Source organism: Myotis daubentonii, chromosome 3, assembly GCF_963259705.1.
Source record: "Myotis daubentonii chromosome 3, mMyoDau2.1, whole genome shotgun sequence".
NCBI classification, from domain to species: Eukaryota; Metazoa; Chordata; class Mammalia; order Chiroptera; family Vespertilionidae; genus Myotis; species Myotis daubentonii.
The window spans coordinates 134,947,313-135,235,670 of record NC_081842.1 but is presented as its reverse complement, the minus strand read 5'-3'; the positions used below and the strand labels follow the sequence as shown (position 1 = coordinate 135,235,670).

Here is a 288,358-nt window from a genome sequence, read left to right as displayed (position 1 = left end):
GCAGGACCCAGCCTGCTCATATACCACACACCACAGGAGAAGGGCTTGGAACGCTGCCCAACTCTAGCATCACCTGCAAGAAGTATAATAAAAACATGTGTTCAGTGCTTTTACAGTTTATAAAACATTTCCAAAAATAGCCATCCATTTAACAAATGTTTATTGAGCACCTGCAATGCACCAGTCACTCTTCTAGGAACTGGAGTGAAGCATGTCAATAAATACCACGTCACTAAATAAATAGTGCTACATAATAGCCATGGGCCCTTACAAAGCAAAAAGAGCACTATTATCCTCGGTTTAAAGTGGAAAACCGAGGCAGAGAGAAGTTCGTGGCTTAGTATAAGCTAATAAGCGACTGCAAACGAGGGCGTAGGTCTTCCGGCCCATGGACAGGTGCTCTTTCTTTTAAGGTGTTTTTCGATCCTGCCCAGGTGTCCTATCACCTCTCATTCCGAAGAGCTCAGGCTCCTAAGCTGAGCACACTACGGCTGGAAACCACAGGATCAAGACAGGGGAGAAAGTTATGAGGTTCTACAGAAGGGGTGAGAGGGGGATAGGAAAACCAGGCCGGGGCAGAATAAACAATTATTCCACTATCCAGCCTTGACATTTCCACTAGCCCCAAACAGGAAGCTTACCCTGCTGCTTGTTTGTGCATGCCCACATCTCACCGACGCTCACAGGACAGGGACTTTTGAACTGATTGATATTCTTGGCACAGAAGAACAATGCCATTGCAACTCGTAGGCAAATCTTGTCTAGTTTTCCACCCAGGCAAGCGTTTTTCAAATGGCCAAGAAGTGATTGCATCTGAGCAATGTGCCTCCTTGTGATCTCTCTCTGACCCTGGGCCGCCGGAGGCCACTCAGCTGCTGCCTGCCCACCAGGTGGCTTGGGTCAGGAAGGCTCCATTCAGAAATACTTCACCTCTACCTTCCATTTCAATCCTGGGCTAGGATTTAAAGAGTAGAGGGTGCAATGGAAATAAGAAAAAGGTAAGAGTATTGTCAAGAGGCAAGGACCTCAGGACAGGGAGGAGGAGGGAAAACAGTTGCTCTTCCCTACACGCAATTGGAGGTCTTTGTGTTTCTTTAAGGGTCTTCCTCTGCTTTGAGGAGGTAAAATATGGGTCACATAAATACAGCGTTGTTATGGCAATTACTCACTGGTGACACGTAGGGAAGATTCTGTTACCTGAAACAGGCTAGTAAATAGGAACATGACGTTTTGAAACTACTTCTGCTGCAGGACCAGAGGCTCACATTTCCCTTCTCTTCACTCATCACAGGTCCCCACCCACATCCTGTTCCCCTTCAACACATTCGGTCTAAATCTCCAAATAATATCCCCAGTCAGTCACAGCAGGTCATGGCCATAGACTCCTTAGCCAGGTTTCCCCCCGGGTTCCAAAAGGGAAGGGAAAATCTATCTGCACTTCCAGGACATCAGGGTGGAAGTCTGCATCATCGCAGGGTGCTTCTCTAAATCTGGAATTCCAAATTTAGCAAGTGATGTAGCCCAGGCTGAGAGAATTTCTTCCTTCCTATGAATTTCCATTTATCACCAGAAACGGAACCTGGAAAAGTTCTGGGAGTCACCCTTTCCCTGCAGGTTTTTAGTTATTTTGCAAACTCAACCTTGGGGATTTCCAAACTCTAGAGTTCAATGGGACCTTCTCTTTTTATTAAAGTGAAACATGTGTGCTGAGCCTGGATGGACCAAGAGTCTCAGAGGTAAAAGGGAAAAGTCATTGAATGTGAAACAGGAAAGCTCCTCTGGTTCAATCTCCAATGTCTTCCGTGACTATGACTGAGTCTCAAACTCCCGACTCCTTCTCACCTGTAAAATAAAGGCGATATCAAGTCCTGTGTAACCACATCACAGACATGTTTTAAAGTTAAAATAAAAATGATATCTGATAGGTCTCTAAGGAGAGAAGTTAAAGGGCATTTAAATAGGATCTTATTCATTATTATTATTGCCATCTCTTAAATTCTTAAACGTATCCAGGCATAGAAATTCTTAAAAAGACATTTTGAAACTTCTTTTTTACATTACTAATTATTGGTGAGATATTTCTTGTATGTTAATCTAAACTCTAGTCATTGTAAACTTTTGTAACATTTTGATGCTGTTGGTTTTTCTGTTCCTGGTGGAATAGAGAGCGCAGAAAGGTGCTTAATTAAAAGACCACATTGTTGTAAATTCCATCCATGTGATGCCAATGAGTCTTTTTTAGCAAGAGAGAAAAAGGGAGACAGCGAGAAGAAGGGGGAGAAAGAGAGAGAGAAACATTGATTTGTTGTTCCACTCATTTATACATTCATTGATTGCTTCTTGTATGTGCCCTAATCAGAGATCGAACTCAAACAACGCTCTAACCGACTGAGCTACCCAGCCAGGGCTCAATGAGTCTTAATTTAATATTAGCATACCCTATTATAGCGATTCTCAAAGGTGGCCTGTTGCCCCCTGGGTTCCCTGAGATTTTTTTATTGGTCCATGAAATCAAAACTATTTTAATAACACTACTAAGATGTTATTTGCCTTTTTCATTGTGTTGACATTTACACTAATTGTGCAAAAGCGAAAGTGGTAAGATAGCTGCTGCCTTAGGACCAAAGGAGACAAGAGCTCTAGCCTGTACCAGTAGCCTCTGTGTTCGTTACCACCATATACTTGCAGAAAAAAGGGGGCAAACAGTTTTATGTCCTCTGTTGGGGAGAAAAACCTTCTACTCCACCCAAGTTCTCCTGGCTGATTTAAGAATTAAATTGACACAAGACAGATTAACAGGAGAAAATTAAGTTTAATTTTGTGCATATGGAGAATCTACATAAAGATGAGAGATTTCAAAGACAGGCAAAATGAGGTATATGTGTCATTTTGGACTCAGAATAACAAAGTAGGGAAGGGTCTGGCATTTCAAAGGGAAGGGAGGCAATTTGCAAGAAGAATAAAAAGAATAAGTGTTTGGTAAATCAGTGTTTGCTGGGCCATACAGAAACAATGTGTCACAGAGAGGAATTTTCACAAATAGGCTTTGCTAGGTTCCTCCCTGTCTACCTCACCTAGCTTATACTATACTGCAATTATCTATGAAGATAGCTCCCTTCCTGGAGCAGATCCTCTGTCTAAATTTTTTTAGGCAGTTACCGGGGAGGTCAAAGGTTCTTCCTGAGCCCTTTGTTGCTGAGAAATAATCAGCCTAAAATAATCCTCGTGCCAAAGAGACACATCTTGGGGTGGCGAATTTTGTTTTGCCTTGTTATCTGAGAAAAGTATGCTTCACCTCAAGTAAGACAGGAAAAATGACTGACTTTAGTTAATCTTGACCATTGACTAGATGTCTTTTCAATATTTTGTGTGATAAAATAGAAAGTATGCACAAAGCACTTCAACACTCTACATCAATATATATACAATTGTTTGAGTTGCAAGCAGAAATAACTTATTTTCTCATGGAGTAACATTTTTCTTTGAAAGACAACTGACAGCAAACTATTGTTAATTACACATGGCTATTTAACAGACATTTCTTGAGATTGAGTAAAGAGAGCTTGCCACTTGAAGAAAAACAACAGACATTATTTGCTGCCAAAGATAAAATTTGAGCCTTCAAGGAAAATTTAAAATTTGAAATCTCTCATCTTTATGCAAGAAAAACTTGCATCTGTTAATGTAAACCTGACAGCTTCCAATGCTTAAAGACTTTTCTAATGAGATGAATGATATTAACAACTGTAAATTTTTAAATATTGTATAGCCAACACTTGGAAGATCAAGTATTCACTCAATGAATCAGTATTTTCCGAATGACCAATGTATTATACAGCAAAATCATGCTTGAGCAAAAGATCCATTAGGCCTTGGCCGGTGTGACTCAGTTGGTGGAATATTCTCCCATGCACTGAAAGATTGCCAATTTGATTCCTTGTTAAGGGCACATACCCTGGTTGCAGGTTCAATCCCTGGTATGGCTGAGTACAGGAGGCAACCAATTGCTGTGTCACTCTCACATTGATGTTTCTCTCTCTCTCCCTTTCCTTTCTTCTCTCTTTAAAATAAATAAAAATAATATATTTTTTAAAAGATCCATTAGTAAAATATAATTAATTTCATTAAAATTAGTTAATATTGCTAAGGTATACTGAGTTTGTCATTGTTATTTTAAACAGATAAATGTTTTTCCATTTTAACTTCATAAAAATTAGCTATTCTATATTAATGTCTTCTTTCTCACTGTCATTTTATTTTATTTTATTGATTGATTTTAGAGAGAGAAGAAGGAAGAGAGAAAGAGAGAGAGAGAAACATCAATTCACCATTCCACCTATTTATACATTTATTGGTTGGTTGTTGAATGTGACCTGACCAGGGATTGAACCTACAACCCTGGCCTATTGGGATGATACTCCAACCAACTGAGCTACTCTGCCAGACTTTCTCATTGTCATTTTAAACAAATAAATAAATATTTTAAATATTCTTTTTAAAATTTTCTGTGTTAAATAGAATCCACAAAAATAAAAGCTTCTTGGGACCCTCAATAGCTTTTAAGGTATAAAGGGATTCTGAGATCAAAGCTTTCATAATCACTGTCTAAATATTTTATATACTTTAGTGAAATAATCCTAACATCATAAAAGAGAAATTAACACAAGTAATACTTTCTTAATCCAGAGAGAAAAGAAGATAATATTCATATAGATAGTCATATTCAACAAAAGCCTCTCGAAGGAAATAATAATGCATATTTTCAAGCCAGAATGTTGCATTTTAGCTTGAAATGCAACATTTGAATCATTCATCTAACAGATATATTGAGTTCCTATTAATTGCCAGCACTCAGGATAGAAAGATAAATGAAATATGTCTGTCTTCAAGAAGCTCATAGTCTATAAAACCAGCAAAAAAGGGCATTCTTCTCTCACTCATTTTACTTACTTATGTATTCATTCGTCAGATGTTGAGTGTCTACCCTGAGCCAGGTACCAGTGTAGATACTGGACTGACAGAAACAGGCTGTATCTCACCCTTTTCAGAGCTCATGGCCTCTCAACAAAGCCAGGAATAATCACAGAAATGAGTGCTTCACTACATTATGACAACTGCTGTGGAAGAGAGATACAGAACACTCTGAAAGATACCCTAGGAACTGAACCTGGTCTGGGAGGGCAAAAACAGCCTTCCCAAGGAGGTGGCTTTTAATATTATTAGTAAATAAAGGCCATTCCAACCAGAAGAAATAATATATTCTGGCTACAAAGAGAGCTAAAGAAACTGAAAGTCTTTGTGGCGAAAGCAAGGACAGCCAGAGGAAGATAGAGACAGAACAGGCTAGCAGGGTAAGCAGGAATCCAAGGTCAGCTAGCTAGTCAGTAACAAGGTTAAAATTCAAATCTGGATCTGACTCATTACAGTGTTTAACTAGTACCTCACTAATTCCACTTAAAAAAGTAAATGATAGTTTAGTGTTTACAATGTGCCACACACCATGGATACACATTACAACACTTTTATTTGCATGTGTCTCTCCCAACAACCCTATGAGGAAGGTGCATATACGGGTAAATCCCCATTTTATAGATGAAATGACTGAGGCACAGAGAGATAAAATAACATGCTGAAAGCTACACAATGAAGAAGTAGCAGAGGCAAAAGTGGTACCAAGGCAATTTGGCCTCAGAGTTCACACTCTTAACCACTTACTACACCATCTCCTAATCCACACAATTGCTTGATGGTTGACCCGATAATCACAGTCAGGGTCTGGGTTAAGTCAAAGCTCCTCAGCACTCTATTTCATTCCCATTTCCACTGGAAATGAGCCTGGTGAGGACTGTTGTTAAATCACACATCTATTGAGTGACACCTTCTATATCCCTAATGATTGCACACCTCCAGAAAGCCCTTGGTATAGGCTGGATGAGGGATTCCAGGCTCTTCCTGTGTCTCACCTGATGTTTCAGGCACAGCTTTGCAGCAAAAGAGAAATATGCTGTTGAGGAAAATATTTCAAAGTTGAATCTTTCCCTTCCTCATTCCAGATAAATTCTATTCACGCATAGCCTATTACCTAATGGGGTTGTGGTTTGACTTCCTTCTCTCAAGCCTTACATGGGAAAACAGTGAAGATGGGGGCAGCCCACACAGTGCACTCTTTATTGTTTCAGAAAAAAATTACCACCAACACACCCTTGCTTTCTTTGTTTTATTAAGTTAAAATTTGTATCAGGCATATATGTAAATTTGCAGAAGTTTTGCAAAAGTTGCTTAATATAAAGCTTTTGCTAGGGACTATAAGAGACTGGAAACAGTGATTGAGTCTTTAGAAAAGTGTTACTCATGTGAGTGCCTCCTATTAAAATGAGTAAGAGGGGGGGAAAACGGGTTTTAATTGTAAACTACATTTAGTTTCTGAAGAAAGAAAACAGGTGAGCAATTATATTGATGTACCACTTACCACAGAGCAGTGGGAAATCTCATCAGGGAAAAAAATGCAGGGCTGTGATTTTTTGCAAATAATTTTTATAACATAAGTGCTAGCCTGCAGGAACCTTACTGTGCCGACGCCTCCCTTTCTTCCTCCTGAGCCATCTTTCCCAGCATGATTTCTAAAGACACCTGCTTACAAATATGTATCTTCAATTTTCCATAGTGAAAATGTATTCCTAGAGCAGTTAGAATCATATGAGAACAATGGAAAACCCAAATCAAAGTGGCTTTAAACTTGGTGAACCTTTTTATGATCATTCAAGTGGACATGGCTGATCCAGGACTGCAGTGATGGCTTCACCATTATTCTCAGCACACAACAGGAGCCAACACCAGCCATCACATCTGCACTCGAGACAGCAGGATACAAACAAAGGAGTCAGGATTAGGCCACGTTATCTCCTTTGGTGACACTTCCTGGACACTGTACATACCACTGCCATCCATAGCCCTTAGTTTCTTTCGCTGAAGAAGAAAGCGGAGAATAGATGTTAGAGGACAATTATGTCTCCCTTTGACCATCCAAGTATCTCTGTGCAAAGTTACATTTTATGTTTAAAACACATTCAACTTCTTACCCCCAGAGGAAACAAAAATCCCAAAGTTTCATCAGATTCACCGAAATTCAGGTTTTCAAATAATACTTAGCAATCTTCATCAGGTCTAAGTGTGACTGCTCATGCTCTGGGCCTAAAGAAATCTAAGTTACCTGATATAACACATCCAAAAGTGCAATAAGAACAAGACAAGTAGCAAAACAAAATGGTGACTTATCCCTAAAAATGATCAGATCCCTCTGGGCAAAAAAAGGGAAATATGTCCAGTCTTCTGGTAGGCCCCATTCTGCTTACTGGGAAGGACCCCCTTTTCCCTTCATCTGTGGGCTCTGGCTTTCCTCCTTGGGACATGTTTCTTATTCATGATATTTGGAAGTATATACCCTTCTTTTTAAAAAATATATTTTTATTTATTTCAGAGAGAGAAAAGGAAGGGTGAAAGAGATAGAACCATCAATGATGAGAGAGAATCATCGATCAGCTGCCTCCCACATGCCCCTCACTGGAGACCAACCCTGCAACCCAGGCATGTGCCCCAACCTGGAATCAAACCATGATCTCCCAGTTCATAGGTCGATGCTCAACCACTGAGCCATGCCAGCCGGGTGTGTATGTGCCCTTCTTGAAGATTCACAACTTTCATAGTGTTTCTGTTGGTGCTGGCTGGGAGAGTGGCATCACCTTACTGTTGAATAGTCAAAGGCTTTTATAGGCCAGGTTGTGACTCTTCGTCAGTACAAAACTTAGTGGGCTCTGGCCTATTAAAATTAAATCAATTCTGCTTATAAGCAACCACATAGATGTTGTCTGGACATAGTTTTATGTGTGATATCTTTGTTTTATTTAACCTCATAACCTCTACATCCCACCAAATACTCTCTCTCAAAGTAGGCTCCTTTTATTATTCGCTCCACCTATTTTCAACAGAGTTTCTACCTCACAGTTCAAGATGTCTTCTCTAGCATGAGCCATCAGATTTGGGTTAAAACCAGCAGGAAGGAGAAAAAGGCTGGATAATAGCTGCCCCCACTCCTAGTAACACACCCTCGGAGCTGTATACCTGCCTTCTGTATTTATCCATCAGCCCAGGCTTAGTCACCTGGCCACATCTCGCTGCCAGGGCGTGCCAAGAACACGTCGTTTTCTTCTAGGTGGCTTTATTATTGAGGAAGAGGGGAGCACGAACATTCTGGAATAACCAGCAGCCTTATTATACTTATATGTAAAGGTGCTGTAGGGATTGTAATGTATATCACAGAAGAGGTACAAGCATGATCCATGCGACGCTGTGAAAGGGAGCTGCCTACCTCACTTAACTCTTCTGGGCCCAGAATGTTAACAATCTTAATGTTGATTGTGGTTCTTCAGCCAACACAGTGAGGCTTACCATGTGCTCGGGAATGGGTATGAGAAGGATATTGTCATGCATCTGTCTGTACTGAAGAAGTTTCTGAAAGATGGAATTTTATGTAAACTACATGGAAGATCAATTGGGAATGATTAAACTCACCCAATTGATATATGCAGTTTTCAAGCAATTGACCTCTGCACTGTATATATTAATCTAGGAATGATAAGAGTATGTGGTTCTAATGTAGCTTTTAATTCATGTTCCCTGGGGAATTGGGAAACCTTTAGTCGGGTGTAACTCTTGCTTGGATTGTGTTCTTTCATTTCCCTCTTTGGTTTCACTTCTGTGGTCATCATGGTGATTTCCTTGTGTCAAGGCTTGCAAACCGATTGCAATGGAAGATTCTCAATCTCTCTTCCTACAAGAGATAAATGTCTGTGCTCTAAGCACGGTTAATATCAACCACGGTTTACATCAGCCACGGTTCCTAGGAGGTTTGTTTTCCTCCACGAAGACATTTGGCAATCTGAGGGTTATGTCGGTTAAGTCTGGAAAAGGTTCTCTGTGTACATGTTCTCAGCTCGCTGATGAATGCTTTAGACCAACTTCCTGTAGCTCTGAAGGTCACTGAGTCTAGGACACTTTCTGTCCTATGGGGTAGGATATTCCTTCACCTATGGAGCTACAGTCACTTGGTGGGAGTGGACAGGACAGGCAGGGATCTCCATTTGCTCTACGTGGGCCACATGACAGAGGCCTTGAGGAGTGACCCCACTGAGCTCTATAGACTGGTTTTATCCCCTGAAAAACAAATTACAAAGAAATAGGAACATGGGTTTAATTTGTTTTCTGTAGAGTTTTGGCTTCTTTTAAGGTTGATTTGCATTTATTTGCCCTTGAGCACATGAGAAATGCTCATTCTCAGGAAATGCAGTTAGTGATGTGAAGTCACTTTCTGGAGTAGAGATGATTCTCTGCATCAAGGGTAAAAGTGTATGAAGAATTCTGCAAATAGACTTCTTGTCCCCAGAATAAAGATGCCTGTGTATCATCATCATAGAGTAAGGACAGGCCCAAAGCACCAGGCCATCCCAGGGTCCCAGCTTGAAAACCTCAGTCACATGGAGATGGGGTGTGTAACAGGACAGCTGCAATGGATAAAAGCTACAGAAACTGTCAAGAAGAAAGACCACATCCCACCAGATTTATGGCTTAAACCAGGCAGACCAGCTCAATCCAACACAGCGAATAATTTCACCTACAGTAACCCCTAGCCTCATTATGCACTATTGTAATACATTAGCATACTAAACCACACCTCATGCTATCATGATCAGAAACAGGAAGCCCATATATGGAGACAAAATGGCCTATGTTGCTCCTTTGAGAAATCTCCACCACTTTCCCGGAAGGCCCTGAATATCCCTCCCCCTCATTGAATACCCACTCCACACCTCCCCATTAAATGAATAAAGGAAGCAAATTCCACTAAATGGAGGCTGCTCTGCCTGTGGAGTAGCCCATTCTCTCTTGTCTCACTGCTTCACTAATAAACTCACTTTCACTTTAAACTCTATACTGGTTCATGTTTGAATTATTTCCTAAGTGACGTCAAAAACTCACAGTGGGTCACAGACCCTCAAATCCCCAGACCCTTCAGATCCCTGGAACCCCCAGTCCCTGGGGCCTTGAACTCCTGCATCAATGTAACAGATGAGAAAAGACACTAAGGATGCCACTCCCTCATTCTGGATGAAAGTCAGAATCTGCTGTTGATTGGATGTCACACACAAATTCTGAAACACATCAGCATGCTTTTTAATGCAAGCATTGGTGCATTTATCAAAATTGTTTATAGCACATTTTAATCTTCTCTTCTACCTAGGTTATCACTTTCTCAGGACTGACACCTATCTGAAAACCACTTTATAGTCCATGACAACAAAAGACTTCATTTTGAGATAAATCAGGATAATGCTACTCAATCTTAGTTCCAGTTAAGAAATGCTGGGATAATGAGTTAGGAACATATTTGGATGTGACTTAAACTCATTCAAGATAGGTATCTATATCTATCTATCTATACTTATAGATAGATAGATATAGATATAGATATAGATATAGATATAGATATAGATATAGATATAGATATAGATATAGATATAGATATAGATGATATAGATATAGATATAAAACCCTAATATGCAAATAGACCAAACAGAACAACTGAACAATGAACAACCGGTCGCTATGATGTGTGCTGACCACCAGGGGGTGCGTGCACAGAACATGGGGGGCATTGGCAGCAGGTGGCGGAGCTCGGAACATGGCAGGCATTGGCTGCGGCTGAATGGTGGAACAGGTGAGCGGGGGCACCAGACCAAGGCAGGGCACCGGTCACTGTCATTGGGGCAAGCCTCTGTTGGTTACTGAAAATTCTTTGATCTTGCACGCCAGTGCTGGCCCCACTCACACCCACTGCCAGCGCTCAACACCAGTCCCGATCACTCAGCACTGTCAGTGGGTGTGAGCAGCAGCTGCTGGCCCCGATCACCCCTGAGGGCTTTTCCACCTCTCCCTGCTCCTGAGGGGCAATTGGGGCAGCAGCTGCTGCTTGCACCCGCCTCTGCTTGCACCCACTGATAGTGCTGGCCCCACTTGCACCTGCTGATGGTGCAGAGCAATTGTGGCCAGCACCAGCAATGGGTACAGGCAAGGCTGGTGCCGTCAGCACATGGAAGCGGTGGTGGCAGGAACAGGACTGGCAGACAGGGGCTGGAGGCCGCAGCGGGAGAGGTTGGGCGGGGGCATGGAGGATGGGTCAAGACCCATCCCTGTGCCCATCACAGCCTCATGGCCCACAGTTCCTTTCAAGGTGCACAAATTTGTGCACTGGGCCCTTAGTGTATATATGTAAAAGCCTAAGCAATCGTTATGACCTAAGGACCGGAACTACCATAACGACTGGTTGAACAGTCACTATGATGCACACTGACCATCAGGGGGCAGACGCTCAATGCAGGAGCTGCTCCCTGGTGGTCAGTGCGCTCCCACAGCCAACCTCCCACAGCCACTCCTCCCAGCCTGCTGGTCCCAATCACCCCAATCGGAACTTCCCATGGCCCCTACCTCTCTGGCCAGCCACCCCAATTGGCCCCATCAGGACTGGGCAAGACGCCCCAATCAGCCCTGATTGAGACTGGGCAAGATGCTCTGATCAGCCCCAATTGCCAGCCAGGCCTCAGGACCCTACTCCTGTGTGATTCCGTGCACTGGGCCTCTAGTTATATAATAAAGCATTTAGACTTTTATTAGTTGCATTTTTAAAGATTTAATCCTCCATATTAAATATTTTAGGAAAAATACACACATATAACATCCAACTTTTAGATACAGAATTGACTTGTATTATTAAATGTTTACCATCAAAAATACTCATTAACTAAAGGCATTCTAAGATTACATTCAAATTTATTCTGTTATTGGCTGGAAGAATCTACAGAGTGAGAAAATATTTTCTTTTCCCTTGCCACCAAGGTGTAAGTTCTATTCCCATGCAATCAAACAGGAATCTTTATCTCTCATTAAGTGTGAAATTAAAAAAAAATTCAGTTATCTCAAAGATAGAATACATTCATAAGATTGATATACCATTATTTTTATGAAATCCTGTTTTGTAGAAAAATAACATAGAGAAACAATTTTCACAAGTCTGCTTATAAAGCCATTATTAAGGATAGCTCTGTTATGATAGATGCTTGGTGTCCTGCAGAAACCACAACAGCTGCAGCAAAAACCTGTGTTATAACAATATTACAGAATTGTGCTGTTCAATGTGGTACCATGCCACATGTGGTGACTTAGATTGAAATTTAAGTTAATTAAGATTAAGAAAAATTAAACATTTAGTTGATCGGTCTTACTAGTCACATTTCAAATACTCAGTAATCACGTGTGACTACTAATTACCACATTTCAGAGCATAAATAACATTTTCAGCATTTTAGAAAGTTCTATTGGACAGTTCTGTTCTAGAGCCTGCTCTAGTGTAGATCATCTGTTAAAAGATGGCTCAACAAATAGAGTTCCAGAGAAAGGCATTGAAAGTGGGAGCGCAGGAAGGAAATGGATGGGAGAGGCTTTGAAACCAATAGGCACAGGCTTGGTGACACACACTAGCCATCCAAGGGCAGAAAATCTAGACTTAGCACTGCTTCCTCTTTCTATAGTACTCTAAAACACTTTTTATATTTCTTTTTGGTGGATACAGAGGGGCTAGCAGTCATGAACTATGTGAATGTATATCCTTTGGGAAAACAGAGAAGTATATATTCCCTCATCATTGTCATTAGGAAATGTCATTGAACATCACTGTGTGGGAGTCATTGTGCTACCAAAATTAGCAGTAGATTCGGTTGAAAATAGGAAGGAAGTGGGGGGCAGGACAGACTTTCTAAGGAAATGGAGAAAGCTGAAGTTCCCAACTCATATATTCCATGTGGTTGCATTGTACACTACTGTGGAACCATCTACGTTTTAGTGAAGTCCAACCCTCTAGTCTACAAATGAAAAACTGAGATGCAGAAACAAAAGAGTGACTTGCTCAAGGATACTTACAATGTCCTTGGAACAGACCAGGCAAGGTCTCCTTTGTATTTCACCCACATTACTACTACCTACTTACCTAAAATGCCGGTCAAACAGATACTCAAACCCTCCCTTTAAAACAGATTATGTGATAAAAAAAATTAGTGTTGGTTTTGTTTTGTTTGTTTTTTGTCTTTTTTAAGATAAAACATGATGGCTCAGGAAAGCATTACAATTGTACGGGTGAATATTTGTCAAATATCTCTTCCTGGTTTTGCTTCTTCATGAAACAATGTAGGGTCTGGTTACCTGCTCAGAGCTTTTTGGCCCACTCTCAAAGTGACTTCCTCACCTCTGGCCATCTCAGAAGGTGGATGGGCGCCAGGGAGGTCCCCACCTCTGAGTACAGACTTTCCTGTCCAGGGCAACCTTGAAGAATAGGTTACTTCCAACACCCTGAGTGAACATCTGGTAAGATTCTAGCTGCTTTCAATTTGGTTTAGAGCCCAGAGCCACAGTCACTTAGGAGAGCTTGAAGTGGCCCCTGGTCTTGGTCTTGGCCTTGGTCTTGGTCTTGGTCTTAGGGATCAGCAGAACAGTAGTTAAGAGCAGAATTTTTGCTTCAGGACTTGACTTCCAATCCAAGCTCTCCACTCACAAGTGGTCAGACTACTGGGTGATCTCAGCCTCAATTTCCTAGCTTACAAATTTGAATTAATAAGACCCATTTCCCTGTGGTTTTAAATGGATTAATTTGGTTACCACATGTGAAGAGCATTGTGTCAAAAATATGGGACTCACTCCATGAAAGGTGATGCCATTGTTAACTGATCTGGGAACCCCAAGAAGTAGCAAAAAGACACTTTTGGGTTCTTGCTTCCTATCAGCCACTCAGGAGTCAGTTTCTACATCCTGGCTTCTCTGCCACCAGCTGAGGGAGCATTTCCAGCTTTCCCTCTCACATTTTGTCATTTTCATAAATGCATCAGACCACAAGGTGGTGCTTTATTCTTAAGTTTGATATCAGCAGGCTTTTCCAACCATAAAAAGTGAATAGCAAAGGGCATTCGACATCATTATCAAGTGCCAACTTTCTAACCTTAATACAAATACCCAGGTGGGCTTCTGCTCTCTGTAACTAATGACCAAGGAGCACGTGCCATATGGAGCATTCACTCCTCTTTGTTCTGCTCTCCAACTGGGAGAAAGATGGGGAGATCCCCAGCAAAACAGAAACCTTTATTTGGTTTCTTTTTCTATAGCATTATGTATATTTCTGTGAAACACACACACACTGTGATTTTCTCCAGTTTCTGTGTTACTCAGTCTCCTGGAAGCAATGGTTCACAGAGTGCAGTGATGAGGAAGAGAAGGAGGGTGTTGTGACAACTGCCCTCAATTGGTAAAAATCCACTTCCCCCTCAAGGTGCAGTGACGGAAGCCTGGGGCCATGAGTGAAGATCATGGGGCTCTGAGTGTAAAGCCAGTGCCCACTCCTCTTAATTTTTAGGTTGCCAACATGCATGGCCACAGGGTTTCATTGAGTTGGCATCACATCAAAAAAAGCAGTCTTGCCTATTGACTTAACTACCTGAGGTAGTAGAGCAGCTCAGTTAACTACCTGAGATAGTAGAGCAACTCAGACTGTCTAAAGGACTTTGCAACCAATTTGCAGCCATTTTTGAAAAGCAATTTACAGTTCTGAGTTCTAGTCCTGGCTCAGTCAGCTGGCTGTGTGATTTTAGACAATTCCATGAATTTTGTTCTCCTATATGAGGATGGGGAAAGAAAACAGGTAGACCAGATGTATGTGAGGCCCTATCTAATGCCATTTTTCTAAGTTGGTTTCACTCATCCCTCAGAAGAGATCTGTATCAGCTATGACTTGGGTCATTGTGCAGGCTAGGAGAGTGTTAGAGGGAACCAGATAAAACAAAGCAAAGACATAAAAGGCCAAAGAAAGGCAGGAAAAGGACAGAACTAGGAGACTGAGAGGATACTGAGAAAAGTGGGGAGAGCTCCAGAGACAAGAACTTGGATCCTGTAAATGTGAGCTAAGACATGAAGGCAAAGTGAGAAGTTTTTTATGTACATGTGGGAATTGGCTTTCGAAAAGGGGGGTGGGGGAGGAAAAAAGGATAAAGGGTTTTCTTTGGAACAAGACAAAGGATTAGCTCTAGGATTCTTTCCTAGCTGATCCTCCCATAACATCTTTCTAAAGGCTTCTATAGACTTCCCTTCACCAAGTTCTTTGACCTTTTAATCCTTCTGAAAGTGACCTGCCCCCTCTTTCTACTAATGAGAACAGACAGATACAAGAAAGTTTGCCAGCAGTCATTCCAAGAACATTCTGTTGATTTTCTTATTGCTCTTAAGCCTGCACCAAACAACCTTTCATTATAAAATAACTAAAAGGCCAATACAAGAGTCACAACAGCTACATTCAATACACTACCACTGGTTCATATCTTACAGCATTTCCTTAAGTCTATTAATATTTTGAGTGAAAGAATCAATTAGCATCAATTAGGATCAACTTCATTTTAATAGAATGGATTTCATTTTAATTAAGAAATTCATATTTTTTTTCTTCTACAGGAACACTTGGCAGAAGGCAGAGGGGATGACAGATGAACTTGACAGCTCCAGGCTGCTTGACTCACAGAAAGCACAAGGCGAGTTACCGCATTCCACAAGTTACTGAATTTGGAGGAGCACTGCATTCGTCCCTGATCTGACAACTTCTTCAAATTTTATGAGTACTATGGTCATGCTGTCTGGCGATCAAATGATCCTTATTTATTTGATTCTGAACATGTTATTGTTTGCTGAAAAAAAAACTAAACTCAATTACTAAAAATATGAACTGGCTTCCCATATGGTAATCTAGACAACTATGTGTATTGTTGGAAACAATGATCATGTTACTAGAAGTTTATATATTTATAATAATAATTTACATAATTATAATATATATTAGATGTTGCATTTCAAAAGGTTTTATAAAAATTTGGAGAACTGCTACCTCTTGGGGAAAAAATGTCAACATTTTATCTTTTTTTAAATCTAATCCAAACACGACTGAGTGTTTAATGATTTTAAGTCTACGGATTTTTTTTTTATAAAACTTGGTATCATCCTAATTCATTGCTGAATACATCAGACTTATACAAGAAATAAAAGTGTGCCAAAAAGAAGGCATTACTATTGGTGTGTATTTTGAGTAATATCTTTGAGTAAAAACTAAAGGAATAAATCAGATAAGAATATCATTCCAAGAAAACAAGGTCAGGGTTACAGTACCTTTAAATTTCACCCATTTCCTTCCTGTTTAATAACTTAAATTCATAGCTTTGGCCGACAGCTTTACAGATAACCATTTGTTTTCTTTTGCAATAACTGTCTAATAGCCACTGAAATATTTTCATTGTGCTTCTGTTCAAAAGTTGACCCTTGAAGAATCTAGAAGTCAAGTTATAGTTTAGTTCTAGTGGAAGAAAAAGTCATTTCTTTCTAGTTGAACTAGAGCAGCCAATGTGGATGGGAACACATACACAAGAGTAGATGTTTGAGTAGATTTCACTACATGATTATTCCATCCAGTTTTCTGATTTGATTCACTCCTTTAAATCAATGATGCTATCTATTCCTGCTGAGTATGGATTTGACTTTTGATTCATCGAATTGGAGTTTTGGTGGATCATTGGTCTTTAAAGTGAAAATGTCAAGAAGAGAACATGGCTCACAGGAGCCACTGCACCCTCTGCAGGCCAGCACACTGGTGCTCAGTTACCCAGCCCACAGGAGTCGGTGCTGCTGTGGAGGCGGAGGGCCAGGGTTTGATGACTGAAAGCTCACAACAGCTTCTGAGCTGTTTAATTCCATCATGACTTGTTGTCTGGCTATAAATCTATTTTTATTAAGATATAATTACACGTACATGGTGGCAAAGCTTGCATATGATGGCAAGCTAGTTTTTACAGTAGGAGAGCTGCAGACGGATTGCTGGAAATGAGAGGAATTATATTCCTCAACCTTAGTCAGTTAGCTACTGTTCTGGCACTGTGCCTCTGACAAACCATTTTCTCCTGGGTGCCCCCAAAATGCCAAGTTCTTTCCTCTCACCCTTTTTTTCTACTGCAACAGGCCCCCATCACTTCATAGGAACAAATACTGGCAAGTCCACCTTATTTGTAACCTCAAAATCAATACTCACAGCACTTTCACGGTGATTCATGAACATGTAGACAGTAGGGGAAAATAAGAGTTCCCAGCTGAACAAGACCATGCTCTGCTTTCTTGTTTCAGTCCTCATACTTAAATAGTGCCCTTTTTGCTATTTAGTGCCATATTCTTTTCATTGGTGTGCTTTTGAAGATAATTTCATGTTTAAAATTGCCCCCAAGCATAGTGATGAAGTGCAAGAAGGCTGTAATGTGCCTTATGGGGAAAATGTGTGTGTTTCATTTATTGTGTTCAGGCATGACTTATAGTGTTGTTGGCCATAAGTTCAATGTTAAAGAAGCAACATTATATATTACATAAAGAGTCTTTCAACAGAAACACACATAAAGGTTAGGTATTGAATGACTGATGAAAATATGACCAGAGGCTCACAGGAACCTAACCCTTTGTTCTTCTAAAAGCAATGGCTCAGTATTCTCTAATTCAATGTACACAGTGACTTTATAGAACATCACTACCCCTAATGAGAACCACTGTAGCTACCACTGGTAGATTTTCTGTTTTCCAAAATGCATATTCTAATTTTTTCAAAAGAAAAGAAACTGAAAAGGAGAAAGTTTGGGGAAGAGAAATTTTTATAAAGAGAGAAAATAAATTCTAGGATGGAAAGTAAAAGGATCTGGGACTTGATGAGTTCACAGAGGAGACATGTTTAGAGCCTTTCTAACCCCCATTCCAATAAAGGATCAAAGAAGGGAGAAAAGGTCTTACACTGCCGCAGGGGAGGTTGGATGGGAACACCTGGAACAGTTTACTGATCAGGGTGATACAACTTTGGGACATGGAGTTCCCCCTCTAGAGATCTTTAAAAAAAGAAAAAGGAACTGACGTTATTTATAAAATTGCTAAAAAAAAAAAAAAATCTTTCAACAGAAACGCTCATAACACACATAGTGTGGAACGTTTCCCCAGGATGGAATTAACCAATCTGAAAAACCCCATGTATGGATCAGAGTTGGGCCACTGGCCATATTCTGACCAATATTTTCCAGACTGCATCTCCTGGAAATTGAGGTCTGCTTTTACGTGTGTGTGTGTGTGTGTGTGTGTGTGTGTGTGTGTGTGTGTGTGTTGTTTGGTGGAAGAGGGGAGATGAGAAAGTACAGTGTGAGTTTGTGTGTGTTTGAAATCAGGGATTTGTCTTTTTTATATTCATGTTCCAATTTTATGAAAGAACATTAAGCATTTTGCATTTTTCTGTGGTACAAGTATGTGGGATTTAGAATCACATGGTGTTTGAACTCTAAATCTCAGCTTTTTTCAGAGCTGTGACCCCAGAGTTAAGTACAAGACACTCACTACACACTCAGTATATTATAAATATCACCAATATAAATATCACCCTGGCAACAGTTCTATAAGGCTCTGCATTTGCTCACTTATGACAATACAGGATTTGGAGTACCTCCGTCCACTATTTTCACTTGTCCCTGAATAGACAGAAATGAGTGATACCGGTGTGGAAAAAATCTTGGAAAGTGTAGGCATTTGTTTTTAGAATATCTGAGCCCTTCTCTTCCTCCTCCTCGGTAGGTGGGGACCATCCCCACCCCACCTCACCCTCCTGCTGCAGAAATACTGGACAGTCACCATTTCTGCTTTGCCTGAAGCTCATTCATACCATCGAGTCAGCTCCCCCTGGTAGCTGCAATCTAGCCTTTTTTTCAATGTCTAGTATGAAAGCTTGGGTGTTTTATAAAAGAAATTTCAGGTAATTGTGGAAAATTAGGGGGAACTAAGATACAAGGCCCACCATTGAGTGTGAACTTTATGTCTACATGTATTTGTTATCTTTATATGACAAAGCTTATACAAGTTACATATAGTCTTTTGCATGACTTGAATACTACAAATAATTTAAAAAACTATAAAAATTAGGTCTCCTGGAGTCCTGAAGGCACACTTGGTTTAGCTACTTCAAGGTAAAGCTGATTTGGATGCTTGGGAGTCCTGAGATGAAGGTACTGTAGAGTAGCAGCGTTAGTTCCTTACCACCATGCTTCACCTTCCCTCTTCCCTAAGTCTCAGACACTCAGGGCTCCAGGCTCAGGGACTCTGTGCCATCTGTCCTGTTCTGTGTGCATATCTTTGTGTGTGAATTTCACCTTCATTCCTGTAGCTTGGCATGTGTGTTATACCCTCAGATAGGCTGCTGGCAGCACCCTCGGTGGGCAAACTTTTTGACTTGAGGGCCACAATGGGTTCTTAAACTGGACCGGAGGGCTGGAACAAAAGCATGGATGGAGTGTTTGTGTGAACTAATATAAATTCAAAGTAAACATCATTACATAAAAGGGTACGGTCTTTTTTTTTTTAGTTTTATTCATTTCAAATGGGCCGGATCCGGCCCACGGGCCGTAGTTTGCCCACAGCTGCACTAGAGTCCAGATCCCTGAGGAGCATGAACTCATAGGGACATGTAGTGTATGTGTGTGTGTATGTGTGTGTGTGCACAAGAAGATGGGTGTGGTGGGAAGACATGAGTAAATGTGGGGTTCTCAGCTTTGGGTCACCAAGAAGAACGTTCCAGGACTAGGGAATCTCAATTATTGGTGGCATAAAATGAGGTTGTAATGATCTGTACACTCCTGAGCGCTCTTAGAGTCAATAATGATTTTGGACATTGGTGCCAATTATAGACATCAAAGAAGTGATAGAAAGAAAAGGGAGATTACATTATTTATTTGCATCAATGATCTACTTGTCAAATATGTCAACTGTGTGTCAGATGAAATGTACTATAAGTTATATTGGATTAAAACAGTCAAATCTATACCTACTAATGTAACTTATAGATCAATAAACAGAACAGAATTAAACACAGAGAAACATGACAGAGCATGTTGATTTCAGCTAGCACCAACCTCTGAGTGGGAACATTTGGTCACAGTGAAGAAACATAGACCTCTGTTTGTCTTGCTTCCTGGGGAGATGATCTTCGTGGAGGGCGTTTCTGAGGTATGTGGTTTCTCCTCTTTCCCGTCTATCCCCTCAGTCCCCACTGCTTCCTCTCTAATATTTATGATGCTGAGAGTCAGTGAGCCAGGAACAACTTCACACAAAGGACAACGTTGGCGAGTATAAGTGGAAATATCCGATAGAGGAAGGGCTCAGGGAACAAGCCCAGCTACATGGAGGGAGGGCAATGAGAGCAGGAGATACACTTATGTGCTATTTTTAGTAGTTAAGGGGGGAAATCACAGTAGACTAGACAGCCTACTATAATGAAAGAAGGCTGCAACCAAAAGAAAACAAATGTTTACATGTATGAGACATTTATAATTATGCACATAAGCAAATACATAAAAGGAAATACCTAATTAGTGTAAATATAATACTAATTTTAGTCCTTTATGAAATTCCTCAAAATGTATGCTTAAATACCCTATAGCACAATCCATTTATTTACAGAATGCTGATTCTGTGCTAGGCATTGTGCTAGGCACTGGAAATAGTGATCAGCCAAGCTAGACACAGGTTCATGCCCTCACAGATCCAACAGTTCAGCAGGCTTGCCAGTGTCTAATCTAAAAATTGCCAGGAGAGAGCTGGAGGCTGCGTATTTAACAGAGAGTTCCATGGAACTAAAAGTGTCTCAGAGTATGACTTGCCATCTGGGAGGGACAAAAAAGGATCAGGAAAATCTCCCTAGGGAAAAGTACGTTTCTTAAGAAGCAAAATTGCTGTGGTCAGGATTATTATCCGGTGTCATAGAAGAGTTCACATTCCTCAGTGTTTCTAATTTGGTTATCATGGCAATCAGTCTGCCAGGTGAACAAGCCAGTTGCAAACTCATTGTAAATGTTGGCTTCTGGCTTCTTAGACATCACTAGATAATGATGTCTAGATAAAGATATGACTTTAGTACATTATTTTTTCTAATCACTTCATATGCAATGTCTGTTATTTTAATCATCTACTTATTTATTCACTCAATAAATAACTTCAGCTCTAGACATATACTAGATCCTATATGTTCAAAGCATAGGGGCTAATTGGAGATAACAGGTAACAAGAAAATGTATCAGTGAATATATAATTATAAGTTGAGGTGAGAACATATTATTCTATGAGTCAGTGTTCTTAATTACGGACAACAGGATCCTCTTCAGACAATTTAAACAGAGAAGGATGTATTAAGAGATACAGGTAGCTCCACATTTTAAATAGGCCTAAAGAAACAGATTCTAGCCCTAGCCAGTTTGGCTCAGGAGATAGAGCATTGCCCTGCAAACTGGAAGGTCCCAGGTTTGATTTTGGTCAAGGGCATGTGCCCGGGTTGTAGGTTTGGTCCCCACTGGGGGGCATGCAAAAGGTAGCCAATCAGTGGTTCTCTCTCATCATTGATGTTTCTCTCTCTCTCTCTCTCTCTCTCTCTCTCTCTCTCTCTCTCTCTCTCTCTTCTTCCTCTCTGAAATCAATAAAAATACATATTTTAAAAAAAAAAAAAGAAGAAGAAGAAGAAGAAGAAACAGACTCTAGGCAAATATTCCGGGCTCAATGTCCCAAAACATATTGTAGAACTAGATTCATATGTCCTCTGCCAGGACCATAGCCTGCAAAATGAACTCCTCTATCGACCTCTCTCTACTCACTCAACAGCATGTAAAAACCACCTCCCACATATATGTCTAGTAAGCAGAAGCCAAACCACTTCTAGAACGCAGCTTCATGGGAGCCTGCGAAAGGCAATTTTAACCTAAGTTCCTGACTTCTGGAAAAAGCCCAGAATGCATGTCAAGGAAGCCCACCCAGCCAGCCATAGTCACCAAGGAAAAAAGAAGAGAAATCTCAGAGGGGATAGCATGAGATACCTACTTTAAATCGGATAATAGAGAAGGCTTTTTGAGAAAGCTGCCTCTAAGGTTGAGTGTTGAGGAAAGAGTAGGATTTAGGCAGTGTGTGCAAAGGCCCTGAGGTAGGAATTTGAGAGTGATGGCAAACCAGAAAGTAAAGAAGGAGCCCTTAGAATGGGGCACATAACGCCAGGCCTGAGAGTACTTGGAGAGGTGGAGGGGTGGATTGTGCAGGGGTTGGTGGACCAAGGAGAGGACTTTGTACTTTACTCTACACAAAAGAGGAAGCCCTGAGAGACCTATAAAAGGTGAGTTTTAATTATGCATTTCATAACAAATGTGTTGTAATTTATTGTTAATGCTCTCTGCTATAAGAAGCAAAATATCTGACTAAAAGGAGCTTAGGTAAGTTCATATTTTCACCTAACACGAAGCCTAAAGAGGCAATTGCGAGACTAGTCCAGTTGCTTGGTGGTGTCCAGGATCTGGGTCAGCATCTTCAGGATCTTTGGGGCTGTTCCCACAGTCACAAGGCAGTGGCTGCAGGGCCGAGCATCATATGCATCTTCCATAGAAGGAAGGAACAAGAGAAATTAGGAAAATAAAGAAATTTTTCTGAAAGCCTCAAGTTTCAGTGGCCAGGATTGGGTGTCATTGCTCTGCTGAGCTGCAAAATTCACCAAGAAAATGATTATCTGACGTTTTCAGATGCTACAGCAGCAGGCAACCTCTGCCAAAAAAAAAGGGGGAAGAAAAGAGTAGTCTTTGATGGGGAGCTATAGCAAATGCCAGTTATATTTTATTACAAGAGTAATACTCCACACATTCTCGTGTCAACCACAGAGAACGAGCATTTCAGATTGGAGCTGATTAAGAGCAAGCGTGATGTTAGCCTAGACTTGCCTGGCTAGAGAACACAGGAAACTCCCTGAGGCATAGAATGGGATGGTTAATATAAATCCTCACTTGCATAAGTCAATCATTTTCCCTGTGTAATTGTGCTACTTATAAACTTTGTTCGTAATGTTGCTACGAGCATAGTCATAGTGCAATGCATATCCATGGCACAGTGCTTGTAATACACTCTGCCTGGGCATTAGACACAGGACTGGGCAAAGCTACACTTAAATGCAACCCTGTGTCTAGCTGGGGGCTTACATATAACTTCCCTTAGTCTTCCTGGGTTACTGTTGTACCATTTGCACAAATTTGTGTGTGCCAGACGTCCTTTCCCCTCTCTGACAGGGTGAGAGTGTGAGAAGATTCTACCTGGACGATTATACTCTCTGCAGTAAGTGTTAATGAAGATGGATCTTTTTTCTCTTTTTCAGGCTCAGAAAGCATTTTGGCCTCTTCATTGAGCTCCATTCTTTTACCGTCCCAGAACAGTTCCAAATTTTCCTTTCCTTCCTGGGTAGGGGACTAAGTCATACTTTCCAGGAGTTGTTTGCCTAAGACAGAGGCAGGCAGACTCATCCCTGGATATTTTCTGTTTCTCTCCTGCTCATTGGAAATATGCTAATGACTTGCTAGGCTCCAGGCAAAGACAAATGGAGTGCTGTACTCTTGCCCAATAGGATGGAGAGGTGACTAGTCATCAGCTTCTTTTGTTCTCACCACAGACTTGCCTAATGTATTCCCAACTCCCTCTACTAAATCCCCACTCCTGCTGCTCTCCATCTGGGAGAGCAAGACTTACAGCTGTCGCTGTGTCTGACAGTGTAGTTCTGTGACTCCAACTGCAGAAGGGGCTTATTGTTAAGTGGAACACTAGACTCCACTCCAGAGACTTGTTTGTGAAATGTCTAGCAGAACGTGTAGAGCAAAGGAAGGAGACAGAGGGGTAGATGAGCAGAGAGGCGAATTTCTTTAAAACCCTTCAACTAAATTAAAGAGAAATTGCAGAGTCGCATAAGCATAATGTGCCTTAATGTTGAAAAGTAAGTGTTAATTCTCCTGCTCTCTCCCCTGGGGCTGTGATGCAGTTTAGAGCTTCAGTGTTAAAAATCCAACTGAATGCCCTACTCCCTCTGTGATTCCAAAGGCTGGTGTGAATAATGGAATAGGGGTAGGAGGAAGGAAAGAGAAACTACAAGTGAGGTGAGGAGAAAAAAGGAAAATGAATATGGGATGCGAGGGGAAAAAATAACAGGATATGACTATAAGTGTAAGTGATGGGATGAAATTTCTGGGAGGAAAGGATTAGTTCAGATTGAAAAACCCCCTTGTATCCTGCACTTAAGTGTCTGCTAAATACTAGCCACTCTGCTAAGCACTGAACACGGAATATACAGTGATGATCCAGAAAGTGAATGTCCCTGCTCTCATGACTATGCATTCTAGTGAGGGAGACTGAGAATATGCAAGTAAATAAGTATGTGATGGAATATCAGGAACTAACAAGTATTGTGAAGGAAAATAACACACGGTAAAGAGATGGAGAGTGATGAGAGGGTGGAAGGAGACAAAGATCTAAGGAGGTGATATTTGAGAATAAAAAGGAAATGAGAGAGCAAGGGACTGAAGTAACTGGGGAAAGAGAGGAGCAGGCTTGGAAGAACACAGAGAGAAAATGCCCAGAGGCAGAAACACGCTGAGTAGACGCAATGTGTTGGTGGAGCAGCCAGGCAGGCAGGGCAGAGGAGGAAGCAGGAGCAAGGCCTGGGCAGACAAGTCCTGCTCTAAGTGTGATGTGGAGCCACTTGGAATTTCCACCAGGAGAAGATGTGATTTGACTTTTATTTTAAAAAGATTGTCGTGACTCTAAAGAATGACCAAAATTAAAGTGTTAGTGAGGATGTGGAGGAACTAGAATGTTGATATCTTAGGTGGGAGTGTGAATTGGTAAAGCCATAATGGAAAACCAACTTGCAGTATCTACTAAAGTTGGTCACACATATACCTTTGACCAAGCAGTTCCACTCTTATGTAGATATCTAAAAAAACAACAACAAAACAAAACAAAAAAAAAAACCCACACAGCTTATGTTCACCAAAAAACACCCACAAGAACATTCATGGCATATTGATTAATAATAGCCCCAAACTGGAAACAACCCAAATGTTCAACAACTGTAGAATCCTATACTAATAAAAGAGAAAAATGGTAATTGGCGTACGACCAATACCTTTTTCATTGGCTAATCAGTGAGATATGCAAATTAACTGCCAACTAAGATGGCAGTTAACCGCCAAAAAAGATGGCGGCTAATTTGCATATTGCAGGCAGGATGGTACAGCGCCATCAGAGAGCGGGTTGGGGGTGTGAGTGCCAGCAGTCGCCCGAGACCTGATCCCACCGGTAGACCCGGACGTGGGCCGGCGAGGCGGCTGCAGCGTCCGCCCGCACTCACGCCGCCAACCCACGAGAGCGGGTTGGCGGCGTGAGTGCCAGTGGTCGCCCAGGACCCGATCCGGCCGGCAAACCGGGACCCGAGCCGGCGGGGTGGCTGTGGCGTCTGCCTGCACTCACGCCCTCAACCCGGGAGAGCGGGTTGGGGGCGTGAGTGCCGGTGGTCGCCCGGGACCCGATCACGCGGGCCGGCAGGGCGACTCGCCCCCAACCAGCTCTCCTGCCCAGCAGGGGACCCTCATTTCCCCCCATCACTGGTTCTGCCCCCAGCCCAGGCCTGATGCCTCTGTCAGAGGCATCAGGCCTGGGCTGGGGTCAACGCCTGAGGGCTCCCAGTATGTGAGAGGGGGCAGGCTGGGCTGAGGGACACTCCCCCCACACACACACCCAGTGCACGAATTTTGTGCACCAGGCCCCTAGTTGATAAATGAATGGCAATCTATTCATACAATATATGAAAAATGAAAAATAGCAAGGTACAGCTACATACAACAGAGTGAATTATTCTCACAGACCTAATGTGCAGGGGAGAGAGGCCAGATGTGGAAGCGTACATTCATATGAAGTTTAAAGAGCAAAACTAATCTATTATGATGGACTTCACAAAAGTTGTTATATTTGGGGGTTATTGACTGGGGGTTAATGAGCAAGGCTTTTGGGGTGCTGGAAATGGTCTATATGTTCATACGTGGGGAAATATACACATGTCAGAATTAAAATTTGAACACCTTACTAAATGTAAGTTTTGCCTCAATAAATGTTTTTAAAGGGGAAAGAAAACAATAAAACAGTAGTCTGATGTTCTGTAAACATACTTTGGGATCAAGAGTGGAGGCAGAGAAACATTTAGGAGGCTACTGTTGAGATTATGATGGCTTGGACTAGGATGGTAGTGGGAAAGGTTCTGAAAATGGTTCCGATTTAGGAGATGTTTTTAAATTTGGGATAATAAGATATGCTAAAAAATTTGTTATGAGATGTGAGAGAAAAAGAGGACTCAAGGATGACACCTAGTTTGTAGCTTGGGAAACTGAGTGGAGGGTAGTGCTATTTGTGGATGAGGATAAGACTAGGGAAGGGGGCTTGGGACAAGCATAATCCAGAATTCTGTTTTGTATGGGTACGCTTAGAGGTGCCTGATGGGTATCCCTGTGGAACTGTGGAGTAAATAGTGGGACATATCTGTGCCACTTAAAGGGGATGGTAGGTATACTCTTTGGGAGTTACGAGCATCTCGATGCAATTCTAAGCCACGGGACAAATGAGGTCTTCTCAGAGGCTGACTACACACAGGGAAGAAGCAAGATCTGAACCCTGTGGTGCTTAAACCTTTAGAGGGCAGGAGGAAAAGAGGATCCAGAGATGGAGAAGAGGATCCAGGGAGGGCCTGAACAACCAGGAGAATATCTAAAAAGCCAAGTGAAGAAAGTCAAGTAGAGCTACATATTCTAGACTGAACTTGCAGACCGACACCAAAATCTACATCTTAGACCTGAATCAGCAACTGAGCTCCTGCCTCTGCCAACATTAAGAGACTGCTGATTGCATTGTTGCTGGAAGCTTGATAAGCACTGAGAGCGGACCAGTAGATTTGGTAACACAGAGATTATCGGTGGCTTGGCAATTGTGGTTTCACTGAGTGGGTCAAAAGAGGATGAAAAAGTGGTGATAATCAGTTTTAGATAACTCTTGAGGAGTTTGCTATAAAGAAAAGCAGATAACTGAGGACATGAAAAACAGGAACATGAGAAATTTCCTTTTTATTTTGACAGAAAGTATTATGTCATGTCTGTGTGCTAATGAGAAAGATCTAGCAGAGAGGGGAGGAGGTGTAGGAGGAGTGGGGAACATTAGAGTAGAAAAACCTTTGGTTAGGTCAGAGAGAAGGGACATAGTGCCTCAGAAGACAGGTTGGCTTTAGATAGGACCAAGGTCAGGTCTCCTGTTTGGGCAGGTGGGCAGGCAGAGTGTACGGATACAGGAGCAGGAAGGCTGACACACTGGGAGGTGGGAAGATGCAAAAAGTTCTCCTCTGATGGTTTTATATTGTGAAAGGAAAAATAGAAAATTCATTGTTTGAGAGTGAAGAGTCAGAAGTGTAAGAAGGAGGGAAAGAGTAGTCTGAGAGAGGGAACTGACTAGGGAAATACAGTGGACGGCCGGGTAGAATTGAAGGTGCTCAAAAGTTGCATAGTTGCACAGGTGAAGTGGGTCCTTCAGCAGAGTTGAGCTGTCTGCTAGGTTCAGCTCAGAGGGGAGAGCAAAATAATAAGGATTCGATTAAGCCAAAGATGGGGTTTTGCTAGTGAGATTAAAGGAAAGGAAAAAGGGCAGGTTGTCCATACTATATGGAAGGGACTAATTATTTATGGGTCAGGAAATATGAGCTGGGTAAGAAAAGAAAGGACACAATCTGTTTAATGGGATGTAAAAGGTGCTTCAGGTGTTCTCTTGAATATAGTTTACAATGAATGTTTACTGAAATGAAATGAACTTCCCTAAATAAATAAATAAATTATTGATAATCCACTTTATTCCATGCCTAGAATTATCTTTCTTTTTTAATGTAAAATATCAATGGTATTTTGGGTATTACTCTGTTGGACACACACACAACTATCTTGTACAGTCCATTGTGTCCTTAGAAAATAACTCATAAGTAATTTTACTTCCACAAAGGGAACAGTTACATATGTACATGATTTTATGGCTGACTATCACCTGCATGGTCATGTCTACAATTTTGTGTCAAATGAAAGCAACTTGAACCAAAAAGGATGAGTGTGATAAGTGACTCCTGGATCATTTGTGCTGACTACAGCATCCAGACTTACAAAAGTGGGGGGAGGGGACATAGAACCACAAGACATTGTGGGGTGGGGAGGGGAGACCTCTTGTAAAACTACACTATAAAAGGCACTTTATAGTAAAAGAAAATGTGCAGAGGGAGATGAATATAATTTTTATTAAAAGTTATGAACAAGTGGTGATCAAACTTTAAAATCTGAATATTCTTTCATTGGGTAGTTTTGAGCCTGAAGAAGTGTTCCTTTCCTGGAGCTCTAGTCACTAGTCCAAGCCTGGAGACACACATTCTCACCTACCATGAAACCCAGCACCTAACACAGGGAAGCACAGGTTGATGTGCTTGTGAAGTCCTGGGGAAGGACTCCTTTCAAGATGTGAAAAGCTTCTTTGCTGACCACCAGCAGCGTCTCAGTCCTATTGCTCCAGGCAGCATACTACTTGTTGAGTTTGATCTACCTGTGATCACAGAAAGCACAATTCTAAACACCAGGGATGAATGAGGGGGGAGGAGTAGATATGCAAAAAGGCTGAGAGGTTTCTAGTTCCTTGAAAAACGTAAAAGCTTTCCAAATTGATCTCTGTAGTCTTCAGTTACATTATCTATAAGATGAAAGAATCAACTGATCTGTAAGCTTTAAAAAATATTAAATTCCACCTGGCCAGCATTGCTCAGTGGTTAAGCATCAACCTATGAACCAGGAGGTCATGGTTCAATTTCCGATCAGAGCACATGCCCAGGTTTCGGGCTCAATCCCCAGTGTGGGGCGTGCAGGAGGCAGCCGATCAATGATTCTCTCTCATCATTGATGTTTCTATCTCTCTCCCTCTTCTTTCCTCTCTGAAATAAATACGGTATACGCTTTAAAATATATTAAATTAAAAAAATCTAACTGAAGACACCATTATTGAATAATGCAAAAAATTACTATATAGTGTATGTGGCTACACAAACATACAAATATAACTTCATGATATAGGGTAGCATATGACTGCTAAATTAATTATATACTTATAAGTACCTGAGAATTTATGAGTCATGCTATTTGAATAAATAGAAATTTTAAGTAACAATTTTTTGGTAGAATTTATACTAGCTTTAAAGATATAGTATTCAAAAGAGAATGGTACTGGCATAGAAACAGACACATAGATCAGCAATTTTCCATCTTTTTCATTTCATGGCACACATAAACTGATTACTAAAATTCTGCAGCACACCAAAAAATATAGGTCTAATTTTGATTCATTCACGCTGAAAGGCTATTGTTTTGTTGGCTGTTGTCATTTTTTGACAATCTAAGGGAAAAGAGGTCAGTGTTTCTGACTAAATAGTCAGGAATTCCATGTTTTAAAAAATTTTGTTTCACACTGGTTGAAAATCGCTGACAGATCAATAGTGTAGAATAGAGAGCCCAAAAATAACTCACACATATATGGCCATTTAATATATGGCAAAGGAAGCAAGAATATACAATGTGGAAAATACAGTCTTTTCCAAAAATGGTGTTGGAAAACTTGACAGATACATGCCAAACATGAAAGTGGACCACTTTCTTACACCATATAAAAAAAATAAACTGAAATGGATTAAGGGGTTGACTATAAGACCAGAAACCATAAAAGTCATAGAAAAAAAAAAACAGGCAGTGAACACTTTGACATCAGTCTTAGAAATATATTTTTGGGTATGTCTCCCCAGGCAAGGGCAACAAAGCAAAAATAAACAAACGGAATTATATCACACTAAAAGGCTTTTTCACAGTGAAGAAAATCATCAACAGAATGAAAAGACAACTTGCTGAATCTGAGAATGTATTTACAAATGATATATCCTACAAGGAGTTAATATCCAAAATATATATAGATTATACAACTCAACATAAAAAGCACACAAACAATCCAATTAAAAAATGAGCAAAGGAGACATTTCCAAAGGAGACACACAGATGGCCAACAGACACCTGAAAGGGTGCTGGACATCACTAATCATCAGGGAAATGAAAATCAAAACCACAAATGTCACCTCACACATGTTGGAAAAGACAACAAATAACAACTTTTGGCAAAGAATGTGTAGAAAAGGGAGTTCTCATGCACTGTTGGTGGGAAACAGTATAGTGGTTTCTCAAACATTTAAAACTAGAACTACCATGTGATTCAGCAATTTCACTTCTAGGTATCTGAAGAAAACCAAAATACTGATTCGAGAAGATACGTATACCCCTATATTCATTGCAGCATTATTTACAACTAGGGGCCTAATGCACAATAATTTGTGCAAGAGTAGGCCTTCCTTCCCCCGGCTGCCAGCACCGGCTTCCCTTTGGCATTCGGGACCCGGGCTTCCCTCCTCCAGCTGCTGGCAGGCACCTGGGACCTGGGCTGGCTTCCCTCCAGCCCCCGCTTCATCAGGAAGGTCATCCGGAATGAAGTTGGAAGACATCTGGTCTAATTAGCATATTACCCTTTTATTATTATAGATAGTCAAGATATGGAAACAATGTAAGTGGCCACTAATAATGAATAAATAAGATGTGATATATAGACACAACAGAATATTATTCAGCCATAAAAAAGAATGCATTCTTTTTTTAAAATATATTTTATTAATTTTTTTTAAGAGAGGAAGGGAGAGGGAGAGGGATAGAGAGTTAGAAACATCAATGAAAGAGAAACATCAATTCAACTGCCTCCTGCACACTCCCTCCTGGGGATGTGCCCACAACCAAGGCACATGCCCTTGACCGGAATGGAACCTGGGACACTTCAGTCCGCAGGCCAACGCTCTACCCACTGAGCCAACCCAGTTAGGGCAAGAATGTATTCTTGCCATTTCAAAAACACGATGGAACTAAAGGGTATTATGATAAGTAAAAGAAGTCAGTCAGAGAAGGGCAATTATGATATAGCTTCACTTATGTGTGGAGACTAGAGAACAAAACAAATCAACAAACAAACAAGACAAAACAGAAACAAATTCATAGATGGGGAGAAGAAATCAATGATTGTCAAAGGAAAGAGGGTGGGAGGAAGGGTGAAAAAGATGAAGGAGAATAAGAGGTAGAAATTTCCAGTCATAAAATAAATGTCATGAGCATGTAATGTACAACATAGGGAATATAATAAAAAAATATTATAATCACTTATCATGGTGTCAGATGGATACTAGACTTATAATGATCACTTTTTTTAGGTATGTAAATGTCAAATCACTATGCTGTACACCTGAAACTAATATATTATTATATGTTAACTATATTTTAATTTGAAATTTAGTTGAGAAGATTTTCGGATAAATATGGTGAAATGACATAGGATTACAGAAATCACTTTCTCTGATACCTCTTAAATAAAAACACAGTTTTTTAAAAGGCAAAAAATTCTTCAGCATCAACCAAACAAGGAAAGAGCATAGTATTATGCCAGGAACATTAAAAAATTATGGTCAGAAAGAGAAGCAGAGGGTTCTGAAGTGCCATGGTTCTTAAGCACACCTCCATCCTCAGAAGAAGGAAAGAAGAGAATTATAATACTCTACAATTTTGAGAAAAGTGGATTAAGGGGGATAAAGTCTTGAGAAAAATCAAGGTGGGGGGGACTAGAGTTCAAATATTTCAAAAATAGGAAGCCAATCCATCTCATCTAAAACTGAAACACATAGTTAAAAATACAGTCACAGTTATAAAGTATCCAATCTCTTAATGACATTCATAAATTTATTTCTGGAGTTTAGAAAAATTTTTGTTGGTGAAGAAATGCTTAATGCAGGTCAGCAATTTTTTTTATTTTAATACAGTGGGGCCTTGACTTACGAATTTAATTCATTCCGTGACGGAGCTCGTAACTCAAATTACTCATATGTCAAATCTTAAAGTGAACGAGTGAGACACGTGATGCTGGGCTGATGTTGTGGCGTTCACTGTGACGTTCGCTGCGCCAACTAGTGGAGGGGTATCTGAAGCTGGCTCATAACCCGAATTTTAGCTCGCAACTCAAAGCAAAAAATTGGCCGAGAGATGGCTCATATCTCGAAAAACTCGTTAGTCGGGACACTCGTAAGTCAAGGCCCCACTGTATCAGTTTATTTTTCTTCTGCTAAGTTTAAATAAAATTGTGATTTTAACAAAGAAGTATGCATCTATAGGATTATTTTAATTTGAAATAATTACTTATATGCTAGTTACTTTTTTTTTTTTTTTTTTTTTTTTTTTTTTTGCTAATCCTCACTCGAGGATATTTTTCCATTGATTTTTGAAGAGAGTGAAAGGGAGAGGGAGAAACAGAGAGAAGCATCGATGTGAGAGATGGGTTGCCTCCTGTACGCACCCTGACCAGGGTCAGGGAACCTGCAACCGAGGTATGTGCCCTTGACCAGAATTGAACCCAGGACCCTTCAATCCATGAGCTAATGCTCTATCCATTGAGCCAAACCAGCTAGGGCTATGCTGGCTACTTTTCTACAGGTCTACCTATCCATCCAACTATCCATAACAAGTATCAGTCAGCAAGCTGCATTCCACATTTGATTTAATCTGCACAGTATTTTCAAGCCCTTGTGAGAAAATACTTCAAAATGAGGAAGCTTCAAGTACAAACACACATGCCTCACATCTTCTAATGAATCAGAAGGTCTGACAGCACTGGGGCCACATTCCCACTTCCAACAATCTGGTCCCCCTGAGGGACACGTTCCCACTGCCTGGCATGCCGCTCCAGTCGCCCACCGCTTCCACCACTCCCCTCTTGTCCCAGCAATGAGGAGAGCTTTGCTCCTATTCATCATTTTACTCTCACTTTGACTTTTCTTAAAGTGGAGAAATAGTTCTTAACATCCATGTGGAAAACCCAAAGGAAGACAGCGGCTGAGTGAGTTTTCTTAAACCCAGCCCATCTCAGTTATCAGGGCTCCATTTGACCCAGAAGGCATTTCAGTCTGCAACAGTGGCTTAGAGAGAGATGTAGAATGATGTTCTCCAAGTGCCAATACTGAGTTTTTGTCCCTTGGGAGGTGTGATTATATTTGAATTGTTACTTTATTTTGTACTTTTCGGCATTCCTTGACTTTTCTTTATGATAAAAATACATCCTTTTTATCTTTAAAAAAGGCATTATATTTGAATATATAGATAACTACATGAATATACATATATCATACATAATTACATGTTTATATACATATAAATGCGTCAAAGTGGTGAAGAAAAATGATGCAAAGTATTCTTGTAAGAAAGAAGAGTGCAGACCCTTGGAGATAGCCTAAGTGCTTTCCCCTGAGTGAAGCAGATGGATTTTATTATAATCTTCAGACACCAGGGAATCCTCTCTCCTATACATAAGGTAAATGGAGCTTGTATATGACGCATTTATTTATCAGGTATTAAGACTCTTCAGGATTTCTAAACAGCAGCAGAAAAATAATATTTTTAATACCACAAAAAGAAAACATTAAAAAAAGGTCAATTCCAGGGGAAACCACCTAGAATTCAAATTAGGGAGATATTTTTTCTTTCTTTCTTTCTTTCTTTCTTTCTTTCTTTCTTTCTTTCTTTCTTTTTTAGAATTTTAGGGTTTTTTATCAAAATTTTATTATTTTTAAAAATCTTTATTGTTGAGAATATTACAGATGTCCCCTTTATTCCTCCCATTGCTCCCCTCCACCCAGTTCCCACCCCACCCCAGGCCTTCACCACCCGACTGTCTGTGTCCATAGGTAAGATCTTTGGTTAATTTCTTCCAGCTCCCTCCCTTCCTGCTTCCCTCTGAGATTCATCAGTCTGTTCCTTGCTTCCATGCCTCTGATTCTGTTTTATTCACCAGTTTATTTTGTTCATTAGATTTCTTATTCACTTATTTTGATTTTTAGATTTGATTCTTGATAGATAAGTATTTGTTACCATTTTATTATTCATACTAGTGGCCCAGTGCACAAAATGTGTGGACATTAAAAGGGAATTAATTAGAGGAAATATTGTAATATTGCTATTTGCCCTTTCTCTATAATAGAAGTATCAGAGATGAAAGAAAATTAGTAAAATGTATATGAAAATCTCCCTCCTGTCAGAGTCTGGGGCACACAGGGGGACCCAGAGTTAAGTCCCTGCCTACCCATGTGCACCTCGAAATCACATGAGACCCAGACTTGGCTGATCCCACCCCCATTAAGCCCCACAAGGTGGGGGGCACCGCCTCAGGTCTTGTCAAGCCCCACAAGGCAGGGGGTGCAGCCTCAGGTCCCCCACCCCTGTGCGAGGTTAGGAGGACTATTTGCATATTAACTCTTTATTATAAAGGATTTTTTAAATCTCTTTTCCTTCTTTGTCTTTTCCTTCTTTGTCTTCTCCCTCTCCCTCTCCTCCTCCTCCTCCTCCTCCTCCTCCTCCTCCTCCTCCTCCTCCTCCACCACCACCTCTTCCTCCTCCTCCTCCTCCTCCTCCTCCTCCTCCTCCTCCTCCTCCTCCTCCTCCTCCTCCTCCTCCTCCTCCTCTTCTTCTTCTTCTTCTTCTTCTTCTTCTTCTTCTTCTTCTTCTTCTTCTTCTTCTTCTTCCTTCTTTATAAGATTATTTCCAGCTGCCTCTGTCTCTCAGCCGCAACCCCTGCTGGTTTTCATAACCCATAGTTACAGAGCCTTCTCTTCCCAGCTCTGGAACCCTGGGCTGAAAGTCTGGTGTGGGGCTGGGACCCCTTGCTCCTCCCAGGAGGCCTCTTCAGAGATGTCCTCCCTCCTGATTAAAAAAGTGGCCCGCGTGGGTGTCAGACCAGCCCGTTCTGGGCCTCCACCCCTCCTACCAGCCTCAGTGTGCTCTCTTCTTTACTTCTCTAGTTGTAGGACTTCCATTCATCCAGGTTTCAGATGCTTCTGAATGATGGTTGTTCTGTGTTTTAGTTATAATTTTGATGTGGTTGTGGAAGGCAGTGAGTACAGGTGTTCACCTATGCCACCACCTTTGCATTTGAATCTCTTTCCTTTTTTTTCTCAAGAAAGGCTGACAAGGAACTTAATCTGGTTATATAATGAGGTTTTAGTTAAATTTTATTTGATTAATCTTCCTGATAATTGTGTTTAACTTACAAACTCATATTGAAAGGGGGCTTCCATTCAGCCCCCTGGGGATGGAATTGAATTTGGGGAATCAACTAGTATTGTAAGAAATATTAATCATGCTCTGTTAACCATGATTGTTTTATTCTGATCAAAGAAGGCACATTCTACGCTGGCTGGAGCTGACCTGGAGATGCAGCCCTTCCTCCCCATTTGGAGCTGCCTGTTATCATGGAAAAATTAACACAAAGATTTGCTGCAGAAACCAGAATCCTCAGCCCTTTGACGATCCTCCAGCCCTTTTTGCATACCTGCAGGCCTTTGCAAACCTCCAGCCTGCTTACCTGTTAATTTTGGCACTTCCTTTGGTTATTTCCCCTTGTAACCCTGTCCTTGCATATCACTAAGCCCTTTTGCATATCTGTAAACTGTCCTTTTGCCTATTTTTCCTTTGTGCTTTTGCTATATAAACAGCTGGCTTATGGTGAGCTGCAGGGCAGATTTCTGTGGACTACCTACTGCTCTCCCATACTGCTGGCAATATTGGAATAAACGCTCATATATGATTCAACCCTCTCTCTGTTTCATTTGGCTGAAGTAGTGACAGCACGGACACATTTTTTGTCCAGTTACAATATTATTTCTCCTTTTAAATTATTCAATTCCATCCCCAGGGATTGTAACCAATATCCTGTAGCAGAAGATGAGAACACCCATTAGGAGAGGTAGCACTTTTCACACCTGTTGTGCTTTAAAATTATATGTGTTTCTTCTTTAAAAAATCTAACAGTGCTCTTAATGTTTTCTGCATTATAATTGACCTTAGCAACTGTAAACTACTCTAACTAGGCTAAAATAGGTAATAAATAAGAATCACAAAGCAGGAAAAAAACACACAACAGAAATTGAAATTTAGTGTTTCAAAGATACACCAGCTAATCAAATGGCATTTCCTATTTTGGTAGGTATGGTAAGAAAGGTAAGGATTGTTTGGACTATGGCATAATTTTATACTTTTTAATTCAGTCTTCATGTTTCTTCTCTGCATGTTCTCCTTTGCAGACTATGTTACCCCTTCTCTCCCTGGTTCCCAGGCTGGACTTCTTCCCACAGAGTGAGTGCTCAGTCATTGGTGTCTGGTAGACCCCAGGCCCCATTTATCATAATTTCCTCTTGAGAAGATAAATCTTTCTGTGTCTTAGATCAAGGTTTTCTTATAAAGTTTCCCTTTATCACTGATACGGAATTTTTGGACTAGAACCCTGATTCTTTGTCCCCTGGAATCAAAGAATGAATCCACAGACAGAAAGTGGTACAGCAAAGGTAGAGATTTATTGAAGAGCAAGTACAGACTCCCACATGGGGAGAGGGAAAGCGTCCCATAGAATGGACTCCCAAGTAGGGAGGGGAAAAGGTCCCACTGAGTTCCTGTTTTCATGGTTGATAAAGGCTGCAGTTCCTGTGTCCTGATATCCCCTCTGATTGGTCAATATTCCCCTTCAACTTGGTTACTATAGTGATTCCTGAGACCCTCCTCCCTCATAGTCCTTCTATTCCTCTGGGCTTTCTTCTTTTCCATCTGAATGAAGGCTTCCCTTCTCTTTATTTTGTAAATATAGACCTTTCTTGGCTACTTCCAGTTCCCTTGTCTTATGGAGATATACCTGTTGCTGCTCCCTTGTCTTATGGAGATGTAACTGCACCTGGCTTCCTTGTGTTATGGAAATGTACCTTCTCCCAGTCTGTAGCCCTGTGTTTTTCCATGGACCCCAATTCTAAAAAATCCCAAAGCCTGCCTATATTCCCATAAAATTTCTGCTTCATCACCAACTCTTCAACTTTGAATAAATACCTTAGCCTCTCTATTTCTTACACTCCCACAATATGCAATAAAGAGAAAAATGCCAATGTCTTTTTAACACAGGAATATTTCCATTGTATGCAAGAGGCAGTTATATGTCATATAGTGTGTGATATATTAAATACTAGGGGCCCGGTGCACGAAATTCGTGCACTGGGTGTGTGTGGGGGAGGAGTGTCCCTCAGCCCAGCCTGCCCCCTCACACATACTGGGAGCCCTCAGGCGTTGACCCCCATCACCCTCCAATTGCAGGATTGGCCCCTTGCCCAGGCCTGACGCCTCTGACAGAGGTGTCAGGCTTGGACAGGGGACACCCATCTCCCCCTGATCACTGGCTCTGGCCCCCGCCCAGGCCTGAGGCCTCAGCCAGAGGCGTAGACCCCCATCACCCTCCGATCGCCTGATCGGCCCCTTGTCCAGGCCTGACGCCTCCGCCAGGGGTGTCAGGCTTGGACAGGGGACTGCCATCTCCCCCTGATCAATGGCTCTGGCCCCCGCCCAGGCCTGAGGCCTCTGGCCCAGGAATCATGCCTGGGCAGGGGACCCCCATCTCCCTCTGATCGCTTGCTCCACCCCCCGCCCAAGCCTGACACCTCTGACCCAGGCTTCAGGCCTGGGCAAGGGGACCATCATATCCCCCCAATCCCCGGCTCCGCCCCCCGACCAGGCCTGAGGCCTCGGCCAGAGGAGTTGACCCTCATCACCCTCCGATCACCAATCACTGGATCGGGCCCTTGACCAGGCCTGAGGCCTCCGTCAGAGGTGTCAGGCCTGGGCAGGGGACCCCCAGCTCCCCGCGGTTGCAGGCTCCGCCCCTGCTCAGGCCTAACACCTCTGGCCTAGGCGTCTGGCCCAGGCAGCAGGGACCCGCAGCTGCAGCGGCCCCGCAATCGTGGGCTTTGCTTTAGGCCCAGGCAAGGGACCCCTAGCTCCTGGGACTGCCAGCTTCGACTGTGCCCAGCTCCCATCGCTGGCTCCACCCCTACTTCCTGCTATCACTGGCCAGGTCGGAAAAGGCACCTGATTCTCCGATCATGGCTGGAGGGCAGGGCAAAGGCGGCCCCAGGGCCGCCTTTGCCCTGCCCCCCAGCTCTTAGCTCCCCCCTGGGTTTCCAATCACTGTCAGAGGCAGGGGGCTTCTTCCTGCTTTCCCTTTCGCCTCCCTGCATTGTGCCTACATATGCAAATTAACCGCCAATCTTAGTTGGCAGTTAATTTGCATATAGCCCTGATTAGCCAATGAAAAGGGTATCGTTGTACGCCAATTACCATTTTTCTCTTTTATTAGATAGGATACTAGAGGCCTGGTGCACAAAAATTTGTGCACTCGGGGGACGGGGGGGGTCCCTCAGCCCAGCCTGTGCCCTCTCGCAGTCTGGGACCCCTCGGGAGATAACAACCTGCTGTCTTAGGCCTGATCCCGGGTGGGAGAGGGCAGGCCCAATCCCTAGGTGCAGCCCCTGGTCAGGCTCAGAGCAGGGCCTATTGGGGAGTTGGGGCACCCCCCCCCATCATGCACAGAGCAGGGCACATTGGGCGATTGCGATGCCACCCTCAGTCACGCTCAGGGTAGGGCCGATTGGGGGGTTGGGGCACCGCCCCCTGTCACACTCAAGGCAGGGTGGATGAGGAGGTTGCGGCGCCACCCCCTGTCACGCACAGAGCAGGGCCCATCAGGGGGGTTGGGGCTCCGTACCCTGTCATGCATAGAGCAAGGCCAATCGGGGTTGGGGCACTGCCCCCTGTCACGCACAGAGCAGGGTCAATCAGGGGGTTGGGGAGCTCCCCCGTGTCATGCACAGAGCAGGGCCGATCAGGGGGTTGAGGAGCTCCCCCTGTCACTCACAGAGTAGGGCTGATAGGGGAGTTGGGGCACCGCCCCCTGTCACACTGAGGGCAGGGCAGATCAGGGGGTTGGGGTGCCACCCACTATCACCCACAGAGCAGGGCTGATCAGGGGGTTGGGGTGCCGCCACTGTCAAACTCAGGGCAGGGCCGATGGGGAGGTTATGGCTCTACCCCGTCACACACAGAGCAGGGCCCGTGGGGGGGCGGGGGGGGGGGGGGGGCGCCGCACCCTGTCACACACAGAGCTGCAGGGCAATCAGGGGGTTGGGGAGCTCCCCCCTATCAGGCACAGAGCAGGGCTGATCAGGGGGTTGGGGCGCCTTCCCCTGTCACGAACAGAGCAGGGCGGATAGGGAGGTTGTGGCCCCGCCCCCTGTCACACACAGAGCCGCAGGGTGATCAGGGGGTTTGGGCACTGCCTCCTGTCACGCTGATCCTGGTGCCGGGAGGCCTCTTGGCTCCACTGATCCCGGTGATGGGAGGCATATTACCCTTTCACTATATAGGATAGAGGCCTGGTGCATGGGTGGGGCTGGCTGGTTTGCCCTGAAGGGTGTCCTGGATCAGGGTGGGGGTCCCCACTGGGGTGCCTGGCCAGTCTGGGTGAGGGGCTGAGGGCTGTTTTCAGTCCGACTGAAGCTCCCAACTGCTCCTTTTTTTCTTTTTCTTTTTTATTCTGGGCCAGCTTTAGTTCTGGCTCCAGCTCTGAGGCCTCTGCTGCTGAAAGAAGGTATCTGGTTTTTTTCAGTTCTATAATTGAAACAATGTATAACTCCAGCTCTGAAATCCCTGGCTCCCTGAAAGCAGGTTTCTGGGGTTTTGTTTAGCTTCTATATTTGTTACAATGTTTCTTAAACTGCAAGCTCAGGGGCCGGCAAGGCAGGCGGGGAACGTTGGAGTCCTCCATCACTGAAGCAAGCAAGCCTCATGTTAGTTTCAAGCTGCCTGGCTGCCGGCCGCCATCTTGGCTGGCAGTTAATTTGCATATCTCGCTGATTAGCCAGTGGGAAGGGTAGCGGTCGTACACCAATTACCATGTTTCTCTTTTATTAGATAGGATATGCATATCTAATAAATCATTACATGTAACGTACTCAGTATCTGGCACATATTGCTAATGCATGCTAACTGTTAATATTATTTATACATCTATTCCACAAATATCCATTGAGGGTCTACTACATACTGAGCACTGCTCTAGTGCTGGGTATATACCAGTGAATAAAATAGATAAACTCTCTTCCTTCCTGGAGCTTACATTCTAATGGAAAAGTCAGCCAATTAAATAAGTACATTATATTGGATAAGCACTATAGAAAAAACTGGAGCAATAAAGAAGAGTAAAGAGTATTGAGGGAGGGTAGGAGGTAGTTGATTTGTAATTTTGAATGAGGTGTCCAGAAAAGGCCTTGCTGAGAAGGTAAGATTAGAACAAATCTTATGATGTGAAGGAAGGAAGAGAAGGAGCAAGAAAGGTATCTCGGAAAGTATGCTCAGTGGGAATAGCAGTGCAAGGAACAGTGAGGAAGCCAAGGTAGCAAAAGCAAAGGGAACCTGGGAGCAAAAAGAAGGGTTTCATTCTGTGAATAAAAGGACTATGTTAACCCAACACCCACAAGATTAGATTGCTAGGGCTGCCATAACAAAGACCCACAGACTGGATGGTTTATACAACAGAAATGTATTTCCTCACTGTCCTGGAGGCTAGAGATGAAGGTACTAGCAGGGTTGGTTTCATCTTGGCTTGCAGATGACCGTGTTCTCCGGGGTCCTCAATGGTCTCTTCCCTGTACATGTCTGTGACCTAATCTCTTCTTATAAAGACACCAGTCCCACTGGATTGGGGCCCCCCCCAAACATCTACCCAATTTAAACTTAATCACCTTTGTATTTATTTATTTTTAAATATTTGTATTGGTTTTTAGAGAGACAATGGGAGAGGGACAGAGGGAAACAGGGAAACATCAATCGCTTGCCTCCTGCACACCTCCTACTGGGGATACAGCCAACAACCAGGGCCTGTGTCCTGTCCGGGAATCAAATTGGCAACCCTTTGGTGCATGGGACAATGTCCAACTAATTGAATCACACCAGCCAGAGCTTAATCACCTTTTTAAAGGCCTTATCTCCAAACTAGAGGCCCGGTGCATGAAATTCATGCATGGGTGGGGTCTCTTGGGGTGGCCTGCCAAGATCAGGCCCTAGCTCACACCCCCAGTCTCACAGACCCTCAGCCCCACCTGGCGCCCTGCCTTGGCCTGGCGCTGCCTGTTCGCCCCACCCCCTGCTGCCGCTGCTGGTCGCCATCTGCAGGACGATCAATCTGGGCCCCTGATGCCACGGGCCTTGGCCTGGTGCCTCGTGCTCACCAGCCCCGCCCCCTGATGCTGCTGGTCACCGTCTGAAGGGCAATCAATTGGGGATAGGCCCCCCATCCAGCTCCCTCAGCGCCTGGGAGCTGGGCGGCAGCGGCACAATCTATCGGGGCCCCTGCTTGCACCCGCCTTGGCCTGGTGCCACCTGCTCACCTGCTCAACCATCTCACCGTGGTCCGGCTCTCATCAGAGTCCACTGGGGCCAGCAGTGCCTCCACTGCTGCCTGCTGCCTGCTGCCAGCACCATGTCGCCAATGCCCACCATGTTCCACACTGCCCCCTGGTGGTCAGTGCATGTCATAGTGAGCAGTTGAACTTCCAATCGATCAAACTCCCGGTCAAAGAGACAATTTGCATATTAGGCTTTTCTTATATAGGATATAATCACATTATGAGGTGCTGGGGGTTTAGACTTCAATATATGAATGTGGAGAAGGGGACGCAATTTGCATAACACTCCACAACACCCACAGTAATTTCCTTCATGGTCATACATACTGTGGTGGAATGCCTTACAAGGGCAAGGTTTTCTTTCTACTTCCAAGTCTGGTTGTGGGATTCTAGTGTCAGATGATCCCATTGCCTCACTTTGCATTTATGAAATTGCTTGCAAGTTAGGATATATTTTCTGACTGCTCTCACCAAGTTTAGGAATGTTCCCAAGGTTCACAGTAGGAAAAGTTGAGGATCATGAGTTGGCTATGTGAAATAAAGCCATGTATAACCTCTGTAGAAAGGTAGGAAGGCACAGAGACAACTGCTGAGAGAAGAGAAAGAATGTAGTTGTAAGGGAAAACAGCTACTTGATAGGTTCCTATTTTTTAAGGCTGGTACTAAAAAAAAGTTCTAATTTAACAGCCATAAATTCAGCACATGAGCAAAGTGCTTGATAAGCATTTCTCTTCAGAATGTGTGACAAAAGTCAGCCGTCTCAAATTCCATGCCTTCCACTCTCTCCTGCTTTGTGGAGCCCGGGGAGTGCCCATTGATCAGGAGCTCTGGCTGAAGGATTGCTTTTCACCCTGTTAACGGAGCCCAGAGCTCATGCTCCCGAACAAGCATGGTCTAAACCACACCATTTTTTGGAGATCTTCCCTGCAGTTTGGGGCGAGCCTTTGGCCCTACAAGTTCTGCTCTTACCCACCACTCCTGGGTTCACAAATCCCTCGTTTGTCTTTTTCCTTTCTCTGCACTGATTCCTTCATTAGAAAAATCCTCACGCCTACCTTCTCTCCACACATTCAGTGCGTCAAAGCAAGTACAACTAAAATAAATTTAAAAATTGCTAAGTTTGTAAACCATTTCTTTGGGATTTTCCCCAAAATTTATTATATTCTAACCATGTGATTTAAAGGTGCACACAAGATCCTCTGGTTTCTGGTGTTTTGCCACTTACCAGCTGTGTGTGACCTTGAGCAGGTTACCTAAGCTCTTTGTGCCTTGGTTAGCTCATCTGAAAAATGGGAACAGATGTGCCTACTTCTTAGGGTGATTTAGGAGGATTCAAAGAGTAAATATGCATAATCCAAATTAATGACTGGTCCTGGCAAGTAGTATAGAAATGTTAGTTGTGACATTTTATTATCTTTTTCTGGGAAATTGTCAAAAAGCAGAAGGATATTGGTTGGGTACTGCAAAGCACACATCTGAGTTAATGGAATGTATAAGTCGAAGAATTGGCAAAATTAACTACTACTGCTAATCATTATGGGCTTTCCTTATTTTATAATTAACAAATGCTTCTTTTTTTAAAAAATATATTTTATTGATTTTTTTTTTTTTTTTACAGAGAGGAAGGGAGAGGGATAGAGAGTTAGAAACATCGATGAGAAAGAAACATCGATCAGCTGCCTCCTGCACACTCCCTACTGGGGATGTGCCTGCAACTAAGGTACATGCCCTTAACCAGACTCGAACCTGGAACCCTTGAATCCGCAGGCCGGCGCTCTATCCACTGAGCCAAACAGGTTAAGGCAACAAATGCTTCTTAAGAGGAAAATATATTTTTTATTATTATTATTTTGGGGGGAATAGCCTCAGAAGGTATTTCTAAAAATGGTAATCAGTTAATAATAGCTTGTAGTGAATAATAACTACACTAGCAACCATTTGAAGAGTGAGGCACTCAGTGCCAGGCACTTTACATACACTATCTCATTTAATTTTCAGAAAAATTTCAACAGAAATATTATCATCCTTATTTTACAGTTGAAGAAACAGAAGCCCAGAGAGACTCAATAACCTGACCAATAACTAGTGGGTGACAGAGCTGATTTCAAATCAAGGTCTGTAGCCTTCCACATCCATGATCCTTAAATTTAGATTCTTGATTGCAAAGTAATGAAATTACTAGACAATGGCTCTGACCTTCAGTTGGCTGACCCAGTCAGCTTCAGAGGCTGTTTCACAATAGTTACAGGACAATGTTTCAACTATTTCTAGAAGAGTGTGCAAACTGTAGGAATGCAGTGGGAATCCTTAGTTCATTATTAACATAAAAAATTTTAAGTACCCCAGCCGGCCTAGCTCAGTGGTTGAAGGTCATCCTATGAACAGGAAGTCATAGTTCTATTACCGTTCAGGGCACATGTCCGGGTTGCGGGCTTGATCCACAGTAGGGGGCATGTAGGAGGCAGCCGATCAATGATTTTCATCGTTGATGTTTCTATCTGTTTCTCTCCCTCTCACTTCCTCTCTGAAACCAATAAATATATATTTTTAAAAATATTTAAGTGATCTATGGGAAGAGATCAAGATTGAGGGAAAATATTAAATGTAATCATAAAAATGTTATTTATTAAGCACTCATATGCCACTGCTCAGTACAAATGTTTAAAAAATAAAGACACAGTCCCTGCAAGGTCTTTTTAACAGAGAGCTTAATGTGGTAAACCATCCTCCGCTGGCACATTACCTGTCACTGTGCATGCTGCAGGAATCATTTGAAGGAAGTAAGCTCTGAGACTGAAAGGAAACCACACAATGGGCAATTAAAACAAGTTCCCACCAGACTACCCAGGTGCCAGCAATCTTGACTCATCAGGGTTGATCTGTCTTACTTAAAAAGTCAGCAGAATAAGAAGAGATTGTTTTAAATGCTTCTGATACTTTGATGTGACATTTTTCCATGGAATCCAATTTCCTCACTTTTACTTGATCAATGTTGGCAACCCACTAGGTCTATTAACAGGAGGTGCTGACAGGTTAATTACAGGAGGAAATTAACGCACATCGGAGGCCTAGGTGATCACTCCTACTTGCAGTCACCTTGCTTTGTAGATGATTGGCTACATCATCTCCACCTCTCGGGCAGTCCTTGGAACACAATGAAGTCGTATAGACTCTGGATTCTTAGCTAGGACTATGCCTTTGCTAGAAACTTGGCAAGGACCCATGTGAGTGTATAAAACATTAATGATAACTTAAACACGGCATATTAGTTTCCTAGGGCTGCCATAACAAAGTACCACACGTTGAGTGCTTTAAACCACAGAAATGTATTATCTCACAGCTCTGGAGGCTCCACGTCTGAGATCAAGGCTCAGCCAGGGCCTTGCCCCCTCTAAAGGCCTGAGGGCAGAATCTGGGGCAGGCCTCTCTCCTAGCTCTGGTATTCCTTGGCTTGGGCCTTGCAACTCCAACCTGTACATGGCGTTCTCCCTTTCATATGCTCTATATCCAAATTTCCCTCATTCTAAGGATACCCTGATGACCTTCTTTAACTTGACTACATTTGTAAAGACCGAATCTCCAAATACAGAGATACATTCTGAGGTGCTGGGGGTTAGGACTTCAAGACAGGAATTTGGATTGGGGATTCAACCCACAACACAGTGTTACTATCCCATTAATGACGTTTCTGGAGTTGCTGAGGAAAAGGGGCAGGTACCATGTTGTGTGGTAAAAGCTGGGCTTCAGGGTCACGCAAAGCTGGATATAAATCCTGAGCTCGTTATCTGAGTTGTGGCCTGTGTCACCCTTATAATAATAAACTGCCACTTGGAAGTTACTTATATTAATTGCTGAAAAGTGGGTAATATCTACCTTGCAATTATTTTTAAAGTGATTTTTTAAAAATGTATTTGTTTTATATATTTAATAAATGTGAGGTTTACAAATATTTATATGACCTTATAGCAGCTCTAGGAGGTAGATACAGTGGTCACCTAGAGGGTATGCAAAAGCCAAGTGATGTATCCTCAGTCATACGACTAGCAAGAAGCAGAGGCACATTAGAAACTAGCCTCCTGGCCCAGGAGCTAAGGACTTCACCAGCAGCGCCAGTTCTGCCTCCCACAAATGGCCCACTGGGCCTTCACATTCCATGTTATAGATCATTAACTTTGATTGAAATAGTTTACTGGCTTTGCCTCTGACACAGAAGGAAAGCCCAGGTCCTGACTATGGCCTGCAAGGCTCTGGGAGATCTCAACCTACGGGCTTTGTGACCTCATCTCCTGTGATCGCCCTCATTCCTTCTGCTCCACCTAAACTGCAGTTCCTCAACACTCGGGCATTCTGACTCAGGGCTTTTGCCTTCACCGTTCCCTGTTTTGACTGTATGCTTTTCCCATTATATTTTCCACAGAATTTGCTCCATTCCTTTGCTCAAAAGGCACCCATCTCTCCACCTGGCCACCTTCTATGCACCATATGCTGTTTTGTTTTTCTTCATGTCACTCATTAGCACCCACTGTAATAATGTTATTGTTTGTTTGCTTATTGTTTCTCTCCCTTCATGAGCATAGATAATCTTTGGTTGTTTACTCATTGTTTACCCAGTTCTTAGTGGAAGTCAGATGTTCAATAAGTATTTGTGAATGGATAAATGAATCAATGAATTAGGTGACACTACAAGGCCTGATCATATTTTATAAATAATAATTGCAATTCTTAATTTAGAAACACAAATCTTTTGAACATGGTAGAAAATTGGGTTGCGAATCAAATGATTTTGGTCAGGGGATTTTTTTTAACATCTAGGACAGCGGTTCTCAACCTGTGGGTTGCTACCCCTTTGGGGGTCAAACAACCCTTTCACAGGGGTCGCCTAAATACATCCTGCATATCAGATATTTACATGATGATTCATAACAGTAGCAAAATTACAGTTATGAAGTAGCAACAAAAATAATTTTATGGTTGGGGGTCACCACAACATGAGGAACTGTATTAAAGGGTCGCAGCATTAGGAAGGTTGAGAACCACTGATGTAGGAGGATGCATGTTGCTGAAACTCACCATGTTTCAGGCTCTCCACATTGTACCTGGGCACAGCTCCTGGGATGTAAGAATGAATGCTCAGTCCCTGAGGGTTGAGGAAAAAGGATCATGATAAGAAGAGAAAGGAAAGAACAGAGGGGAGAGGGGTGATGGGGGACAGCAAAGGAGAAAGACAGGGAAGGGAAGAAATTTGAACGCCCACCTGTGCTGAGCAGTATGCTTGCTATGGTGCTGGTGATGGCAATGAAAGACCAGGGTGGGCCAGTGTGGCGCTGTCCCATGGTAGATGGTGCAGCGTGGCAAAGCCACTCTGCCTCTGTTGGCCTGGTTGTCTGCAGGGAAGAGGACTCTGAATGCCTCCGTTCTTTGTTTCTCCTTTGTGAGAAGAAAGGATTTTCTCAGAATCCCCGAACAACACTTCTCTAAGCCTCCGCAGTACCAAGATTCACAGTGAAACTTTTAGACATGCAGTCACCTCCGGGGACCTTTTCTGTCCTCAGTGACAGGGCAAGTTGCTCAGCCTTGTGTCAATGCACTTTCTTATTGGCTTGCAAAAGTCTAGATAACTTACTTTCTGAAAGGCTTTTCTGTCTCCAGCTGTTCTCAGCAAAGGAAACAATAGCTTACTAGTGACTCTGTGTGCCTGTGTCACCCCGATAGTAATAAACTGTCACTTGGAAATGGTAGCAGAGGCAAACTCACTCCATGGAAGGGCTTTTAGGTTGGCAACTCCAAATGTTATACAGAAAAGCAAGCCTGGCCCAGGTCATAGCGTCTGTGACTAATGAAAACTACCAGCCACCACTCTCCACTGGACTGAAACAAGAGCCGGTGTGTAGGGGTGACTGTGCCGCAGTGATCCTTCCTCAGCCGGACCCCAGCACTCTCCTGAGGAATGTCCCTATTGGCCTCATTAGTCGCCACATTCCGTACTGATCTTCCTAGGAAAAGGGGTGTGAAGCGATGCTGCTATATAAGGTTATTTCCGGCTGCCAAAGTGGTGCTCCATGTGTCAGACCATTCTGCCCCCAAGTCAAGGGCAAGAGGGAGAGACCTCTTGGATGAGATCCTTTGGGTGTGTGACCACAAAATGCAGAAATGTGCTACCGGTAATGATGTCTGACATCAATGTGTATTGGACACTCAAAAATGTATGCCCTTTTTTGGAATCTAGAAAGACAACTCTTTGGGGTCACAGTTCACAGATGCACATTCTGTACTGACATTAACTGTAGAGATGTGAAAGGGCGCCCCATGATTACTTCATTTTCAGGAAATGGAAAGAGGAGTTCTGATTTCCAGGTTAATTTTTTAAAATATATTTTTATTTGATTTCAGAGAAGAAGGGGGTGGGAGAGAGAGATGGAAACATCAATGATGAGAGAGAATCATTGATGGGCTCTGCCTCCTGCATGCCCCCCACTGGGGATTGAGCCCGAAACTCTGGCATGTGCCCCTGATTGAAATCAAACCCGGGACCCTTCAGTCCACAGGCCCACGCTCTATTCACTGAGCCAAACCAGCCAGGGCTCCAGGTAATTTTTAGTAACTAACTTTTCTGACATTTAACTCAAGGTTCACACTGTGGAGGATGGATCAAGGAAGGACACAGAGATCCAACATCCATTGTACCTTTCTTGGGGTATATTTTTAAATTTAACATTACAATAAATTTATCAGCAACACATTCTGCTGAGATGAAAGGTTTGAAGGAAAGAGAGAAGATGCAGGAAAGGGAGAGTGATCCAGAAATGCCCTAATTAAATTATGGGGAATAATAATACCAATAAAATGTCAATAACTTTGTGTTACTGAAAACAGAGCATGAAAATAAAAAAATGTTTTTTAAATCATGAAATAGAAAATAATCTTTCAAAGTAATAATAATAATAAACTCTCTATGATAGAAAATAAAAATTGTCCCCTGTAGTATTTAAAGTAGTTTGAATTTATTTTTACTCCTAGGCAATACTAGAAATTACTGGTTTAGATCAGAGTGTTTTTCCAAATCACTGAATTACAGAAAAATAATTTCTTAGGTTTGTAAAGGGAACTATTTCTGGTAGAACACGTTTAGATTTCTTCCCCTTTCCTTTTATCTTCCAAGTCAGCAAAAGCTTATGTTAGTATTATTCTCATGAGGCCCCCGTACATAGGCATAAAACTAACCTATAATAAGTTTACCAAAAGCATCTTAGAAAGGAGCAATTAGGAAAAACTTCTTTAAAAGGTAATTTCTCTTACTGAATATACATGAGTTGTTTTTTACTTCCACAAACTAAAGTTTCTTCCAGTTACCATAATGTGGGTCTGCCCCTTCCAATCAGTTGAAGGCCTTACCAAAAGGCTGGCCTCTGAAGAACAGCAGGCTGCCTCCAACCCAAACTTCAACTCCTCCGTGGCTGCTGGCCAACCCTGCAGATTTTGGGACTTGCCAACCTCCACAATTACACAATTGCATGGGCACACACACACACACACACACACACACACATGTGTGTGTGCACATGCAAGCAGACACACACATATTAATGGTTCTATTTCTCTGGAGAACCTTGACTAATGTAGCCTCCAATAGTCTACCCTCAACTCAGTCATTAAAATGATCCTTAAAATCTGTCAGACCTTGTTTCTCCTCTGTTCGCCTCCCAGTGGATCCCATCTCAGTCAGAGAAAAGGTCATGTTTCTTACAAGGACCTACAACTCTGCACGATCTCTGTACCTGTCCAGTGCAATCTGCCCTCCCCATGCCCCATTCCGCTGTAGCCACACTCCTGACGGTTCCCCAAGGCTCAAATTATCTGCACTCACTCTCCCCCTGTCTAGAACATTCTCCCCACCCCCGATCTCTGCATGACTCTCTCCTTCATCTCCTTTAAATTTTTGTCAGCTCCTGAGGATTCCTCCTTAATCACTATTTAAATCATGCACACAAACTCTCACTACTACACCCTGACCTCCTTAAGCAGCCTTATTTTTCTGTGTAGCACTTGCCCCTTCTCATATACTTCTTGCTGGCTTTCTCTTGTTACCACAGGAATTTAAGCTGCATGAGGGCAGGAATCTTTTATTCCTAGACTAGAGGCCCAAAGCACAAAATTCATGCAAGGGGCTCAACCCTTGCAGCCCCTCGCAGCCCCTCGCAGCCCCTCGTAGCCTCAGCTGACCCTCAAAGCCCCGGCTTCGTCCGGACAACTTCGTCCAGACAACTTCGTCCAGACAGTTGTCCAGACGGTTGTCTGGAATGTCGTTTGGGTGGTAATTCTACTGTTTGGTTAATTAGTATATTAGCTCTTTATTATATAGGTTTTCTAAAGGCCCTTAGTAAATGTTTGTGAAAATGAATGAATGCCTTCTGCCCTCTCAGAAAAATTTCTCTAGCACTTACCTGCTCTCTTTTGTATTTTTGAACTTTCTCCTTTGGTTATTTCCTCTCAACACTAAAATAACCCAAAAAGGTCCTTCAAGAGCCTCCATATTAACGAAACAAAACAGTAAAGACCAACCATGACTTTCCGTCTGCTCCATTCTGTCCTCGGCTCTACACCACTCCCTGAGTCACCTCATCAAACCCAGAGTTTCGGCCGTGATGACAGGTGGATGACATCCACTTGTATCCTGACCTCCAGCCCAGCCCACTCTCCTGGAGTGGCAGGTCCTCTGGGACAACTGCCTAATACACATTCCCCCACCTGTGTTTCACAAACATCTCAACACCCAACACTGAGCCATTTCATTCCCCAAACTTACCCTTCTCATGTGTCCCTCTGTATGTGTTATTCATATATATATATATATATTATTGCTTTTTTACAGAGAGGAAGGGAGGGGGATAAAGAGTTAGAAACATCAATGAAAAAGAAACATCGATCAGCTGCCTCCTGCACACCTCCTACTGGGGTTGTGCCCGCAACCAAGGTACATGGCCTTGACCAGAATCAAACCTGGGACCTTTCAGTCTGCAGGCCGACTCTATCCACTGAGCCAAACCGGTTAGGGCATGTATGTATTATTCTTGTCCACCCAACTTGCCCAAGCCAGAAACTCAGGTTCCCTTATACTTCCTCCCCGTTCCTCACCCCCAATTACACATTTTCATGAAGTTATTTCCATTGACTTCGTGAATCACTCTAAAATCCATCTTCTCTTCGGGGGCCTGGTTCAAAACCTCACCACTTTCTGTTTATATTACTACCTAACCCCTCAATGGTCTTTCCTTCTTCTTGTCTTTTACCTGCTGTCTTAATTCTCCGTGGCTGCCAGAAGTAGTCCCTCAGAAAAGCAAATGAGATCCTATCATAGTCCAGCTTAAAACCCTTCCTTGCTTCCCCACAGCATTAAGAAGGAAAGTCTAAAATCTTAAGTAATCCAAAGCCCACCTACCTTTCTCACATTTGCCCCTCAGCCCTCCTGACCTATTCTTTCCCTGTGTCAAACTGAATACAGTTCCCAAAATGTCACCTCACCAGGCCTCTTGCCCTTATTCATGCTGACACTTCCTTCTGGAAACCCATCTCCTTTTTATTTACGCAGCTGCTTTGTGCTCATTCTTTTTTTTTTTTAAATATATTTTATTGATTTTTTACAGAGAGGAAGGGAGAGAGATGAGAGTTAGAAACATCGATGAGAGAGAAACATTGATCAGCTGCCTCCTGCACATCTCCCACTGGGGATGTGCCCGCAACCCAGGTACATGCCCTCGACCGGAATCGAACCTGGGACCTTTCAGTCCACAGACCGACGCTCTATCCACTGAGCCAAACTGGTTTCAGCATTGTGCTCATTCTTAAGGCTCACTTGCACACCACCTTCAGCAGTCTGGTTTAGATACTCTTTCTTTGAGCTTACAGCATCACATCTGTACTTCTAGTAGCATCTCCCATCTATTCAATTTACTTTAATTCCATCTTTCTAAACTTACCAATTTTTGAGGGCAAGGAATTTGTCTTCATGCATTTTTTATTCCTCATTCTTAGCTCAGTTCCTGGCATAGAATAGCTGTTCAAAGGATCTTATTTAAATGAAATGACCAATTTTCTTGTCAGTCCCTAGCTAAATAAATCTAATTAAATGAAATAAATGGACTGTGACACTCAGACAGCTTGTGATTAACTAAAAGAGTGAGGCTACGTTCACCAGGGGCCTAGGAATAGGATTCTACCATTGATCGAATGAAGGTTTCTCCTGGATCTCCACTAGCGCATGTGTCGGAAATGGAAAGGGTGATTGAGGTGGCTAGTGATGATGGTGGTGCGGGAAGAGAAAGGAACGATTTGCAGCTGAAAGTTGTGTCAATGTGACAGCAACTAACCTCAAAATCGCTGTAATGTCAGTTCCCATTATCAGGAAGAATAACAGGGCAGTGGAGATATTCTAACGTGGTCGCATAGAGAGAATAGGACTTTGCAGCTGGAGAGGAGAACTTGAACGCTTACCAAGGAGAACGCTTGTCCACATCCAAAAATCTTTTCTGGAGTAATGATAGGAATGAGGAGACTCCGATTCTCTTGATTCTTTCTTGAGAAGTGCACAAACTTTCTGAGAAGTGCACATGAAGATGCAAGGATTAAACATTGAAGCACAATGCACCTTTCACAGAAACTCCATTCAGGGCACTTTTTGTTGTTCTAACTCTAGAATCTAGAGGTAGTAGAAATTTAAAAAAAAAAAGAAAGAAAGAAAAAGAAAGAAAAAAAAGGATACGTGTAAATGGGAATGTATAGGCTAACTGTCCAAATATAGGAATTTATATAAAACTAGAGACCCGGTGCACAAAAATTTGTGCACTCGGGGGGGGGGGGGTCCCTCATCCCAGCCTGTTCCCTCTCGCAGTCTGGGACCCCTCGGGAGATAACGACCTGCTGGCTTAGGCCTGCTCCCGGGTGGCAGAGGGCAGGCCCAATTCCTAGGTGTAGCCGCTGGTCGGGCTCAGAGCAGGGCCAATTGGGGAGTTGGGGCACTGCCCCCTGTCATGCACAGAGCAGGGCCAATCAGGGGGTTGGTGCACTGCTCCCTGTCACTCACAGAGCAGGGCCGATCAGGGCGTTGGGGCTCCGCCACTCTCACACTCAGGGCAGGGCCGATGGGGGAGGTTATGGCTCTACCCTGTCACACACAGAGCAGGGCCTGTGTGTGGGGGGGGGGGGGGTGGTTTGGGGCGCCGCACCCTGTCACACACAGAGCAGGGCCGATCAAGGGGTTGGGCGCTGCACCCTGTCACACACAGAGCCGCAGGTTGATCAGGGGGTTTGGGTGCTGCCCCGTTATGCTGATCCCAGTGCCGGGAGGCCTCGAGGCTCCACTGATCCCAGTGCTGGGAGGCATATTACCCTTTTACTATATAGGGTAGAGGCCTGGTACACGGGTGGGTGCTGGCTGGTTTGCCCTGAAGGGTGTCCTGGATCAGGGTGGGGGTCCCCACTGGGGTGACTGTCCAGCCTGGGTGAGGGGATGATGGCTGTTTGCAGCTGGTCACACCCCCTTCAGGGTGGGGGTCCCCACTGGGGTGCCTGGCCAGCCTGGGTGAGGGGATGATGGCTGTTTGCAGCTGGTCACACACCCTTCAGGGTGGGGGTCCCCACTGGGGTGCCTGGCCAGCCTGGGTGAGGGGCTGAGGGCTGTTTTCAGGCTAGGGGTGACTGAAGTTCCCAACCGCTCCTTTTTTTCTTTTTCTTTTTTTTATTCTGGGCCAGCTTTAGCTTTGAGGCTTGGCTCCAGCTCTTAGGCCTCCACTGCTGAAAGTAGGTTTCTGGCCTTTGCTTACAATGTTGCTATCCTGCTGGCTGAAGCCCGGAAGACTAAGGCAGGTTTCTGGGGTTTTGTTTAGCTTCTATATTTGTTACATAGTTGCTTAGAGTTGCAGCTCAGAGGCCTGCAGTGGCAGGCGGGGAACGTTGGAGTCCTCCGTCACTGAAGCAAGCAAGCCTCATGTTAGTTTCAAGTTGCCTGGCTGCCGGCCGCCATCTTGGCTGGCAGTTAATTTGCATATTTCCCTGATTAGCCAATGGGAAGGGTAGCGGTCATACACCAATTACCATGTTTCTCTTTTATTAGATAGGATTGTGTGATCAGCTGAAAATGAGAATGTGATAAGCCTCATAAAAATGAGCTTTATGCCATGTGGCTTTCTTTTAGTTTCATATCAGTTCATTAATTCACACTACTTGTGGCCAGTGGTTCTACATACTACTAATTGACCAGATTGTCACAATCCAGCCTTAGTTCCAAGGCTTGTAAAAGCAATTTTATCACATGACCTGCTGAAATCTGATTACACTTTCTTTATGGCAATAGATTATGATGTTCTGTGAAGGTGAATGGGTGGCTATTTGGATAGGCCTCTGAACCACTGTTTCACACTGAATAACTAGAAAATTCTATTAGGAACTTCTTTATATATTCAGATTTGGGATATTTCCCTGCTTTTAAAAAACAAAGGTGTATAAACTTATTATCTATGGTATCAACCAATTTAGCACCCTGATTAAAGAGGGAATTAGGAGAGCCCTAGCTGGTCTGGTTCAGTGGATAGAGAGTCAGCCTGCAGACTGAAAGGTCCCAGGTTTGATTCCGATCAAGGGCACATGCCCAGCTCAATCTCCAGTAGGGGACATGCACAAGGCAGCCAATCAATGATTTTCTCTCATCATTAAAATTTCTATCTCTCTTTCCCTCTCCTTTCTTCTCTGAAATCAATAAAAATATTTTTTTTTTTAAAAAAAAAGGAAATTAGGAGCGTTTAGCACTATCATTCTTATTGTGAATATGCCAGTTCAAAGTAGTCATTTCCCTTCCCAAGGACAACTAGTAGAGTGAAAATAATGACTTTGGAGTTAGTAGGTGTGTTTTGTGTGACAAATTTTCTGCTTACCAGTCAGATGAGCCATAGGCAAATTATTTAACTTCTTTGGGTCTCAGGTTTCTTATCTCCCAGATGTATATAACACCAATTAATGGCTTTGTAGATTGAACTAGATGTACAATTCTAGAGGAATCCTGGCACATCATGAATTTTTTTTAGTAAGCCACTCTAAATATTTTTTCCACTATTGACCTCTTGTTTGTATAATCTAGACAATCCAGCATTCTCATTACCTTCATTTTGAGGATCTGAATATGTTTTCCATTTTAATTATCTGTCAATTCTATGTTCTCTGTTCATTTATTTTGCATGTATTTACTGAGTACTTACTATATACCAGTCAATGTTGCAGTGAATAAAAGAGATCAAGTCCATGCTCTCATAGAACTGATAATCTGGTAATTGGATGAATTCAAATTTGGAACAAGTCAATTGCCAAAGACTACTGATGATTTCATTACCCAGAAATAAAATTTTTCTGCAGTTAGAGACAAACACTTATTTTTAACACCTGGATGTTCTCAAGTGTCTCCTTTTTTATCGAGTTCATTTTTCTCTTGAGATTTTGTCTCTGGTTTCCAGATTGAAGATCATTCTTTTTTAGAAGAAGGAAGCAAAATAGGGGTTGCATAATTCTATCTTCACTCTCTCATCTAAATATATAAAAGGCTAATATGCTAAGTGTCCCTCTGACTGTCCGCCATGATGAGCACTGACCACCAGGGGCGAGACACTCAACACAGGAGCTGCTGTGATGTGCAATGGCCAGCACCACAGACCTGGCACCAACAAACCAACTCTTGGCTTCCTCCAAGTGGGACACAGGCCCCGCCACCACCCCAGAGTGACAGCCCATCAAATTGCAGCCAACTCTGCCAAGATCCCATGGTGCAAAATGTAGCCCACAGCCCAGCCCAGACCAGACCAGAAACGGCGGCTGTAGGTACTGGGTAATGGCGTTACATAGCAACACCCAGCTTCCTCTTCCTACCGACTAGCATCCTTGGAGTTTCTTCAGCCCAGGAACCTGACTTGCTTTATAGCCAGGTGCAAACATTTTACACTTTAACCAAATGTTTGTGAAGCATTTTTCACGTACCTCATCTCATTTGATCCTTACAGAAGTCCTGGAGTAGGTAGATAGGAGACTTGGTAGAATTCTATTTTCTTTTCATTAGCTGGAAAATGGAGATTTAGTACGTTTAGAAACTTCACCCGACTGAAAAGAAGTAAGAAATGGTGGACCTTGAAAATGACTTCAGGTTTTCTCACTGAGCAGAATATAGTCAAACACTGCTGCAGTTTAATATTTAACCCTTTGTTCTCCCTGCATGATCTATAATACTAATGTGTTTCATGTTGATATTTACTGCTATGTTGCTGACAATTACCTGAAAGAGAAGTTAGGGTGTTTCACTGGGCTGGAAAAAGTTTAGCTAAATCAGAAAGCAGGTCTAATTAAGCAAGTTTAATTATATGTATATATATATTGACTCGTGCATGCACGATACATATAAAGCTCTCACTGGTGCCAATCGCATGTGTGTGTTTTGATATATCATTGTCGATTGTGAATTTGGTTGACACTTTTATTATAAAGAGAGGGCGAATAGCGATATTAAAATATTTCTTCTAATTAATTTTCTTTCAGTGTGCATGAATCCGTGCACCGGCCCACTAGCATAATAATATTTTCCCAGCGTTTCTAGGCAGTATCTGTCCTTTTTGTTCTTCTTGATTTTCTGGACATAGTTTTCAAAGCCCCTTTGGCTTGTTCTAGCTCATTCTATGTAAGAGTCCTGAGAGTAGCTGGTTATGTTCTTCTATGTTTGTCTTTTGTAGTAAGTCCTTTAAAATCTGAACTTATGAACAAATATCTAAGCTCACCAGAGCCCTCCTTGCTGGCCATATTGGTTGCTGAATGCCACACTCTTTACTTAATTTAATTGCATGGTGCATTCAGTCTCTCTTTCTCTCTTGAGTCCTATACCCATTTAGGTCTCTGGCCAAAGCACTGAAATTTTGTAAAAGCTTTTCTAAAAGCTGAAATCATAATGACTCTCTAGACCTGGACTGGTCAACTTGCCATATATGCAATTATAAATATTCTAGAGGTCATATTTTAAAAGTAAAGTAAAATAAAACAGGTAAAATTAATTTTAATAGTATGTTTTATTTAACCTAATATATCTGAAATATTAGCATTTGAAAATGTAATCAATAAAAATTATTAATGAAATGTTTACATTATTTTTGCACTAAGTCCTCATAAGCAGGTGTGTATTTTGTACTTTCAGAGCATCTCATTCAGACTAGATCCCTTTCAAGCATTCAATGGGCCCCTGAACTACTGACTACCATATTGCCCAGCACAGCTGTGGACCCATCATGCAGAACTTATTCATGTATTCATTATTTTCTTTTAATATTAAGTAATTCCTTTACTTAATGCATTTGGTTTGTAAAAACTTTGACAAAGGATAAAAGTAACTTAAACTGAGCCAATTAGAGGTAATTTTTACTATATTATGAGCTCAAGTCTTGTGATTTTTGCTTCCTCTTTCTCATAATTTACATATTAATGTATCTGACAATATTATTTGAAATAATTAACAGCCTTGTAGGGGGTCAGTAATCATTTTTGCCTCTGTTTTCTTTATCTCCACTCTCCATTGCTTTTCATCTTTAGTGTTTTAGCTTGTCATAAAAAAAATAGTAGCTTAATCTAGCTGTAAAAGATATCAGGTAAACAAACAAATTGGAAAATGTTTGATCTCATTAATAAGCAAATAAATGCAAAATAAAAGAACATTTGGGAGCTATTTTGCCCATTAAAGTAGTGATTTACTTTTAAATGATAACACCCAGTGAGAATAAAACCTTGTAAACTGTTTCTCACACATTATTAGTGATATTGACACATCCTTTGAGGTAAACCCTTTGACAATGTGAGTCAATGATGTTAAAAATATTCACTCCATTTGATCCTCTAATCATCCTACAGGGAATACCAATCATAATGCTCAGAATTATTCATGAAAGCAAAAAGTGAAAACAACCTCAATGTCCAAAATGGGAAATGAGATAGATTACACTATGTTCATTAGGCAGCATCTTAAATATGTATTAAAATGATGATTATGTAAATCTTTCAAGAATAAAAATATAAGAAGGACATGTTAAGAATGAAATTATATATGTATATAATTCTATGAAACATGCAAATCAAAGAAAGATACTAGAAAGTAATATACAAAAATGAAACAGTTGTTCTAGTTCAGTAGTGGGGCATAAATGATCTTTTTATTGCTTCATGGTCCATGTTTTCAGAAAAAAAATGCAACTTATTTAAATAAAATAGTGCATTTTAAAAGTCATTAGTATGGTGTTAAAGTGTTGCAGAAGCATATTCAGTCATTTTCCAGTTGCTCAAGAAAGGACCAGAATCCAGAGCCTCATGAGCTCTGAGACCTGAGCTCACCTCTGTCATGATTCTTGGCCTCAGCTTTCTTCTCTTTACAAGCAGCAACAGAATTAAATGACATTGTAGATTTTTCAGATCTACTAGTAAAATTCTATGATTTTCCAAAAGCATGGACCAAAATGACCTCTGCTGTGTGTTTATAATGAGAATCAAATGAGATAATGCTTATGAAAGCAATCTACACTAATAAAAGAGAAAAATGGTAATTGGCATACGGCGCTACCCTTTTCATTGGCTAATCAGGGCTATATGCAAATTAACTGCCAACTAAGATGGCAGTTAACTGCCAACAAAGATGGCGGCTAATTTGCATATGTAGGCACAATGCAGGGAGGCGAAAGGGAAAGCAGGAAGAAGCCCCCTGCCACTGACAGTGATCGGAAACCCAGGGGGGGAGCTAAGAGGTGCCCTGCCCCCCAGCCATGATCGGAGAATCAGGTGCCTTTGCCGCCCTGGCCAGTGATAGCAGGAAGTAGGGGTGGAGCCAGCGATGGGAGCTGGGCACAGTCGAAGCTGGCAGTCCCGGGAGCTAGGGGTCCCTTGCCTGGGCCTAAAGCGGAGCCCACGATAGCGGGGCCGCTGCAGCTGCAGGTCCCCGCTGCCCGGGCCGGACGCCTAGGCCAGAGGCGTTAGGCCTGGGCAGGGGCAGAGCCTGCAACCGCGGGGAGCTGGGGGTCCCCTGCCCAGGCCTAATACTTCGGCCAGAGGTGTTAGGCCTGGGCAGGGGCAGAGCGGGAGATTGCGGCGCTGCTGCCGCTGCGGGTCCCCGCTGCCCTGGCCGGACACCTCGGCCAGAGGCGTTAGGCCTGGGCAGGGGCAGAGCCTGCAACCACGGGGAGCTGGGGATCCCCGGCCCAGGCCTGACACCTCTGCTGGAGGCCTCAGGCCTGGTCAAGGGACCGATCCGGTGATTGGTGATCGGAGGGTGATGAGGGTCAACTCCTCTGGCCGAGGCATCAGGCCTGGGCCAGAGGCATCAGGCCTGGGTGGGGGGTGGAGCCGGGGATTGGAGAGATATGATGGTCCCCTTGCCCAGGCCTGAAGCCTGGGTCAGAGGCGTCAGGCTTGGGCGGGGGGTGGAGCAAGCGATCAGAGGGAGATGGGGGTCCCCTGCCCAGGCATGATTCCTGGGCCAGAGGCCTCAGGCCTGGGCGGGGGTCAGAGCCAGCGATCAGGGGGAGATGGGGGTCCCCTGTACAAGCCTGACACCACTGGCGGAGGCGTCAGGCCTGGGCAAGGGGCCAATCAGGCAATCGGAGGGTGATGGGGGTCTACGCCTCTGGCCGAGGCATTAGGCCTGGGCAAGGGGCAGAGCCAGCAATCGGAGGGGTTTGGGGGTCCCCTGCCCAGGCCTGATGCCTGGGCCAGAGACATCAGGCCTGGGCTGGGGGATGAACCAGTGATGGGGGGAAATGAGGCGTCAGGCCTGGGCAAGGGGCCGATCCTGTGATTGGAGGGTGATGGGGGTCAACGCCTGAGGGCTCCCAGTATGTGAGAGTGGGCAGGCTGGGCTGAGGGACACTCCCCCCACACACACACCCAGTGCACGAATTTCGTGCACCAGGCCCCTAGTTTAAACTATAAAAAGCATTATACCATTTTACATTGGTACTAATCATTCAAATTTAGCTCTCTAACTATACTGTGTGTTGGACTTTGGCAAAAATAATCAAATATTGAGTGTCAATTTAGGTACATATTTTATTGTTTCCTTTTTCGATTGGATGACAATAAAAGGTGTTTCAACAAATTGATGGAGATGAATTAAAGTGCCCTCCTATACAAGTGTGGTTACTTCACAACCTGCATACATCAGCAGGCCTCTTACTCCACTGCCATAGGAAACCACATTTCTATACCAATGTACCAATTAGTAAGACATTTATTCTAACTGGTTGTACAACTTTGGTTTTTCATAAATAATTTGTTCAAGAAATGTATGTATTCCAACCAAGTTGGAATGTGTCAGCCCCTATCATAGGTTTTGACCAGAAAATAAAATAGAAATGGTGCCTCATGGAGTTTATAGTCCTGAGGAGGGGTATAGGAAGGCACCGAGCAAGCCAACCAACAGATTAAAAAGTCATATATGTAGTATATATGCTACTCTGTGGTAAGTGTGAACAGCAAAAAATTATTTGCCACAAAAACACGATTCAGAGTGGATGGTTTAGGATGGGATCTCTCTGAGCAAGTGACCACCAGAGCCAAGAGAATGAGAAAGAAAGGCAGGCAGCCACATAGAGTTGGGGAAAGGGGTTGCAGGGAGAGCCCAGGCAGTCTGAAGGAGGATAACTGACTTAGTTCAAGGAGTTGAAAGTAGTTTAGTATAAGCTGGAAACTTCAGTGTGAGGAGGACAAAGAAACAAGATGTGATTAAAGAAATGGGAAAAGCCAGGAGGTCTGGACCTCTGGAAAGAAGTCTGACTGGTACTCTGGGTGTGATGTAAGCCATTGAAACTCTGTGCACTTTCTATGGCTCTAGTTACACATATGTCTACTACTTGATGTGTCTCTCAGGCCACTAAATTTTTAAAAGATATTTTTTCTGTGTGTTTAAATATAGATTTTCTGAATTAAATTTACTGTTACTTCCTTCTGTATTTTCCAATCTGCAGTTCATCCCATTTAGTGAAATTTTCATTTCTGATTTTTTTTTAGTTCCAGATTTTCCATGTATTTAATTTTTATGATTTTGATTTCTCTGCTGAAATCCATCATTTCTTCACCTAAAATATCTGTTTTCTTTTTATGTCTCAAACATATTTATAATACTCTTTGAAAGGTTTTATTTCATAATTCTATCTTCTGGGTCATCTCAGGTCTGTTTCTATTGACTTTTTTGCCTTCTGATTATGGCACACATTTTCCTGCTTCTTCGAATCCCTAGTAACTCTTTATTATATGTTGGTTATTACAGTTTCTATTTTGTTTGGAGTCTGGATTTTGTTGCCTCCCAAATAATATTGAGTCTGGCAGGCAATTAATTTACTGGTGGATCAGATTGACTTTAGGCTGCTTAGAATGGCTTAAGAGCTCTCTGCCATGTGAAGACACAGTGAGAAGGTGGCCATCTACAAGCCAGGAAGAGAGCCCTCACCAGGAACTGAATTGGCCATACCTTGATCTTGGACTTCCAGCCTCCAGAACTGTGAGAAATAAATGTCTGTGATTTAGGTCACACACACACACACACACACACACACACACACACACACACACAAAGAAAGAAAGAATGGCTTAAGAGTGACACTTACTCTTTGGTCAATACAGACCTATTTTTTTTTAGCAAGTCAACAATTTTAGTAAATTTATATAATTGTATCATTATCACCACAATTTAGTTTAAGAACATTTTCATTATCCCCAGAAATTCTTGTGCCATTTGTATGAATTCTAGCTTCTACCTTCATTCTTAGGCAGATACTGACCTGCTTTCTAACTACAATTTTGCCTTTTTTAGGTATTGAATATAAATTAAATAGTCTTTTGCATCTGGCTTTCATTTAGCATATTTTAGCTTAATATATTTTATAGCATGTATCAGCAGTTCATTCTTTTTAATTGCTGAATATAGTTTCATTGTATGCATATACCTATTTTATTTATCCAATCACCAATCAATGGACATTTAGATTGTTTACTGTTTTCTGGCTATTATTAATAGCTAGAGGCCCAGTGCATGAAATTCATGCATGGGTAGGGTCCCTAGGCCTGGCCAGCAATCAGGGCCAATTGGGGCCTTCCTTCCCCTGGCTGTTGGCCTGGGCCTTCCTTTGTTCCATGCCACCCCTGGTGATTAGCGCATGTCATAGTAAGAGGTCAAACTCCCAGTTGGTCAACCTCCTGGTTGGTCGAACTCCCGAGGGGACAATTTGCATATTAGCCTTTTATTATATAGGACACTGCTATAAACATTCACATACAAGTCTTTGTGTAGATCTATTTTTATTTTTCTTGGGTAGATTTGTAGAAGTGGATTTGTGAGGTTGAATGGTAAATTTATATTTAACACTTTCAGAAACTACAGAAATGCTATCCAAAGTAACTGTGCCATTCTCATTTTCACCAGAATACATGAACTTTCCTGTTTCTCCACATCCTTGCCAACACTTGGTAATGTCAGACTTCTCATTATAGCCATTCTAGTGGATATGTAGTGGGGTGCCTTTATTATTTACTACATCTGATAACTAAGAATGTTGAGCAAGTTCTTGTGTGTTTATTAGCCATTCATACATCTTTTTTTTTAAATGAAATATATATTCAGATATTTTGTTAACTTTTTAATTCAGTGGATAGTGCTACTTCTAAGGTGTGGCTTTTCTATGATTTCAACAGAATGCCTGGGGTACTCAGTGATATGACTGGTCAGAACTCCAGTGCCACCCTGCACTGTGTAACCTCCAGTATCCCAGTGCTCACGCTTTGGTAGCTCTTCTTGGCTGGTAATCATGGAGTTTCACATTGAACATACCCAGGTTGGTACTAGCAAAAGACTCAAAGGAACCTATATGCAGATCTCTAGAGCTACTTCCCTTGGTAACTGTTTCCTCTCTGGATACTCTTCTCCAAGAATTACAGTTGCCTCAGTGGCCTTGAACTTTGATATCCATCTCCACCACCTAGCAAGGCCACTGTTCTCAACATTATTTGGGAATGTAAGCTGTATCTAAATTCACATATTTTCCTTTTCTTAAAAATGGCAGACCTGTGTGGTATATGGTCCAATGTCTGAAAACAGTTACTTCAAATATTTTGTTCAGTTTTATATTTGACTAGAGGCCCTGTGCACAAAAATTTGTGCACTCGGGGAGGGGGCGGTCCCCTCAGCCCGGCCTGTGCCCTCTCGCAGTCTGGGACCCCTCACTGGATGACCACTGCTGGCTTAGGCCTGCTCCCCGGGGACTGGCCCTAAGATGGCAATCAGACATCCCTCTGGCAGCCCAGCAGCCCTCGGGGGGATGTCCACTTACCAGCAGGGAGCAGGCCTAAACTGCAGTCAGACATCCTTAGTGCTGCTGAGGAGGCAGGAGAGGCTACCACCACCACCGCTGTACTGGCAGCTAGCAGCCTGGCTTGTGGCTGAGCAGAGCTCCTCCCATGTGAGAGAGCCCTGACCACCAGAGGGCAGCTCCTGCATTGAGCGTCTACCCCCTGGTGGTCAGTGTGTGTCATAGTGACCAGTCATTCCCAGTCCTTCTGCTGTTAGGGTCAGTTTGCATATTACCGTTACTATATAGGATAGAGGCCTGGTGCATGGGTGGGGGCCGGCTGGTTTGCCCTGAAGGGTGTCCCGGATCAGGGTGGGGGTCCCGCTTGGGTGCCTGGCCAGCCTGGATGAGGGGATGATGGCTGTTTGCAGCTGGTCACACCCCGTTTAGGGTTGGGGTCCCCATTGGGGTGCCTGGCCAGTCTGGGTGAGGGGCTGAGGGCCGTTTTCATGCTGGCAGGCGACTGAAGCTCCAAACCTCTCCTTTTTTTCTTTTATTTTTTATTCTGGGATTTATTTACCTTCTATGGCTGTCACTGGAACTGAGAGCTGGCTTTAGCTCTGAGGCTTGGCTCCAGCTCTGAGACCTCGGCTGCTGAAAGCAGGTATCTGGGTTTGTTTGGCTTCTATAATTGAAACACTGTTGCAACTCCAGCTCTGAGGCCCGGCTGGCTGAAAGCAAGTTTCTGGGGTTTTTTTAGCTTCTATAATTGCAACATTGTTTCTTAGACTGCAGCTCAGAGGCCAACAGCGGCAGGCGGGGAACCTTGGCTTCCTCCATTACTGGAGCAAGCAAGCCTCCTGTGCACTTCAGTTGCCTGGCTACCAGCCGCCATCTTGGTTGGCAGTTAATTTGCATATCCCTAATTAGCCAATGGGGAGCGTGTTGGAGGTATGGTTAATTACCATGTTTGTCTATTATTAGATAGGATTACTTTGGGTAGTTAAATCTAATACCTATTACTTAATTATGTCCAAAATTTTATTAAATTTTAAAAATTGCCATTGCTTTTTATTTTAAATAAATAATGCTTTCTTCTGGGAAGAGTTTTAATTTTTCAATAAAATAATAATGCATATCACTTTCCAGCTGAACCTTTGCTCTATGGGACAATTAAATAATCATTTACAAAAGTCTTGATTTAATTAATGAAATTTAAACTTATGATATGAAGTGACTTTATTCTAACTGCTTCATAGAGACTGAAAATGCATGCCAAATAAAATGCATGATCTCACAAAATTTGTGTGAGATCAGATTGATGCAAAAAAGGGCTGCAGTTCAAATTTAAGGAGCTATTAAAAGGGAAAATGGAAGAAGCCATCAATAGCCTCATTATTCTAATCACAATGAAATTCAAAATGTAAATATAGTCTGCCAAAGTGGAATTGTTTGTGAATGCCACAATTATAGATGGCAATGAATGCAAATCAAAACATATTTAGTGCCCCTGGCTGCTGTGGCTCAATTGGTTGAGCGTTGCCCATGCAATGAAAGGTCCAAGATTCAATTCCCATCAATTCTCCATCAGGGCACATGCTCAGGTTTCAGGTTCAATCCCCAATCAGGGTGCATAAGGGAGGCAATTGATTGATGTTTCTTTCTCTCTTTCTCTCTCTCCCTCTCCCTTTCTCTCTAAAATCAATAAAACATACTTTTTTAAAAAACATACTTTGAGTGCAACTCTGGAATAGTGGAATGAAAAGAAGTTTGTTTAAGGCCATATTTAGACTGATGATACTATAAATATAAGTTGTGTTAAGAAAAAAAATTGTATATTTATGCTAAATGTTATTTCAGGGATTAGTATCTAAATATTGTAGGTAACATTCTAGAAAATTCTACGTCAGCCCACAAAGTGGAAACAAAAATGTGCATTCTCAATACAAAGGATCTTTGCTGAAAACACTCTGCCTATAGTCTCTGGAAGCCAAAAAAGAAAGGCAATCTCATTATCACTGATAAGCATTCCCAGTGAAAGTTAACCTGACAGGATTCTCACAGCCCCCTTTTAAATTCTGACAAATAGCTCACAGTTCTCCCAAAGATTATGTATCTATCTATTAATATTAATAAGGGTGATTAGGTCTAGAATCCCTGCCACTATACTTTCTTAAAGTAATGTTGAGTATAATAATCTAACATTTTTTACATTTTATTTTGTTAGCAATTTATATTTCAAACTTTTTTCACTGCACATGGGAAAATATAAGCATAGATTCTATCCCTTTTATTTGTATCTCTAATCTCAAGGAATATACAAAATTATCAAGATATAATTAATTTTGATTCATGTCCACATGTAGGAAGTATGTGCTGCAATATAATTTTGAGTAGTGATGGCTAGATAGTATCCAAAATGGATTTAAAAAACTGTCTAATAATTAAATGATCATATCATATAAATGTGAAAAATGATGAAAGGCAGCAAAAAGATTAGGAATCTGGAAATCTGCATTCTAGTCCAAGCAGGACAAGATCAAATGGAATGATTAAAGCTTAGTTATCTCAGTTATCCTTCTCATCTAAAAAGTGGAGGCTTTATCGGCAAGATCACTGTAGAGCACATCTCCAGGAGCTCCATAGTGCAGCCTGCTGCTCAGACATCTGCATGGAATAGCTAATAACACAAGACGGTGCTGAGGCCAGAATTTGCTCCACAGAAGAGGCTTACCCTTTGAATCTCTCTCTCTCTCTCTCTCTCTCTCTCTCTCTCTCTCTCTCTCTCTCTCTCTCCGCCCCCCCCCTGCCCCCACCCTACCCCCTCTCTTTCTCTGGCTCTCTCTCAATTCGCCCTGCATGTTTAAAGTACCTGATTAATACTACAGAAAACATTAAGACCAGGAAAAACAACAGCTTTGTTTTACCATGTTTATGAATTCATTTGTTCTCAGGGTTTCCTGTTTTTCAAATGATTTAAACCAGAATTGGTATGCTCCTGTTTCTTTTGTTTTCCTTTGTCTTAAAATTTTCCTGGAATTTTCAAAAAAAAAAAAACATCTCTCTTAGCTGTTCTACTTGAAAATAAATTTTCTTTTTAATAAAATGTCTCCTCTTAAATGTCCTGTGACATAGTCTCCCTCACAGGTAACATTACATTGCAGTTTGGTCTCTGGTACTGTTTTTGCATCTTCACTTTTAAAAAGTAGGTCTCCTGTGTGAAGATGCCATGCTCATTAGTAATCACAAGGGAATTCCTATGTTAACAATGACACTTTCAACGCGTACAGTAGTGTATTTAATTAGGTGACTCTAATATAGCTCTTCATTGGATCTTTCTCGCAAGGCTCTTTTGGGGCAGGCATGGTAGGCATTACCCTTTAAGGAGGAAGAAATGAAAGATAGTGAGTCACAAAGAAGGTAGGTGGTAGACTTGGAGGGAGAACCCACATTCTCTGTGGCCCCTGGTCTGAGACTCAATCCACTGCCCCGACTTGTCCCTTTAAAGAAACAGGCGTTTCATTTCCTTCAGCCCTGAATTAAAGTGAAAACTGCATTGGGCACATCTGTGAAATTCCTGTTTTCATTTGGCTGTCCCTTGATTGGAACTTTTGCTACTAGTTGGAAGAACAGCAGACCTCTGAGTTGCCAATAATCTGCTCGCTTGATGATCTGCACACAGATTGCTCTTATCATTTTGCTTCACACCCCTGAGGCATGAGGAAGCAGTTTCTGAGTGTGGTGGTTCACATACCCGTGTGTGTTTTCTTTGTTCTAGTTTTTTGTTTTTTTTAAATGAAATGGAAATTTTAAAGAACAAAATGAGGGGGTGAGGGGATGGTACTGACATTTTATGTATGAATTGTTCTCTCCGACTTCTCTACATGACAGGTTCTAAAACAGATTTCTAAATATCTGACTTAATCAGCATCTTAAATTGCCTTCTCTCTTGGGTGATAATTTTGTTCCCTATTATTAATACATAAAGCAGTGGAGCTTTGGGCCCTGGGTATAGGCAGTCTAATCCCCAGATTTTAGGAGCTGTAAATAAATGACAGCATGATTGAATTTGGGTATCTGGGGAGTCAAGTCTTGGGAGAAGAACATGAGGTAACTCATAGTTTCTATATCTAGCTTTGATCATAATCCCAGTCTTTGGCAGATGAAAGAGTAGTTTCTTTTGTGTGTACCTCAGAATCTATTATAATTTTATTTAAAGAGGGAAAAAAAGGAATTTAAGGTGAGTCATCAAGCTAGTAGCTTCCATATTTTAAGATAAAAGAAGAACCAAATCTGTGCTTGGACAAACATAAGCTTTGCACTCTTGCGTTAGCACAGTGGCACCCAGGATGACATCCACGTTTTCACGAATAGAAGTTAGTGAGGGACTCATGCTTCAGCTTTTGGGTGTATTTCCGTTGGCTTGAGAATCTACTGGAAGTCCCCAAACACTTTTCTTTCAGATTATCTCAGTTCTTCTCTGGAAAAAACAGATTAGGTAAAGTTCACGGCCAAACTAAACAGATGAACAATAGAAATTATAAAGCAGTCTGCAGGTTCAGAGAACCAGCTCTTACCTGACCTGACATACCTTTGTTGGCCGCTGCATGTGACCAGGCGGCCATCATCGCTATCCAATGATACATACCCTAATGAAGCACCTTTTGTTTATGCCCATACTTGATATATCCTCTCAAGCTTAATAACGTTAAACAGCATTTACAATAAAACAACCCTTTGCTGCAAATAAAAATATATGTTCATGTATTTAAATATTAATCTTTTGTGTAAATTTCCATCATCACAGTGTAAGATCTGAGGTAATCCAGAAGCACAAGAATGTGTGTCTGCTTCCAGTACAGCCCTCAGCCCCGTATGGCCTAACACTGTTTCATATCCACAAGTGGAAATTGTGGTGACTGGAAATTTACGATGTTTATGAAATACAGGAAACACTGAACTTCTTTCTCATTTTTCATACCAAAACATCTACTTATAATGATTTGTTAAGAAATTTAGGAGACAATAGCAATTTTGGAGAAGCTGACAATTAAAGCAAATCTGTAGGTGATTATTAAATACCTACCATAAACAGATACATTTTTCCTTTAAAAATATTGAAGGCTTCTAATTATAGTTTATAAGAATAAAGGACTCTCTCTTCTCAGTAGATATTCAAGTTTGTGAATTACTACAAATGGATATGCCAAGAAAACAACTGAATTTATTTTAATTTTAAATGCATATATTCAGCTTACTCAATGATGGCCTGGACGCCAGAAGAGAATATGGGTGGAGAACAAGGGAGATAAAAATATGTAGTTGAAATGGGCGCAAATTTTCTGGGACTTTGAGCAAATATTTATCCATTCTAAGCCTTCGTTGCCTTAACTGAAAAGAAGCGCTGACTCCATAGTGCTAATAAAAGAATTAAGTGGTGAAAAAGAAAAACATGTAAAATACATAGCAGATTACCTGGCACAGAATAAGTGTTTATTTATTTTAATAACTACTATTTTATTATTTTGTAAGTTATTTCACATATACTTTTTAATATTTTGAATGTTGATGTAAAGCTTATGAAATTCTGTTAAATTTCATAGAAATTATTTCTAGTTTATTTATTTTTTAAATATATTTTTATTGAATTCAGAGAGGAAGGGAGAGAGAGAGAGAATCATCAGTGATGAGAGAGAATCATTGATCGGCTGCCTCCTGCATGATCTGGAGGATTGAGCCTACAACCAGGCAAATGCCCTGACCGGGAATTGAACTGTGACCTACTGTTTACAGGTCGACACTCAACTACTGAGCCATGCCAGCTGGGCTATTTCTAGTCTTTTTAAAGAAAATTCATGGTATAGCTATTTAACCTCCCATTTTGTTTTCTATCTTAGTTTTTATTTTATTGTGTGAATGTAACATGAATATATTTTCTATTTGGAAGCATTGAAACATTGGTTATATGTGACTGCTGTTTGGGGGCAAGCTTAACATCCAGTATAGATTTCTATTTAATGTTGGCTTTGTTCACTTGAGTTACAAGAATACATTTCCTTTTATTTTTTTATGCATTAAAACATTGGTTGTTAGCAATACTGTTGGGGAAACACATCACCCTCAAAGAACATTGTAAGAGTAACAGTAAAAGCAGCAATAATAAGGGCAGTTTTGCCTTCTGCCCTTCCATCCTCACTTCTCCTGAGGCTCAGGAGAGAACTGTTACCTAACGGGTGGGTGACAGCCATTGCTTCATATTTTTAAGTAAGGTGGAGCCAACCTAATGAAAGGTTATGAAATTGAGGAACCAGTCCCTTCACTCTCCTTTCTGCTCTGAACAATATGACATTATGCAGAACTAAGCTCCCCTGCAGTGGACTTTCCCAGGGCTTAAACTGGTGTAGAGAGGGGACAGGCAGGGGAGGTAAAAGTGATGGGAGGTGGGGGACTAAGACTTCATCAAGCCCATTTGGTTGTGAACCTAAACCATCTGACATTTTTGCCCCCATCTATATATTAGTTTGTTCTCAAATTGGGTAGAAAAAGGCGTATTATTGCTTGGCCCCTTAAAACCCAATCACTCCCTGAATACCTTTCCCACAATCCTTAGCTCCTCTTCAGTGATGTCCAGTGATATGCATTGTATTTATTATTCCATGTCTTTCTTATGCTTTGATGTAAAGATAGATGACTCCAAAAATCTACACTCTATTTGTTTACATCTATTTATATTTTAATATAGATTGTACCTATTTTTAATCATTTGAGTTTTTAAATTTATGAACTATTCTAAAAGATTGTTTATTTATTTATTTATTTATAAACCTTTTGATTCCCCTTCATCCATTTCTCCCTACCTCTGATGACCACAAATCTCTGTATGAGGTTTTTTGTTTGTTTTACTTCATTTTGTTTTGAATTCCACATATGAGAAAGATTACATGGTATTTGTCTTTTTCTATCTGACTTATTTTACTTAGCATAATGTCCTCAAGGTCCACTCATGCAAATAGTAAAATTTTATTCCTTTTTATGGCTGAATAATACATATATCACAATTTCTTTATTCATATATTGATGTGCACTTAGGTTTTTTCCCATGTTCTGGCTATTGTAAATGTGCTACAATAAACATGGGGGTATATATATCTTTTCAAGTTAATATTTTTGTTTTCTTCAGATAATGCCCAGAAGTTAAATTGCAGGATCATATGGTAATTCTATTTTTAATTTTTTGAGGAACCTCTGTAATGCTTTCCATAGTGGCTTCACCAATTTGCATTTCCAGCAACAGTGCTCAAGGGTTCCCCTTTTTTCCACATTCTTGCCAACACTGGTTAATTCTTGTCCTTTTGATAATAGCTATTATAACAGGGGTGAGGTACTATTTTGTTTTGATTTGCATTTCCCTGATAATTATGTTCAGCATCTTTTCATGTAACTGTTGGCCATCTATCTGCCTTCTGTGCAAAAATATCTATTCAGATCTTCTGCCCAATTTTTAATCAAACTGTTTATATTCTTGCAACTGAATTATATCGGCTCTTTATATGTTTTGAATATTAACCCTTTACGAGATACATGATTTTCAAGTATTTTCTCCCATTCAATAGGATGCCTTTTTATTTTGTTGCTTTATTTCACAGTGCAGAAGTTTATAGGCTTGATGTACTCCCATTTATTTATTTTTACTTTTATTGCTTTGACTTTGGGTGTCAGATAAAAGAACCATAGCCAAGACCTGTGTCAAAAAGCTTTGTGCCCATTTTCTTCCAGGACTTTTATTGTTTCAGGTCTACATTCAAGTCTTTAATCCATTTTGAGTTATTTTTTGTGTATGGTATAAGATAGGAATCCAGGTTCATTCTCTTGTATGTGGCTGGCCAGGTTTATCAACACCATTTATTAAAAAGACTATCCTTGACAGAGAAACCAAGATGGCGGCATAAGTAAACACCGGAAATTGCTGCCTCACACAACCACTTCAAAAATACAACTAAAAGACAAAACAAACATCATCCAGAACCACAGGAAGGCTGGCTGAGTGGAAATTCTACAACTAGAAGGAAAGAGCAAAGCACTCTGAGACTCAGAGGAGATGCGGAAGTAAAGTGCAGACGTACGGAGGCACACATGGAAAGGGCTGGCAACTGAGGACACGGTTGTCTTTTTCTATCAGGAAGGAGTCTCAAGCTCCTGACTGCTCTGAACTCCAGTTCTGGGCGAGTCTCTAGGGACCCAGACTCATACGGGGAGGAACTGGACTGTCTGGCATTGGTCGGAACTTGAGGGCGGCTTTCTCTCAGAGGTGCTTGCAGCGATTACTGGGACACTGAGACACGGAGCCTCTTAGGGCAGGGCTGAGGATCAGCCATAGCTGTTTGCTCCACCCTGTTGATCCCCTGAGACTCCGCCCCACCCAAGCTGTGCACAGAGGCTTTTGCATATGAAAGGCCTGGCACTTTGCAATCTGAAAATTACCTAACAAACTGCAGCTGGGACAGAGAGACCCAGAACTTCCAAAAGAAGGCCTAAGGCCCCACAGCAGCCTGCATTGCTTCACAGCTGGGCCTCATCTGGGCACCTCCAAACCCCAAACAAAGAAGAGGAATCTTCAGATCTCTCCATAGCTCCTGCTGGATAGCCTCAGGCAGAGGCTAAATTAGCACCTCCTTAGAGATACAAGAGCCAGTGTACCCAGTGGTCAGAGTGGGACCATCCAGATTACAACTCCTCAGATCCAAAAGGGACACACTCAGGGGGCAGACTCAGTGAGCACCAAAGCCCCACTGAAGCAAGTCTTGCCCCATAAGAGTGTCTCCAGCACAGAAGTTCTCCCACTGCAGACACAGCTGATTCTCACAGTCAATTGGCCTGGAGGTCAATTCCTCCCAGTGATACCTACAACAATCAAGGCTTAACTACAAGACTGTGCACAAAGCCCACAGAGGGGTGCACCAAGAGTGTCCACCTCAGGTAATTGGGGGAGACTGAGCCACTGGGCCCTATAGGACACCTAGCAAAGAAAGCCACTCTATCAACACAGGGAAGCATAAAAAATGCAGAGACAAAGAAACAGGTCACAAATGACAGAAATGGAGGAAAGCAAATGACAGGATATAGAGTTCAAAACCACACTTTTAAGGATTTTCAAGAATTTTCTAGAAACCACCGATAAATTTAGTGAGACCCTCAAGAAATCTAGTGAGACCCTCGAGGTTATGAAAAAGGACCAACTAGAAATTAAGCATACACTGACTGAAATAAAGAATATTATACAGAGTTCCAACAGCAGACTAGAGGATCGCAAGAATCAAGTCAACAATTTGAAATACGAAGAAGCAAAAAACACCCAAACGGAAAAACAAAAAGAAAAAAGAATCCAAAAATATGAAGATAGTGTAAGGAGCCTCTGGGACAACTTCAAGCGTACCAACATCCGAATTATGGGGGTGCCAGAAGAAGAGAGAGAACAAGATATTAAAAACCTATTTGAAGAAATAATGACAGAAATATTCCCCTACCTGGTGAAAGAAATAGACTTACAAGTCCAGGAAGTGCATAGAACCCCAAACAAAAGGAATCCAAAGAGGACCACACCAAGACACATCATAATTAAAATGCCAAGAGCAAAAGACAAAGAGAGAATCTTAAAAGCAGCAAGAGAAAGAAACTCAGTTACCTACAAGGGAGTACCCATACGACTGTCAGCTGATTTCTCAACAGAAACTATGCAGGCCAGAAGGGAGTGGCAAGAAATATTCAAAGTGATGAATGCCAAGAACCTACAACCAAGATTACTTACCCAGCAAAGCTATCATTCAGAATTGAAGGTCAGATAAAGAGCTTCACAGATAAGAAAAAGCTAAAGGAGTTCATCACCACCAAACCAGTACTATATGAAGTACTGAAAGGTATCCTTTGAGAAGAGGAAGGAGAAAAAGGTAAAGATACAAATTATGAGCAACAAATATACATCTATCAACAAGTGAATAAATAATCTGATGAACAGAATAAACTGATGAACATAATAGAATCAGGGGCATAGAAAGGGAGTGGACTGACTATTCTCAGGGGGTGGGGAAGGGGTGTGGGGGTGTGGGAAGAGACTGGACAAAAATCGTACACCTGCCAAAACCGGTTTGGCTCAGTGGATAGAGCGTCAGCCTGCGGACTGGAAGGCCCAGGGTTCGATTCCTGTCAGGAGCGTGTGCCTTGGTTGCGGACACATCCCCAGTGGGAGATGTGCAGGAGGCGGCTGATCGATGTTTCTCTCTCATCGATGTTTCTAACTCTCTATCTCTCTCCCTTCCTCTCTGTGGAAAATCAATAGAATATATTTAAAAAAAAATCGTACACCTATGGATGAGGACAGTGGCGGGGGGGGGGGGGTAAGGGCAGTGGATGGGGGGGAACCAGGTGGGGGGGGAAACAGGTGGAGGGGAGCTATGGCGGGGAAAAAGAGGAACAAGTGTAATAATCTGAACAATAAAGATTTAATTTAAAAAAAAGACTATCCTTTCTCCTTTGTATGTTCCTGGCTTCTTTGTTATAAATTAATTGACCACATATGCATGTTTATTTCAGGGCTCTCTACTCTGTTCCATTGATCTATGTTTTTATGCCTGTATCACACTATTTTGATGACAATAGCTTCATGTCTCCTTGGCACGTGTTCTTCTATGGCTGATATAGAGAAGTGAGGCATAGGCCACATTTTTAGTTCTAATGAATATTGCTAAATTGTCTTTAAAATATCTCCATCAACTCAGATTTTGTGAGCTGGGTCTGAAAATTCTACATCTTCCACAGCCTTATCCATACCAGACATGATTAGTAAAAAACCACATCTCATTTTATTTTCATTTTTGTTTTTTAAATTTATATCATATATTAATTTCATATAGCCAGGGTCAGTGTTTTGGGCCTTTAGGAGTCTGAGTTCTTAGTTTCCTTTGCAACCAAGGAAAGCCTCTTACTGCTATTTAACATTTTAAGTATATGTATCTTAGATCAAACTCCTTTATGCTGTGAATCATAGTTTTATGCAAAATAGAGCTCATTATAATGCCATAAATGTTAGCAGAATTCCCCTCAGATTATCTAGGAAGCAGCACTTAATTCCAGACTAATAAAATATATTAAGGCATATTCTTATTTATAAATCATTATTTTTCTTATTTTTTAATATATTTTTTATCTTTATTGTTAAGAGTATTACAGATTCCCCCCCCCCCTTTTCCCCTGATGGCTCACTTCCACCCCAGTCCTTCACCACCCTATTGTCTGTGTCCATGGGCAATGCATATATACATATAAATTCTTTGATTACTTTCTTCCCACCAAAATAAATTGACGCATAAAATAGAACCAGTGGCATGGAAACATGGGACAGATTGATGAATTCATTTCCATTTTTAGATTTCTATTCAGAGTTTACATTTTAAAATATATTTTTGGTTATTTTTACTATGAATTTCTTTTACCTTTTGAACATTTTTCTACTGGGTCTTTTGACTTTTTATTACTGACTTATAAAATATTTTAAATTTTTTTTTGGATGAGAATCTTGTTAGTTATATAAGACAAATCCATCTTCCCTATCTAAGTTGTATCTTTTAAAATATATTTTTATTGATTTCAGAAAGGAAAGGAGAAGGGGAGAGAGAGAGAGAGAGAGAGAGAGAGAGAGAGAGAGAGAGAGAGAGAGACATCAATGATGAGAGAGAATCATTGATTGGCTGCCTCCTGCATGCCCCACACTGGGGATTGAGCCCATAATCAAGGCATGTACCCTGACCAGGATTGAACGTGGGACCCTTCTCTCTGCAGGCTGATGCTCTATCCACTGAGCCAAACCAGGTAGGGTTAAGTTGTATTTTTTAACATGTTAATGTTTCTGTGTTGAACCAAAGTTTTGCATTTTGATGAACTTGAATGTATAAGTCTTCATGACTTTTGTTTGTTTGTTTCTTGCCTAAGAGCCCTTTCCTACCTCAGTGTCATATAGTATCATATTTTTCCTAGATTTATAACTTCCCTTTTTCAGTTATACTTTGAAATATTATCTAAAGCATTTCATACTAAAGTTACAAAAACATAAACCCAACAAATCCTTTCAAAGAACAATTAGGTTATTTTAAATACTTACCATTACAAGCATAGCTTTTATGTATCTAATTCTGTCAAGTATGTCAAATACTGACCTGGGAGTCATACAAATTAAAAACAAAAACAACCCTAAGCATAAAAATTCTCCTTATCATTAAGCTAGCTTATTAGAAGTTTAGAATGACAGTTTCAGAGCATGAAGGGATATTTGATTTATAGCCATTTTCTTCTGGTTTCTTTATTTCCCCAAAATAATGCCAATAAGTATAACTGTAGTAGTAATAATAATAAAAGTAACTGTGACCGAATGCTTATTACAGCAAGGTAAGCCCTCTACTAAACACACTGCATTGATTCCTTACACTGACTTCTGAGGTTGATATTGCTGTGTTAGCTTAGGTAGCTAGGTATTAATAAAGGAAGGGAGCAAAGGGAATCAGACATTATTAAGCAGAATAAAGTAGGGAGCATAAGCCCGTTTGCTTCACTGGGAAGCTACAGCTGCACACACTCCCCAGGAACCACTGGTCATTCCCTGCAGATTGCTGGGGGAGAGATGGAACAATAAAGGGGATATCTCTCTCTGGGTGCATGCTCAGGAGAAGCCAAGATGGCATGGGTGGAGGTGCTTCTCCTATGAGGCATGTGCGGTAGGAACCAAGATGGCAACCATAGAGGCCTGTCTGTCTAGCCTGGAAAAAGGATCAGATTGGAGATGGGACACAGAATCCCAGAAGATCTAGGAAGTGGATTGGTTAGGGGGAGGATCCAGCACAAGCCTGTGAGAGCTTGAGAAGTTGATTGGTTAGTTAAAGAAGCGCCTGGTCCTTCCCAAGCCTGAGATAATATCACCCGAGCGTAACAAAGCTCTCTTGCTCCTGGGGTACCCTGTTGGTGCGCTCATTTTCTCTCCATGGCAGCATGTGACCCCAGCAGCCACCTGGGGCCCGAGGCAGACAGCGTGACCTTGGGTACTGCATCAGCAGCCAGAGCACAGCTGGGAAGAGACCAGCTAGCTGGATGGGGACAACGACTACACTGGCCTAAGCTTTAACATGGACTGAGCCTGTGGTGCAAAATAGCTGGACACTGGCCACGTTTCTGGGCTTGATAAAGACAAGATTGGATTTTTTCTATGGCTGGACAGAGGAAGATGAGACACTGGGAACCCAGGGGCAGTCCTTTGATTTTGCTTCTACAGTGAATTTCACCATGAAACCTCAACCTCCTACATCTGAGTCTCCTGAAATGCTTATCTTGAGACTCTGTGGAAGGACCCCATTTCCACCAGCAGTGATTATACTCATTTTATAGATCCAGAAATTGAGTACATGGAAGTTCAATGCCCTTCCCAAGTTTAGAAAGCTTGTAGGAAGAGAAAAGTTGTAATCTTAGACTGTCTCCAGAGCCTAATTGGTGGCCATGTTGTGGTTTTCTTAAAGGATGTACAGATAAACCTCAGTTCTTGAACATCTCCCATCTTGACCAATTTGGTTCTCAACTAAGTTGTTCTGGGTTGGGAGGTCGGGGGGAGGGGGCGGGGGGGGGGAGGGCGTGGAGAATACCTTGGTTGTCAAACAAAGCTTCGGTTCTCCACCTGACAATCCTTTCATGCTGATACCTATATGATCAGTCACGTGTCTCTCAGGTGACAAACAAAGGAGATAATGCATGAGTATGAGTCAGTTTACCACTAAGCCTCATGTTAATATCTCAGGACATTAGGAAATTGTACTGTGAATTTCTTCTTTCTTTCTTTTTTTTTTTTTGCTTTTATTGCTGTTTATTATTATTAAATACATACAGTAAGTCACCAAGGGTCCTAAGAAGGCTAGTGATAGAGATAGCAGTAAAATGAAAAGGAAAGTTGTGAGAACAACAATAGAGCTTTAAAAAGAAATAACTGCAAAGTATGACAGAGGTGTTCACATGTCTGATCTAGTTACCGAGTATGACATGGCTAAATTGATGATTAGCACAATTTTAAAACATAAAGAGGCCACCAAGAGTGCTGATGTTGCCAAGAGTGTGAAGTGCTCATAAAACAATGATCACAGGCCCTGACCAGTTTAGCTCAGTGGATAGAGAGTCAGCCTGTGGACTCAAGGGTCCCACGTTCTATTCCGGTCAAGGGCATGTACCTTGGTTGTGGGCACATCCCCAGTGTGGGGCGTGCAGGAGGCAGCTGATCGATGTTTCTCTCTCATCGATGTTTCTAACTCTCTATCCCTCTCACTTCCTTTCTGTAAAAAATCAATAAAAATATATATATATATAAACAATGATCACAGGTTTAATTGAGAAAGGTTAAAACATGGAATCATTTGGGGGTGTGGAACAAATGAATGCAATTTACATTGTTTCTAATGGAGAAAAATGATTCCATTTTAAAACAAATCACTTCTCAAATAGCCTTCTGGAACAAATTAAGTTCAAGAACTGAGGTTCTACTGTATTTCCCTTCTTTATATATCATTTTCCTCGCTCATTAAGTGAGGAGACTGGAGGCATTATCTAGAGTTGCTTCTGACATCAAAAATCTTATGGTTCTTAAAAACACACACATGACTTTAAAAATAAAATTATCTAGATTTGAACCACATAGCTCTCTGATTAATCAAATGTTTCCAATCCCTGCTTAACAATCTGCTTCAAATATCCTCCTGCCCCAATTGAGAGTAACCTTGAAGTTGCCAGGTGATGAAAAGCAACCCCAATTTCAGCATAGCTAGAAATGCTGACAGGCACCAGCCGAATTCTGCTGACATGGGTTCCCCACGCTCCAAAAGGCTTAATCATTAATGCATGCTGATGCCCTGGGCAGGCCCAGCACCCACGGAGGGCCCACTGTGAAGAAAACTCTCTGTGCCCATTCCTGCAAGACTCCACCAAGAGTAAGGGCAACCACAGGACAGCCCGGGAAAGGTGTACCTTCCCTTTATCATCTGCAAATATCACACACACTTTTTTCACCAGCTGACAGCCTATCTTCTTTTGGAGAAAGGACAGGAATACTTTTTTCAAACTATTAGAAGAGTTTCTGTAAGTTGCTAGAGGAGACCTGCTTGGTTTATTCATTTTACTGCCACCTTTTCCTGTTTTCCTGCAAAGCAAAACAACAGAAAACATTTTAAACATAGCCCAGCTTTTAAAAAGGGTGCAAATGGTTTTCAACATAGTCTCAGATGAAGATCTGACCAATATCTTGTATCATAAGTATGTGTTGGATGACTTATTATTTGTCCTATTACAAAACCTTTAAAAAAATCATTGAAAAGTTCTAATAATGCTAATATTTATTCAGATATTACAATGCACCAGAAATTGTTAAATGCACATACTACACTGTCTGCTTTAATCTTCCCCCAAACCCTCTAGGTTGGATACTTACCTTTGACTGAGGCAAGGAAACAAAAAATTTGACAATTAGCTGATAAATTGTTGACCTGGGTTTGAATTTAGGCAATCTGACCTTAAGACACCTGTTTCCATATGCAATATGCTGTTTCCCTATGTAACACTTAAAAATAAGCACCCAAAATGTTGATGCTTTGACAAACAGATAAACTATAGAACACCAGCACTACCTATACTAATAATATTGTTGCAATGTGTAGATCATGAAGCTTGATATATTCTTTACAAATTCATTTTCTCTTGTCTATACCCCATTGAGTCATAAATTTGTGATATGATTGAAACAGTAGGAATAAGCCTTGTGCAGAGTTTAAACTAAAGGTTCAATCACACTCCAGCCAACAGGTCTATTGTCCCTTAAATCTGGACTGAATTAATGAAACGTGCAGGTTTTACAAATCACTTATTTACAAATTATTCCCATTCCATTATAAATCATTTACAAATAAATCTAGCCTGTACTCTACATGCTGCAGACTTATTTAAATAGCAGCAGTAAAAACAACAGTAAGAAGCTGTATCTCTAAGAAAGTCTGTCGTGAAACATTTTGTCTATTCCAGCTGAAATTCTAAGGAATATGACTCTACCTATAGCAACTATTTTAAATGTTTTGTCGCCTGAATCTGTTTTGTCTTCTAAATCTCCCCTTTTTTGAAGGATTTAGAAAAATGACAACAAAGAGTTCACAGGAATTTGTTTAGTTACAAAAAAGAAAAACAAACAAAACATTTTCCAGGGTAGGCCCCTGGGGTCCCCCTGTCAGCTCAGATCTTTATCTCCATTTAAAGGGCCTTCAGCAGAGCATTAACCTGCAGGCATGCAGGGTTGCTTAAGCATCAAAGAGCATTGAGGGACTATGTACTATATATTTTGCAACTATTTCCAACAGAGGCTGAGACAAAGAAAAATATCTCTTATTAAGGATTTAATTTGATGGCAATTAACAAAAAGAAGCTATTAGTGATTTGGTTCTAAAATTAATTTTAAAAAAAAGTTTTAAAAATTAGTTTTTCTCCTCACAGATTGGGTTCTGAAATTCAGCTTCTTATAATCAACATTATAAATTCAAAAGGTTGGAGCCCGTTGTAGACTATGAAAGATGCAAGTTAAACTACCAGAATAGTTAATATACTTTTAATGAAACTGGATCTTTGGAGATCAATAATCATTATGCCTGTACATGGTTAGTTATATATAAGCAGACTCTGAATGAAATTGTAAACTACTTCTAGGTATTGACTTTTAAAGAACTGAGTGTCAAAGTAATAAAACAGCTCAATGTATAATGTATAAAGGTGTTCCAAAGTAATAAATTCAAAAATATCAAAGGAGACAACTGCTGAATCCAAACCAGTCTTAACATTTGACCCTTTGGGACAAAAATAAGCCTTGTGATTAGCAAAGAAAACTAAGCATGCCTGGCTAATTGACTGATCCCAAAGCTGGCTTTTCTTCCCATGGCTGACTTCCAGGAATGCAAAGTCCTGCTGTCTTTCACCTAACATGGTTTCTTTAGACCCCATTTGGCAACATTCATAGATAAATAACTACATATATCATCTTTCAAGCCACTAAAAATGAATAAATGAAAGATGTCTCAAGCAAAACCAACAACATAACAAATGTCTATTAGTCTTCGTATCTTTTTAAAACCCACAAATATATGGACATCATGAAAGGTATCTAATTATTTACCTCTTTATTCCAGACACCAAAAGTAAGAATTAGAAGAAAATAAAGAGCTGTAAAAAAGAGGGATTTCTTACCCTTTGGGACAGCATGGATGGACCTGGAAAATATTATGTTAAGTGAAATAAGCCAAACTGAGAAAGACAAATATCACATGATCTCATTTATTTGTGGAATCTAGCAAACAAAATGAATTGATCAACCAAATAAGATCCGAGGCAGGGAGGCATGGAACAGACAGACATACCTCGATGTGGGGTTGGGGGACAAGAAGAGATAAACCAAAGAACTTATATGCTTAGCCCATGGAAATGGGCAATAGGGTAGTGAAGACATGGGGGTAGGTGGGTAGGGGGTGGGAGGAGGCGGGGAAAGGGGAAGGGAATGGGAGATATCTGTAATACTATCAACAATCAAAAATATATTTAAAAAAAGAAAAAAGTTAAGTTCTATATAGTTATCTCTATTGGCTTATTTTGACATGGGATCATTTGCTAAATAGGTCAATGATTTCTTTTCTCTCTTACTGCTTTCATAAAAGAATTTATAAATTTCTTAATTTCCTATATTTGCTTTCTTTACATTATATTTAAATGTGCGCAGTAAAAAAAATAGTATGATTTCATGTGCCCTCTTATAGTAGAAATATGTTTAAATAATTTTATTTTCTATCAAAAATAATGAAAAATTGCTCTATTTGTTTTTGGAAATATTTCCAAAAGGATCAAATCCAGAGACTTTAGAGCAGCAGTTCTCAACCTGAGGGTCGCGACCCCTTTGGGGGTCGAACGACCCTTTCACAGGGGTCACCTAAGACCATCGGAAAACACATATATAATTACATGTTGTTTTTGTGATTAACCACTATGCTTTAATTATGTTCAATTTGTAACAATGAAATTGGGGGTCACCACAACATGAGGAACTGTATTAAAGGGTCGCAGCATTAGGAAGGTTGAGAACCATTGCTTTAGAGTATTATGGGATCTGTGCTCAAAGACTAGTCTATATCCGAAGCAACGCTCAGCTTTCACTCTTTCAATCTACCTTTTACCAACAGAGGATGTGTAACAAAGACATTTTTCTAAATAATGATTAATAATTGAAGCATAATATACTTTGGAAATTTACATTTTATGCTTGATTAGGATTGTCACTTTAGATTGCCATTTTATTTCCTGGTATTTAAATTAAATATTTCCTCACTGAATCTTCCCATGGCTCCTATTAGATCAATTATGAGGAAGGTTGTAGAAAAAAAGTTATAAAACCTATTATCTATTACAAATATGAATGGCACTGGACATAGTCAATTCAGTAAGAATTTAAATGGGATATTTTATGAATACTAAGTAGACTTTCACCTAGAAATGAATATATCACAATCCAGTTACCATACAGCATTATTAAAAAGCAGCTTGGTACATTAGGAAAAAAACAGACCTCGCTAGTTTTAAATCCCAGCCTCACTATTTAATTGGCTTTGTAAACCTGAGAGTTTTTCAACCAGAAAATGGGGATAACATCATGTAGCATTTGTTATAATTGTTAAAATTAGATATACTACATTATATATCATGTGACTTGTTCATAAAATACTCTGTTTTTGTATCAATGGGCATGACCTGCCTATAATCTCAAAACTTAAATCTATGTAAATACCTTGTTAGTTTAAGTAAGAAAATTTACCTAGCTTCAAAAACATAGCATATCCTTTTAATTTTCACACTTGATTTGAGGCTTCATTACAGTTACCTAAGTCAGTTATATCTTTTCAGAATTTGATATATGACTTGGATGGTAGGAAAATAAAATTGAAAACTAACCTAGATCCTTAACATTCACTTTTCCATCATTGCCCCAACATGTGGTCCCCACCTCAACCAAAATCGGTGCCTCAGAGGAATAATTCTTCAGTGTAACCCTCAGGCATTATGGAATGAGATAGCCCTAAATTCTGAGGGAACAAAAGCAAACTAGTAATAAAACTTTTGTTATTTGTCATAGGCACTTAAAAAAAAAATCCTCACTTGAGGATGTTTGTTTTTTTAACTTATTTTAGAGAGGGAAGAAGAGAGAGAAACATCTGATTGATCGCCTTCCCCTTCCCTCTCCCCTCCCCCCTCTCCCCCCTCTCCCCCCCAACCCCAACATGTAACCCCACTCCAGCGGGGGATTGAACTGGAAACCCAGGTATGAGCTCTGACCAGGACTCAAACCCGCAACTCTTTGGAGTAGGGAAGATGTCCAACTGACTGAGCCATGTGACCAGGGCTGGTCTAGGCACTTTTTATTTGATAAATGACCCAAACTGCAAATAAGCCAAATAATTCTTGCCTTTGAGAGAAACATCTCCTTGGTCCTTCTCTGGATATCGGCACGCGTGTGGGTCACCGATGGAGCCTGGGGCTGGCGGCTGCCTCTGCTGCCCCAGAGAGACCTAGACCTGGGCCAGGGAGAGAAAGCACTGCTCTTCAGAGTCAAGTAGAGGGGAGAGCAGGTAAGCATTCCCCCTCTGGCTGATCCCGATATCTTAAAGGATTGGTGTGAAAAATACTAGAACCTTCCCTCTTGCAGTCTCCCTTGCAGATAAATAGGTTTCTCCACATTTATGTCTATTATGCAAATATGAGTTTTAGTTTGTGAACCTTGAATTTCCATTAGCTCCTTGCTGAGAGGTTAATCCTGCTTTTATACAAAAATTAATAGAGACTTTTTCTTTTCTTAATCCCCAAACTCTCTGCACTACTGGAAAGATAATTTACTTACTATTCTTTATTATGATTATTCTTTCTTACCTCTGCTGCTGTGACTCCCCTGAAGTGCTTTTCGCTGTCTTCATGAATCATCCTAGCCTGCCTCCCAGTCCCCTCATGAGGACCATTCTCCAGGAGTGGCCTCCAGGGCCTGATGGCCTAGAAATGTCTTCATTTGTCTCTATTTTGTTCAAGCTTAGAGTCCATTTATGAAGGATATTCCCATGATGCTCTGTTTGTGAGGGAATAGAGCGAGGCTATCTTTTAACTGGGTCTAAATAATCTATTTCTAAAATCCCCAAGATGACAAGATAATGCTTTGGGGAGAGGAGGGGGGTGAGGATGGCAAATATTGAACTGAATGTAAATGAAACTGTTATATTTCTAATAGGTTAATTTTTCAACACAGGTGCCAGAACATCTTGTTACCCTGCTAAATTTTGTCTTATATCTGGCTCCTCTTTCTAGTTGGTCACATTTTTCTGGACACTGATCCTCACCTATTTGGATCAACAACAAATGTCTCTTGTAATTTTGTTGAGTCCAATTAAAAAGATACTGTGGCCAGCTTGGTAATGGATCATTTGTGTTAGCCTTCTATGTTCCTAGCATCATTTTCCTCTCCTCCTCATACACATTAAGTTATTAGCACATTAAAAAAATGACTCTCCTTTTTCTGCATGACTATGACCCACTGGGTAAACTTTCACATGAAGAGCCCACACAGTTCTAATCAGCTTTCAATCTAGCTCTTGTTCGCCATAGTAGTATCATGGCTTTCTCAGGTGCTTGCTAAATCCCCCAAATATTGTTTATTCCCTTCACTGCAGTATTTCTTCATGCTTCCTGCACCTTCCTTGTGTTTAATGCTGTTGCACCACACACTCCTGGGTTCAGATACCAGCGGCTGCATCAGCATGAGGAGGGTCCAAATGGCTGACATGCAACCTCCTTGTCAGTAAAATGGGAGAATACCTGCCTAGAGGGTTAGGTGAGATTACAAATATCAGTTAATAGTGATAAATATTGGTCCCCCTCCCACATTCCTTGTGTCATCCCTTCTGTCTGTCACCCTCAAGACCAAGCTAAATGCCACAAGCTCCATAAAGCGTTCCCTGATCAACTCAGCCAGGGGAGCTCCCTTATTTGCACTATTACCACTCTTGGTTGAACTACTTTTATGTCACTTAACATACTTTGCATCTTGTTGTAGTTACTCTTTTTTGTCTAGACGATAATCTATACATATGAAACCCTAATATGCAAATAGACTGAACGGGGGAACAACCAAACAACTGAACAACCAGTCACTATGACGTGCGCTGACCACCGGGGGGTGCACGCGGAACATGGCGGGCGTCAGCAGCGGCGGGATGGTGGAGCAGGTGAGCAGGGGTGCCAGACCAAGGCAGGGTATCAGTCGCTGTCATCGGGGTGAGCCTCTGGTGGTTACTGAAATTGTTTTGCTCCTGCGCACCGTGGTCCCACCTGGCACTCACACCTGCTGCTGGCGCTGGCCCCAATCGCCCCTCAGGGCTTCTCCACCTAACCCTACTCCTGAGGGGTGATCAGGGACGGGAGCCGCCTCTCACACCTGCTGCCAGTGATGGTCCCGCTTGCACCTGCCAAGGTTCCCCGCCTGCCGCTGCCGGTCTCTGAGCTTGAACTCTAAGAAACAATGTTGCAAATATAGAAGCTAAACAATCCCCATGCTTTCAGCCAGCCAGCCGAGCTGGAGTTGCAACAGAGTTTCAATTATAGAAGCCAAACACACCAGATCCCTGCTTTCAGCAGCCGAGGTCTCAGAGCTAGAGCCAAGCCTCAGAGCTAAGGACAGCTCTCAGTTCCAGTGACAGCCATAGAAGGTAAATAAATCCCAGAATAAAAAAAAAGAAAGAAAAAAAGGAGGGGTTGGGAGCTTCAGTCACCCGCCAGCCAGAAAACGGCCCTCAGCCCCTCACCCAGACTGGCCAGGCACCCCAGTGGGGACCCCCACCCTGAAGGGGGTGTGGCCAGCTGCAAACAGCCATCATCCCCTCATCCAGGCTGGCTAGGCACCCAAGTGGGACCCCCACCCTGATCCAGGACACCCTTCAGGGCAAACCAGCCGGCCCCCTCCCATGCACCAGGCCTCTATCCTATATAGTAAAAGGGTAATATGCCTCCCAGCACCGGGATCAGTGGAACAGCAAGGCCTCCTAGCACCGGGATCAGCTGAGCAGCAAGGCCTCACTGCCCCTGGAACAGTGTGACAGGAGGCAGCGCCCAAACCCCCTGATCGCCCTGCGGCTCTGTGTGTGACAGGTGCGGGGCCACAACATCCCTATCCGCCCTGCTCTGTTCGTGACAGCGGAAGGTGCCCCAACCCCCTGATCGGCCCTGCTCTGTGCCTGATAGGGGGAGCTCCCCAACCCCCTGATCGGCCCTGCTCTGTTTGTGACAGGATGCGGTGCCCCTACCCCCCATGGGCCCTGCTCTGTGACGGGGTAGAGCCACAACCTCCCCATCGGCCCTGCCTTAAGTGTGACAGGGGGGAGTGTCCCAAACCCCTGATTGGCCCTGCTCTGTGGGTGATAGGGGTGGTGCCCACCCCCCTGATCCACCTTGCTCTGTGTGTGACAGGGGGCGGTGCCCCAACTCCCCTATCGGCCCTGCTCTGTGCGTGACTGGGGGTGGCGCCGCAACCTCCCGATTCGCCCTGCTCTGTGCATGACAGGGGGTGGCGCCCCAACTCCCCAATCGGCCCTGCTCTGAGCCCGACCAGGGGCTGCACCTAGGGATTGGGCCTGCCCTCTGCCACCAGGGAGCGGGCCTAAGCCAGCAGGTCGTTATCCCCTGAGGGGTCCCAGACTGTGAGAGGGCACAAGTGTGGCTGAGGGACACCCACCCCCCCGCCAGTGCACACATTTTTGTGCACCGGGCCTCTAGTATGTGTGTGTGTGTGTGTGTGTGTGTGTGTATTTGTGTGGGTGTGTGTGTGTGTGTGTATATATATATATATATATATATATATATATATATATATATATAATTAGAAAATTCTCAGTGCTAAAGTATTACTTTGTTTGTTGTTGTTAATCCTCACCCGAGGATATTTTCCCATTAATTTTTAGAGAGATAGAGTGGAAGGGAGAGGAAGAGACAGAGAGAAACATCAATGTGAGAGACACATCAATTGGTTGCCTCCTGCATGCACCTTGACCAGGGTACATGCCCTTGACCAGAATCGAACCCAGGACCCTTCAGTCTGCAGGCTGACACTCTATTCACTGAGCCAAACTGGGTAGGGTGAGCATTATTTTTGAATTAGAAGTCACATAGACTTAAAATAGGACTATGGAATAAGAATATGCTTATTATACGCCTTTAAAATTTTAGACCATAAAGGCATGACACCAAGTTAAAACATTCATTTTGAAAAACTTGACAGAGAATAGACCTGCTTCTACAACTGCATTGATAAAGCTATGCAATTTCTATAATAGGAGTTTCCAGAATTATCTTCAAAATCTATCTTGGAATACAAAATGCAGTATTATTTTTGAAATTTTTGTTGCATAATCTGTGGGAAAGTGTAAGTGTAAAGTATGTATGGAGAGCATGGCAGATCCATCAGAGCCTGCTGGTGCTGGAGCACATCCTAGAGATTATAATTAATGGTCTCCAAACTCCTTAGATTACTTCCCCCATGCTCTTCTTTTCCCTATCTTTAAAAAGATATATTTTTTAAATTATTTTTTTCAATTACAGTTTACAGTCAATATTATTTTGAATTAGTTTCATATGTAGAGTGATTAGACATCATATACTTTATAAAGTTGTTCCCCTTTATATTTCCAGTACTCACCTGGCACCATACAGTTATTATAATATTACTGGCTATATCCCCTAAACGTATTTTATATCCCAGTGACTATTTTATAACTAATCTGTACTTCTCAATCCTTTCTCCTTTTCACCCAGTCCCCCAAGCCCCTCCCCTCTGGCAACCATCAGTCTGTCCTCTGTCTACAAGTCTGTTCACTTCGTTGGTTTATTTATTATACTCTTTAGATTCCACATATAAGTGAAATCATATGGTATTTTTCTTCCTTATTTCACTTAGCATAATACCATCTCAGTCAATGCATGCTGTCACAAATGGTAAGATTTCTTTCTTTTTTATGGCCAAGTAATATTCCATTATACACACACCCACACACACCCACACACCCCACCCCTTTTTTAACCACTCGTCTATTAATGGGCTTTGGTTGCTTTCATATCTTTGCTATTGCAAATAATGTTGCAATGAATATAGGGGTGCATACATATATTCTTTCAAATTAGTATTTTGGATTTCCTTGAATATATACTCAGGAGTGGAATCACTGGGCCCATGCTCTCTTGTTTCACCTTCATATCCCTGAAATTTTCCTGAAGCAGACTTTTAAAAATATGAATACATTGTTTTAATGATGTGCTAAGTATTCAAATTCCAACATTAAAATATTTTCTGACAAATATAGCATCTGTAATGCTTAGTAAATAATGCAAATCACTGCAGTGGTAATTGTAGGTTCCCTGCCCAATTTTTCTGAATGAGTAAGGATAGGTAAGCCTCCCAAGACAGGAAGAAATCATGTCTAAAGATAGTCACTAAGTAATTTAAAAGTTTTGTAACTTATTTTACATTTACCAGAAATCATCAACATTGAGGGACTTTGCCCACTTCAGACTATATGCTATAAATACTTTAAGTGCTCTTAAATACCAAACCTTCTAGTAAGTGAATAGCTACAGAATCACTCATCAGAAATAAGAAAATAGGCCTCTCAGCTGCCTGGATTGCGGTGAGTTTCACATGGTGGTAATACCACTGACGTCCCTGTTTTCAAATAGGGTGGAGGAAAGTGTGGAAAGAATGTAACTTAGGGCTATTTTCTGAATGCAGATGGCTGGTCACTCACCAGATGATGATAAAGAAAGAACAGCTAAAGCAATATAAAGTCAGTAAACAATATTTTACTGAAACATTTCATAACACAGAAAATCAGTCTGAAGTGTAAAGTTACTGTCTTACATAAGAAGGACAGACCCATTTCAAAGACTAATATGAATACAATAAATATGGAGTTTACATACTAATTTTACAGACACTCTGCCCCACAGCCATAAAAATTTATACTTAACAGTGCAACATATAATTTAATCTGTTGATTTATTTGACAGGTTTTCCTTACTAAACACAAATAACTACCTGGTTTCATATATATAATATATTTTTATATATATAGATATTCAACAATCTGTACAGTTTCTAAACTTAAAACTCCTAAAAGGCACAATTGTCTATACAACATGTACAAAAATGGCTGGAGCTGACACAAAACAACAATTATTGGTCAAAGTTCATGATTGCACAAAGATTAGTTATAAGTTTATGTCAGAAAAATGTGCTTTAGGGGAAGGAGGGCTTTCAAGAAAAACTTTAAGTGTTATATAAAAAAAACAAAAACCCCAAAGCAGCAGCCACTAGGTTGCTATCACAAGCCGGTCCTCGTCATCGTCACTACTCACGTCGCTGAACTGGGCAGTGGCCTGCCTGCGGGGCGGGGCCGCGGGTCTGGGCACCGGCCTGTCTGGAGCGGGAGTGTGCTGGCCTGCCCGCTCCGGGAAACCCTCAGGATGTGCCTTCAGCAGAGGCTCTGCCGTGGCGGCTGGTCTGCCCTGAACGGGAGGGAGTTCACGCATGGGCTTCACCTGACTGGCCGAGGCCGCCTTCCCTGTGTCCGTTTTACTAGCGCCATCAAGCCTTGTGCGGTCTCTTGCAGGGGCAGGTGGATCGAGCACGTTTTTTGCATTTTCCTGCTGGACTTGAGGTGACCCCTGAGGAGATGCGGTCCTGCTGCCCTGGTTCCCACTGGCTATAGAAGTTGGCTTGGGGTGCGCCTCGCGTGCCCTGTTTTGGGAAGCTGGTGTTTCGGGGGCTCCCTGTGCATCCACGGTTACTTGACTAACAGAGGGAATTAAAGTAGGCAATGCTATGTTCAAGATCTGGAGGCCGGGGATGTGTGCCTGAGGGGCGGCACTGCCCTGGGACGAAGGGTTTGCGGTCAAAACCTGCAGTCCGACAGCATTGAGAGCCAGCCCTGGTGGGTGTGCCTGCGGGGCTATGTTGGCATTGGCGAGGCCTAAGATGTTGACGGTTTCCATGCTCAGTGACGGAAGTGACTGCAAGCCCGGGGTGCTGAGATTCTGAAGGCCTGGCACACGGATTTGGCCAATGGGAATACATGGCACGACACTGCTTAATTCAGCCACTCCAGCGGGATTTGTAGTGCCAGAAACTTCTGTGATCGGATCCCCAGGAGTGCCCACAGTTCTGCGAATTACATTGACGGCAGGAATTGTAAGTTGCATTGGCCCAGCTTGAATGGGTACAAAGGTAGAGTACGTGAGGCCAGCAGGTACCACATGGATTCCCCCGACCGGAACCATATTATAAGGTGTCCTTGACTGCTGCTGGGAATGCAGAGGAAGGTGGCTAAACAAATGAGTCTGGGGAGAAGGCAGGCCTGGAGTCGGTGGGACAGTTATTTGCTGCTTCTGCTCTTGAGTGCCAGGCTGAGGTGAGGCCCCTGGAGGACTTGCGGCGGCCGCCTGGAGGCTGAGCTCTGCTGCAGGAGGAAGGCTCACGGAAGGTGTGCTCTAAAAGACAAGAGAGAAGAGCGCTTCAGGGCGGCGTTTTCTTAGGCCCTCAGCGAAAATGCTACTCTTCCTAATGAGGTGAGGGAATGCACATTTGTATTTTATAAAATGAGTTTGCTAAAAATTCTATTTTGTTAAAAACATAAATTTCCAATAGAAAAAAAAAAGATTGCCCTTTTAATCTCTTATTTTCTAGGACAAATGACAGCAGCACATTTTTGTAAAGTACTTTGCATTTTTCACATTTCCTTGGTATCACCTCTTTTATACTGAAACTGATTCTGCGATGTGGCCATAATTATATTCAGCTTTTGTTGTTTTTATTGCTGGCGCCTCCAGCTCCACCCTATTTTAGAGATGAGGAGTCATTGAGAAATTGGGATATTAATTGACAATAAGTATAAACTCAGGTAAGAATTAATTGGAGAATCATTCATTTATAAAATAAAGAGTTGCCATTGATAAAAAGTTCTGTTGGTGGTTTATCCATTCACAAGTCTATGAAGTGTCTACTGAAAAGCAGGTTTCCAGGCACTGGCAGGCTGCGAGGGACTCTGGGACAGAGAAGCTTAGAGCACCAGTAACCCATATGAAAGTATGAATGTTAGGAGGAGGAATCTTGCCTATCTTCTCATCCATCCAAGTTATCACTTGAATATCAGCTTTCTTTTTTTTTTTTAATATATTTTATTGATTTTTTACAGAGAGGAAGGGAGAGGGATAGAGAGCCAGAAACATCAATGAGAGAAAAATATCGATCAGCTGCCTCCTGCACACCTACTGGGGATGTGCCCGCAACCAAGGTACATGCCCTTGACCGGAATTGAACCTGGGACCCTTCAGTCCACAGGCCGATGCTCTATCCACTGAGCCAAACCGGTTAGGGCAATATCAACTTTCTTGATATCTATATTACAGAGCTGCATTAACCTACATAATAATTTACTCTAAATATTTAATATTTAAATGTTAATTTCATTTCATTTCAAATTTAGGGTAATCTACAGAAATGCATGCTTTCAAAGTCTTTATTTTTCTCCAGTGTTACCTAGTAAACCACATGAAGAAATAAATCCTAGTGCAACTGTCAGTATACGTTAGAGGACAGAGACCTTTCAATGGCAGGAGAATGCCTTCCTCTAAGAATTAGATGTCCCGTGCAGCCGCCAGGCTAAAAGCAAGGAACCGTCACAGCGCCCAGGGTGACTTTCCTGAGGCCTGTGTCTGGTCCTGCGCTGGTTCTTGGGCAGGAAGCTTTCCCAAGCGACCACAGTAAGTTGATCATTCAAGCAAAATGAACTTCTTGTACGTCTGTTTGTGTCACATTAACTTTGCCATAGAAACTGGTAGCTGTTTTGCCAACAGGGACAAAGTATAAAACATTTGGATAATCTAGTGCAAATCCATCAGATCGATGCCATTGGAAAAACAACTCAGAACAGCCACAGATAAATACGTCCAAGATTCACATTCTCAATAGGCACATACACGTTTTTATTTCAAGATGTTAAAAAAAAGCAAATAAAAATAAATGAGTATATTTTAAAAGATCCATTTGGTTCTTTCACAGATTTATAATGCACTATGTGAACTCTGACTAAAACACCTAACCAGAATCAGAAGGAAATAAATATCCTTTGCCCTTAAATAAAACAAATTAACAAAGAGGCTTAAACACACTGAATTAGCCATAAGTGAGTAATTTGAGAACATTATTTTCTTAAGCTATTAGGCTCCCCACATTAAATGGGTTAAACAAAAGGAAAACAACAAACCATTTACCTGTATTAAATCAGCAGCCTTTCCGCCCACAGAACTTCTCAGAATTTTGTCTGATTCCGGGTAGTCCACAGACATCTGATGACATGGAGAGCTGGGTGCAGCTTCAGGTGACCCAGAAGTGTCTGCGGGAGTAGGTGTCCTATCCTCCTCGCTCGCATGCTGCCTGGTCCTCAGGGGGGGCTCTGCCTGCCTGCTGTGGTCTGACTGCACTGTGCTAAGTACGGTCATCTTAGTGGGCAATGCTCTGGGCAGAATGTCCATTGGGTCCATGTGGACCCCAGAAAAGCAATCGGTGATCCTGATGTCCTCATCAGCACCCATGGAGTCCTGAAGGCTACTTCTAGATGGAAGATGCTGCGGGCTGGCTGTGGCAGAGGGAGCTGCTGAAAGAACGGATTCTGCCTGGCTGTCTTCATCATCATCTTCATTTTCATTATCATCCTCATCTGGACCATCAGACTCCTCAAGATCGTACCCAGACCGCTCGTAACCGAATCTTTGCCTATCATCTAATAAAAACAACCAAGAGGGTATGTTACAGAATGTTTTGCAACTGGACAAATGCAATCTTTTATTTTTTTTTCATAAGCTTGGCAATACTGTGAGGAATATAAAAGACAAGGACTCTACCCACAAAAAGCCTGCAATTTAGTCGAGGAGAATGACATGGGGCAAAATGAATGAGTCAATCAGTGCAGCAGGAATCAGAGAAGTGAGGCACTAATAGTGGCATGGCCAGGGCAGGCTTTGTTGCAGATGCAGAAGATGAAATGAGCTTCGAAAAAGCGGACAGGCAGAGGGTCATATATAAAAAACATCACAATAAAGATCTCAAATATATTTATAAAATCTCCCCCCCCCCGAAAAGACTGAACTATATTAAAAAATTTAACAGATTTCAATACAATTTTTTCCTGAGCTCTTTATATATAGTCCTTTGTATTTTCCTTTTATTGAACAAATTAAAAATAAACTAAATAAAAACAAAATGGCATTTCATATTTATAAGCAGAGTAATTTTCCTTAATACTTGAATAGTATTTTTGACATGTTTGTATGATCTCTGATTAGTAATAGTCTCTCATATTTAAGTCTCCTTTTACTTTCTTTTACTTAGGTGCTAAATTTTCCTATCTTTTTTGTTGTATGATGATTTAATCCACCCCTCCCAGGAAGGGGAATCTTAACTAAAATTCATTCACAACAGCTTCAGAAGGTCATGTGAGACTGTGTCCGATGAGGAATTTTCAAGATGGTCCAACAAAGTCTCAAAATTTTCATTAGCTCATAAACTTTATCTAGTCAACATCTTGCAAAGTTAGAGGCTCTTTCCCATAGAAAATAAATTTTAAAAGTTAAATAGGAAAAGAATACAAAACACCTATAGGCATTTCTTCCTCATTGAGCTGAATTGAGAAGATACCAGACCATGTGCAGTTTAGCTGAGATACATTGTGCACTTATATGTACATTTTTAAAAAGAAGAAAATGTAAATAAAGAAATACGCAATCGGTATATCTCCTGGCTTTCCCAAATGGTCTGTATATTAATATATTTTACCACTTTTTTCTATATTACAAAGTTCTTTGAGAAAAGTTTCAAAAGCTCAGCACCAACATTTGCAGGTAATAATTTCTAAGGGGAACAGACTGCAGCTTTTATGTGTTTATCCCAAGCACATGTTATTTTATAATTAAAATGATCAAAGATAAAATATATGCATATAGGTTCCTTTAACATGTGATTTCATAAGCTTTTTGTTTTAAGGGTTCTACTATTTTGTTGTAAAGTAATAAATAAATAATACTAATTTATTGGTCCTAGCGGGTGCCAATGCTGGGAATGGAATGGGTGATTTCTGGGTAAATGTCCTGATCTCTGCTTCAATAATACCTCCCCTATACTGTCTGATATTTGGAATTCTAAAATTAGAGTCATTCCCAATTTGTTTTAAATTTGCCACAGTAGTGCCAAATCAGATATATTTTTAGAGAGGCCTTTTCTTTTAAAGGGGAAAGTAGAAAATAAAAACAGAAGAAGCTGGATGACTGGGAGGACAGGGAACCAAGAGGGGGCTGATTTCATTACAGACAAACCTGCTGCAAAGTAGGGAGTTACTTTACCTTCATAACTATTACTTTTTTCTTTTTTAAAAAGTGGGCCTAACTTTAAATTTATGACTTTTCCAAAATTCATCATAAAGCTCAGGTCCCAGCTAATCAAATAGCTCAAACTCTAAGCAGAGACAGTGTCTGTAGGAAGACTGAAGACACAAGCTTCTTTCATCGGGGGTACATACAACAGGATACTGGGCAATGGAAGTCTGCTAAGTAGCTGAAAGATTGATCAGAGTCAAGTGTGGGCTGGCAGGATTCTGTACATACTCTGGGGCTACACTCTCTTGCAGCTCAATGCCATGAACCCCACCAAAGTGTTCACAGAAAAGAGCACCAAGTGTCCACTGTGGTCCAGAGCTAGGAGAAAAGGAGCAGCAGCCATATAGGAGGGCAAAGAATTCCATCTGAATCCATCTCCTCTCTCTCCTCTAGAGGAGAAAAACCTTTCCCTGTATTGGGAAAGGCAATACGCATGGTTGCCCTTAGAAACTCACTGTTGTGAAGAAGGGAAATGAATAGGAGAGAAGATACAACTCTACTCCTTAAGGAGGAATAGATTATCAGCTGAAGGGGGATAGGAAGGAGAACGAGAGGGCCACAGCCCAGAAATTTAAGAACACAGTACCTGTAGAAGACTGAGGCTAGATAAACACAGTGATGGCACACAATCTCCTCATCACCCCTTAATGCCAAGCTAAAAAACTTTATGTGACTAGTGACCACAAAATATTGCTAGGAGAGAGGCAGCAGAACAACAATGTACAGAGCAACCATCTGTGAGGCACGATACAAAGAAAAGACCTAAAATTAGAATTGAATAGGCATTGGTCTTGCAGTCCATCTTCCAATACAAACACGAAGTATCTCTACAGGAATTTGATGCCTTTGGTGCACTAAGGGTAGCCACATCAAACAAGAAATCTCTCAAACCCAGTCCAACTAGAAAAATTCCCATACTAGGCCTAGCAGAAGGAGTGGCATGCCCATTACCAGGCAAAAATACTATTTACATTAGTCTGTGCTACCTTGTACAAGATGTCAAACTTTCAACAAAAATTACTAGGCACACAAAAGGCAAGGAAAAAACATTACTTAAAAGAGGAGAAGCAGTCAGAACCAGTCAATATCACACAGATGTTACAATTGACAGATAATTTAAAATAATTCTAATTAATATGTTAAAAACTTTAATGGGAAAGGTGGACAACATACAATATCAAAGGGGAACTTCAGATGAGAGATGGAAACTACAAAAAAGAACGAATGAAATGCTACATATGAAAAACAAAGTAACAAAAAAGTCTCAAACCCAGAATTCTATCCCCATTGAAAATAATTTTCAAAGATGAAAGCAATTCGGATTTTCTTAGAAAAACAAAAGGAGGGGTTTCACTACCAGTAGACCATAATCAATGTTAAAGAAATTTCTTTAGGCAGAAAGAATATGGTAGCAAATGGAAACTTGGATCTACACTAAAAAATAAAGAACATCAAAAATAGAAAAAATTAAGGTAAAATAAATTTTTATAAATTTAAATTGCTCTTAATATAACTGAATGTTTACAGCAAAGCAGTAACAATGTACTATATGTTTACAGCATCACATGCAGACGTAAAAGACAACAATAGCACAAAAGATGGAAAGAATCTGTGAATATACTGTTATAAAGTCTTTACACTACATGTAAAACAATGTAATATTACTTAAAGGTAGACAACTAAAATTTTTAAAAGGTACAAATAACAAGTCAATAAAGAAGATAAAATAGAATTATAAAAATGCTCAATTAAGGTATAAAAAGAAAACAAATAAAAAATAGCTGGCAAGATGGTAAGTTCTAATCCAACTGTATGAACATTAAAAGGAATGGTCTAACACATGAATTAAAACAGAGAGCTTGCAGACTGGATAGAAAAGTTAAGTTCCAGATATATACTATGTACAAAAACTCCATTTTAAATATCTGAACTAATAAAAGGATAATATGCTAATTAGGGCGGATGTCTTCCGGACGTCCATTCTGACAAAGCCACAGTGACTATGAGGCCCGGGGCTCATGGCAGCTGTGGGCTCAGACCGGCTGGGAGGCCTGGGGCTCAGGGCAGCCATAGGCTCAGGCAGCTGCAAGGTCTGGAGGCTGCGAGGCCTGGGGCTTAGGCCTCACAGCTGTTGTGGCCAGCAATTGTAGCAGCAGTGGGGTGATAGGGGCGGTGCCTTCCCCTGATCATCCCAGTGGCCTCCCACAGAGGGAGCGGGCCTAAGCTGTCAGTAGGACATCCCCTGAGGGCTCCGAGACTGTGAGAGGGGGCAGGCCGGATTGAGGGACCCCCTCCCCCCCAGTGCACGAATTTTTGAGCACCTGGCCTCTAGTACATATATAAATAGATTAAAAGTAAAGTTTGGAAAAAGATACACTTTAAATCAGCGGTTGCCAACCTTTCAGACGTCACGGACCACCGGTTGGCGAAAATCATTAACTAAATTGGGAGACAAAGAAACAATCCCCAGAGGAAAGAAAAGAGGAATTGCCAAGAAAGGAAATAAGTGAAACTGAGGCATGCAATGTGTCAGAAAAAGAATTCAGAGTAACAGTCATATAGTTTATAAACTAGATGAATGAGAAAATCACCAACCTAGGTGATTGTTGCTCTCTTTCTAATTCCTGAGCAAAAATCAGGAAGATATCAAAAGTGATATAGCTACAATAAAAAATGCGATGGAAGGTTTAAACAGTGGACTAGAAGAAGCGGAGGACTGAATTAGTGAGTTAGAAGATAAGGTAGAGGAATAAGCCCCATCTGAACAACAAATGGAAAGAAAAATTAAAAGCAGGAGGAGACCCTATGGGAGCTTTGGGACATGAAATGAAGTAACATATGTATAATAAGGGTGCCAGAGGACAAGAAGAACAGCAAGGATTAGAAAACCTATTTGAAGAAATAAAGACAGAAAACTTCCCTGATATGGGGAAGAAAAAGTCACACAAGTACAGAGAATCCCAAGCAAGATGAACCCAAAAAGACCCACACCAAGACATGTGGTAATTACAATAGCAAATGCTAACAACAAAGAGAGAATCTTAAAGGCTGCAAGGGAGAGACAGAGAGTTACCTCAAAGGATCTCCAATCAGATTATCAAATGATTTCTCAACAGAAACAAATCAGGCCAGAAGGGAATGGAATGAAGTATACAAAGTGATGCAAAGCAAAGGACTGAGTCCAAGAATACTCTATCCAGAAAGACTATCAATCAAAATTGAAGGGGAAATCAGGTGCTTTGCAGACAAGAAAAGGCTAAAAGAGTTTATCACTACCAAGCCAGCAATGCAAGATATGCTAGAGTGAATGTTGTAAAAAGAAGAAATAGAAAGGGAAGAAGGAACACGGGCATAAAGAATAGAAATGGCTATAAACAAGTACCTATCAATAACAACTTTAAATGTAAATGGAATAAATGCTCCAATCAAAAGACATCAAGTGGCTGAATGGATAAAAAAAGAATGACCCATATATATGCTCTCTACAAGAGACCCACTTCAGAACAAGGGACTCACACAGACTGAAAGTGAAGGAATGGAAAAATATATTTCAGGTATCTGACAAAAATAGAAGTGAAGACCATAACAAGAGACAAAATGAAGACCATAACAAGAGACAAGGAAGGCCACTTCACAATTCTAAAGGGGTCGATACAACAAGAGGATATAACTCAGATAAACATATATGCACCCAAATACATAAAAAACTTCAGGAAGATATCAGGGGAGAGACTGATATAGTAGGAGACTTTATACCCCATTGACAACACTGGATAAATCCTCTAGACAAAAAAGATCAGCAAAGAAACAGCAATCCTAAATGACTCACTAGCTCACATGGACTTAATTGACATCTTCAGAACATTCCACACCAAAGCAACATAATATACATCCTTCTCAAGCACCCATGGGACATGTTCAAAGATAGACCCCATAAGAGTGCACAGGCAAAGTCTCTCCGAATTCATGAAGATTGAAATCACATCAAGCATCTTTTCAGATCACAATGGCATAATATTAGAAATAAACTACAATAAAAACAATCACAAAAATTTAAACACTTGGAGACTGAATACCATGCTATTAAACAATGGGTGGGTTACCAAAGGGATCAAAGAAGAAAAACAAACAAACATCCTGGGAACAAATGACAATGAAAACACAACAATCCAAAATCTATGGGACACAGTGAAAGGAGTCCTGAGAGGGAAGTTCATAGCATTACAGGCCTACCTGAAAAAACAAGAAAAACTGGTAATAAACCATCTAACTATGGAAGCTAAAAAATTAGAAAGAGAGCAACAAGAAAATCCAAGAGTGAGCAGAAGAAAGGAAATAATAATGATCAGAGTGGAAATAAATGACATAGAGACGAAAAAACAAACAAACCAAAAAACAAAACAATACAAAAGATCAATGAAACCAAGAGCTGGTTCTTTGAAAGGATAAACAAGATTGATGAACCTCTAGCCAGGCTCACCAAGAAGCAAACAGAGAGGACCCAAATAAACAAAATCAGAAACAAAAGAGGCAAAATAACAACAGACCCCACAGAAATATGAAGAATCTTTAAAAAAATACTATGAGCACCTCTATTCCAACAAACTGGTCAACCTAGAAGAAATGGACATGTTCCTAGAAAAATACGACCTTCCAAAACTCAACCAGGAGGAATAAAAAATTTGAATAGGCCAATATCTATGGAGGAAATTGAAGCAGTAATAAAAAAAACTTCCAACAAACAAAATCCCTGGACCAGACGGCTTCACAGCGGAGTTTTATCAAACATTCACAGAAGAAATAAAACTTATCTTCCTCAGACTACTCCGAAAAATTCAAGAGGAAGGCACACTTCCAAGCTCTTTCTATGAAGCCAGCATTACCCTAATCCTAAAACCAGATAAAAACAATACACAGAAAGAGAATTACAGGCCAATATCCCTCATGAACATAGATGCCAAAATTCTCAACAAAATTCTAGCAAATTGAATCCAGCATTACATTAGAAAGATCATACACCATGACCAAGTGGGATTTATTCTGGGGATGCAAGGATGGTACAATATCCACAAATCAATAAACGTGATACACCACATAAACAAATTGAGAGATAAAAACCATACAATCATATCAATTGATGCAGAAAAAGCATTTGACAATATCCAACACCCTTTCTTGATAAAAACTCTCAGCAAGGTGGGAATAGAAGGATCATACCTCAACATAATATAAGCCTTATATGACAAACCTACAGCCAACATCATACTCAATGGGCAAAAACTAAAACCATTTCCCCTAAGACCGTGGTCGGCAAACTGCAGCTTGCGAGCCACATGCGGCTCTTTGGCCCCTTGAGTGTGGCTCTTCCACAAAATACCACGTGCGGGTACGCATGTACAGTGTGATTGAAACTTTGTGGCCCATGCACAGAAGTCGGTATTTTGTGCAAGAGCCGGTATTTTGTGGAAGAACCACACTCAAGGGGCCAAAGAGCTGCATGTGGCTCGCGAGCCGTGGTTTGCCAAGCTGTAGTTTGCCGACCACTGCCCTAAGAACAGGAACAAGACAGGGATGCCCACTCTCACCACTCCTATTTGACATAGTACTGGAAGTACGAGCCATGGTGTTAAGACAAGAAGAAGAAATAAAAGGCATCCAAATTGGAAAGGAAGACGTAAAATTGTCCTTATTCGCAGATGACATGATATTGTACATAGAAAACCCTAAAGACTCCATCAAAAAACTACTAGGCTTAATAAATTTGGCAATGTAGCAGGACATAAAATTAATACCCAGAAGTCTATGGCTTTTGTATACACCAATAATGAACTCACAGAAAGAGAAACTAAAAAAGCAATCACATTTACCATTGCAACAAAAAAATTAAGATACCTAGGAATAAAGGAGGTAAAGGACCTGTACTCAGAAAATTACAGGACATTGAAAAAAGAAATAGAGGAAGACATAAACAAATGGAAGAATATACCATGTTCATGGATTGGTAGAATCAACATCATCAAAATGTCCATACTACCCAAAGCAATCTATAAATTCAATTCAATCCCCATTAAAATACCAACGGCATACTTCAAAGACCTAGAACAATCTCTCAAAAAATTCATCTGGAATAAAAAAAGACCCCGAATAGCTGCAGCGATCCTGAAAAAGAACAAAGTAGGTGGGATCTCAATACCAGATATCAAGCTGTATTACAAAGCCACTGTTCTCAAAACTGCCTGGTACTGGCACAAAAACAGACATATAGATCAATGGAATAGAATAGAGAATCCAGAAATCGACCCCAACCAATATGCTCAATTAATATTTGACAAAGGAGGCAAGAACATACAATGGAGTCAAGACAGTCTCTTCAATAAATGGTGTTGGGAAAATTGGACAGATACAAGCAAAAAAATGAAACTAGACCACCAACTTACACCATACACAAAAATAAACTCAAAATGGATAAAGGACTTAAACGTAAGATGGGAAACTATAAAAATCTTAGATGAATCCATAGGCAGCAAAATCTCAGACATATGCCAAAGCAGTATATTCACCAATACAGCTCCTACGGCAATGGAAACTAAGGAGAAAATAAACAAATGGGACTACATCAAAATAAAAAGCTTCTGCACAGCATAAGAAACCATCAACAAAGCAACAAGAAAGCCCACTGCATGGGAGAACATATTTACCAATGTTATCTCCGATAAGGCTTTAATCTCCAACATTTACAGGGAACTCATACAACTTAACAAAAGGAAGATAAACAATCCAATCAAAAAATGGGCAAAGGACCTAAATAGACACTTTTCAAAAGAGGACATACAGAAAGCCAAGAGACATATGAAAACATGCTCAAAGTCACTAATCATCTGAGAGATGCAAATCAAAACAACAATACGGTACCATCTCACACCTGTCAGAATGGCTATCATCAACAAATCAACAAACGACAAGTGCTGGAGAGGATGTGGAGAAAAAGGAACTGTCGTGCACTGCGGGTGGGAATGCAGACTGGTGCAGTCATTATGGAAAACACTAAGGCGTTTCCTCAAATAATTAAAAATGGAACTCCCATTTGACCCAGTAATACCACCTCTAGGAATATATCCCAAGAAAACAGAAACACCAATCAGGAAGGATATATGCACCCCTATGTTAATAGCAGCACAATTCACCATAGCTAAGATCTGGAAACAGCCTAAGTGCCCATCAGCAGATGAATGGATTAAAAAACTGGTAGAGCTATACAATGGAATACTATGCTGCTGTAAAAAAGAGGGAATTCTTACCACTTGCAACAGCATGAATGGAACTGGGGAGCATTATGCTAAGCAAAATAAGCCAGTCAGAGAAAGATAAATATCACATGATCTCACTCATTTGTGGAATATAAAGAACATCATAAACTGATAAACAAAAATAGATACAGAGATAAAGAAGCATCGAACAGACTGTCAAATTTCAGCGGGAAGGCAGGGGAGTGTTGGGGAGGGGTAAGAAATCAACCAAAGGACTTGTATGCATGCATATAAGCCTAACCAATGGCTACAGACACTGGTGTGGTGAGGGCATGTGCTGGAGGGTTGAGTGGGGGGGTGGGGGGGGAGGTGACCGGGGGAGGTCAATGGGTAAAAAAGAGACATATGTACTACTATTTGTAATATTTTAAACAATAAAAAAATAAAAAGTAAATAAATAAATAAATAAAAGTATAGTCAATAAGCTAGCTTATAAATATGCATGAGTTAGGTACAGACATTAAAAGCTTCATATAATCATCTGATTATGAATAGCAGAATATATGAAATGCAGCCTCTGGATGCATGTGGCTCTCTGACTGTTCTTATAGATAGTTTTACTGGAACAGCCAGGCTCCTTAGTTTACATGTAGTCTATGGCGGGTTTTGCACCACAACCACAGAGTTTTATGGTTACATCAGAGACTGTATGGCCTCAAAAGCCTATACTAAAATAGTTGCAATTAGGTCCTCTACAGTGAAAGTTTGCCAACATCTATACTCTATTTCATGATTAAACTTTACAACCACCCTGTGATGGAGCTGAAATCAAACTTACACAAGGAAGTGAAGGAATTTATATAGGACTAGAAGACATGGAAGCCAGATTTAAAACCAGGTTTTTATACATTTATGAATCCCATCATTAATCCAATTAGATAAGCTGACTTCAGCATTATATTACAACTGTTCTTTCTTGGCTTATACAACAGACTGTAAAACTGCAAGAGGATAAGCTGGTTTAGCCCATGCATCCCCCAGGCACTTGGGGACAGAAGGAACCCACACACTTGCTTAACACATTCATAAATACATGGCCCTTTAAAGTTCTATTTAATTTACAACCTCCAAATACATTCCCCCTCATTATCAATAAATTCTTCCAAAATGCAGTACAATTTTACATAAGTTTAATTCCTTTATTTTTTGTGTGAATTAAATTCATGAGGAAAAAGAGGTATGCAATGCAGCAATACTGTTTCAAAAGCAAATGTTTTGATAAATTTATGTCAAACATCTTCCTACAGATGTATTTCAAAAGTATCTTTTGAAGGTCAGTTGGATGAACTGCACCCTGCCCTCCCAGCACTGCCAGACAGTGACACCTGCTGGAAGAGTCTGATCCAGAGGCAGCACAGGAAGCCTTTCAGGACAGGCTGCACAGGGTCCTCAACACCGCTCCCAGCCCCAGCCTCAGCCCCAGCCCCTATTGCCGCCCCCAGCCACAGCCACAGCCCCTCCCTCCAGCCTCAGCCCCAGCCCCAGCCCCAGCCCCGGCATTCTTTGTTGTAGTTTGCTTGTTTTTGTTTTTCTCATCTGTCTAGAAATATTACTTTGAAATCCAGACAAACCAAAAGCAACCTGAGGAAAATAACTTTTTAAAAGCATGTAACTGCTGCAGTAATGCTTTTTTTTGTTTTTGTTTTTAAAGATGAAAACATCATTAAGAACAATGGGCCAGAGTTTAATATTTTTCACTTTAGGAAGTAAACCATAAGACTATCACATATGTGCCACTCATTAATGATATACTACTTTATTTTAGCTCTAACTCCTAAGCCCTATCTATTCTTGTTTCATATTATGCCTGAAAATTTTTCTTAAAAAGGAATAAGTTTTCCATAAAAATCCATTCTACATAAAAATACACACTAGAGCTTTTATTTAGATGTTTTATAAACATCACTTAGATTATTTTTAAGGGCCAGTGTGACGGAGGCTTTAAATCCTGTGATCTAAGATCATCATTTTACACACGTCATCAAGAATAATGTTTCTTGCCGAAACCGGTTTGGCTCAGTGGATAGAGCGTCGGCCTGCGGACTGAAAGGTCCCAGGTTCGATTCCGGTCAAGGGCATGTACCTGGGTTGTGGGCACATCCCCAGTGGGGGATGTGCAGGAAGTGGCTGATCGATGTTTCTTTCTCATCGATGTTTCTGACTATCTCTCTCCCTTCCTCTCTGTGAAAAAGTCAATAAAATATATTAAAAAAAAAAGAATAATGTTTCTAGTTATTCTGCCGTATTGAATGGCTCCCTCAATTTGACAGTTGAAGGCACATTATTAACATTCCTCATATTGAAGTCAGCATTCTGTTGACAAAAACATTCTCTGGATCAAGGCACAAAAAGTAAATAGCTGGCAGTATGATTTTTGACACAAAAAGTGAAAAGGAAAAAGTTTTCCTAATTTCCCCAAGAACACAAGAAAAAATTCCCCAGGCTATATAATTTTTCATGGCAAGAATACAGGGCATGTGCAGCTGGGCTGGAAGGATTTCATAAGCACATACTATAATTACAGCTTGAGTTGCCAGTTTTAAACTAAATGGAAACTTCTTTTAAATGCCAAAATGTACAGACTTTAATGGCTGGCTTAGAAAAATTTCTAATTCCTTCCACTAAATTCAAAATAAACATTTCCTAATATCTCTAAATTTAATTCATTTAAAAATTAGAACAGGAACTCATCTGCTAAAGGAAAAAGTAGATAGCCACACAGCCCGCTGTTGCCAAGGGTAATGAAGCAGTAAAAAGACCAAGGGTCTTCTGAGTCTTTTGGCCCTTCATCACACCACCTGCACATTGACCTCTAATAAGCACTCTTTATCACCAGGGAACTTGCACATTATGCTGATGAATGACATCCTGGGTACTGTGTGGTTGGTACAGTGGAGAATGAGTTTAGGATCCTTAAAAAAGGGAAAGACTGAAGACAATGCCAGGAAAAGAAGTATTGAAGTTAAATAGAAATAAATCTGGAGTAAACCTTTGGTGAAAATAAAACAAGGCAGATATAAAGTCATAACTAAATACAAACGCAGAATAAAAAGACTTAAGACTTTGCCCACAAAGCCATAAGCTGACCAAGACATTACCAAATGGTAATGATGTTTACAAAATAAACATTATGATGGGATCCTGTGTAGCAATACTCTCTGGCCTTTGGTGAGCATTTAATGAATTTTGTTGAATGACTGAAAGCTCACAGATGAATTTCTTGGTGATGATTATGTGTGTGCTACAAAAAATATCAATTAAGTGACCAAGCCCCCAAATTTATCCTAAAGCCTAAAAACACTATCCCTTAGGTTTCTGGGTGCTGTTCTGCAAAGTCTGGCAGGGACTAGATTAAGAATCCTGTCTCCCAGATAACACCAAACTGGTGGTGTTTTCTTTGAAAAGATTTACCCCATTCCCCAGATGTCTGAGATAATCAAAATTTAAATACATGTAGCAAGTTCTTGTAGATCTGTTAGTTGAATGGATGTGTGACTATCACACAAATGTGTCAAATACACCAGTTCATCAGAAGGCGCTGCAGGACTCCACTGCTGCTGAAACTACCACCTCATTTTAAATGTGGAATGTGAAGTGTGGCTAGCAAAGCTACCTAGGAATTTTTTTTGATATATTTTACTGATATTTTTTTTTTCTTACAGAGAGGAAGGGAGAGGGATAGAGTTAGAAACATCGATGAGAGAGAAACATCGATCAGCCGCCTCCTGCACACACCCCACTGGGGATGTGCCCGCAATCAAGGTACGTGCCCTTGACCGGAATCGAACCCAGGACCCTTCAGTCTGCAGGCCGAGGCTTTATCCACTGAGCCAATCCGGTCAGGGCTACCTAGGAATTTTATTCAGTGTTCAGCGAAGACAATATCACAAGTTTTCATGCAATTCAAGATTTGATGTTTTACAGTACTGGTTTCCTAAAAGACACGTGGCTCCTGAATTTGGCTACTTATTTTTCTTTAGTGATTCTTTATTATTTAATTGGCATCTGTAACCTACTGGCATAATTAAAGGACAAATTTCAACTGTCTGAAAATAACTGGGTGATAAAAGATATTCTGTCCATAGTTTTTCGTAATTATTTTAGACTCTCACTTCTCAGGTGGCTAGACCACATCCCTTGTGAAATTAAGTGCAGTTGTGGAGGCATAACAAAGGCATCCAAAAAGCTGCTAATCACTACCTTTTGGGATGCAGGATGGAAAGTAAACTGTGATAACTGCTGAGGCACCTTAGCATGTCCCTGAATTTTGACTGTAGACATGCACCAAATGGAATCTTAGTGTGATTTCCAGGAGTGTACTGTGAGGAGGGCTTAAGGTCAGGTTTGTGTAATCTAACACAAAATATGAAAAATGACATCATGATTCCAGGTTGCCACAAAAGCATTTGAGAAAACTGTTCACCATAACAGCAAGTTATGTGTCAAAAGATTCTACATTGCCCAATGCAAATTCATCACTTATTTTCGCTTACTGGGCTAAGAGAATGGAGAATGTGTTGTCAGAGAGGAACTTCAGTATGGAAGAGAATCCCATGTGGCAGCTGAAGTCTCAGAGGAGACGCTGCCATGCGCCTGACTGTGGGTGGTGAGTGTGCCTCGTGAGCAGGGAGGCGGAAACTCCCATGGGCAAGGAGCGCGCAGGGAGGAGAACCAGCGTACAAGGTCACCTGAAAATGACCAGTCTCTGAACTCCAGAGCTTTGTCCTCCTAGCAGACACATATTTCAAAACTTAAAATTATAAACTTAAAACTATAAACTTAAAACGGTAAACTTAAAAATATTTTCTTCCTTCTAATTTTTTTAAAGGCCAGCTACTTCATCCACTACTATAGCTACTTATAAAAAAATGTGTATTTTTTCTTGGAAAATGAAATTGATAATAAAATTGAACACTTCATAACATGCTGCTAATCCTTTAATGTCTTTATGGAGTTGATAAGGGCAATGTTTTAAGACATATGGAAATACTTAAGTAGAAACAAATCAAGTCCTTATCTTTCATGATAGTCTATGAAAACTCTATACCACAGTGATGCCGGGCCAGAGTAAAAATTAATTCCAGGGGGAATAATGCTCCCTAATTTAATAAATGAAGAGTGAGGATCCTGAATTAGTCATCATACATTTATACTCATATATACAGACTAATGTCATGAGGGAAAAGACACACCAGACTTTCCACCCAAATCTGTAAACTCCATTTAGGGGAGAGTGAGGAATGGACTTTGTTTATAAAAACACCCTTCCAGACAAAGATTTTTTTCTCTACGGTATTATTTATTTTTGTTGGTGGTGAATATAGCTTAATGAAATCATGCTTCTTTTAGTCATTATTGTCTAAATTCCCACCACAAAATAAAACAGAAGTGGGAGGGAAAAATGCGAAAGTCATAGCAATGAAAATTCCAGGGTCACAGATTATCATTTATTTCTTTGTTTCAAAAAACATTTGAGAAAATAATCTGGGTTAAAAATCAGAAACATATGGGCCTAAAAGGAAATGGCTTTAAATAATATACACGAAAAACTCAGGCTTTCTTAAAAAAAAAAAAAAAAAAAAAAGGAACACTATATATCACTGAATGTTTACAAGAATACAAATACTAGAAAAATCATACCTAAGAGATAATGGTTTTCAAGTGTCCAAACATCAAGAAATTGATATAAACTGCCACAGCAGAGACTGGTTATATCTAGGGAGATGTGAGTATAGTTGAAACCTAGAATGATTGCATCCCATGCATAGGATGACCTATTCACCAACCACTATCCCAGGGTGTGCCCTGTCCAACTTTCTCATCCTGTGCCATTTACACTTTTAATGTCCTATTCTTGTCCAACCTCTGGACATTTGCTCAAACAAGTCCAGAATGCCTGCCTTCCTTTATCCTACACCCTCATTGATATCTTTTGAAATCAAACAATGTATGAATAAATAACTTCCTTCCCTTTCCTCTGGGACACACTTAGTCACCCTTCTGCAACCAACTAGGCTGTCACGGTTCCCTCTCTGATCCCAGGCTTGGGAGGTGAACCCTGTCAAGTCAGAGCAAGCTCCAACCTCACGGCCAGGGCGAGGAGCTCTTGGGGCATGGCCACACCTATTAAGCAATGCTGGGGTGCTAAATAGATAAAGGAAGGAATCTGAAAGGGAATAAACTTTTCTTTTCTGGAACTACGGAAAAAAAAAAAGAAACAAATTTTATCAATCTGGAGAGATCATTACTGAGGATGCCAAAACGGAGTAGTCAGATAACTTAAATTATCTTTTAGTCTTCTAAGCCAATGACCACAAAAATAAGAAATTACCAAACAACTGCCTGCACAACTTTAACAATAACTATATTGACTTTGGCCCTATCATGTAAACACTATTTGTAAGTGAAGGCATTAAATATTGTATTATAGCTACCATTTGATTTTAGTAAAGGAAGTTAATGGATAACTAATATATCAAATTCTAAAAGTAATCTTGAATTATTTCCTGACAGACTGTAGGTCATTTGTTCCCAGTCATCCATTTAATCAGTAATTATTTACTGTTATCACTACTTGCTAGGCACAATCCTAAGGTGCTGGAGACAGAGCAGTAAACACAATGACATCCCTGTCCTCCCCTCTGGTAGCACTCAGTGCTCTAAGAAAAAATAAAGCAGGACAGGGAGCATAAGTAATGCTGGCTGTAAGAGACTGAGGTTTTTTTGTGTTTTTTTTTAATAGGTTCAGAAAGGCCTCACTAGTAGGAGACATCTGAAGGAGATAATGGGTAAGTCTTGCAATATCTAGTAGAGGACATTCCAAAGGGAGACAGGGGCCTGCTGGGTGTGTTCAGTAAAGAACAAGATCGGTGTGGTTGCAGTTGGGTGAGCAAGGGAGGCAGGAGTGAGAGAAGAGTTCCAGAGATGGTAGTGAGAAAGGGTGAGTGGGCGAGAGCTCAGAGGGTACAGTAGATCATTGCTCTGATGCAGACTGGGAACTGCTGGAGGGTTTTAAGCAAAGTAATGAGGTAGTTTTTTACAAATCACTTTGGTTGCTGTATTGAAAACAATCTGTAAAGGGGCAAAGGTTGAACCACAGGGGTTACTATGAGCAATTTAGTAGAGGTGATAGTTTTGACCAGGGTTGAGTGGCAAAGGTAGTTAAAAGTGGTTGAATTCTGAATACATTTTGAAGAGCAGAAAGGTAACCTGGTGGATTAGAAGCAACATGAGGGCATCAAGATTTTTGGCCTAGCAACTGGAAGGATGGGAGAGGTCTGTAGGAAAAGCATGCTTCTTAGAAGTCAGAGGAAATCAGAAGTGGTCATGTCAAACTTGAAATGCCTATTAGACTTTCAAGTGGAGATGGTGTGTAAGCAGATGGATATGTAAATTTGGAGTAAATATGGGAATCATCAGCTTATAGGTGGTATTTAAAATCAGAAGACTGGGTGAGATTACTTAGAGCAGTGGTTCTCAACCTTCCTAATGCCGCGACCCTTTAATACAGTTCCTCATGTTGTGGTGACCCCCAACCATAAAATTATTTTCATTGCTACTTCATAACTGTAATGTTGCTACTGTTATGAATCGTCATGTAAATATCTGATATGCAGGATGTATTTTCATTGTTACAAATTGAACATAATTAAAGCATAGTGATTAATCACAAAAACAATATGTATGTAATTATATATGTGTTTTCTGATGGTCTTAGGTGACCCCTGTGAAAGGGTCGTTTGACCCCCAAAAAGGTCGCGAACCACACGTTGAGAACCGCTGACTTAGAGAGTATAGATAGAAAGGAGAGTGGAGACCACAGCCAGGGGGCAGTACATTTAGAGGCTGGGGAGATGAGAAGTCAGCCTTGGAGACTGAGAAGGAATAGCTAGTGTTAGACTAGAAAACAGTACAACCTTCAGGCTTTCCCCTCTACCCACATGAACATTTGAAGAATTGCTAAGCAAAATCCCATCTCTGAATATCATAATTTACTGGAATGAAACTTTTTAAAGAGTAAGACCCAACCTTAGGATAATAATCAAGAAAACACAAAGATAGCAAACTATCAATCATCAAATTGGTTAAAATTTAAAATTCTTATAATAGATAGTTTAGGATGTGCAGAAATGAAAAGTTTCCTCTGGAGAACAGTTTACAATTATAAAGCAAAATTAATTTTTAGGTGTCTACATACAAGCTGAAACTGTTTATGCAAATTTACAAACAAAACCATATATTTATATACACACACATATATATATATGCACATATGTGTATATATACATACATGTATATGTACATTAAAGGAATTGAAAGAAAACCCTTAAATGCAGTTAGTGTTTGCCTCTGAGGGGGAGAGTGCCTGGAACTGACGGGTAAGGAAAAATACATATAATGTATAATGCCTTACTTAGCTTGTTTTTACAAACATACATTATTTATGAAAAAGATTTGAAAAAAATGTGAGAAAATATTTACAGGGTGGGGCAAAGTAGGTTTATAGTTGTTCATATAGAAAATAACACAATAATTAATAAATAATAATACAAGAATAAACTGTTTCACGTACTCACAACTGTAAACCTACTTTTGCCCACCCTGTACAATCATCCACTCTGGTGTGAGGACATGAGTGCATGTAATAAAACTCTTTGTAATCTTTCTGTATTTAAAATAACTCAAAATATTTTTTAAAGCACAAAAGAGAATAAAAGGAAAACAAGAATATTTGTTTAAAACAACAAATGTGTATTACATCTATACCTACATCCCTAGCCTATAATAAAGCAAAAGTAGAATAATATATTTTGTTGGCATATTAATAAACTATTACTAGGCCTCTATTATTTCATAGCATTTGGCAAAATTGACCCATATGCTATAATCTACTATTCAATAAAACCCGTGAAATAACTTTGAATATACTGGCAATAAATAGAGTAATTAAAAAAAAATAAACTGAGAGAGAAACATGTAAAACCACCTACACATGTTAATTGGGTATTTTTAAATCCTAACTTTGCCATCCTCAATATGTAACAAAGCATCAAATTGTACATAAATCCTAAAAAGCTCCATATTGTCCTAAATTTGTTATGATTATCCTTTTCTTCTTTTAAGAATACATCAGTTTATTCTCCAAAAAAGGGTTAAAGACAGTCCTTTCCAGTGCTTCCATAGTACATCATTTCAACTGTACCACTTAAGATGTGAGTCCCCTTTCTAGCATATTTAGAAATAAATTCAGACTGATTCATTCAGTGTGTTACTGGTTGTCAAGTGGAATCAGATGCATTTGGTTTGTTACCTGTATTTTCAATGATGTCCTCACCATTTTTTTCTTTGGAAAATTTATCTATATCAAACTAATGTTCATTAAATAAAACAAGCAAGCAGGTAAATGTTTAGGACATTTTTCAAAAAAGCAGTAGGACAACTTTTTTCTTTTGTTAATTGCTTGGGTTTAAAAATGTCATAGGAAAGGATAATTCTATTCTCTGATTGGTCAGAACAGATAATCAGGTTTACTTTGCTTCAAAGTTGATTAAAGATAAATACTTTCATTTGTTGAATTAACACTGTTAAGAAAACAATTGGTTAAGTTTTCCAAAATAGAAAACACTTTGGGGAGCAAGCAAAATGTTCTATTCCACAAATATTTGTGGAGCAGCTACTAGGAGCCAGGCACTCTGCTAATGGCTGTGGGTGAAGCAAAGATTATTCTGTCATCGATTCTGCTCATGTATGCTCAACAGTTTCAGGGGGGAGGTAAGGTAGGCATGTCAAGCATCACAAAATAAGGCAGAAAAGGGTTCAGTACTTTCAGGAGAAAAACTAAAATATTTTAGGAGTTCAGAGAAGGGAAAAATTGCTTTCCCCAAAAGTAGTGTGGGAAGGGAAAATCAGAGAAGGCTTCGTGACAGCAGTGGTATGAGCAGATCTTGAAGGAAAGGAAGATTTCGACCAATGCAGACTGGAGCCAGGTTTGTGTGGGGAGTGAGGAGCAGGGTGCAGGGAGGGCTGTATAGTAGAGAGCTGAATCAATGTCAGGTAAGCAGGAAATCCAAGCATTAGGGTAGGTAAAAGACAGAAAGGAGAAAGAAGGGTAGAGGCTATAAAGTCAAGTGGTTCATACTTTATCTGGTAGGCAAATAAAAACTAATAAAAACTTGAGGCAGAGGAGTAGTATGATCAGACACATGCTTCAGGAAGATTAATTGGACATCAGTGGGGAAGATGGAGAAGAAGGAAGACAAATTAGAGATGAGCAAACTGAGGATTCTATCGCATAATATAATGAAAATAGAAACTAAGCAGTATCAATGGGAATGGGAAGAAGAATATGGATGCAAAAAAATAGTACATTATAAATAGCATTTATGAAAAATATGGAATAAAGCCTTACCTGATTCTTCTGTATCTTGTTCATCTATTAAACCTACTGAGACGCCTAAATCCACACATTTCTTGCTATGTGTCTTGGACTTCATATGTTTTGTCAGATTTCCTTAAGGGAAAAGAATGTTTACTAAGCTTACATAGTATTATTTTGCTATTGCATTTGTCAACACTGGCAAATTCCATTCCTATTTCAAGTGAAAGTACCGGTTGTGGTCATACAATTCCAATGACTAAAGTTTGGAAAAAGAAAATATTGGTGTCTATATGTTGTAGGATCCTTGTTATTTATTAGTAATAGTTTCTCTTTTTCAAATCTGACTTTTCTACTTTGAATAATGTCTTCTTTGGGTTAATTTTCCAATTGCTTCTGCCTGGGACCTAAATGGTTTCATACCCCTAATTCTGGCCGGGTTTTGTTTTGTTTTGGCATAGGTATAGGGTTTTGCTTTTCAGCAGGTAGCTTTCCCCCCACTTGGGTCCACAGTCAATGCACAGGGAAGCCAGGCTTATTTCAGAGACCTTGAACGCCACTTCAGCACCAGCATTAAAACTCCAATGCTATAGGCATTTATCTGGCTTTGATGGCTTTTGTTTGTTTGTTTGTTTTAAAGCATCTGTTAAACATGCTATCTTGGAATTTCTTTTTTATTTTTGGTACCTAGGAATGAGCCTTTTTAAATTTTGAGCTTGACTATTAGAAACTATATTTGGTTGTTATTACATTAAAAACAGTAATTCTGAGTGTTTGGAACCTAAGAAAAGAACTCCCTGCATTAAGTTCACTTCACCGTATTGACTACATGTCTCACAGTAATATCTCTAAAGGTGTTTCCTCGGGCAGCTGGTGTATGGACCTCTGTAAGTATTACCAGGGTAAGTGGGCACCACTGGGCATCTTGCCCGAGGCATTCATTAGTGCAGGGGGGAAGAGCTCAGATTCCTCTGGGGATACCAAGCAGAAGACTACACACACACACAAAACTGTCATAATGGGAAAACCATCTCCTTTGAGAAAATAAAACTTACATACTGAGTTTGGTAAGCAGGGCAAATTAGCATTTGAGAAGAAATTTTAGAAAACCTAAAAATGTCTCAATCATCCGTCTAGGGGTTGGGCTTGCAATAGTTGAAGGACCTGCAAAATTGCTATATTTATAGAGCCTTGATTCCACTAAGAATGCACTAAGTCAGTGATGGCGAACCTTTTGAGCTTGGCGTGTCAGCATTTTGAAAAACCCTAACTTAACTCTGGTGCCGTGTCACATATAGAAATTTTTTGATATTTGCAACCACAGTAAAACAAAGACATATTTTTGATATTTATTTTATATATTTAAGTGCCATTTAACAAAAAAAAAAATCAACCAAAAAAATGAGTTGGTGTGTCACCTCTGACACGCGTGTCATAGGTTCACCATTACTGCACTAAGCCCATGGCACTGGTCACATTTGTTCAAGCCAATTGTTGCATTAGATAGTATGCACCACATCCCATAGCTTAGTGCATCAAGGTTCAAGTAAGAGGGTGCCCAGGCTAGATAATGTCTAGGATTCATCAAACTCTGCCTAGCTCTATGATTCCAGAGATAACATGGCTTAAATAGGCTGGCCACATCTGACATTTACATTAAATACATTTAAAAATAAAAGATAAAGCAAATATGACAAAATATCAATAATTATTTTTAAACAATGGGCATATCAATGTTTATCATACAAATCTCTACTTTTTTGTATGCTTTAGAATTTTCATATTAAAAAGTTATAAAAAAATGGTTTGGCCAGGTTAATTGGCTGAAATTTCCACTTACAGTCAAAATACTTTCTAGTACAATAAAAATATTACCCAGATACAATGTCCAGTAATAATTTCCTTTCAAATGCTTTTATTCTTTAAATAGATAACGAAAGAAGGTTATTTCCTTTCTAAAAAGTTAATGTATAATTGTAACCAGGCATATTTGGGAATATAAGTATATTACCCAGATACAATGTCCAGTAATAATTTCCTTTCAAATGCTTTTATTCTTTAAATAGATAACCAAAGAAGGTTATTTCCTTTCTAGAAAGTTAATGTATAATTGTAACTAGGCATATTTGGGAATATAAGTTTTTAATAAGCAAATTTTCTCATAGCTTGAGCTATTACTATTAATCAATTTCTTAAATAATTTAAAATAACAAAACAATTTGCATTTAAATATGCATATTAAAATGCAAATATCCCCTAGCAATGCTATAAACTTTGTGCATTAATTTAATAGATAAAATTATCAACAGATTTAATAAACATTCATCTAAATCCTCTGGAAAGCATGAGAGATTAAGTTTTTGGGTTCTTATAGCTACAAATAGAGTCTAGCTTTCTATCATATACATGGAACTAGCTCCTACAGAGATGCAAGCTCACTGAATAGTTCCTGTTGACTGACCTTTAAAGCAGAATAGTAAAAGCAAATAGATTATTTTGAGAATGTACTCATAAATAAACTAAGAGCACAAATGATGGAGGACAGATTTCTAAGTGTTACCACCAGAAGCATCAATTTCTAACACTGCAGATCATTCCCTTGGTAGTATTTTGTTCTCTTTGCATATACATGTATAGCTCATGTCATTTCATCACTATTACTTTTGCTCAATAACCAGACACGTTCAAAAAGTAGAGTTGAACTGGCTAAGAAATAAAAGTAAATGAGAGTAGGACAAAATCTACAGCTTAATATAAAATAAGTGTATTATTATTTAGCTCCCTTTAAAGGTACTATGGAATCTCTTTTACATGTATTTGTAAAATCTAGACTGCTACCAGGGAAACTGATTGTCATGGCAAGAATAAGGAAATATTGAATTTCTAATATTTTCTTTACCAGTCACAATAGCTAGGGTAGCTTTCTTCAAATAAATATTTAGCACATAATCCATATGAATTATCTGACAAAACAAAAACTTTAATGCGAATTCAGATATGCAGCATATTAGAGAAATGCAAGACATGAACACTGCTAACATACAATGACCACTTTTCAGGGGTCATTATGCTCTGTCTACCATTAAACATTTATCTAAAACTAGAGGCCCGGTGCACAAAAATTTGTGCACTCGGGGGGGGGGGGAGGGGGGGTTCCTCAGCCCGGCCTGTGCCCTATCGCAGTCTGGGAACCCTCGGGAGATAACGACCTGCTGGCTTAGGCCTGTTCCCAGGTGGCAGAGGGCCAGCCCAATCGCTAGGTGCAGCCCCTGGTCGGGCTCAGAGCAGGGTTGACTGGGGAGTTGGGGCGCCGCCCCGTCACACTCAAGGCAGGGTCGATGGGGAGGTTGCGGCGCCACCCCGTCACGCACAGAGCAGGGCCCAACAGGGGGTTGGGGCGCTGCCCCCTGTCACTCACAGAGCAGGGCCCATCAGGGGGGTTGGGGCTCCATACCCTGTCACACACAGAGCAGGGCCCATGGGGGAGGGGGGGTTGGGGTGCCGCACCCTGTCACACACAGAGCCGCAGGGCAATCAGGGGGTTGGGGAGCTCCCCCCTATCAGGCACAGCGCAGGGCTGATCAGGGGGTTGGGGCGCCTTCCCCTGTCACGAACAGAGCAGGGCGAATAGGGAGGCTGTAGCCCCACCCCGTCACACACAGAGCCACAGGACGATCAGGGGGTTTGGGCGCTGCCCCCTGTCACACTGATCCCGGTGCTGGGAGGCATATTACCCTTTTACTACATAGGATAGAGGCCTGGTGCACAGGTGGGGGCCGGCTGGTTTGCCCTGAACGGTGTCCTGGATCAGGGTGGGGGTCCCCACTGGGGTGCCTGGACAGTCTGGGTGAGGGGCTGAGGGCTGTTTTTAGGCTGGCAGGTGACTGAAGCTCCCAACTGCTCCTTTTTTTCTTTTTTTCTTTTTTATTCTGGGCCAGCTTTAGCTCTGGCTCCAGCTCTGAGGCCTCTGCTGCTGAAAGCAGGTCTCTGGTTTGTCTGGGTTCTATAATCGAAACAATGTATAACTCCAGGTCTGAGATCCCGGCTGGATGAAAGCAGGTTTCTGGGGTTTTGTTTAGCTTCTATATTTGTAACAATGTTTCAAACTGCAAGCTCAGAGGCCGGCAAGGCAGGCGGGGAACGTTGGAGTCCTCCGTCACTGAAGCAAGCAAGCCTCATGTTAGTTTCAAGCTGCCTGGCTGCCATCTTGGCTGGCAGTTAATTTGCATATCACCCTGATTAGCCAATGGGAAGGGTAGCGGATGTATGGCTAATTACCATGTTTCTCTTTTATTAGATAGGATTGCACATGATGTTGGTCTTGAGTTATTTCACTAAGATTAATACTTGGTGATTCATAATATTCTTCTTTGCCAAGAAATCTATATAGTCTCATTTGCTTTCCCACAGCTAAGTTTTCCTTCCTTTCTTGGTGTTATTTTATGAACATTTTTTAACATACTAATTCCTTCCCCTCCTATTGAGAAATACCCATTTCATATTATACTTTGCTTCTCTTTATTGGTAACAACATTCTGTACTTGGTAATTTTTTTATTAGTTATATTGTCCCATTACAAGTGTTCCGATATCATAATAGAAATTAATGGATGTTTCTTAATCATAGAATTAAAACAAGTGAAAAAAAGCAATACATTGGGTTAAAGGTCAAAGCACTTTATCCTATTAAAACCTTCACAGAGGACCAGAAAAATCATCCCAAAACCCACCCTCCACTTCCAGAAGTACCTACATCACAACCAAAGGATTACAGAATTACTGTTTTCCCCAACTCCTCGTGATTTCTTGAAACATTTTAGAAATATTTAAGGCTATCTGAAGAATGCTTATTTTATTTTATCATTCTTATTTTAGATACTATTGGCATTTAAGAACTACTTTGAAGCTACTTAGATGTTACATATTATAAATCTCTTTAAATGCCAATAGATACTAGTCAAGCAATGTAATAAATTTTGCTAAAGAGGTAATCAATCTTTAAGACAAAAGCTGCAAAGACAACCAATAAAAAAGCAAAGCAAATGCTAACTCCAAAAAGATAAAAATGGACTCTGTAAAATTATCAATTAAATAAATTTTACAGATACAATCCTTTCAGACAGATAATTTTATAATTGCATTGTTTTAGAAAGATTCTTACTTTTTAAAGGGTGTTACATGAAATTACAATTTTAAGTAACAAATTTTCACATAATGATTTATGAACAAGGGGCCTAATGGAGAAAGTAAACATTTTAGTATAGTATATTCATTATATGCACCAGAAAATTTGTAGAAGGTAAAATTACCTTATCTATAATAAAGACTTAGAATTTAAGTAAATTACAAGGTGGGGCAAAAGTAGATTTACAGTTGTTCTAATGGAAAATAATACAATAAGTAATAAATAATACACGAATAAACTCTGTTTTGTGTACTCACAAATTATAAACCTACTTTTGTCCCACCCTGTATAAAGAATACGGAAAGAGTACTAAATTAATTTTAATGACTAGTTATGAGTTTTATAAACATTGAAGAGTACAAAAGTTAGAAAATTTTTGAAGCTGAAATTCAACAGAATTTGGGTTAAAAAAATCATGTAAAAGAAACGGCTGCATGCCTAAAATCAGATAATAAAACATGAATGTAATCATAAGTTTAATGCAGTTATTATTTGAAATGTTTCCAATCTCTTAACACCTAAGTAATCAAGAAAATTGTAATCATGAAAATTTATTTTTCTTCTTCAGCCCCAAATTAAGAATTTTTGAAAATGCCTTAGTCATCATACTATTCAACTGTAATTTGGGGAGTAAAATAAAAAAAGGCAGTTGCTCCTTTGAAAATATTATTTTTATTATGTATATATATTCTAAAAGCATGTAATTAAAATTTTCCCCCCAAGAGGTCCAGAAACATAAAGATAAAAGGCTACAATGTTGATAGGATATAATTAATATTAGTCCCATTTAAGCTACTACATCATTGGTCAAAGAATATATAAAGTTGGTTCTTAGTGCAACTAGCTCAATGCATATAGAAAAGAACCATGAAGGAATGTTATCTCATACCTTTTGTCTTAAAGGAGAAGTTACAGTAAGTGCAGTGGTAGGGGCGGACATCTGTATGGGTTCGTATGTGTTTCTTTAACATGCTAGGTTTTTTACAACGTATTCCACATTCTTCACAAATGTACTTTCCTCTTCCCCTGCCTCGGACATATACATACTCTTCATTTGATTTATATCTAATTTAAAGAAAGACAAAAAAATAGGGAAATTGGATAATATATCTGAGAAAATATTGATAATTAAAATTCAACCTAAAAAGTAAAACAAGGCACAATTTTTAGACTCAAGCAATATAAATTTTATGCATGTACAGTAACAGAATATTCCAGCTTTTCACATCAACACTCAATATTCTAATAGCTAATTCTAACTAAAAAACCTTATTCATCAACATTAGACTTAAATTTAAAAATATTTCCTCTTTTAAGTCACTGGGTTTAAGTGTTCTTTTAAACTTTTAAATTCAATCACAACAACTATAAATACTGAAATTTTTCTAAGTGTCACAATAACTACAATTGACTTTTACCTTTTGGGTTTCTCAGAACCAAATACACAGAAACATCAAATAGGCAATGAGTTCATCTCTCTTAAGAGCAGGTTTTCCAAGTCATTGTTTATTATAAATCAATGTGAACCTCAAGGTTCACTCTGAAAACTCCTAGGATCTACAATGTTTCCTAAATAGTTCTTACTTCCTTGAACAAAATGGAATTATTTAACATAATACTAAATATATATTTTGCCATGAAGATTCTATTAATAAGCTGAGATACCTTACAATATTTATATAAAATTGGCACTGATAATTCTCTATTTACATGAAAGCAAATGTACATTTAAAAAGTAAGTTTAAATGTACATTTAAGAAGTAAAATTTGTACTTGCCCTCCATCAAATATTTTAATTCTTCTTGGTTCACTTTTGATTAAGGAATTTTCTTTATCTTGCTCACTGTTAATTTCAGAGGCATCTTTATTGCTGAATTCAACTACTGTGGACTTTTGATTACCTAATGCTCTCTGGAAGGAAAAAAAAAGAGAAACTAATTTAATAAAACTGAAAACACAAACATGCTAATGTTTCACTTGGAAAATAAACAGTGTACACAGTTAACTTCAGGAAATGCATTCCAAGGAAGTAAGAGGTTAAAGGTTATCTGCTTTATCTCCTCCCTTATCTTTAATATATCTGTGGTAAATCACAGCAAACCAGTAAGTCTTATGCTATTTTTAATTCCTACCACAGCCCACTGACACCCCAAAATGCAGGCTTTACAACCACCCACTCTGGCACAACATGAGTTTAACAGGAACTTTTTTTTAATAGACTAAATATTTCTTCTTATATCTAACTAACCACTCATACTGCAATTTAAGTGTATTTCTCAGAGTTTATTGTTTGGAGATGGCAAAGAGCTAGTCGCCCCTTTTGATATAATAATGTCTTATACTACCAAGAAATATGACTAAATCCCCTTCAAATTCAATGAACTGCTAAGTTAAAGCAGTTAAGCCCCACTTCCCAATATTTTATTCTTCTCCTTCTTAATTTAAACCATAATCGTGTTTCCTCTATCTTCTCCAAAATTCCTGAGTAGTGAGAACTATGAGACACAGAAATGGGTTAGTTTTTGGCCTGATAATAATGAAATCTCTAGAGAAAGCTAATGAACTCAAAATTACACTGTGCACTCTTCTATAGAAACATTATGGTAACACCACCTTAATTATAACTCTATACAACCACACCATTCACAAGTTTTCTCAGTCCTCACCCCATTCCACTCCCACATGTCTGTGAGGCAGGCAGCACAAGGAGATTATATAGTCACTGTCCAAGGTCAAGTGTTAACAGCAAAGGCTTAAACTCCAACCTCTTGGCCAATTCCAAGCACAACGTTCTAATGAAGGGCCCCTTTGTTACAAACCTGCTTTAAAAATTACATCACCATGTGGACAGCTATCTATCGTACCAAGATGACTCAACAGTAAGTGGCCATGGACAGAGGGCCTCTGCGGCCTTAGAAAGAGGACCCTGGAAAGCCCCTGCTCTTACAAAACCAGAAATAAAGTAAAGCTGCTGGACTGTTTCTCAAAATGGCAGTATGAAGAGGTAATGCCATGCACCTGACAGGTAAAAACCAACCATCTCCTTTTCTTTTCCTGGTAAACATGTTTCCCCACCACTTGCAATATACACACCTTGCCTTGACTTTATTTACACCTTTAACAGGCATCCTAATTCCCACTTATCTTTTGCTCACTTTCTTACCATCAAAATCTGGTTACTATTAATTTACCAGTTACCAATGAGCTAAATGCTAAAGTGCTTACCATTTCCTTTTTCTTTATACCCTTGACCACCCAATGGCATTATTTGTTGGTGACACCTTGTTTCTCCTAGTAATCCTTTTACTTTAGCATTTATCTGTTCTTTTCCATTTTGAATTATAAGCACATTATTAACATTTGGGTTGTGAATTAACAGTCAACCCAAGGGCTAATCCTCCATAGCCACTTTCCCATATGACTCAAGTCTCCAGTGGTACTAGAATTGCTCAGTCCAAACACCGTGTTAGTCTTCACATTTATTTGACCTCTTGGCTTGAACAGCTTTCCTTGAAATACCGTCTTCCTTGATCTGTGTGATACCACTTTTCTCATAACTCTCCTCCTCCCTCTATTAACAATCTCTTTCAGTTTCTTATGTGGACTTTCTTCATCCATTCAAACCCTTTACATAGTAGTGATTCTCTAATCCATTCTAGGCCCTTTCACTTTACATGTCCCCTGAGCAATCTCATTAATTACACCGACACAATGAAAAATCTCCACACCTTCTACCTGAGCTCTCTCCTAGTTCTAAATCTGAATATATGCATTTCCAGAGGCATTTCCACCAAGGCATTTGGTAATGAAGAAAAGCCACTGTTCAAAGGCACTTCAGGAATATACATGAAGCTCTGTTTAAAGTCTCATGATCAGGTCTCCTCTTCCAAGATTCCTATTTAGTACATCTAGAATGAGTCTGAGCATTTAAAAATTAAATTCTGAATGGTTTGGATGGACACTCCTTCACTGAGAAAGTATCAATAGCTCTCCACCACCATGCATACATTCTCTGGTTTTTACCTACACTTCCAACTTCGAAGTATGTCACTGTTTCAAACTTACAACACCTTCTAACCATGACAGACTCCTCAAAGTTCTTTAAATGAACCAAGTTCCTTCTCACTTCCATGTCATTCATCAGACTCTCAAAATTTCTCATTCTTATTTGCCTAAAACTAACTAAATAAATAAAAACCCCTATTTTTTTTTTTAAAGACTCAGCTAAAGTCAGCACTTTTGGAATACTCCTCAACCTAGTGGTAGTGTCAGAGACTTCCTTCCTTTAAAGTGCATACTTCTATTATAATACTGAATTATGGTATTTTCCTATTGATGAGCATATTTCCCTAATTTATGAACCTGTATTATATGCTTGTGAACCTACAGAGGTCAAGGACTTAAAGTATAATTCTGAATGTTCAGAGTCCAACACAATACTCTATCTACCCATTTATCTACCTATTTATCTACTTATCCATCTATCCTTAATCACTAAAATTATTTTTCCTATTTTATAAAGCCAACAACTTTAATAAGACTGATTCCAACTTACTCTATAAATCGCGAACAAATCAAGTAATTATCAAGTGTATGAGTTAGTTATGTTGGGAATCCTCTCTAGCACTAAGATGATTCTGAGAACTGCAGAATGGCTGTCTGCTTATATTTCAAAACTAGAGGCCCGGTGCACGAAAGTCATGCACTGGGGGGAAGATATGTGTCCCTCAGCCCAGACTACACCCTCTCCAATCTGGGACCCCTCAGGGGATGTACCGGCAGTCAGACATCCCTCTCACAATCCAGGACTGCTGGCTCCCAACTGCTCACCTAATCGCCCATAACTGCTTCTACCTGCCAGCCTGATCATCCCCTAACCACTCCCCTGCCAGCCTGATTGCCCCAACTGCCCTCCCCTGACGGCCCGGTTGCCCCCAACTGCCCTTCCCTGCAGGCCTGGTCGCCCCCAACTGCCCTCCCCTGCCGGCCTGGTCACCCCTAATTGCCCTCTCCTGCTGGCCTGATTGCCTACAACTGCCCTCCCCTGCCAGCTGTCTTGTGGCGGCCATCTTGTGGCCAAATGGGGGTAGCCATCTTGTGTGAGGGTATGATGGTCAATTTGCTTATTACCTCTTTATTATATAGGATGATATATAACAATTTTCAATTACTCACACCTCTGTTCCCCTGCATTAGTAAGGGTAAAGCATAAACATAATCTCATCTTACTTAACAATAAAAATAAAACCTTCATGTAGGAGGAAGATGACAGTAAGACCATGATTACTGTACCATTAAGACTTAACTATTCATCTGAGAAAAAAAAGTGCTCAGGGCAAGTTATAATTTTCAAAATGTCTCAAAGTAGAAAGGACTCCAGCTAACCCTTATCAGTGTAACTCCTAGAGCATATTCATCATCCTTTCTTTCAAATAACTACACACTCATAAAGCTCAATGTGTCATTCACAACTTCGAATTAAAGAATTTAAAGGCATCAAGACATGTTAAAACTCATTTGCACAAACTATTTTTAAAGATAAATAACCTTTCGAGTACCTTGCTTAAGTTGCTTTTCCACTTGCTTGAATAGACCAATAAGTCTGATTTGGAACGGGTGGTTATTGCTTGACAATACAGTGATTTTCCAATCTTCTGTTTTGAATTAAGGAGGGAAAGAGCAACTTTTGTAGGCAAACCAAGTGGATTTGGATTACTGTCGCTTACTGTCCAGTCAGCATAGGCTGAAGTTTTCTGGTCAGTCTGAGGCAGATGCAATGTTTTCTGTCTCCGCAGATAACACCATGTAAAGCTGGTTGTAGTCTTCAGGCTGGGAAAAGACAGCTGCTGCATGTCTCCGGCTCCCAATCCTGAAAGAGTGGTGGTTGTAGGTTGATTTTGTTCTTGGATGTTCAATTTGTCACCTTGACTTTTAACCTCTGAAGACTTCCTTTCTTGGTTATTGTCTACACGCTCCAAAGGAGAAATGTGGGTATTTTCTGAAGAAACAGGTGAATTTCTAGCTTTAAGAGCTAATGATGTGGATGACTTGATGTTTTCAAATTCTTGAAAATCTTTTATAGGTTCTATATCTACAGACTTAGAGTGCCCTGATGACAAATTATCTTCTGGTAAAACATCTGTCAAATTAATAGCCTCACTACTAACTTCAGGTTGAGAAGAAGTACCCTGTTCCAATGTCACACCATCAAGGGGCTCTGTAGTACAAACCTGCCTTACTAACACAGGTTTCTTCTGCTTATTAACTTCATTAGCTCTTGTACTTAAAGGTTCAAATGGTCTAATATCTGTTGCACAAACAGCTCCATATTCATCTTTAGCTCGCTTTTGGTGCTTTTCCATGGCAATGTCTAGACTATTTGCTGGGGAAAGCATCCTTTTACTAGAAGATGAAGGTTCTTGTTGGGGGGAAAGTCTACCAATAGACATTTTCTGAGTTCCAGGCAAGGATTCTGATATAAAAGAATTTTGGCCCATCTCTGAAAAAACATTTTCACAAACAAGTTCTTCCTCTGGGTTTGGTAAAGCATTCTGGTTAACTTTTTGCAATTTTGGCTTGGAATTTTGTTCTTCACTGATTGGCACCACACTACTATTAGCCTGGCAAACAGGCTGACTAGACAGATCCTGGGTCACAAGGATTTGTGGCAGAGGTGTGACTGTGGCAAAGCAGTACCCTGGAACACTACTCTGCAGATGCACAGGCAGCGCAAATGATGTCGGCACCTCCTGCACCTGACTACCGAGCGGCCCCGGCTTCAGTGGTGGTGGAAGATATGAAGCAGCCATGGCGTCTACTCGTTCAGTTGATAATGCTAATGAATTCATTCGATGATCAGCCCCCACTGGAGTTGAAAGAACTTGCTTTGGCACAGAATGGACAGGATTAGAAGAGCAAGACAGGCTTGAAGTGAAAGCCTGACATTGCAGTTGGTACTTGGGAGCAAAGCAATCTTCACTTTTGGAAGATACACACACACTGGGACTTGCATCTGGTTTGACACTCTGTGCAGACACTTGCAGAGACATATGTGTGTTTTGGTGGCTAAGGGGTGCATGAATTTGATTTAACAAATTAAGACCAAAAAGTTGTTGAACAGGAAAGATGCTAGTAGAGTTAGAATCTGAAGATTCTGTTTGCAGATCCTTAACTTGAGTCTGGGAGTGCATAGTATTTGTGGGAAACTCAGCTAAGGATGTATTAGTGAGCTGAGGCCCCTGAAGTGGCACTGCATTCACACCAGGAATAGCAATAGTTTGGAAAGATGATGGGTTCCCAGGAGACAGGTGACTTTCTGGAGCAATGTTTAAAGATATCTGCCGTATCAGTGGGCCCCTCCTTCTTTCTAAAAGGGGCACGTGTCCGCTCACCCCTGTGCCAGAAGGGGACGCCAGAGGCTGCAAGTCAACAAGTGGCATTGCCTGAGGTGGAGTTATGCTTCCACAGTCGAATGACTTACTTCTGAAGTCAGAGACCTCCATGGACATTGGCATGCAACTAATCTGTTCTGAGGCAGCTCGCCTCATTTCCCGGTGAGCCCCAGGAATGCTCAGTGTATGAGAGCCAGCTGGGATCATGAGGAACTCTGTTTTATTGAGGAAAGCGAACTGGGGGGAGGCCTCGGTTTTAGAAACGTCCTCTACATCTAACGAAGCTGAGAAACTTGAGGTGTGAGATAAACTGCTCTCCTTACTCAGACTCCTGGAGAGAGTGGAATCAAAGCTGGACTCGGTCGAGGAATGCTCTATCTCAGCCAGACGGAGCCTCTTCTTTTTGGGTGGCAGTTTCTCTGTCGGCAGCTTTGACAACGTTTCACTACGCTGTGGCCAACTGAACTTCTCTGATTTCTCCTGATCGGGACCTTGGGTTCCAAGGTCCCGATCTGGCTCTTCTGTGACCAGAATTTCTGGGACTTGGATGCTGTGCTGCCGAACAAGTCTTGAGGGCTGTCCTAACACATGCCGTTCACTAGAAATCTTTCTTGAACCTTCCTGAAATTCTGCTCGAAGAACATCTAATAGTGCAGGCTGTTGAGGATGAGACGTGTTCCGTGAAGGGTGACCTTCCTCTTGGGAAATTCCTATCACTTTCAGGGACCCAACCTTCACTATTCCACTGAGTTCCTGGAAAGAAGCTGGAGACTCAGGCTTGTCAAGCGAACTGGGTCTGCTCAGTGAGTTGGTGTGCTGGATGACTGAGATCCCAGCCCCGTGTCTCTTCAACTCTGCCTTGTCCTGGGTCACTGAGCCCGCCTGTTGTTCCGTGATGGGAGACAGCTTCGGATCCATGATCTGGTCCGGGCCCCTGCCAATGAGCTGTGTTTGGGGGCTTTGCAACTGAGTATTTCGATGCTGCTGCTCACTTGTTAAGACAACAGTATGCTTAGGCAAACTGGAAGCAGAGCCCAGAGTACTGTGAAACTGAAGGCCTTCAGAGCTTTTTGGAGAAACTCCACTTTCATTTTGCTGAACTTCATCATCATCTCCAACACTTTTCATTTTCCTCCTTTTCCTGATCTGGGGCGTCTGTTCCCAGGCCCCTGTGGAACCAGCCACTCTGTAGTGCAGAATCTGGGGTTGTGTGCTGCTGGGCACAGGGCTGTGTTCAGGTTCTCTCACAGCTACCTTTGTTTTTGGTCCGTGTAATTCTGAACAGTAAAATTTCTTATGATTTTCAAAATTTTCCAGTTTTCTATACCTGTTTCTACAAGTTTCACACTCAAACATTGTCCCTCGCCCTTGATGAGACTTCTTTTTCTCTACATGTGGGCCGGGAGCCAAGGACTTGTTCCTTGCTGCCCCATTTTCGTTCGTGGCACTGCATCCCTGATAGCTCTCCTCCAAGGACTGCCCAGTACCCAGCACCTGGTTTTCACTTGCTGAAGAGTCTTCTACTGCTGCCTGTCTGACAAGGGTTCGGGGATGTCCACTCTGGGGCACAGAAGTGTTAGGTCCTGATACAAAGACATCATCACAGAGAGCGCCAATCTTGTCATCAAATGACTGACTTCCTCTCAGTGGGTGAGGGGGAGGTATTATGTTTGTAGGTACTGCTGAATAACCTGTGGTAGGCATAGAATTACTTCTCGTAATAGGTAAACAGTCAAGGGAAGGTACAGACAGAAGAAACACTTGCTTTGATTTCTCAGTAGGGGTGAAAGGAGACTTTGGTATATCAGAGCTTGAGCTTGTTCTCCGTCCCATTGGTTTTAAATCAAACTGGAAAGAATCCTTAAATATGTATGATTTGGGGGAATCGATACTTCCTCGTCGTGAAAGAGAGGTTCTCCGTGGCTTCACACTATCCAGCTGCTTATCATCTACCAAGGCTTCATTGTCTGAGATAAGCTTTGATATCCGTTCTTCAAGTGTTTTTGTTGCCAAAGGTGGGCGCATCTGACCTGGTAAAATCAGTGCTTTTTCACTTGTTGGCCCTGTAGAAGGTGCTGGTGGGCTGGCACGAGGTGCAGAGAGCCCATTATTCTTACTTGAGTCTTGTTCTGTAGAAGGTAATGTTCTGGTGAAGGGGGTTGGTGGACTCGCTGTCTGATCAGCACTTTCAGACCGTGAAAAGTAACCAGAATCTGTACTTCCTAAACTTCGAGGACTCAGAAGTTTGCCTTGTTGCTCTTGGGAGTAATCAGTAGCCTGCTGCCTTTGTAGTTGGGCATGTACTGTTCCTACATGGGATTCCTGCTTTGCTGCTGACTGATCCATGTCCCCTTTCTGACGGGACTTTTCATCAGTCTCCAGGGAGGACGTCCAGGCTGAATGTGACCGTACACTAGTAACCTGAGGGTCCTTCTGTTTCTGTGCACTAGAAAGTTCAGGCTTACAATCTGTAAACTTCGGGCTGTCAACTCTCAAAGGGGTCACATTGACAGGGTGGACCACGACTTTTGGTAACTCTGTCACAGCTTGTGATTCTGAGGCTCTGTCGTGCAGTAAAACGTCACCTACCACATGATCTAGATTGCTTGGAATGGAACTTGATTTTGGTAAAACTTCAGAATTTGATATCATTTTCATTAACTGCCCAGGCTGCAGGTCCACAGAGCCTGGCTCGTTCTGTCTTTCATCAGCAGCGCTCTCATCATCACTGTCCCCGCTATCTTCTACATCTGAATGGATACTAAGTGCTTTGGAGGACTCGTGTGAAGAGAACAAACCACCAGCATCTGGTTGCAAGACAAGACCCAGTTTAATAGTGTGTGCATGGGATTTTTTGTGCTTGTATAGATTACTTTTAGTCTTAAATGAAAATCCACAGGTCACACAGGGATAAGGCCGCTCTCCAGTGTGGGAGCGGATGTGCTTTAGAAGCACACTCGGCTTTGCACAAGCTCTATTGCAATATTCGCAGATATATTTTCCTTGCTTTTTTGGCTTCTGATCTTTCAGAAGTAGATTGCACATTTGCTCTACGCTGTGATTCACAACAGAGGCGACAGGAGTTGAATTATACACTGGTGTTGGGGGTGACTGTGTAGAGTGGGCTGGACTTATTGACTTGGGCAAAGCAGAATCCATGTGCTGGTTTTGAGGAGTAACCTGAGTTCTACTGGAAGGTGAAGTTAGACCTACAGATGATGTCACTGCTATATGATACATCTGTTCAAGTCTGGGGTTCTCTTGACTGTGCAGGTTCGTCAGTGGTCTTGTGAAACCTGCACACGCTGGAAGCTGTTGATTTTGTTGGTTAGATTTAGAAACAAAGTGTTCATGTGAATTATATGAATGAGAAACTGACTGAACCAATGCTTGCTCATTCTTCTGAGCAGCAGACACATGCACTGTGTATGAGGTACAAGAAGACTGTGATTCAGAAACAAATTCTTGTGAAGTCTGATGTGGGGCATCTATTGAGCTGTTTTGTAATTGAGAGGGGAGTTGTACAGTTTTATTTGGTCTTAGTTTTTCTATCTGAACTGCACTAGATGAGCTCTTTTGTGACAAGGTGCTCAGTTCTGGCTCCATTGCTTTCAGTAAGACATCGAATGCGGTGTTTGCATATGAGGAGGAAGTAGGACTACAATTAGAGGAGATACATTCACTATGGTCAGTCCTGGTTTTACTTGACAAAGAACTAGAGTCACATTTTCCATGGAGGAAATTTGACTTGGGGTCAGAGCCTTCCGAGCTCCACCTACGCAGTTCAGATGGATGCTGCAGAAACAAGGGCTTCTTTGGGGAGATGCGGTCTTCCGACTTGGCGGCCTCGCCAATCATGCCAGGTGTTTCTCCATTTTGTTTAGTAAACTGCTTTCCATTTTTTACAGGACTGTGATTGTGTTTTTTGTGAGACTCTGAAGTACTCTGAAGAACAGCGAGAGGTGACTCTTCTGTATTTTGTTTATGTTTTGCCTGAAGAGGATTTCTCAGGGGAGATTTTGGTATTTTTTTCAGGTGATTCTCAGCTACAATCTTTTTTCGTTTCACGCCTTTAAGTGATTCAGAAGTTCCTTTAGTACCAGCCTCCAGGATGCCTGTCAAAATAAATAAATAAATAAATAAATAATTGGAAAATGGTACATAAACCAACTATAATTTTTTTTAAATTAAGGTTACTATCAAAAGGGTGTTATGACAACTGAACAAGGTAGTTTAAGGAAAGCCTATTTTGTATAAAACTTCATTCTAACATTCTTACGAATGTTGCCAATCAAAACCCATTAAACCAATCGCACAAAGACCTTAGTATTTCTAGAATGCTGTACCACTCTCTTGACCTCCCCCTCCCCCACCAAGACCTTGGAACCAGATCTTTTTGAAACTAAATTATGCTCCCCCTTTACCTTCAGTGCAGAGAACTCTGTCTACACAGAGTGAGCTGGCCCACAAATTAGAACAATCAACTTTTTAATGCAACGTATTTGACCATCTTATCATAGTTAGTTTCTTGTGCGGCGTTGGTGGTATAGTGGTGAGCATAGCTGCCTTCCATAGTTAGTTTCTTTTAAAGCAAACTTCTCAGCAAATTGTAAAATAACATTATTATTCAAACTATGCAATACTGATATTCTTATAAGAAAGAGGACTACTAATACATAATAATTTTTAGAGCAAGCATACCAAATTATATCTCAAGATAATCATGAGATATTACCTAAGAAAACCATGAAATATTGCTTTATTAGCAATTATATCAAGAACAGAAATATAGGAAAGTAAAATAAGCCATTTATTTGTGGCTCTTCAACAACAAATTAAAAAGTCATAGTGTTGTAATGTCCCTCAGTTTAAAAAAAGTCACCAATTTAACTGAACAAAATATTCAATGGCTATGTTTCTTTGTCATTAATGACAGGTAGGTAGGAGACACATAGATAGAGCTTAGTGCAGAAAAGGTAAAACCGCCTCCATTTTTGGCTGTGCTGGAAATAAATCATTATTTAAACTGTACCAACAACCCATAATTTCTGCCAACTATTATATTTTTGAGCAATAATTACTTGCCATAATTTAGTTTGTTTCCATTTGTTGACTCCTTAGGCACATAAGCAAAAATTATTCAAGTTCATATTACTTATTTGTAGAACAGCCAAATACTCTAATTTCTCATTATTTTCAAATAGCAGTTGCAATGTACATAATTGAAATTCATATTAAACCAAAATTTATACACCATAATAACCACTTTGCATTTACTAAAGATACAATTTACATAAAATAAAAAATATTTTGGTCATCTTGTGATAATTTATATGCTATCATGCATTTGTTTAATGAAAAAAATACCACTAATCTGATTTTAAATCATAATCTGATATGCACACCATAATCAGAAGAGCAAGAGAAAAAAAAAGGTGGCAGGGGTGGGGTGTCATAACTAAAATGTTTTGAGCTAAAGAATAGAAAATAGTATCAGTATTGTTGCCATCTCTACAAAATGATGTTGATCAAATTTTTTTCAATCCACTCATTTATGAAATGCTGTTTTTCCAATCATTTTCCCTGTTCCAGATGAATGTAGCAAAGTCATCATGTACTTCAGACCGCTCATTAACTAGATCAGGCAAATGGGCAAAAGGAAAAATGATGACCATCCAGGGTGAGTAGTTTTGCCCCTCACTTCCAGAAAGCTTGGAGTGCGTGATAATGAAAATGAAAGCCACCAGGCTGTTAAAATAAATATAAAAACAGGGAAGAGAAACCACTTGGTCAGGAGCAGCAGCTCCCAGCTTGGGTGACTGTCCCACTGGGAACACCAGTGCCCATGCCACCCCCCATCCAGACCCCTGGTTGGGGTACATATGTTTACTTGTTATGTTTTACATACTTTCAAAAATGATCTTTTATTTTTAGATAAACTTATCTATAAAAAAATTTAACAATCTGTTATACTAAAAAAAGCAAAAATTCAACCCATAATGCATAATACCTAGAAATATCACATTAAGTTTTAAAGAAATTGTACTAGTACACGTTTTAAACAAAAAGAGTAAATTACATCTTTGTACTTAAATGTAAATTAAGCTGAAGTGAAAATAAAGGAAATACTAAACTGAAGATCCATATTTCCTTAGAGATACTATTTCCTAAAGTTTCCTCTGGAGTTAAGAATTTGAAAAACCCTATCTTAAATAGATTTTTCATTTGACATGTATCAGTTTTACATGAAGACTGATCATCTTTCTTTTGTCAAAGTTTATGACATTTACATTCTATTTGTCTATTTATTCTTAGTTCTCTGTTTGAATTTTAACATTTACCTGGCGTTAATACACTATTTCTGTCATTCAAAATTTTGTACACACACTCCTGTGCCTTCAGGCAATGATGCTCATGAGAAGCCTGGTGCTGGCCTGACGGATAGTGTCCCCTCTTTGAGGTGATTTGCCTTTTTTTCTGTATAGCTATAAATTTTTTTTAAGTCTTTATAAATACAACTAGGAGCCAGCTCAGAGTTAGTCAATGTACAACTTTTAATTTTTTCCTCCTAGAACACATAATCTTCTAAGATTAATTTCGTATATATCAGAAAACTTTTCTTTTATTATATCTTCAAAAATATTTTCTGGTCAACTTTTTTTTCAGAATGAGCTTCCTTACTTTATGAACATCAATTATCTTTATGCTGTACCCCCATTATGATGATTTATATTGCTTGCATCTATTTCTTTTTTGCTTTTGCTTCTAGAATTATCTAAAGCTTTTCCCTTATGACAATTCAATTTCCAGGCCATTAAGTTCCTTACTGTTTCAAATTTATTTTAGTTTTGGACTGATGTTGCTTCATTCTCATTTTGTTCCCTTAGTTCCATATTTCCTAATTCATCTCATTTTATTGCTTCACATTATGTTTGAGTTCTTGCTTTAATAAATTTATGATATTTTTAAGTTCTATGCTTAAAAATGTGTTTCTGAGGTAATGTTTTCTTTAAGGCTGAGCTTTTTGTTTCTCTTTTCATGTTCCCTCTGCTTTCAATTGCCCAAGATAATGGGAAATGGTAAGGGGGGTGGCATTCAACTGAGAGTATGTTCCTAACAGTCTTTTTCTGAGTTTTATTTATTCCTTCTTGTAAGATTTTTTTGGAACTCTTTTAGCAGGATTCACACTCCTTGAACAAGGGACAAAGCCTTTGGGTGGGGATGACCTGGGATGTAAGATTGGTCTGTAAATTCCTGTTGTTACAAGGCAAAAGGATGATGGAGGGAATGAATGATAGATATAAAAACAGGGAGGGTGCCAGGCACATAGATGAACAACACGCTATCATTCTAGAGGTTGACTTGAAGGAAGCTGTGTGCCTCACTAATGATTGTCAGACTTCTTTCTTAATTCTCCAGATTTGGGACCGGAGCGTACGAAGTGGGTAGCTAAACCATCTGATAAGAGCAGTGTCCTCTTGGGAACTAATGCCCTAGACCAGTGGTCGGCAAACTGCGGCTCGCGAGCCACATACGCCTCTTTGGCCCCTTGAGTGTGGCTCTTCCACAAAATACCGACTTCTGCGCATGGGCCACGAAGTTTCAATCGCACTGTACATGCGTGCCCGCACGTGGTATTTTGTGGAAGAGCCACTCTCAAGGGGCCAAAGAGCCGCATGTGGCTCACGGGCGCAGTTTGCCGACCCCTGCCCTAGACCAGGGGCGGGCAACCTTTTTGTGAGTGCGTGCCAAAACCAGCAAAATCTCTGACTCAAAATTCTTCTGTGTGCCAACCCTAATTTTTGGAGAACATGTTACGCCTTCTTGATATCTCTTAAGGTGCATGTATGTGAAGAACCTTGGAGAAATAATAAAATTCATTCGAGTGACAAAAACACAGTATATAATAATGAAAAATATATTTATTTTTTAATGTATACATGTACACTGATAGTCCGACAGAAAACTTTGACTTCGTTTGATATTATCAGTGGGACTTTTGCTGCTGAATCACTGATGACAGAGATTTTACATCAGGGTTATATTTCGTGACCTTCAGAGATATGCACAAGCTACTACTTTCATCCATCAGGCTACTCCTATTATGAGACTTAACAAAATTCATCACTGAGAACAAAGATTCACAAGCGTATGTGGATGAAAACATGGAGAGTAACACTATTGCAAAGTTTTTGAAACAGAAAAAATTTTCTGGAATGGCATTCCAAGTCCTCAATAGTTCGTTTTCGACATTTCTCTTTGGTACTCCTGTCTCTAATCACTTTTTTTCAATGTTTTCCAAATCAACTCTAAGGTCAATAAATTTCTGCTTCCAAACTGAGCTACTCTGAAATTCAATCAACTGCATTTCAAAGTCAGCCATGTCTATGGTCTTTAAGATAACTTGTTATGTAAAATTATTTATTTATCTAAGATGCACCAACACTGAATTTATCTGAAAAATAAAAAAGTCAATATTAAGAAAAAAAGTGTAAATGGAAGATTATAAGAGAGCGTTTCGCGTGCCAGCAAAAGTTACTGGCGTGCCATGTTTGGCACGCATGCCAGGGGTTTCCCACCCCTGTCCTAGACTATGAGGTGGCTGACCCTCATAGGTCTTCAAAGAATGATATACCTGGAGTACTTTTTTAAACTCACCTTAATCTTGATTAATTTCAAATCTATTAGAGAATGACTGATGTTATTTTCTCCTGCCCACTTCCTTATCTACAGAAAACAGCACAATCATCAAACATTGTAGCTATCTCTACTACGTCTAGCATAGAGTTACCATAGGCCATAGAGTTTAGAGTATGTATAGACCAGAATGCCTCAAAGCAGAAATACAGTTATATAGTTGGGGCAGAGGAAGGTGGGAGGGAAACAGCTATTTACCATGATCACTTGAGTTTTTCAATAATTTTCAAAACACCTTGTTGTTATGATAAACTAAAATAAAAATAAATTAGAGTAAGCAGAGAGAAAGACAAACAATACAAGTGACAGAAGACAACCCAAGAAGGTGCCTCTTTAATATGCTCACTCCCTTGTCAACCAGTACACACACAGGCCCAACTTCTGCCTTATAAAATGAAAACTGCTTTATATCTGTCACCTTATGATTCCACAAGTGCTTAAGAAAGAAAAAGAAAAACAGTACTGCCCTGGCCGGGTGGCTCAGATTATTGGAGTGTCATTCTGTACACCAAAAGGTTGTGGGTTCGATTTCCAGATAGGGCACGTACCTAGGTTGTGGGTTTGATCCCCAGTCAGGGCATATATGAACCAATCAATGTTGCTCTCTCTCTACCCCCCTCTCCCTCTCCCTCTCCCTCTCCCTCTCCCTCTTTTTTCCCCCACCCCTTGCTCTCTCTCTCTCAAATCAATAAAAACATACCCTCGGGTAAGGATTTAGAAAAACAACAATACTAGGGTTGGACATGCTTGGTGGACATAACCCTCTGTGTAAAATTAGAAACACAACCCTCTTTCCTTATGCAGCAAGAACATACAGTCAGATTGGAAAGCAGGTGGGAAAGGCTCAAAAAAAGGAATCAACAACTGCTGAAAAGTATATTCTGGTCAATGTGCTACTGGAAATGGCTGACAAACAGGCAGAAACTCTGAGACATCAAACTGTCAGAAATTCAAATAAGATTTCACTTAACACACACAAATCACTCTCAGAAGAGGAACCGAAGCTGGCAGTGTTGTCACTGTCAGAATCTTCTGACTCATTGGACTTCGTAAAAAAAACAAAACAAGAGTTCTCCACAGGTTGGCAGTAGATGACAGCTTGGAAGAATCTGAGAGGCCACTTGACTGGAGCAAGGTGTATGGTCAGGATACTCTGAGCTAAAGTTCCTCTGTGTCCAAAGCACTGGCACTTCATTTTCTCAGGCACAAGCCTAATCATTATTAGGGCCCCTATATTTTTTAGAGAAGAACCCCAAGGAGTTTAGAAAAGCACCCCCGGTTGGTTCCCAAATTACTTCTACAGAATAACAGATGAAAAAAAACAAGCAATCTTCCTGCCTCAGGAGAGTATCTGAGTTGCCAGTTAAGTGTGACAAAGAATATTATCAAGGTTGGTAGTAGGCAGGTAAACTACAACCTAATACTGTGTTTAAAATCCTGCCTTGATTGAAGGTGAGTCTCTTTTTTAGCTTTACTCAGAGACATATCAGTGCGAAGACTTTAGATCTCTTTTGGGTCATTGGGACATAAGGACGACATGTTTTCTAACAATTGAGAGCATGTTGGGTCAGAGAGTCAAGAGGTCAGAGAGGGACCATTTAGAAAGCCTTTTCAGTAGCTAGTGTTAAACTACCTGAGTTCAGTGTTGGCTGATTCAAAGCAAGGAAACCTAAAGAGGTTTTGCCAAAGACTTTCCCATCTTTATCAGGAGATCAGAGCTAGTTTGGGAGAGAGGGGAAAAATAAATTCACTTCCCATTCCACCAAATCTCAAGCTCAGTGTACATGTGTAGAATTATAAATTGTAGCTTCAAGTCCAGGACTACAAATTTTCAATAGGGAAATGATTAGGCTAATTATGACAGAGCCACTTAGCATAACATTATACAACCATTTAAAATAATTATGGAAAGTACATAGCAATATGAAAATTATAACTTATTAAATACACTTGCATTTTCTTTTCTTTCATAGAGAGAAGTATGGGCTCCAGGCACAGATCTGAGAGTACACAGTGATAGCTATTCTTGTAAAAGTTCATAAATGACAAGCCAGAGAGAATATACAGTAGAGAGAGAAGTCAGCCTCAGAAGCTTGGGTAATCCCTATATTTAGGAGTGAGCTAGAAATGAAAGAAACAAGGGTTAATAAGAAAGATAAGACAGAACATGTGATAGTGAAGTGCCCAGGAAGTCAGGGTTTACGGACTGGTAAGATGGAAGATGTGGCTAATAATGTTAAAGCTTACATTCAGATAAATAGGACTAAACCAGAGGGTGCTGGGTTTGATGATCACTGGAACTAGGAGGACATCTTAGAGAGCAGCCTGTCAGTTAGATCCTGGGGGTAAAAGCCATACTACAAAAGTGTACAGTGATGGAGGGCATGGTTACACACAAGAGTCAGTAAATACAGACCACTCTCTAAGAATTTAGCTGTGAAAAGAGAAAGGCAGGAGGTCAGTATCAGGGGAAGAGGTTGAAGGAAGGTTTCTTTATGATAAGGGGCACTGATGGTGCTTAAAACAGAAGTAAAAGTCAAGAGTGAAAAAGAGATTGAAAATGAAAGATAGATAATAAGTTAATGTGCGATAAAGAATTACTCCAGATGCATAATCAAGAAACTACCACATGATGTGGGAACAACCAATTTCATTTAGCAAGCAACAGGTAACAAGCGGTTCATCCCCAAGTTCTTCCCATTCCCCATGGAATGTAATTCAAATATCTAACTTGGCCAAAGATGGCATGGTCATCTGGCTCTGAGCACCTTTCCAAACGCCCATATTTAATTTCCCCCTTAATCACTGAGTTTCAGCCACTCGGGTAAACTTTCCTGATCCTCCAACAGGCCTAGCTCCTTCCTGCCCCTGGGAATTTGTACTTGCTATGTCTTAAAAAGTCCTCCCTACTCTCAACTCTTTAAATGACTGGATCATTTCCCACCTTTAACTCTAACACAGCAATATTACTGCTCGGCTGTTCCTGTCCACCCTACTGCCTCCCTACTGCCCACCCACCCTGTTCATTTCATTCTTAATTTAGATAACAATCTAAAATGTTCTATTTATCTATTTACATATTTTTGTCTACCTTTTGATTAGTAAGATCTATAAGACCTTGTCTTTATTATTCACTGCTATATATACAGCCCTTAAGAAGTGTTGAAGATGTAGTTCCATTTGTTTGTTTTCTCTTTAGTTTCCATTGCCCTATCAATGGAGCAGTATCAGTGAAGAAATTGCTTCGGCATATGTCTGAGATTTTGCTGCCTGTGGATTCCTCTAGCATTTTTATGGTTTCCCGTCTTATGTTTAAGTTCTTTATCCATTTTGAGTTTATTTTTGTGTATGGTGTAAGTTGGTGGTCTAGTTTTCATTTTTTGCATGTATCTGTCCAATTCTCCCACCACCATTTATTGAAGAAACTGTCTTGACTCCATTGTATGTTCATGCCTCCTTTGTCAAATATTAATTCAGTATAGTGGCTTGGGTCAATTTCTGGGTTCTCTATTCTATTCCATTGATCTGTATGTCTGTTCTTGTGCCCGTACCAGGCTGTTTTGAGAACAGTGGCGTTGTAATACAGCTTGATGTCTGGTATTGAGATCCCACCTACTTTGATCTTCTTTCTCAGGATTGCTGCAGCTATTCGGGGTCTTTTTTTTTTATTCCAGATGAATTTTTGGAAAGTTTGTTCTAGGTCTGTGAACATCAAAATAAAAAGCTTTTTCACAGCAAAAGAAACCATCAACAAAACAACAAGAAACCCCACTGCATGGGAGAACATATTTGCCAATGTTATCACCGATAAGGGTTTAATCTCCAACATTTACAGGGAACTCATACAACTTAAAAAAAAGGAAGATAAACGAGCCAATCAAAAAATGGGCAAAGGACCTAAATAGATACTTTTCGAAAGAAGACAGAAGGAAGGCCAAGAGACATATGAAAACATGCTCAAAGTCATTAATCATCCAAGAGATGCAAATCAAAACGACAATGCGGTACCATCTCACACCTGTCAGAATGGCTATCATCAACAAATCAACAAATAACAAGTGTTGGTGAGGATGTGGAGAAAAAGGAACCCTCATGCACTGCTGGTGGGAATGCAGGCTGGTGCAGCCACTGTGGAGAACAGTATGGAATTTCCTCAAAAAACTGAAAATGGAACTCCCATTTGACCCAGTGATCCCACTACTAGGAATATATCCCAAGAAACTAGAAACACCAATCAGAAAGGATATATGCACCCCTATGTTCATAGCAGCACAATTCACCATAGCTAAGATCTGGAAACAGCCTAAGTGCCCATCTGTAGATGAATGGATTAGAAAAGTGTGGTACATCTACACAATGGAATACTATGCTGCGGTAAAAAAGAAGGAACTCTTACCATTTGCGACAGCATGGATGGAACTGGAGAGCATTATGCTAAGTGAAATAAGCCAGTCAATGAAGGAAAAATACAACATGATCTCACTCATTTCTGAATAATAAAGACCATTATAAACTTATGATCAAAAATAGATACAGAGGCAGAGCTGCCTTGAACAGACTGTCAAACTACAGCAGGAAGGCCGGGGAGGGTGGGAGGGCAGGAGGGGGGTGGGTAAGAGATCAACCAAAGGACTTGTATGCATGCATATAAGCATAACCAATGGACATAAGGCACTGGGGCGTAGGGGAGGCCAGGGGATTGTCAAGGGCAGGGGGGAAAAAAGGAGACATATGTAATACTCTTTGTAATACTTTAAGCAATAATAAAAAAATAAAAATAAATAAATAAAAAGAAGAGAAAGCAAAACAAACAAACAAAAAAGAAAACACACCTAGACACATCATATTCAAACTGCCAAAAAACAAAGATAAAGAGAGAACCTTGAAGGAACCCACAGGGTCAAAAAATGTGTTACTTACAGAGAACCAAAGATAAAAATTAAAGCAGACTTCTCAATGGAAACTATTAAGTAACATGTTAACACTATTGTGAAAGAAAAAATAAATTGCCAACCCAGTATTCTTTATCAATAAATAACAGCTTTCAAAAATAGCCAGTGTGCTCAGTTCTTAGAGCATAGGCCCATACCCCAAAGGGTCTCGGGTTCTATTCCCAATCAAAAGAACATGCCTGGGTTGCAGGTTAAATCCCTGCCCTGGTTGGGGTGTGTGTGGGAAGCAACCAATCACATTGATCTCTCACTCACGCTCACTCTTTCCCTCCCACTCCCCCTTTCTTTCCTTCCCTTCCACTCTCTCTAAAAATCTATGGAAAAAATATCCTTAGGTGAGGATTAACAAAACAAAAAATATTTTTAATGAAGGCAAATTAGACTTTTTCCAAAAAACAAAACCTGAGAAAATTCATTCCAGTAGACTTGTACTGAAATGTTAAAATTTTAATTTGGTTCAACACATCTATCTATACAATAGAGGAATATGCAAATTAGTCGGGATGCTGTAATATCACCACCAAACAGCAGGGACCTGAGGCTGCATGGCGCCTGTACAGGGTGAGGGACCTCAAGCCACACCCACTGCCCCACGGGGGTTGACAGGGGACCTCAGGCTGTGTTCCCTGCCCTGATGCCAGGCCGGAGACCTCAGGCCATGCTTCCCACCCAGCGGGACTTGACCAGACCAAAGGCCGTGCCCCCAACAGCCCCAGTGCCGGGCCGGGGGCCTTAGGCTGTGGCCTCCACCTGACAAAGTTTGACAGGGGACTTCAGGCTGCACCCCCTGCCCTGGCGCTGGGCTGGGGGATCTGAGGCTGTGCCCCCTGCCCAGAGGGGCTTGATAGGGGTGGGGCCAGCCAGGTCTGGGTCTCACCCAATGGGGGTGGGGCCGGCTGGGTCTGGGTCTCCTGCATTTTCGACATGCATACGAATGGTGGCGGGGACTTGACTCTAGGTCCTACGGCATGCCCCAGACTCTGACAGGAGGGAGATTTTCATATACATTTTACTAATTTTCTTTCATCTTTGACACTTCTATTATAGAGAAAGAACAAATAGCAATAATAAAATATTTCCTCTAATTAATTCCCTTTTAATGTGCATGAATTTCATGCACCAGGCCACTAGTCCTATATAATAAAAGCCTAATATGCAAATAAACCAAATGGCAGAACGACCAGTCACTCTGACATGCACTGACCACCAGAGGACAGATGCTTAACGCAGGAGCTGTCCCCTAGTGGTCAGTGCGCTCCCACAGGGGGAGCGCCACTCAGCCAGAAGCCGGGCTCACAGCTGGTGAGCATAACTGCGGTGGTGGGAGCCTTTTCTGCCTCTGCTGAGGCAGAGGTAAGGAGCGAGGGGTCCCATACTGTGAGAGCCCTGGACTGCGAGAGGGATGTCTGACTGCTGGCTTAGGCCTGATTCCCCAGGGTGGGGTTTCTAGTATAAACAAAGAGTTCTGAAAAGTAATAACAAAGGGACATTTTAAAAATACTTTAAAAAATGTCACCACTTTAAAGTATAATGCAGTATAAAGCTGTTTTGTCCTATATGGCAGTATGAGAGGCAAAATAATGAATGGCCCTGCAAAATGTCCACACTCTATCCCCCAGAACCTGCAGATATCACCTCATATGGCAAAGGGGACTTTGCAGAACTGACAGGGTTATGGACATTAAAATGGAGAGATTATCACAGGACCCCTTTAGATTTTTTTAAATATATATTTTTATTGATTTCAGAGAGGAAGGGAGAGGGAGAGAGAGATAGAAACATCAATGATGAGAGAGAATCATTGATCAGCTGCCTCCTGCACACCCCTACTGGGGATTGAGCCCACAACCCAGGCATGTGCCCTTGACTGGAATTGAACCCGGGACCCTTCAGTCCACGGGCTGATGCTCTATCCAATGAGACAAACTGCTGGGAGCCGGTCCACGCTTGCTGTTTCAAGGGACTTGGCATATATGGCATACTGTTCTTAATATGTTTGCTCACCTTCTTGGCACTATGTGTTTTAACCAAGGTCTCTGAGAAAGGTTGTTTCCCCAGGTAGGGATTTTCCCCTGAAGTTAGGGAGGGAATAAAACCCCGTAACTAAGTGCCAGGCAGGTAATTAATCACTTTAACTACAAACAATCATGCTTAAGCTGCATAATCTTTACTCCCTGGAATGGAGATAAGAAACGCCCTAACCTTTGTAATAGAGATTGATAGGTATAAATACAGATGTAACAAGACAGAAAGAGACAGAACTTAGAACACAGAACTTAGAAGTCAGAACTCAGAAGACAGAACCTACACAGAACCTACAGACAGAAGAACTTCGCTGGAGAGAACATGGCAAAAGATCCTGGACTGAACCTGACTACAGAAATATGGCAAGAGAACCTGACTAGAACCTAGTGACCGAACCTGGCTGGAGATCTCAGACAGAACCTGGCTGGAAACCTAGCGAGGGAACTTGGCCACAGAACCTGGCTGGAGATCCGAAGCAGAACCTCTCTGGAGATCCAGACCAGAACTTGGCTGGAGATCCTGGCTGGAGATCCTGGCTAGGCTGCTGATCAACTGAACACTGTCTCCGCGTCCTTCCTTCTTCGCCGACTCTGTCTACACCTTTGGGGACCCCTGGACCTGCTGGGGTTGGACCCCGGCAACAAACCAGCTAGGGCTAGATTTAACCAATCAATAAAAGAAGAGGCAATAGAGATTTCTGAAGTGTGAGACCTGACCTGCCATTGGTGGCTTTGAAGATGAAGAAAGGGGGCCATAATCCAAGGAATGCAGGTGGACTCTAAAAGCTAGGAATGGCCTTCAAGGGCCAGCACGCCAGAACTCAGGCCTACAGCTACAGCAATTTAACTCTACCTAGAACCTAAGTGAGCCAGGAAACCGATTCTTTCCTACTGCCTCTGAAAGACATGGCCTGCTAACATGTTGATAGTAAGTGAGGTTTCTAACCTACGCAACTATTAGATAACAAGTATTTTTTAAAACTAATTTTACAGTAATAGTTATACAGCAATAGGAATCAAATACACGTAGACACTGGGCACATGTGACTATTTAAATTTAAAAACGAAGTCTGCTGCTCAAAAGAGTTAAAAGAACATACAAAGTTTCTGAGGACAACAAAATTAAATAAGAAATAAACAGCAGAAAGATGTCTGGAAAATCCCAAATATTTGGAAATTAAACGACATATTTCTAAATTGTGTAGGGGTCAAAGAGGAAGACACAAAGAAATTAGAAAAATCAAAACAAAACTTTACGAACTAGGAAAACATGATAAAAATATTTACCATGCCAATATCTCAGAATCAAACACTCAGAATTAAACACTAGAGAAATCTCCTCTGAAGTCTGAGACAATGAAAGGATTCTTTCAATAATCACTATTTTTAGGCTTCAAACCATTTTGATAATTTTTCAAACAGAACATCTAAACCATATTCAAAGATAATCAGAAAAAAATTCAGCATGAAAGAACCAACATTACAAGCAGATTGATGGGTTCAATATATTAGAATTAATACACAGGCACTTTAAAATAACTGTGCTTACAGTATTTTGTTCAAAGACAAGCACATTGAAAAGCCCAGAGAATTGGAAAGTATAAAAGAGATAGCATATTTGAAAAGCCAAATATAAATTACAGAATTGAAAAAATTTAGAACTCTCTGGATGGATTTAAATTCTGATTAGAACAACTGAAAACAATAGTGAACTAGGAGATAAGAAGAAAAAGAAGAAGAAGAAAAAAAAAACAGAATAAAGTACTAGGAGAAAACAAGACACAAACTCCAGAAATGATGTTCTGAAATAAAGAGGGTAAATTGCAACTGGAAGCTCATAAGGTAAGAAGGTAATGAGTTGGGTATAAGGTCTAAAAATTTCAAAAATAACAAAACACATGAATCTATAGATCAAGAGTGCTATCAACCATAAGGTACAGAGAATTTACATCTATATATATGCATCACTGTCAAACTGCCAAAGTCAGAAACAAAACCAGAAATCATAAAAGTATCAGAAAAATACCTATATATTTATATATATAAAAGCCTATGAGACCATTCAACCGGGTAGCTATGATGCGCACTGACCACCAGGGGGCAGACGCTCAATGCACAGGCATGGAAACCTGGAACAGACTGATGAATCTCAGAGGGAAGGGGGAAGGGGGAGGGCAGGAAATGATTAACCAAAGATCTTATATGCGTATTAGAGGCCCAGTGCATGGATTCATGAATTGGTGGGGATCCTCGGCCTGGCCTGCGGGGATCAGGTCAAATCTGTGCACTGGGCCTCTGACATCCCCTGACGGGTCCCGGATGGCAAGAGGGCGCAGGCCAGGCCGAGGGACCCCACTGGTACACGAATCCATGCACCAGGCCTCTAGTATTCATAATAAAAAGACAGATTATCTTCAAACAAGCAATTAGACTTAAATTGCTATCTCAACAGAAACAATGTGCTCAAGATAATCTGCCAAACTAGAATTCTATGCTTCTGTGTTCAGCAAAACAAATTTTCAAGAATAAATAGAAATATTATTTTAAATAAATGATACTTGAAATTATATGTCACAACAGACCTGCTCTAATGGAAAAACTAAAGACTATTCTTCAAGTAAAATAAAATTATCTCAAATGAGAAATTAGAGATGTAAGATAAAATGATGAGCAAAAAAGTGCTTAATATATGGATAAATCAAAATGAGTAGCAACTGTATGAAAAATAAGAAAGTGAATAGAATTCAAATACATAATAATAAGAACATGAAAGCCCAAGCGGGGTAAATGGATAAGCCCATAAAAGAGGGAAGAACAAATGTATGAAGAGCCTTGAGAGCTGGAGTCAGTATCTTGTACAACAGCAACCTCTGAGGACATCCCATGCATCATTAAAAGTGCATCAAGCAGAAGATCAGAGCAGTTCTTAGTTTTAGAAAGGCAAGATACAATATTAAATTTTTACAACATAATAGGTAACAAAATACATTAAAAAAAACTGTTCAAGAGAAATAGAAAAATAATTATGGGATGGGGGAGGGAATTGGAATTCACGATTAACAGGCTAAAGTTAACAAACAGAAAAAAGAAATGTATTAGAATAAACACATACTAAATTCCACATCTTACAAACCTTTATCACAAATATAAAGTTTCCAAAAAAATTTTTAAACGCTATAGGATTGGAATATGGGATGGCATGGGAGGCCTTTACTACAACTCACCTAAATTCATTGTGCACAGGTATAAGTGAGTAATGACGTACTGGACACAAAAGTAGATCAAGATCAAGTAGCAAAATAAAAAACCAACAAATAACTGCTTATTTAATAATTGAAAATAGCACATCAAAATCTAGTAGATATAACAAAATAGATACTAAAATATTTGTATAATAAATCATTCAAAGGCAAATAATACTCTAGAGCAGCAGTTCTCAACCTGTGGGTCGCGACCCCTTTGTGGGTCAAACGAACCTTTCACAGGGGTCACCTAAGACCATCGGAAAACACATATATAATTACATATTGTTTTGTGATTAATCACTATGCTTTAATTATGTTCAATTTGTAACAATGAAAATACATCCTGCATATCAGATATTTACATTACGATTCATAACAGTAGCAAAATTACAGTTATGAAGTAGCAACGAAAATAATTTTATGGTTGGGGGTCACCACAACATGAGGAACTGTATTAAAGGGTCGCAGCATTAGGAAGGTTGAGAACCACTGCTTTAGAACATTTTATATGTAAAAGATGTGCTAAGCAGTCAATACTCTGATTTCAGAGAAATAATTAGACTGTAGGAATATAAAAAAAATAAAATAAAAACAAAATTAAAATAAGAAATAAATCAAATTGAAAAATTTTTAAGTAAAATCAGTAACACTTATCTTTGAAAAACATGTTTTTCTCCAGTATTTTTATTTATTTTTAGAGAGAGAGGGAGGGAGATAAAGAAACATCAAGTGAGAGTGGAACATATATAAGCTGCCTCCTGCACATACTCCCACAGGGGATGGAGTCCGAAACCCAGGCATGTCCCCTTCCTGAGTATCAAACTAGCAATATTTCAAGGCATGAGTCAATGACCAACCAACTTAGCCACACAAACCAGGGCAATCTTTGAAAATTTTAATTAAATATATTTGCAACACTGGAATAAAATGGCTACACCAGTATTTCAGCATTTATTTCTTATAATACTAAAAACTGAATAAATTGTATTCAAGCTTTAGTGAAACTAAATTTTTAATACTCTTCTAATAAAAACAAATCATAAACACATTTGGTGTTTTGTAATAAGTTTATTAGAGCTAACATTATTCTGATATGTTCTATGTATTACAATATAAAGAATTATTTAAAAGAAACTGAACACTATTAAAATAAAGTATTAAATTAACATAAAAAACAAATTAATACTCAATCTCTTTTAGAAGTATATCCTTAAGAAATAACAAAGTGATGACATCGAGTTACAAGTATATTTTCATGCTGAAAGTTCAAATTGCTAAAATGTTCTGAATCTACCTTACTCAAAAGAAAGGGTAGAAAAGGTGAAGGAATTAAGCAAAACCAAAAACAAAAACTGAGGGACAACAGTATGGTGGTTACATGAGGAAAGGGGCATGGAGGTTGGCAGAAGAGGGTAAAGGGGGGATAAATGGAGATGGGAAGGAGACTTCACTTTGAATGGTGAACACACGATACAATATACAGATGATGTGTTATAGAATTGTACACCTCAAACCTATATAATTTTACTAACCAATGTCATCCCAATAAATTCAATAAAAATATTTTTAGAAGGGGACAAGACAGTTATCCCAAATATATTTCTCTAACTATCTTCAAATCCCTTTCTCTCTTGATTACTTAAGAAAATGATTCCTAATAACTTGTTCTTTTGTAGAAATTGGAGTCCTGAAAAACATTCTCCTTTTGTTTCAAAGAAAGGATTTTCATTGGGCCTTATCTTTGTTTCCTCATATTTAGAGAAACTAATGTAGAATTCCTTTTATCAATTTCATAGCAATGTTCACAGTCTACTTGTTTTGAAAATCTGAATCATTTGCACATAAAAATATTATACTTAAGTTTCCTCCTCCTCTGGGGGATTACAGAGGACCAGAAAACTTTCTCACATAAGTACAATTTTTGTTACTGATTTCTAACTTTGTTACATAGTGGACAAAGAACTTTGTGTTGTTTCAGTCCTCTTGAATTTTGGAAAGTCGTTTTATGGACTAGATATGGCTTGTCCTAGAGAATGGTCCATCTTCACTGCAGAAGACTGCATATTCTGCTATTGCTGGTGGAATGTTCCATAGATGACTGTTAAGTCTAGTTGTCTTATTTTGTTAAGTCTTTTATTTCTTCGTTAATCTTCTGCCTAGTTCCATCCATTATTGAAAGTGAGGTACTGAAATCTCCAATTGTGCTGTTGAATTGTCTACCGTATTTCTAACTTCACTTCTATCACTTTTGCTTCATATATTTTGGAGCTCTGTTGTTAAGTGGATATATGTTTATAACTGTTATAGCTTCCTGAGGAATTGACTCATTTAATTTGAAAATGAAAAAATGTTTATCTCTATCATTTTTTATTTTAAAGTCTCTTTTGTCTAATATTAGCATAGCTACTCCAGCTTTCTTATGCCTGTTGTTTGCATGACATATCTTTTTCCTTCTTTTTACTTTCAAATCTAGTAGTACCTTGAAATCTAAAGTGTGTCTCAGTGTAGACAGCATATAGTCAGATGTTGTGTTTTTTTTAATAGTCTGATAAGCTCTGCCTTTTGACTGAATTTAATCCATTCACATGTAATACTATTGACATAGCTGAATTTATCTGCCATTACTTTTTGTTTTCGATACATCTTATGTCTTTTTGTTCCTACACTTCTCCTTTATTGCTTTATTTTACATGAAATGAATATCTTCTAATATAACATTTTAATTTCTTTAATGGTTTTTTCACTAATTTTTTTAGTTATTTCCTCTTGGGCTTACCTTACATTTTAACTCATCAGAATTTACATCAAATTTATACTAACTTAATGCCAGTGAAACATGAAAATGGTACACCTACAAAGCACGATTCTCTTTTCCCTCTTTTGTGGTATTATACATACCACATTGTCCAACCGTACACGGTTATAATTATTACTTTACATAACATGTCTTTTTAAAGATGCCATTAGGAAAAGAAGAGCAAGTAAATACAACATCTATGTTAACCTTCTTATCTACCCTTTAGACAAGCACTTTTGCCTAACTTCTAAGAAGCACCTCAAAGAAACTGGTAAGAACCTTGTACTTCAAGTCACTTATTTATATAGAAAATGCCCAGGCATATGCATGAGGTCAGTTACCTCAGAAGTGAAGAGAATAAACTGTACACAACCTATTTTCTTTATATGATCATTCTTCTATGAATCCCCAAAATCCATTCCTTTGTTTTTCACAGTCCTCAGGGATATTGTCCTCAAAGCAGCTCAAATCCACACATCATTACCTAAAAACCATTTCATCTCTCTTGTCAAAAAATGAAACACTAGATATAAATACATATTTTATACAATCTCAAAAAATGTGTTTTGAACATTTTATTCTCCCTGAAATCATGATGCCTCATTTAATCAATTTTGAGAGCACTGTGTCATGACAACTGGCAGTGGCTTTCTCCCTTTCTAAATGGTGCATGAAATCACTGCACACCTTCCTATCAATAGCATTTTTAATTCAATGGAATGTGCTATAAAAGTACAAAGGACAAGTCATTCTATAAATCCTATAAAAATAAAATCTTGGTAGCTATTTAAGTCTCTGACTCAATAACTTATTACTCAATGGATAGTTATCGGTAACACTGTTAGAAAATATTGAGGATTTTAACTTCTCATATTTTGTAGGAAGCAAAGTATTAGGGTTTTGCATTTAAATACCACGAGGACAGAATACTTAAAGACACGTATTTTACATTAATGCACTGAAAATGCTTTGTTTATTTATAATTATACCAATCAACTTCCATAAAGCTGGCACAGTCTATGTGAAAGGCAATGATCTCTTGGGATTTTTAAATCTTAAAATATTGACAGGATTGACATATGATACCTTTAACTCATACACATGGTACAAATAATTAAAACAATATTATTTTCTGTAATTCAAGCAACAAGCATTGTCTATCACCCTAACAGAATGCTTCACGAGACCTGACTATTTAAATTTGAAATTCCAAGTAATATTATATGGAGATGAATTTCTTTACTGAAAAATAGAAAATCTGTTGCTGTTTTCCCTAAGGAAATTTGTTAGACACTGCTGCCAGTCTCCATAAAACCTCATGAATTTTGATTCTACCAATTCAGATTTTATGATAATTTGGGCAAAAAACTGAGTTAAAGCTTATGGGTTCCTTTAGGATTTAGACTTTTGCTTCCTATCTATTTGCCAGGGCTAAAAAAAAAAAAAAGGCTAATGCATAATAAAAATTTACTGAGCACAAGATTGAAGTAACAACTTTACAAGAAAAACATGACAAATTTTCTAGAACACTTAATATTAAGAATTTATAAACATTTTATTTAAAATAAATACCCATTAACATGCGTATTTTAATTTGTTCCCCAGTAATTAATATATAAACCCAGGAATAATGACTTGTCAAAAATGTACACTTAACTAGTTAGCATTCCAATAATCCTATACCATAAAGAGCTAATATACAAATGGTTGTCACACCCTCACACCATCATGCCGTAACTGCTCAGACACTCAACAATGGGGAGAGAGAGATGGGGACCAGCCAGGCACAAATGAGCTCTAGAGAGAGGAATGGGGACCAGCCAGGCTGCGGCCCTGGAGAGGGACAAGTTGCCCACCCCGCAGGACCGGGCGCCAGCGGCTGGGGCTGCATCCCGGGACAGGGACAAGCCGCCCACCCTGCGGTCCCAGGAGCCAGCGGCTGTGCCTGCACGTACGGCCCGGTCTGGGAGAGGGACAAGCCACATGCCCTATGGTCATGGGCATCAGTGGCTGGGGCTGCAGCCCGGGAGAGGGACAAGCCGCCTGCCCCATGGTCCTGGGAGCCAGCGGCTGGGGCTGTAGCCCAGGAGAGGGACAAGCCACCCACCCCGCAGTCCTGGGTGCCAGCGGCTGCACCTGTGCCTGCAGCCTGGGAGAGAGACAAACCACACGCCCCGCAGTCCCGGGTGTCAGCGGCTGTGCCTGCGCCTGAAGCCTGGGAAAGGGACAATCTGCATGTCTCACAGTCCCCGGCAACAGCGGCTGCGCCTACGGCCCAAGAGAGGGACAAGCAGCCCAACCTGCGGTCCCAGGCACCAGGGGTTGCATCTGCACCTGTGACATGGGAGAGGGACAAGCCGCCTGCCCCACTGTCCTAGGCACCTGCATCTGCGGCCCAGGCAAAGCTGCCCGCGCATGGTCCCCTGTGGCTGCAGCCAGCCCAGGTGAAGCCGGCCCAGGTCCTAGGTGCCTGCGACAAGCGGGAAGAGGGAATCCTGGGTCCCAGGTGCAGGGCGAGGCAGAGGTGGTTAGCGGCGATCAGGCCGGTAGAGGAGCAGTTAGAGGCGATCAGGCAGGAAGGCAGGCGAGCAGTTAGGAGTTAGCAGTCCTGGATTGTGAGAGGCAGTCAGACATCCGCTGAGGGGTCCCGGATTGGAGAGGGTGCAGGGAGGGCTGAGGGACCCTCCCCCATGCACAAATTTCGTGCGTCGGACCTCTAGTCTATCTATATAAAACCCTAATATGCCAATAGAGTGAATGGAGGAACCATCAGCAGAAGGACCGGTCGCTATGAACAGGGGGCAGATGCTCAATGCAGGAGCTCCCCCCAGCACACAGGCCCCGATTGGCAGCCGCAGTGGGGGCGGGGGCGGGGCCGGCAAGCAGGCAGCACCAGGCCAAGACAGGTGCGAGTGGGGGGCGAGCCAATCACTGCGCCAGTCAGCCCTGATCACTGGCCTGCATAGGGACCCTACCCGTGCATGATTTTCATGCACTGGGCCTCAAGTATATATTATATGTATACTAGAGGCCCGGTGCACAAAATTTGTGCAAGAGTACGCCTTCCTTCCCCCAGCTGCCAGCACCAGCTTCCCTCTGGCACCCAGGACCCGGGATTTCCTCTGGCCACAGGCAGGCACCCGGGACCCGGGCTTCCCTCGCAGCCCTGGCTTTGTCCGGAAGGTCATTCAGTCGAATTAGCATATCATGCTTTTATTATTATAACTGGAGGCCCAGTGCATAAAATTCATGCACGTGGTGGGGCGTCCCTCAGCCTGGCCTCCACCCTCTCCAATCCTGGACCCCTCGGGGGATGTCCAACTGCTGGTTTAGGCCCGATCCCTATAGACATCTCTCTCACAATCTGGGACTGCTGGCCCCTAACCGCTCACCTGCTTGCCTGCCTGATCCCCATAACTGCTCTCCCCTGCCGGCCTGATACCCCTAACTCCTCTCCCCTTCTTGCCTGATCGCCCTAACTGGTCTTCCCTGCCGGCCTGATCCCTAACTGCTCTCCCCAGCTGGCCTTATCACCCCTAACCACCTCTGCCTCAGCCCCACCATCATGGCTTTGTCCAGAAAGACGTCTGGAAGGTTGTCCAGAAGATGTCTGGTCTAATTAGCACATTACACTTTTATTAGTATAGATATTAGTATGGACTCAGTCCCAGGTTGTTTGTTATTTGTTTCCTTATTATTTCAAATGTATGTTTTGTTATCCCTTAAGCCCATGTTAAGCTTGGTCTTTTATTTCTTAATACATATAATTAATACAATGAAAGAAAAATAATAAAAATTATAAAGCTGGCTTCAATTTCATACTTTTACAATGGGCCAGATGTTCTCATTATATTTCCAGTTACCCCAGATAGGTACTCCATTAACTTAAAAAAGTTTTATTATCTAAGATGGCATAAAAAATGGCCATTGGAAAACTTACGTTTAGAATTTTATTTTTTTATTCTTTTTTTTTTTAGAGAGAGAGAAAGAGCAAGAGAGAGACAGAGAGAAACATTGATTTGTTTTTCCACTTATTTATTGATTCTTGTATGTGCCCTGACTGGGGATCAAACCCACAACCTTGGCATATTGAGACAACGTTCTAACCAAATGAGCCCAGACAGGGCCCAGAATTTTATTTTTTAATGCAATGAAGAGAAATAAGCACAATTTGTAGACTGATCTCACTCAGTTTGTGTCAGAATGCATTATTTGTTCAAATTATTTGTTGCTTCCACCTACTCACCTTTGCCATTCTTCCCAGTAGACAAAATATACTGCTTTATTTTATTCAGTTTGTATTTGACCTTTCTGCTTTGACCAAATAAATGTGAGTATATGTGACATGGACCCTACTGGAGCATAAACTTAAAATGAACCTGTATGATTTGGCCCTGCCTCTCTTGTTCCTGCCAGGACTGGGTTATAAGTGGGTCATAATGTATTCATTTTTAGACTTGGCATAACAAACCAGGAGCTACATTGTAAGAGGGTGATAGCTGGGAGAATTTGGTAGGTAGGTGGTTTGAATACATAGATGAAGGGAGCACACAAGAATGAAATGGAAAATGGAGCTAGAGGCACAAATAGTAATCTGCCTGTCTTTCCTTCCCAAATATGTCCTGACTCTGGATGACTGTGGGTGGAGGTGCTATCCCACTGCCATTAAAAAGCAGCTCCCCTTCCTTGTTTGGGCAGGGCTGGATCCCTCCGAAGCCTCATATAGTTAGTCTGGTACCCTAGGTATACCATATGTTACTGAGGAGACAAAATAGGACATCCTATATAATAAAAGCCTAATATGATAAGTGTCTGGTCGCTGTTCAACCAAAGTGTAATATGCTAATGATATGCTAAGGCCACTCAACCGCTTGCTATGACATGTACTGACCACCAGGGGGCAGTCAACCGGTCAACTAGTCACTATGACATGCACTGACCATCAGGGGCAGACGCTCCGACCAGTAGGTTAGCTTGCTGCTGGGGTCCAGCCGATTAGGACTGAGCGAGATGGGCTGGACACACCCTGGAGCCCTCCCGCAGTCCCTCCCTGGCTGGCCAACCTCCCACGTTCCTCCCCAGCTCCAATCGTGCACTGGTGAGGTCCCTTGACCTAGCGTGCACTCTCTCACAGTCCTGTACCCCTCAGGGGATGTCAGAGAGCCAGTTTCGGTCCAATCCTGCAGACCAGGCCAAGGGGCTCCACTGGTGCATGAATTCGTGCACCAGGCCTCTAGTACTAAAATAATAAAACAGCATTCCTTTAAAAATACTCTGTAAGTTCAGACATATCACTAAAATATTACACTAACCTTCAGTTGACTGTATCAATGTAGCTTTCATTTTGTAAATTGTTAATGTCCTTCCAAGTTTATCACATTTTAACTGAGCCAACCAGGTTTTGTTTTATTGCATATACTTTCTCCCAGACTGTTTTAAAACACTTTATCCTATATTCTATCAAAAGCATTCATTTTAGTTTAATAGAAATCAGTCCTACTTTTCTATTTTGCTACCTAAAATTTAGTCTTAGGAAGGACTTCATTAACCCTAACTATAAGAACATGCTCTTGTATTTTCTTAGGTATTCTTAGCAGAATGAAGGAAGAGAGTATCATTGGCATTAAAATATAACTTTATTAACATTAATTATAAGAGAGTATCATTGGCATTAAAATATAACTTTATTAACATTAATTATTCCAAATCACCTTTCTTTTTAAAAAAAAATCCTGTGTGAAATTTAAAAGAAAATTGGAGTGTGTTTCACTCTCACAAACAGATATTATAAGGAGCTTAAACATTTATTTTAGGCAAGCAGGTGAAGAAATTCCAGCTTCTTATTTACACACTAATTGGAGTTCACAATCTAATTTTCTGCTCCCTATTAGTCTGTCACTCTCACTTCTGAATCACTGTGTAGATTTACTAGGAACCTAACCTCCTTCAAGCTTCCCCACTTAACAGGAGGATAATTCTAGGGCATAAATTATGTCCGTGTTAACAAAACTCCTATTTGTCATCTGATTCTTTGGGGCAAGTCTGAATATCACTGAGTTATTTCAGCAGAACATATTCCTAACTATATTTCTTAAGCCATATAATCTATTTATATATGGGACCTATTATTCTCAAATATATGGCAAAATAAATTATTAACACAAATTATCTTTTAAATAAAAACTTTCTGGTGCCTGGACTAGATAATGTCAGAGTAATAACATGGTTGCTGAAAGGAAACCACTGATATTACAGTAGAGCTTTCAGGATTTTGCTCTTAGAGACAGAAAAATGTGAAAAATCCCAATGCAACCTGACCCAATATCTCTACCTTTTTCTAAACCCACTGTCTGAATACTATTTTTTCTTAAATGATGACAACATTTTTAGAGGAGGTGACTGCTATCACAGTGTCGTCACACACATGGTAATTCAAAGCAGGAATTACCTGGACTTGAAACCTCTTCATGTCGCTTTCTGATTGCACTCCCTGGGGAAAGGTTATTTATTTAACATCTTTGAATTTCAGCATCTTTGTAAAATAGTGAATTTAGCTGAAAAATGCTGAAATCTAAATTTCTAAATAAAATATAGGAGCACTTTCATAGAACGTTTCCTGAGATATTTTTTTACACAGTACTCAGAAACAGAGAACATTAACTTAGAAATAAAAACTGGTTTTAAAAACAAGATAACAATGCAATTAAGTAAAAATAATCACTAACAAAAACAAAATCCCCAACCATGTGGAAAAACATTTAACCAAGAAGGTCAAAAAAGAAACCAGCATAGAAATTAATGCAAGTAGCCAGTATGAAATGATCTATAATAGAACTAAAGCAATCGTTAGAAGGAAATTAATAGTTTTAAGTGATTTCAATAGAAAAGAATAAAGGTTTAAGGATGAATAAGTCCAAAAAAAAAAAAAAAGAATGAATAAGTCCAGTTTCCAACTTAAGAAATTTGATAACAGAATAAACCCAAAGAAAAACAGGGCAAAAGATAATAAAGACCAAAAAAATTTTTTAATCTTCACCCAAGGATATGTTTTTTTTTAAAAAAAATTGATTTGAGAGAGAGAGAGAGAGAGAGAGAGAGAGAGAGAGAGAGAGAGAGAAAAGAAGGGGGAGAGAGAGAAACACTGATCTGAGAGTGAAACATGATTGGCTGCCTCCCGCAGGAGCCTGATAGGGGATCAAACCCAAAACCTGGGTATGTGCCCTGACCAGTAATCAGACCTGAGACCTTTTGGTGCAGGGGTCGACATTCCAACCAACTGAGTGCCACACCAGCTAGGGCAAGAGCAAAATTTGATAAAACTGAAAAGGATGATACAAGAGAGTATCAAGAAAGTCAGAAGTTGATATAACAAAAAGGGGGTGAAACAGACAAACCCTTGACAAAACTAATCAAGAGAGAAAAGGCATGAATGAATAATACTAACAAAGAAAAGATGGAGACATAACTAGAGATCCAACAGAAATAAACGAGAGTAGGAGAATGCCATGAATGATTGTCACTAAATATGAATACTTAATATTATAAAAAATATATAATTTATTGTCTGATTGAAGAGAAAAAATAAAGCTTGAATAGTTCCGTATCATTAAATACACTGACATTGTACTTAAAAAAAAAATCTATCCTCAACCCCTCTCAAAAATCAAAATATATTCTAAAACATGCTTATAAAGCTACCATTTCAATATTAAACAAATGCTTTCTTGGGAAGCAGGCAGATACAGTTCTCAGATAACCTTAACACAAACCAGACAAGGACAATTATAAGAAAGTAAAGAGACTCATGTTCAGTATCTCTTGAACATGAATACAGAATTCAACAAATATTAACAAATCTAGCAGTAGGTTTAAAAAGATTAAACATCAAGACCAAACTGGTTTCATTTCATTTAAAAAACGCAAGGTTTAAACATTAGAATACAAGAATAAAGGCCATAAGATTATCTCTACATATGAAGAAAAAGCATTTGATTTAAAAAAAGAGCCCCTTAAGATGTTTTACATCTCATCAAAAATAGAAGATAACCTCCTTAAACTATTAAAACAAACAAAAATACTGACTCCCCTCCCATAAAAAGACACCAAATATTTTAATGGTGAAATTAGAAAAATTCCCTTTAACATTAAGAACAAGTCAAGAACGCCTACCATTCTTTTGGCACTCTACAGGAGCCAACTGAGAAAAACAAGGAAAATAAACAATTATTTTAAAAAAGAAGAAACAAAGCTTTCATTACTCCTAGCTGATATGACTATTTAGACGAAATTCTAAAGCATCTGTGAACAAATTTTCAGAATGAATGAGGTTAGCCAGGAGGCTGGACATAAGATGAATATATAAAAATATGTTGCATTTCTATTTGCCAGCAAGAGCTGGAAAATGATTTCTCCTCCCTCCTCCCCACATACACTATTAATAAAACCAGCAAATAAATAAAGTCCTAAGAAATATAAGGAAAATTCATAAGACATTAACAAAATATAAGTATTAAAAATATACTACCTACTATCTTTATGGATAGGAAGCCTGAAAATTGTGACGACAGTCATTTTGCCCCAAATTCAATGCAATCTCAAGCAAAGTTCCAACAAGTTTTTTTAAAAGCTGATTCTAAAATTTAAACACATAAGCAAAAAAGTAGATACTGGAATCCTAACTCACATAATGCTTTTAAAAAAATCAACTCCAGATGAATTTTTAATCTGAATGTGAAAAATTTTTTAAAGAAAACAGAAAAAAACAAAAAACAAAAGAAAACAGAAAAATATATGTAAGACCTTGTGGTAATAAAGAATTCATTAAGATAAGCACACAAAAATTCCCAACAAAAATACTAATCGTAAAAGAAAAAGATTGATAGGTTGATAATATTAAAAACCAAGAACTTCTGTTAACAGGAACTCTAAAGAAAGAGAAAAATCAAGCAAAAAACTATAACACATAAAATGGATAAAGGGTTATCTAAAATATATTAAGATGTTTTAAATGTATAAAAGATACCAGCAAGCATTTCAAAGAGTACAACTGAAGACAGGCTTGACATTACAATATTAGTATTCAGGAAAAAATAAATTAAGAGCAGAACAAAATATTTTATACTCACTCAACTAGAAAAAAACTAAAAAGATGGACAATACGAAGTACTGAATAGCACAAAATGAATTCTTAGACTCAACTTTTTGGAAAACAATTTAGCACAGGGGTGGGCAAACTTTTTGACTGGAGGGCCACAATGGGCTCTTAAACTGGACCAGAGGGCCAGAACAAAAGCATGGATGGAGTGTTTGTGTGAACTAATATAAATTCAAAGTAAACATCATTACATAAAAGGGTATGGTCTTTTTTTTTTTAGTTTTATTCATTTCAAACGGGCCGGATCTGGCCCGCAGGCCGTAGTTTGCCCACGGCTGATTTAGCATCACCTTATGAAGCTGACTACCAACATTCCCTAAATAGTCCACACATGTGCACTGAGATATGAGAATATTCATACCTGCAGTGTTTGTGACAGCAAAAAGGTAGAAGTAACTCAAATCCATCAACAACAGTATGAAGGAACAAATCATTGCACTCAATGAGTATTATTCAGCATTGAAAAGAAATAGCTACATCCAACAAAATGTATGAATCTTAGAAAAAATGTTGAGTAAAAAAGCTATTACAATTATGTAATTTTATTCTTCAAGCTCAAACAAAGCCAAAACTAAAAAGTAAACTGTTCAAAAACATATAATTAACTTTAAGAACCACTAAAATGATGAACACTAAATTGAAGACAGTAAATACCGCTACAGAACAGACAATGGGCTGCAATAAAGACTAGCATGCGGGTTTACGCAACAGTATTAGCAAGATGCCAATTCTTAAATTGGGTATTAGCATCAAAGACTACCATGTTATTTTTATGTTTTATAATTTCATATCTTACATATATTAATTTATATGTCATATACTGTATGATAAACTTTAAAACCATTTTGAAGCTTATTCAAGAGACAGCACGTAAACATTCTCCTAATAAATTGATCTATATTTCTTCCCAGTTTATCTTACACATATTTCTCCATTAGCACGTCAGTGACATTCACTATCTTATTTATTTATTATTTTTATTTACTGATTTGAGAGAGGAAGGGAGAGAGAGAGAAACATCAATTTTTTATTCCACTTATTTATGCTTTCATTGGTTGACCTGGGACTAAACACCCAACCTAGGTATATCTGGATAATGTTCTAACCAACCAAGCTACCTGGCCAGGGCCTTCCTATCTTATTTAACTGCTGCACAATAATTTTATAAAGAGTGTCAAACACACTGGATATTAAGAACAAGTAAATAGCACTGTAAGAAATAACGTAACTGACAATTTGGAGAACTGTGTGAATGTTGCATACTATATTTTTCCCCAAATTGATTAAAATCAAAATAAATCAAAGTAATTAGATTTTCATTCATAAACAGAAAGAATAAAATACATTAGCACAATTTAGTACACTTCTACATTCTATTGGTGTGCAATGGGCAAAAGTAAGTTTCTATGACAGTATATTACACAGATTAATCTTTCCTTAAAACTTTAGAAAACAGGAAAGATAGCCATTATGATCTATCAATGAGCAAGTTTTTGTGTTTTCTTTTTAAAGCCTACCATTATGTTAACTGCTTCTGAAGATAAATTAGCTACTTGTCCTAATGGTTTAAAAAAAAAAAAAAGTGGAGGAAGAACCTTAACATAAGTTAGGGATCACAGAATCAACAATGCAAAGCCTTAGAACCTTCTGTGAGCACTGTAGAAAAAAAGCCAAATGTAGAAAAAAGTCAAACTTGAAGAGGAAATAAAAGCACTGAAAAAATAGTGAAAAAGTGATCTATCTTAGATGAGTCATTTTAATCAATAACAATAAATAACTCAATTTTTAAGTATATTCTTCAAAGGAAGTAATAAACTTCCTTTAATAAAATAGCTTAGCAAGCAAAGATTTGAGAAATCTCAACATCTATGTTACGAAAAGATTTTTATCCCGTGGTGTTAAAGACAACACCTTAACACCAACTCCTTAATTATTTGAGAGAAAAACTACTTTATTTTTAATTCGCCCAGAATGTGTATGTAAAAATTAAAGCCAAATAGTAATTCTAAGCAGTGAATTGCACAGAACAATGCTCATTTGGTATTCATCCTAGGTCTTAAGTAAGTATAGCCTGCCAAATGGAGCTCACTAGATTATTCTAAACCTCATTATCCACTTTCTTTTTCTAGAACCTTTGTTCCATTTCCTCCTTCTCACCAGGCATTTAGTTCACTGTTCTTAAAACTGTCACAGGAGTAAGAAAGAAGGAAAAAGAAGACAAGCACACATTTATTTTGCTACTTGAAGCAGCTCTAAGTCATTACTAAGTGTGAAAAAGGCTAACTCTGAAAAGGGAAGTTTAAGATCTATCATAGCCTAAGTATCTTACATGCTTTCTGCCTACAGCAATGTGGGGAAGGAATCTATAGTCAGCTGTTCAAAGGGACAGCATGGCTATGGTGACTTCTCTGCTCTTTCTAGACTTGTTTTTCCTCAAGGATGTCATTAAAGGTCATATTTGATATGGACCTTCCATAGATTCCATGGAAGGAGGAGGTGGGGGCAGACGAAAAAGGAGGAGGAGCACACTTCTTTAAGGCTGCTGCACATCACAGCATAACTATTCATACCAACACCAAATAATCTTGGGGATTTCACAGCCTGGTCCAGGGGATGGAGAACCTGGACAGGCAGAGATTATCCCACTAAAATACCTAGTTAGGAACCTAACCAGATTTAAAAGATTTTTTTTTTTAAAAAGACTTTCAACTGAAATCCTACATGGCTAATTCACTCACTCTGTCAAAATATACCACTCTAATTAGAAGATTTAACAGGGACAAAGTAATAATAAATCATGAAATATAAATAATATAAAAAAACTTTCTATCCTTTTAATCAATTTTACTCATTAACAGATACTGTTGGAACTACCCACCTTATTGTCTTCCCTCCCCACAAACTGTTGTACATTGAATTTTTTTCATATTACTTGGACAAATAATATATATGCTTTCTATGAGGAAAACCAATTTTGATTTTAAAACTTCTTATTTTTTATACAAAATTATACCCATTGTAATTAGCAAAAGGACACAAGGACATAAAAATAAAAGTTTATCATTGTACAGATATATCTGTATATAAATATTTTCAAACTTGATCAAATCCTATATAAGGGTGTGTGTGTGGGGGGGGCACGCACACACGTGCACGTGCTTTTGTATGCTTTGGATCAAACAAAAAGATTGTATCATATTTTGCATGCTATATTGCAATTTCATTCTCATTTAGCAACAAATTTTCACAGACAACTGAAATAATTAACATTTTAAAAAAGCGGTATAACATCCAAACATATTAATTTACTATAATCTATTCAATTACTCCTACACTGACTAGCATTTAGGTTATTATAGTTGTCTTAGGTCTTGGTCATTTCAAAAAATACTGTATTACATGAGCATACAGTACACACACACACACACAAATCATACACACACATGAATGCAGTCATCAGCATCCATTATACCGGTTCTATTATTGCTATGGGACAATCTCACAAACAGACCCTCAAAAGAGCTGCAACAATCTTCACTCCTACCGGCACTTTCACTCCTGCAATAATCGCACTCCTATCAGCAACACATCAATGTGTAGGAACAATTGTAGAATATGCTATGTGGCCAAAACATTTCATAAAGCAAAGTCCACGTACTTTTAGGTATCAATTCTTTTCTTTAAAATATATTTTTATTGATTTCAGAAAGGAAGGAGGAGGGAGAGAGAGACAGAAACATCAATGATGAGAAAGAATCATCAACTGGCTGCCTCCTACATGCCCCACACTGGGAATGGAGCCAGCAACCTGGGCTTGTGCCCTGACCAGGAATTGAACTGTGACCTTCTGGCTCACAGATCAATGCTCAACCACTGAGCCAAGCTGGCTGAGCTAGGTATCAATTCTTTTAAAGTGATTTTTAATTGTGTGATATGTTTACACCAATTGATTTAGCAAGGCTGCAATTATAAGGTATCTATATAATAATCTCTGCAAGAATAAAGTTTATACTGGGGTTGATTTTAATTTACCTTTTTTTGATACTTCCGCCCCATTAAGTTCTTTTTGTGCTTCTTCAATTTTGTCTAAGAAAAACAAAGAAAATTTTATAAGTAAATTTATCATATACAAATAAGAATTTAGTAAAATAAACATACTTCCTATAAACAGTTCCTAACACACAGGAATAAGTATTTGTTAAATGGATTATTTATGAAACAAATATGCATAAACTGGTAAAGTAATGACATATTTTCTTTTAAAATTATACTTATAATTTAATTGTCTTAAATTAGTCACAAAGACCATTTCAAATTAATTGTTTCCATGATATAATTAGTGCATTTAAAATACTGAACTACAGTTAAAAATGTGTAGTTGCTTAATAAAAGTAACAAAATAATATTTTCCTGATGAAGATATGTAAATGCCCAGACTTTTAGCAGATATAACAAATGCCTATTAGCTTAGAAAAGTCTAAGCAAAATCCGCATTTGGCCTAAGACCTAAGTCGAACATAGAAGAAAGAAAAATAAGGAAATGAGCTAAATAACACACAACACCCATCACTTTTGCCAACTCCTGATAACAGGATAGATTTATCTATGAATTGTGTGGTTAGAATAGTGCATTAAAGAGATACTATAAAAAAACTAATGACTACATTCATGAGAAATTCCAAGCCAAAACCTCCTGTCTATGCCACTTCTGAAGTCCTGTTCTATAGAAACAGAAAATAAATGTTTACTGGTGTTTTAAAAAAACAATAACTAATGACTAAAGAACTGTTACATGTGCACAAAGTTTGAAAGATTAGGTGTAACCGGGGAGCATTAGTTAAGGAAGACTTGGGAGGGCTGCTGAAGGAAGGAACGGGAGAGGGCGGCAACTGAGGGCCTACAGTTCTCCCATCTAAGGCTTGGCACAACTGGACTTTGTAAATTAGTGCATGTTCTATTTTGGTAACAATTAATTTTATAAATATATACATATTTGATGATTATGACAGTAACCAACACCAAGTTTTCAATACAGGGGTTTATGTACTAATTATAATGGTAAAAGTTATAAAATTCCCAAGATACTATTTTGTACTGAATTAAATACAATACCAATAATTATACAGTATTTTAGATAGTCCATGAAAGTACAGTTTAAATGCTTTCAAAATACTGATACTTCAGCCATTTATGCCTTCTGGCATATACAATCAGCCCTCAAATGATCTCCGATGATAAACCTACCACTACCAGCCGGAGAAGATGTTACCTACAAAATGACATCCTTCCAAATAAATAAAAGACACAAATCCCACCACAGGCCCTTTCAACTTTGGACTACCTGCCTCTTCCCCCATCAGTCTTGCTGAAAAGGCCAGAAATTCAAAAAACCTTTGATTTACTTCAAACTTCTTTAAGTCGCATATTTCTCCATCCAGTGTGCCACATCAAGGCAGAGGTGGAGCAGCAGAATAAAGGAAACAAGCTAGTTTGAAATATTAGACACTACATAACAGCAATGATCAAAAACAACTACATTTTCATCCTGACAAATGCATTCCCCACAAGCAGTGTCTACTTGCTTCCTGCTAATTATCAGATCCAGAATAAGATTTATAGAGACAACCTTTTGAAATAATATAAATTTTCTTATTCATACACTTCATTTATTTCTCATCAAATGATGAGTGAAATTGAAAACAGCACTAAAAGAACTTATTAAATATAGAAAGTGGATTCTACATTCAATAGCAATGTTACTTCAAAGAGAATAATACCAAATGCATGGATGAAATCTATATTAATATAAGTAACAAAAGCATAAGGCCCAGTTTTTAAAAATACAATACACTAAGTACATTGTAGACTTTCAATATGTAAATAAACACATCGCAAAACTTAAATACATAGCCCTTGAAAAACAAAAGGGAAAAACACTGTTATTTCTATGCCAGCAGTTTGTCCAAACTTAGGAACCATAAATAATATGTATGTATATATTACATATAGTCATAGTAGTAGTAACTGTGTTTAAGAGTTTATGCAAACATAAACTGGCGTTATATAATAAAACATTTTATTAACAGAATCAATTATGACTCAAAGCAACAAAAATCTACAACAACATGTATTTAAAGAATAGCTGCTATTTGTTTAGTATATTGAGGCTTGGCCACCTTCCATTTGTATTTTAATATAACAAATTCTTACAAAAATGACTTCGACTTACATTTGATCACTAAATTCTAGTCTTTGTTTTTAAATTTTTCATTAAGTTGCCTTGTTCTCTTGATAACAGTAGTGTATACTAGCAAATCAGTAGATTCGGGTTATCTATTATGTTAGCTATAAGCATCCATTTCAATGCTCTCACACCTAGAGCGCCAGTTCAATAGGTAACACAATCTTCAATTAGCAAGCTTGCAAACAGCTACTATTAAAAGCTTTTGCTTCAATTTTTATAAAAAGTCCTGTGTATACTTAACCTTTATTTTATGATTCTCCTGGTAAAATATAATGTTTTGAAGACACACTCAAAACTACAGGGAAAGTAGTCATTTATTAGATGCTCCTAATTGGTTTATACAAGCAATTTACTCATTTAAAAGCAATATTTATCATTTTTTCACTATGACCCAAAGCAAGAAATATATTTTACATTTCAGCCAATTACACATGCATATATATATGCCTACACATAAATCAGAAACAAACTCAACCACACTCTACTTTCTGTCCTTTCCTATTAAAAATGAAAAATGCCATCCTGCCCACTACACTGATTTCACAATCCACTGCTTCATTGTAAACCTGCAGCTTGAAATTCACTGATATAAGAAACAGTTATCAACATTTCTTTTTAACCCTGTTCCCTTTACCAAACAAAGATAACACTTTCCAGCAATAATATCTCATTACAAGCCTTGATTGGGGGTTTGGGGTGGCATGTTGTTTGGGATGGGATCTCAGGTTCTGAAACATCTTCCATCATGCCCTCCCCAATGGCACTGTTCTCTCAGGTAACAATTTCACAGAGAACTATACATTTACAAAAAAATAGTCTCTCTGTTGCTGTTGCTTATAAATACATATACATGCAAAATGGACACTCATACCTTGCTAGTAAACCTGATAGTAAAGTAATCAATGCATTCTTACTGTAATGAACTCTTAAGAAATACCTGTCTATTAGGGTTCAGGGAAGACGACCAAATACTCTATAAAAAAATTATTTAATAAAGCAATCTTCAAATGGGCAGTAAGCACATGCTCTCGAAGCACTTTCATCCTATGGTGGAATGCCTCCCTCACCATCTCAGATGCCTAAACACCACTCCATGAGAGGCTTGGGATCCAGGACATTACAGCTTTGGGGACCAACCCACTAACCTGTTAGGATAAAAACACAAAAGCTGTGTGTTTTTATTATATTAAGTGTCTACCCTGTGTCAGGTACAATAGAAAGAACTAGAGATAGTAAGAAAACAGAATGGCTCTCCTGGAGAGGCTTACAGATTATTATATCCTTCAAACAGTCATTTGAATATCAATTTGATCATAAATACAGAGCCTGAATTCCCATGTGGCATCAAAGTTCTCTGTGATCCCACAAGCTCTCTGCACACCCCAATCCCGACTCCCGCCTTCAAGATGTCGTCCCTTTCAGGACACCTTCTCAAATACCCTCATTCAGAGCCTGTCCTTCCCTTCTCTATCACCACCAAATCTTGCATCTAGAATTCCATTTCTCTATAGTTGCATATCTCATGATCACCAGTAATAATGACATAAGATGGACCTGAATAATTTACTGATGGTATAAATGCTGAAAATACCTGTCAAGTGACAGAGAGAAACACTGGTACTTTCTGAAAAAGACAAAAAGGAATACCTATACAGTCTCGAAAATCGGCATTGGCTGGTTTCACTTAAGAGCCTAGCACTGCAATCTCTTCAACATTATAAATAATTTTTATGTTTGGGAACACTGAAAGCACTTGAATAGACATTACTTCATTCAATCTATCAACTTACGTTATTTCTATCTTGAAAGTGATTTAGAAGTACAAACTGTAAGTTATAAAAATAGTACCAGTGATGTAAATTACAGCATAGGGAATACAGTCAATAATATTGTAATTAATTTGTATGATGTCAGATGTGTACTAGACTTACCAGGCTGATCACTTCATAAAATATATAAGTATTTAATCACTATGTTGTACACCTGAAACTAATATAATATTGAATTTCAATTGTAATAGAAATTTTTTTTTTATAAATGAAATAAATAATTTCTACCTTGATTCTATCAGCTCATCCTTTCTTCTTGCTATTCTGATAGACACCCATCACCTCTGTTCTAACACTGCCTCTCATCACAGCCTTGAAAACACAAAGTGGAAATGCTAACCAGAAAATTCTATGAAGTAGATCCTAATAAACTGTAAAAGGCCTTTTATTTATTGAAAGAGATGCCATCTGAATGAAAAAAAATACCATATGTGACTGTACTATTTTTACTACTGAATAAGTCTAACTCCTACGTCCCCTCATTACACATCGCTACAAGCTCCTTACTCATGTTAACTGCGGGAGCTATTTTACTAAGGCTAAATATATGGCAATGGCGTAATGTTAAAAAGGCACCCAATACCCATAACCTTTATAAATACTCTTCTAAATGAAGATTATCCTAGTGTTCAATACTAAATCAGCTACATAAATCTACCAATATAAGAAACACATTTGAACCTAAAAGTTACACATCTTACACATCCCTCTAGACCAGTCGTTCTCAACCTTCTGGCCCTTTAAATACAGTTCCTCATGTTGTGACCCAACCATAAAATTATTTTTGTTGCTATTTCATAACTGTAATGTTGCTACTGTTATGAATCATAATGTAAATATCTGATATGCAGGATGGTCTTAGGCAACCCCTGTGAAAGGGTTGCTCGACCGCCAAAGGGGTCGCGACCCACAGGTTGAGAACCGCTGCTCTAGACCTACTTCATTGAGAAAGACAATACTCTACAATAATGTCAAAAATGATAATCTAGCCTCGTAATATTTCAAAGTGAAAAGTATTGCTTCAAGTAAGTGAAAAAAATCAGACTCAACTCTATATTAATGAATTTAAAAACTGTGACTAACTTGTAAAAATTCTAGAAAAACGTAAAATTACTCAACTTGACCCAGGAAGAAAAGAACTCAACTAGGATAAGAACAATGGATGAAACTGAGAAATTTACCAGAGTAACAAAGAATGACCTTTTGTAAGGGTGCTAGGCTAGAAGGTTTTATTATCAAATTCTTTCCAATTATGAAAACTAAGGTATTTCCTAAACTGAACACAAAATAACAGAAAAGGAGTTCTAAATAATTTCATAAAGCTGGGATAACCTGATACCAAAATGTGAACAAAGAGTCAGAAAAACCAACACTATAGACAAGTCTCATTCATGAATAAGGATGTAACAATCTTTATCAAGAACTATATTCAAAGATAAAAAAGGTCATGGCCAAGTAGGGTGTAAATTAAATATGCAAAGGTATTTCAATAGCAGGAAGCATCCTATATAGTAAAAGAGAAACATGCAAATTAGCCATCCCTCCGCTACACTCAAGCCATACCCACAAGCCATGCCCACCAGCCTATCAGAGTGACCATGCAAATTAGCCCGGCAAAGATGGCAGTTAATTTGCATACGCAGGTGTCAGGCGTCCCAGGAGGTGACGGCAGCCACAGCCGCGGGCTCCCGGGACCATTGCCGGCACGGGAGGCGAGGCCTGCTGTGCCAAGCCACGCCCACGGGCTCCCAGGACCTTCACTGGCCTCGGGAGTCGAGGCCATAGCCATGCCCGCAGGCTCCCAGGACTTTCGCAGGTCTGGGAGCTGAGGCCACCCGTGCCTAGCCATGCCCGCGGGCTCCTGGGACCTTGCCGGTGGAGAGCAGGATGTTTGGAGGACTTGGCAGAGCAGGAGACTGCTGGACATAGAGCAGAGCGAGAGAGAGGGCAGATTGGAGGACACGGCTCCCTCTGTCACCCCAGCTTCCTCATCACAGCTGTGGAAACTGACAGCAGGGAGGAGGAAGTCCCACCCCCACAGAATCAGCCAGAATCAGCCATTGATCAGACAGCTCTCAGCAGCCTGATAGCCAGGACTCTCATTCACCTGCATCTCAGACCATGACAGTAGAGAGGTGGGACTATGTCTAAAGAACAGCTGTTGATACAATGTAGCTCTGCAGCCGAAAGATGTCGGTGTTATCGAAAGAAAGTGTCTGCAGAGCAGCATGCATCTGATTTTGAAAGAAGGCGGCGCTTGTGACAGGATGTATCTGAACACCAGCTACTGGAAAAACATCGCTCTGATGCTGAAAAACACTGGCGTTGACAGAAAATGTCTAAAGACCAATGTGCCTTTGAAGATGAAAGAAGGTGTTGGAGACAACAGAATATGTCTAGAGAACAGTCATCAACAAGTACTATCAATACCAGTAGGAACTGCCTTCTCAGCGAAAATGGAGTGCATGACGATGCAATCCTCGAACATAGTTGCGGTGGAATGACTGTTCAATGTGAATTTTGCCTATCACTAAATTTCTCTAATGAAAAACCATCCGATGGGAAATTTACTCGATGTTGTAGCAAAGGGAAAGTCTGTCCAAATGATACACATTTTCCAGATTACCTGGCATATTTAAAAGGATTAATGACAAACGAAGATTCTGACAGTAAAAATTTCATGGAAAATATTCGTTCCATAAATAGTTCTTTTGCTTTTGCTTCCATGGGTGCAAATATTGCATCGCCATCAGGGTATGGGCCATACTGTTTTAGAATACACAGACAAGTTTATCACTGTACTGGAACTTTACATCCTTCAGATGGTGTTTCTCAGAAATTTGCTCAACTCTATATTTTAGATACAGCCAAAGCTACAAGTAAAAGATTAGCAATGCCAGAAAACCAGGGCTACTCAGAAAGACTCATGATCAACATCAACAACCTCATGCATGAAATAAGTGAATCAACAAAATCGTACAAAATGCTACATGAGGTAGAAAAGGAAGCCCAATCTGAAGCAGCAGCAAAAGGTATTGCTCCCACAGAAGTAACAATGGCGATTAAATAGGAGCGTAACAGTGACCCAGGTAGATATAATTCTCCCCGTGTAACCGAGGTTGCTGTCATATTCATAAACAAAAATGGAGAAGCTCCTTTTGAAAGGGACTTGCTCATTCATTGTAAACCAGATCCCAATAATCCAAATGCCACTAAAACGAAACAAATCAATATCCTGTTTCCTACATTAGATGCAATGACATATCCTATTCTTTCTCCACATGGTGAAAAAGGCTGGGGAACAGATATTGCATTAAGACTCAGAGACAACAGTGTAATTGACAATAATACTAGACAAAATGTAAGGACATGAGTCACACCAATGCAGTATTATGGATTTCATCTCTCTGTGAGGGACACGTTCAATCCTATTTTAAATGCAGGAAAATTAACTCAACAGTTTATTGTGGATGCATATTAAAAAATGGAGGCCAATCGGATTAATTTCATCAAAGCAAACCAATCTAAGTTGAGAGTTGAAAAATATAGTGGTTTGATGGATTATCTCAAATCTAGATCTGAAAATGACAATGTGCCAACTGGCAAGATGATAATATTTCCATCATCTTCTGAGGGTAGTCCCAGAAATATGCAGCAGTGATATCAGGACGCTATGGCAATTGTAACAAAGTATGGCAAGCCCGATTTATTCAGAACCATGACATGGAACCCCAAATGGGCAGATATTGCAAACAATTTACAATGCTGGCAAAAAGTTGAAAACAGACCTGACTTGGTAGCCAGAGTTTTTAATATTAAGCTGAATGCTCTTTTAAATGATATCTGTAAATTCCATTTATTTGGCAAAGTAACAGCTAAAATTCATGTCATTGAATTTCAGAAACGCAGACTGCCTCACGCTCACATATTATTGACATTAGACAGTGAATCCAAATTACATTCCTCTAATGAATTCCCTTTCAATGTGCACAAATTTTGTGCACCGGGCTACTAGTGTCATTATAAGCTGTAACAGCAAATAAGACAAGGGAGTGAAGGGCACATGCTCGGGTTGTGGGCTCAATCCCCAGTAGGAAGTGCAGGAGGCAGCCGATCAATGATTCTCTCTCATCATTGATGTTTCAATCTCTCTCTCTCCCCCTCTCCCTTCCTCTCTCTGAAATCAATAAAAAATATATTTTAAAATATTTTAAAAAATAAAATGAAAAGAGGGAAAAGATACAAGAAAGAGTGGAAGATAAAAGGGACAAGGTTCTGGAGACAGTGTAAGACAGCAGCCAGATCCTAATAAACTGTAAAAGAGGGAGGGTTGGTTCTGAACAGGGAGATACACAGGGTGATTCTTTGAGGTCTGAGAAAACAAAAGGAGGGAGGTAGGTCAGCTGCAAAGTCTGCTGATGAAAAAGATGAGTTTGAGGGAGCTCAGATCCAATTATCCAAATTTTACTGAGATAAGAGGCATGGTTGTCCACAAAGAGAAAGGAAGTTGGTTTTTGTGTAAGAGGTCTCAGAGACTGATAAGAAGTAGGCAAAGTTACAGTGGGAGTGGAAGAGCTGACCAATTTGAATGACAAACAAAACACTAAGAAACAGCAACCAGGGATCTGGAAGTGTGGAGAGCCACGAATTTTTGGTGGCTCCAGTGTGCAGAGCAGTGTTATTTATTCTAACAAAGTTTGGCAACCTGGATGAAGGAATGTAGAAAGAGTGCCAAATATGGATTTTTCCAGAAGGACAAATAATTCAGTGAGATGAGGTACTAGAGAGCCGTTCATGTGATCAATCAAATTTGCAAGGTGGGTAAGTGGAAAGGAAGGAACTGAGAAAGGAGATAGAGCTTCCAAGAGTAGGGGAGGGTAGCTGAGTGTTTGAGGACCCCAAAAAATCTGGATAGAGGTTGTAAGCAATTTTTTAATAAAAGGCTTCAAGGGTTATAAAAAGATACAAACTGGCTATGGGAAAAGGTAGAGATGAAAGACATGAACAATCTCCTAACATCTCTATATATAAACCCTAATATACAAATAGACCAAATGGCAGAACTGAACAACCAAACAACCAGTTGCTATGACGTGCACCGACCACCAGGGGGCGTGCGCGGAACATGGTGGGCATCAGCAGCAGGGGGATGGGGGAGCAGGTGAGCTTGGGCACCAGATCAAGGTGGGGCGCCAGGCGCTGTCTTTGGGGTGAGCCTCTGGTGGTTACTGAAAATTCTTGGCTCCCACGCACCACCACGGTCCCACCTGACACACCTGCTGCCGGAGATGGCCCCACTTGCACCCACTGCTGGCACCCTGATCGCTCAGCACCATCAGCAGGTGCAAGCAGTGGCTGCCGGCCCCGATCGCCCCTCCGGGCTTCTCCACTTCCCACACTCCTGAGGGGCAATCAGGACCGGCAGCCGCCGCCACTCATACCCACTGCCAGGACCGGCCCCACTCGTACCCACAGCCAGCACCACCACTTGCACCTGTTGCTGGCACCGGCCCCAATCGCTCTGCGCTGTCAGTGGGAGCGAGCGGGGCCTGTACCGTCAGCACGTGGGAGCAGTGGCGGCAGGAGAGGGGCTGCCAGCAGACAGGGGACCGGGGGCTGTGGCGGGAGAGGATGGGCAGGGGCCCGGATGATGGGCCAAGACCTGCCCCTGTGCCCACTACAGCCTCGTGGCCCACAGTTCCTTTTAACACATTGCATACCACATAGAAAGCTCTAGGGACCGCACGTTTTTGGGCAAACTGCACGTTATTTAAATCATCATAATGCACTTTAGGTGTTGTTTTTCAATAATTATAACATTTTTATTTACAAAAACAATTAAACAATTAAAGTTCCTAGTACTTTTTTAACGTATGGTACTGCGTAAAACATTTTCCTCTATGAAGAGGGACCAAACAAAATTTACATAAGTATCTAGATTCGCTCCTTTTTCCATGGGCGTGAAAAACGAGAACACTTGTGAGCGGTCCTTAACAGATGGTGTGCGAAACATGAGAAAACTCCTGAGCGGTACGAAATGTGTTAAGGTGCACAAATTCGTGCACTGGGCCCCTAGTAGTATGATAATGAGTTAAGGAAGATTAGGAACAAAATATGCCATAATGACATGTAAAGTGCCTACTCTTACGATAATTTTATGGCTTGTCCTTTGAAAAATTGTTCATTTATCTTTTTCAGAAAGTATGTTCCCATTGTGATACTGAGCAAATTTAACAGTTCAAAGAGAAAAGTAGACATAAGCTCCAGCATGCTTTTAAAATTATGAATCAACTAAGTACAATGTTTCTTCCATAAGAAAATCATCTTGATATCAAAATTGACCATGAAAATAACAAAATGTACAGAGATACAATAAATGTGTGATACTGAACCATCTAAGGCTTTTAAATTATTTTTTTTGCCCCTGTAATATCATCTGGTTTCATTTTACAGGCAGTTACTTAGTTGTGATCACAGAGCTGAGAACTGAGTCTTGTCAGGCCATTGTTCAAATGCTGAGCTTTTAAAAGTGGGGTAATTATACCTTTTTATCCCTAGAGGGTGCTAAGGCCACTGACTGTTACAGTTGGGCACACATTTTCTAAGAAGTAAAAAGCAAAGCAAACTCCCAGTCTCCTTCCCAGAGCCTCACACAGGTTGGGAGGGAGCCATGCCAAAGGGGTAAAACGGGAGTTGAAATGTTGGCCATGTTACAACACCCCAAAACTCAAACTCTGCTGCATATTAAAAGTCACATAATATTAGAATCATTTAAACATCCTAACACTGAGGCTGACCCCATACCAATTAAATCAGCATTAAAAAAGTTTCCCAGGTGATTCCAACATATAGCCAAACTTGAAAACCAATGTTATTTAAATTACAGATATTATCAGATCTTTAAAATTAAATTGTATAAAATGCAAATAGGGGACAAGTTGCCTCAGCCATCTCTTGGCAGCAACTTTTTATCCAGTAGCAGGGGCAGCAGCAGGGACATTGTCTGTCTGCCTTATCAAAGGAGCTGCTGAGTTAGTGGCTACCAAGGAGGATAAGAAAGGGAGAGCTCCATGTGCGCTTTGTGGCTAAGAATGTCCAATTAAATTATACTTCTGAAAAACAAAGCCAAAGCATAGATTCTTCATAAGTATAATACCCAAAATAGGCCTAATGTGTATTATTAATGTAAACCCTAAACTAGAAAATCAATTTCAACCTAAAAGTCCAATTTTTGAAAAATTCAAAACTATTTAAACATAATAAACTATTAACATAATAAACTATTGTGAAAAGATACTGAAAATTGACATAGATTAATAGTTTTCTAATAATCTCATTAAAATACGTTGCCCATTGTGGTTTACATATTATTATTAGAGTACAACAGCAGCACTAGTTTCCTCTTCCCATTTGATATTTTTGATGTAGTGACTGGAAAGAGGTAATCCTAGTAACTATGGTGGGAAGAGAAAGGAATATGAAGACAGAGCGTTCTTATACTGAGAGGCTAAATACCAGATTTGTTTGGGCTACTAACCCAGTAACAGATTAACACAGGTACACATTCATGTGTGTACCCCCATGTGTGCGCGCACATACAAACACACACACACACACACCACAAACACACACATCTGAACTCAGTGCTAAAGATGTAGATGTAGAGAGGTTGGAGATGCAGGAGGTGTGGACCTCAAAGACTGAAAATAACTCTCTGGCTCTTCAGTCAGCAAATAGCATATCCATTCTTCCCTACAATACATTTTTAAAGACCCTCATTTAAAAAATGAAGGAAGAAAGAGAGAGGAGGGAGGAAGGGAGGGAGGGAGGGGACTTAAATAAAGGTGTTGTTATTTTACCTAGGGCAAAAATATAGAAATGAAGCATAGTGAACTCTAGCTAGCTGACCAACTGCATGCTGCCACCCTCTGTGTGCCTGGGGGCTCTTCTCGGCACAGCTTCATGTCCTGGAAGCCCACTCATCATTCATCCATCATCAGGAAACAAAGCTGAGTGTGCCAGGAACTGTGACAACTGTACTATGGATTGGGGTAAATAATATCTTGGTATTTTAGATTTCTGATTTCACTGGTTTGGTTTTGTTATCTCAAACCACTGTAGATACAAATACATTTATATCCTTCAAGAAGTGAAAAAAAAAAAAAGACAGATGACGAAGATGAAAAATGTGGGGGAAGAAGAAGGGAAATGGTGGAGATAACTGTCCAAACCCCTTTGAGAAAGAAGAATATTTACAGGCACAGAAGACTGGAAGGATAAACAGCAACTACATTTTTTCTAGATCTAAGTAGATGAAATATCATTTGGGGGTAAGTAAGTTTTCAATATTTCAGTTTTCTACTACAAACAACTATGACTTGTGATCTTCTCAGCTACCTGCCCCTAATTTTACCTGATTTTTGCTTTTCTGATTTCAAAGAGCATGCCATATTTCAAATCTACACACATGTATATAACTGGTAACTTATATAAAACCAAGCCATAAAGAGTTATGTTAGACAAAAAAAATACATGTTCAAATATAATCTGATAATATCTAAAGAATATCTGGAAATTTAAAAGCAATCAGTTAAAACAATCTTTAAAGAAATCTATTTATATATTTGACCATCTAAAAGCAGACCAATGGCCCAGCTGGCGTGACTCAATGGTTGAACTCCGACCTATGGTTTGATTCCTGGTCAGGGCACATGCATGGGTTGCAGGCTTGCTCCCCAGTGTGCAGTGTGCAGGAGACAGCCGAGCAATGATTCTCCCTCATCATTGACATTTCTATCTCTCTCTCTCTCCCTTCCTCTCTGAAATTAATAAAAAATGTATTAAAAAAAAAGAAAACCAGACCAATGGTAGAAAATTCTGTAGAACAACAACAAAACAGGTTTTTTTTTTAATGAGTAATTTGCAAAGAAAAAAAGAGAGATGTGGAAATATCTAAAGATCAGAAGAACATAATAGACATGAACCTATCAAATATGTAAAACTTATTTGTCCTGAGTTGCCAGAAGACAATTCCAGCATGTCATAATTGCAAGAGTTTCATCAAAAGGTTGATGGAACTTGGGGACTCAACAAGGGCTGAGTCACATATGTTGTCACCTTGTTGGGAATGGCTGAAAGCATTTCCCCAAACCTGAAAAGGGATGATTGCTTGCTGCCAGACTGCTCAGGGCATCTTAATCTACATGTTATTGCCTCCTACTGGCCAAACACCTGAACAGCCGTAGGCATTTTCCCAAATCTGACAGTTTCTGTATACCAAACCTAACCCTTTGATGTGTATATCTCTGCCTTGCCTTAGGACTAATTGTGTTAATAAAAAGCAAGGGGTCCTGCCCTGACTGGTTTTGCTCAGTGGATAGAGTGTCGGCCTGTGGACTGAAGGGTCCCAGGTTCGATTCCAGTCAAGGGCATGTACCTTGGTTGCAGGCATATCCCCGGTGGGAGTGTGCAGGAGGCAGCTGATCGATGTTTCTCTCTCATCAATGTTTCCAACTCTCCATCCCTCTCCCTCTCCCTTCCTCTCTGTAAAAAAAATCAATAAAATATATTAAAAAAAAAAAAAAGCAAGAGGTCCTGAGATGAGGAGATCTTAGTTTCTTTAGCTAGGCTCCTCCAACCCCCAAATGCCTTTCAAAATTATGCTTCGTCTAAGTTACACACAGCCCTTCTCCAGATTGCTTAACCCTTCTTAATGCCGGAACAAGAATCCCGGCACTGAGTTTAAAATATTTAAAAATCATCACACTCCAGAAAACTGGAAATTTCAACACTGATAGAATATTTGATCATTTAAGAAATAGCTTTTTTTTCATTTCTTAAAACTATTGTGATTAAATAAATTTTTACATTCCTTACCTTTTGGAGCTTATAGAATGAAAACATATTAATAAAATAATATATCTGAAGTCTCCTTTGAAATAGTATGGAGGGGTAAGTGCCTAGTGTGGTAAATGAAAAAATACTAGCTATTGGTGTTAATTACTGAGCTGAATGACAGGCAAGTCGAGGTTTATTACACCATTTTATTTTGTAATCATTCTGAAACTTCCACAATGAAAAGTTTTAAAAAGGGACAAAAGAAGCCCATTTTTTTTAAAAAGAAAACAAAAACTAAGTTTACAGAAGTATTGTTAATGTATTGTGACAGTGTTACAGTTCAAATAATAATGTTAACCAAGAAATGATATATAACAATGTTTAAGTAAATAAAGCAAAGTATCTAAAGGCAAAGCACAGAGTAGGCATTCAGTAAAGGTCACTGCCCCCCTAAAATAATCATAGCCAAGAGGAAATTAAATAATTTCTGAACTACCAGTAGGAGTCAGCTTTATACATACCAAAGCTGAAAAGAATAACAGTAAGAATTTCTGTTACATTCCTTTGTATTTCTGTGGTGTCAGTGATTACTCCTCCACTTTCATTTCTGATTTATTTATTTGGGTCCTCTCTGTTTCATGATGGGTCTGGCTAATGGTTTATCAATTTTGTTTATCCTTTCAAAGAACCGGTTCTCGGTTTCATTGATTTCTTGTATTGTTTTTTAGTCTCTATGTTATTTTTTCCTGATCTAATCTTTATTATTCCTTCCTTCTACTTATTCTGGGCTTTTCTTGTTCTCTTTCTAGTCCTTTACATTGTAGGGATAAATAGTTTATTGCTGATTTCTTGTTTTCTCAGGTATGCCTGTAGTGCTATAAACTTCCCTCTCAGGATTACTTATGCTCTGTCCCAGAGATTTTGGGTTATTGTGTATTCATTTTCCTTTGTTTCCAGGAAGTACTTTTATTTCTTTCTTGACCTCATTGGTAAGCCATTCATTGTTTAATGCTGTTTGAATGCTTTTGGTGTGTTTTACTGTAGTTGATTTCTAATTTCATTCCACTGTGATCTGAGAAGGTGCTTGATATGATTTCAACCTTCTTGAACTTATAGAGACTTGATCTGTGTCCTAACATTGTGGTCTATCTTTGTGACTGATCCATGTGCACTTGAGAAAAAATGTATATTCTGCTGCACTGGGGTGAAATCTTCTATAAATACCAATTAAGTCCACCTGATCTATGTGTCCTTTAGAGTCTCTGTTGCCTTATTAAGTTTTAGTCTGGAAGATCTGTCCAGTGAAGTCAGAGGAGTGTTAAAGTCCCCTACTATGATTGTATTGCTGTTGATTTCTCCATTAAAATCCTCTATAAGTTTTTATATATATATACTAGAGGCCCGGTGCACGAAATTCATGCACTGGGGCGGGGGTGGGGGGGTGGGGAAGTTCCCTCAGCCCAGCCTGCACCCTCTCGCAGTCCGGGACCCCTCAGGGGATTTCTACCTGCCGGCTTAGGTAACAGTTGGAAATCCCTCTCGAAGTCTTGGACCCCTCACTCCTTACCACCCACCTGCTCACTGCTCCTTACCACTTGGCTGGCTGCTCCTTAGCGCTGCCACCAAGGCAGGAGAGGCTCCTGCCACCACCACTGCACTTGCCAGCCATGAGCCCTATCTTTCTGTGTAGTTGTCTGTGGGCCAACTGCTCTCTTCCTTCTCATTTAGGGCGAGCAGCATGTGAGGGCAGACCGAGCTGTCATGGAACGCAGAGGGCAGCCCAGAGATGAGGGGAGTGGCTGGGCCCATGGGATGAGAGGTGGACACAGCGGATGCTATCTCACCCAATTATGGGCGGGCTGGCTGGCCTTCATCACCCCACCCAGGCAGGGGCCGAGCAGGGTGTCTGCCTCTCCATTCTCTATCCTTCTATCTGTGACACCTGTCACCCTTTCCAGGCCTCCCCCAAGGTGAGTAGAGCTCAATCCCTGAATGTAAAAGGGCATGGTCGGGGAGCCTCCACTCCAGTGTCCCCTGATTCCCAGCAATAGGACCTGTTCTCAGGACAGTGGCCACAGCTGCAAAACATAGATCTGTTTCAAGAAAAGTTGGGAATGCAGAATTTCACATGAGCCCCTACTCCAAAAGGTGGCAATTTATTCACATTGTGGCAAAGACACCTTCAAGAGTAACATAAGTGGGTAAAGTCAGGGCCAAACCAGGCCATTTCCTCATCCAATCTCTCTGAGGTACGTGGACAGAACCAAGTCTCAGCTCTTTGCAGGATACTTCCGGGTTTTTTTAAGCCTAAAAGACAGTAGTCTGTCTCCATTCTTATTCTTTGGGATTTTTTCATCGTCAGATAAAAGGATACATACATTGGGGCAATCTTTTCGAGATACAATATTCTAGTTGAACCCATGTGATGACATCAGCGCCTCTCAGAGGGAGAGAGCCAACAGATGGGGAGCAGGGAATTCTGAAAACCAAAGCAAAGGTTCAGAACACGAAAGAAGTCGTTGGTGTTCTGCTGAGAAACTTGGGACTCCTTCCTCTGGTCAAATAACTGTCACACGCCAGGCAGTCACTCAGAAATATCTTGGCATCAGCCAATTTATGGAATTCTCCCTTCTCTCCATTCTCCTGAGCCAGACTCCGGACACATTAACTGTGGCATTCTCTTGGTCATCTTTTTTTCCCCCAAAAAACGTTACAAAGTTTATATGAATATAACATACAAAAATGCAGCCTCCTTTGTAGGAACAAGGAAGGAAGGGGTGGTTAAATAAGGCACATGGAGCTGCAGCAAGCACCAGCTGTGGGGAGGGCCAAGGGGGAAAGGAGGTTGGTACTGGGGCCAAGGCCCTACAGCCGTTGCTGGGGAAGTAGGGATCCCCTCTGAGTGCCACGTTCTGAGGCGGAACTAATTGGTCAAGCTGAGGCAGAGGTGGGTGGCCATATCAGCCATCTTTGGTGCTGTTTACCCTTTCCCACCCCAGCTCTGCTGTAAAACCCAGAGCCCTGGATTCCAAAGGCCCCATCCAGAGCAGAGGCCCTGGAAGGGGGTGAGAGGAAGTGAGTAGGGCAAGTTTGAAAGCTGATATGCCTGTGTGCTCAGGGATGGCCGGAGACAGTGGTGAGAGGTAGCAGGGGAAGGGCTCTCATACATACCCTTCTGTGGGGGCCACAGGAGAAGGCGGCCAGGGGAGTAGGGTAAGGATGGGGCACCATGGCCCCAGACTCTTAGGCACCTCTGTCTGTCCTCTGCAGTGAACATGGAGGAAAGGGGCTGCCTCTGAGGAGGGGCCAGGCCAGGTGACCATCTTGAGTTCTAGCTAAGGTGATGGTCTTCACCCTGAGATGCCTTCTAACTGGTGATGGACCCAGACCTGACTCCCGCCGCTGCGGGTGTCCGGGACCCAGGCCTGACTGACTGCCGCTGTGCCACGGGTGCCCGAGACACGGGCCTGACTCCCACCGCTGCGGGTGCCTGGTCACAGAAAGGCCCCTGCTGTGCATGCAGCCTCCTGCTGGCCTGTTAATATGCAGATTGGTTGTTACTGTGACGCTGTTAGGACCAATTTGCATATTACCTTTTTATTATATAGACTAGAGGCCCGTTGCACAAAAATTTGTGCACTCGGGGGGAAGGGGAGGTCCCTCAGCCTGGCTTGTGCCCTCTTGCAGTCTGGGACCCCTCAGGAGATAATGACCTGCTGGCTTAGGCCTGCTCCAGGGTGGCAGAGGGCAGGCCCAATCCCTAGGTGCAGCCCGTGGTCGGGCTCAGAGCAGGGCCGATTGAGGGGTTGGGGCACTACCCCCTGTCACACTCAAGGTAGGGTCGATGGGGAGGTTGCGGCGCAACCCCCTGTCACGGACAGAGCAGGGCCAATCCGGGGGTTGGGGTACTGCCCCCTGTCATGCACAGAGCAGGGCCCATCAGGGGGTTGGGGAGCTCCCCCGTCACTCACAGAGTAGGTCCGACGGGGGAGTTGGGGCACCGTCCCCTGTCACACACAGAGCAAGGCGGATCAGTGGGTTGGGGCATCGCCCTCTATCACCCACAGAGCAGGGCCAATCAGGGGATTGGGGTGCCGCCACTGTCATACTCAGGGCAGGGCTGATGGGGAGGTTATGGCTCTACCCCATCACACACAGAGCAGGGCCCGTGGGGGGGCGGGGGTGGGGGTTGGGGCACCGCCCTCTATCACCCACAGAGCAGGGCCGATCAGGGGGTTGGGGCGCCGCCACTGTCACACTCAGGGCAGGGCCGATGGGGAGGTTATGGCTCTATCCCGTCACACAGAGAGCAGGGCCCGGGGGGGGAGGGGGGTTGTGGCCCCGCACCCTGTCACACACAGAGCAGGGAAGATCAGGGTGTTTGGGCGCTGCCCCCTGTCATGCTGATCCCGGTGCCGGGAGGCCTTGCGGCTCTGCTGATCCCGGTGCTGGGAGGCATATTACCCTTTTACTATATAGGGTAGAGGCCTGGTGCACGGGTGGGTGCCAGGTCGTTTGCCCTGAAGGGTGTCCTGGATCAGGGTGGGGGTCCCCACTGGGGTGCCTGGCCAGTCTGGGTGAGGGGCTGAGGGCTGTTTTCAGGCTGGGGGTGACTGAACTCCCAAACGCTCCTTTTTTCCTTTTTTTTTTTTTTTTTTATTCTGGACCAGCTTTAGCTTGAGGCTTGGCTCCAGCTCTTAGGCCTCCGCTCCTGAAAGTAGGTTTCTGGCCTTTGCATACAATGTTGCGAATCTGCTGGCTGAAGTCCCGCGGTATTTGTTACAATGTTTGAAACTGCAGGCTCAGAGGCCTGCAGTCGCAGGCAGGGAACGTTGGTTTCCTCCGTCACTGAGGCAAGCAAGCCTCAGGTTAGTTTCAAGCTGTCTGGCTGCCGGTCGCCATCTTGGCTGACAGTTCATTTGCATATCTCGCTGATTAGCCAATGAAAAGGGTAGCGGTCGTACGCCAATTACCATGTTTCTCTTTTATTAGTGTAGATAGGTGCACCTACCAGTATACTGGGTGCATATATGTCTACAAGGGTTATATCCTTTTGTTGGATCGATCCCTTTAGTATTATGTAGTAACGTTTGTTGTCTCTTGTGATGGCCTTCATTTTAAAGTCTATTTTGTCAGATATGAGTATTGCTATTCCAGCTTTTTTTCTTTTCCATTTGCACAGAAAAATTTTTCCCATCCCTTCACTTTCATCCTGTTTGTGTCTTTTGTTTTGAGGTGGGTCTCTTGTAGACAGCATATAGTTGGGTCATGTTTTTGTATCCGTTCAGCTACCTATGACTTTTGATTGGAGCATTTAACCCAGTTACATTTAGGGTTATGATTGAGAGGTACTTATTTATATCCATTTTAATTCTGTATGGCTAGGTTTCTCTGTTTCTTCTCAGCAACCCCTTACAGCAATCTCTTTAGCATTTCTTGTAATGCTGGTTTGGTGAGGATGAACTCCTTTAGCCTTTTTTTTTTTTTTTTTGGTCTGGGCAGCTCTTTATTTGACCATCTATTTTGAATGGTAGCCTTGCTGGATATAGTAATCTTGGTCCCAGATCCTTGCTTTCCATTACCTTGAGTATTTCATGCCATTTTCTTCTTGCCTGTAGAGTTTCTGATGAGAAATCAGGTGTCAGCCTTATAGGAACTCCTTTGTAGGTAACAGTTTTCTTTTCTCTTGCTGCCTTTAAGGTTCTCTCTCTGTCTTCATTTTTTGGCATTTTAATTATGATGTGTCAGGGTGTGGGTCTACTTGGGTTCTTCTTGTCTGGGGTTCTCTGTGCCTCCTAAACTTGTGTGACTTTTTCCCTTTACTAGGTTAGGGAAGATTTCTACCCTTATTTCTTAAACACCTTCTCTATTCATTTCTCCCTTTCTGTCTCTTCTGGCACACCTGCTATTCTAATATTGTTACGTTTCACATTGTCCCATAGCTCCCTTAAGCTGTCCTCCTCCTGTTTTTTAATTGTCTTCTTTTTGGTTCTCTGATTGAGTGATATTTTCAACTCTGTTTTCTAATTCACTAATTCAATCTTCAGCTTCCACTAATCTGCTGTGTATTCCTTCCAATGTGTTATCTGTACCTCATTCTTTATTTCAGACTGTTCTTTTTTTATAGTTAATAGATCTTTTTCCATACTTTGAGCATTTTTGCCATCATTACTCTGAATTCTGTTTCAGATAAATTTCTTATCTCTGCTTCATTTATCTCTTTTTCTGGAGAATTCTCTTTCATTTGAGGGTTGTTACTTTGTCTCCTCATTTTGGTTGTCTCTTTGAGTTTGTGACTATGTTTTAGTTAGATCCTCTACACCTCTCAATCTCTAGTGCAGGACAGCGTTAAAGGCTGTTTCTGACTAACTGGATCAGGCAAAGACTCAAAGCCTCCAGGGATCACCTCTGTCTACAGAATAGTATTCTAATGTGAATAGTCCCAGGCCATCTTCCTCAGGTGTGAGGAGAGTTGTTTTTTTCCAACAGGGTGGGGCAATTGCTTCTCCCTGGTGGCTAGTTGTTACTTTTAAATCTCTTAAGTGGCCTTAGGGCAAGGTGTTTTCCAATAGGGTGTGTCAACTGTCTTCCCCCTAGGTAAGGCAAATGTGTAAGTGGGAAAGATGTCCTCCGTTGTGTGAGGGAATGACTCAGTCCAGGAAACTTGGGGTGTTTATCTTGTGAGCTCTATACCATGAATCCTCAGTCCTGGGTTCTGCTCTCATAGCTCCATTACACTTCACCCTCCCTCTGCCAGAGCACAAGGTGGGTGGTGCCACAGGGAATATTTGTGCATTGGCCCTTCAGGAGGGTGCCCAAACTTTCAGTTACCATTCCCTGGTAGACAGCACCCTACTGCTTTTCACAGCTAGATATTATGTGGGTACCCTCCTCAGATTTGGTGTTCTCTGCTAGGGAGCCCAGCTTGGGGATTAGATCCCAGAGTTCTCAATGACCACCCCCCCTACCCCCCTCCGCTGCCACACACACACACACACACACACACACACACACAGCTGAGATAGCTCTCCGGGACTTCAGTTTCTGTCTTGGGTGCCCAACCAGCCCTTTCGTGCCTTCACCCCTCCTATAAGTCTCTATGTAGTCTCCACCTTTGGGCCTTGGGTATCAGGGTTCTCTCCTGTGAGTTTGCCGTTGATTATTCAGGAAGCCTTTCCATATTTCAGTTGTAATTCCAGCTTGTTCGTGGGAGCATGTCCGTGCAGCATCCACCTACTCTGCCGCCATTTTAAATCCTTCTTTAAAGTACCATTATCTTTAGTAGGGCCAGTAAATTACATCCCACAGGCCAAATCAAGCCCATAACCAGTTTTTGTAAGGCCAGTGCATGATTTTAAATGTTTGAAAAGAATAAGAAGAATATGTGATGGAGATTATATACGAGGTCACAAAGGCTAAAGTAGTTAAATCAGGCCCTTTTCCAAAATAAGTTGCAAAGCCCTGATTTCTAAGAAAAAAGAAAGTGAGAGAAGCAGGAAGGGAGGGAGGCAGGGAAAATAAAAAATAAACTATACTTTTCTTCATTTCTTTAAGATAATTCACCCTTTAATAGCAGTATAGCATAGGATTTATAGTATATGTATAAGTAAAATACTCAACAAAAACATTTTTTCATCTAAAAATGCCCCAAGCTCATCATCCCTAAATAATAAATTCATACAACTCTGAATCTTTAGTATGTTTAAGTTATTTCACATTATTTTAAATAATTTTCAAAATAATAGACCGAAAATAATTTCTTTAAGAACACAAAACTAGTTTGTTCCCAATTTATTTTCTAGTATACATTAAAATAACAAGCACATTATCAGCTATTAATATCTTTTAAAAAACTGAAAACACTGTCTCTTTTTAAAGTGTTTTTTAAGTTGATGTAAATTCCAGAGGAAGTGAAAGGCTTCTGTGAAACAAAGCATGAAGTTAAGATTAAAAGTTGGAATAAGCAGAAAGTACATGGGCAGAATCAAATATATGGTGTCCAACAAAAAATGTATACTCACACGATGAATAATTATAAAGGCAGTGTTTATTAAAATACATTTCATTTTCAAAATTGAGCTGTGAGCTGTTAAAGTGTGTATACATTTTTGGGGACACTCTGTATGCAGGTGAGAGGAGAATGTGGTACAAAAAGTTAAATCAAGAAAGTAATTACGCAGAAGCTTTAGGTTTTGATGGCTTAATGAAGGATGGTACCAGTCTACTCATCACAGAGGCTAATGACCTGCTTTCACAACTATATATACAACTTATAGAAGTTACACATATGACAGAGTAAGCATTCTATTAATATTTAGAAATAATTGATCAATTTCTAAATGAACAAGTTCATAATGCAACAAATTGATCTACCAGAGGTAGGAAGTGCATTTGTAGACATGATAATGAATTTGGAAAATGAGACTGAGTGGATGGGGGTTTATTCCAGGGCAGATGCTTAAAGGGAAGCTAAAATAGAACACTATGCAGACTGGGAATTAAGATTCTAGACTTCTTATTTATTTTAATGGATTCTGGTTTGTGTTATCATGTTTGGTCATTCAAAAAAAGTGAGAGTACTTTGTTCTCCTAACATTTTAAATGTGTATTCGCTAAAAAATACTATTATGAGCGAGAAAACAAAAAATCAGCAATAACCCTGGCTAGGGGGCTCTGTTGGTTGGAGCACTGTCCTGTACACCAAAAACTCACAGGTTTGATTCCTAGACAGGGAACATACCTAGGTTGAGGGTTTAATCCAGGTCCAGCACATACGGGAAGCAATCGATAGATGTTTCTTACATTGGTGTTTCTCTCTTTCTCTCTCTTTCTTTCTCTCTCTCTCTCTCTCCCTCCCTCCCTCCCTCCCTTCCTCTCTATCTAAAATCAATAAAAACTTATCTTAGGGTGAGGATTTAAAAAATCAGCAATTAACACAGACACTGGATAGGTAGAAATAAGTGATAACCTAAAATCATGCAGGAGATTTGAATGGAGCCAAATTTTATCAGTGCTCAGTTCACTGTAGATGTTTTCCTACTGTATGGTTTTTGCTTTCACTTGAAGTTTATAACTGCAAGGATTTAGGCAATGATTTTTTGAAGTATAAGAATACTAAATTTAATAAAAAACAGAGTTCAGATTAGTATCTATTATGTAATTCAATTTTTTGTGAACATGTGTGTACATTTAAAAAGAATAATCTTGTCATGTTTGCATAAACATCTCTGAAAAAAAAAAAAAGACCTCTAAGTATAAAAATAAAATGCAAGGGCAGAAAGGGTGAACTGCTAATTTTTTCATTCTATTTACTTCTGTTAGTGCTTTTTTTTTTTAAATTAAGTGTATGGACTTCTCATATTGAAGGTAAATACTCATTTAAATATGTTTATATACATAAATATATGTGTATGTATATATAAATATCAGTAGACAAATCAGAAACAAAACTTAAATGCCTCAATTCCCCAAAAAGTATATAAATGCTTATGGATATGCTTAAAAATACACGTTACATATATATGTATGTATGTATATATACACACAGATATCCGTACAAACATATGTACACATAAGAACATATATGTATACTCTCAGATTGTTATTTTCAGTATTCTCACTTAAACTCTATATTAATCCATGCTTTCAAATTATTTGATACCTGTTTCTTCCTTTCAAATTGAGAGAGAGTACTTTAACATTTACTGATTGGCAATGATACCAGTGTAAGTATTGCATCACACCATCCTTTACACTTCCCTTCCTTTAATTTTCTAATTCAATGTGTTGGTCAAAATATTCAGACATCAGTTAAGAAGTCTGTTTTTCACCTCGAAATAGTCCAATTTGCATCCCTTCCAAGAGTAATTTCCTCACTAGCAAAATGATATGAAAAATTATAAGTAGGTGGTGGTTGGGAGAGAAATAAGGTGAAATCAGACCAAGTCTAACAATTTTAGTCATCAACTAACAATACAATCTTTATGGGAAGAATTACAGTCAAAATAAATAAAACCCCCTAACATTTTGTAGTTCAGCAAGAGTAAAGGCCACTGACATGTACCCCTGTAATACTTAATACCTTATACGGTCCCCACCACAGCAGACATCTCATTCTGTTGTGAGTAATCACTTACATAAGTGAGCCCAACAGACCCAAAGGGGCAGAGAACAGGTAGTGTGCCCCAAGCACAAGCTGGACACATAGCAAGGAAGCTGTTAAATAATCTTGACATCAGTATCAGGTAAATGCTATAAATCCTAACCATTCTATACTGGATAAGTCTATTCAAAATCAGGGGAAAATTAAAATTTACTAACAAGAAAAATATACATTAACAAAATCCAAAATTCAAAAAGTTTAACCATACCTTTTAAACAATCCTTATTTATCTTTTCTGTGCTGAAAGTGAACAAACAGCCAAAAGTACAGTAACTTTCCACTAAAAAGCTCATGAGAAAAGTTCCCAAATTTTTCATAGTTTCACAAAGTAAGAAATAGGTGTAAATATACACTAGTAGTATGTAGCTATTTCCATTTACTAATATTCTATGCTATCATTTTAAAAGTAAAAGACAACTACTGAGTAATTTAATTCATTACAAATATAAAATGATACAGAAATCCAGACATTTACTAGTATGGGTGGTCAACTGTGTGTGCCACATATTAGTGGCCAATCATGAACTTAAAAGTTAGCTTTTTATTACTGGCCAACACACTCTGAGAGAAATTCCCTAAATACACGTACAAACCACACAAACCTGCTGATTAAATTACAGTAAATAATATCATAGGAAAAATTTTACTTGGGAACCATTCACACTTTTGCTTGAGACCATTAGCCTAAATAATCAAATAACAGTTTATACAACTTTGTATATGTGTGTGTTTATATAGTATGTATATGTTACCATGTTTGAATTATACTCATCACACCATGATATGTATACATGCATGTGTCCTTCATTTATTTGTCTTCAATGTTACCTTGCAATAACAACTCATAGAAGATAATGATAGATAGTACTGGGCCCTTCGTATATTAACTGGTTATGAACAAGTATTTATTTATGGTAAATTTTAAAGAGCATAAAATTCTCAATCTAAATCTTTATAATCCAATCACTTAAAAATCACATGCTTTAAGCAACTATAACAAAAACAAATGTCATTTTTTTTTCACAAAGGAAGTAGTTAGCTAACTCCCACACTTGCAAGAACTCTGGCCAAAAACAACAGTAATTAGGCTTATAGCTTCATATATATGGATGTGATCTATTCAAGCTAAAAATAGCTTTCTGGTCATTTATCAGCTACTGTCATTCTCTAATTTAAAGGCTAAATGCATCATACAGACCACGTTAGGCAAACCCTGGTGGAAAACATACTGAAATATAACTGAACTTAAGAAAAGTTAAAGTTATTTACAGTTATGATATTGGAGCACATAAGAGATAACCATGACACAATTATTTTGGAATGCTATTAAGATTAACTATTTCTTAAATTCCTAAAATATATGTTTTAAATAAACTAGTAAATCATAATTAATAGACATATACATTTTTAAAACTGATGCAAACACCACAAGTTATCCGCTCCAACCCATCACCAGAATTCCTCCTCTTGAAGCTTTCCTCTGGAATGAGCAATACTACCTTTCAGGAATTCGGCAACACACAGCTTGCATTCCTCCCACAACTGCTTCAAACTCAGTGTGCCTTCTTCTGAGAACTGCCTTCCAATGCTCCCCTTTCATCTGCCCTCATCTTCCTTCAGACCCTTCTAGGGGGAAATCTATCACTAACAGCTAAACTGTAAGTACTTACTATGTCCTGGCACTGCTCTAAGGACTTTATGTACTAACTCATTGCATCCCCACAAAACACCTACCTGGGAGGAAGGAACTGCCCTTGATCTCCATTTTACAAAGGAACACACTGTGGCACACAGAAGCAAACGTCGCAGGGCTTCTAAGAAGTGCCAGGTTTGAGCCCAGGCAGACTGTCTCCAAAATGTGAACTTTTTAATACTATGCTACAGTACTTCTCTGTATTATGGACATACACCAAAGGAAGGTCCTGTCTGATATAGCAGTGCCTCATCTTTCAGGTCTGAACTGGAATATCACATGCTCTAGAAGCCCTTTCCGGATCCCCAAACAGGACTATGACTATGTGAGTCAACAGTACCAAGCTCCTCTTGCATTAGGTGCAATGCACGTGTATGAGTCACTAATTTCATGCTCATATCACCTGCTAAACTCCATGATCAAGATTTATCACAGTCACTTTATCACCCTGGCCCCCAGTATCTATCTATATATAAAAGGCTAAGTGTCCATCTGTCCAACCGGTAGCTATGACGTGCACTAGCCATCAGGGGACAGACACTCAACACAGGAGCTGCCATGATGCACACTGGCCATCTATAATAATAAAAGTGTAATATGACGAGACATATTAGACCAGGCAGCCAAACGACCTTCTGGACGACCTTCCAGACAAAGCCGGGGCTGCGAGGGACGAGGTAGCCACCACGGCTGCCAAGAGTTGAGGCAAGCCACCACAGCTGCAAGGGCTGAGCCCCTTGCATGATTTTCATGCATCGGGCCTCTAGTTTAAAAAAGGTACCATGGACCTGGTGTCGACAAACCAATACTCTACTTTCCCCCAAGTGGGACACAGGCCCCACCACCACCCTGGAGCGACACCCCACCAAATCACAGCCAATGCTGCCAAGACCCCATGGCGCAAAATGTAGCCCACAGCCCAGCCCAGCCCAGAAATGGTGGCTGTGGGTGCCAGGTAATGACATCACGTAGCAACGCCCAGCTTCCTCTTCCTACCGACTAGCATCCTTCGAGTTTCTTCAGCCCAGGAACCTGACTTGCTTTACAGCCAGGTGCAAACACTTCAGTCTAACCAAATGTTTGTGAAGCATTTTCCTGTGCCTCATCTCATTTCATCCTCACAGAAGTCCTGGTGTAGGTAGATAGGAGACTCGGTAGAATCCTATTTTCTTTTCACTAGCAAGAAGTGAATAGCGGTATTAAAATATTTCTTCTAATTAATTTCCTTTCAATGTTCATGAATCTGTGCACCGGGACACTAGTTTATATCTCACCATTTTTCATGATCTAGTTTAAATACCAACTCTCAGAAACTTCTAATAAATCAAGAAAAGCAATAGTTTCCTACCTTTCTCTACAACCCACATAACTTTATTCCATACTATTATAATAAAGTATCTTAATTGTGTCTCATTGCATCCCATTTGCCCATTATTATTTGTGGTCTCATTTATTCCTTATGTAAATCTCTTACCCATATCTGAGATTTTTAAGCTTCCTTGATGATAGGAAAACCAATTCCCAGAGCACATGCACAACCCTAGAAGCACAGTGTGTGTTCAAATGTGGTTGAATTTGTATGTGTCAGAATGAATAAAAAGACTAAACATGTCTCCACTGCTTCAATAAGGTCCACAGAGAAAACGACTCACAATGGATAATCGAGGTGAACAGTCCTTTTCCCAGAGGAAAATAAAGCAATCAGTAACTGATCAATAGAACTGAGTGAGATGTGGAGGAGGGGAAGGAGGACAAAAAAAGGAAAACCCATGAAGCTGTCAGAAAAGGTGGCCTCTCTGCTTTTTACTTCCTCTAGGGGAGACCTAAGCATCCATAGCCTCAGTTTGGCTCAGAAATGAACTTCCATTTTACTATAATAGAAATCACTGATAAACATACTCAGATAGACACAATTTCCACAACATAATTTTGAGAGGGGAAAAGTTATCACCACTGCTGAGGTAACTGGCATTACAATCTTACAAACCAGCATTTAAGTTTTAATTACAACTCTGTAATTTTACCCACCGTTATTAAATAAAGATCATTAAGTTATGCTTATGATGATCTTACTAAAGTACCCCAGAAAACAGAATGTTGAGGTTACTTGCTGCAGAAAGAAATTCCACCAGGTATCCATGAATGCCATGCCACAGATTGGGTCTGGAATGCATAGTCCTTACCATCTATACTAATAAAAGGGTAATATGCAAATTGGTCACAATGCCCTCACAGTCACAACCAGATATGCTAATTAGGCATGACTAGTATGTAAATTGACCATCACTCCAACACACAAGATGGCCACCCCCATGTGGCCACAAGATGGCCACCACAAGATGGCCTGCAAGGGAGGGCAGTTAGGGGGGACCAGGCCAGCAGGGGAGGGCAGTTGGGGGCGACCAGGCTTGCAGGGGAGAGCAGTTGAGGGCATTTGGGCCGGCAAGGGAACAGTTAGGCGTCGATCAGGCTGGCAGGGGAGTGGTTAGGGGGTGATCAGGCTGGCAGGCAGAAGTGGTTAGGGGCAATCAGGCAGGCAGGCAGGCAAGTGGTTGGGAGCCTGCAGTCCTGGATTGTGAGAGGGATGTCCGACTTCCCTCAAGGGGTCCCAGATTAGAGAGGGTGCAGGCTGGGCTGAGGGACACCCCCCGCCCCAGTACACGAATTTCGTGCACTGGGCCTCTAGTTTGTAATATTTATGAATCTACTCTACCCACAACAGGGATATGCTGCTTTAAAAAATATGTAAACTTCATATTGGAACTCAAAAAGCATGATAATTATTTTATGGTCAAAGAATTATTTACTTTACCAGTGGAGGCACTGGAGCAAAAGGCTCTGGGGCCAAGGACAAAAAGCTGGGTAGAGACAGGAGACCAGGAAGAAGCAGTGGTATGCACCAAGGCGTGAACTTTCAAAAATGTGAGACCTCTCATCTCTCAAGATCATATCTGGTCTATAAAGCAAGGCAAATTATTCACATTTTGGCAGTCACAATCTTAAGACTTATGGTTTCCAATATTCACAAAGGTCTAGGACATTTGGTAATGTCTAACTTTGCTGAGAAACACATGTGAATCCCGTGCACAGCCAAGCTGGCACAGAGGGTTCACTCAGTTGGTGAGTCAGTCCTGCAGTCTGCCAGTGTCCACTTCACAAACCTTCACTGTTCTTTATTCTTTGTTGTCAGGAGTGTAACACTCCAGCAAAACCCAAACCATCTGATTCTCCATCTGAAAACCTCTCCCAACTGTCCACATCTACCACCTGGTCCAACCATCACATCTCACCGAGACTTCTGCCACAGCCTCTGCACTGGTCTCCATGTCTTTTCATGAACTTCCCTGCTGTCTAACCCACACCCTCCACAAAGCCAAGCCTGCTCCCTTGCATTATTCTCACTTGGTCTTTTCCAACAGTATCCTCAGCAAGCTCTGTAACTACATTACGTATACTTCATTAATGTTGAGGTTGAGAGAGAGAACCATACACACACACGCACGCACGCACACACGCACACACACACACACACACACACACACACACACACTAGAGCACTAGAGGCCGGGTGCACAAAATTCGTGGGGAGTGGGCCTAAGCCGGCAGTCGGACATCCTTAGTGCTGCTGTGGAGGTGGGAGAGGCTCCCACCACCACTGCAGTGCTCACCAGCCGTGAGCCTGGCTTCTGGCTGAGCAGTGCTCCCGCTGTGGGAGCACACTGACTACCAGGGGGCAGCTCCTGCATTGAGCATCTACCCCCTGGTGGTCAGTGCATGTCATAGCGACCAGTCGTTCCGCCGTTGGCCTGAAACTGGCTCTCAAACATCCCCTGAGGGGTCCTGGATTGCAAGAAAGTGCAGGCCAGGCCAAAGGACCCCACTGGTGCACGATCAGGGCCAGGGAAAGACGCAGTAGGTTGGCCAGCTGGAGAGGGACCACCGGAGGGCTCCAGGGCGTGTCCGGCCCGTCTTGCTCAGTCCCAATCAGCCAGACCCCAGCAGCAAACTAACTTACCAGTCGGAGCGTCTCCCTCCTGGTGGTCAGTGCATGTCATAGTGAGCGGCCTTAGCATATCATTAGCATACTAGAGGCCCAGTGAACAAAATTCGTGCACAGGGAGAGGAGTAGGGTCCTTCAGCCCGGCCTACACCTTCTCCAATCCGGGACCCCTGGGGAGATGTCCAACTGCCCTGTGGGATAGGGCCTAAACCGGCAGTTGGACATCCCTCTCGCAATCCTGGACCACTGGCTCCTAACCGCTCACCTGCCTGAGTGTCCCTAACCACTCTGCCTGCCTGCCTGATGCCCCTAATTGCTCCTCTGCCTGCCTGATCGCCCCTAACCACCTCTGCATGCCTGCCTGATTGTCCCTAACCTCTCTGCATGCCTTCCTGATCATCCCTAACCTCTCTGCCTGGCTGCCTGATCGCCCCTAACCACCTCTGCCTGCCTAATTGCCCCTAACCTCTCTGCCTGCCTGCCTGATAACCCCTAACCACCTCTGATTACCGGCCTGATCGCCCCTAACTGCCATCCCTGCCGGCCTGGCTGCCCCTAACTGCCTTCCCCTGCCAGCCTGGCCACCCCTAACAGCCCTCCCCTGCTGGCCTGGTCACCCCTAACTGCCCTCTCCTGCTGGCCTAGCTGCCCCTAACTGCCTTCCCCTGCCAGCCTGGCCGCCCCTAACTGTCCTCCACTGCTGGCCTGGCTGCCCCTAACTGCACTCCCCTGCCAGCCAGGCTGCCACTAACTGCCCTCCCCTGCTGGCTCAGTCACCACTAACTGCCCTCCCCTGCTGGCCTGGCTGCCCCTAACTGCCTTCCCTTGCTGGCCTGGCCTCCCCTACCTGGCCGCCCCTAACTGCCCTCCCCTGCCAGCCAGGTCACCACTAACTGCCCTCCCCTGCCAGCAAGGTCGCCCCTAACTGCCCTCTCCTGCTGACCTGGTCGCCCCTAACTGCCTCTGCCTTGGTCCCTACCACTGTGGCTTTGTCTGGAAGGATGTCCGAATGAATGTCCAGAAGGTGTCCAGTCTAATTAGCATACTACCCTTTTATTAGTATAGATTACGCTTGATTGGTTGACCAGATGACTGGACATTTAGCATATTAGCCTTTTATAATATTTCCAAACAGAGCAATAAAACACAATTGGATTACTATCTCATATTCTAACATTATGAATAATAATATATTTTAGCAATAACTACTACCAGCAGGTCGCGGGAAGCAGACATCACATTAGCACTAAAATTAAAGTATATGATTTGAGAGAACCGAGATGGTGGATTAGGTAAATGCTGGTACCTGTCACCTCCCACAACCACATCAAAATTACAACCAAAATACAGAGCCACCATCATTCTGAACCACTTGAAAGCTGGCTGAATGAAAGTCCTACAATTAAAGAAGTAACTAAGAAAGCACATTGAGACTGGTAAGAAGGCTGGAGGCATGGAACAGGCTGGTCTGACACCCATGTGTGGCATATTTTTAATTGGGAGGGATATCTCCAAGGCCTTCTGTAAGAAGCAGGGTGTCTCAGGCCCAAACCAGACACCCAGCCCAGGATTCCAGAACTGGGAAAAATGCGTAAGGATTGTGGCTGAGTGACACAGAGGCTGCTGGAGTCCCAGGTGTTCCTCTTAAAAGAGCCAATACCTGGTCCCACTTCCTCTAAGCTTCAGCACCAGGTGGCAGCATTGGGGGACTCAAGGATCATATGGGGAGGAACTGCATTGTCTTGCATAGGAGCAGGAACTCGGGGGCAGCTTTCTCCCAGACAGGGATGTTCGCAGGGGTCATTGATCCTTGTACTGGGGCCTCCCCCAGAGCTGACTAGCAGCTATATCTGAGTTTCCATCAACATGGCCCACATTGTTTGCTCCACCATGGTGATCCCCTGAGACCCCGCCCCATCCAATTTGCAAACCCACCCAAGCTGTTTGCAGTGGCTTTTCCTTATGAATGGCCTGTCCTGGCTCCAGCTTCAGGCTTTGCTAAAATCTCTCAAACAAGTTTCAGGTGGCATCAGCATGCCCTAAACCTATCAATAAAAGGCCCAATACCCAGTACAGTGGGGCCTTGACTTACGAATTTAATTCGTTCGGAGACCAAGCTTGTTAAGGTGCTCGTTAAGGAGCTCATTAACTCAAATTACTCTGTCAACTCAATGCAAAAAATTGGCCGAGAGACAGCTGGTATCTAAAAAAACTCGTTAGTTGGGACACTCGTAAGTCAAGGCCCCACTGTACTAGCAGCAGCCTGCCTTGCTTCACAGCTGGGCCTTATCTGGGTGCTTCCTAGCTCAATACAAGTAGCAACCACCTGCAGATCTCTCTGTAGATCCTGCTGTGTAGCCCCAGGCAGTGGCTGACTATACCTCCCAGGAGGCCCCAGAGCTAGTGCACCTGGTTGACACCTTCAGACTATACCAGATTACAACTATACACATCCACAAGTGACACACTCAAGGGGCAGAATCAGCACCAGCACCAAAGCCCCAGTGAAGCAAGTCATGCTCCATAAGGGTGTCTCCTACACAGCAGCTCTTCCACTGTAGACACAACTGGTCCTCACAGCCAATGGCCTGGAGTCAATTCCTCCCAGTGATGCCAATAGCAATCAAGTCTCAACTACAACAAGACTGTACACACAGCCCACACAGGGGCACACCTCGCGCACCCAGCTCAGGTGATTGGGGAGGCTGAGCCACTGGGCCCTACAGGACAACCGATACATAAGGCCACTCTACCAATTCCAGGAGACATAACAGCTCTATTTAATACACAGAAACAAACATAGGGAAGCAGCCAAAATACATAGACAAGAAAGCATGTCAAAAATGAAAGAAATGGAAGCAAGCAAACTACTGGATACAAAGTTCAAAACAATGATTATAAGATTACTCAAGGTTCTTAATGAGAGCTTCAAGGGACTTAATGAGAACTTCAAGGAACTTAGTGAGAATGTCAAAAACATAAAAAAGGACCAGTCAGAAATTAGCATACACTAACTGAAATAAAGAATAATATACAGAGATTCAACAGTAGAGTAGAGGATTCCAAGAATCAAACCAATGATTTGAAATATGAGGAAGCAAAAAATACCCAATCAGAAAAAATGAAAAAATAATCCAAAAACTGAAGATAATGTAAGGAGCTCTGGCTCACCTTTTAAGTGTACCAACATTCACATTATGGGGGTGCCAGAAGGAATAGAGAGAGATATTGAAAATCTACTTGAAGAAATGACAGAAAACTTCTCCTACCTGGGGAAAGAAATAGATTTACAAGTCCAAGAAGCACAGAGAGTCTCAAACAAGAGGTACCCAAACAGGTCCACACCAAGACACATCATAATTAAAATGTCAAGGGCTAAAAACAAAGAGAGAATCTTAAAAGCAGCAAGAGAAAAGCAGTTAGTTATCTACAAGGGAGTGTCCATACAACTATCAGCTGATTTTCAACAGAAACTTTGCAGGCAAGAAGGGAGTGGCAAGAAATATTCAAAGTGATGAATAGCAAGAACCTACAACCAAATTATTCTACCCAGCAAAGCTATCATTTAGAACTGAAGGTAAGATGAAGAGCTTCACAGGCAAGAAAAAGCTAAAGGAGTTCATTGCCACCAAATCAGTATTACATAAAATGTTGAAGGGTACTCTTTAAGAAAAGGAAGAAAAAAAAAGGTCAAAAATAGGAACAATAAAATGGCAATAAATATGTATCTATCAACTATTGAATCTAAAAATAAACAAACAAGAAATCTAATAAACAAAATAAACTGATAAATAAAACAGAATCAGAGGCATGGGAACATGGAACAGACTGATGAATATCAGAGGGAAAGGGGAGAGGGGGACAGGAAGAGATTAACCAAAGAACTTATATGTATATAAGCCTTACCTGTGGAAACAAACAATATGGTAGTGAAGGCCTGGGGTGGGCGGGAACTGGGTGGGGAGGGGGGCAATGGGGGGAAAAGGGGGTCATCTGTAATATTCTCAACAATATAGATTTTTTTAAAGAGAAAAATAAAATATATGATTAATTACCTATGGAAAAATAGGCATGAAGAGGTATAACTGCTTCTATGTCACTCAACTAAGATAAGGAAAGCTGGGATTTCATCCCAGGATACCTGAAAAGAAAGCTTTTCCCACTATGCCAGATTATAGTTTTTATATGCAAGAAATAGTTTTAACCACCAAGAAAGTGCAGTGGTTAAAACAGCCATGGCTTCAAGTCCTGGTCACCCCTTCTTATCTCTATGACATGGGACAAGTTACTTTACCTGCTAAAATCCAGTTATTCATTTGTAATATGGGTGAAAAAAACAACACCCATCTCTCAAAGTTATGGGAGATTCAGAAAAGGCAAAACTGTAAATGTTTAGAAAGGTAGTTAGCTTGGAGTGGACACTCATTAAAAATTACCTATTATTATCTAACAAATACACAAATACTTTACAGCACATAGCTCTATGACTTGCGTGAATACTGGAAAAAAGTAAATTTGTTTTCCTTTTGGAGCAGGTGTACCTTAGAATTAATTAAAAAATAAAAATGTCAATTTCATTAATATCTGTACCTAATAATGTATAAACTCTTACGCCTTTTTAAATATATTTAAAAAGTAAAAAAAAGTAATCTTAATATTCCAAACACAAAAGAAATAGAAGTTTTTAATAAAACTAAGGTTATCATCTACAGAATACTTCCACATATAATTTCCAATAAATATTTACTGAACAATTTCTGAAATACCTTGAAGTAATGCTTTTCAAATAAATTCTGTGATAAATTTGTACATTTTACAAAGCTTTTCAATAGTACTGTGTACCACCATGAATGACACTATGTCTAGATTTTGCATAAAGATATCTTTATTTAAGAAACACTTGGTTTGGCATTTCTTTCATGAATTAAATTAGGCAACTATTTATCTTTTTTTATTGTAATATGCATTAAGTAATCAAGGACTGTACCAACCTTACAATGTATTCTCTACCTAAACCATTTCTGACGCAAACACTATGAAACAATATTATAAGCAATATAAATAAAAGAGTTCTCATGCAGGTATCATCAGAAAACTGAGAGCTCAATTAAGTTTCTTTATATCTATTTGGTAAATTGAACACATGATTTCCTCAAGAGAAACACAGCTTTACTTAGAAATATTTTAAAAAGTAGTTCGTAGTTTTAAGTTAAAATTACTAATCACATTTGTTTTTAAACAAAGGCATTATCCATCCACGATGATATCCATGAGAAAACAAGACTAATATAATAATATTTAATTTACCATTTATGTTAAGGAAACCAAAAAACCATAAAATAATATTTCAAGATCATTAACAATTTTATATTTGATATAAAACTATTCCTTAAAATATCTATTCTTAGCAATGACAAAATTCCTAAAATTCAGCTCTTAAGCTACAAGCATATTTATCAACAAAGCACACAACTGATTTCCTTCTACCTATTGTGCAGAAAAATTCTTACAACTTTCATTATTTCATTTTTCTTGTATTATATAGCAGCATCACTCTATAACATGCATATATTAAAGATGCCAGGTTAGTAACCCATTCATGTCTGGTTACAGTTTAACCTACCATATTAGCTTTCTCTGAGTGCATTATTCCCATCATAATTTATCTGACTTCTGTTTATGTCATTTATCTGTATACAAACATGCCGATTGAAGTTAGTCAGTTTCTTGTAACAAGGGTATACATTTGGTGTAATATGTCTAGTCTCTTTTAATCAAATCTCAAGTGTAAGAAATCATATGAAGGGTGGAAATACATACAACATTACAATCCTTTCACTTCACATAGAGAATCCACAGGCACTTCCACAAACATGTCTGTCACACCCAGGGGTATCTGCACAGTCACGTTACCAGCCATGACAGGTCAGCCAGCCCCCATAATCTGTGCTGTCGTGGCACACCTGAGCTCCCTGCCCCTTCCCGTCATATTCTGGAGCAGCTCTAAGACAGAATCGCTCTCACAGGCTGCGGTCCTACAAGTCCTCCCCCATTACCTCTCCATGGAAACCGCAGCTACAGAAAAGCCAGTCCACCTCTTACGCAAATGAAAAGAGGCCACAAATGTCAGCAGTCACAACATCCCCCTTTTCCCTCCCTATTTCATTTTCTTCTTAAAGTAACAGTAGTACATTCTTCTCATTTTGCATTTTAGAACACCTTCCACCATTTAATGATAGGAAAGCAACTTAGAAAAATTAGAGTTAAAAATCCATCTGTAGGACCACTTACATAATGTGACTGAGAATTCAAAGACGATTATGATTTGCTGAGTACCATTTACCAAGCCAGTATCTCAGCAAGTCTCCTTTGTATCTGAGCATCCTAGTATCTGAGATAAGAATCCTTTAAGAATATTAACTATCCTGTCCTGTAATTCAGCTTTCTTAGAGACAAAGAGAGAGACCCAGAGAGAGAGGCCATCCATCATAATTACCAAAACACACTCAGTACTCCATATGCATGGTTTCTTTTGCAAGTTCATATTTATTCAGAAAAGGTCAAGGGTGTTTTTTATTTGTTCTGTTTTTACTTTTTAAACCAAATAGTCAATGCTCTATTAATAATCCTACAGGAAGGAAAAACTGAAATTTATTCTTTAACTGTTATCAGATTTAGCTTGTATTATGATTACTTGAACAGTTTCCTTTCCTAAATTAAAAAATAGCCTGGCTGGGGTGACTCAGTAGTTGAGCATCGATCCAGGAACTAAGAGGTCACCAGTTCGATTTCCAGCCAAGGTATATGACCTGGTTGTGGGCTCAGTACCCAGTAGGGGGTGTGCAGGAGGCAGCCAATCAATGATGTTTCTCTCTCTCATTGATGTTTCTATCTCTCTATCCCTCGCCCTTCCTCTCTCACTAAAAATCAATAGAAACATGTTTTTTAAAAAATAAAAAATAAACAATGTCTAGTTTATACTTCTTATGGCTACAGAGAGTGGAGAGCAGAAGTAAGCCCTGTTCATAGGATCATGACTAACAAGAAGACCACTCAAGCATAGTGGGGGTTGTCTCTCGACCAGCCAAGCCCAGATGTGAAGCTAAGGATGAGGCATGGGTCCACAGCAGAAGTATAGTCAAGAGATTCCAGTTAAAGCATGACGACTGAAAACAACTCAGCAAATAAGGCCAACCTTAGGCAGGTATGCAGCCTTTATGTAGTTCAAATGTAAAACAAGGAGCAAGAGAGGTAAGATCATGAAGGAGTTAGCACCATGAAAATCATCTAAGTCTTCATCCTGAGATCTGTAGTTAGAGTATAGGATTGTAGGTAACACAATGAGATACTCAGATTAAAAAAATTATTGCCCAGCTGGTGTGCTCAGTGGTTGAGCATCCATTCATGAACCAGGGGTCATGATTCTATTCCCAGTGAAGGCACATGCCCAGGTTGTGGGCTCTATATCTCCAGTAGGGGGCGTGCAGGAAGCAGCCAATAAATTATGTTTCTCTCTCATGGATGTTTCTATCTCTCTATCCCTCTTCCTTTCTCTCTCTCTCTAAAAATAAATAAATAAATAAAAATAATTACTCAAATTATCCATTGCTTGCATTCCAAATGTTTAATGGGATCTGCTCACCCAACAAAAAGTGTGGGATAAGAAAGTAGGAATATCAATGTATCTCAAATTAAACAGCTATTAACTGCACATAGCAAGCTACTTTTTAAAAAGGTGCTAGGTGAAATTTTCTTTTTCAAAGCTTAACAGGAACCCAGCGTGAACCAGATCATCAAACGTGTATCCAGAGTCCAAGAAATGAGTCTTAGCAATACCACCATCATTAGGGAGTTGTATGTACCTGGCTTGCCTGCCCAACTGTGGGAATCACAGCTACAAAATGGGAAAATCCACTTATTGCCTAAAAGTTCTATTTCAGAACTCACTACACCAATCGCTTCTCGGCCTTTTGGCTAAGATCAAGTGTAGAACTCACTACACCAAAGTAAGTTCTTGGTTCAGGTTATGTCTTCCAGGCTAAGAATTATGGGCAAGGGCCTTGTTTTATTCATTTTTATATCCCTAAGATCTAACACAGTATTTGTTCCATCAGAAATAGCCAAAAATATTTTGACCAAATGCTTTCCAGGTTCCTTTCAGCTAATAAGAACAATAACTCTAGAACTTTCTTTAAAAATTGACTTCCAAAGAGTTAACCAACTTGGGTGTGAACTTAAAATGTAATGTAAATCATCCATTGCTTTCTTTAACTTTCTTTTGACTATTCCAGTTCTCTAAGCACAGGACTGGTGAATGCTATTTTCAAATAACTAAAATTTTCAGAATTACTATTAAGCAGTTTATAAATGAGGTATATATAAATTGTATACAACATTTTCCAAATCACTGCAACACTGAGAACTGGCAAATGCTCCCAGATCAGTGATGGCGAACCTTTTGAGCTCGGCATGTCAGCATTTTGAAAAACCCTAACTTAACTCTGGTGCCGTGTCACATATAGAAATTTTTTGATATTTGAACCATAGTAAAACACAGACTTATATTTTTGATATTTATTTTATACATTTAAATGCCATTTAACAAAGAAAAAACAACCAAAAGAATGAGTTCGCGTGTCACCTCTGACACGTGTGTCATAGGTTCACCATCAGTGTCCCAGATCAAAGTCCCTTACATTACTGCAGCATTCTGATTTTAAAATGATCTTCTGTTTAGAGTCCACACATACAGTTTATGGATACTGTAAAAGGAGAAAGGAATACATCCAGACCTCCCAAAGATACAGAGGCATTTTTAAAAACAGATATAATAGCTATGATAATAAATCTAGTTATCTAGATTCCTTCCTTCCCACACTAACGAGACATGACAGTTCAATATGCTAGCTTCAGGGGTTTATTAACTCTAAACCTAATATTCTTCACATTTTATAATGACTGTAGTGTATAATGATAATTGATTATTAGGAAGGATTCTAAAGAAGACCAACTCCCCTCCCATCCTTCAAATATTACTTAATTTTACTTGCTTATTAGGAGGGATTCTAAAGAAAGACGAACTCCCCTCCCATCCTCCAAATATTACTTAATTTTATATTCACCATTCTGGTCTATTTAAGTCTAGGCCAGGAGGATACATTGATTAACATCAAGATCATCTTCAGACAACAGATTCATGCAAAACTACTCCGATGAAGGCAAAGATAAGCATGAAATTCACTTTTATCTATGCCCTGACTGGTTTGGCTCAGTGGATAGAGTGTCGGCCTGCGGACTGAAGGGTCCTGGGTTCGATTCCAGTCAAGGGCATGTACCTTGGTTGTGGGCACATCCCAGTGGGGGGTGTGTAGGAAGCAGCTGGTCGATGTTTCTCTTTCTTTGATGTTTCTAACTCTCTATCCCTCTCCCTTCCTCTCTGTAAAAAAATCAATAAAATATATTTTAAAAAAATATCTAGATTACTGATTCCACCATTTTAAGTGTTAGGATGTCTTTTTTTTTTTAAATTATGTATTCCTCCCAATGGTTGTAGTTATACTTTTATTCTATGTTGAACTAGGAAGCATATAAATGATAAAAATAAATAAACACTTTTAAAGAAATCTGTATTTTGTTATCCACAATAGCATCTACATCCATTGATCTACTTAAAACATAGTAGCACCAAAATTAAATTAAAAGATCATTACCAAGTCAGATCTCATGAATTGTAAGGACAGCTTGATGTCAGAAAATTCTATTCCAAAAATTCATTACATAGATAATATTAAGGAAAAATATACTATGAAACCAAACCGAGTAATAAAAATACTATACTTATTCCTAGAAAAATACCCAGAAACTTATAATTAGAAAATAATTTCTGAAACTATGTAAAGAATATCCCTGAGAAGCAAACTGCAATCATTGAATTTAATTGTGCACTATCACAAGTATTCCTGTTAAAGTCAGAATTTTATCAGTGATACTATTCAATACTTCACTGGAGGTCCTGGACAACTTACTAAAATAAGAAAAGAAATTTTAAGAGATATGAAAATTTTAAAGGAATAAGTAAAATCATTTATTTGCAGCTATGTGATATTCTAATTAGAAAATCCAAGAAAATCAGCTGAATTGGTAACAATTAATAAGAATTCATATACAGAATCCTATATATTAAAGTGTAATATGCAAATCGACCGAACAGCGGAACGACCGGTCAGTGGGGGGCAGGGCCGGCAAGCAGGTGGCGCCAGGTCAGCCAAGGCATGTGCCAGCAGGCAAAGGGAGGGGACGGCAATTGGGGACAGGGCAATTGGGGGATGGCGGTGACCAGCAGTGGCTGAGGGGTGATGGGGGGGGGGGCAGTCGCTCGCCACGCGGCGCTATCCCCTGATCAGACCATCCGGTTGCCTCCCACAGAGGGAGGCCAGACTGTGGCTAAGCGGTCAGTCAGACATCCCCTGAGGGCTCCAAGACTGCGAGAGGGTGCAGGCAGGGCTGAGGGATCCTCCCCCACCCCCCCACCCCCGAGTGCATGAATTTTTGTACACCAGGCCTCTAGTGAACTTACACAAAGCAACGGTTTTAATGTACTTTCAAATGTATTACAAACAAAACCAAAAATAGTACATATAGAGAGAGTAAGGCAAACGTGACAAGATGTTAACAGCTGTTAATTTAAGTGAAGGAAACATGGGTATTAATATTAATCTTATTACTTTTAAGATTATCATACTCCCTCAGTCTATGGCTCCATACAACATGGCAAGTAAACTCAAGACATTCCTTTCTTCAAATCCTCTTATGTTGCCCAGTTACCCTACTGGCAGTTTACCCTATTTTACCTTCCAATAAATGCCAGGGCATTTAAACTTCTTTTCTGCTCTGTATCCTTCACGTTTGGTTCTTCATTAATTAATCATTTTATATCTCAACTTTTCTTCTGACTTTTACACCAGATCAAGGTTAAATCTAATCTACACCCTTATAACTCTTCTAATCCAATATATGACTCTGCTAACTAAAATGCTGAGCAATCAAATCTATAATAATAATAAAAGCATAATATGCTAATTAGACCGAATGTCCTTCCAGACAACCTTCTGGACAAATCCAGGGCTGCGAGGGAAGACGGGGTCCTGGGTGCCTGCCAGCAGCCAGAGGGAAACCCAGGTCCCAGGAGCCTGCCGGCGGCCAAAGGGAAGTCCGGGTCCAGGGGTGCCAGAGGAAAGCCCAGGTGCCGGCAGCCAGGGGAAGGAAGGCCTACTCTTGCAGGAATTTCGTGTGTTGGGCCTCTAGTATATAATAAAGGAATCAAATGTTAACTCATCCTTTCCATGAATATTCCACAAAGTACAGTTCCCCTAAATGAGGTACAATATCCCTCCATGTCTCATTTGTATTAACTTTATAAACAGCATTGGCTTAATAAGACCCTTGTCCTGGGCACATTTTTATCTACATCATTTTGCTTATTTTGTGCTTAACTTGCTTTTTGTGCAAGTCAACGCTTTTTAATCATGGTTATGAACTCTCAAGCTTCAAATTCATAATGCTGGCTGAGAGAATTCAACTTACACCCTGAAATTTGCTAGCTTGGGAAAAATTCCAGCTCAGAAGTCAAATACTCAACCAAAAGGATTAATGGTTTCTTTTCCTCTAGACTGGATAATTGGTGAGAGGAAACATATAGTCTGTATTGTATTCTTTGGTTTGTGGCAGCTCCTCAGATCAAGCAGAGAGAAAGTTTTCTATTTTAAATAGAAACCACAAAAGATAATAAAATTAATGAGGATGATTTAAATTGAAGAATTCTCCTTTCTTCCCAGTTCAGATTTCTCAAGTATATGTTCTTATGGCACACTGTAACCTTTGGTTTATAACCTAAGTTGCAAGTGTAATCCTATAATAATTTATTTAACATTACACTCTCGCACCAGGCAGTAAGCTCTACAAGAACAGGACCCGTGTCCTTCTTGTTTTACACTGTAGTCTTAACCACCTCCATGAACACACTCAATGTACGTCTGATGAAAAAGTGAATGAAAGTAGATAAAACTGGAAAGAACAAAGATAACTTTCTAAAATACGTATTTAAAATACAAAGAATTTTTTTCTAAAAGTTACTGAAGGAAAAATACATAAGTGAAATATTACAATCCTGAATTAGGTTCTCAATGCTCAGGCTTTGATGAACAAGAAGGAAGACACTTCCTATTAAATACTATGCTACACCATCAAAGCATGCATGTTAATTAGCAAATTAAAAAAAATAAAAAATAGAGGTTCCATGATAATCATTAGATAAAATGGAAACAAACTAATTACACCACAGCAAGAGAATGTTAATTATGGCAAAGTAATATGATGCAATATCAAGTACTCATTTGAAACTGTTGTCCATAGAGGATTTTAATGACATTGAGAAATACTAGCTATTAACAGGTTCTATTGAAGGGGAGCACCACAAAATATATACCATATGACCCCAATTGCATTTTTAAGTTCATACACATATACTTATATGCTCATATGTATATTTGTGTAAATGTGCATGTATAGTCTAGATCAGCCGTGGGCAAACTATGGCCCGCGGGCCGGATCTGGCCCGTTTGAAATGAATAAAACTAAAAAAAAAAAAAAAAAAAAAAAAAAAAAAGACCGTACCCTTTTATGTAATGATGTTTACTTTGAATTTATATTAGTTCACACAAACACTCCATACATGCTTTTGTTCCGGCCCTTTGGTCCAGTTTAAGAACCCATTGTGGCCCTCGAGTCAAAAGTTTGCCCACCCCTGGTCTAGATACACATACATATACACATATGAAACATTCAAATTATTATTAGTATTTCTGGACAGACAATTGAGTGACTACACTTCTGGTGAATATGTGGATCTTTTCAACTTTCTGCAACAAACACACATTAACAAATAATATTATTTGTGTAAATCTACCCATGGAGGGGGAGAGAAAGTTGGCTATATTCTGTTCTGCATATCTTATTTTCACAGCATAAATGTTGGTATCAATCCAATTGTTTACACAGTAATTGGTCAAATGAGTAAACAAATACTCCAAAACACCTCACACTGGCATCATAATTGACAAGTTAAAGCAACAATACAGAGCAGACACTTTTTGTAGCTGCTGAGAGCTATGACCATGAGAGCATGAAAGCCACTTGCTTTCAAGTACAGTAGACTCTACCTGAAATGCAGAAAGAAAAGATAAGCCATATTTTCGGATACTAACAACTTGTATCTCCTATTTCTCCATGGAGAATGATGAAAAGGTATATTCTCTTTCTGTTTATCCTACTTGTGAGATTCTTTTTTGGAGAGAAAAAGCCCTAAATATGGAACAAGCATTACACACTAAGATATTCATCATAACAGTATTTATGATAGTATTTATTCTGGAAGAGAACTGGAAGCCACCACACAACAGAGCTTTGTGTGGTGACCTCTTGTGTTTTTATGCCATCCCTGTTTTGTTTTGCATTTGATAAGGTTGGGGAAGGAAAACTGTCATTTTCTTTTCTCTCCAAACTTATCCTGGCTGAAGGAGTACATAAGCCCCACACAACATCTCCTATCATCAACACTTTGGTTTCAGTCAAGACATGGAGTCAACTAGACTACAGAGTTTTGAGAACTGTCCCCTTAGAATATTTCTATTGGTCTCTGGATCCTAAGACTTGTAGGTATCTATTTATGTTTTCGTTATATCCAGATATTTGGGTCAATTTCTCATTGAGAATGTTTTCCCATGATAACCTTTTCTTTTCAGAGCTTGTAACACATTTCTATGCTGTTTCTCTTATTTTTTAACCTTGGTAAACTTTATCTTCCAACTTGACTAAGAGAAACCTCACTCTTCTTTTAAACAAACCATAAATTGACATCAGCACATTTCAATGTCTAAAGACAAGAGAGTAAAATCTGCTTAGACATGCCACAGAGCATACCAACACACAAAAGAACTAGCACATAGGAAATATTTATAATAATTTTATAGCTTATCTCCTGCAAAGCTGTATTCTGCAACACCATATAATCTGGACACATATCCTTTTAGATTTTCCCTAAAAATGGGTATGTGATTTAAAGTAACTGCACAGAAAGTTTTCTGATCTAGGGGAAAATTATAGATGTAATAGGCACATAGTCCAATTATAAGAACTATACAGTTTTCCAGTAATAAAAATCAAATTACTCAAAAAAACTGTGGTGGATCAGAATCCCCACCCCGACTCCAAGATATTACTGTCTGAACATTTGTTACAAGTCCTCAAAAGGTACTTTTCCTAATCATTTCGGCATCCATTTTTAAATAATGGAAACAACTGTTATATCAATAGGTAGCCCTTTAAATATGTATTTACTTACTTTGCGTGTTTCTGGTAAAATATATTTCATTATTTCTATGTGTCCTTTTAGGTAAAACAATCTAAAGGAAAAGAATAAATACATTCACAATCTGAATGGATATACCATGGTTTTGCTACCATCAGAAAACATTTCTGTATTCATTTAAAGCTGTGTGCAATTGGAAGATAGAGTTTCCAAACACTGTACCTCTTTTAACCCAAAGGCATGTTTCACACGTTTGCAACAGCTGTTGCAGTCTCTTGGATTTTTACTGGCTAACCACACACCATGGCATGCTTTACTCACTTGGAAAGTCCCCCTACACAGAGTTTGAACTCATTTTGAAACCACAGAGGACAGTTCCTCCTATAACTCATCTGGGCAACTTCACATAAAAGAACAATTTTTCAGAAAGCCACAGAGGTTCTAAGACTGTGGAAGCATAATTATGAGCAAGTGTAATTATGGACCAAGAAGCTAATCAGAAGCAAAGAAAGAGCACACTGAGGAGTCATGAAGGATGAAAAATAACAAAAAATAAAAACTTCAATCCTCCAGTAAGACAAATTTAGAATATCCACTAATGCACAGTCATCCCTACAACCTCCCTCCCCCACAACGGGGAAAAGGGGAAAAAAGGATACAGTCTGTATACTAATGTGTAAAGTGTAATTAAACTAGTTTCCTCTTCTCTGGAAATATATAGCATAAGTGAGTGTACATCTACATATACCTACATTTTTACATTTTACTTATAAATTATGTAATACCTATGTTTACACACATATGTACACATACACACACAGTAAAAAAAAAAATGGAAGAATAAAGCATGCATGGTGTTTTTAAACCCTCTCACAATCCGGGACCCCTAAGGGGATGTCGGACTGCCGGTTTCGGCCGATCCCCATAGGCCAGGCCGAGGGACTCCACTGGTGCACAAATCCATGCACTAGGTCTCTAGTATGCATACAAGATCTTTGGTTAATCTCTTCCCGCTCTCCCCCCTCCCTTCTTCCCTCTGAGATTCATCAATCTGTTCCATGTTTCAATGCCTGTGTGTTGAGCATCTACCCCCTGGTGGTCAGTGCGCGTCATAGCTACCGGTCGGACGGTCAAACGGCCACTTAGGCTTTTATATATATATATAGATGGTTACTTACTGAAGAGGGAGTGACAGAGACAGAAGCTGAACTTCTGTGACAATATCTTGTTTTTTATATTATACTTTGGAACCATGTAAATAAAAATTTAACCAAAATCATTCCTAAAAATAAAAATAAAATGTGGCAAATGAATTTCAATATGTATTGAGTGATGGCATAACAATATAAGAAAAGTGACACTAAAAAACAATACTTTAACTACATATCCCTAGTCTAAGGACAAAAGAAAATACACACAAATGCTGATGGTGGTATTGGTGTTACTATTCTGAAACTGTTGAGTATCATGGGATAAAGCAAATAAGTGATTTCATCATACCAGGAATCACCGAGTATAAGGTTTCTCATTGAGAGAGAAGGAGTTGTAAGGTGAAAGAGATTCAGTAAAAACCCTGTAGTCCTTCCTGACTTTTGTCTTAAAATATACATGTGTATATCTGTATGTACACGCACAGAGAGCTTACTGAATAGGCTTAGAAACAATGGCCAACCCAGCAGCAATGACCACACCTGGCACCTAGACTGTGGTTCCCAGAGACTTCACCCAACAGCACATCTGAGCTCCATCAAAACAGCATTTTGACTAGTGGCAACCAAGAGCAAGAGCACAGCTGACTATGGAATAGGATGAACAAAGACTTGAAAAGTGAAGGAACCTGGTCTGTTTACATGAAGTACATGGCTCCACCTGGCCACAGAGGAAGTGGGAAAAACAAGAATATAAACCCAATAGCAATTCCCTAAAGACAAGGTTGCTCCCACAGGCTGGTGGAGTAGGTGTCCCTGTGTTCAGGGAGATAACGGTATCAGTGTAAGGACAGGTTACAAGTGAGAGGCTCAGGCCAAGCTGATCAGATAGAAAGGCTTCAATTTTCTCAGGAGCAACAGGGACAGAACTGAATGTGTACTGTCTTAGAACCTACATGAGAGCCCATGACACCCATCAATACCTAACATTCTCCCAAGGAATACCTGACTGTTCATCCTCAATTTGTTACAAACTAATTCATCAAATTCCACCTGTCTTTCTCATTATAATAGTTACATCTAAAAAGAAAGCAAAATCTCAACCAAAGAAATGTTCCCTCATCCTATATCCTGTATAATAAAGATGTAATATTCAAATTGACCATCATGCACAAGATGGCCACGCCCATGACATCACAAGATGGCCGCCACAAGATGGTCAGCAGGGGAGAGCAGTTGTGGGTGATCAGGCCAGAAGGGGAGGGCAGCTGGGGGCAATTGGGCCGGCAGGGGAGGGTAGTTGGGGGTGACCAGGCCTGCAGGGGAGGGCAGTTAGTGGCAACCAGGCCAACAGGGGAGGGCAGTTGGGGGCGACCAGGCCTGCAGGGGAGGGCAGTTGGGGGCGACCGGGCTGGCAGGGGAGGGCAGTTAGCAGTGACCAGGCCTACAGGGAAGGGCAGTTAGGGATGACCAGGCTGACAGGGGAGTGGTTAGGGGCAATCAGGCAAGCAGGCAGGTGAGCGGTTGGGAACCAACAATCCCGGATTGTGAGAGGTCAGTCGGACATCCCCCAAGGGGTCCCAGATTGTAGAGGGTGCAGGCTGGGCTGAGGGGACCTCCCCCGCAGTGTATAAATTTTGTGCACCGGGCCTCTACTCTATAATAATAAAAGCGTAATATGCTAATTAGACCAGAGAGCCGGATGACCTTCCGGACAAAGCCGGCTGCGAGGACCAAGGTAAGCCTCTGCAGCTGTGAGGGCCGAGCCCCTTGCATGAATTTTGTGCATAGGGCCTCTAGTTATATAATAAACATTGATGAAGTCCCAAATAGAGCATGCTAGGAAAAAGGAAACTTACTCAGTAAAACTACTCAAACTTGACAGGAAAGTATACACTCATTAGTTGGATATCCACAAATATGATTTTTTAAAATAATCTTTTGGGATTTTGTGGCTCTTGATTTAACAAACTTTGGATTTAACAAAATTTCCAGTCCATATGTCATATGTGAAAATGAACACCCTGTCAATTTTAAAATGCTTTTACCCAAGATTTGCTTAAAATTAAATTAACAGGTTATTTTTTATTATAAATTCAGTTATTTTTAACAAATTTTAGCAAATAGGCCATATGTTGGTAAAAACATTGTAGTTATTTCATCAATATCAATAAATATTACATATCTACAATTATAGTCTACATATTTTTGTTTTGTTTTGTTAATCGTCACCTGAGGATATTTTTCCATTGATTTTTAGAGAGTAGCAGAAAGGGAAGGTGGCGGGGTGGCGGAGGTGGAAGAGAGACAGAGAGAGAGACAAAGAGAAAGAGGCAGAAAGAGAAACCTCGATGTGAGAGACACATTGATTGGTTGCCTCCCACACATGCCTCTATAAGGCTGAAGAACAAACCTACCCTTGACCTGGAGTCGAGTCTACATATTTAAATCCAAAAGTCACCGCTCAAGAAATGTTCTGTGAATAATTAGCATGTGATCACACCACATCATGTGCAGTAATCTGTTGTCGTGAAGTATAACTTTCTGCAGCAATTTTAAAGTGTGCTGGTTGATGTTCCCACGTACCCTAAGCCATGCCCCAGGCTTGTTCATTTGTTGACTTATGGTGCCTGGTAAATGCATGCATTTACTAGACCTTTCAGTCAGTATAGATTTAAAAGTACAGTAATACATATAGAAAACTTTCCTGTGAAATTAAGCTTTTCATACATACTTAATTGTATTTACACAAACATGTATACATAAGTAAAAACAGGTAAACTAATTTGTCAAATGTTTACCATAGGCATTAGGAAAACCTACATTATTATATAACAGACTTTTGGCTTTAAGGAATACCCCCTTGCCCAAATTGACTTTTACATAGGTTTTACTGTACACATAAATGGTATTTATTACCTGAGGAAGCAGAAATAAAAATACCTTCTTTCACTACTTGTGTTAACTTGTGAATAAAAAACTGAGTAAAGTTTATCTAAAGTGGGACAAAAATAGGTTTACAGTTTGTGACTATGTGGAACCATTTATTCTCATATCATGATGTAATTATTGTATTATTTTCTATACAAACTGTAAATCTATTTTTGCCCAACCCTATATATCAAAAAGCACTAGTTAGATTTTTAGTAGTTTGTAGTCACTTAAATAGAAGCAATCTATTCAGACAGAACAACTAGCACAATGGTATGTGCAAAGCCTTACATTCCACTGAACACAGAAACCAAGCAGCATCACACCACAAGCTGCCTACTGAAGTCCAATGCCACTGGGTTCCTCTTCCCAGGTGATGCCCCATCAGGTGACTCTTAGAGAAAGAACAAGAAATAGAGAGAGGAGAGTGGGTACAAAAAGAACCCTTCAGATGGAAGGCTACTTGTGATGAGGGCATGAGCCAAAATCACCTTTGCACCTTGAATACAGATGAATAATCTACACTAATAAAAGGGTAATATGCTAATTCGACCTGGAGACCTTCCAGGAGACCGGCCAGAGAGGGCAGTTGGGGGCCATCAGGCCAACCGGGGAGGGCAGTTGGGGGCCATCAGGCCAACCGGGGAGGGCAGTTGGGGGCAAGCAGACCAGCATGCACTGTGGTTAGGGGTGATCAGGCAGGCAGGCAGGTGAGGGGTTAGGAGCCAGTGGTCCGGGATTGTGAGAAGGATGTCCGGCTGCTGGTTTAGGCCCAATTCCACAGGGATCAGGCCTAAACCGGCAGTTGACATCCTCCGAGGGGTCCCAGATTGGAGAGGGTGCAGGCCAGGGTGAGGGACACCCCCCCCCCTGCACAAATTTCATGCACCGGGCCACTAGGCTATACTAATAAAAGAGTAATATGCTAATTAGACCAGGAGACCTTCCAGAGACCTTCCAGACATCCTTCTGGACAAAGCAGGGGGCTTGGCCGGCCTGCAAACCACCCTTAAACGGCCCTCAGCCCCTAGCCCAGGCCAGCCATGCCCCCCAGTGGGGACCCTCACCCTAATGGGGGTGTGGCCAGCCTGCAAACGGCCATAAGCTCCTTGCCAGGCCGGTCACACCCCCCAGCAAGGACCCCCACCCTGATGGGGCTGTGGCCAGCCTGCAAACTGCCCCAGCCCCCAACCCAGGCTGGCACCATCCCCAGTGGGGACCCTCACCCCAATGGGGGTGTGGCCAGCCTGCAAACCGCTCTAGGCCCCTCGCCCCCCAAAGGGACACCCACCCTGATCCGGGACCCCCTTCAGGGCAGACCAGCCAGCCCCCACCCATGCACCAGGCCTCTATTCTATACTACTAAAAGGGTAATATGCTAATTAGACCGGGAGACCTTCTGGGAGACCTTCCAGACATCCAGACATGACACTATCTATACATAGAAAATTGTAAAGGCTCCACAAAATACTACTAAAATTGATAAATGATTGTAGTAAGTAGCAGAAAACAAAATTAATATTCAGAAACTGGTGGCATTTTATACACCAATAATCAACTATCAAAAAGAGAAATTAAGAAAAATGCCATTAACTATTGCATCAAAGAATAATGTACCTAAAAAAGAAATTTAACCAAGGAGATAAAAGACTTATACTCGGAAAATTATAGAATACTGAAGGAAAAAACTAAGTATGATACAAAGAAGTGGAAGCATATAATGTGTTCATGGATAGAAAGAATTAACAAGCAATCTATAGATTCAGTACAATTCCTATTACAATATTATACTTCACAGATCTAGAACAAATATCCCCAAAATTTATATGGAACCAAAAAAGGCCCTGAGAAGCCTTAGCAATCCTGAGAAAGAAAAATAAAGTTGGAGGTATCACACTACCTGATATCAAACTATACCACTAGGCCACTATAATCAAAACACCATGGTACTAGCATAAGAACACACATATAGATCAATGGAACAAAAAGCCCAGACATAAACCCACACCTTATTAGTTCATTAACATAAGAGACAGGAAACAAGAGCATATCATGGAGTAAACACAGTCTCTTCAATAAATGATGATGGGAAAACTGAACAGGTACATGTAAAAAAAAAAAAATGAAACTAGAGAACCAACTTAAACCATACAAAAGAATAATCTCAAAATGGATAAAGGACTTAAACATAAGTCATGAAACCATAAAAATCCTAGAGGAAACCATAGGCAGTAAAATCTCAGATATCTCTCGTAGTAATATCTTTACTGATACATCTCGTAGGGCAGGGGTGGGCAACCTTTTTGTGAGTGTGTGCCAAAACTAGCAAAATCTGACTCACAATTCTTCTGCGTGTCAACCCTAATTTTTTGAGAACATGTTACGCCTACTTGGTATCTCTTAAGGTGTACGTATGTGAAGAACCTTGAAGAAATAATAAAATTCATTCGAGCGACAAAAACACAGTATATGATGATGAAAAATACATTTATTTTTTAATGTATACATGTACACTGATAGTCCGAAAGAAAACTTTATGACTCCGTTTGATATTATCAGTGGAACTTTTGCTGCTGCATCACTGATGACAGAGATTTTACAACAAGTTTATATTTTGTGACCTTCAGAGATATGCATGAGTTACTACTTTCATCCGTCAGGCTACTCCTATTACGAGACTTAACAAAATTCATTGCTGAGAACAAAGATTCAGAACTGTATGTGGATGAAACCAAAACACTGGTCGTATCTAGGAAGGCAGGGAGAGTTAAGGCAGAGGCATAGAAATTGCTCTTCCCCTCTCTCATCAATCCATGTCTATGGTCTTTAAGATAACTTGTTATGTAAAATTATTTATTTATCTAAGATGCACCTACACTGAATTTATTTGAAAAATAAAAAAGTCGATATCAAGAAAAAAACTGTAAATGGAAGATTATAAGAGAGGGTTTCGCGTGCCAGCAAAAGTTGCCCACCCATGTTCTAGGTCAATGGAAATTAAAGAGAAAATAAACAAATGGGACTACATCAAAAGAAAAAGTTTCTGCACAGCAAAAGAAACCATCAACAACAACAAAAAAAAAAACACAAGAAAGCCCACTGCATAGGAGAACATACTTGCCAATGTTATATACGATAAGGGCCTAATATCAAAAATTTATAGTGAACTCGTACATCTTAACAAAAGGAAGATAAACAACCCAATTAAAAAAATGGGCAAAGGACTTAACTAGACACTTTTCAAAAGAGGGCATACAGAAGGCCAAGAGACATGAAAACATGCTCAAAGTCATTAATCATCAGAGAGATGCAAATCAAAATGACAATGAGATACCATCTTATATCTGTCAGAATCTGGAGAAAAAGGAACCCTCTTGCACTGCTGGTGGGAATGCAGACTGGTGCAGTCACTGTGCAAAATAGTATGGAGTTTCCTCAAAAAATTAAAAATGGAACTCCCATTTGAACCAATAATCCCACTTCTCAGAATATATCCCAAGAAATCAGAAACACCAATCAGAAAGGATATATGCAACCCTGTTCATAGCAGCACAATTTACAATAGCTAAGATTTGGTAACAGCCTAAGTGCCCATAACAGATGAGTGGATTAAAAACCTACGGTACATCTACACATGGAATATTACACTGATGTAAAAAACAAAGAACTAGTACCATTCGCAACAGCATGGTTGGACATGGAGAGCATTATGCCTTAGCGAAATAAGGCAGTTGGACAAAGATAAATATCACATGATCTCACTCATTTGTGGAACATAATGAACAACATAAACTGATGAACAAAAACAGATCCAGAGACAGAGAAGTATCGAACAGACTGTCAAACTTCAGAGGGAAGACAGTGGAAGGGAGGGGAGTGGGGTAAGAGATCAACCAAAGGACTTGTATGCATGCACATGGGCATAATCAATGGACACAGACACTAGGGGAGTGAGGGCATGTGCTGGGGGGTGAGGGTGACCAGGGAGATCTCAATGGGGGAAACAGGAGACATATGTAATACTGTATGTTATACTTTAAACAATAAAGAATTTAAAATTTGAACAAAAACAAAACTGTAGTATATTTATATAATGGAATACTACTTGGCTAGAAAAAAGAAGGAAATCTTACCTTTTGCAACAACATGGATGGATCTGGAGATTATTATGTTATGTGAAATAAGTCAGTCAGAGAAAGATAAATACCATATGATTTCACTCATATGTGGAATCAATTAACAAAATAACTTAACAAAATAGAAACAGAAATATAGATACATAGAACAGACTGACAGAGGTCAGAGGGGAGGGGCATTGGGCATTTAGGTAAAAAATGGTGAAGGGATTAAGCAAAAAATATGTATGACATACACACAGACAACATGGTGACAGCTGAGGGAAAGGGGTTGGGGGAGGTAGAGATGGATAAAGGGGATATAAGTAGGGACAGAAAGAGACTTTATTTTGGATGGTGAGTTCACAATACAGTATGCAGATGTTTTACTGAGCTGTCCACTTGAAATCTGTATGGTTTTATCAACTAATGTTACCCCAATAAATTCACTGAAAAAAAATAAAAGGTATGAATTTTGGGAAGGATAGTTGGTCTTTTCAGTTGGAAGGCCAAGATATATTTATATTCAAGTATTAAAAGTATTTTTAAAATGATACTAAATGATCACTTCATGTCTGGGTGACAGAATTCAGAAAATTATTATAATGCTTTATTCAAGCAAAATGTCATGCCCTTATCCTAAGGAGTGGAAAAATTTAGACTCTTGAGCCTCTGAAATAGGCTGCTTCCAGGCAGCACAGAGGTGCCTTCCCACAGCCAGACATATGCTCTGCACAGCCTACCTGCTCTCACCAGTGGACTCATGTACCTAGAATTCATGACTTTTTAAGGGAAACAAATAATTACCTAAAATTAAGATGCCTGCTTAAATTGACAGCCTCGAAAGAACTTAAAACATTCATGGACAAAAAAGCTACTAAGCAAATATCCTAACTCCTAAAGGAAGACAAAGAGTCAAGCATCAAGTTCACTTATAAACTCAGAGGGTCTCTAGCCACATCCCAAAACTATGCCAATTGCTCAAGTACTCAGATTTTAAAAAGCAAGAAAGCACTGTTCTGAATAAAAAAGTGCAATGAACCCAAAAAAGGGGTCTGAAAGTCTTTCCTGGATGGCTTCCTGAGAAAACTCATGTTTTCCATGACTGAAGGTAACACTTCTTACAATGCAGAAAGCAGTAAAGTAAAATGCTTCCTACTCAGTGTACAATAGCATAAGGTAGCCTGCATGGAATGTACCAATAGCATAAGGTGGCCTGCATGGAATGGACTAAAGCAGTGGTTCTCAACCTTCTGGCCCTTTAAATACAGTTCCTCATGTTGTGACCCAACCATAAAATTATTTTCGTTGCTACTTCAAAACTGTAATGTTGCCACTGTTATGAATCGTAATGTAAATATCTGATATGCAGGATGGTCTTAGGCAACCCCTGTGAAAGGGTTGTTCGACCGCCAAAGGGGTCGCGACCCACAGGTTGAGAACCGCTGGCCTAAAGCTTCATAAACTTAAGGATGAAAACAAAAGGAAACACCATCTTCAGACAACAGTGTAATAGCAATTCGCTGTGATAGTGAAAAAAAGATGTTTTAGTATGTAGATGACCTGCAGCTGTAGCAATTCTGCCTCAATGGTTGAGTGATCTGGGACAAGTTACTTGCTGTAAGGGGCTGTGATGAGCCTGTCTCCCAGTCTGTGAGCACTAAGATGTGGCAACACATGGCCCGGTGTCTAGCACAGTGCCTGAGGTAAAGTGAGCACTCAGTACAATCCTTCCCCTTTACTTTCCCAAGTATTCTTTCCAAAAACAATGTTTCGCCCATGGCCAACTGTAAAACTTCCTGATTCCTTTCACAATGATCTCAGCAAACTGGCTCTCATCATTTAAAACTGCAGTCTCTTCATGTCCTGGTACATTACTGTACATGAGTTATACTTTACAACAGCATGTCCCCAAACTTAAAATGTTAAAGACTTACCCATGTATCATAGGCATTCAGAATTATGTCACTACTAGTGCCCTGATGCACAGATTTGTGCACATTGAAAGGAAATTAATTAGAAGGTGATGGGCAGGGCAGGGCAGGGCAGGGCAAGAAGGGCCAGACACGCCCTGGAGCCAACCTCGCGCAGTCCCTCGGCCAGCACTGCGGCTGGAAGGGTGTCTGTGGAGTGAGCAGGGTCCCTCTGGCAGGTGGGGTCCCTCAGCCTGGCCTATGGGGATCGAGCCGAAACAGGCTCCCGAACATTCCCCGAGGGGTCCCAGATTGCAAGAGGGCAGTTCTCAGGTGATGGATCCCCGGAATCAGGCTCCCAACTCTCTGGTTTCAGGGTGTCTCATCTGCTGCTGCCAAGTCACCACAGCTAGGCAGCTCCTATGTTGAGAGTCTTCCCCCTGGTGGTCAGTGCATGTCATAGCTACCAGTTGGAGCATCTGCCTCCTGGTGGTCATTGAGCATCATAGCTACTGGTCAGACGGTCGCTTAGCCTTTTACATATGTAGACTAGAGGCCAAGTGCACGGATTTGTGAACCAGTGGGGTCCCTCGGCCTGGCCTGCAAGGACTGGGCCAAAACCAGCACTTCGACATCCCCCAAAGGGTCCCAGGTTACGAGAGGGCACTTCTCAGGTGATACACCCCAGAACTGGGCTCCCTCCTTTCTGGTTCCAGGTGTGTCACCCAAGAACAGCAACTGCCAAGTCACCTCAGCTCAGCAGCTCCTGCGTTGAGCGTCTGCCCCGTGATGGACAATGCACATCATAGCTACCGGTAGAACGGTCGGCCAGTCACTTAGGCTTTTATATATATATATATATATATATAGACTATGCCATTTATAAATTACTGTGAAAAGTATTTGAGTAGTATTTTATGAATTTAAAAGTGTGGCAATTGTAATGGTGGGTAAGACACCAGAATTCCATCTCCAGCCTCTGCTCTGATGTTCAATTCCAGTGGTCCTTCCTCACATATTACTCAGTTTTCCTCTTTGTGAAAAACACAAGTAACAGATTTAGGATTTTTTTTTGAGGGTTAAATGTGGTAATAAGATTCGGACAGGTCCAAATATCCTATCTAATAATAGACAAACATGGTAATTAACCATACCTCCGCTACACTTCCCATTGGCTAATCAGCAGGATGTGCAAATTAATTGCCAACCAAGATGGCAGCCGGCAGCCACACAGCTGAAGCAAACATGAGGCTTGGTTGTCCTGGAGATGGAGGAAGCCAAGGTTCTTCGCCTGCTGCGGCCTAGCTCTGAGCTCCGGATGCAACAATGTTGCAATTACAGAAGCTAAACAAATCCCAGATACCTGCTTTCAGCCAGTGAGTCTCTAGAGCCGCAACGAAGTTTCAATTACAGAAGGTAAATAAATCCCAGAATAAAAAAAAAAAAAGAAGAAAAGGAGAGACTGGGAGCTTCAGTTGCAGGCTTGGCCTGCCTGAAAATAGCCCTCAGCCCCTCATCCAGACTGGCAGGCACCCCAGTGGGGACGCCCACCCTAAAGGGGGTGTGGCCAGCCTGAAAACAGCCCTCAACCCCTCATCCAGGCTGGCCAGGCACCCCAGTGGGGACCCCCACCCTGAAGGGGGTGTGGGCAGCCTGAAAACAGCCATCAGCCCCTCATCCAGGCTGGCCAGGCACCCCAGTGGGGAAACCCCACCCTAAAGGGGGTGCGGGCAGCCTGAAAACAGCCCTCAGCCCCTTATCCAGGTTGGCCAGGCACCCCAGTGGGGACCCCCACCCTAAAGGGAACGCGACCAGCTGCCAACAGCCATCAGCCCCTCACCCAGGCTGGCCAGGCACCCAAGCTGGACCCCCACCCTGATCCGGGACACCATTCAGGGCAAACCAGCTAGCCCCCACCCGTGCACCAGGCCTCTATCCTAGTAAAAGGGTAATATGCAAACTGACCCTAACAGCAGAAGGACTGCGAATGACTGGTCACTATGACACACACTGACCACCAGGGGGCAGACACTCAATGCAGGAGCTGCCCTCTGGTGGTCAGTGAGCTCCCACATGGAGGAGCTCTGGTCAGCCACAAGCCAGGCTGATGGCTGCCAGTACAGCGATGGTGGTGGGAGCCTCTCCTGCCTCCTCAGCAGCACTAAGGATGTCCGACTGCAGCTTAGTTCTGCTCCCTGCTGGCAAGTGGACATCCCCTGAGGGCTGCCGGGCTGCCAGAGGGATGTCTGATTGCCAGCTTAGGCCCAATCCCCTGGGGAGCAGGCCTCAGCCAGCAGATGGTCATCCCCCGAGGGGTCCCAGACTGTGAGAGGGCACAGGCCGGGCTGTGGAACCCTCCCGCTGAGTGCACAAATTTTTGTGCACCAGGCCTCTAGTCTTATATATAAAGTGGTAATATGCAAATTAGGCCAGGAAGCCGTAACAGTCACGATCAAGTCAGGAGGAGGCTGCATCACAATGGCTCAGGAGGAGCTGCGCATGCAGATGGGCAGGAAGAGACTGCATGCTGCTCCCAGCCCCAGTGGAAACATACCAGGGGTGGGGGCGAGCTCTGAACGGCTGCGGCGCGGCTCAGAGCACACCCCCACCCCAGCAGACAGACACCAGGGGTGGGGGCGTGCTTTGAGCAGCCATGGTGCAGCTAGGAGCACACCCCTGGTGGGTGGCAGTGGTGGCCGGAGCAAAGCAGCCCAGGTCCTGTGTGCCTGGCAGTGGCAGGAGCAAAGCAGCCCGGGTCCTGTGTGCCAGAGGACAGCCGGTGCCGGTGCTGGCAGCCAGGGGAAGGAAGGCCTATTCTTGCATGAATCTTCATGCACCGGGTCTCTAGTCCTATATAATAAAGGGGTAATATGCAAATTGACCATCACGCCCTTGCACAAGATGGCCGCCCCCATGTGGTCAAAGATGGCAACCACAAGATGGCCAGCAGGGGCAGGCAGTTGGGGGAAACCAGGCCTGCAGGGGAGGGCAGTTGGGGGTGACCAGGCCTGCAGGGGAGGGCAGTTGGGGCAACCGAGCTGGCAGGGGAGGGCATTTGGGGGCGACTGAGCTGGCAGGGGAGGGCAGTTGGGGGCGACCGGACTAGCAGGGGAGTAGTTAGGCGTCGATCAGGCTGGAAGGGAGGGGAGTGGTTAGGGGTAATCAGGCAGGCAGGCAGGTGAGCTGTTGGGAGCCAGCAGTCCCGGATTGTGAGAAGGATGTCCAACTGCCGGTTTAGGCCCAGCAGTTGGACATCCCCTGAGGGGTCCCAGATTGGAGAGGGTGCAGGCTGGGCTGAGGGACATCGACCCCTCCCCCCCCATGCACGAATTTTGTGTACCGGGCCTCTCGTATATAATAAAAACTTAATAAATGTTGGCCATTATCATGTACAAAATATCATTACCATATCGTTAATTTTGAAACTACAACTCAAGTTTAGAATATCAAAGTGTTTGCAAATATAGAAAAAAAATTTTGAACACAATCTAAAAGTCCATAAAATCTACAAAGGTAGTCCAGATATTCAGGACAAACAAGGTAAAATTTTCCAGCTTCTCTATGATTAAATCATTAAAAATTCTCCTGGTGAAGTCTGGGGAATTTAAATTACATGTATTTTGTCTCTTTGGTCAATGTTTCACAAAAGATACTTAACATTCTTTTGAAAATCACATTCATTTATTAAAAAAAAAAAACTTCAAGTACTAAAAATAAAAATTAACTGCTGGGTTTCAAATTAGATTTTAAAATAACTATTGTAAACCATGGCTTTCTAATCTTTGTATATGCTATAATCAAGTTTTTATTAGGCATGTTTGCACCACTACAGATATACAGAAAGCATTTAGCAGGTATACACTGTTAAAATTATAATGCATTTTTAATTGTTAATAAATGAGGGTTGAGATCTGTTATAAAAAGGTGTTTATATGCTATAAATACCACGGCTAACACAGGCTCCAAGGCTAGATAGGCCAATTACCACTGACACCAGTCTTTTCACATAGAGGGGTACGCTTCATTAGCAAGCATTAACTTATCATGAGTTTCCTGATAAAAATAACAGCTAGACCAAGGTTATACCCACTGCACAATCCCAAGGGATCCATTCACACACTTATTGCAGTTGGCAGCACAGGGGCCCTGGGCCATCTTGCCATTGTGACAGCAACCTTGAAAAATGTGCCTGACTCATGAAATGTTAAAGGAAGTGTACAAATCAAATAAATCTCCCTTAGCATGCCCCACCTTCCTTTCAGGTTAATCTGACATGTCAGGAGCCAATTCTAACGTGGAACAAAGCTTTTCTGCTCCTCTAACTACCAAGCAATTATTGGGACCCTCCAAGGACCAGGGGCTGAGCTGCTTGGCTGAGGTGGATGATGGATTTATTTGCATCCACATACATGTCCAATCTGACTTTTGGACAATGGTATATATAAAAAAGGCCAGCAGACAACCAGGGTTAGAAACAGAGATGAATGTACGAAAATAAAGCCAAGATTCACACAATGTTTCATCACCCTGGTGATCTCATTAGCCTAGTGTTCACAACAACTCAGCTAAATAGCCACAGAAACTTTAATAAGCTGGAAAATAAACATGAACTCTCTCACAAAACAAATTCAACTTAGCTGCACAGATTACAGGTAAGCATCACAGTGGACGCTCCAGAATGACTGTATAGGAAGGATGAAGGGCCAGTTGATTTGAGACACGTAACTACAAACTATACTTGCATGGCAAGCACAGGGCTGTAGTCAGAGACGTGTAGTCAGAGACATGTGGTTAGGGGGAGTCAATGAGGTGTTGAGACAGGACAGGGGTGGGTGAGGAAGGGTGGGGTGAGGTAGGGTGGGGTGGGCCTTAAAGCTTCCAGAGGTATATTTTGGTTCCTGCCCTTAGTCCCCAATTAAAAAGCTGCAGTTTTAAAGTTGAACTGAAAATTTTTTTGTTTAGAAATGAGAATATATTTCCCATTAGAAAAAATACATACATGTTGGTGGTGTGTTGACTAGCTCATTTTAAGAGTCCGTAAATTTGCCCTCCAAAGTGATAAAACATTAATACAGATCCCAATTATTTATTGTAACAGTATTTCAGGGGGAAGGCAAATTCATTTAGAATTTAGAATTCAGGAAGCCAGAAACCCATTTTCTGGGGCTACCATTCAGGGTGTTAAAATAGTTGTCTCAATAGGGGCAGGCCCACTCCAACGGATGCTTAATTTACATATATGGGGCATTACACACACACACACACACACACACACACACAATCACAAATATATATATATATATATATATATATATATATATATATATATATATATATAATTGTATAACCACTTATCTTCATTTTCATACATCTTCAGCAGTTATCCATACTCCACCACTCCTGAGATCCACCCCTTGGACTACTCTGAAGCACAACTCTATGGGAAATTTTGTTTGTCATAATAATTGAAGTGCCATGGCATTTAAAGAATAGACATCAGACTTGTTAGAAATCCCACAAAGCCTAGAACAGTCTAACTAAAACTTCTAGAAATGCAAGTAATAATAAAGCAAGAAAATACTGGTGTCTAATTCAAAAGGAATCTATTCTGCACTTGATGCTGAAGCAACCAAAACCTCCCAAGATACAACCCAAATCCAGTAAAATGGGAAATGCTGTCTGTCAAATGACACTCACAGGTATGCACACATCACAGGAAATGCCTAGCTAATTAAACATTTTTTAAGGAAAGAGAATAGCTAAAAACGGACTTTGCAATCAAAATTTAGGATATTTAAAGCAAACATTAAGAAACGTGATTTTTTAAAAGGATAGTGAACCTAAATTTACCCTTTTAGAATTTAAAACTCACTAAAAAGCTAATGTCAAAAAATAGTATGGTATTAGCATAGAAAAAAAATGTTAGTAGACCAGGCCAGGAGTCCAAGTATATATGACAATTCTGTGAGAAAAAGATTCATTTAATAAACAATCCTGGCAAATTGACTTTATTTCTAGAAAAAAATAGATTCTCTACCTCACAATATATACAAGTAAATTAAAGATTTAAATACAAGAAATATCACATTATACTGAAATTCAAGGCATCAATCATAATGTAAACCATTATTTTACATGCCACTGAAAGAAAAATACACTACCAGTTAAAAGAAGACCAATCGAAGAGAAAGTGAGTTAATATGAAGAGGTAACAGAGGATGAAAGAGAAATAACAAATAAATATATTAACAAGTCACCATTTTTCACCCTTACATTTAGCTATAGGTGAAATCCAGTGACAATGAAGATAATGAGGAAAAGGAAGAAGAGGTGCTGCTACAAATTCTTCATCCAGAAATCTAGCCATTTCTATTAAAACTAGAGGCCCAGTGCACAAATTCATGCATGGGTGGGGTCCCCAGGGGGGTGCGCGAAGGGGAGTCAGGACACAATCGGCAATCCGAGTGAGCGGTGAGATGCCCTTGCCCGGGATCCGTCCCACTGATGTTTGCGCCAGTTATCGGGAGCCACCTGTATCCTTTCTTCCTTATGGAGCATTTTGGGAGGAAAAGTGGCCACAGTGCACGAGGCCAACTTCCAAGAGGCGGGCGGTGCTCCGTCAGAGTCTGACCCATTCTCCAGAGTTTAGACATGTAGGACTACTGAGGGAGTGGCTGCCACCGGGCCAGTGGGCCACCGGGACAGGTCTGTCAGCTGAGTTGCGCTCCAACTGTGGGAGTGCAATGACCACCAGGGGGCAGCTCCTGCATTGAGCATCTGCCCCCTGGTGGTCATTGCATGTCATAGCGACTTGTCATTCCAGTCATTCGGTCACTTAGGCTTTTATACATAGACTAGAGGCCCGGTGCACGAAATTCGTGCACTGGGTGTGTGTGTGTGTGGGGGGTGTCCCTCAGCCCAGCCTGCCCCCTCTCACATACTGGGAGCCCTCAGGCGTTGACCCCCATCACCCTCCAATCGCAGGATCGGCCCCTTGCCCAGGCCTGACACCTCTGACCCAGGCTTCAGGCCTGGGCAAGGGGACCATCATATCCCCCCAATCCCCGGCTCCGCCCCCCACCCAGGCCTGATGCCTCTGGCCCAGGCATCAGGCCTGGGCAGGGGACCCCCAGCCCCCGCCCAGGCCTGATGCCTCGGCCAGAGGAGTTGACCCTCATCACCCTCCGATCACCAATCACCGGATCGGCCCCTTGACCAGGCCTGAGGCCTCCGGCAGAGGTGTCAGGCCTGGGCAGGGGACCCCCAGCTCCCCGAGGTTGCAGGCTCCACCCCTGCCCAGGCGTAACGCCTCTGGCCTAGGCGTCCGGCCCCGGCAGCGGGGACCCGCAGTGGCAGCGGGGGGGCGCCGCGATCGCCCGGGCTCCGCCCCTGCCCCTGCAGGACGCCTCTAGCTGAGGCGTCCGGCCCGGGCAGCGGGGACCCGCAGCTGCAGCGGCCCCGCGATCGTGGGCTCCGCTTTAGGCCCAGGCAAGGGACCGCTAGCTCCCGGGACTGCCAGCTTCGACTGTGCCCAGCTCCCATCGCTGGCTCCACCCCTTACTTCCTGCTATCACTGGCCAGGGCGGCAAAGGCGCCTGATTCTCTGATCATGGCTGGGGGGCAGGGCAAAGGCGGCCCCAGGGCCGCCTTTGCCCTGCCCCCCAGCTCTTAGCTCCCCCCTGGGTTTCCGATCACTGTCAGTGGCAGGGGCTTCTTCCTGCTTTCCCTTTCGCCTCCCTGCATTGTGCCTACATATGCAAATTAACCGCCATCTTGTTGGCAGTTAACTGCCAATCTTAGTTGGCAGTTAACTGCCAATCTTAGTTGGCAGTTAATATGCATATAGCCCTGATTAGCCAATGAAAAGGGTAGCGTCGTACGCCAATTACCATTTTTCTCTTTTATTAGTGTAGACTAGAGGCCCGGTGCACGAAATTCGTGCACGGGGGTGGGGAGCCTCAGCACCCCCTGCACCCTCTGCAATTTGGGACCCCTACACCTTTTTCTTATCTAGCTAACCTCTTCACATTTAAAAAAAATTAACTGAAGTACTACCTACTCTAGGAAACCCTCTTTGAACAAATCTCTTTACAATCTGTATTAAGTATTTTCATAGAATATCATTCTTTTTCTTTAACAGCAACTTAGAGTGGATGCAATGTGCTTCTCATTCTTGCATCTGAATTTTTTCTTCTTGCTCTTGTAATAGCAAAGCTTATCCAATTTACATTTGGCCTTCAAGGGCTTATATTTGGTTCAGTTTCTACTTGGCTCCCTGCTTTTTTTTTAAGCAATAAATTTGGGTTGTGACAGTAAACCTCAACTTGTAATCAAGCCTGTAGGTCTCCCTATCTGAATATTTCTATAATACCTATCACTTTAGCATAACAGAGATTGTGTTCATTTATAGAAAATAACAATAAATGTCACCTAATCATTTGCTCTTCTAGTAATATTTTATAGCAAGGTGTATTATTCTAGTAATTTAACTATTACAAAACAGGCATGCAGAAATAAATCACATTGAACAATAAAGAATGACTCAAATATCAAAGCATAGTACACTTAGAGTAGCAGTTCTCAACCTGTGAGTCACGACCATCGGAAAACACATATAGCATATCAGATATTTACATTACGATTCATAACAGTAGCAAAATTACAGTTATTAAGTAGCAACGAAAACAATTTTATGGTTGGGGGTCACCACAACATGAGGAACTGTATTAAAGGGTCGTAGCATTAGGAAGGTTGAGAACCACTGATTTAGGGCCTCCCTTGTCCTGTGCCTCAGATATCATAGCATATTACATAGTTCACATGGAACTCAGTTTCCTTTAAAATAGGAAGGGATCCCATACTCATGAAGCAGGTACTTCCACACATACGTTTTTTATTTAATTCACAGCACATACTCTTCGTACTAATTGTTGGAAAATCATCCTAGCCATTGCCTCTGTTCCTCTCTGTATTGTTGCCTTACATTCTGATGTCATTACTGCACTTTTATCATCCACTCGCTCTAATAAGATTGTGAATTATTTAAGGGCAGAGATCATGACTTGAGCTTGTGTGTTCCCTGTCATGGCACCTAGATAAATACTCAAATGCCATCCGGTCCAAATGACTGTGATGAGAGAGGCCCACCGTTGCTGGAGACCTCTGATTTTTATTTAAGGGTCCTCACTTGTTCTGTGCCTTTATAGAGGGGTGAGTAGTGGCTGAGGGAATTTGAGGAAACCCAGACAGAATTCTCCTCCTAGAAGATTTTGCTAAGCTGGCACCCAGGACCACCGGGCATTTGTTCAATTAAAACCTGGACACACAGCAATAACAAAGGCACTGGTCTCCTACTGCTAATGCCGAGGGATCAAACCCCAGCCTGCAGGAACTCACCCCGGCAGTCAGGACCCGGTGCTGGTTAGACCTGGGCTGGTGCTTCTAACTCTGGGGAGAGGGAGACTTCCCATGGTTGCAGGCTAGAGGCCCAGACCCTACGCCACCCACCGGAACAGGTCCATAGTGCAGGCTGGTCAGCAGAGCGGCTTCTTCGCCTGGGATCTGGGGGGGGGCCTGGCCTGTTCTGTTCGCCCCACAGGGAGGCCTGTTCTATTCGCCCAGTGATCTTTCGCAGGGAGGCTTGTTCTGTTCGCCCTGCAAGTGATCACGGGGAGAACTGTTCTATTCGCCCCGTGATTGTTTGCCCGGAGGCCTGTTCTGTTCGCCCTGCGAACAATCCTGTTCGCCCTGCGAGCGATCGGGGAGGCCTGTTCTGTTCACCCTGTGAGTGATCGCGGGGAGGCCTGTTCTGTTCGCCCCGTGATCATTCGCAGAGAGGCCTGTTCTGTTCGCCCTGCGATCGTTGGTGGGGCGGCCTGTTCTGTTCGCCCTGCTAGCGATCGCAGGGGGGCCTCTTGGGTTCACCACACGATCCATGTGGGGAGGCCTGGCCTGGCCTACTCCCCCCTGTGATGGGTGCTGGGCTGGGGGGGGTGGACCCAGGCTGCCGCTTGGCGCCTGCGCACGCGCAAGTGGCCACGGGGTGGGAACATCCGCTTGGCGCCTGCGCCCATAGGCTCTGAGTGGCCAGGGGCTTCTGGGACCCCAGCTGCTCAGGACCTATGGGCAGGCCTACAGGCTAGGAGAGGCCTGGGTCCCGAGGATGTTCCCAGGACCCAGGCCTCTGGGTGCCTGCATATGCAAATTAACCGCCATCTTTGCTGGCAGTTAATTTGCATATCGCGCTGATTAGCCAATGGGAAGCGTATCGGAGGTACGGTTAATTACCCCTTTTGTCTTTTATTAGATAGGACTAGAGGCCCGGTGCACAAAAATTTGTGCAGTCGGGGGTGGGGCGGGGGGGGGGGGAGGGGATCTCTCAACCCAGCCTGTGCCCTCTCGCAGTCTGGGACCCCTCGGGGGATGACCACTTGCTGGCTTAGGCCTGCTCCCCAGGGGATTGGGCCTAAGATGGCAATCAGACATCCCTCTGGCAGCCTGGCAGCCCTCAAGGGATGTCCACTTGCCAGCGGGGAGCAGAACGAAGCTGCAGTCAGACATCCTAAGCGCTGCTGAGGAGGCAGGAGAGGCTCCCACCACCATCGCTGTACTGGCAGCCATCAGCCTGGCTTGTGGCTGAGCAGAGCTCCCCCATGTGAGAGCGCACTGACCACCAGAGGGCAGCTCCTGCATTGAGCGTCTGCCCCCTGGTGGTCAGTGTGTGTCATAGTGACCAGTCATTCGCAGTCCTTCTGCTGTTAGGGTCAGTTTGCATATTACCCTTTTACTATATAGGATAGAGGCCTGGTGCACGGGTGGGGGCCGGCTGGTTTGCCTTGAAGGCTGTCCCGGATCTGGGTGCGGGTCCAGCTTGGGTGCCTGGCCAGCCTGGGTGAGGGGGTGATGGCTGTTTGCAGCTGGTCACACCCTGTTTAGGGTTGGGGTCCCCACTGGGGTGCCTGGCCAGTCTGGGTGAGGGGCTGAGGGCTGTTTTCAGGTTGGCGGGCGACTGAAGCTCCCAGCCTCTCCTTTTTTTTTCTTTTTTTTATTCTGGGATTTATTTACCTTCTATAATTGAAACATTGTTGCCGCAACTGGCGCTCCCAGCTCTGAGGCCGTGGCCAGCTGGAAGCAGGTATCTGGGGTTTGTTTAGCTTCTATAATTGAAACTTCGTTGCTTCCAGAGCTCAGAGCCAGGCCAGGGCAGGCGGGGAACCTTGGCTTCCTCCATCACTGGAGCAAGCAAGCCTCCTGCTCACTTCAGCTGCGTGGCTGCCAGCCGCCATCTTTGTTGGCAATTAATTTGCATATTGCCCTGATTAGCCAATGGTAAGTGTAGCGGAGGTATGGTTAATTACCCTTCTTGTCTTTTATTAGATAGGAAGGCTTTTATATATAGATATAAAACTGGATGTGCTCTGGCTCAGTAATTATAATTTGGGAATCTATCCTATAGAAATAAAAGCAGTAAAAATCAGTAAATAAAATGTACATACCAAGCATGTTTACAGCAGCAGTTTGTAATTGGCAAAAACAAAATCAACTTATCCTATATCATAAAAACTTAATATGGTAAGTGTCTGGCCATTCCACTGTTTGACCAGAGTGCAGACACTCCAACCGATAGGTTAGCTAGCTGCTAAGATCCGGTCGATCAGGACTGGGTGAGACGGGCCAGACACAACCTGGAGCCCGCCCATGGTCCCTCCCCGGCCCCGATCGATCGTGCACCAGTGGGGTCCCTCAGCCTGCTCTGCACCCTCTCGTAATCCAGGATCCCTCAGGGGATGTCAGAGAGCTGGTTTCGGCCCGATCCCCACAAGCCAGGCTGAGGGATCCCACCGGTACACAAATCCGTGCACTGGGCCTATAGTGTGTTCAATAAATAATAATGGAATAAATTAGGCAAATTCGTATTTTAGATTATATAACTCATTCAACTATGAATTATGATCTATATGTGATGAGCTGAAGTATGACCACATCAAACTATTGAGTGAAAAGAGCAAACTAGAATGTAATGTACATACTATCCCATAATTTTATTCAAAAAAATGAGCAAACCTCTCTGAGTATTTACTTCTAAAGACAGAAAGATGCAGGAGATACAGGAAGCTGATAACAACTCAAAGGAAAAACAGACCCAACTGATCTATGGGTCCACGCCCAATCAATTAGATCTTTTACCTAAATGAATAAAATTAGAATTCCCTTTCTGCCTTGAAAGAAGGATCTCCTACTCTGCTACCCTTTCCAGGTCAGAACATCTATATCTGAGATACTACTCCATTTCTATCTAGCCGCTGTATGTTTTCTAAGTCTTTGGCTAGAGCTGTGTTTCTTATGTACAAACTAAGAAAACTGAACTACATAATCCATTTTCAATATCCTACTCTTTTTTTTTTAAACTGACAGAAAAGTATTATAATCTTTCAATTGTTTACATGATTTATTTTTCAGTAAAACACAAACTTTATCATAAAACAGACAAAAACACAATTCTGCTTTCTTTCTCCTTCTAAACATAAGTTCAAAGAAGATACAATGGAAATGTATGAAAATAAAAGAATTCATTTCTGTCTAACCTGAGAAAAATGTCTCCAAATATTAAATTGTTTACAGGCAGCACAAGTTGTGAGGCAAAGAATCTAGCATCCTCAATCTCACTCCCTGGGTTCAAGGTCAGTCAGTAAGGTGCAATTTGAAACCATATTTAAGTTCCAGTCTTTAAAACAAATATGCATACAGGCAAGTCACTTGCAATGCCTCTGGAAGCAAAGTATATACACTGTCCCTAATTATGGACAAGACACAAAGAAATTTTTAAAAATTCAATTCACATAAGTTTTCTGCATCGAGCAAAACATTATAAAAATTGAATGTTTCTTGCTTCATTCATAAAGAACATGAAACAATCAGTATGTTAAACATACTACTTTTCCCCAGTTGTAATTGTTTCTAGAAAGAACAAAACAAAATACTGTGGTAGAGTCAAACTCTATGGGTAATTTAAATCAACAGTCAACATTTAAGATGCTATATAAATCCACACATTTCTTTATAAAAGACCAGAATTAGATCAATGATCCTTTGCTTTGTGATAGAACTAATTTCTTAAAAGAAAAAAAAATTAGTTAATTATTTTTTTTATCTTCTAAGAGAATTATCTTCTGTGAACATCATATAGGATTTGCACCACCTGGTGGAAAAGCAAAGATTCAAACACAGTTAAATCTCTTTATTACAGAGGATTTCTTAGGTCTTCTTGGATCAAAAACCCTGTTAGGACGCTGATGAAAGCCCTGGGTCTCCTCCTATCCAAAAGCAGGCCACTGCATGCATACTCACAGCAGGTGCACATTCAAACAAACAAATAATAAGTACTTTCAACAACTCCTGTATCTAGCAATAGAAAACGTTCATCTCTCTTTTGGTTTATATTTCCTCTTAGCTGCCCAGAATCTGAATCCTTACTCCACAGTTGGAAAATCCACTACTGGGGTGTCCTGGTGGGCAGCCAGACCCTCCTTCCTCTCCCCAGGGCCATAAGGCCAGATGCTCTCCCTCCCTGAAGTCTGGCCAGACGGTGTGTTCAGGCAACCACTGGGTGTTTCTGCACACTGTACCCATGGCAGATCACTCAGAGGGTCGGTGTTCCCCACCACAGACTGCCCAAGACCCAGGAGTGCTCCTTGCCATGACCCTGCATGTTTTGGTGGCACAAACAGTTTCCTGTCTGTCTTTTAAAATAGATGATCACCTGTGTTGTCCATTATGTGAGCTATCCACTATACTTCTGATGAATTCTTCCTCTGAGCCAGAGTCTATTTTCTACTCTTTTGCAATCACAAATTTCCACTTTATTATAAGCCTCCCATCTCCAATCAACCAATCTTATGGCCCTCTTACCAACTTAGAGCCAATGGATGAAATGAGATTTAAAGGGCTATTGGAAATGAAGGTAAGGGAGATAGGATGACCACACAAATGCAGAATATTGTTATCAGAATTTAAACAGGATTCCTATAAGCCAACCCAAAGAGGCTTGTTTACCAGGGTAGCTTCCATATGGCTCTAGCTGGTATCTGACACAACAGGCATGGTTTTAACCAAAGGTGATTGGCAAACATTTAATGAAAGAAAATTGGTAAAGAAAAGCTAAGTGTCATAGAAACAAAGCACAATGCCTGTCGATAGGATATATGCATTTCTTTAATCACCAGAGCAGAGTTCTATGTCTTCTTCCCTTTAAGGGTGCTACATGAGCACAAGTATATCAATACTCACTATGACCAGCATTCCAATTTGAAAAAGGCAACCCTAATTTTCAAAATTATCTCAGAATTCCTTTAAGCGGAATAAAAGTAAGTCTAAATCCTTTTAGTTCAGATAAATACATAACAAAGAGCAAGAAATGATAAACAATTTGCCCAAAGACACACAGCTAGTTTCTGGTGAGAGTTAGGACCCAGAGGTAACAACATTTATTCTATATGCCAGTTATCCAGCTAAGTATATTAAATACTAGAGGCCCGGTGCACGAAATTCGTGCACTGGGTGGGTGGGGGGGGGGGGAGTGTCCCTCAGCCCAGCTTGCCCCCTCTCACATACTGGGAGCCCTCAGGCGTTGACCCCCATCACCCTCCAATCGCAGGATCGGCCCCTTGCCCAGGCCTGACGCCTCTGACAGAGGCGTCAGGCCTGGGCAGGGGACCCTCATTTCCCCCCATCACTGGTTCTGCCCCCAGCCCAGGACTGATGCCTCTGGCCCAGGCGTCAGGCCTGGGCAGGGGACCCCCAGACCCCTCCGATTGCTGGCTCTGCCCCTTGCCCAGGCCTGATGCCTCGGCCAGAGGCATAGACCCCCATCACCCTCCGATTGCCTGATCGGCCCCTTGCCCAGGCCTGACGCCTCCGCCAGAGGTGTCAGGCTTGGACAGGGGACCCCCATCTCCCCCTGATCACTGGCTCTGACCCCCGCCCAGGCCTGAGGCCTCTGGCCCAGGAATCATGCCTGGGCAGGGGACCCCCATCTCCCTCTGATCGCTTGCTCCACCCCCCACCCAAGCCTGATGCCTCTGACCCAGGCTTCAGGCCTGGGCAAGGGGACCATCATATCCCTCCAATCCCCGGCTCCGCCCCCCACCCAGGCCTGATGCCTCTGGCCCAGGCATCAGGCCTGGGCAGGGGACCCCCAGCCCCCCGCCCAGGCCTGATGCCTCGGCCAGAGGAGTTGACCCTCATCACCCTCCGATCACCAATAACCAGATCGGCCCCTTGACCAGGCCTGAGGCCTCCGGCAGAGGTGTCAGACCTGGGCAGGGGATCCCCAGCTCCCCGTGGTTGCAGGCTCCGTCCCTGCCCGCGATCTCCCGCTCTGCCCCTGCCCAGGCCTAACACCTCTGGCCGAGGTGTCAGGCCTGGGCAGGGGACCCCCAGCTCCCCGCGGTTGCAGGCTCCGCCCCTGCCCAGCCTAACACCTCTGGCCTAGGCGTCCGGCCCCGGCAGTGGGGACCCGCAGTGGCAGCGGGGGGTGGGGGGGGCGCCGCCATCGCGCAGGCTCCGCCCCTGCCCCTGCAGGACGCCTCTGGCTGAGGCGTCCGGCTCGGGCAGCGGGGACCCGCAGCTGCAGCGGCCCCGTGATCGTGGGCTCCACTTTAGGCCCAGGCAAGGGACCCCTAGCTCCCGGGACTGCCAGCTTCAACCGTGCCCAGCTCCCATCGCTGGCTCCACCCCTACTTTCTGCTATCACTGGCCAGGGTGGCAAAGGCGCCTGATTCTCCGATCATTGCTGGGGGGCAGGGCAAAGGCGACCCCAGGGCCGCCTTTGCCCTCCCCCCCACCTCTTAGCTCCCCCCTGGGTTTCTGATCACTGTCAGTGGCAGGGGGCTTCTTCCTGCTTTCCCTTTCGCCTCCCTGCATTGTGCCTACATATGCAAATTAGCGGCCATCTTAGTTGGCAGTTAATTTGCATGTAGCCCTGATTAGCCAATGAAAAGGGTAGCGCCGTACGCCAATTATCATTTTTCTCTTTTATTAGTGTAGATAGCATCTGTTTTACCAGTAATCCTCATCACAAACCAGTGATGGATATATTTTAGTCATTTTATAACAGGCAATCAGGGTCAGAAGTTAAATGCCTCATCCACAGAGCTCTTAAGAAGCAGAGTAGAGATTCAAAACTCTATTTGTTCATTTCTAAAGTTCATGCTAGTCTGTTCCTTTCCCAGCTTTGTGGTTTGGGGGATGGGGTGAGGAGGGGGGAATGCTCCTAACTTTCTGTGTATGCTATATTTGTCTCTGCAGTCTAGTAAAATCTATGGTCCTCTTAAAGAGTGCTTTTAAATGCCTAAAACACGTACAATAAAAAAAAAAAGAAAGAAAACCAATTATACCAAAATACAGTTCTCAAACATTAAAAAATACATTTGAGAAATTGTGATATCTCTGCTTCTTTATGAAGGCATCTAGTGACTACTATTATTTGCCTTCAATAGAAAGGACATTGATAGATCAAAACATTAAAACACAGTACATGGTATAATGTCCTCAGAGATATGCCATGCTTCTTAATTGTTCCTATATAGCATGCTTTAAAAACAAACAAACAATAAATGGTAGGACTTATCACTTAGATTTTATAATGTTGGAGAATTTAAAGAAAATAATACTCACTACTACAATATATTACCATATTTTTCCTTGTATAAGATGCCCCCCACTCCCGACTTTTCCAACCCAAAATTAAGAAATCAGTATTTTAAACATTTTTCTGGTTTTCCTCTTAAGGCCTTCTTCTTTTTTTGGCATCTTAAGGAGTTGTTCTTCCTGTTTTCTCCACTGTCTGGTCATACACTCAGTGGGAGGAGATCCAAATTGTCTCTCTGCAGCTCTATTTCCATGCTCTTTTGCATAGCTGATTACATTCAGTTTGAATTCTGCAAAGACAATCGCTGACCGGTATTTTATCTGTTTATTTTTTGACATCTTTATGGGCTCAGAACACTCAGATCCCTGTTGCATTTGCGCACTCTTCACCTCCATCTCTAATTACGGCATCAGCTGGTGTCAGTAACAATAAGGCTCGTGATTGGAGGAAGCCTGTTTGACAAGATATAGGCAGCTACACATCCCCACGGCTCTCTCCTCGGCTGACTTCCGTGTATAAGATGCCCTTCGATTTTCAGTCTAATGATTTTAGAAAAAATAGTGTCTTATACATGGAAAAATATGCTATATACACAGAATACTTTCCTACAATATCCAATAAAACTTGTTTCCAACCACATAAAACTGTATTATCCACAAATACAAGGTGGGACAAAAGTAGGTTTATAGTTGTTCATATGGAAAATAATAACATCAATAAATAACAAATACAATAATAAAATCTGTTTTGCATACTCACAACTGTAAACCTACTTTTGCCCCCACCCTGTGTGTTCATATTCAGCCATAACCTACAGCTCAGCAATAAAATGAAGAAAGGACTGTAGTTTCATAGATCAGGAGTCAAGAACATTTAATTTTTACCACTGATTCATGTACAGTCTCAAGACGATCATCACTAGTCAATATATGAATGACCACTATAGCAAATACACAAATGTATACAGATAAGTGTGTTTTGATTCTGTGCACTTCATTTGTGTTTGCTGAATAGCCAGACAACCATAACTGTTCAACAATTATAAGAATGGAGAACAACTAACAAGACCAATAATGTGTACTGTACTCTGAAAGAAGGAAAGCTGCATGAGGTGAAAATAAGGCAGTTCTTTTCCATCCTTCAAATTGCATACACACCTTCTATGACCTGGTCTTCACCACCCTATCTGTGCCCCCTCTCCAACTCCTCACTGTTAAATTCACCCTAAGAATAAGATGGTCCTGTAACTACACACATCCCCCGACTCACACATCACGCCTTTATCTCTACTCAGATGATCCTCCCAGATGATCTGGCCAACTTCTAATCTTCTCTAAGACTCCACTCACATATCATCTTCTCTGGAAAGCCACTCTTATAAAATGTTGTTAGTTCTTTAAGTATCTATCTATCTGACCATATAAAATCACCTAAGAAGCTTAGCATCCCTGGGCTCGAGAACAGTGCCCAGAACACAGGGTGATGAATTAGACTGAAGAGTCACTTAGCAAATGCTCAATGTCTAAAATAATTTAAAATTCTCATACTGCTGCCACCCAACAAAAGCATTTCCACAAAAAACATATAATTATACACTCTATACTACACACATATTTTAAATATAGCAATAATTTTTCATATTTCCACAGGATCTCCAAAACTATCATTTTAAAAGTCTGTTGGTACAGAGGATCAATTTACTATTCTAATTTAAAGGGCATTTCCACTATTTTGCTACTAAGATAACACTAAAATGAATATGTCTGGGCAAATATCATTTTGTCTCTAATTATTTCTTTGGGATACATTTCAAGAAATAAAACATCTGCTTCACCATGTCACCAACAAAAAATGACTACATTGTTCCACACAACCTCAGGAGAAATGGTGTAAAAATAAGTGTCAAATGCATTGGTGAATAAAAATTATTATCTCCACACTGTTCCCATTTTCACATTTTATTACTGAGAGTAATTTTTCCACATATTAGTTCACTATAATTTCTTTTGTCTATTTACCTATTATATCTTCTCATATATTAGAATAAGCTGTATTTTTAATATTAATTTCATCTATCCAGTGTGAGATACAGTTTTATTTCTGCATTCTAACTCTCTACATCTAAGAGGGGAAGCTCTCCAGTGGTCTGAATGTTCTTTTACATTTTCTACTTTTTTTCTATAATTTGATTACATATATATATATATATATATATATATATATATATATATATATATACATATATATATATATATATATATATACTCTTTAAAATTTATTTTAACTTATGGGTTGAAGTTTCAGTACTTTATCCCCTAAACCACCTACTCAGTTAATCCCAACATTGTTTTTAAATGATCCTTCCCTACTTATGTGTGTATGTTAATGTATGTATAAGAACAATTCCAAAATTGTAAATATTAAAAAATAAGATTCCCATTAGAAATAGATTTTTGGGAACAACCAATTTTATTGATATATACATACGAGACCACAGAACAAGGGATACATGAAAAGTAAAATATATGCAATTTTTTCATTATAATTAGATTTATTTCGATATACCTATCAATGGATCCTTACACTCCATCTCTCTGAACTATTCTTATTATATCATTAAAAAATAAAAGAGCCTGCCGAAACCAGTTTGGCTCAGTGGATAGAGCGTCGGCCTGCGGACTAAGGGGTCCCAGGTTTGATTCCGGTCAAGGGCATGTACCTGGGTTGTGGGCACAACCCCAGTAGGAGATGTGCAGGAGGCAGCTGATCGATGTTTCTCTCTCATTGATGTTTCTAACTCTCTATCTCTCTCCCTTCCTCTCTGTAAAAAATCAATAAAATATTTAAAAAATAAATAAAATAAAAGAGCCCAACTGGCGTGGCTCAGTGGCTGAGCATTGACCTATGAACTAGGAGGTCATGGTTCGATTTCCAGTCAGGGCACATGCCTGGGTTGCAGCTCGATCCCCAGTGGGGGCTGTGCAGGAAGCAGTCCATGAATGATTCTCTCTCATCACTGATGTTTCTAACTCTCTCTCTCCCTCCCCTTCCTCTCTGAAATCAATAAAAATATATATTAAAAAAGAAAAGAAAAGCATGATCATAATTCTTTCCTAAAACAATAATGTATATAAATTTGAAAAAATAATGAATTTAAATGCTACCTTGTTTTCACTTCACTAAGTCCTATTGGCAGAATTCTAAAGAATAGATATGAATACATTTGGAAAAATTTAGCTGTTCAACTGGACATATTCCAACTTTATTTTTCAAATATCTTGGACACATGATGAACAGCTTTCACTTTCTCAGATGAAACTCACAGATCAACCTGAGCCAAGACCATATAGTATATGTAATCATTCATAGACAGACTCTGCTATATGTGCTTACATACTTTATATCACTAAAAATAATAATATCCACATCCATGAGGTGTCAGTAGTTCTTCATACATTTGGTAGCAAGGTCTTGATTCACACAAATGGTAATTTTTCCAAATCTAACGTGTCGAACCCCTGAGCTTACTAGTGTTTTTTTCCAGGATATTTTTGTCGAGATCCTGTACTTACAGGGCTTTTCCAGTGACATGTTAGGTCAGATGCCACATGGAGCCTGGCCCAACCCTCAAATGGAGAAACCACACCAATTGTCCAAGCTACTCTTAGCCAAGTCTCTCACCACTGAATTCCTTTCTTCTCCTCCAGGCTCCCAAAATGCAGGGATATTAAAAAAAAAAAAAAAAAAAGTGTGTGTGTGTGTGTGTGTGTGTGTGTGTGTTTTACACACTAAAATGGGGACTCGGAGAATTAGTTTAGTACGACAAAGAAAGTAAAGAGAATTCTTGGGGCTTGGGGGTAGCTTTCACATTGAATCAGAAAGCACTATTTCCCTTCCCAGTCTCTCCTGGCAGCTCTAGTTGCCCCATGAGACTTACTACTTTGTATGTGTAATGGTCAGGAGCTTGTCTCACCACTCCTGTTGAACGGCATGCCTTGAGGCTGGCATTTCTGCCACAGTCACTTTGGCATCCTCCACAGCACTCAAAGGGCATGAAGTCTTGCACAGTTTTCCTGAGTGCGCAAGGAAAAATATCCAATATACACAGAAAAGTCTAAATCCTTACTTCATTTAATAAAACTCTTCTGAAAAATTTATCATAGGTACTGCCAAAAATATCCTTGCCAAAAATATGGTTTTTAAAGCCTAAGGGAGGAAAAGTAATCGTTTTATAAACCTGCAATAGACCTGTCTCAAGAGACAGACTTGTATCAGTATTTCATAGAAATGACATGCATATTATAACTCCACACTTCATTCTTGCAACAAATGCAGGTGCTAAAAGGCCATTTACAAAGTCTATTACTGCACTATAGAACTGTGGCTGTATCATGTTTGTTAGGGGCATTTATGAGTTGTTAAAACAGACCTCATTCCAGACAGCACAGGGCTGTAATTCCAAGTGCAATTACAGGTGACTGCCTGTAAGAGATCTGCATAATCCCATCCACTATGTAACCAGCAACTTCCTGAGTTCACTTCATCATAAAGAAGTTCTGAATCTCTATTTTCTGTATGTCTAGATTCTGCAATGTCAATATTGTGACATTTATAGCTATTCAAGTACTTTATTTTCAAGAATTACTTTTGATAAGCACATTATCCACAACAAACACATTCTTGAGAAGAAATTAAAGGCTTCCAAAAAAGAAAAGGCAGTGTCTAAAAATTTGATTTTAAAAATGTAATAAAAAGCATATAAAATATTCTGGCATAAGGCACTTGCTAAAGTGAAGTAAAATGTTAAGAGGAATTGTTAACTTCTCAGTTCGAAGAATCATATGAAAAAGTATGATAATAATTAAGAGGATCTGAATGTGCCAATCATATCCTCTCTAAAACCAAAAATGACATTAGAACCTGAAGTAACCCAAGTTACCAGTTCCTCCACATTAACTTAAATATCATGGGACAGAGCCTCAGAGGTTGACCAGAGTGAGCTCTGGTCCAGCAAGACCCAAGAAACTTTCTGTATCTCTACTGTAAGCCACACCATGTGGCAGATGATCCAAACTGTCTAACACAAACTGAACTTGCTATAGCAACAAAGTCTAGCCTATTGTGATATGCTCTCCTCTTTGAGACAAGCCATTATATAGACTTAATGTTTAAAAAAAAAAAAAGTATTTATCTCTACCAGATACCTTGTTTTGACCCTTCCAATCATGTCCTGAATTGTCTAGATAATGAACTACTACTGTTCTTTCATATTATAGAACTTCCCATAAGACAATCTTATATACAGTAAATCACTTAACATTATCAATAGGTTCTGAGATTTTAAGCAAAGGATGATAACAAAACCAATGTTACTATAGGCTAATTGATATAAACAAGAGTTAAGTTCTTACAGCATCTCATCAACATTGTAACCAAACTTTATTCAGGGTCCCGATGTATCTATGAGCTCATTCACCATAAAGTGGCCATAAAAAGTTTCATTGTCACTTATAAGCACATAAAATTTAGATTTTAGAAAGGAAATAACTATAAAATATTGGGAACACTGGGATATCTGGAAAGAGCATTGAACCAAAATGTACTCTGAGGAAAATACAGTGTATATTTCACTTACTATACAAAGTACCAACATTATTCTATAAAAAGAAAAAAAAACTTAAAAGCAAAGCTAGATAAAGCAAGAAGCAGATAATCTGATAAAGAAAAAGTTACCACAACTATATTCCCAGCCACAACATGTTGGGTGGCTAGACTACCACTAACTGAATACCTACTACATACCAGGTATTCTATCTATGTTCTATTTATTCTTTACAATAAGTCCAGGTAGATATTCTTATTCACAATTTAAGGTGAGGAAGCATAGACTCAGAAGGATCAAATAACCTGCAAATGACAGATCTAGTTAGTCATAGAATCAAAATTCAATCCCAATTCCACAACTCCAAAATCCTCACTTGCCCATTTTCCCCATTAAATCACACTTTCGCCAAAACCGGTTTGGCTCAGTGGATAGAGCGTCGGCCTGCGGACTGAAAGGTCCCAGGTTCGATTCCGGTCAAGGGCATGTACCTGGGTTGCGGGCATATCCCCAGTAGGAGATGTGCAGGAGGCAGCTGATCGATGTTTCTCTCTCATCGATGTTTCTAACTCTCTATCTCTCTCCCTTCCTCTCTGTAAAAAATCAATAAAATATATTTTTAAAAAAATCACACTTTCAATAACAGAAGGTTGGGTACAGAAGTTATCAGTATAAGTATTATGGATTGAAAATATCGATAATGGCTGCAGCAATATTCTGAAAGCACAATCATCTTACTTTTTATCTTTTAAAAAGTAACTAACTAGATTTTGGGCCAAATTGATGGGTCCCTATGAGCAGTCCTCAGTAAGAAGCTTGTCCAAATACACTGTGCAGTTTGATGTTCTCAGGGCCTGTCCAAGATGGTACCTGCCACCAAAGGATGCTCAGAATACCTTCTAAGAAAATGTAGCAATGGCAAAACTGTCTAACACAAACTGAACTTGCTATAGCAACAAAGTCTAGCCTATTGTGATATGCTCTCCTCTTTGAGACAAGCCATTATATAGACTTAATGTTTAAAAAAAAAAAAAAGTATTTATCACTACCTAAAACAGAACTTAGGATGCTAGACAAAACTCAAAATTAGGACCAATTTAGCAGTCTGAAAATCAACCCAAACCATACACAAATCATGAGCTGTGCTTCTCCATGAACTTCAGGTAAGATCAGCACAAAACAAGCCTATGGCACTACTGCATGAGGCTGCTTCCATCCCTTTCCTGCCAGCTCCATCAAGTGCAGTAGTTCAACTGAAAGGGCTGAGCTGAGCTGAGCCAGGCCAGGCTCACTCGAAATGGAGCACTGTCCCTTAAAGTGGCAATCCCAGCAACAAGAAAACACAAAGGCTAGAGGTTCTGCTAGCCTGACACGGAAGGTTTGTTAAAAGCAAGCAAGAGACCAGGAGACTAGCTATATTTCAACAGGGAGTCTGGGAGGTGAGACAACGATAGAGCCCTTGATAAACTCTCTACAGATATCCCAGGTTGACCAGAATTCTGCACATTCATCACATACACCAAAGTGGGTTCATACCACCTACATCGTTGCTGACAGAGATGACTTCCACACACACAACGATGATGCCAGGGGGTCCAGCTGAAAGTAAAAGACACAGCAGGCATGAAAGTGCCTGAAATATGAATGTGCTCCCCAGATCCACACACAGATCCATTAGCAGAGAGTGAAAGCTTCACTGACTTGACGTCAACCTCTGACCAATCTTTAGCTGAACACAAAACTATTCTTCCTCAACAGTGAACCCTAAGAAGCGGGGCTTAAAAGCAATAAGAAAACAAAGTTGAATAGAGACATCAGCAGCCACACAATATGGGAGAGACAGCCTTCACAGATTTATTCCAGACCACTTATTAAAAAACAACAACAAACAAAACAAAAATAACAACCCAGGAGCAACAAAAATCAGAATCCAAAATTTCTAAATTCCATTATCTGAAAACTAAAATATCAACAGAAAACTTGGAGACTTGGAGAGAAACAATAAAGTGTGACCCATACTCAGAAAAAAAGCAGTCAATCGAATCTGTCTCAAATGTCTCCAAATGTTAGATTTAATAGGGTAAATTCAAGTAACTAAAGGAAACCATGTTTAAAGAATTAAAAAAAAAGCCCTAGCCGGTTTGGCTGAGTGGATAGAGCATCGGCCTGTGGACTGAAGCGTCCTGGGTTCGATTCCAGTCAAGGGCACATGCCCAGGTTGCAGGCTCAATCCCCAGTAGGAGGTGTGCAGGAGTCAGCCGATCAATGATTCTCTCTCATCGTTGATGTTTCTATCTCTCTCTCCCTTTCCCTTTCTCTCTGAAATCAATAAAAATATATTTTTAAAAGAATTAAAATAAAGTATGACAATGATAACTCAACAAATAAGGAATATTGGTAAAGAGATATAGATTTAAAAAAGAAAACAAAATGGAAATTCTGGAGTTAAAAAGCACAATAAATGAAATGAAAAAATTTACTAGACAGGTTCAACAGCAAATCTGAGGTAGCCAAGAAAAAATCGGTACAGCTGATGATAGCTCGATGGAGTTTAGGCAATCCAAGGAACAGAGAGAAAACAAGATCAAAGAAAAATTAACAGAGCCTTAGAGAGCTGTGAGACAACATCAAGCTTACCAACATATTTGCAATGGAAAAGAGAAAGAAGTGCCAAAAATATTTCAAATATAATGGCCTAAAACTTCCCAAATTTGATAAGAAGCAAAATAACTATTCTTTATTATCCAAAAAGTTAAAAAAAAAAACTCAAAATGGGTTAATACAAAGAGATCCACACCTAAATACATAGTATTCAAACTGCTCAATGACAAAGAGGAAAACTTGAAAGTAACAAACAACAAAATTGATCATACACAGAGAAGAACACTGTAAACAGCTGGCTTCTCCTCATAAACAATGAAGGCCAGAAGCAGTGGAATGTCCACAGTGCAGGAAGGGATATGGGAGGGGGATTATCAGCCAGGAATTCGATAACCAGAAACTACTCTTCAAAACTGAAAGAGGAAAAAAAGACATTCCATTAATTTTTTTTAAAAAGAGAATCTGTTCCTAGAAAATGTGCCTTACCAGAAATGCTACACAAAGTCCTTCATGAGACACATGGATGATTAACTTGAATCCACAAGAAGAAAATAAGTACCACAAATGGTAAATATTAGATATAAGACTCTATTAAGCCCTGGCTGGTGTTGCTCAGTAATTACAGTGTCGGCCCGCACATTGAAGAGTCTTGGGTTTGATTCCCAGTCAAGGGCATGTACCTGAGTTGTGGGTTCGCTTCCTGACCTTGGTCGGGGCACATGCAGGAGGCAACCAGTCCCACATCGATGTTTCTCTTTCTCTCTCTCTCTCTCTCTCTCTCTCTCTCTCTCTCTCTCTCTCTCTCTCCCCCTCCCTCCCTCCCTCCCTCCCTCCCTCCCTCCCTTTCCTCCCTTCCATACTCTATGAAAAGCAATGAAAAAAATATCCTCAGGTGGGGATTAACAACAAAAAGAAGACTCTTAAAATTTTTCTCATTTCTTCTCTTAAACTCTTTAGAAAACATAAGATTGCATAATTTAACATTGTGTATAGCTAGGTTTAAAACATACAAAGATCAAACATATATGACAATAAATTGCATAAAGGAAGGGGAAAGAAAAAGAGACAAACTGCGCTAGCCAATTTGGCTCAGTGGATAGAGCATCAGCCTGTGGACTGAAGGGTCCCAGGTTCGATTCCGGTCAAGGTCACATACCCAGGTTGCAGCTCGATCCCCAGTAGGGGGCGTGCAGGAAGTGGCCAATCAATGACTCTCATCATTGATGTTTCTATCTCTCTTTCCCTTTCCCTTCCTCTCTGAAATCAATAAAATTATCTTGAAAAAGAAAAAGAAAAAGAGACAAACTGGAACAAAGTTTGTATATTTTACCAGAATTTTGCTAGTATTATTCAGCTAGTAAACAATAATAAACTAAGGTATTACACTTTGTAGAACAATCACTAAGAAAATTACTCAAAAGTATAGTAAAAACAATAAAAGCAACACAGAAATCAAAACCGTAAAATAAAAAAAAAATGAACACGAAAGAAATAGCATACAGATGAACAAAAGTATAAAGCAAATGAAAAAGAAATAGTAGAGAATATATTATGAATTTGACCCCAAAGACAAGGAAAGTAAAGGCAAAAATAAATGAATGGGACTATATTAAACTCAAAAGCTTCTTCACAGCAAAAACAAACGACAGCAAAAAGGCAACCAACCAAATGGGAGAAGATATTTGCAAACGACAGCTCTAACAAAGGGTTAATTTCTAAAGAACTCATACAACTCAACACCAAACAAACAATCTAATTAAAAATGGGCAGAGGAACTGAACAGAAACTTCTCCCAAGAGGTCATACAAATGGCCAACAGATTTATGAAAAGATGTTCAACTTCACTAGCTATAAGGGAAATGCAAATCAAAACTATAATGAAACACTATCTCACACCTGTTAGAATGGCTATTATCAACAAGACAAGTATTCACAAGTAGTGGAGAGGTTGTGAAGAAAGGATGGGTGGGAATGTAAACTGATACAGCCATTATGGAAAACAGTATGAAGGTTGCTCAAAAAATTAAGAATAGAGTTATGAACCAGCAGTCCCCCGCCCAAAAAAAATCAAAAAAATGTATTCATAATGATATATGTACACCCCTATGTTCACTACAGCATTATTCAAGGTGGCCAAGACATGGAGACAACCAAAGTGTCCTTCGATAGATAATTTGGATAAAGATGTATGTAGTTCATACATACTATGGAATGCTACTCAGCCATAATAAGAAACGATGAAATACTGCCATTTGGGACAACATGGGTGGGCCTTGAGAATATTATACTAAGCAAAAGAAGTCAGTCAAAAAAAACTAAGAAGCATATCATTTCATTCATATGTGGAATATAAAGCTGAAACTCAAGAAACAGATAACAGTACAGTAGTTACCAGAGGAAAGGGAGTAGTGAGAAGTAAAGGGTAAAGGGGGCCAAAGATATGGTGACGAAAGATTAATTTGACTTTGGGTAATGGACACACAATGCAATAAACATATCACTTGAAACCTGAATGATCTTATAAACCAATGTTACCCTAATAAATTTAATTTTTAAAAAATTAAAATATAAAATAAAAAGTAAAAGAAAGTAACAAAATGGCAGTCACAAATCCAACAACAATAATTACATTAGTATGAAAGGAATAAACACCCACTGAAAAGACAAATTGTCAGACTGGATAAAAGACCTATTCCAACAGCATGCTGTGCATAGGAGGCAAACCATAGCTTCAAAGTAAAAGGGTAAGGAAAGATATGCCATGTAAACAGCAACCCTAAGAGAGCTAGAATCTCATAATTATATTAGGTAAAACAGATGTGAACAACCAACTTGACCTAAGTGACATTTATAGAATATCCCAGCTAACTGCAGCCTTGGACATGATTGTTTACATTATTCATAATAGCCCAAACCCAAAACCATTCAGATGTTTAATAAAGAATTATTAAAAAAAAGAAAAGAATGTCAGTAATGGATTATAATTCATTAAAAAAATCTATCTATAATGATAAAAGCCTAATACGCAAATCGACCAAACCACTGAACAGCAGAACGACCGTCCAGGTGACCTTCCGGATGACCACACTATGATGCGCATTGGCGCCAAGCCAGCCAAGGCGGTGCGATGCGATTGGTCAGGGGGGCCCTGCCATCGCCCTGCAGAGGGAGGCCCAGGCCAGCCAAGCGATTGCACCCCACAACTGTTGCCACAAGAGAGAGGCAACCAGTGGCAGGGGAGGGAGCGGCAGCGCCGCACAGATGGCAAGCAGTGGCAGCGGTGGAGGCAGGGCCAGCTGCCAGCAGCCGGGGGAAGGAAAGTCCCAATAGGCTCTGATCGTCGATCAGGCCTAGAGACCCTACCTGAGGGGTCCCGGATTACGAGAGGGTGCAGTGCGGGCTGAGGGACATCCCCCTCCCCTGTGCACGAATTTCATGCGCAGAGCCTCTAGTCCTATCTAATAAAAGAGAAAAATGGTAATTGGCGTACAACGATACCCTTTTCATTGGCTAATCAAGGCTATATGCAAATTAACTGCCAACTAAGATTGGCAGTTAACTGCCAACAAGATGGCGGTTAATTTGCATATGTAGGCACAATGCAGGGAGGCGAAAGGGAAAGCAGGAAGAAGCCCCCTGCCACTGACAGTGATCGGAAACCCAGGGGGGAGCTAAGAGCTGGGGGGCAGGGCAAAGGCGGCCCTGGGGCCGCCTTTGCCCTGCCCCCCAGCCATGATCGGAAATCAGGTGCCTTTGCCGCCCTGGCCAGTGATAGCAGGAAGTAGGGGTGGAGCCAGCGATGGGAGCTGGGCACGGTCGAAGCTGGCAGTCCCGGGAGCTAGGGGCCCCTTGCCTGGGCCTAAAGCGAAGCCCACGATTGCGGAGCCGCTGCAGCTGCGGGTCCCCACTGCCCGGGCCGGACGCCTAGGCCAGAGGCGTCAGGCCTGGGCAAGGGGCCGATCCTGTGATTGGAGGGTGATGGGGGTCAACGCCTGAGGGCTCCCAGTATGTGAGAGGGGGCAGGCTGGGCTGAGGGACACTCCCCCCCACACACACCCAGTGCACGAATTTCGTGCACCGGGCCCCTAGTTAAAAATAAAAAGCCAGAAAGCAAATCAGCAGTTGCCCGGGGCCAGCGATGACAGTGAGGATTAACTACTAACAAGCTCAGGGAAACTTTGGGGATGATGGGAATATTCTAAAACCGGATTGTGTTAAAGCCTACATAATGCTATAACCTTACTAAATATCACTGAACTGTACACTTATAATGGGTTAAATTTTATTGCATGTAAACTTTATCTTAACAAAGCTGTAAGAGAAAAAAATACTGTGCAATGGTTTGACTCAGGCAATAACTACTGTCTGAAGACTGAAAAAGACATTCCACTCCTTCTTGGAAGAACATATCACCAAATGCAAACTCTAGCTCATCCAAGATGCTCATGTGAATGCTATCCACATTGTTAACACAGCACTTACATGACATTAATTCCATCAAAACATATTGCATCGACTTAAATATCAACGTACAGAAGGCAAATAATGCATTTAACCCCTCTGACATGCAGTCACACATCTTCTTATATATGCTAACTGAACAGATGTGGCCAGAGTAGCCCTTTGTTTTCACCTCGCTTCATAACCAAAATGGGCTCTCCTTTCCCGGAGAAAGGAAACATGTTAACAGTTACTGAGTCTGATAGCACTTCTGAGCCATGCTAACACTGGCATGTATCAAACTACAGAGATTAATGTTCCAATGTATCTGTACAGAATTAACATTGCTTTTAAAAGTATTTCTCAAAATACTTAGTTACCATGAACTCAATCAAGCCTATCCTTAACATAAACTTAAAAATAAAGTAAAATAAAACCAGAACATTAAAATATCGTTTTTTCTACTTACTCTCATCACACAACCCAAACCACAAGCAATAAAAAATTACTTGGAGATTAAAGAGTATTGTAGGAAATAGAGAATTCAGACATAACAGAAACGTAATCACATTCCCAAAAACCCAAGTTCAAACTATAATACCTGATGAGTTAACAGCAGTTGTCACTCAGACGGCCTATCCCCTGGTCATGGTCCTGCTCTCAGAACAACACTTACCACTCGCAATGACAGGGCTGCCTCTGAGGGAGCATGTTTTCGAAGGCACTGCCCTCAAAGATGGCTCCATTTTCCTGAAGGAAAATCCTTCACAAGCTGTTTGGTGTACAGCATTGTCAACCACTGCTTTCAATATTTTTCTGTCACTGTGATTTAAATCTAGGGGTGGCAAAGGGAGACAATCCTATCTAATAAAACAGAAACATGGTAATTAGCGTACAACCGCTAACCTTCCCATTGGCTAATCAGGGTGATATGCAAATTAACTGCCAGCCAAGATGGCAGCCGGCAGCCAGGCAGCTTGAAACTAACATGAGGCTTGCTTGCTTCAGTGACGGAGGAAACCAACGTTCCCCACCTGCCTTGCCAGCCGCTGAGCCTGCAGTTTGAAACATTGTAACAAATATAGAAGCTAAACAAAACCCCAGAAACCTGCTTTCAGCGAGCCGGTATCTCAGAGCTGGAGTTATACATTGTTTCGATTATAGAACCCAAACAAACCAGATACCTGCTTTCAGCAGCAGAGGCCTCAGAGCTGGAGCCAGAGCTAAAGCTGGCCCAGAATAAAAAGAAAAAAGAAAAAAAGGAGCAGTTGGGAGCTTCCGTCACCCACCAGCCTGAAAACAGCCCTCAGCCCCTCACCCAGACTGGCCAGGCACCCCAGTGGGGACCCCCACCCTGAAGGGTGTGTGACCAGCTGCAAACAGCCATCATCCCTCACTCAGGCTGGCCAGGCACCCCAGTGGGGACCCCCATCCTGATCCAGGACACCCTTCAGGGCAAACCAGCCGGCCCCCACCCGTGCACCAGGCCTCTATTCTATATAGTAAAAGGGTAATATGCTTCCCAGCACTGGGATCAGTGGAGCCAAGAGGCCTCCCGGCACAGGGATCAGTATGACAGGGAGCAGCGCCCAAACCCCCTGATCGCCCTGCGGCTCTGTGTGTGACAGGGGGTGGGGCCACAACATCCCTATCCGCCCTGCTCTGTTCGTGACAGGGGAAGGTACCCCAACCCCCTGATCAGCCCTGCTCTGTGCCTGATAGGGGGGAGCTTCCCAACCCCCTGATCGCCCTGCGGCTCTGTGTGTGTGACAGGGTGCGGCACCCCAACCCACCCCCCCTACGGGCCGTACTCTGTGTGTGACGCGGTAGAGCCATAACCTCCCCGTTGGCCCTGCCCTGAGTGTGACAGTGGCGGTGCCCCAACCCCATGATCGGCCCTGCTCTGTGGGTGATAGAGGGCGATGCCCCAACCGCCCCCCACGGGTCCTGCTGTGTGTGTGACGGTGTAGAGCCATAACCTCCCCATCGGCCCTGCCCTGAGTGTGACAGGGTGCGGCACCCCAACCCCCTGATCCGCCCTGCTCTGTGCATGACAGGGGGAGCTCCCCAACCTCCTGATGGGCCCTGCTCTGTGCGTGACAGGGTATGGAGCCCCAACCCCCCTGATGGGCCCTGCTCTGTGAGTGACAGGGGGCAGCGCCCCAACCCCCTGATTGGCCCTGCTCTGTGCGTGACAGGGGGTGGCGCCGCAACCTCCCCATCGACCCTGCCTTTAGTGTGACAGGGGACGGTGCCCCAACTCCCCAATCGGCCCTGCTGTGAGCCTGACCAGGGGCTGCACCTAGGGATTGGGCCTGCCCTCTGCCACCCGGGAGCAGGCCTAAGCCAGCAGGTCGTTATCTCCCGAGGGGTCCCAGACTGCGAGAGGGCACAGGCCGGGCTGAGGGACCCCCACTTTCCCCCGAGTACACAAATTTTTGTGCACCGGGCCTCTAGTACAATTATAAAAAGGTCAGCACTCCATCTGATGTAACAGGCAAGCTCCCCAACAACCTAGGCCTTTTGGTGGGGACCCAGAATCTTGGCATTAGAACATCAAGAACAAGTGAATCTTTCTGGTGAGACCAACTCAACCTCTAAGGTTCTCCCTTCACCTTAGAACTACAAGCAATGGGACTTCTTCCCAAACAAATTGGATTCCTTTGTCGTGCTTGGCAGGCAGCAGAGGCTCACATACTAGAGCAGTAGCCCTAGGTTCCCCTAGATTGCATTCCTACAGTGTCCTCTACAGAAAGATGAAGCATTCTTACTTATTCCCAAACATAAAAGGGTTTTTAAATAAGTAATCCAATTCTCCTCAATTTCCTAGAAGTCGTCAGTAAACTCTTTCTGCAAAATGTTAGGAAAGTAAATATTCTAGGCTTTGCCCAGCCACTTGCAACCAATGAACTCTGCCTCTATAGCAGTCCTAGACAACATGTAAATGAATGGGCGGGGCTGCATTCCAATAAAACTGTTTTTATAAAAACAGGTGGAAGACCGGATTCAACAAGTATATTGTAGTTCGCTGACCTTGTCCTAGAATAATAGCTGTTTAAAGCTAAAAAGAAAATTACAGATCAATATAACCCAGCTTCCAACCCCTGCTCCTTACCATGCCTTGTTCCCAATAAGAAAATAAATTCAAGTCATTTGCTCCAGGTCATATAGTACTCTTTTGCTGCTTTTTTTCTTATGTAGGAAGATGATTTTCTGAAATAAAAAAAGACTGAGAGACTGCCTCATTCTTTCAACCTACCCTCCTATTTCCTGAATATCAACAAAACATACTCACTCAACATGGGGGTGTTACTGTTTTGTTTTTTTAAAATATACTTTATTTTGCAGGGTGGTTTTAGGTTCACAGAACAATTGAGAGGAATGTACAGAAATTTCTTGTATACTCCTTCCCTCACACATGCATGGCCTCCCCCACTATCAGCATCTCCCGCCAGAGTGATATATTTGTTACAACTGATGATCATACATCAAAATGTCATTATCATCCAGAGTCTATATTTACATCAAGGTTCACTGTTGGTGCTGTACATTCTATGGACTTGGAAAAATGTATAATGACATATATCCCCCATAATAGCATCATACAGAGTAGTTTCACTGCTCTAAAAATCCTCCGTGGGGAGGCTGTTTTTTAATTTGAAAGTATAAGACAGTTCCTGGTCTCTGACATATCTTCTGTAAATACTCAACTTAATATAAAAGAATTCAACTTGGTAATTTTATAAATGTCACAAATAAAACTTACACATATCAAACATACGGTTTCCTTTCCTCTTCCTTCAAGTTCCAAGGTCATTGAGAAATCCACTCTAATCAAGCAAACTAGACCAACAGCCACTTCTCTGTGATTTCCCTCCATTCTTTCTTCTGCCAAAGTCTCAAAACAACTTATTTTCTCTGCCAATCTATCCTTTCTTTCTTTAAAAACCCATCTCAGAACTCTGCCTTATGCAGGTGTTCACTGAGAAAACATTAATACCTGTAAGTATTTTCATGAATGCTTTTATCCCACCCAGTTTTTTTTTATTTTTTTGCTTCATTATTCCTTTGAGAATCCCATACTGCATTATCATATTAATATGAAATTATACATTTGTTGCTTCATATTGCCCTTATATTTTTCATGTGTTTAGAGACATATTAAAAACTCTTAGGAGGCACGTATGAGGTTTTATTTCTAAGCATAGTATATTAGCATGTTCATTGTGTGCACAATTAAAATGGAAGACTAATAAAATCTAACCCTGATCCCTTAAAAGTAGTTCTTCACTTGCCCTTTGTCTACATCTGAAATCTGGAAGAGTCCACCTATATTGAAATAGTACACTTTTTCTATATTCTGTACTTACTGTATGAGGAAAATTGTAAGATATTTTCTTCTATAATTTTATTTAGAATTTTTATTGTTTTCATATTAGTTTTCCCAGAAATAGTTTCTAAGTCTTTGTGTCCCAAGTTTAAACTGTTACGCTGAGGCTCACATTTAATACTGCCATTCTCCACTCCAAACAAGACATCTCTACTTTCAACTATACATTACAGAACAAACATGTAAGCAAACATGATGGAACAACTATTTTCTCTCTCTTGAAGAGCTTGGGAATTCCCTTGATTGTCTGCAACTTAGAGTAATGTATACATACATAACTCTGAAATGGATTTCCAACAATTAAAGGCATAGCGGGGGTGGGAGCGGGTGGGAGAGTCCTTCAAATTCTGACTCCCTTAGTAATCTCGGCACATAGGTGCTATGTTTGACAAGCTTTAATTCATAACTGGGATGGAGAGCATTTCCAGGCTCTTATGAATCAAGAAAGCTCTTTCTACTGGCAACATTAACAAGTATACTCTTGACAGTTCAAAGCAAAGGCACCAGAGATGCCTAGCTGTGGGAACCTGGGCAAGCAGCAACCTCCCCCTGCCTCATCCCCATGTCTATAAAATTGAGTCAATAATCGTCTCTATCTCACATGGTTTTTGGGATTAAATGAGCAAATGTGAAAAAAGCACTTTGAATATTGCCTAGTACACACACCTGTGAACAGCTTTGCTCTTCCCATCACCATAAAAATAATATAACACAACTTTCCTCCTGCCACCAGCCTACAATAAACCATTACTATGGAAAGCAATATGATTTTTTTTTAATTCTAAAGACCACTCCACAATACCATCTCAAACAAGATACAAATAAGCTGCTCAAAATCAATTCACCTAAACATCTCTAGCCAACTTTCTCATCTGTAAAGTGAGGAAGATGAACTAAATGACCTCCAAGGTTGTCCTTCCCGGATGTAAAACCTGAGTCATTCTCTTGGAGAGGCATGTAAGACACTAGCAACATAAGAGAAAACTCCCTGGTACACTGGCATCATTTAACTACCCATCAGTTCAGTTCATTTTTATTTAAACTATCAAACACTGCCCCAATTTTATGTTTAATCTATTTCTAGTTGGATACTATAACTATTAAGCAGTTATATGATGATCTCATCTTTTTCCTCACTGGCCAATCTGAAAGAGTTGGAAGCTAGCACATATAAACATATTTCAAAATGCAAAACAAGTATATTAAAGTAAATTCACACTCTAATCATATAGGCATCCAGAAATATTATGTGTATATAAGCGCCTAAGTACCACAAAAATCAAGCTTTGCATCAATAAAGCAGTTTCACACTTAGCGACTGCTATTCTAATTACATTGAAGCCAACTGTTTTATCACCATATATTTTTTAATATATTTGCATGGCAGCATAGCCATAGAATATTTTCTAGAACAAAATTCATCACAAAAAAATTCTAAGAACTTTCTGAAAACTTTTCACTTTAAAGTTAAAAAGAGTCAGAATGAATGCAGTGCTGTACCAAAAGCTAACCGTCAAGGCCTTCCTTCTGAAGGACTGGCTGAAGTTTTGAAAACAAAGTTTCTGTGCCACAGTGAATATGAATAATGGCTCATGGTATTATAAGGCACTTAATATATTCATAAATGTTTTTCACATAACACAATCAACTTTAACCCAGACTTGTTCAAATTACATTACATTCTAAATATAATGCTTAAAAATGTATGTGTATGATAGGAGATTTTATGCGCATCATGTTTTTTTCTACTCTACGGTGAGGTACAATTATACCGCCTATAATTTAGAACATATTTTGTACAAAGATGTTCTAAAATAAAATCATTGCTCTAATTATAGTTCATATTTGTTTTTAAAAAGGAAAAAAAAAACACTTGGTTAATAAGCATTCCAAGAGCATCAAATAAGCTCCCAACATGAGCCGAAAAATAATTATCTGGAAAAAAAAAATGGGAGGCTTGCTATGTTACATTTTTCTCCTATCTTTATCCTAGTCAAACTGAATAATATCAGCTACTTAGATGATAGCTCCTAATAACTTCAAATCGCTTTTTCACCTACATCATCAAAGCCATTTTTAAAGTTATTGCTTATTTCCTTTCTAGCTATAGTTGTATACAACTTTTTTTTAAATAAGCCCTGGGGTTCTTTTCTCTACAAGAGTTCTGACTCCTAATGTTTATTGCATGTAACATTATTATACTTAAAATCGTTTTTTCTTGGGAAAAAAAATATGCGCTTCAGAAAATAAAGGATGCATAAAAAAAAGAAACGAGAGTTCTGACCTAACATTCAAATGTGAAAAATAATGCATAAATAGCTGAAGCTCTACCTGAAAATCACCGAAATTAATCCTCTTCTACTCATAAACTGAAGAAGAAAGTCCTACATAACAAGAAAACGGAAGATTTCATTCAGTGTAGATGGTTTTACAAAACAATCACTGGACCCACTCATTGAGAGCAAATGAAAATATTCACAGTAACCTGACTAGTGAGTGCTACACTCTGTTGGGTTTCTCTGGTCTTCACACAGGAGGTGAGCAGAGGATGAAGAGAAGGTACCATCTCAGAACCTAAATACCACTGATGACTAGAGCACCAGTCGCCAACCTTTCCGACCTCACAGACCATCAGTGGTCCGCGGATCACCGGTTGGCGACCCCTGTACTAGAGCACTTCATTTCAACCCCATATGACTGTGACATGGACATTTTTTATAACAGTTCAATAATAATCACAATCACTTTTCTGAGAACTAGATGCAGACAGAATATTATGTTTAACTTCATTCAATGTTGTCAAAAAATGAGGCAAGATCTGAATGAACTCAGGTGGACAAATTGAGAAGGCAGCACAATGAGTATGAATTTTGCTTCCCAAATTATTTTCTGCACTCACATCTCTTTTCCAAACCCCAATCCTCAAGTAGTCAGGGTAAGAAAGAGACATATCAGTGATCAATGCTGAGTATTTTAGGCAGCATCAAAATGCAGACACAAGTTTTATACAGGTATTCCTCTCGTCCTCTGTTTGCAAAGCATATGCAACCCAAGAGTTTGACATAAACCAGTTTTTATAGAAAGTGACAACTCTCTATATTGAGTGTTTACCTGTGTCTGCCTTTGTACCAAGTGCTTATACTTGCCATGTCATCTAATCTTCACCCATTATCTTTAGTTTACAGACAAGGAAACCAACAATCCAGCTTGCCTAAAGCCACATAGCTAGTCCCTGATAACCTGAAGCCAAACACTTTACCATTATATTAATTAAAGTACTGAAGAGATAAGCTCTAGGAATCCAATAGCAAAAGCTCATGGAAAACAAAATTAATAATAACTACAGCATATCCTTGAATAACCTCGTTTTGTTCAAAGTTGTTTCATTACAACTTCTTTTTTTTTTTTACCCTCACTGGAGGATATGTTTTTTGTTGGTTTTAGAGAGAGGGGGAGGGAGAGCACGAGAAACATGAATCTGTTGCCTCCCATAAACTTGCAACCTGGGCATGTGCCCTGCCTGGGAATCAAACTCATGACCATTTGGTGCATGGGATGACACTCCAACCAACTGAGCCACACCGGCCAGGGCTTATTACAACTTTGATGAGATGCTACAGGAACTTAACTCTTGTTTATATCATTTAGCCTATGGTAAAGTCAGTTTCATTATAGGCAGTTTTGCTTAAAATGCAGAACCTACTGAGGATGAGTGAGGATTTACTATACATAGTTTATCTGTTCAGGCAACTAAACTTTTGCATTGTAACAGGATTCTCAATCACCGGCTACCAACTATTGGAAGAAGCATTTGCCACTCAAGGTCCCAGATGTAAACAAATTTCATGAAGAGAGATCATCTTTAACCCTATAGTTTGCTAAAGAGCTAACATAAATATTGTTTTGTTGTGCACAGGTAAATGATGAAAACAGTCTCTTTAGACATATAACTTATATCCAGATAAAATGATAGACCTGTAGGAGAATAATTATGATGCAATATCAAAAGGAGAGTAAGACACCTATAGAGGCAATAGAGGCCCACTGCATGTTGGTGGAGGGGCAAAAGGGGGAGAAGAAAATAGGAAAGGGGGAAAAGCGCAAAGAAGTGAAATCTTCTTTGGCAGAGAAAACTCCCACACAGAGTAAAAAAACAGAGTGGAAATGGAAAGGGGAAGAGAGACTTTCCAGAACGAAGAGCAAGCACAGCAATGCTGGATTTGCATGCAGAGCTCCTGAAGTGGCAACAACTTTTCATCAGAAAGACTGGAGACATGAAGGTCAAACTATGGAAAGTCTGCCTCAGCCAAACTAAGGACTTCGGACTTCATCTTATAAGGCACTGGGTATCCAGAGACCCCACAAGTGGATCTTGGCTATGTTCTGATCACTAAGTGCTACTGTAATAAAGCTGACTCTCAGTGAGAAAAAATAAGCTTTTTCTTTAGTTTAGTTTAGTTTTTGCAGTGTTCAGAGCTAAATGCACTCAACCAATAAAAATGAAAAACAACACCAAATTCTCAAAATATGTTTTTCAAAAGGTTAATATTTAGTGTTTTCCACACTGATTTCCAATCTTAAAGCAGATGAGTCTTTAAAACCCTAGGCCCAAATTCAACTAAAATAGGTAACACCTATTTTTTTTTCCCCAAAAGCTCTGAAACATATTCACAATGATGACTGACACAAGCACAAAAAAAGCCCTGTATCTAAGGGGGACTGACATGGAGCCCCTACAAGTCCCCAGCTCCTCCGTCCTATGTTTCCCAAGAGTGCAAGCAAAGACTTAAAGGCAGTGGGGGACTAGTGATCAGCAAGGAATGATTGCTGGGGAGGATGGCGCTGCTCGCTGCCACAGCTACACATGGGCAGCTCTGCAGTTTGCCACAGTGTCCTGGGGACCTCCTAGTCTTTATTCTGAACACCACATGCTTGTCTCATGCTCTTCTGAAATTCTTATTCAGCCTCACAAAGGACATATCAGTGTTAAACTCTACCCACCTCCATCATGTTGAGCAGACACCAAAGACAAAGGTTCCATCTAGTTTATATGGCTAAGGGTGACAAGACTAGAATTCAGCAAACCACACTCCTACGGAAAAAACTAAACAGATCGCCCATCAAGTCTAACTCTGTTCTCACTTATGCTTCAAATTCATATCCTCCCCTTAACAATCCAGTTCCTCTCATGCTTTTCCAATAAAAAGCTCTATCAGGGAAGTATAAACTCCATCTCCTTATGGGAGCAGAGCATGGGCACGCCAAATTTTAAATCCATGCAACTTCTTTATACTCCTGCAGGACAAACCCCTACATTGTACTTTTTACTCACATATTACCTGAATACGTGAATACACTCATGTATACATATTCTCCCTAAAAATCATATTCCAGAAAGTTACATTATGTTTACCCATGGTTTTGCATATCTAAAGGTTATACCAAGCCCAGCTGAAGAACCAAGAATTAAACAAAAATTACATTTTAAGAATTAAGAAGCATAATAAATTATAATCTGATAAATCTTCTATTACTGACCTAACTACCAAATACAAGACAAATACTTCACAGACTATTTTCCAAGGAAGCCAACAAAGAGGCTATGTGTTTAATGAAAGCCCCTAGGGACAGTGTAAGCAGTACGAGCAATGCACTCATCACAGCAAAGTGGCTGGCACGGACTCCCTCTATCTTCTGGTTTCCTTTCTCCCCATTTCATAGCTCACTTGATGAGCTGGGTCTTCTGTAAGCCAAAGCAGTGGGTCACCAGTAAAACAAAACAAACAGGATATTCCAACTGTCAGTGAGATACAAAATAAATGCTAAAAAATTCATTTTAGTGGCTAATGTTTCCCTTGCTTTAACCACCAAACTGTGCCTAGGGAGAGTCCTCAACCACATTTTAAGAAGAAAAGCGGAAATTTTTTTTTTTAAGTGTTACACATTAGCACTTTCTTACCTTTGTGCCTTTGTTTACCAGATTTTTCCAACCAAAACAGCTTTCCGTCATTCTTCTCTGTCCAGTAAGCTAACCACCTGGCTCAGTTACCTCCCCTTCCAGTCCTCCCCCCAAGGTGACCCTCCCCGGGTCTGGTGAGGCTGCAGGTCTCACCAACATGGCTTTGGTAGGATGTCCTGTGCTAATCTACTCTGATCTCTTTCCAGATCTTCATTCTGGAAAGTCTCTCTTCCCCTTTCCATTTCCACTCTGTTTTCTTACTCTGTGTGGGAGTTTTCTCTGCCAAAGAAGATTTCACTTATCTGAGTTTTTCCCCCTTTCCTCTTCTCCTCCTCTCCCCCCGCTCTCCCCCAGACACACACACATTGGACTGAGAGTTCATAACCGCCTTAGTCAAGCAACTTTCTAAACTCTTGCTAATGGGCCGGAATCCAATTTATTTCAAGTTCTCTTAGAAAATTTTGAAAACACTACAAGTTTACTATTAAAATGTTTAACTAAACATACTAAATTTTGACTCAGTTTTGAAGGACCTTGAGGATCTAACTCCTCCTAATCCTCCTACTCCAATCTCCTACCTCTCTCCCTCTTTCCTTCCCCCCCGAATAAAACTTCTTATGCACTAGTAATGGAGAATTAAAACTACCATTGAAGCATAATAAATTATAATGCTTCCACCCCAGCATGAAATGCACTCACCCTACCTTGTCACTGTCTTGGATAATTTCTCAGCCTTAAGAACCCAGTTCAGATGATACCTTTCCTTCCCTAACTCACCATCCTGCCCCATTCCAAACTGGCCCCCCACAACCAGGGCAAAATATGATCTCGTATCTCTGTGCCACAGCCCTCTGTTCTTCACTCACTGTGGTAGCACAGTTCTATGGTTACCTGTCTCCCCCCCACCCCTCAGTTCCATACTCCTTTCGGGACCCAAGTCTGAGTTACCATTTTATCCCTATCACCTAAAACAGTGGCACATGAAAGTGTTCCACAAATATCTGTTGAGTTGTACACTTATTTGATACAGAACAGAAAGGAGTCCGTGGCCTAAAAATACGCACTTCTCAGGATAGTCATGTGACCTAAATTATAAAGTACAGCTGGCCCTTGAACAAAGCAGGAGTTAGGGGCACAGACCCACCTCCTCCCGCCCAGTCAAAAATCCAAGTAACTTTTGACTCCCCCAAAACTTAACCATTGTTGACTAAAGCAGAACTGATAACATAAACAGCCGATTACCACATTTTGTATGCATATGTACTACGTACTATATTCTTACAATAAAGTAAGCTCAGGAAAGAAAATGTTAAAATCGTAAGAAGAGAAAATAATTTACTGTATTTATTGAAAAAAATCCTCTGTAAATAAGTGGAGCCATACTGTTCAAATACAGGTTGTTCAAAGGTCAACTGTATGTATTTTAAATATAAAAAAACATTTAATACTCACGACCTAATGAATAATACTTCCAGAATAATCATGTATTCATTCCTTCAACAAATATCTGGGCTCCTATTAGCTGCCAGGAACTGTGCTGGCCAGAGCACCCGCTGACCCCGGGGTGCCTTCCCACATATTGGAACAGGGAGGCCTCTCTGGGCAGACGAATTACAAAAGCTGGCCCCAGGCCTCCACATGACCACTTCAGATGGCACCTGTGAGTGTGGAGGCCCCGCCTACAGTCATAAATGAGAGAAAGTCCCTACTTTCTGTAGCTCAGATTTCTAGTGAGAGAAAAAGGCAAATATATGGTCCAATTTCAACATCTCCTATATGACTCTGAAAAATCAGGCTTTGACACACAACACTTTATGTTCTCAGTTAACTCCTCACCTCATTAAACACTGGTACTATAATCATCAATTTGAACTTGGGCGGAGGCAGCCACTTATGCCAGCAGAGTTCTAGTACTCTTAGGCAGCACACAGCACTGTTTCCAGATTCAAGCAGGCCACAAAACTGACCACATTTTCAGTTATCACCTTCTGGGTGACTGGACAAATTTATTTCACCAAGGATCATTTTAAATTCATCTGTTTGATTTCAAATCATTTTTTACCTTGTATGTGCTTGAGAATTTTTTTTCTATAATAGTAAATATTTTATAAGATACTTAACTCAGTCTGAAATTATTTGCATTAACAGTTCATTGCTTGACACTGCTACACTCTTATTTACTAAAGTTAAATATAAAAGATAACTGCTATTCCCACTTGATAAAACACATTTGAATAACACAAAACTTTTTAAAAAATAAGCTAAGTTTTCTAATATTAAAATTTCTCTTCACAGGTAAGGGGAAACACTCACTTTTGCATGTGTGTATAAAATGTATATTATACACATATTTTTGACTCAAGAAAAATAGGTCAGTTTTACTCCAAGCTCTGCAAATAATGGTCTGAGTGTCAACTACAGCTGTCTTCACTTCTTGTTACTCTACCGTATAGAGTAGTACAAAAATGAATCTCAAAAGAAGTTTGGGGTGGTAGTAAAAAAATCCATCGTGATCCAGCTGGCAAAGAATACCCAACCATTCATTTCAAATTCCTCAATCCAAATATGGTTCCTGTTAAGAGATAGTAAATCTCAGACTTTAATACCAACATCTAATAGTTGGGAAGGCATTGTAATTTTGTTAAATTCAATTAATTCATTTAACAAATATTTATTAAGCAGCTCCTAAGAGACCAGAATTATGCAGGGCAAGTGGAACTGAGCAAGAAAATGGAACCAGCACTCCTGTAGCTCACTATGAAGCAAGGTCAACATCTAATGAGCTGCCATTCCTGTCGCCAAACAAATACTTTATTACAAGATTTACTAGCCACCTGACTTCTCTTTAAAGCAAAAGCTTACCTCTTAGGTTTCTGGGATGAATCTGCTTAGTTCGAGGCATTTTCTTTGATTCAGGGGCCCTTTTTTCTTCTTAGAAATTGTAGGAAGAGCAGGTCACAGAAAGGTAGCTCCATAAACTTAATGTCCATCAATTAATCCATGTGCTGAAAAAGAAAAAAAAAAACCATATTTTACTACCATCAAAGGAAAAAGACACTTCAAAGGTAATGGCTTAATACAAGACTATCCTAACTAAACTCAACAAAAGGTAATCAAGCTGGAGACTGCTGCAAAAGGTTATTTACTAACTTTCAATTAAACATAGGACACATCATTTTGCCAATCTGGGCTTTCTTATCAAGAAAACAGGAAAAAAAAAACCCACAATGTACCATTATCAAAGAGTGAAAAATTCATTGAACTGTTTTAAAGTAACATTACCAGGTACAATTAAAGGATAGCATCAGCTATAAAAGAGGTATGCTGTATACAGTACCTGTCTACCCAATCATACCCTCTCGTTTCACTGAGTTAATTTTCAGTTAATGTATGTGGATGCTCCCCATTTTTCCAGTTCTCCCTTCTAGGCTCATGGTAGGGCTGTCCTTCCTGCCTCCCTGTGTTTAGCTAAAATCTGTGACCAGCTCTGGCTAATGACCTGTGAGTGGAAGAGACATGCATTGCTTCCAGGCTGGAGCATTTAGTTACAGAAGCAAGAACCTCCAGAGCTCCTCTCCCTTTGCCATGGGACAGCCACGATTCCAGGCCGTACATCCGACACCACAGAGCTGAACTCCCACTAACCCAACATGGTCCTATAGAGTAAGAGAGAGACCTTTGTTGTTTTAAGTCACTGAGGTTTGAGAATTTGTTTGCTATTGCAGCATAACCTACTCTGTCCTGACTGAGACATTTTAAAAACCATGATCTGAAATATAATGTCAAGGGAGTAATAATCTAAAACCTAATCATCTTCTCCCTAAATCAGCTTCCTGGCCTCCTCTTCCACGAGGTCCTCAAGAATCTCTGAGCTAAAATTTCAGTTTTAACTTCCTACAATATGGCTGATAAATGAAGCATATTTATCATAAACACATTATGATGTTAAACACAAAATTTTTCATCATTAAGCAAAGACCAAAAATAGAATAGTAATGTTTTGTTTGAAACTTTTTTATATCCTGTACGGTAGAAGAAACAAGAGGATACTTATTGAGCACCTACTGTGTGCCTATATATTTTCTACACATTACCTAATTTAATTCTAATAACTGGTAAGGTGGCTATCGCTTAGCCATTTTACAGATAAAGAAAATTAAGCTGTGGAGAGGTTAACCCATGTGTACATGGTCAGCCACTAAGGAAAAGTGGCACCACGTGACTCGGTTACTCCCGGTTCCTATTTCCTCAGTGGAGATAATACTGATTGTCGGGTTTTATTAAAGAGTCTGGGTAAAACAATTCATGACTATATATTTTGGTGTCAAACCAGTCTAACTTCAAAACTAGGCTTTACCCTTTACTGTGTAGCCTTGTTCAAGGTACTTAACCTCTCCAAAGATCAGATTTCCCAACTGTAAAACTAAGGAACAGTATCCACCTCAAAGGTTATAAGAACTAAACAATCCCCCAAAATACTCAAATATTAATCCTCCTTAAGAAAGCCTATGTGGAAAAGACTATCTAATATATATACCCAGGATATGGTTAAAGAAATTTATGGTTTCATTGTAACAGGGAGCAAAGAGAAGGAAGGCTACAATTAACTTTTATCGCTGATATGGCTAAATGTGGGCACTGCCAAAAATATGTGCAGTATTTTTAAATGCATGGGGGAGAATATAAAATATGATAGTCCAATATTATGTATGTACCTCATCTAACACTCTGCTAAATTATCTACAAATATATGGTTCCTCGACTCCCTGCATTAATGACATCCACCATTCAATGCGTGAGGCTTCTGATTCAATAGAAAATTTAGAGACATTGGGGCCAAATAAATTCCATGCTTAAATACGTTCCTTGTTAAACTTAAAGCTCTTCTTAAAAATAACAATAAACTTGAAGCTTTTAAATGGTCATATTTGGAAGTTTTTAAAGCATGAACTGGGACTGTAACAGTCACGTGACTCCCATAAGATCTGGAGCTTAAAATGTAAAATATGCAAATTCCCAATCAGTAACAGCTTTCGGCTACCCCATTCCCTGCCTACCCACTGTCCCTAGCTGTCCATCCCTTGTTTAAATCCTTGTGGGAAGGGAACAGTGGCTATTTTCAAATACTACAGCAGCACTGTAGCGACCAGGGCCAGTGACAAATCATTCCTTTTCAGGAAAGAAATAAATACCACATGGAGCAAAAAACATGACATGATCAAAAAGCGTAAAGACAGTTGCAAGGAGAAAAAACATGAATGAATGTGGAGGGCGGAGCCTGGGAAAACCCCTCTGCAACGCTGCACTGAACAAAGCACTTCGCACGCCAGGAGGAGGGGGGAGAATGGAAGTGCCAGCTCAGGAAGGAGCCCGGAGTGGAGGAGAGGAGCAGGAGGACAGCAAGAAGAGGCGAGCGCAGCAGCCCTGAGCCTCCTCCTCGCCGCCAGCGCCCCCTCCCCTCCGGCAGCAACTCCTTCCCCAGCCCGACCCCAAAGGGAGCCTGATCCGACCCGCGCCTAAACCCACTGTCCTCTTCCCAAACTGCTGCAGACGCGTACTCCCAACCCGGAAAGAAACTACCCAGGTGGCTGGGAGTAAACAGACACTTAGAGCAAAGAACGAAAGGAAAAGACAGCCACAAAGCCGGGAGGTTGGGAAGCCGAGGCCTGGTCTCCCTCACCCCCCACCCGCTTGCAAAATGCGTCTGCGGCTGGAACGCGCGCGGGTGGGGAGGCTGGGTCCCTCCGTACCTGCTCAGCTCGCAGGACCGCAGCTCGGGCCGCTCGCGCGCGGCGAGGGCGCCCAGAAGTGCCAGCGTCTCCTGCACGCAGCCATCCCCTCTGCAAGGTCGGCGGTTGCACACACACACGCAGACACACACGCGCGCCCGCACGCCCCCCGCCCGCGGAGGGGGATGTGGTCCTGCCCACCCCACCGCACCCGCCGCCCTTCCCGCTGCAGCGCCCCTGCCGCGGACCCGCGCCGAACCTGCTGCCAGGACGCCGGGCGGAGCGGCGGCCGCTGCAGCCGGCCCTGGAGCTGCGCTGCTGATGGCGGCGGCCGGAGCCCGGAATCTCCGCGACCCCCGCGCGGCGGCGGCGGCGCCAGGGATCCCTGCTTCACTTGACAACCCCAAACACAAACATAACCTCCTCCGGCGGCGGCTCCCGGCCCCCGGCTCCGTCCCCCCCCTCCTCGCCGCCGCCGCCGCCCCAGCAGCAGCCACGCTAAAGGCCGGCGACTGGCACTCACACCACCCAGCGCTGAAATATTAAACAGGGGAGCCGGCCGGGGGGCGGGGGGAGCGCGGAACGCGCGGGCGGGGGCCGCCGGCGCGGAGAGGGGAGCCGGCCGCGCTCGCCGACGCCCCCGGCCGCAGCAGGACCGCCGCCGGGGAGAAGCGTCCCGGGGGCTGGACGGCGAGGCCGGGGGCGCGCACCGCGGCGAGGCGAGACGGGGCGGGCGGCCCCGGGGGCCGTGGGACCCGGCGCGGAGGGCGGGGGCGGGCTTTACCTCTCCCCTGGACACAGGAGGGCACGTTTAGCGTCTATAGGGGCGGCGGAAGGAGTGCGGGCCGGGCGGCGCAGGGGAGGGAGGGCGAAGGTCCGAGGCTTTCCCGCGGGTGGGCGGGGCGGCAGGGGATCCCCGGGGGCGGGAGCGGGGAGGCGGCGGGCGGCGACGCGGGCGGGGGAGGGGGCGTCCCTGGTGGGGACTGAGGGGCGACCCTGCGAGGGGGAGGGCGGGGTCGCCGGGGCGCGGAGGCCCCGCTGGACAGCGTGGCCGCCAGCCCAGCCTGGGATGCGGGTAGGTGGGTGTCCCGCTCCGGCCGCGTGGAGCCCGGAACCTCGGGTCTCCCCGGCGGGGCGGGCCCGAGAGCGCGTCTCACCCAGTTGCCCGCCCGCGGCTCCGCCCCGCCGGGCCGCCCGGGGACGCGGAGGGGGGTGGAGAGCCGCGGCGGCGCGGCCCGAGGGGAGGGGCGGGGCTGGGCCGGGGACCCGAGAGGCGGGCGCCCGGGTCGCGCAGGCTCCGGGGCGGGCGCTCGGCGGGGGCGGAGGGGCGGGCGCGGCCGGTCACGCGGCCCCGGGAAGGCCCGGCCGGTCGCGCAGTTGGGGCCGGTTGGTTCCCGAGGAGGGGCGGGGACGGCGGGCGGTAGTTCCCTTTACCTTCCCTTTACTTTCTCAAGCAGGATGTGGGCCGGCCGGTGACGTCATGGGGTCTCCCAGCCCCGCCCCCCGCCAGGGCCGCGTGGGGGTGGGGAAGGGAGAGGGGGGCACCCCAAGGGGGTTTCCTCAGCAACGCGTGGAGGGAAGGGGCAAGTCATTGTGAAACTTGAAACGCATTAACTTTGAAAAACAACTTTTTAAAAACAACGGGCCGGGGGCCGGGGTGGTGGGTTCGGAGAGTGGAAGGGGACCGACTCTGAACCCTGCCCTGAAACCGCTTCTTGGTGGCGGATGTTCTATTAAAAGATCGAGGAAAGCCCAGGTTATTCCAGAGGCCGCTCCCCAGCCCGCGGGTGGTTCCCAGGGCCCGGCGGCGAGCGCATTAACCCTTGTCTGCCCGCCTGACAGCCGGGGCAGGAAGAGGAGGGGTGTTCAGGGTCAAGAAAGCGGGGTGCAGACCTGGGCGGTGAGCCTGCTCCCGGAGCGCCGGGCAGAAGAGATGGGGTGGGGGTGGAGGGGGGGGTTGGAGAGGAAGGAAGTCATTGCCATAAACCAGAGTTTGACCCCGGCTGCTAGAAAGCGATAGAGGAAGCAGGGAGTGGAAAGTTATGGAGGAGAAATCAGGAGGGGCTGGGCCATGCTAACGGACGAAGGTTTTCTGGAGATAGACCTCAAGAAGGTGAGACGTTGGGGGATCAGAAAGTCTACATGTGCACCTGAAGAAGCAGGCAAAGGAGATTGGTTTAGGGGCCATGCTGAACTTGGAAGGAATAAAGTAAAACAAAAAAAAAAATGTTGATGCAGAAAGATTTCTCAGATTAAACCCAACTGCTTTCCCCTTTTAAGGAATAAACATGCTACACGGCCGTGCACCCACTACGCTGGCCATCTGTGCAAACCTGAATTATGTTCCCCGAGGCTTCCATAAAGACGTCTGGGTTTTTCCTGCGAGGGTTCACCCCTAAAATTCCCCTGAGGAAATCCTACCTCCGGCTCATTCGTGCTAAGAAAAGCTTAATGCACAAGAATGGGAATAATTAAAAATGAACACTCAGTAATGGCGAGCTTGCACCCCCAAATGTCATGTACAATGGGGAATGTGCCTATTAAAAACGAACTTTGGTCTTAAAAGCAAAGATCATCCAACAATTGCCTAACTTTGAAATGATGTTCAGCATAATATGCTTCCAATCTTGCAGTGAAAGAATGCAGTTTTTCATTTTGGATGTGATATAATCATCTCATAAAATGAAATCTAATGGAATGCAATCACAAACAGCGTGTAACATAGCTTCCCAACTGGGTACTTAAATAAAAACATTTACTTACACGTGAAAGTATACCTAACCTGTCAGAAGATAAAGATTAAGGTGGCTCCATTATTATTAATTCTACTTTGTGTAACTTGTTAAGTCAAAAATGGTAATTGAGTGAATATAATTCTTTTTTCCAGTGCTGAACATCATAGGGGATAACCAAATAGTTGTTGAACATAACAGAAATACATATTTTAGACACAGTGTTTATAAGGGGCTTGGCATTGCGGTGAACTTTCTAACAAATTAAACACGCAATTTTGGCATTTCAATTGTTAAGCAACTTTTTTATTAGCTTACTCACAATTTAATTCTTCTGAGCAGTAAATCAATATTGAACTTTTCTTTTAAATGTATACAATATTGAACAGCTCCCAATTTTCTATTTGTGAATTAACTTTCTAAATGCCATTTCTTTTCCTAATTTTGCTTCCAATTCTAACTTCCTAGTTATCAGAAAGCAAGGAAAGCCAGCTAAACTATAGTTTCGGCTTGTCTTGTGGCAAATTTAAATAGTTTCTCAAATTGTATATTATAAATGGAATGTGGAGAGAGAGAAAAGTTTGAAGACAAATGTGAGTGGTAAAGAGCAGTTTGAACTGTCAAAAATTCTGGAACTAATGGGGGTGGTCATCATACTCTATTTAAAAAAGGGGGTGCGCCTTGGGGCCCATTTCTCTCTGCACCCCTACTGGCCACGTGAGCTGGTGGGGAACCCCTTTAGGGACTGGGGCTCCGGGAGGGCAGCGTCACTGAGAAGTTCTGCACACGTTTTCCTGGCTGAGCGATGCTGGGAGGACTGAAGGGCACCCGAGGCCGGTCGCCGGGCTCCGCGTCCCACCGCGCCCACCGGGCACCGCGCCACCAGCGCCGCCCGCGCGTCCCCAGCCCGGGTTCCCACGCGGCCGCCGGCCCGGCCCCGCTCGGGCTCCCCCCTGGCGCGGCCCCGCGGCCCCGGCCCTCCGCCCTGCGCGCGGCCGGCAGCGCCTCCGCCACGCGGAGATCCCGGAGGTTCCTCCCCGGCGGCCTCCGGGTCACGCCGCCGCCCGTCCCGCCCTCCGCCCTCCGCCCTCCGCGCGCGCTGGGCTTTCCTGTCCACCGGCCGCATCCCCTCCTCCTCCTCCTCCTCCTCCTCGGGGCGACCCGGCGACCAACCCTTCCCGCCCCCCCTGCCAACTCTCCCCGAGCCAGCTGCCAGACAAAAGAACCCGGAGGAAAACTTACCCGAACTGCCACGCAAAAGTCTCCTCCGGGGCTTCCAGGGTTTTAATTTTAAAAACAACAAAAGCAGAAACCAAAAGCCTCCTAGGTTGGAAGGGGCGTGAGAGGAAATGCGAGGGGGAGGCGCCTGGCTGCCGAGGCCGCCGGGGGCCCCCCTCCCCCTCCCCCTCCCCCTCCCCCCGCTCGGGCCCCTGCCTCGGGCTTTGATGTTATCGCGCGCGCCGCCTACGTGGGTTAGACCGGGGCCCGGCGCCGAGCACGCCGCGCCGATACCTGGCGCTTCCCGCGGGGTCGGAAGGGAAGGGAGCAGGTGGTCACGGCGACGGAGCGCGAGCTCGGAGCCCGGCGGGGAGAAGGGGGCTTTGCCCTGCCTTCCCTTTGTTACCTGGACTGAGATGAACCCACCTCGCTAGTCGTCATCCTGGAGATTCCACTTCCCGCCACTGGCAGCACAAACTCAGAGCAAGGTAGTGCTGTCTGTGTTCTGAGTATTGTATGTTTGGTCGCCAGAGCTCACTTTTGAGAGTGGATGTTATTTCCCTCCTTAGACAGACCTGCGGCCTGGAAGAGCCGAGAATATATACATGCCCCTGAAGGAAATGAACGCCGCCGCAGCCTGCCTTTCAAATGCCATTCCTATAGGGCCCCCTCCCCCTCCACGATGGAACGCTTGTAACTGTTGATTTTATCTCAGCTATCTGGACACGAGCAGAAACTGGATATATTTCTACATTAGATTAGCAGTCTCAAAACCATCACACACAAAGCACTAACAAAGGGTGCTTTTTTTCTTTTTTTTAACAGATTAGTAATCAAGAAGGATTGCACTGTCTACCCATTCAGCCCTAACTATTCATCCACTTTATGCCAACACCAGCCTGCGTTCAGACCTTGCCCTCTGGGAGTTTACAAGTTAATGGAGACAGGATAAACACATGGAAAAGTACCGAGAGGGGAAAAAAAAAGATACAAGAAGCAGCATATAAACGTAGCCAATTAAAGTTATACAGCGTTATTTACATGATTGCTGAGAGCTCTCTGCATTGGGTGGAGGGCAGGATTATGAAGAGTTCCATCCTGAGACTGAGTTCTGAGTAGGATTTTGAAGGAAAGTTCATGATTTGGCAATAGTATGAGAACAGCATTCCAGGCAAGGGAAATAGTTTGATGGTGAAAGCAAGTAAACTATGTGTGATGATTTTTCTGGCTAGAGTGGAGAGTCAAAACAAATGTGAAAAAAAAAAAAAATAGGGTGACCACATAAATGTAGCATCCAAACTGGACTTTTGAGAGGGAAAGAGAAACTATTAATAACTCTACCCAAATGAGAGACACATACCTGGACTGTCCTAGGCAAACAGGAAGGGTGGATTCTCTAGCAAGGAGCTATGAAAACAGAATGGGCAGGCAACAGGCAAAAGGAAGGACTTAAAATGGAATTAAGGAAGGAATTAAGATGTGATACTGCAAATAGAGGCATGTTTATTACACTTTGCAAATATTTTCTTTTCATCAGCATCGAGGCAAGACCCTCCACCAGCAAAAAAATTATGAGCCAGTAAAAGCTCAGATTATAGTTAGCATTTTTAGCAATTAAGAATTGTTTAGTTAATGTATGTACATCTTTTTAGCCATGTCATTAGACGCTTAGTAGATTACAGTATCATGTAAACATAACTTTATATGCACGGGAAACCAAAAAGTTCATGTGATCACTTTATTGTGACATTCACTTTATTGAGGTGGCCTGGAATGGAACCTGCCGTGTAGCTGAGGTATTCCTGTAGCTGGTAGTCATTTGGAGATGTGTAGACAGAATCTTTTTAAGGAAAATTATTGTCACTGATGGATTTAGGATCCATCATCATAGTATTTTTATTGGAAGTAGGAGTAATAGTAGCATTGGTATCACTAGCAGTAGTAATAGTAGTAGTAGTAGTAGTAGTGGTAGTAATTGACAGTTCAGAGTTTATGACTTGCCTTTGCTATATAAACTTATCTTTGCTATATGAACTCATTTAATCCCCACTATGAACCCATACTACAGATGAAAAAGAGATTTGGAAATGCTAACTAATTTGCCTGCAGCTAGAGAACCCAAAGAATGTGGAGCTGCTCAAAGTTTAAAGATTATATTTTGTGAAAAATATTACAATAAGTCTAATGTTCTACATCTGTGACGTAAAGAAGAAAAATGAATGAAAAGATAAAAGTCTGTAGTTTCAAGTTTTGAAACTTGGTAGATTGTGTGATAAAAATAGGAAAGTTTGGATGGTGTGATGCATTCACATTTATGCCAATGTTGATATTATTAACATTACAGGATACACAATCTAAGGAATCTAGTTTCTAACTTTATTTGAAAGTTCAGCCCGGCTGGCATGGCTCAGTGGTTGAGCGTTGACCTATAAACCAGGAAGTCACAGTTCAATTCCCAGTCAGGGCACATGCCCAGGTTGTGGGCTTGATCCCTAGTTAAACATGTGCAGGAGGGAGCCCATCAGTGATTCTCTTTCATCATTGATGTTTCTATCCCTCTCTCCCTCTCCCTTCCTCTCTGAAATCAATAAAAATATATTTTAAAAAAGAAGTTCAATGCCAACTAATAATCTAGTTTAAAGAGTATTATTTGGTGTACTACCTTAAAGGGGTGAAAGGGGTGAAAGATTGATAGAAGCAATACTTGCAATTCCTAAGAGGCAACAGCGTTCAATGAAAACAATTCAACTTTGCCGTAACCGGTTTGGCTCAGCGGATAGAGCGTCGGCCTGTGGACTGAAAGGTCCCAGGTTCGATTCTGGTCAAGGGCATGTACCTTGGTTGTGGGCACATCCCCAGTAGCGGGTGTGCAGGAGGCAGCTGATCAATGTTTCTCTCTCATCAGTGTTTCTAACTCTCTATCTCTCTCCCTTCCTCTCTGTAAAAAATCAATAAAATATATTTTTTTAAAAAATTCAACTTTATCCATGATCTGACAATGTGGAAACAAGTGTAACTATCTAAGACAGCCGTGGGCACACTACAGCCCGTGGGCTGGATCTGGCCCATTTGAAATGAATAAAACTAAAAAAAAAAAAAAAAAAAAAAAAAAAAAAAAAAAAAAAAAAAAAGACCGTACCCTTTTATGTAATGATGTTTACTTTGAATTTATATTAGTTCACACAAACACTCCATCCATGCTTTTGTTCCGGCCCTCCGGTCCAGTTTAAAAACCCATTGTGGCCCTCGAGTCAAAAAGTTTGCCCACCCCTGATCTAAGACATTGTATTTGCCCAACAACCCAAGACACTGTGTTAGTCCAGCAATCTAATACACTGTATTAGTCAACTCAGGCTGCCATAACAAAGTACCATGGACTGGATGACTCTATAATAGAAATTTATTTCCTCACAGATCTGGAAGCTGGAAAGCCAAGATCAAGATTCTGCTGATTCAGTTTCTGGTAAGAACGCTCTTCCTGGCTTGTAGCTGGCCAGCCACCTCCTCACCATGTCATCATACGGTCTTTCCTCCAGGTGTGCCCACGCAGACAGCAAGTGAGCTCTCTGGTATCTCTTCTTAGACACTAAGCCTATGGAATCAGGGCCCACCCTTATGTTTCCTTTAACTTAATGACCTCATAAAGACCCTATTTCCACAGGCAGTCACACTGAGGGGAAGGCTCCAACATATGAATTTGATAGCAGACAAGAGTATTTTCACATGGGAATGCAGAGTGAACTAATACCCACCTAGGAAAGAGGCTTGTCAGGTGCTTGTAGATAAAATAAGTTAACATGGGCTTTGAGCTCAGACATACCTGGGTTTCAGTTAGAGGACACTGGTGACTGTGGGAAAGGTCACTCCCATCTCCTTAAGCCTCAGTACATTCCTTGTAGGGGTGAACAGAGGACTGAGTGAAATACTAGACGAAAATGCCTGGAAGTGACTGAGTACTCAATGAATGTTAGCCACGATTATAACTATCATTACTATTTTAATAACACTGCTGCATTAAAAAAAAATGGAAAGCTCTAGATTAGACTGCAGTGTCCTTTACCCAAGCGAAACACTGCTGGGACATGCTTAATTTTATTTCTTCTTAGCCTCGGAGGGCCAAAAGGACTTCATTCTAGTCTCACTTATTTCCAGGAAGAATTACTCCTAAATAACTCTCTTTTTTTAACTATTATTTTCTTTATTGATTACAGTATTACATATGTGTCCTTACTAAATAACTCTTAAACCATTAGTATGTACTTTTTAACATTTCTAGTGAAATAATTGTCAAACCTTCTGTGGAAAGCTGTTTTGCTTTCTGCACCTTTACTGCATTGTATAAATAAGGCCATCTTATTGATTGGCAAAGGATTTAAGGGTCTCATTTCCCCCAGTGTATGCACAATGCAAACATATGTAAATTAAGTGTTCTCTATCCATCCTATCTAAAGTGTGCATATCACTTCCCCTACCCCATACTCTCTGTCTCATCACTCCATGGCTTTCCTTTATAACATCTTACACTCTGGGATTATCTTACTGGTTACTAGTCTCTTATCTCTCCGTCCTCAAGTAAAATATGAGGGCCGTGGTGAAAGGCGGTTTGAGTTGTTCCCCACTGAATCCCTGTTCCCTGGAACAGTGTTGCTATAAATGTTTGTTGAGTAGATGAAGGAGAGGAGGACCATAACGTCTTTACAAGTGAGTGCAGTCCTGCTAGTTAAAATATTGTGCCTGCTCTCAAAATGGCCCCGAACGAACCACTTTGTTGTAGTCGGAGCCCTGCTCATCTTGCAGCTTAGTTACTCAGCTTTCATGCCAGCTTTAGTGTTTTCTTACTTTTGCATTTTCATTTAAACAACTTGGAATGTTTAATTTCTGGACTTGATGTTACATAATATGGTTAAAAGAGAACTGCTTATCTTACAGACTAGGAAACTAAAATATGAAGTGGTCATGTGTATTATACAATGTCACCAAGCTGGCTCCCCGGCAGAGCTTGACTGGAGAACTTCAATCCTCCTCCCCTTTTTCCTGCTCTCAAATCCTTTTCCTTTTGTATCCTTCCTTGATTCTCAACCACCAGCAATTCCATTGCCTTTAGCATACTCTTAATATACATTCCTAAGTTTTTAAAAAAGAATTATTTCTCCTTTGAGAGAGAGGGAGAAACATTGAGGTGAGAGAGAAACATTGATCACTTGCCTCTCATACGCACCTGACCGACCAAGGTTCGAACCTGCAACCTAGGTATGTGCCCTGACCTAGAATTGAACCCACAACCTATTGGTCTGTAGAACAACACTCCAACTGGCTAGGGCTCCTCTGATATAATTTTGATTAAGGTTTCGTGGCTTAAGCATTTTATGTTGAAAGGGAGAGAAAGGTAGGTGTGTATGTGTATAAAATTAAGAAAAAATATGGCAGAGAAAACAATATGGACTTAGAAGCCAGCAAACCTGACCTTGGCTAGGTAGCTTAGTTGGTTAGAGCATCGTCCCTGTACACCAACATTTTGGGTTCCATCCCTGCTCAGGGCACATACAAGAATCAACCAATGAATGCATAAGTAAGTGTATTCCAAATTGATGTTTCTCTCTCTCCTCTCTCCCCCCATTTCTAAAATCAATCAATAAATTAAAAATGTCAAAGAAAAAAATAGAAGCCAGCAAACCTGGATTTGATCCCAACCCTGTCAAAAGCATAATACTAGGCAATTTATTTGACCTTCCTGTGCCTCAGGTTACTCATCTGTAAAGTGGGTATAATTAGAATCTTCATAGAATTATGATGATTAGATGTACAGGTATTTCTAAAGCACTTAGAACAGCACCTGTCACAATTCCTTATAAGTTATAGCTTTATGTAAGTGTTGACCAATTCCTTATTGCATTTCCACAATCTACTAAGTGTGCTTTAACATTTATTACCTTTTAAATCTTGAACTAAGTCTCTGGAGACTGAGGAGACATGATAACTAAATATAACATGGTACCCTGGATGGGATCCTAGAATAGAGAGGGGACATTAATGGAAACACTTGGTGACATCCAAATAAAGTCTGAAGTTGAGTAAATAGCAATGTACATGTGGCAGTTTCTCATTTTTGACAAGTGCGTCATGGTAATGTAAGATGTTAACAGTGGGAAAAACTTGGGGAGGGCATATGGGAGCATTCTGTACAATCTATGCAATTTTTCTGTAAATCTAAAATATTCCAAAATAAATTTTCTTTAAAAAAGGACGGGCTGCTTCAGTGCTGTTGTTATCTACATGTTACTAATAAGGGAAGTCAAACTTAGGTTAAGTAAGATATCCAAGGTACAACCACACAAGGCCTCCCAAGGACCCTCACCATCTGCAGAGCCGACCAGTCCTGAGCCCCCCAGTGAGTCCGAGTTTTTCTTTGCCTTCTCAGTGGCTGCAGTCTGGGATCTGAGAGAGCAGGTGGGGCTTAAACACAGTTATGAAGCAGATAGCGTTTTTCTCCAAGTTTCCTTCTCTTTGAGATTTAATTTCCACCTGATGACCTGTCTAGTAGAACTTGATATAGGTTTAGAGTATTATTTGTTTTATATATGATACGTATATACCACAGGGGTACGCTAGGTATGCAGATCAGGTTATGGGACAGGAGTCAAAAAATATTAAAGCATTTCAAGTTTCCCTTCTAAATCAATGGTTATAAGTCACCTTTCCTTCCTGTACATAAACTGCCGACCCCACAACTCCACCCCCACTAGCTTCAAAAGTGTTCTCTTTCTCCAAACACATCTTGACTCCCAATGTCTACCTCCTACACTAACATCTCTGTTACCCCCAACCTAGCCTGGACCCAAACTCACCAACTCCTGGCTTTTAAAATATGTAGTTGAGCTCAAAAAGTTTTCTCTAGATGCCTGCTTACTGAATGAAATTTTGCAACTGAATTGTTTCTAGTAAACAACTCTGAAACCCACCATCTTTTCCTCCCTTAAATTCAATGTGGTAGTATTCTATACTATTTGGTTTAATTTTCGGTTTCTAAAAGCTCGTGGTTTAATCTATAATTTTGAGCTTATTGGTATCTTCTTTTTATGGCAGTTCCTATTATGCCAAAATGCCTACAGGTTTCAATATAAAGCAACCTAAGAGTCAAAGTCCAAATTGGCCAGGTTGGAGAAAGAACAATAGACAGAATGGACTTTATAGAGGCTAAGGAAAAGGAAAGTAATATTAATACACCAGTAAGAGATAAGCAAAGAAATAAAAGACAAGAGTAAGCCACTAAAAATAGGCCATTAAAGCTCACAATAAACTTTAACGTGTTTGGAGTGCTTTTTAAGGTTCAGCTATTTTCATTTCTGCAAGAAGAGGGGGAGCTTGATTTGTAGTAGATGATTGGAAATGGAACAGAGTTATAATAAGGCATCTGAATAAGGCTGTGTGTGTGTGTGTGTGTATGTGTGTGTGTGTGTTGAGTATCAGCTAGCCACATGGCTGTCTAACCTAAAGACAGTGTAGATGTTATTGTAAGATTTTTTTGCTATTAATGGATAATGCATAAGTGGTTTGGTAATTACAAAGAATATTGATGCAAGCAGGAAATCTTGGCACAGTCGTGGTATGTGGTGCTCAGAGCAGGAGTGACAGGACACACACATTTGTCTTCTGCTTGCCACTCACACAACTGTTGTTCCCAACTGCTGTGGAACCTTCTGGTTGCAAAATTCCAACCCTCACATAGTAACAAGAGAGTCAAAACAGTTCCTCCCTTCTGCTCCCTGATCACAAAACAGTTTCGTAACCACGTTCTCTCAGAAAGTTCCATAGTTCACCACTCTGGAACAAAATAAAGTGATTTTCAGAAAGGTAAAGCAGAGACTTCTCTAACAGTAGCTCTCCTGCTATTTGCCTTATTCTAAACGCGTAATTTTCTATTATACTAAAATCTGATTGGGGGAAAGCAGATGATTAGTTTTTTTGGATTTTCTTTAAAGAAATATATTTTTTACCATCTCAATAAAGACTCCTATTAAGTATTTTGAGCAACTGATCATCTTGTATCCATTTTGATACCATTAAAACAAACACACAATTTTTTTCATTTGAATTTTTAGTGAGATTTATTAAGAAATTTTTTTTATTTTCTGATTTAGAAAAAAAGTCTTGTCCCAAGCCAATTATTTTTTTGAAAGTTTTCAAACATAAGTTACTTTATGACAATGGTCTGTGCTTCATATTCCCAGAAGGCCAAGCTGTCATTCTGAAATAAGTCACAAGAAAATATTTGGTGTGTGTCTGTTCTCACAAATTCAAAGAAGGCCAGGAAAAAAATGTGGCCACCACTTAAATAAGAAATTCTGGAATGCTGCAGAAATATTAGCAGCTGACTTAATAGTATGGAATTTTTGCTACTAGATTTCCTTAAAGCTGGCTTGATTTTTCTGGTAATCTAAAATATAACGCAGTATTGAGATGGCATCGTGGAATATTGGCCAGTTGTGTAGCAGATAAGTCAAAGGAATCATTCTTCTAGGTTGAACTAAAGATCCTGGGAAAAAAGAAACAGTAATATTTCTTATTGTGGCCAAATTACAATTCAGATTCATTGCTACTGAGCAACCTAAGGCAGTGGTTCTCAACCTTGGCTGCATATTAGAATCACCTGGGAATCTTTTTAAAATGCTGATTTCTGGGCCTCATCCTCCAGAAATTGTTTCTTTGTTACTAATGTTATGGCCCCACCCCATAACAAACAGAATTTCTGGAGGGTGAAGCCCAGAAATCAGGATTTTAAAAAGATTCCCAGGTGATTCTAATGTGCAGCCAAGGTTGAGAACCACTGACGTAAGGTTAATGTGCCAAAGAACTAAAGGACACTAAAATTTACAGACACTGGTCTGTAAAATGGGGTAATAATCATAATCTGCTTCCTAGGGATGCTTTAAAGGACAGTGAGTGCTTATTAAGTAATCTGAATGTATCTACTTTATAAAAGTATCTTACTAAACTGCCTCCTTTTTATTCTCCCACTATGCGGAATATATTCTTTACTTTTTTCTTCCATGTCTCTTCATTATCTCCTCCCTTCTTTTTTTCACTTACATAATAATTGGATTCCTTTCCAAGGAAGCATTTATTTCCTTACGTGTAACTACTTGCCATTTTCTGCTCTATTTTCTTTCGCTTTTTTGCTTCTGAATTTCAAGTAATGGCTTATTCTTAAACCCAGAGCTATATTACTTTTAGATGCTATGACGTCTGTGAATTGGACATCTGTCCTCTTAAATTCAATTGCAATTACTTCTTCTATTAATATTTACAAGTGCATTGAATTCCTTGGATGGAAAATACTTCACAATCTCTCTTTTTCTTCTAGTTTATACTGCCCTGACACCTGGCTTCTTGAATACAGATTCTCTAATTAAAATCAGAATTAGCTCTTTACAACCACCATAGCCTACAATTTTGACATCATTTCCAACCACATTTTTCTAATTCCTCAATTTTCTCTTAACCAAGAGCTTCATGCCTGTTTCCTTAATGCTAACTCCCGGTTTTTTCACCCATATTTAAAAGATTTGGATTTCACTTTTATTACCCTAAGATGTAGAGGTGTGATGTGATACATTTTAAAATTTTTTTCCTAATTCTTCTTCAAAGATTGCTGCAGATGAAAAGCAAATACACTCTACATCACATGTAATGAAAAGCTGCTCAGTAATCTTGTCCAGTGGTACTTCAGTGCTGCCAATATTAACATGAGAGAGTGTCTGGGGAAAGAAAGCAGTTGTCCACCAAGGCATCAACTTGGAAAAAATAGGGCTGGAGTCCAAACATTCCTAGTTTCTCTTAATCAAGCACACCCCCTAATTATCTCCTAAAAATAACGCTTTGATCATATAACTCCCTTACTCCAGAAATCAAGTAGCTTCCCTCTAACTATAAGATGAAGTCCATAGTCTCTAGCTCAGTGGTTCTCAACCTTGGCTGCACATTAGAAACACCTGGGAATCTTTTTAAAATCCTGATTTCTGGGCCTCATCCTCCGGAAATTCTGTTTCTTCGTTATGGGGTGGGGCCACAGCATTAGTAACAAAGAAACAGAATTTCCGGAGGATGAGGCCCAGAAATCAGGATTTTAAAAAGATTCCCAGGTGATTCTAATGTGCAGCCAAGGTTGAGAACCACTGCTAGCTGCTTTCCATCCACAATGTGACCCAGGTGTATATTGCCAGCATTATTATCAGCTGCTTCCCTAAATAAAGTCTTCATTTCAACTACACGGTTCCACTAGCTGTTTCTGGTGCTTCCCTTCCTCCCTATTTCCAACTGCTGTCATTGCATGGGATGCCTGCCTCTCTACTCTGCTCATCAAAACCCTCCCCATTCTCTAGGATCTCGCTGAATTGTCCCTTTTTTGTGACCACTTTGTGACATGGCCCAACAGACTCATATAAAATTGGTATACTCCCAATTAGGTAGTTAATCATGCCAGCAACTTTTAAGTGCTATTGTTGCCTTATTTTTTCTAGGTTTCTACCTTGTGCTCTAAATTGTTTCTAAAACAGGTACCTCTATCTTATTATTCTACATCGCCCTCCCATAATCTTTCTTATTAATTAACTAATTAATTAATAACCAACTCTGAACATTAGCCGTGAACCATCCTTTCAGGGAATTGAAATCCATAGACTTTACTTGTATCTAGTACTGTTGGTGTGTGTGTGAGAATCATAGATAAGTTGTACCTTTTATCACTAACACGGACACTACACTGAATTTTAATTTGTACCTGTAATGTGATGTGTTAAACTAGCTCCCTAAAGTCCATTTTAGGGTAAAGAGTCTATAACTTTGTTGGTTACACTTCAAAGATGGTGAATTTTCTAATCAGGTACTTTGTGACAATATAAACTTTAATCACAGACCTCATCTTTTTTAGATTTTTTAAAACCTATTTTCTTTCTATGCACGCCTTCATTCTTTCCTTTTTGATTATGATCTACTTGAGATGTCACTGTTAGAATCACATATTATTTCAATATAGACAAACCTTCAAAAATAAGTTATAGTATTTAGATTATATATTTTAGGCTCTTTTCAATCTGAGATAATATGCCAGGTGTAATTACATTCACTGTAAAATATTTATTTGAAAACAAAATCTATGTATTTTGTCCCTTCTCTACTGTATAATTTTGTGATAGCTACAAAATTTACATGATAATTTCCTCAAACCTTAAGGCATTTAGGTTTAAATTATTGAATTTCAGTAAAAATTTAAATTTAAAAATATATTTAAATTTAAATACATTTAAATTTATCTCAGGTAATGTTGAGATATGATTAGAGGCTACTGGTTGTAAATTTTTCAAAAGGTAGTATAAAAATACAAAAGATCTCTTCTATAATTTTATTGAAATCTTGGATAAAAATCACCTATCTAGAAACAGTAGCACAAATTCAAAATCTAAATGTTTAGTTAATTCTTTGAAAGTTTTTCTCAATTTAAATATTAACAAATTGAAACTATTTTCTAGGTAGTACAATTAAAAAATGGTAGAACAATGTCACCCCAATAAATTCAATGAAAAGAAAACAACAACAACAACTATGGGTTCCAAAGAACTGTACAACACAAAGGGTGAACTCCAATGTAAACTATAGACTTTAAATAATAATAATTTATCAATATTGGTTCATCAAATATACCACAACTAATGCAAAATGCTAATAATGAAGGGTGGGAGGAGAGAGGGCACCACTTTATTTGGTAAACCTAAAACTGCTCTAAAAAATAAAATCTTCATTTTTAAAAAAGGTATGGGTTCTAAAAAGCTTGTCTATATACCCTTTATAAAACTATTGCCTTCTCGCCCTGGCCAGTTTGCTCAGTTGGTTGAGCATCATCCCGTGCACCAACAGGTTGCTGGTTTGCTTCCAGGTCAGGGCATATGCCAGGGTTGTGGGCTTGCTCCCCAGTAGCTGATTAATGCTACACTATCGAATCAGTGTTTCTCCCTTTCTGTCTCCCTCTCCCTTCCTCTCTGTAAAAATCAATGAAAACATTAAAAATTAACAACAAAACTGCTGCCTTCTCAAAGCAATTTATTCTATAATGTCTTTAAAGATAGAGCACACTACTTTTTTCTGTCTCGTTACTTTATCCAGTTTTTCACTTTTTATTCTCAGCTGAGATCTTGAAAGGCCTCTTCTTCTCCAAGGGAAAATTCCTCATTTTTTTACAAATCATTCTAAACTTAAGCACGTTACAACCTCCCTTTACTCCAATTTAAACTATGATGTTTTAATTATGAGTAAGTTAACATTAAACACCTCTGCTTTCAACATCTCCTGTCCTCAAGATAGATTAACCATGAAAACATTGCAAAGTAGAAAAGATGACAACAAGATTTTTGTGCACACAAGAAATTCTAATCTGATTGGTGTTAGTATGGTCTCTTTAAAAAATTTTTTTTCTGTGCAATTGTTATGAAGTTTCTGTTCATTCACTGCAAACACATGCTTTGCGTAATACTGACCAAAATAATATTTTGGACAATATTGACTTTATCTCATCCCTGTGAAGCTTTCCACTTTTCTTGCTAATCAGGGAACTATTTCATAACATAAATAGGATGATTTCTTCCCACTAATGACCAAACCTGATTAAAATTTTTATAATGTGAGACAAGAATTTTCCTGCCCTGTTGTCCTGAGCAAGTTATTTCTTTCTCAGCTTCAATTTCCTTATTTTATAATGGAATGATAGCATATGAAGACTAGTGAGATAATATGTTTTTTAAAAAAAAACAACAAAAAAAAACACACTGTCCATAAAGCATAGCATGTTATATAAACCGTGACTGCAATATATAATGTTTCTTTGGTCTCAACAAGCTTGGGTATATTTACAGTTGATGGTCCTTCTCACGCTGGGTCTGTATCTCTACCCTCTAATGACTGGAAACGTGTCTGCTCCTCTGAACCTCCTAACTCCTCCCCTCACCCACTCACTTATCTTGCTTTTAGCAGAAGCCCTTCACTAGCCTGTGGAGAATGAGAAGTCCATTAACCCCTGATGCTCCACAATTTCACTGTTACTCGACCTTCCTCTGCTCTTCTACTTTCCTCCTCTGGAGGAAGTGGAATCTATTCTCCACTTAAGGCCAATTTGCTTCCCACTGACTGTGCCTGCTTTGTTTTTTTCCAGTCAGAGCCCAGGTGTGGCCCTCTCATTATTCTCTCTGTCTCCTACTCCACAGACTCTTCTGCCACAGATCCGCTCACATACCTCCTACATTAAAAAAAAAAAAAGTTTCCTTAGATTCATTTTCTCAACACTATGAATATCCTGTTTCTCATTTTCTCTTGAACTCTAAACTTCTTAAATGCTTAGTCTACACTCATTGCCTCTGCCTCCACATCATGCCCTTTCCTCTTGTCCCCTGGCAATATCTTTCAAGCTTCCAGGAAATCAGAAATGGTGTAGGTTAGCTGCCCCTATGATTTGGATAGCTCTTTGTAATTTGCAACGTGCGTTCACATTATTTTGTGTATCACAGTGGACTTTAGCTTCATTCCTAGCTGTGTTTTATGTACCCACTCATGTTTTCCTCTTTTGTCCCCATCTCAATTTATTTATACTGCCTTAATGTGTTTACATATCCATAAAAGTTACTTAATACCTTTTAGACAACAAATGAAGGGTTTTAAAACATACTTGATTTTACTAATAAGGACTCTAAAAGTTTCTATGACTTGTTGGGATTTTCAAACATATTAAATGACCCAGACTGGATTTAAAGTTAGATTTTCTGACCCCCAAACTTAGTTCATTTCTGTGGGGGGCTGTTTCTCTCTTCTCCATGTCCCGCATGGAAAAGGAAACAGTCCATTTGCTGAGTGGAGGAGCTGGGGATTAAGAAATTAAAGAAAGACCAAGACGCAGAAATAGATTTTAAGCTGGGGCCAGGTGGGCGCCATCCTCTCTGATGGAGAGGAGGCAAAAAGCGGCCTGAGCCACACAGCAGGTTTATTTTAAAGGCCTAGATTTACATATCTAGTTCCGCCCCTGCCTGATTAACATGTCCACCCTTATTGGGGAAGCATGTTCCCAGGGCGTGGCTCTGCCTGTGCTCTGAGTTCAATTGACAATAATTATAAGAAAATGCCTAGGTGCCTCCCAGGCAGCCCTCTACACATTTCCATAAAATTATGTCTAGTTTCTATAATGACCTTTCTTTTTTTTCTTCCTTTCTACTTCAGAACTAATGGATATAATTCAAACTTTTATTTTTCATGTTTTCCTAACCTAACATATCTTGTTTCCAATTTATCCTGAATTCAGCCATGAAAATTAGAACCATGGCAACCCTCTCCTCAATGATTTTATTACTTATAGTCTAAACTCTAAATTTCTTAACATGGCATCAAGGCCCTTTGCTACCAACTCCTGACTTATCTTTCTGATCTTATCAAACCATCCATTGAGCAACTATTTATTATCTATTATGTGTGAGGCAATGTTCTAGGTGTTTAGAATATAGTTATAAACATGGTACTCAAGATCCCTGCTCTCTTCCAGTTCACATTGTCATTCTTTGTCCTCCATTATATTGAATGATTTGCAGCCACCCAAACTTGCTGAAACATTTGCTTTCTTTATGGTTTTGCTCATTTTAGTACTATCTGGTCTACCTCCTTCAGTGTTCAATTCCAATTGCCACATCAAAATAAAAAGTTCTGAACCTATTTATTTCATACTGTCTTATGTCGTTCCTTCACCTCCACACTAGTCCTTTTTTCACTGATTCAAATAAACATGTAAAAACATGTTTCACATAACTTTCCTATTTGTTTGCAAATCATATTGCGAGGAAAACAATCATATTGTACTCCTTCCTATTCACATTTTCCATGGTATCTCTCATGGCACCTTGTAAAAATATGGTCATTTAACAAATACTATGTGATTCTTTGAATGAAGAAGTAGAGAGATCTGACTTTCGTTAGATAAGTCATCCATAGCTCTTGAAAAAAGTTGCTCAAGGATTTTAGGAGAAACTTTTAACCTGAACTTTTTTTCTCCTTTTAAAAGTAATGTACAATTTTTCATTGCAATTTAAAGAGTCAGAAAATTATTGTTCTTGTTATGAAAAAGAAACTGCTTTCTATCATCTCCATTATCATCTTTTCCCACCCTTTGTTTTATTTATTTATTTATTTTTAATATATTTTTATTGATTTCATAGAGGAAGGGAGAGAGATAGAAATGTCAGTGATGAGAGAGAATCATTGATCGGCTACCTCCTGCTCGCCCCCTACTGGTGAACAATCCCGCACCCGGGGCATGGACCCTTGACAGGAATTGAACCCAGGACCCTTCAGTCCACAGGCTGACGCTCTATTCACTGAGCCAAATGGGCATGGGCCTCAATCTTTAGACACAGATATTTCCTTTTTCTTTCTTTTTTTCCCCCCCAATTCTTTAATATTTACATTTGTAACTATAACTAACATAAGCATGTTGCAAATTTTTGACTTTTCAATTTAGAAATTGCCTATTGACTTTTCTCTCTGAAATGTGAGACTTTACCTTTCTTTCTTCACCTGAACTCACTCTCTCCTGCAGGGAAGTTACAATGCCCATGCCCTTAGGTGTCCCCTGTAGATTATAGTCTCGCTTAGATCAGCAGTGCTTACAGGTTCATCATCACTATGACCACATGTGTTATTATAAACACTACTTACAGCTAAATCACTTAATATACATTTATCTTAATTTCCCTGCTGAAAATAATTGCCTAATTTGTATATTTGCTTGGCTTTTTATGTACTTATTAGTTAAATCTAAGAGGGGAAAATACCATCTTAATCCATTCAAGCTTACTCAATACATTATTAATTTGGTATTATTGAATAGCCTCTCCTGGAGCCTTTTGACTTATATTCTAAAGTCACCCTCTAGGCCTTATCACGGTTCCCATGTATCCCTTTTACAGTTTTCCTGAGGATTGCCTCTCCTGTCCCTCAGATGGGACACCATTTCCAGGGGCTTTTTCTTAGTTTATTCCCTTCCTTGAGTAATACCCATCCTCCAGAGGCTAAGAAAGAATTCATGGAAAACAAAATTATTTGAAACTTGGATCATCTGAAAATATCTTTTTTTCTATCTTCACACTAATTTATAGTTTGCCTGGATAAAAATTCTAGGATGAAAATGACATTTCTCAGAATTTTGAACGCATTAATTCACTGTCTTCTAGCTTCCAGCATTACTACTAAGAATATTGTCTGGCTACTCGCACTAGGAATTCACACTCAAAACTGATTAGATGAGTGAGTGGCTAGTTTTTATTAGCCACAGACTTCACTGTATAGTGACGTGGCTTTACTTTTCCTTGTGGAGCCCTCAGTGTCAGTATTTTCAGATCTTTCTTCTTAGACTGATCAAATTCCCCAAAGAAGATGTCCAATCACCTGCCTGGATGGATGTGTCTGTGTGCGCAGGTGCGCCTGCTCTTGGGCATTCATTAGCATTCCAGACCAGAAAAGAGCAAGAGATAATGGAAATCCTAGCAGTCAGTATGTAAACTCAGTCTCCCTGTTTTCAGTATTGTACCCTTAGCATGTCTGTTTCCAGGAAATAATTCTCTCCAGTCGTTTGCTGGGGTGCATAGTTGACCTGTGGCATGTGATAGGGGAGGAAATCTGGAGGTCCAGCTCCTTCTAAACATCTATACTTGCAACAAAGTGTCCAGTGGTACCTGATAATGCTCATTCATGGATCTTTATTTGAAAAATTTCCCAAAATATCAGGCTATTTCTCAGCTTTGCCAACAGCTGGCTTAAATTTATCTTTCTTAGATCTTTTCTCAACTCTCAAATTTTTGTTGCTGTTGTCCCCATTCTTGTTTATTTTGTCTTTGTAAATGTGCACCTTTCAATAAAAACAACAGCAACATTACTATCATTTGAGGTGAAAGAAATGAGCTAAATGCTAATGGTTAATCTGCCATCTACACTAATAAAAGACAAACATGCAAATTGACCAAACCTTCGCTATGCCTTAAGCCACACCCACCAGCCCATCAGAGCGACTATATGCAAATTAACCCAACCAAGATGGCAGCCAGCAGCCACGGAGCTGAAGCAAGCAGGAGGGTTGGTTGCCCCAATGATGGAGGAAGCCAGGCTTCCTGCCTGCTGCAGCAGGCTCTGAGCTCCACTCAAAGCAACAAAGTTTCAATTATAGAAGGTAAATAAATCACAGAATAAAAAGAACAAAAGAAAAAAAGGATAGGCTGGGAGCTTCCATTGCCAGGGAGGCTTAGCCAGCCTGAAAACGGCCCTCAGCCCCTCACCCAGACTGGCCAGGCACCCCAGTGGGGACCCCCCCACCCTAAAGGGGGTGTGGCCAGCCTGCAAACAGCCATCAACTCCTCACCCAGGCTGGCCAGGCACCCCAGCGGGACCCCCACTCTGATCTGGGACACCCTTCAGGGCAAACCAGCTGACCCCCACCAGTGCACCAGGCCTCTATCCTATATAATAAAAGGGTAATACGCAAACTGACCCTAACAGCAGAATGACTGGGAATGACCGGTCACTATGACACACACTGACCACCAGGGGGCAGACGCTTAATGCAGGAGATGCCCCCTGGTGATCAGTGCGCTCCCACAGGGGAAGCTCTGTTCAGCCACAAGCCAGGCTGACGGCTGCCAGTACAGCAGCGGTGGTGGGAGCCTCTCCCACCTCCTCAGCAGTGCTAAGGATGTCCAACTGCAGCTTAGGCCTGTTCTCTGCTGGCAAGTGGACATCCCCCGAGGGCTCCTGGGCTGCCAGAGTGATGTCTGACTGCCAGCTTAGGCCCAATTCCCCAGGGAGCGGGCCTAAACCAGCAGGTGGTCATCCCGGGAGGGGTCCCAGACTGCGAGAGGGCACAGGCCGGGCTGAGGGAACCCCACCCCCACCCCCCACCCCCCAGTGCACAAATTTTTGTGCACTGGGCCTCTGGTCTTTAATAATAATATGTCCTAGATTATTTCTTCACAGTGGAAAAAATATCCAGATTTTTAAAACATATCTTTATTGTTTAAAGTATTATAGATACCCGCTTGTTTCCCCCATTGACCCCATAAACCCACCACTGAAAAGATTATTTTTAATAATGAATATTTTTTAACATGAGCTTCTATAGAAACAGAACTTAAAGAAATGTGCAGTTATTCTTGTAATTCATATTTTCTCTGGGAGAGGAGGGGAGAAATCTGCTGTGCAGCTACCATAAACAAGTAAGAATTTAAGAAAAGGAAACAACTTTTAAAAGTTTTTATAAAATAATAAATGTCTTTTTACACCTTAAATTTTTGTTAATAGTTAAAAATTTGTCCTGATTCTTTTTTTAGTTAATCTGTTTATTGTTAAGCTGGGCCTTCTGGGTCTTTGGCCTTTCAGCTGGCTGGCATTGCTATTCTAAAATATACCTATGCCTACGAGGTTCCTGCAGGTTAGTTTTTGCTGCTGAGGAAACTGCCATTACTAGCACTGAATTTCAATGACTTCCTGCAGGCAAACACCTGGAGGCAATTACCTGTACTTGTCTGCCAGCAGACACAAATATGCTTTAGGATAGAAAAACTGTATGTCTAATATTTTAAAAAATGAGTCCAGCTCCTTTGTGTAATATTTTACTCAAGTCTGAATAAAATGCTAGGTTATTCAGCCTAGGAATTTATTCTCTAACCTAGTACATGTTGATCAACGCTTTTTTTTTCAGCACAGAATTTTTAACCATTAGAGATTTTTTTATTATCCTTACCCTCCATCTGATGTGAGAGATATTTTGCTCTCTTACAGGTTATAGGTGAGTGAAGAAAAAAAAAAAAACAACCTTACATTTTAATGTAAAATGACAACACTTTAACTTGAGATTCTTTAATAACAGACTTCCAAGTCTGTTGAAAGAAGGTCAGGGTGTAGGATGAAGTTAAAAAACATGCAAAATTTATCACACTTTATTTTAATATACATGTGAACTAAGTAGTATTTTATGTATCTAGAGATGGTCTCTAGAGACAATCTTGGTGATGACTACTACTTTAGTTAAACTAAAAAGTTTTTCACTTAAATTTAAATGTAGATTTAAATTGTACCTTTAGAGGCATCAAAACTTTCATCAAGCCTGGCTGGTGTGGTTCAGTGGTTGAGCCTTGACCTAGGAACCAGAAGATCATGGTTCAATTCCCCATCAGAGCACATGCCTGGGTGCGGGCTCCATCCCCTGCGTGGAGTGTGCAGGAGGCAGCCAATCAATGATTCTTTCTCATCACTGATGGTTCTCTCTCTCTCTCTCCCTTCCTCTCTGAACTTAATAAAATATATTTTAAAAACTTTCATCAAAATATTTTTTTAGCCCACAATTATGCAAGTTGATAATTTGAGTGAGTTCAGCTGGGTGGTTCTGGTCTTGGCTGGGTTCACTTTTGTGTATGGTCAGCTAATGGGTTGGCTGGGGGCAGCTGATCTAGAATGGCCTCAGCTGTCATGCCTCATTTCTTCACACGGTCTTTCAACCTCTAGAGAACCAGCCTGATCTTGATTTAGTGGCTCTGCTAAATTCAAGAGAAAGAACCAAAATACACAAGACCTCCTGTGGCCTTGGCTTGGAATTAGAACCTGACTCTGCCATATTTTGCTTGTTAAAGCAATTCATAAGGCCAGTCAAGATTGAGAAGATAAATAGATTCCAACTCTTGATGGGAGAAGTTACAAAGTCATACAGCAAGAAGGTGTGTATTCAGTGAGAGAAATAATTGCTTCCAGTTTTTATGCAATCTATCAAAGGAGCTTCAAGGAAAACCCATCTAGACTACCAATATTGGATAGGTAAAGATATTCCTCCATAGAGAATAGCTAACAAGAAACATCATCAAATCATCAACATATGAAAGGACTTGATGATTCAGAAAAGGGGATGAACTTGAGATCATAAATTAAATCTCTCTTCTTTACAGATCAAAACTCTTTGATCTGTATTCTCAGTATAGTCTGAGAGTGACATCACATCTATTACAGTAAGAGTAGGTAGTAATAAATAGAGAAGAATCTGAGAATAGGAAAAATAGAATTAAAGTGTTCTAATGTTTCTGAATTTTCCTGAAAGAGAATAAAAGTCATAAATTAGTACTAGCCTTTGAAATAGCAGGAATGTTTGCTCTAATTTCTAGGCTAATGACTAACAGAATAACGAATATTGCTTCCAAACTAATAGAGGATAAATCAAATAATAAAAATAATTAGTCCAAAAGAAGTAAAAAAAAAAAATAGAGGGCAGAAAGGAACATAAAATAGATGGGACAAGTAATAAAGCACTCAATTTGATGGTAGATTTAAAAGAATATATTGGTAATTATATCAAATGGAGATGGACTAAATGATCCAATTAAAAGATAAAGATGTTAGACTGAATAAAAATGTAACACTCAGCTACTTAGATAAAACACTTCTAAAGTGTTTTAACACTTTATATACACTTCTATAAGTGTATATAATTGTTGAAGATAAGATAATAGAAACAGATATAGTACATAAACTGCCAACCTCAAAAGCTAGTGTCCCTAGATCTATATCAGTCAAATGAGACTTTAAAACAAAGCTTAATCTCTTTATCAGAGATAAAATGGTGCACTATAATGATAAAATTTCAATTAACAAAGAAAATATAAAAAATTAAACTTATATACACCCAATATTGCCCCAAAAGATGTAAAGCAAAATTGGCATACCTATAAAAAAGGAAAATCTTAATCTTCCATCATACTCAGAGATTTTAGCATATTTCTCAATGTTTTATAGAACAAACGAATACAGAAAATGTGTACTATACAATTAAAAAACTTGATCTGATGACACATATGAAACACTGAGTCAAATGACTGCAGACCACACATTCGTTTTAAATGCATGTGGAACATTTGCATTTAAATGAAAATATAGTAATTTTGAAATCATATAGTGATTTTTGTCTGACTTAGTGCAATTAAATGGTAGCACAACCCAACAAGATAAATAGAAAAACTTGAGTTTGGAAACTAAGAAATTAAGAAATACAAATCTGCATAACACATGGATCAAAAACTATAGCACAATGAAAATTATAAAGTTAAAGTAAAATATTATCTATTGGCCATGGAGGGTCAAGAGGGAGATGCAGGTAAGTTCAGTACTTGCATCCTCCCCCAACCACATCAAAATTACAAGAAACTACAGAACAACCATTATTCAGAACTGCCTGAAATGTAGCGGAGCACCACCTAATCACCTCCATGAGAGACACACTTTGAGAACAGAAGTCCCCAAACTAAGAATATAAAGAAGAAGCCACATTGAGACTGGTAGGAGGAACAGAGACACCAAATGGGCTAGTCCCACACCCACATGTGGTGGTCAAAAATATGGAGGATATCTCAGCTGCTGAGGTCCCCCTGAGTAGCAAAGAGTCCCAGTCTTACACCAGGATCTCTAACCCAGTGCCAGGAAGAGAAGTCTCCATAATTCTGGTTGTGAAAAGCAGTGTGGTTTTGGGCTGAATGAGACAGTGGGCTGCTGGAGTCCCAGGTGTTCCTCTTAAAGGGTCCACATAGACTTATTCAGACTCACTTGCTCTGAGCTCTAGTGCTGGAATTGCAGCTAGAAAGGAATGCCAGGGACACACGGGAGGAACTGAATTATCTGGCCTTGGGATAAAAGTTTGAGGGACAGCTTTCTCCTAGACAGATGTGCTGGCAGAGATCATTGTTCTTCTGCTGAGCCCACCCCCCTACAGAATAGCCCACCCTCCAAAGAACCATATATGAGTCTCCATCAATCTGGCTCATACTGTTTGCCCTGCCCTGGTGATCCTAACCCACCCAACTTGCAGAAATACCCAAGCTGTTTCCAGTGGCTTTTCCATACAAACAGGCTGTCTTGACTCACACTATGCACTTTCTCAAATCTCTCAAAGGTTCACAACCTGCAAACAAACAACATCTGACCTCCTGTGCCCCATTCCTCTTACTAAATGGTCCCAGACCTGGTACTAGGTTGCTGGCTTTGATTCACAGGTATGGCCTCTCCTGGGCACCTCTAAGCCTCGTACAAATAGCAGCCAACTGCAGAATGTTCTATAGTTCCTGTCTATTGGCCCTGGGAAGACCATGGTGGCTGATCTTGGCCTGCACCTCCCATGAGGTCCCAGAGCCAGAGCACCCATTAATCAGCTTTAGAGCATGCCAGAGCACCACCCAACCACCTCCATGAGACACACACTTAAGGAGTATACTCATCAGGCACCAGAGCCCCTCTGAAGTGAATTTTGCCCTCTAAAGTGGAATTGACCCTGCACAGCAGCAACTCTGCTATAGTGGCAGCCATTCCTTGCAGCCCATCAGCCGAAGTATATCATTGATGTACCAACAGCAATCAAGGCTCAACTATAACAAGAGGGTGTACACAGCCCACATGGAGGAGCAGGTACCTAGAGAACCAGATCAGGTGACTGGGGAGCCTGTACTATTGGGCCCTACAGGACCCCTATTACACAAGGCCACTTTACTAAGAATGAGAGATGTAGCAGCTCTACCTAATACATAGAAACAAACACAGGGAAGCAGCCAAAATGAGGAGACAAAGAAACATCACAAATGAAAGAACAGAAAAAAGCTCAAGAAAAAGAACTAAACAAAATGGAGATAAGCAACCTACGAGATGCAGAATTCAAAACACTGGCTGTAAGGTTGCTCAATAAACTTAGGGGAAGAGTAGATGAACTTAGTGAGAACTTCAACAGAGAGATAGGAAACATAAAAATGGAGATAAAAAACCCATAAAAGGGAACCAGTAAGAAATAAAGAAGACAATAACTGAAATGCAGAATATATTACAGGAACTCAACAGTAGAGTAGATGAAGCAGAAGGTCAAATCAGAAATTTAGAAGATAAAGAAGCAGAAAACATCCAATCAGAACTGAAAAAGAAAAGAAGAAGCCAGGAAAATGAAGATAGCATAAGGAACCTCTGGGACAGCTTCAAATATCCAACATTCACAGCATGGGGGTGCTGGAAGGAGAAAAGAAAGAACAAGATATTGAAAACTTATTTGAAAAGATGACAGAAAACTTTCTTAACCTGGTGAAGGAATTAGACATACAAGTCCAGGAAGCACAGAGAGTCTCAAGATGAACCCGAAGAGGCCTACACCAAGATACATCATCATTAAAATGCCAAAGATTAATGACAAAGAGAAAATCTTAAGAGCAGAAAGAGAAAAGTAATTAGTTACCTATAAGGGAGCTCCTATAAGATTGTCAGCTGATTTCTCAACAGAAACATTAGAGGCTAGAGGGGATTGGCACAAAATATTCAAAGTAATGAAAGACAAGGACCTACAACCAAGATTATTCTACCCAACAAGGCTATCTTTTAGAATTGAAGGACATATAAAGAGCTTCTCAGACAAGAAAAGTCTAAAAATGTTATCACCACCTGACCAGTATTGCAAGAAATTTTAAAGGGTATTCTTTAAGAAGAAGAAGGAAAAAGTAACACATAAAAAGCATGACTAATAAAATTCCAATAAATACATATCCAACAACAAGTATTTTAAATGCAAATGGATAAAGTGTTTCAATCAAAAGACATACAGTGACTGAATGAATAAAAAAAATGACACATATGTTGTCTACAACAAACTTACTTCAGATCAAAAGACATATACAGACTGAGAGAAAGGGATGGAAAAGGATATTTCATGAAAATGGAAATAAACAAAAAGTTTGGGTAGCAATACTTATATCAGACAAAATAGACTTTAAAACAAAGGCTATCACAAGAGACAACAAAGGACCTAGCAATTCCACTTCTGGGTATTTATCCAAAGAAACCCAAACACTAAATCAAAAAGATCTATGCATCCATATGTTCATAGCAACATTATTTACAACTAGGGGCCCAGTGCATGAATTCATGCACCTTGAAAGGACCTGTGGGCTGTGAGGCTGTGGTGGGCATAGGGGCGGGTCTCAGCCTATCCTCTGCACCCCTTCCTGGCCACTTCTGCCATGGTCCTCAGTGCCCTTTCTGAAGTAGCCCCCTCTTATCTCCACTGCTCCCACACATGGAGCTATTGGGGCTGGCGCCAGCAGCACGTGAGAGTGAGGCCAGCAATGTCAGCGGGTGCGAGTGGTGGCTGCTGCCCCGATTGCCCCTCAAGAGCAGGGGCAGCCAAAACCGGTTTGGCTCAGTGGATAGAGCGTCGGCCTGTGGACTGAAAGGTCCCAGGTTTGATTCCGGTCAAGGGCATGTACCTGGGTTGCGGGCACATCCCCAGTGGGAGATGTGCAGGAGGCAGCTGATCGATGTTTCTCTCTCATCGATGTTTCTAACTCTCTATCTCTCTCCCTTCCTCTCTGTAAAAAATCAATAAAATATATTTTTTAAAAAAAAAAGAGCAGGGGGAGGTGGAGAAGCCCTCAGGGGTGATTGGGGCTAGCAGAAGCCACTCACACCTGCTGATGGCATCGAGCAATTGGAACTGGCGCTGGGTGCTAGCAACAGGTGTGAGCAGCAGCTCCAGCACCAGTAGCGGGTGCAAGCGGGGCCAATGCTGGTGCCGGCAGCAGGTGTGAGTGCCACATGGGACCACAGCACACAGGAGCAAAGAATTTTCAGTAATCACCAAAGCCTCACCCCGATGACTGCAACTGGCATCCCACCTTGGTCTGGTGCCTCTGCTCACCTGATCCACCATCCCACTGCGGCAGACACCTGCCATGGTCTGCGCACACCCTCTGTTGGTCAGCGCATGTCATAAGAACTAGTTGTTCAGTTGTTCGGCCGTTTGATCTATTTGCATATTAGGGTTTTATATATATAGATACCCATGATATGGAAACAACCTAAGTGTCCATCATTGGATGAATGCATAAAGAAGTGGTGTACATATACAATGAAATATAATTCAAACATTAAAAAAAAAGAATGAAATCTTGCCATCTGCAACAACATGGATGGCCCTAGAGAATATTGTGCTGAGTTAAATAAGTCAGAGAAAGACAATACCATATGATTTCATTTATATGGAGAATCTGAAAAACAAAATAAATGAACAAGTAGATATAGAGAACATTTTGACAGTTGCTAGATGGGAAGAGGTTTGGGAGATGAGTGAAAAAAGTGAAAGGATTAAGAAATACAAATTGATAGTTACAGAATAGTCATGGGCATGTAAAGTACAGCATAGGAAATACAGTCAATAATCTACAATAATAAAAGCATAATATGCTAATTAGACTGGACGACCTTCTGGATGAAGCCACGGTGGCGGTGGGGGCCGAGGCAGAGGTGGCTGCAGCAGTGGTGGGGGCCGAGCCCCTGGTATGAATTTCATACATTGGGCCTCTAGTGTAGTAATAATTATGTATGGTGTCAGATGAGTACTAGGTTTATTGGGGTGATCGCTTCATAGGTTATATAAATGCCTAATCATTGGGTTGTACATCTAAAACTAATATAATATTACTAGAGGCCAGGTGCACAAAATTCATGCATGGGTAGGGTCCCTAGGCCTGGCCGGCGATCAGGGCCAATTGGGGCCTTCTGGCTACCAGCCGGGACCTTCCTTGGTTCCGCACCACCCCTTGGTGGTCAGTGCACATCATAGCAAGCTATAGAACTCCTGGTCTCCTTTTATATATAGACTAGAGGCCCAGTGCACAAAAATTTGTGCACTCGGGGGGGAAGGGGGGGTCCCTCAGCCCGGCCTGTGCCCTCTCGCAATCTGGGACCCCTGGCTTAGGCCTGCTCCCGGGTGGCAGAGGGCAGGCCCAATCCCTAGGTGCAGCCCCTGGTCGGGCTCAGAGCAGGGCTGATTGGGGAGTTGGGGCACAGCCCCTGTCATGCACAGAGCAGGGAGGATCAGGAGTTTGCGATGCCACCCTCAGTCACGCTCAGGGTAGGGCCGATTTGGGGGTTGTGGCGCCACCCCCTGTCACGCACAGAGCAGGGTCAATCAGGGGGTTGGGGCGCTGCCCCCTGTCACTCACAGAGCAGGGCCCATCAGGATGGTTGGGGCTCCGTACTATGTCACGCACAGAGCAGGGCCCATCAGGGGGTTGGGGAGATCCCCCCTGTCACTCACAGAGTAGGGCCAATAGGGGAGTTGGGGCACCGCCCCCGTCACACACAGAGCAGGGCCAATCAGGGGGTTGGGGCACCACC

The 288,358-nt window shown here is 41.0% G+C and overlaps 1 protein-coding gene, 1 non-coding gene and 2 pseudogenes across 8 annotated transcripts; 3 read left to right on the top strand and 1 right to left on the bottom strand.

Moving 5' to 3' along the window:
- Window positions 1-87,781: 87,781 nt before the first annotated feature.
- Window positions 87,782-262,737, bottom strand: HIVEP1 (HIVEP zinc finger 1). Of its 7 annotated transcripts, none has more exons than XM_059688641.1 (9): window positions 262,515-262,737; window positions 255,292-255,434; window positions 158,585-158,638; window positions 121,851-127,798; window positions 118,070-118,203; window positions 117,182-117,357; window positions 111,142-111,243; window positions 91,270-91,778; window positions 87,782-89,487 (listed from the first exon to the last, which is right to left on the bottom strand). In XM_059688641.1, the coding sequence occupies exons 2-9, from the start codon at window positions 255,329-255,331 to the stop codon at window positions 88,312-88,314; spliced, it is 8,139 nt and encodes a 2,712-aa protein (XP_059544624.1). In that variant the 5' UTR covers window positions 255,332-255,434; window positions 262,515-262,737; the 3' UTR covers window positions 87,782-88,311. The 7 variants fall into 7 exon arrangements, with proteins under 7 accessions (XP_059544624.1, XP_059544620.1, XP_059544623.1 ...); XM_059688637.1 differs by lacking the exon at window positions 262,515-262,737 and adding an exon at window positions 262,133-262,270; XM_059688640.1 differs by lacking the exon at window positions 262,515-262,737 and adding an exon at window positions 258,943-259,077.
- Window positions 196,272-196,442, top strand: LOC132231966 (U2 spliceosomal RNA; annotated as a pseudogene).
- LOC132232173 (small nucleolar RNA SNORA28) lies at window positions 234,482-234,607 on the top strand. The gene has a single exon (XR_009452316.1). It is a non-coding gene; the product is annotated as a small nucleolar RNA SNORA28 (small nucleolar RNA).
- LOC132232176 (small nucleolar RNA SNORA28) lies at window positions 235,929-236,060 on the top strand (annotated as a pseudogene).
- Window positions 262,738-288,358: the final 25,621 nt, after the last annotated feature.

Excerpts from the sequence above, each read along its gene's own strand:
- HIVEP1 (XM_059688641.1), bottom strand. The coding sequence starts at position 255,331 with ATGCCTCGAACTAAGCAGATTCATCCCAGAAACCTAAGAG. Across the intron at positions 127,799-158,584 it reads GGCGGAAGTATCAAAAAAAG|GCATCCTGGAGGCTGGTACT; the intron begins GTAAATTAAAAT and ends TTATTTTGACAG. Across the intron at positions 91,779-111,141 it reads ACAAGATACAGAAGAATCAG|ATGATAGGCAAAGATTCGGT; the intron begins GTAAGGCTTTAT and ends TGTTTTTATTAG.